Source organism: Anguilla anguilla, chromosome 7 (assembly GCF_013347855.1).
Source record: "Anguilla anguilla isolate fAngAng1 chromosome 7, fAngAng1.pri, whole genome shotgun sequence".
NCBI lineage: Eukaryota > Metazoa > Chordata > Actinopteri > Anguilliformes > Anguillidae > Anguilla > Anguilla anguilla.
In genome coordinates, this window is record NC_049207.1 from 45358855 (window position 1) to 45621354 (window position 262500).

The 262500-nt window shown below is 47.4% G+C and overlaps 2 protein-coding genes and 1 long non-coding RNA gene across 7 annotated transcripts in view; all 3 read left to right on the forward strand.

The window, feature by feature from the left end:
* Window positions 1-32891, forward strand: part of ldb2a (LIM domain binding 2a) — a 77218-nt gene extending 44327 nt beyond the window's left edge. Inside the window, exons 4-9 of one of the 3 annotated variants that reach the window (XM_035426851.1) lie at window positions 5022-5144; window positions 12310-12393; window positions 20195-20318; window positions 23261-23314; window positions 24022-24161; window positions 29371-32891. In XM_035426851.1, coding sequence (XP_035282742.1) covers window positions 5022-5144; window positions 12310-12393; window positions 20195-20318; window positions 23261-23314; window positions 24022-24161; window positions 29371-29601 — 756 coding nt within the window. In that variant the 3' untranslated portion in view covers window positions 29602-32891. The remainder of the gene's footprint in view (window positions 1-5021; window positions 5145-12309; window positions 12394-20194; window positions 20319-23260; window positions 23315-24021; window positions 24162-29370) is intronic. The other 2 variants (XM_035426853.1, XM_035426854.1) reach the window with 2 other exon arrangements.
* Window positions 32892-44039: 11148 nt separating this feature from the next.
* LOC118232153 (F-box/WD repeat-containing protein 7) lies at window positions 44040-187430 on the forward strand. 3 transcript variants are annotated; one of them, XM_035426809.1, is made up of 13 exons: window positions 44040-44494; window positions 68154-68214; window positions 98848-99519; window positions 164441-164523; window positions 167833-167974; window positions 170144-170278; window positions 171281-171404; window positions 173636-173772; window positions 174734-174847; window positions 180789-180970; window positions 181886-182111; window positions 183601-183811; window positions 186991-187430. In XM_035426809.1, exons 3-13 carry the CDS (start codon window positions 98917-98919, stop codon window positions 187257-187259), a joined length of 2226 nt encoding a protein of 741 aa, XP_035282700.1. In that variant the 5' UTR covers window positions 44040-44494; window positions 68154-68214; window positions 98848-98916; the 3' UTR covers window positions 187260-187430. The 3 variants fall into 3 exon arrangements, with proteins under 3 accessions (XP_035282700.1, XP_035282701.1, XP_035282702.1); XM_035426810.1 differs by having other exon boundaries at window positions 44041-44182; XM_035426811.1 differs by lacking the exons at window positions 44040-44494; window positions 68154-68214; window positions 98848-99519 and adding an exon at window positions 158856-159343.
* Window positions 187431-194229: 6799 nt separating this feature from the next.
* Window positions 194230-195062, forward strand: LOC118231464. The gene is made up of 2 exons (XR_004766068.1): window positions 194230-194446; window positions 194608-195062. It is a non-coding gene; the product is annotated as an uncharacterized LOC118231464 (long non-coding RNA).
* Window positions 195063-262500: the final 67438 nt, after the last annotated feature.

Genomic DNA, 262500 nt, shown 5'->3' on the forward strand with positions numbered 1-262500 from the left:
GCTCAACCGCCGCCCATTCACATAATGTGGACACTTTGTGTCTGTTGGTGACGTCAGGAGAAAATGTAAAAAACAATTAGCCTGATTCTCCGTATTCCAGCAATACTGGGAGAAATGGAGTACGCTGATGTTCAACAGTGTCTCAGTGTCTGGATTAACTACCACAATACAATACAGCTCCTATCTGGAATTTTAAAACACAGATGATACTCGAATGGCATTTATATAACATTCCCATAATGTTCTATTAACGTTGGTATAGAAGGCTTTTTTTTTGTTACTGCTATAGATTCTTTAACAAAAACAAAAAAAACTCATTGCATTCGGTCAGCAGCCGAGGTGTGAAAGACTGTTCCAGAAACTCCGGTGCCGTGAATCATCCCCCGTCACGAGCGGAGAGGTTTCCAGCGGGGGGGGGGGGGGGGGGCGTAGGGTTGGGGGGAGGGGGGGGTGGGAGGCTCCGCTTTATTACTCCCCCTCCCCCGAGACGGCGGGCGCTCTTCCGATCCCGGAGGAGGGCCGGCGTGCCCGCTGTGGGTAATCAAGATCTGTAAACCGCCAGCGTCGGGAGGGAGATTCGAGCGGCGGGGCGGCGGCTCGGGGGGGGGGGGGGGGGGGGGGGGCGCCGCTGTCACAGCGCTCCCGTTCGCCCGCGCGCCGTCCGCCCACTGCGGGGTCCAGCCCCCGCGCCGCGGTGCTCCTTTGTGCGCCGCGCCGGGGACGCCGCTGCTCTTATCCCGCCGATAATTCGGCCCCGGTCCCGCGCCCGCGCTCTCCCCCCCCCCCCTTCCCAGCATGCTCTGCGTGCGCGTGCCACGCTCAGCTTCTCAGGCCTCTCTTCTCTTTCCTCCCTCAGGTCAGTAACGGTCATAAAGCCCTAAAGTACACGTTTAGTATTTGTCGTTTATTCGACGAAATTGCCGTCTAACTTCAGTGCAGAATTTTTTGCAAATATAAAAATGCCTAAAATATCTCTTGCATCAGATTATGTAGAGTGTTTAGGCCTTAACAGAGCACAGTTTAAAATGCTAAATATGAAGACGAATGCACAAGGGAAAACAATTAGATTATGCAGAGTATTATAGAAATTGCATTGTTTGTCATAATGTATTGTCATGATAGTATTATTGTAGATTGGTTTAATAATCTTTAATAATTGTGTGTGTGTGTGCATGTGTATGTGCGTCTGTGTGCGTGGGTGGGTGTGGGTGTGTGTGCCTGCTTGTGTGTGTGTGTGTGTGGGTGGGTGCGCGTGCGTGTGAGTTATATGTCTTGATAGCTTGTCCAGCTCCTCGCTGATTTCTGACTTTAAATCATTCATCAGCCCTTGGGGTTGTTGAGAACAACTTACATGAAACAGAACCTGTTCCCCCATTGATATTAACAAGGGTTTCTCTGCTCCCTAGTGCCACTTCCAGACTCGGAGAGTTCTGAATAACTGCTGGGGATTAAACTGAATTAATGTATCTTCTATATATTAGCCTTTTACGGCATCCCTTCTGAATCCATCAAACAAGCTCGTGAGTTGAAAGGGAAAGTTTTATTGCGAGTGCCTTAAATCAATGGCCGCCCTGTTAGGACTCATCTTTCATACAGCCACATTTCATTGTGTTCTCTCTTCCGGATTGAGAAGTTGTGTTTGCGACCGCGTAAATCAGAACGCCCCAACGGCGGCTAACAACTCCATCATAAAAAATCTAAATACATAGAGTGTCTTGATTTTTAGAATATTTGAAGTGCTGCAACTGTTGCCACAGACACATTACGAAGTAGTATTCATTTGTTAATTTATGGTATTGGAAGTCATTGGATCCTGTGGTTCCTTTATAAATAGCAAAGTAAATGTATAGATTATTTTTACCATTAGTACTGTCGTTGTGTATTTCCTTTAAATGTTTTTTTAGTGATTAAGGATGCACGTCAGTCATTTTTAATTTACACTTTAACATCTAAGACGTAAAGAGCTAACTCTGTGTAATGCTGGCACATCCTTGTTGTCTAGTCTACAGCAGTAACAGAAAATGGCTATATTAAAGAAGACAAATGACTATTACCACAGTATTATATTTTACAACAAAATGACTTATTTGACATGTCAGATCTTTCTCAAAGAAGCTCTTTAATTGTTTTGTTTGCTCAACCCTCACCTTCAAAAGCACTTCTACCTGTGCCAATAACAATGTTGTGTTCTTTATGCACCTGTTCCCAATAATAATTGACCCTGTCTCTAATTAATTAATGAGATATTATAGAGTAATTAATGCAATTAAAAAGAATATGAGAAAAAAATACCAAATCTAAATGAGAAAATATAAAAGCAAGAACATTACAATCAGTCAAGATAAATCTGCTGCACTTCTGGTGTTCCTGTAGAAGTGCCTGGCTCAAAAAGAAACAAAGTGTATTAGCAGATCATCTTCACCTCTTGCAAATGGATTAAATTGTGTAGAAGCATGACTCCCAGAATAATGGCAACGACAGACAGAAACCCCATTTTACATCTTTATCAAAAATATTTAAAGACCCGCTGTGCAGCTCCTGTGTTTCTGTTTGGTTAGCTTTCCTCTGCGCGTGCTGGTTTATATAATCTGCTCCTTACAGCAACGAGTCCATCGTTACTGTCTAGAACGTTTGATCAGGTGTGATCAGAATTTTGCAGGGTCTGAATAATGTGATATGATATTTTATGATGGGGTTTCAAAATCAGTACAAACAACCAAAACCTGCCCTAGTCCTTCATTATGATCTGAAAAGTTATTGCTCGCTGTACTGGCCAGTCTGTACTTTTTACAGTGGTGATCCTATTTAACATGCATGGCTTTGATGGAAGATGACGACTTGGTCCATCACCCTATGGAATGTTTATGGAGTCCCGTGTTGTGAAAAAGCACATAATGATGTATTACCCAATACCCTTAAAAGTAATGAAGTTGTCATTTGTTGTTTTTTATGGTTGTGTTCTTTTTTCCCTGTGTAGCCAAAAAGCCTCTTTTCAGTCCAGTCACATTATTTTTTTCCGTAATTAGAGTTAATTTCTGAGGGAAATGATGCTGCCGCTGAATGTAATATTTCGAAATGTTAAATCAATAAGGCTCTTCTTGTCTTGACATCGTGGGGATTATTATTTTTTTTACAGTAGATCGTATTTATCTGGGAGTCTGGAAGCCCAGAGTCAGTGAAACTGGTCTGAATTGCCCTCGTATATATATCACTGCATGAGGAACACCTCTTTATCATCAATCAGATGTGTGTCCCTGTGAGCTTATCCACTTAAAAAAAATCTATACAACCAGCAATAAATGATGTCACCGTAACTGGTTCGAAAACTTTGGCGGCTTTTTTTCATGCGCGCTTAATAAAGATCTAGCATTTGAAGTGCATTCAGAAAATAGCAATGGCGGAGCGCGCGGCGTGCTGGAATGGGTTAAATTATATATTCACTAGTTGGAAGGGAGAGGGGGGAGAAAAAAAATGTTCTTTTTTTAGTTTTCTTTTCCAGCGTGGACTAGCGGTACCACGTGACCGAGCTGTGTGCCCGCCAGCCTCTTTCTTGTTGATCCTCAGGAGACCATCTGTGCTGGGGGCATTGATTAGAGTGTGTCTGCTGGGATTACATCTTTTCTGTTGCCATGCCAACTAATCAGCTGATTTCGGTTGCCACGGCAACAAAATGTCAGAGCTCAGAGTACCATAACATGAATTCAGCAAAAAAAAAAAAAAAAAAAGCAAATGTTTTCTTAATTGGCAACTCTTTTGATTTAAGAATCTTTGTCGTGTAAATTAACCCAGTTTGCAAAGATTGTTTTTTTTGTTTTGTTTTGGCTTTTTTTTTTTGGGGGGGGGGGGTTGGGTATGAGGAGAGAAAGGAACAAGGATTGTGCAGAATATAGAGATGGTGTATTTTTGTTGGAATACAAGCATATTTTTTCTTTTCATTTCTTTTTTTTTTCATTTCTTTTGCTCTATTGTAAAGGAACTACTCACACACACTGTGTTTCGCTCCTTTACCTTGGATGTATTGTGCGTTTACTAATCAAACGCAAGCAGCATCTTTGAAGCGGTATGAGAATGACGCTCTGTGATGGAAATCGTTTGTAAGAGGGAATTAATGCTGAATTATGCTGGGTCTGAAAACACGACAGATAATCTGAAATGGCCGTTGTGTTTTCATGTGACTAAGGTGTAAGGAATGACAGCTTTAAATACCACTAAGTAAAGGCTGGTATGAGTTTATCTCCCGCGTCACTTTTAATTTGGATCCGTTCCTTTTAATCTCAATTCAAATTAAACACACGCTTCTGTAATATAAACAAAGCAACTCCAGACCTACATTATGGGCTTCCTCAGGAAAATCTCAGAAATGGTGCTTCCCTTTCATCTCTCATTTATCTGTTGCAACACGTGTTGGCAAAGCTTCTCATGGAAGTCTGATTGCAGTGCACAGTTCAGGCTATAGATCAGAGTGGTGCATTGATGCCATTCTATGAAAATAATCATCAAAATCCTCTTCTGTTCATTAGCAGGTGCTTTAAATTAATGTAAGTGAAAATTTTTGGGAGAAATCCATGTGTAATATAATGTAGGAAATAATAATTGCTGTGAATTCTCTGTTTTGACCGACGAAGACCTTATGTCATATTTTTTCAGCTGTAATCTGATATTTTAATTTGTCCTTTGTTTGCACTGTAGTGCAAATACGTTTATGAATGAAGGTGGTAAAAGGGCACCTGGGGTGGTTTTCTAAAAATGATGAGTTGTTTATACAACACTTATCATTTAACATACTTAATATAATATGTCTGCTATAAGTGGCTCTTTATTTGTATTGTTGGCTGCAGGGAAAGAGAATTGGCCGGATGCTCCATAAAAGCACGTAACATAAAGTGGTACCGGGCTGGAATGGCCAACCAGCCACTTTTCCTGGGTTTCATTTTTTTCCACAGCACCGCTCCACGTGACTTTAAAAGCCAAGGACGTCCAATACAAAGATCAACTACCTGTTTTATCTTCTTTTCCCGAAGGTCTGCACGGAGGGCCGGCTGATCCTGGAGTTTGCCTTCGATGACCTCATGAGGATCAAGACGTGGCATTTTACGATCAGGCAGTACCGAGAGCTGATCCCACGCAGCATATTAGCCATGCACGTAAGTTAGCATTTTCCTTTGCGTTTTATTTCCTTCTCGACAGTGTAAGGTATTGAACAGCTCTGTGTAGTTTCTGGCTTGTTAATATTGCAATAATAACAGTCTGCTTCTTAATTCATTGACTTCAATACTCTACTCTGTAAAAAAAAAAAAAAAAATATATATATATATATATATATATATATATATATAGAATTTTAAAAAATTGTCAGGAATTTGTCAGGAAATGACTTAATCTGACTAGACTTTACTTAACTGCAAATACAAAGTGTCTGAACCTCAGCCGAAACAACAGATTTGAGCATGAAAAATATTTTTTAAAACATGGATTTCAGTTTTTTTTTTATTGCTAATTTCCAATATTGACAATATGTTCTGATGAATTGGTACCAATATGTTTCTTAATTGTTTTGTTACTGTTGAATTAACAAAACAGAGGACATTTTGTTTCCAGAGATCAGTATTCTGAAGTAATATATTAAAAATGAAATAATCACATGAATTATTGTTATTGCCAAAATTGTTCATGCCAGGATTTAGTTTTCTGTTTCCAAATACCCATATTCAGGGTAAAGAAGTACCCCTTGTCTGATCTTAATAATTTCCAAATATGATAAATATGGTGTAATTTATGGAACATCCAAATCTTATTGTCATATTTAATCTAGAGAATTTTTATAAATTCATTCTACAAAGTTTCTGAACGGGTTCATATAATTATATTTTGAAAAATGTATTACATTGTCTATAACAGGACATTTACAATTTAATTATAATTTTACTACCATTTCATGTCAATATTTCAGATCATGGAAATATGGTTAACATTCTATGAAGTGCACTGTTAAATCAGCTCTGATATATGTATGTTTTACTCTGATAGAGTACATTTGATACTTTTATGAACTGTTTTTTGGTTGAAATAACTCAGAACATTTTATTGTGTGAGCTTGCCCTTTGCTTGCCAGAATACATTATGCCTTCCAGTGTGTCTGTCAAACAGCAAACCTTCCTGTATTGGTTATGATATGATTTATCTATAGGAAACAGTACATATAATTTTTGTTGCTTTTGCCAGTGTTGACAGTATTGCAGCAGTTTGTGTATGGGCAGAACATTTGATTATTAAAATGTTCTACTGAAAGATAAATGGAAAATAACAACAGATTTGTATGTTTTTGTTCTGTTATTTGGGTGTTTGTTTTTTGGCCATAGCTCCTGACGTTGAGCAAACATTTAGCTATCCAGGGCCACCACCTGGAGTCCTTACTCTGATGCCAGATATTTAAATCTAAATCCAGGCTCCAGACTACATAGCAGCAAACAAAGACAAGACAAACACAGTTTAGTGACAAACAGGAAGGATAACACACAATCAGTGTGTATTTGTTACATTTGCTCACTGTATCCAATCCTGTTCATTTATTCTGTGTTGGCCATGAACTCATGGTGTATATAAACTTGACTAAGTGCCTGAAGCAGCAGGCCAATGGCCAAGTCATTTATCGCTGATAGTTCCCTTCTGTTGCAAAGCACGGTAAATTACGTTCTGGTGAATTCCTGTCTACTTTATGACATTGGGTGAAAGAATTCACAAGGACAAAAAAAAGTGTCATTAATATCATGGCCTAGTGCCAAACCAGAGTTACTATAAAGCATTACGTTTATAGTATTGTTAGCTAGAATTACCGCTGGAGTGGGAAAGGTGTTATATTCAAATTGGATTAGCTATGTTTGCAGATTTATGCTCATAATTTTGCAAAGGGATTTAGCTGTATGGATAGTCAGCTTTCTATCTAATGTTACTTCGCTAAGCAGCTACAAAAAAATACCTTGCAAGCTAACATGATCCACTAGCCGATAGGTATGAGTAATGGATGAATTACTCGTCAGATACATGACTACTTGATTTTTTTTTTCTCACAAAGGCTATGCAGTTACAACCTGTGTGTTGGAACTTCACTCTATTTATTCATTTAACGTATTTTTTTAAATAGACACATTAAAATAGAGGATATTTTTTCATCTAATTTTAACACAATAAAACAAATATATATTTTGAATCGCATGTTTTGGTTACATGCAATTATGCTTTTTGTTGGTAAGTTGTTGTATAAGTGGGATAATGATAAGTTTACACAGTTTAAATGCCCAGAGATTGCAGATATGGATTTACTACTTCCTCATCAGGCATTCAAACTGCGAAACGCCACAACTCTGCATGTCTGGTGAGGCTGATGCAATTGGCAGATCATGGGATTTGGACAGGGGGGAAGAAAGATTCTGTCATTACTAGCACTGCTATGTTAATTTACAATTTCGCTAGCTACTTCCTCTGGTATTATATTGCCGAACTTCACTGTATGCTAGACCTTGAGGTCATGCAATTGGTGAGTGAGTTGGAGTAGAAACACAACTGTTTTCACCCAGTAATGCATCTCCAGTGCATTTTGTCATATTTCTGTCATTATATTACAGCATGATTAAAAACGTGTATTTTTCTCTGTGTATGCCTCCCTATATTTGAAGTGATTATTGTGATGTGATATATTTATGATTTGTATTTCTTTCCTGCACCTAATGACGTTACCTTGTGGAAGATCATATGGGAAAAGGGAAATTGATTATGAGCTATTCACCTGATTCCCAGTGGGGTTTTTTTTTTTTCCTAATCCCAGCCTTCTGAAGAATATATTTTAGGATCTAGAGATGGAGATGCCCAGCGCATGATCTGTAGAAGTAGCTCCTTTTGATCATAGCTTTATTTAATGAAGTGGGAGAAACCCCAGCCCTGAAGATAAACCCAGTGTTCCATCACGGTCGTGGGACCGAATCCGGACGCTGCGTTTAATTGGTCCGCGGAATTCACTTAATGAATGCTACTCAGAAATGCACTTTTAATCAAAGTCTGAACGTTTCAAATTCAAAATCACCTTTGAAGGATGTTTTGATTATTGAAAGTGTCCTTTGTCCTGCAAAATGTTAATGTGAGATAGAGTCCCATCTATCACTGGGCAGCTGTGTATAATGGGTAAGGAGCTGGTCTTGCAACCTGAAGGTCACAGGTAGGACACTGCCGTTGTACGCTTGAGCGAGGTACTTAACCTGCATTGCTTCAGTATATATCCTGCTGTATGAATGGATGCAATGTCAATGCTATGTAAAAAGTTGCATAAGAGCATCTGCCAAATGCCTGTGTTGTGATGTAAGTTTTGAAGGGAGTCTTCTCATAGATTACTTTCTGTATATTCTGTATGATGCACCTTCGCAGTGATTTCATTGTCCCCTGTATGAGAAAGATGTTCTTATATCACCTTCAAACATATATCCTCTCTCTTCAAGGTCACAGCCATTTTGTGTTTGCATTCTCATGAAGCTGATAAACATGCATCATTATGCTATTACTGGATATTTATACCGTGGATTCACACATGGTATTCACCCTAAAGGTTCGCCCTAATACAAGCACTTAGCTGCAGCACCTTTGTGGCTTTTTGCTGGCACTTTGACTCCCAACAACGTGGTCGTCTGACCTAAACGTTGCGTTTGAAAAAGGGACCGACCAGCCATCCATTTGGTCTGTAGCACCAGAGGAGAACAGTGTGCAGTTCTCACCTGAATCAGAAATACTGTTTTTTTTTTCATGCTCAACACAGATCTACGTATCGTGCTTGAATTCCGCTTTGTGCAAAAGTAACACAACCGCCATGCAGCTTTTGTTATGTGTTATTTCATCTTGCTGAACCGTTTAAGTGTTTCGTTCATTAAAGGTCTTGCGGTAGAGTGCACGAATGTGCCACAGTCAGAGTCGCTGTCGGTTCCTTCTGTTTGCTCCCTTTGTGTGTTCAGAAATAAAAAGAAACCCTCTGTGTGTGATGTATTTTGGCATTCGGATGTGGGCAGTATCAATATTCCTGTAAGGTCAAGGTAAGGCCCGCATAGTTGCGCTGTGAATAAATGGTATTATGAACACATTCATTGTGCCAGAGACGTTGTCTCTGTTTGAAAGCACGCCTCTACATCTCTGCCGAGCAGTTCCGCGTTGGATGAAGGCCTTGTCAGATTTCGTTATGAAGGCTGCGGTTCGAGTAGACAAAACTAGTACACAATTATTTAGGCTGATGGCACAATCACAGTTATTAGCCTGGCTTGAGCTCTTCCACTGGAAATATTTTTTAAAACTTCTGCTATCCGTCATACCTCCGTGAGACCTGTTCTAGAAAATGTAGCATTACACGCAACAGTTTTTTAGTGATTTTTTTTATCAATAATGTTTGTATAAAATGAAGCATAGTGCACCTCAGTGTTTTAAGGTTTTAGCAGTCATCATTTTACTCGGCGAATATGAGGCTAAATCCACGGTGGTGTGAATGTTAGACGTTCTCAAGTTGTGTACATGTTATTGATTATTTCTAATTTTATCTCCCTATTAATTATCGCACAAGGTGCTCTCCTACAGAGCCTGATTGCTTAAATTTGCTCAGTTAGATGTTTTGCTTTCTGCTTATTTGTGGCAATGGAAGAAATCTAATGAGCATTTAATTTCGTATCACAAGATTACCATTCTATTTTGGACTGATTTATTTTAAAAAATAAATAGCATTAGTACAGTAACTTACAGTCGTTTATTCCACAAATTAAGAACATCAGTTTCTTATAGCAGAAAGAAAAATGACAAAGTTTTGAAAATGGTAAATAAAAATAAACTTGGTTTGGGATTCCTGGAAGTAATCAGGGCCAAGGTCTGTAGATACTACCAGGTATGGCTGCACTCCTGACACCATATTCAGTCAGGGAGAGAGGGATGGCTGGGGGCAGCCCGTGGGCTTCACGGAGCCAAACCTGCCCCCCAGACGTCACACTTAATTCAATCAGCGGCCCTTGGAGACAGGGCTGCTTTTCAGGGGTTAGAGTGTGATTGTGGAACCTGCCTGAGGCTGCGGTCCAGGGGTCAAAACACCCCCCCCACGCCCCCCCCCCCACCCCACCCCCCTGACTCTGTGGGGAGGCCAGAAACTTGTGATGTTTACCACTCCACGTTCGTCGAAGCACCTGGTCTTTGTTTTCATTCCGGGAAAGGTTTTCAGCGAACTGAAAGTAATGGACGAGCTAATGGAAGCTTTGTCTTCTGTTCCTCATCGTGCTTTTGCCCCATAACTTCTGCAGGTTTGATTCGTAGGCTATCCCTGTTTGCATGCTGGCTCATTTAAAGATGTTGGGAAAATACTCTATTGTACTGCAACGTGCGTAAGTATTGGCAGAGCTGTTTGGGGTTCGGTTTTGCAGCCAAATTGCATTAAAGCATCTAATTTTCCGAACACAAGAGTCAGCCTCTCGCACTCAAAATATGTGAAGTCTTATTTGCTGCCTATTTTGGGAATGCCATTTAATGCACACAGATAACACTGAATGTTTGTCTTGGACCTTCTCTGAGCTGTTGTTGTAACGGTAATAACATGTTGGTAGAAGAAAATGAAGAAAATTGCCTTTTTAGACAGAGAAATAGAAGGTGTGCATTTACCTGTTGCCACGGAGCAGTAGTAATACCCAAAACCATTGTTATCTCACCGGATAACATTACAGTGATGACTTAGACTGTGAAATAACTACTAACAAGGAAGTTGGCTATATAGTTACTTGAGAAATCTATGTTATATGGGCAGCTGTGAATCATTAATGTTCTGTACGAACTGACGTGTCCCATGTAGCTCTGTCAGCCAGAGCCTTGTTTCTGTCTTTGACTATGCTTGCGCTACAGTTTTAAATCAGTTCATATGCACACGGTAGACGCATTTTAGCTACTCCCGAAGGCAACAGCCTACTTATAGCCAAATCTGTTCGTGGGCCAATGTGACTCTACCCTTCTTTTTCACTCCCCCGCCAACACACTCACACACACACACACACAAAATATGCAAGCCCGGCTGAAGTATTTCTGTTCCGCGGTATGATTCGGTACGCTTCCACGAAGAACGCCTGAGGCTCTGAACGTGAGCGCGCTCCGTGCGTTCTCCTATGCCCGTAATCTGTCGAGCATTTCCTGTGGAGCGAATGTTTTTTTTCCCCCGCGCCGACGTCATCGATGTCGACTTTGATTGGCCGAGGAGAAGTTTTATGGGACGAGGCAACGGCACTTTGACCGTTTCAACTCTGCTCTCGCTCCCCCCGACAAATATTTTCGCTTTAAGACGAGATGCAGCTGTCTTAAAACACCAACATGTTTTTCATTTGCTGTCTTTAAAAAAAAAAAAAAAAAAAAAAAAATTTTCCTTTAAAGTGTTTTCATTCTGATGGATGAGATCTACTCAATCTAATCTGCTCATCATGCTAATGCAATGTATATATTTTGTCCTTTAGAACATCATTGCTAGTACATTACTGCAGCCACCAAACCCACAAAGTGTTGTGTAAGAAATGAAAAAAGGAAAAACATCTCCAGGGACCAAGCCTGTTGCTTTGTTGAATGGACGCCTAGATTTGAATGTAGTCCTGCAATGCCATACCATTTGCATGGGGAAAAAAATGAGCATTTCCAAGGGGGGACAGTTATTTGGCTTTATATTGTTCTTAATTTACCTATATTGATTTTGGGAAAATTCCAATGTCCGGAGATAACATAGAAAATAAAAATACCCTTATAATCACTTCGTTTATCACTTTTTTGTTAAAACACTTTATTGTCCAGGCCTGCCCAGATCAGTGATCGCTATGTATAGAAACATTTTATTTTCATTTGTTTTTGCATTAAGCAGTCACTCCTTCTATGAGCTGTTAATTTGATATGTGTTCTAATAATTGAGATGAAAATGTTGCAATTCTCGGCACTGTCAGTTCTGTTAATATCACGTAATTGTTGCAAAACACTACACTTTACTTGAAGACATTTAATGACCCAGAGGCTTCAGTTTTGCCATTGTCTAAAAAAAGACAATGTTATTAGCTAGGGAGAACCACTCAGTCAGTCATGACTACTTGTTTTTTGTTAACATGTTTTGTTTTATCGTTTGTCGTGTTAAAATATCTTTCAAAATGGCACGGGCGAACCGAGGACGAGTCGGCAAAAAATGTGGGTCGTCCCACGGTCACAGCGTGGGCGATGTGTTACCTCTGGAGGTGAGATCAGCGGAGGTCCGGGTCTCAGACGTCTCGATTCTGCTCCCCACAGGCGCAAGACTCGCAGGTCCTGGAGCAGCTGTCGAAAAACATCACCCGGATGGGCCTGACGAACTTCACCCTCAACTACCTCAGGGTGAGACTCCCTTCTGCGCTCACCCGAATCAAGTGTTTCAGATGACCTAAGTCGCTGTACTGATTACATTTACATGTAGCCTTATAAACCATTTATTAGTCTGAATGAACCAAGAACTCTTTTGAACCACAACACTGATACGTAAGCGCCTCTGTCAGAATTTGGTAACTCGAACGGTCCTTTCCCAAATTAAATTTCATTCTCGATGACCTGTTTGACAGGAGAATAGTAGGCAGGTAAACACTGTTAAGTTTACATGCTCAGTCGAAGTACTTCATTTTGAATGTCTGTGTGACTAGTTAAGACTAAATGACAGGGGCAGAGATTTGTACATAGTCAAACACCTCAATGACTGTGAAGTCCTTAACAGTGATTTGATTTAAATGACATTCAGAACGATTAAGGAATCTGGGTTCTGCAGGACTACCAACAAGATTAACCACCTCTGGAAAGTGCAAAAAAATAAAAATAATAATAATAAAAACTAAAAAGCAAAAAAGCCAGAAAGGCACAAATGGATTTAATTCAGCTAGCTGTCCATGGATGCAGTGAATGGAAGAGGGGGACTGCCCTATTCCAGTCAAAATGGTTTTATGCAGATTCTGTGTTTCGATGTGTAAACAGGCATCTTAAATTATGCACCGAATTTAGTGGTCATATAAACAATTTATTTGGAATGGCAAAACAAATATTCAGCATGTTAATGTGGTCCCTGAGTACACTTTTGCACCCATCCCTTCAGTCCCTTCAGAACACGTTTTAGTTAGCCCATAGCTAATTGAGGGGGAGCTGTGCATCTGGATGACTCATCCATTACAGGACGAGGTGGGTTCTGTGCTACGTCCTTTTATAAACAGCAAGTATGGGAGAATTGAACCCAATGGAAGAGTCCGGGACTTTCCAAGCACACACCAAGGAGACGACCCTTACAAGGGTTTTAGATAAATGCTTTGTGCCTCCGACTACCCGCTCCCCCCCCCCCCCCCCCCCCCCCCCCCCCCATATTTATGTTTTTCCGGCAACCGCTCTAGGCGCCCTTTAATTTAAGAAGCCTGAGGCAACTAGCCATTAATTTAGCAATGTGTGACCAGAAAGTGACCTGAGCGTTTATGGCAAACGGTGTCCGTGGTGAGAGCGGGGGGGGGGGGGCATAGCGCGTCGTGTGTGTTTGATGCCGGGCCTCCCCCCTCCCTCCCTCGCGCCGCGGACATACAGCTCGAGAGGCCCCCCTTGCATCGGAATACATTATTCCCAGCTTTGTTTGTTCTAGTCATTCCGGCTTGAGTGACAGCCGGGAATTCCAACCCGAGGAACAAGGGAGAGAAAAAACTAATTGGAGATGGAAAATTAGCATAACATTAATGAATGTTCCCTGTGGAGATGCATTATTTTTTTTTTCTCGTGCCGTGCTGAGAAAGTGGCGAGCCGCTATCGAATGAGAGACGGGCTAAAGGTAAATGTTCTAGCACGAGATGTCCTGCGGAACCGTTACCATGGTAATTCCTGATATCCTGTCATTACGCAGGTATCGAATAGCAAACAATAATAAGCTTTTTTCCTATTTTAGAAAGCAACATAATGATATAATAAATGTGTTCCACTGTTCAGTTGTTTTGAGGGGCTTAATCAAACTGATTAAATCCCCAGACCTGACTGGATCTGGATCTATTGGAAACAGTGGCAGTTCGGGGGGGAGATGCCATTGTGTAAAAATTTGAATTATAGTTTTGGTGCTTGTGAAATATGATCTATTTACCATAACTATTTTTGTAAAATATGAAGATCCAGGAAACTGGATTCCAATTGTGAATGACAATTGATTGTTTTCTTAATATTTCTTTCAAGTTCTTAACCTAGTTCTAACCATTAAATTGTAATAAACAGTATTAGATTATTGTGACCTGTTCAGCAGACAAGGACAGGGTGGGCGTGTATCCTGCGCTCATTAACATTAATATCCGTAAGACACGTCATATGTAAACCATAAGTCATCGCTAGCTAGGTTAGAGCCTGTTAAATCAGACTCCCTTGTAGTTACCTTACACTACCAGACAAAACAAACAAAATCAAAGTAAACTAGGCTTTACCATTGTATAGGTCAACCTGAGGATCATTCGATCGTTGTAACACTGAGCTACTGTACACTAACATTAGGCTCTATAGCAGTCTCAAACTCCCGACATTACAGTCAAATAAAGTCTTTGATTCCGCGTGTCTAAGCTTGAAAGCTATTTAATTGTCACTAGCTAACAGTGGGCCTACTTGCCGACCCACCACATTCTGGGCACAGGCAAAAATGGGCACTGCAAATACTGTAGTGGTTATTGTAATATTGCAGTGCCTGGGGGCTCCAGAAATAAAACGTATTAATTCTATGTCTCTTCATTTTTGGGGAAAAAGAAAAAAAGCGTATTGCTTACTCCACATCCAGAGGAGGGGCAATGCATGGGCATTTTCAACTTGGCTTGTCTTACCTGCACAAAAGTGGCAAGAGCATCATTTACATATTACATGTAGGAAGGATTTCACTGGTTTTTGTTACGTAACTAAGACCAAGTTAACCCCACCCACTGAAAACCTGGCGTTTAGCTTAGGGGGGGAAGCAAGCCAATTTCACCACAGGCTTTTATTTTTTTTATTTTTTTTATTTTTTTTGCAAGAAATATTTTAGAATATTTATCAACAGTTGGTGAATGCAAAAAAGTATTAAAACAACACATCGGCAAAGAATTCACAGATTCCAGTTTCCTGGACCTTTAAACATAGGAATATAGGTGTACTATTTTTACAATGGTATTAATTACAGTATAATACTGCATACGAGACTCTGCTGAGGCAGTCGAATGCATGGCATACATTCAAACTGTCAACTAATTGCATACAATAGAAAATAAGCATGGGAGTCAAAGTAGTTTAAAACATAGAATGCATCATTTTTCAGTTCAGTAAAACATGGAAAATATGTAAAAGTTGCATCATACATAAATCGTAAAAATATAATTTCATAAGTTAACATAACTCACACACACACACACAAACAAATCGTACGCAACACACACACACACACACAAAAGCATTAGCCCATCTGTGTTTAAAAATAAAAAAACTTTAGGTAGAGAAGATTTCAGTTAATATATGCACATTTATTAAATAACAAACCAAAATAAAGAGTTGGGCTTAGATGTGTGGAGCCAAGTAAACATATTGTGGCGAGAAGGGTCCAGCTGATGGTCAGTAATGTTAACGGAGAAGACCAGGATGAAGAAGGCTAACATCAGACTATTGCTAGACAATTATTTTGTGATGTCTAGCAAAAGCAACCATTGTAAAACTGCACCACAACTACAGGAAGAACTCTAGAGTGCAACTAGAGAGAAGCCAGTTTCCCTGACTACAGTGAAACAGCGACTGTGATCTGCTGGCCTAAAAGGGTGTGTATCTGCATAAAAGCCATTGCTATGTGCTGCTAACGTGAAGAAAAGACTCCAGTGGGCCAAGCACCATCGACACTGGACCAAGAAAGATTGGAAAAGGCTCTCTCGTAGATGGAGTACAGAGCCAAATAAATAAATAAATGTTTTGTCCCAAACATTTTGGAGCTCACTGCATATGAAAAAGGATTGGCACATTGCTAGATGTCAGTTATAGGAAAGATGGCAACAAATGATTAATCTCAAAACGATACTCTTATTGAGTACTGTTCTAGCCAGAGCAGTTCCTGAGGAATCAAATTAATTTACTTGGCTTAGCTTAAAGCTCTGCGTTGAGTTGAGGCTGCAGGTTGGCTGTCTCGGAAGAGCAGAGCAAAAAGTCACCTCCAAAGAGATTTAACATAACCGTAAAAAAAAAAGATCCCATGCCATCTGCTTTGAAAACAAGGACACACATTATATCAAAACGTGTCAGTCCTTTACCATTTGAAAGGGGGATTTTGCGTTTTTTAAAAATGCCTGTGATCTATTATAAAGTTCCCAGAACATTTTTAACCTTGTCTCTGTCAAACCCACATGTTCACTCTGAAGAATTGCTGTCACAGACAAATCTTCATTATGGAGTCGGCAATGGAGTCCCAAAGGAGCCTTTCTTCCTTCTTCGGTACACAGAAACGTATTCAATGAGCTTTGTGTGAGTCGGGTTCTGTTATAAATTCCCGCCCTTTCATCTCATTCGCTGCCTTTAAAGCTGTCAAACTTGAAGGGGGCATTTGTGTATCGCAGACATAAATCGAGTTTCTTCCAACTTCCAACCAAAAATGTAACATGGCCTTTAATAATAATACATCTTAAGCAACAGGAAGCAGAACTACGTATCCACTGAGATTACGGTTTGCTGGATTTTAATAAAGCAGTTCAGTGTATAGTGAATTTGATTAGAAATGTATAGTAACTGGATCATACAGTTTACGGCAGTGTTTGTGGGGTATTATGTTCATTTTCTTGCCAGTTCCAAAACATATGTAGCATTTTTGACTGTGCCTGTGTACTGTTAGCTGAATTATTAGTTTGCTTGTGCGATCCTGAAAACATGCAGAGCTGTTATTGCCTTATGTGAGTATTATGGATTGAAGAGTTGCAAATAGTTTTCACAAGGTACAGCTATGTAAGAAAACCTTTTTCATAATCTCACAGAATTTAAACCAGGTCAGAGTTTGTTGCTTAGGTGAATTTTTACCATGTATAGTATTTCATTTAGTGACATTCTCAACCAATTTTTTTGGGATATTTGGATATTTTTTATATTTATTGCTACAACTATATTTGAATGTAATTTCGGAAATCATTCTTATTACAGTTAATGTGAAGAAATATTAATACAATTAATAAGATCAGCTGTGATGAATATTTTAAAACCAAAGCCACACCACCATGTCCTGATGTCTTAGTCATTCGACTATCCGAGTCTCTAACTTTTAACCGACTGCTTTTGTTATGAACAGGGCTATTGCAGGTATTATGCAGAGCTAACATTATTCATTCATATCAAAAAATACATAGCGCTATTACACCACAAAAAGAGGCAAGACCCGGACTAGTTTTCAAGGTTCATACTCAAATAAAGTGAACAAAAATAGGCATTATATTTATCCCTGAGTAAAGTAACCATGAAGTGGAGGACCGAGAGCCTGATATAGCTTATGCATTACTTTACACGTTGCCAAGGTGGTTAAAGAACATTATGAACATAACAGGATGGAGTCTACAGGCTGTCAATGCAAATCTTTATGGAAGGGTTTAAACATGCTGTGTCATGGACTATTGGGTTTTTTCTCATTAGAACACTATCTAAAGGTAATAAGGATGCCAGTAATCTCCTTATCATCTGATTTTTATACTGGGATTTATAAGTGGGCTGCACAATTAATTGCCTATCAGGGAATCTAAATATTGATTGAGTGATTGATTCTTTGATCGACTGGTCGAGCGTTCAATGTGAACATGAACTGCTTCAGTAGACTGGTCCCTTTTCATACCTTCTAGGCTTGTTGTTATTTGAAGGTGAGCTAATTTCGCTAGCAAAAAAATGAAATTCAGGGGTTTCTCTCTCAACCTCTCACAGCCTAGATGAGAAGGTCTGAACTTGAAACACCCACCTAGCCAGTCTCCTCCATACACACAGATATTGAGAAAGGCTTTGGCGCATGTGTGTACCAGCCTTATAGCACTGAGCTTTTGGAGACGTCATACAGGGATGAGAAAGTGATGGCTGTTTGGATAGCTTCCCTTCAGTTATTACTCTATAAATACACTTATCCACACTTACATTGTAAGCTTAAGTGCCTCCTTGTCAGACCCAAACAGCACCCAGTTTCTGCGAGAAATTCCTGAAAATGTTAGTTTGTGATTGTAACTTACATTTTGTCACTCCTGGGGGAGAAAATACATGCGCTCATATCGAAAATAGGTTTTTTTTTTCAGTGCGATTTTCTGGTCCTAGCGTGGGTGGGTGTCTATTGTGACAGCTGTCGCTCAGTTAACGTGTGCCCTGTCAGGGCCGGCCCTAGGATTTTGGTGGCCCTAAGAAAATCTGTTCAACCGGAGGGCTGTTCAATTCTGTCGAGCATGGGTTCGCTTGGTAAAATCCTTCTTACACTTCATTGTTAGGAAATGTTCGGTTGCCATTCCGTTTAAAATTAATACCGCTACTTCCGCGATAGGGGATGAATAACGTAATTGCGAAAAATAACGTTGTTTACCTTAGAAATAGCGTTGTGGCCCTAAACGACCGCATAGACCGTGTATGCCACGGGCCGGCGCTGTGCCCAGTGGCAATGGGCCCGATCATGCCCAGTTGGAGCCTGAGGTCACGTCCCACCCGCGGGTCGAACTGGAACCTCGCCGTGAGGACAGCGCATCCTCTCGGGGCGATCTCGCCATGTGCGCCGGACGAAATAGGAACCGGACGTTTCCGTTCTGAAGTAAGATTAGCTCAGCGCCCCTATTGTCTTGAGAAATCTGGCAACCTTTTCACCCTCCCCTGTGTTGGAGGTGATTCACCGCGGTTCTAACCGGAGTGGCCAGTTTTAAAACACACCTCTTCCCCCCCTCCCCTGAAATTAGCCTAAGTGAAGTTCGGAAGCCACCCATTCTTTCCCCCTCCACTTATCAGTGACTTGTGGCAGTTTCCTGGCTAGGGGTCAAACAGGCATTTTGGCTGGTACATTATTATTACACCGTATAGCTTTTACATTTATTAAAGCTGCAGGCTTCCTACCATTCATACTAAAAATAGCCCTTGGAGAAAAAAAAGTCCCAGGATTGTTCTTGAGTGTGAGGTTGGTAGATAACACAGAATCTCTGTGTTCCTGCAGGATATGAATCTGTACTTGTTGCAAAATGCAGCCAAACTGCTCATTTTTACCTGTGATTCAATAGAATGGTACGATCTTTTGCCCATGTCTGTATAATGTCATCTATCGCAGTAAAATCCCCTGCCTGGTCAGGAAAAAGGCGAGGTGGAGCATGGGGTGCACTGTGAACTGTGTGTGTGTGTGTGTGTGTGTGTGTGTGTGTGCGCATATGTGTGTGTGTGTGTGTGTGGGTGTGTGTGTGTGAGAGAGAGAGGGAGAGAGAGAGCAATAAAAGAAAGAGAGAGCGAGAGGGCGCTTGTGGGTGAGTTTGTGGATTGGTTCATACATAATGATAACCATGTGGTCCAATGAATAACGGTATTGTTGTATAATTTGTGGGAGAGAAAGGATCTGGCTCCTTTTGACTGTCGTAGAAGAGGGCTCTTCATTAGAGCTAATTCCATTCCACATATGTAGGATTTCATTATGGGACCTTGTCTGGAAATAGATACTAAAACAGACGGATGTCATCGTTAGTGTCACACTCCACTGTAATAACAGGGGTAAGGCCCAAGCGACGGCCTCAGAGAGTGGTGAAGCTCTCTCCTAATAGAATCTTCATATATAAATGCATTGCGAAATCAATTCTTAATGAAATGTATGGGAACTATAAAGCATGCAGTGTTGTGGTTGAATAAATGCATGCTGATGTTTATTTAAAATAAATGTAAATGGTTTATCAACCCAGCGGATGTAATGTGGGAGATCTGTACGTTAAATTAAATACTGTGAGACACACAATATAATTTCTATATATAGATAAACAAAGATAATTGTTATTAAATTAAATAATTGTGGGTATTACAGTCATTCATATTGCCCGTCTGAACAAGAAATGTTAAAAATAAGTGTTATTATTTCCTAAGACCGGGGTATGAGTGCGGCTGGATTGTGCTCTTTTTTGCGTGTGAATTAGGCGCTCGCTCAGTGTGTCCACCGTGTGCTTTTTTTCAGCTGTGCGTCATACTGGAGCCCATGCAGGAGCTCATGTCCCGGCACAAAACCTACAACCTGAGCCCGCGGGACTGCCTCAAAACATGCCTCTTCCAGAAATGGCAGCGGATGGTGGCTCCTCCAGGTATCCCAGAGTCCATTGTGAAACTTGCCTTGCTGTCTGGCCGTCGTTTAGCTCACGGAAAACTGTCTTCTTTGATCAAAGCAGAGTCTAATTCTAATCGAGGCAGATTGCTTAAGAATTTCACTACTAACATGGCATGCTTTCCTAAATTCTTGGTTTGACCCGTATTCATATCCTTGTAATAACCTAACCTAATCTGAACACCCAAGGCCATTGAAATAATAATGTTGGGCATTCAGTAATAGAAGGAATATTTTGTATATAGGGAATTTATGGAGTTTATTTTTGTCTAAACTTAATACGAATGCGTGGTATCTACTGGCATTTTCTATGTCATTGCTGCTAATCCCATTGTGCTGTGTAAAGTTGTGTATGTCTACAATGCAAGTGAAAATTTATACAGGCAGGACTTACTTTATGTTCCCTGTTGCTATATATACACCAGTAAGGTGAAACATACAGTAGCCATATAGAATATTTTCCAGATTCTGCTGCAGTGCGGTCTCAGGTTTAAGAAACACTATGTAAGTAAATTATGTGGTTGAAATCACAGTGATGGCATTATGGTTTTGGCCTCAAGGTATAAGAAACTAGGTTGCTAACTCAGTAAGTATGTAGTTTTTTGAATGGATATGAAAATTCAGGTCAACCTCATAAGTCAACATTATGAAGTTGTCTGGTCAGAAAAAAACAATCACGATAATAACAATAGCAAAAAATATCAGCTAAACCAGCGGATATAGAAGACATGGGCACACAGACAGACACAACAGTCATTAAGAGTAACAGAATGCACGGCCCAAATTGTCTGAAGTTAGAGAAAGCCGCATTCAAGCTCAGAATATTTCTGTAACGTTGAGAGCATGTCAAGGGCAGTTTTGTTTCTGTTGGCAGGAGAATATCTGGCCGAATTCCATTGGCGGGCATCTATGGTGATCGCCATAATTCAATGAATAAAAATGTCTCCATCTTTCCTTAAAAGGCACAAAGGATGGTACTGTGTTAAGTCAAGCCCCTTAGTGTTCACAAAGTTGAGTGCAGCAGGCATTTGTTTATCAACTTTGCAAGAGCCAATGTCCATTTATATGAAAAGAAGCTCCTGTCTGAGTGCATGTTAAAAGAACACTGTAATGCTTACTTTTAATTATTAATATAATATATGTTACGGACAAAGGTATATTTTTTCTTGATTTGACTCTATGCTCCACAATTTCAGATTTGTAATCAAACCATTTATTTGTGGTATTCAAAATACCCATTAATAACTGAAGAATTCTCACCATAATGAAGAAAAACCACCAAACACCTGTCCGACGGATCAGAAACACTATTCAGGAGGCAGGCCTGGATGTGTCAGTCACTACCGTCTGTGGAAGATTTCACAAACAGAACTACAGAGACTACACTGCAAGATTCAAACCAGTAGTTAGCTGCAAAAACACAGTGGCCAGGTTACAGTTTGCCAAGAAGTACCAAAAAGAGTTTTGGTAAAAGGTCTTGCAAGCAGATGAGCCCCAGATTAACTTGTACCAGAGTGATGGCAAGAGCAAATTGTGGAGGCCAAAAGGAGGAACTGCCCAAGATCCAAAGCAGTACAGGCCTGGCAGAGCATCACCAGAGAAGATACTCAGCACCTGGTGATGCCTATGGGTCACAGACTTCAAGCAGTCACTGTATGCTGACAAAGTACTAAACATGACTACTTTCATTTACATAACATGATAAAAAGTGCTCTAATTTCTGAATTATTTGAGTACATATCTAAAATTGTGAAGCACACAGCCAAATCAAGCAAAAATATGTCTTTGAAGCTCACTGTATGTGTTCATTCATAATGTTAAATATTTGTTATAAAAAATAGATAAAATGCTAAAGGTATTTGTCATCGGTCTGATGCCTGCGTTTCAGCCATATCAAGTTCATCTACTGTGGGCTTCACCGACAGTTTTGTCTTTCCTCCTATTCTTCTCCAAATCTGGAAATGTTTCTGCTTTTGCGAGGAAGGAAGGACAGACCATGTGCTGATAAGCTGAAACAGTCTTATTTTGGAAATCTGGCACATTTCAAATGCGTCAATAATTTGAGGAAGTACGGGACTTTATCGTTAAGCTTTAAGGTGTGTCTTTAAAGCGGTAGGAAGCAGGAAGTAGGAAGCTATATCAGACTGCAGCCATTAAAGGCAGAGCTTTACTTGGAATTCTCTGTACATCCTCAAACACGTTCCGTTTGCGTTGTTTTTGTGCACTTCAAAAGTAAAACATCTCCCTTGGTGTGATTAGTAAGAACCTCAAAAATGTGTTTCAGTTTTAAACAACCCTGTAAATGTCACTATCAGCTGGTCGTCTTTTAAATGATCAAATACTTGTGTTGCTGTTGAGTTGAAAATTAATTTTGTACCATTGGATAACAGTCCCATAATTATTTTTCATGAGCGAAAATTGTCACATCTGACAAAGTTAATACACTTAGACTGAGAATCTTTGTCTAATCAAGAGGACATTATTCATAACTTTGGAAATGTACTTAAGTGTTATCTTTCTCCTGCCTTATACAAAATCATTTTTGCTACTGCCTAAATTAATAAAAAAAAGTTTGTAAAATAAAATCAAAGGTGACACATAACACAAATATTGGATTCAAAAACAACATTTTTACTGAATTGTGAATCAAAGTTAAGGAGTCCTGATCTAAGTTAAATACAGTGTATTTAATCATAACAGAATTCTGCCCTTATTGCCTGAATCCTATTGACAAGCTGTAACCATTAGTAGTTTTGCTTGTTACTTAAATATTACTTGCTAAACATGTACTAACTGCATGTCTATTTTATGTCACTAGACAGTTTAGACATTTGATTGGTTGTCATGCAGGTCTTTGTTTGTCTCCATTTTATGGACGCCAATTACTTTAATAAATAAAATTCCCTCTGACTCCAATTTCAGCAGGACACCCACAGAACTTCAAAACGGAAATTTTCACTACAAATCACAAAAAAGGTACCCTTCCCGTCTTCTGATCTTCTAACGCACGTATGGTGAGCTGGCGATCGGCAAGTGCTCTCGGCCACCACTGGAATGGCGTGAAATACATTTTTTGGGGGGGGTTTCGTGAATGCTCAATCGCTTCCTCCGATGGCACAGCGACTCCGACGCATCCACCTCCGCAGCCCTCATTGGCTGTGTCCGGGATGTCTCCGTCGCACCTGTCTGGATACCTGTAGGAGGTGGCCGAAGGTCCTGTTTGGATTAGTTTTCACTTCCTCACCAACGGGGCCAATCACAGAGTGGGGTCGGACTCCACAATGTATGGAAAAACATTGAGCATCGTTTCCTCCATTTCTTATTGGGAAATAATGCTTAATTATGTGCATGATATGAATTCCACAAGTCCCTCCTACTGAAGTATGCTCTTGCACCTTTGAGCATTTATGCAAAAACAATGGAAGAATGCTTCTCTCTTACTAGTGCATGCTTGGGGAGATGTTGAAATGCTGTCTGATTTCACCTCTAAATAAAACAAAGCATGACATAGTGACAGCTACAGTGGGATTTCTTTGCTAAAACCTGACTTTAAAACCAATCCCGCTACGACTGTTGCAGCGCGTTTTCTGTCACCTGAAGAGTGTCCGCGTGTCGTGTCTGCTTTAGGCCCTGCGTCTGCACAGTTTTCCATTCTCTCTCTGCTTCTCTCCGTCTGCCCGCAGAACCGACGAGACAAACGACGACCAAGAGGAGGAAAAGGAAGAACTCGGCCAGCAGCGCGTCCAACAGCAGCATGGGCAACAACGCCAACAGCAAGAAGCGTAGCCCCGCCGGGAACTTCAGCCTCTCCAGCCAGGTACCTGTAAGCATCTCCTCTCTGCTGCTCTAGCCCCTCCCTCCACACACACACACGCACATGCGCACACACACTTAAACGCACACACACACACACGCACGCACACACACGCATGCACGTACACATGTACACACACACATGCACACGCACACTTAAACACACACACACACACACACGCACGCACACACACACACACACGCACGCACACACACGCATGCACGTACACATGTACACACACACACACACACACACACACACACGTGCACGCACACACACGCATGCACGTACACATGTACACACACACACACATGCACGCATGTACACGCACGCGCCTGCACACTCACACACACCTAAACCCACACACATACTTGCGCACACACACATGCATGAGCACGCACACACGTGTACAAACACTTAAACACACACATGCTTTCACACACACACATACACACATACACACACGTGTAAAAACAAACACACTCACACTTATTCCATTTGGTTTCCGCATCTTTTCTTCAGGAATCATATTTCTGTTAGTGGAGTGTTTTGAACTATTCTGCCACTGGAGGTGGGTATCGGTAGTAGGAGATGACTCACTCACACGGAAAGCGTTTGTGTTGACTGGCTCACGCAGCCCCTCGTTTCATGTGAACGAGGCTGCTTTTGATCCAAACCAGCTCCCCGTGGAGATACGCGCTGCATTGGTGTGAAAGATTAGGGCCATACGGTTTCTACACACCGCGCGAGACTTGCCATTCATCAGGGATACGGCCTTCCGATGTTAAGCAAAGCTCTTATAGTTTCTGTTTACGTGGGGTTACTGTACAGTCACGCCTATGAATGTACCGGCTTTCGAGGCCCGGAGAGCTGAACTCCTCATTTCATGTGCTTCAGCTTTTATGCTCCAAATGGCCAGTTTACGCCACGTTTACGTTTCCTAGCTTAATTTAACCACTGAGTCAGATTCAGAAGTAGGGTCGCTGACACCGTTTCACCCCATGCAGACGTGTGAAACAGCCGCATTGGTACGACGCACCTCTCATGTAACGTCATACAACCAGGGCTCACTTCCGGAAGCTTCCGTCCGCGCTCGACGTGGACGTTCCCGCACGCTCGTCCTCAAGAGCAGCGACGGAAGGAGGCTTCTGCGGTTCCGTCCGCCTGTCCGGTTTTCGGAGCGCTGGAGCGAGAGTTGGGTCGAGGCGGTCACTGCTACCCGTGCGCTGATCTGTTCTGCTGCAGCTGAATATCTCCCAGCCTCTCCCCCTGTCTGTGCGGTCTCTCTCTCTTCACTGCGGCCTCTTCTTTCTTAAAAGCAGAATTTGGACAATAAAAAAATTCTCTTACTCCTGCATCTGGGAGTAATCTTCCTCCAGAAAATCTGGATAACTACTGAGTAGCTATGACCTGCCCGCGTCTAACGTTCTGTGTTCGTCTTTATCGAAACAGCTTCTCCTTGAATTATTTTGTATATTAGATGCGTGTGGCACCACGTCCGCCTTTCAAATTGAGTTCCAAGCCCAAGCATCAGAGTGTACATTCTATAAGCGCAAGGATTTTTCTCTCTCTCTCTCTCTCTCTCTCACGTACTCATAGAAACAGCAGGACCATGCCTGCATCGATTACAAATTACAGAAAGGGCGTAGTCTGGTTTGGAAATAGGACTACAGTTTTTCCGGAGACCAGGTCTGGTTGCGCCGTTCTTCTCCCACGGTGTGGCAACAGGGCCGCTAGCCGTCGCGTTAGCGTGCGTCTCCGAATGTGACGGGACGGCGCGTTACAGCCCCCCCCCCCCCCCCCCCCCCCCACGAGGCTGCCAGACGGCTTCTTGCAGCAGACACGGTTACATACAGAGTACATATGTTGCACTCCCGCTCGCTTTGTCTGAGAAGTTGTACTTTCGCCGCCGAGCGCACGCCTACGTGATCACAATAACAATGCAGGTGTCTCCGCATGGTGTTGACTAAAGAGGAGGGGGCTTCGGTGGGGGATGGGGGGGGGGGGTGGGAGGGAGCGGGAGTGAATTCCATCACGTATTCAACAGTGACCTCTATTGGCGGCTGTGGTGAATTGCGCCGTGTGTGCAGAGCTGTGATTACCTCAGGTTGTGCTTCGCTCCTGGACTGGTGAAGACGTTCCATTTAAAAGACACCTTGAGTGGCACTGCTAGAGGGTAAATATTAAGGAAGGAAGGTCTTTGGATATTTAAATAAGTGATAAATGAGACTTCTACCGACAGTTGACTTGATATGAGTAGCTGCATGTTCCAGTTGAGCCCTTTGATGCAAACACATTATATGCGTATGTTGATTATGATTCATAGGTGAATAGCAGGTTAAACCGCGGACAGTTTTTGATAAATTAATGAAGGTGATGCATTAAAGACCATTATAAAAAACCGCAGTGTCTATCTCGGCCTGTCGGCGGAAGCCGATCCGGGTATTTGCGATTTCAAAACGAGAGACTGCTGTCGGCGAATGGACGTGAGAGTGCGTGACATTACATAGCCCGTAAGCCCGCGGACAAATTCGAGCTCTCCGGTGCCAGCCTGACAGGGGCACTTGTCAAGTCTGCATTACCCCGCAGGCCGGTCCTAATGAGATGAGTACATAGGAAGCGGTATCAGTTTAATTGTAATTAGCGCTCTCGGTCCTCCCTTCGTATAACGGCAGCTGGAAGGACTGTGTGTTTTCTCTGCAAATTGGCTCCGTGTTTGCTGCACAGAGGTAGGTGACAGGCAGGCTGCAATAACAGATGGCAAATTCAGGGCTTGTTGGCAATCAGCAGGTTTTTGCTAATGACTTAATTAGCTATGCAAATTGTCAAATCAGTGTGTATACTGTTATTTAGTCGAAACCTTACCTAAATTAATTACCATAATTAAGTAGCAGAACGTCAAGTATATTGGCGGCAGCTGGGGGGAACTCTGGCTCGGTAACAGGAAGAGGTTTCTCACTTCCAGGATAAATAAACTTGTCCCGCGCGTGTCCCTGCCGGTACCGGTGCGCTAGGGACTGTGGCGGGTGGGGCTCGTGTGCCTCTACACCGAGTTTGCGTAAGCGACAAGCGAAGTATGTTTAGTTTAATCTCTGCCCACCATCCCAAGATGCACTGGGCAACATGAACGAGAACCAGCTCCGGGTGACAGAGCCCGAGATCCAGGCTGTCTAGTGTCGCGAACCCGCAGGGCTCCATGACCACCCGGTGCAGCATCGAGCGTTCCCTCACTATTACTAAAATAGCGAGAACTGATACAGCTAATAAGTAAAGCGCAAAACTGCGTTTCCTATGTCAGGGGTGTCCAATCTTATCCGAAAAGGGCCGGTATGGGTGCAGGTTTTTGTTCTAACCCAGCACTAGGTCACCTGATTCTACTTATCATTGTCTTGATTGAAGACCATCATCAGTTAATTAGTAAATGGTAAATGGACTGCATTTATATAGCGCTTTTATCCAAAGCGCTTTACAATTGATGCCTCTCATTCGCCAGAGCAGTTAGGGATTAGGTGTCTTGCTCAGAGACACTTTGACACGCCCAGGGCGGGGTTTGAACCAGCAACCCTCCGACTGCCAGACAATCGGTCTTAACTCCTGAGCTATGTCGTAGTAGAATCAGGTGTCGTAGGGCTGGGCTGAAACAAAAAACCTGCACCCACACCGGCCCTTTCTGGGTAAGATTGGACACCCCTGTCCTATCACACCGGCCCTTCCTGGGTAAGATTGGACACCCCTGTCCTATCACACCGGCCCTTCCTGGGTAAGATTGGACACCCCTGTCCTATCACACCGGCCCTTCCTGGGTAAGATTGGACACCCCTGTCCTATGGTGACTAAGGTTCATTCAGCATTTGAGTAACGTATTCACGTCTCTAATAATTAAACATGTTTTTCAGGCGTGCGTTCACCTGACACCTTCGCACAACGTTTTTCGAGGGAAATTTCGAGCTGGTTTTTAAAAAGCAGCCGCGCGGCGGGACCTCTCTGGAAAGTTCTCGGCTTTGACCCTCCGCGCTCGGCTGACTCCCCGAACGGCGATCTCCGTGATTGGTATTGATTGAGCGACGGCTACCCCGCGCCGCCGCCCCGGCGTTTCATTCGCGGAGAGCGTTCCCGGGTCCTCTCGCGCTCGCTCGGGTTCGCCGGATCGCCGGCAGGGCGCACCTCACCTCTGCGTCCAGATTCCTTTGTCTCTAGAAAAGAGGGTCTGGAGGTGGGGCGGGGTCACGCAGAAAAATCTGGAACGCTACAAGAAGCGTCGCAGGACGGCTGACTTTCTCGCCTGAAATAAAGAAAACAACTAACATTAAGTGCTGTCGTGGCTAATATATGGTGCACTACTGTTTCTGTACTTTAATAGTAACCAATATTGCATCTTGCGTTGTAATCCGGTATTGTTCTCATACAAATCCCAAAATTGATTGGCATGTGTATTTATTTATTTATTTATTTATCGTGAACCATTCAAATTAATCGTAATATAAGACCAGTGAGATTTCAGGTTAATATTTTCCACTTACTTTACTTTTTAAATGTGATTAATCTGTGGGTTCTTTTTGGACTACTGTTAATACTTGGCAGTCTGAAAAAATAGGCCTGTTATGAAATTAGTATTTATTTTTATATTTATTTATATTTCAGCCAATGCTACAATTTTTTTTTCAGAAACCAATATAAATGCCAGCAGAAATGCCCCTATAAAAATGATTCATTTTGGCTCCTTAGTGTGGTTTGGTCTGGCATATAAAGCAAAAGCACATAAGATGAAAGAAACTTTGGCCAACACAGGCTGCTGCCTGAATCTCATGCTTAGGTGTATCTAACTGTGTGCCAGTGCTGTCAGTTCACATACCTTAGTTAATGGGTATGGGTATGGCATAATTCATCTGTGACCCTGAAATTGGCAGCATTGGCTGCTAACTGATTGAATACTGTAGAAATGTAGGATGGCCTTATTAGATCAACATTAGTTGCTGATAGATTATCATTACATGTTCATTGCAACATGTTCATTACAACGCAACTAACAGTGCCCCTCTGATGGCCTTCTTCCAGCAGTGACCATTACCCACCATATACACCAGTATTCGACAACTGGTCAATGGTCAGGTCAGGTTCGTAGGGTACGTTAACCATATAAGGAACGCAGACCGGTAGAGCATGATCTAGTGGCAGCAGCGGATTGGCCGTACTGACCTCTGCCCCGCCCTGTTGACAGGACGTGATGGTGGTCGGGGAGCCGACGCTGATGGGCGGCGAGTTCGGGGACGAGGACGAGCGGCTCATCACCCGCCTGGAGAACACGCAGTACGACGCCGCCAACGGCATCGACGACGAGGACGACTTCAACAACTCCCCGGCGCTGGGCAACAACAGCCCCTGGAGCACCAAGCCGCCCAACAGCCAGGACGCCAAGCCGGAGAGCACGGCGCCCCAGCCGTCGCAGTGAGAACGCCGCCGCGAAACCCGCGCCGGAACCCGCGGGGTCCCCCCCCCCCCTCCCCCTCCCTCCCCCGACCACACACTGTACCCTGTGGGCCCCCACCCACCGCACACTCCGCTCCACGGCATCAACGCGATTCTGACAAACCTCAGACAACTCTAACTCACCTCCTTGTAATATAAAAAGAAGATGGTGGCAACGTGCGTAACACCGATACATCGTTTTTTTTTTACATAAATGTGTACAAATGCGTGTAGTACAAAAAAAAAATGAAAAAACAACGGAATGAAATGGAAGTACTCTTCTTCTGTACAGACCCCAAGCCAGAGTCTCCCTCGTGTTGACAGGAACCTGGCTGTTTTAGGAATCGGCCGAACGTCGGAGTCGCAGGCGCTGAAGAACACGACCGGTTCGCTTCGGTTCTTTCATTGTGCGTTCGGGCCCGAGCTTTACCATCGACCGTTCACTACGGTGTCAGATCACTGAACTCCAAATGAATCCAGAAACTACAAAATGTTTCAAGAAAAGACTGACTCGGTGCAGTTGACCCTTGAGCAAATTTAAAACCGTCATCAACACGCATCCCTGGCTTCCCCCAAGGAATCATGGGAACTTGCGAGGGCCACTCACACGGTGGCCCCTCTCTTCTCTCGCTACTGAAGTGTGACCTCATACGGATCCAGTCGCGCATGTGTGCGCAGTCAGGCGGAGTTGTGGGAAGCACTGAACCAGCGTCCTGGTTTTAGCAACAGCAAAACGATTTCAGCATATTTGCATTTTAATTGAAAAGTGAGCTCATTTTGGATGTCTTTTTTTAATGAAACACAAACTCTTATCTGTTTATTCGGTTCTATGGACTGATTCAAACAGGAATGATATTGTCATATTGTGTTTTCCAAGCACTGCGTTATGGCTTTTTGCAGAATGTTACTGCATACAAAGATTTACTGTCTTATTTTGCATTTATTTTTATTGTTATTTTTTCCAAAATTATTGCTTTTTCTTTTCTATGTAACTATAAGCTCTTGAAGTACTTGGCTGTCAGACACATGACCTGTGCATCTTTACTAATTTTGTACTTTGAACAGTCCCTCTGTCTGTTGTATGACTGATTCCCAAACTGAACAACAGAGAACAAGCCAAAGAACTGGCATTAAAGTGAATAACAATTCAAAATGATATCATTCAACCATGGAATTTAAGCAAGATTTCATTGAGCAGTAGAATTGAATCAATTACTTATTTGATAATTAGTGCATGATTATAAGATAATAGAACTTTTTTTCTATGTTTAATGTTACGAATCAAGCTCAAATTATATAAGGGCAGCAAGACAGGTTCGCTAAGGGGTGATAATTGGTTCATAATTCGAAAATACTATTTTTGAGCCGAGTATATATGCAATTATGGAAAACTGGAAGATTAGCAGGTTTAGTTCATTATGGCCATATTGATAGAAGCATGTGGAGATACTTAGTTAAAACCGGTGTCAGAAAATGTATTATCGAGCTTCATCACTGAGGTACAATATGAATGTTCATGTGTCAATTCCTGTCAAACAAACCTTACCACTACCAATTAGTATAGCCTTGATAATTCCTGTTCTTCCCTCAAAGGTAGGGCCGCCTCCCTGGAGCAGTCAGTTTGTTAATTAAAATTAATTTAATCACACAATTGACCTCTGAATGAGGTTAATTCCTTTAATCGAGCACTTTGCTGTTTGTATTTCAGTAACTGGCTTAGCTGGGTTCTTTCAGTGTGGGCTGACTGCCATAACAATTCACATCACATCCGTGTGTTCTGGTATTTTCTTAATATAATTACTCATAATTTTGCAGGTCTTCATAAAGCGTTCATCCCCGGTCATCTTCTGCATTTGTTGGCTTAAATATCCATGGTTGTATCTTTTGCTTTGCTGTCCTTTTTCATGATTTTGTTTTCCTTTTTCCTAACCACTGCTCTATGTATGAATTTTTTCTTATATTTTACTATTGCATAAATCAAAATTTTTGAATTATCCAGCTTAATTATTTAAAGGTAACAGTATTAAAAATAATTTTTAAGACCACATAATTACCATCCTCACGGTTATCTGTTTTCGGTGAGATTTTCCTGTTCTTAATTAAAATAGGTTAAAGACATTATTATCGCTCAATTCCTAGCTAGGAGTGTTGGGTTCCATTTTAGAATGGAAAAACTGTTGAACTGGGGAGTTGATTCATTGAGGTTCAACAAGGTATGGTATGTAAAATATAGAGAATGTGCCATATTGTGGCTATTTTATAAGCGGTGTTTTTTGGCTTATCTACCCAGGCCATTAGAGGTGCAGAATCAGAGACATACTACAGCCCACAAACCCCATCTTAATTTTGTTTCTTGCCAAAATAGAACTGGGCTGTACGTTCACCATGCAGTGTCTCTGCTACAATCCTGTGAAGTGGTATGGACACGCGGTTGGCAAGAAAATACCGCTAATGAAATCTGACAAATGTTTTGTTAACAATGACATGAGAACGATTTAACTTGGCTTCGTCTTGATTTAACTGCGTTTCTGCTTTCGGTTTTGTTATTCAGTTTGGGAAACCTGTTGAAGCTCTGTATATAAGCCAATGAATCAGACATTTGAAATCTGTTGATACCATTCCTTAGAATAAATAGACTCTTGTGTTTTTATTGTACTTATCTTGACTGTTTTATTAGTCCTTAATCTCTATTGTCCTAAATGAAAAGGTAAAATGTATATGGCAAAATATAAAATTCTAAATATAAGGAATTTACTTTTAAAATGTACCAAAATAGATGTTATATGTTGCAAAATAAAGCAGTCATTGCCACAGTAATATAAAAGTTATGCATGTATTGTGGAATATTTTACAATGTATGTAAATAAGCTATATATTCAACAATATATGCATAAATATTCTTGGCTACAACTGATATATTTTCTAATACATTTGGTATGTTTTCATATGTATTTGAGGAAAAATTCCTTGCATTTTAGAATTAATATTTTATCACATGCTACTTTTTCATTGGGGGTCATTTACGTCATGTTAGATATTTTTGCTAAAGAAACAAAAAAGATGACCTCAGCTGTCACTATTCTCCTTTACCTTTGCGTATTTATGTGAGAATTTGTAAGGAATCCAACACCTTTTTTGACTTTGTTTGAGTCTCATATTAATACAGTGCAGCACAACTTGTAAAATATTAGCAGATATGTCTTTGTGTCATTACTGATGTATTTTATGTATGCTTTGTCATTATGTGTGCCAATAAATTGTGCTTACATGATTGCTTTGCTGTGGATGTAACACTTACTCCATAACTTACTTTTAGCCATGGTCGTTAGTATCTGTCAAATTTAGGAGAAGGTACTTACGTTTAACCTGTGCCAATGAAATGTGGCAGCATTCATATTTCAGACTTTGTGTAATACTAAGGGGGAAATGAGGAATGAATTAGAGTTATCATTTTATCAAACAGCAGAGATGTTCCAGCAAAAAGTACTGGGTCACAGAGATAGCATATTGCCAATATAGTGAATAGCCTTCAATAGCCGCGTTTCCACCGCAGGAACTATACCCCGGAACTAGGAACCTTTTGAGGAACTCAGTGCGTTTCCACCGCAGGGACTAGGGTCTAAATTTAGTTCTGGGGGCTTTGTTTTACCCCCCAAAACGTTCCTGCTCAGGGGGTAGTACTTTCCGAAAGTACAGGAACCTTTTGGGTGGAGCTTGCAGCGCTGAACATTTCTGATTGGTCGAGTACTCGCAGCGTTTGTGTTGTATTTATTTTCCGCCATTACCCGCCATGTTTGAAAATATGCAGCGGCAAACCAATTAATTTTCATAATAACTTCAAATCAAACTTGTATGTTATGCGGCGCAGTAGCCTAGTTTTGGTTATAGCCTGCCAACGTCTTGGAATTATAACGTGTGCTCTTCTGTTCTTTTCTTGCTTTAGTATTCGTTTTATAAAATGCTAAGCATTCGTGCTGGGACAGCATATTACGTAGGCTACCAAAATATTCAAACGGATTAATTCGGTTGCTGAATATTTTCTTCCGGATTTTCTTTGTTAGCCCGTTGTAATTGACTCAAAACGTTTGATACAGTTATGTGAGGTATGCGGTAGTATTGCATAATTAACATTGGTGATACAGTACAAGCAAACTGGAAATCACCTTCCGCACTTTTTATCCGGGTAAAATAACAGGTTAATTCTAGTAATCTCCCCTTTAGCTTTTTCAGACTGCCGTAATTTTACTCAATTTTACTGCCATTTTTCAATTCCACGAAAAGACCAGGAAGACTATGGACTAATTTATGGTGCATAGTTCGCATCTGGAGGGCACACTTCGCTGCTCGGCTAGCAGTAACTTCGAAGGAAAGCAAACAGTGGCTGTACCACTACTAATTTACATTTTCACGCAAGTCCGAGTTTTCGTTCTATTCTTGTCATTTTGCCATTAGCCTATATGGAATTGACGACGAGAAAGTAATCAAACAGCAAATTGTTTACAACGTGTGCATGTTTTCTGCTGTTGTTGCCAGTTATACATATAAATGTGAATGCATTCTGTCGCTTCGGATTTCAAGACATGAAAGCGAATGTTCGCATAAAAACATAATGAATGTGTTTGAGAGGATATATGAAAATCAATAAATACAAAAGTAACCATATATAGTCATTGTTGGTGACTCGTTGTATATAAGTGGAATAAACCCCTCCGGGCTGTCCCGGTTATTAGAAAATAATGTAGGCTACTTCGGTGGTAGAATGGGGTTACAGAAGAAATCATATGACAGATGGACCGACGACAACGTCGCTTTTTCATACGTCAGTGGGCTAATTTGCCTAATCTTCGCGGTACTTTAGACCCCGGTGGAAACGCAGACAACCATTGGCTGAAGGAACCTTTTAGTTCCTGGTAAAGTAGTTCCTGGGACTGAAAGTTCCGGGTAATTTTGGTGGAAACGCGGCTAATGTGGCCACACAATGCAATTAAGTGACGGTCACATACAGTGCTGTGAAAAAGTCTTTGCCCTCTTCCTGATTTCCTCTGTTATTGCATATTTGTTACGCTGCATGTGGTCAGATCTTTGGACAAAATGCAATATTCAACAAAGGGAATCTGCGTAAACACAAAACACATTTTTAAAATTATAATTTATTTCATGAAAAAAGTTATCAAACACCCATACGACCCATGTGAAAAAGTAATTGCCCCTTAAACTTAATAAGCTATACGTCAGACATAATGGGACCCACGTCATCCAAAAAGTTCCACTTCTGACATTTAGCTGGCACATGGCCAATGTAGGATACAGTCTAGGGTCTCTGGGAAAAAGGGTGTAACAAGTTAAATGATCATTTATTGAGTGACTCATCCTGCTGGGTTCCATTGCTGTGATGTGTCAATTAGTCTTGGATGACATCCTGACTGTTAGTACCGACTAAGGCTAGTTTGTGAACATCCAGCCTGGATGGAGAGTCACTTGGGTTGTACTCATCTCATTTCCTGCAATAGCTGCATATGAAGTGTTGTCCTCTAACATACTGACTGCATGGCTCACCTGGTGACTGTTCCTGAACTACTATGTCACAGTGCTACCATAATATCTTTTAGTAATTACTGAGTAGAAAAACGAATGCCCATATTTCTCCACTGAAGTTCAAGCTGAGGGTAACTGGTATCTTTCTTTCACAGTGACCTGGTTGCCCTTGTTACACACCAGACACTAACTTCAGCAAGTACTCAATTAGCACTTTACAACGATCCACCAATGACCAAAGACTTGCTGGTGTGAGATTTCAGCAGAGCAAAACATCAGGAAACAAGAGTTTTGATAGGGTTTGTGTTGAATGTCTGTCGATGAAGTTCTCTGGAACTTGTTTCTGATCCTTCCTCCTTTGCCTGAATCTCTGCATTTTCTGCGAAGATAACGATACGCGTAACACACCGCTCAAATCACAGCAGTAGCCACGGAAGTGCGAGGCCGCCCTCGTTAACACACAGGTGTGGCTCACAGCTGGGTTTGGTTTTTGGTCGTTATCTCTCTACTAATTTTCTCACCCAATCACTGAAAAAGAAGACACAGTTTTCTTGGTTTCGATAAAGTAAAATATGGAGCAGGTTTTTTCTTTATAAACCAGCCGTGAAATGGCTTTTAAATTGGCATGTGTATATTTGTATCCACACTGTATTTGTGATGCTTTCGTAAAAATATGTGTACCATGCTAATTCTGTGTTCTGAGGGAATGAACCTCTGAAATAGACATTTTAACCTTCTTAGGTGTTGAGTCTTGTTTTCAGTGGCTCAATTCCTCAATAGAGTATTCAGTATTATAGCTTTCTTTTAATAGCTCATGGTACAAACCCTTGTTTAATGAAAGTTTTATCTTGGCAAGAAATTTGGGATGTATATAGATGTTGGCTTTTTAAATCTTTAGTCGTTGTTTTATGTTGTATGACTGACTTTAAACTTCTCAAAAACTGCATTTATGAGGCTGCGTGCAACATTGAGGGGCAAGAACAAGACGTTCAAAAAAAAAGAAAAAACTGGCTAAAATCTTTTGAGCTTAGATACATCCAAATCATTGTACTCTCTTGCCATCTTGTGGTATAAAGTGGCATGAAACTAACAAAGTATATGGCAAGTATATGGCAACAAAATAATGGCATGGACAGGAAACAAGTATCATGTTGACACGTGCAACCTCTTTCTGTTCTGTAGTTACAGTGCCATATATGACTGCTTTAACAATGCTTTAACAGGATGAGACAATTAGCTTCCCAACTGTTGGATTGTTCTATGGGGGGAAAAAAACTAATATTTAGGTTTCAATACAACATTTTTTGGGACATTCTTAGGGGAAGATTACACAACATGTATTGTAAGGTTTATATAAAAATGCATACCATAATATCCAACAAACTGTTACAACTGAATGAACTAGATCTAGTATTACCGTAAAAAACGTTTTTTTTTTTGGTGGAGAAACAGTACCCTCCAGTGATGAAACACAGAAGTGCAGGACATTCTTTGCTGAATAACTCTCCTTAATTTTCAAGTTCCTTTCTAATGCTGAACACGGCATGAGTCGAAGAGTGTTTACGTCTGGGATGCGGCCTGCCTCCCTCGCTGGTTGCTGATGCAATCAGCCACACATCAAAATAATGGAGCCCGGTTCGGCTCTGCTGTAATCACGGCGGAGTACTCGAACTCTAATAGAAGTGATTGAAGCAGTCTTTCAGCGCAGCCCTGACGAGAATACATTAAAGCATACTAAATCAACGTCCCCTGTGTTACAGCATTTGTCTGTTCGGTGTTGCGTCACCTTGCAGATAAAGCCAAAAATGGAATTTTGAATGCGATATTAGGCATATGGTTATCTCCGATAAATAAATGACTTCGGTCATTTTCAGTTCAGCCAGTGATTTGAAACACCCAGTTGACAGGTTGGCCGAATATAGTGCTGAGGTGTTTTGGAAATTCAGTAATGGAGACATTACAGGGCTACAGGAGAAAAAGGTAATGGAGTAGCTGTTCTAATTAATGATTAACCGAAATCATTCATATTTTCATCAATGGAAGGGACGCTGCAGAGACCATTTGAGCTGTCATTCACGCGTCATGGTTGATGTGCTAAAGGGGTACAGTGCCAAGCCCTGATTCCAGACAGAAGTCCCAGGAACCTCACTTCTGGGGTTTTGCAACAAATAACTGGTGAGAACATGACTTTCATCATTTTGCTACAAATAAATATGTTTCAATAGCTTTCAGAATGCTACAGATTAAGTCAAAATGCTTCATTCATTTAATTGATTAATAAACAATGAACGACCCTACACAATTCAGACTGCCTGAAGGAAAGCATTTATGTATTTTATGCAATTCTTGCAATGTTCCTTGTGGGTTAAAAATTACAATCATGAAGCATCCATGAAAATGCTGTCCCACAGCAAAACATCAGAGAATGAGAAGATGTGTCCATTATGACAAGTGTTTATAGAAATTTATATTAATTTATGTCCACCCCCCACCCCACAAACACACACACACACGCCTCCATGGCCTAGGCTGGCAAACATTCAGGCAACAATCCCTCTTCCATAGTCCAGTGCTCCCTCATTATTGCAGTAAGGCTATGGGCAACTTATTTCTGAAAACATCGCCGCACTACTATGAACAAACGAGAGAGAATCCAATCTGTTCCACCCCTGAATATGTGGCAATAAGACATAATTTTTCTATTTCTGCTTTACAGTCCAGTTAAAAGCGCCCCAGTCTCAAAGTTTACCCAGGTCAGTATTATATGATCCTCTTCAATATTTTCATTATTTCACTGTGCTGACACATTTTTTTATTTTATTTTATTTTTTATTTAAACATACTGCATTTTTAATAAAATTGCTGTTGATCTAAAAGTATTGTAAATTCCAGGACAGAAGTTCAACACTACATTAATATGATATTCATGGTAATGCTAGCAGCACTTCATTGTGCAGCACTGCTGTACAGCAGCTCATAGCTGTTTAAGTGTATACATGGAAGTTACACAAGGCCTGCACCATACCCCAGTTCACCCATTACATTACATTACAGGCATTTGGCAGACGCTCTTATCCAGAGCGACGTACAACAAAGTGTATAACCATAACCAGGAACAAGTATGACGAAAACCCTAGAGAGAAGTACCAGTCCAAGTGCAGGGAACAACCGCATAGTTCAACTTGGACCCTGATTAACTGATTAACACTAACACAAACGAGAACAGCAACAACGCAGTCTATGGAAAAATACAAGCAATAGTTAAGACAGGTGCATTAACTAAGTCACCTACGAAACAGTAATATCACCTACGAAACACCCAATATTGAAATTCACATTTTGAACATAAAAGCCTTTCCTTGATCACAGTAGGCTACCTGTAGATCACTTACAAACCTGTGCAAGTGTTGGAATTATCAGAACTGCTGTACATCACCATGTACATGTGTCCATGGCATCTCTATTAAGAGGACAGTGCCCAAATTATATTATGTCTATACATAAAAAAAAACGTTATGTTATAAAGTAACTTCATCTTGCAGCCCTCATCATAAATCAGTACTGACCATGTTCAATTTCACAAGAATACAAGGATTCTTACACCCCCCAATCTATCTATCTTTCTGTCTAAAAGTGAACCAAGAACAGAAATAACAGAAACCTTTGCATAAATTAGCTACAAAGATTATATGCAAAGCAGAGGCTACTATGCAGCTCATATCATCCAGTAGCCAAAAAATAACATCCCAACATGCAGGTCATGCATAAAAATGTAGGCTATGCAGGCAGGACATGCTGCAAGAGTGGACCCCAGAGACTTTGAAAGAGTGAATGTTGGGGCATTCGGTGGGAGCGTCAGTGGCCAGGAAAGCTCAAATTGCAGATTATTCAAAAGCAAAGGTACTGTCAGAATGGAATTTCTTTTCTTTTTTTGTAAGTGTTTGAAAATGAACACCAATGAAAGTGTCAAGTCGGCCACACCAAGCACACACCCAGTAATTAGCCCCTAGAGTGTATAAATGAATAAAGGCTTGTTTTGTCCAGCCAAATATTTTCCCTTTCAGAACAACCACAAGAGCACTTTCTCTCTCTCTGTGGGGCTTGTGGCTTGGCAAATCTCTTATGTCATAGCAGTGTCACATTGAACAGAAAACTTTATGCAAACCAAGATTGCCTAGCACAGTGTTAGCTGTCTCAAACCCCAGTCGAGCAAAACTGACGTGTAGATGCTACATCTCCAGAGTTAAATATAAAATGAAGTCAAACTTAACTGATAGAATGTTCCCCACTGTTTTACATTAATTAACTCCCAGTAGCTAAGGTTAGCAGCTAGGTTAGCTGCTATAAACAAACAGACATGGAGTCAGAGTCCCAACATTGTTTAACATGATGTTCACTGACAGGCCAGTGTTGGCATACTCTGGTGCCAATAATGCAGAGCCTTCAAAGGCTGGTACATAATAGAGGGCACTGAGGTAAAGAGGGACGTGTTTTGACTCTTGCCACTTTTCCTCATTTATTTCACAGGGTCTTCAGTGCAATGCAATCACATTTATCCTCACAGAGAATCAGATTCTGTAATTACCCAGATCACCTCACTGTTTAACTGGTTTAATAACCCTTCCTGTCACACCTCACATCACACGCGATTAGCACTCTGACACAAAATGGATGCCGTGGATCACCTAGGTGGGTGCTACCTATAAAACAAGCAGCTTCCTCCTTTCACCATAATGTGCTTTGACACATTTGAAAAAAGCATCCTTGCATGAAAGACTTAATATTTCAACAGTTTTATGTACAAACAATATGTATTTTGATATAAAATTCAGAGTATTTCAATCTTGTTTTCTGTGCTCACGTGTCCATGTTCTTCAAGAAAGCTCTGTACTGCAGTGTGTCACGTATGCCTTCAGGCATTTTGACTGTCGTATCCCATTTCTTTCATAAGCACACAATAGCCCACAGAAGCTAGTGCCACACAATACATTCAGTAATCTAAGTAATCCTCTACAGACTTGTGTCTTTGTCTCATGCCTGTGTAACAGCATATACATGTAGGTTACATATCATGTGTTCTCAGGGGTTGGGACTGTGCAAAAGTGCTAAGGGAAAGTTCCCTTGAGGTATTTTGAGAGATATATTGGTGTGACACATGTATGACACGAGATACATTAGTATGACACGTATGACATGAGATACATTGGTGTGATATATGTATGCAATGAGTGATGTATTGACGTTACACATGTATGAGATGGCTCACACCGCTTTTAGTTGCTTTTAAGGATAAAAGGTCTGAGATTACATCACACATAGCCTTTGGCTGTTATGCAACGTTCTATCTTTTGATTGTCATCTCTCATACCTCCATCATAGCCACAGCATTGACTGACCTTTAGAGCACTACCTTTTATTCAGATTTTAGGTTTTGGTTTCTCACTGACACCATCTTCTTGTCTGACACCATTGTTTGTCCCATGTTAACTGAATGCCTTCAAGAATATTTATATGGAGACACTGCAAGGGATCTGAGGTAATTCGCTTGATCTCTCTGATATTAAAGAACTCTTGTGTGATCAGTGTCCCAAAGTTGGGCGACTTGATTTCTGAAGATGATGGCTTTTAAAAGATCAAGTGGAAAGCACAGCGCTGTACCAATGCTGATATTCCAGGGAAAATCACATAACAAAAGTGTGAGGTTTCCTACTGGTGCTGTGGTTTTGCTTTCACCATAAGGAGTTTGAAACAAGTAGTGAGAGAACAGCACAGTAACTCTAGATTCTCGCCACACTATACACCAACCACAATAAAGGGGGGAACTATGACATAGCACATATGTGGTTGCTAGTTTTTATACAGCCAAGATGTCTGGCAAAGAGTTTCTTAAGCAGACATGGAAAGACCGATGCATTGTCTAAAACTGGGAAGTAGAATCTCTGTGAAGGCCACATAAAGAATGAGAGAGCCAATTATTTATTAAATTCTTCACAGCCAGGCTGTGCTAAATAATTGCAGCTTCGCCTGATGTCTGAGAAACAGCAACAGATGGAACTCATTTTGTGCCCCCCCCCCCCCCCCCAGTCTTGGTCACGGTCTGTCTGGATTCCTCTGCAAAATGCTTCCTGGCTAATCAGAGTTTTGTGTCTGTGTTAGAGTACCTCTCTGCTGTTTGAACACTGCATACTGATGTACAGTCATCTACATTTGATGTGTTCCACCTTGCGTGACATTTACTTTTCCCTAACAGGGAAAATAAATTCCTGAATATCAGCCAAATCTCAGTTGGAAGCATTTTGATGAATATACTTCAGATTTCTATATTCAGTGTGAGATGCAACTCCAGGTGTTGTGGTAAAAATATGGCAAAAATGTGGTAACAATACCGCATTGAAATGTACTGCAACACCGTACAGAGTTTGGATAATAACAGATAAGCAAAGAGATTAAAAATGACACTAAGATGACATTAGATCATAGTAATGTAGTGCAATTTAATCAACGTTGGCCGAGTGGCAAAGCCACACAAAGGTATAATCACCTGTTTTACATACAGTACACTAATATTTGCCGTTTCCTAATTCCTGCAGTGCACTGGAGGCAGTGTGGATGAGAGTGTTCCGGAATGTTCATTGGAATGACACAACCCTGTCAGAATTGAAGAAAGGGCTCCACGGTTTCAGTACAGTCCCTGGCAGTGTTAGAGAACCGAAAACGCAGCACATAGGAGCTGGGCCAGGTATCACACACCGGTAATCATCTGTAACCTCACATGAAGACAGAGAAAGCTACAATGTGAGACCTAATTACTGTAAGAGAAGGATTACATGACAATGAATTAATCAGATAATTGCCATCGTTGTTACTCAAACAATCTCACATCTTTAGCTCTATCTTTGCATGATGTACTGAATAAAAATTACAATACAGAAATCAACTGAATAAATCTATTTAATCATTACAGAGAATAACCTTTTAACTTTGATGAAAACTTCTAATTAACTCCATCTCATTCAATAGCTTTGTACAGTAAAGGAAACAAACTTCAGAAAACTGTACTGTTCTTTTTAAACTGCACAAGCTTTGCAGGTCTGATTAGTCCATCCTTGAATTCAGACAGGGAATGAAAACCACAATTTCACACCACCAATTAAAATAAACTGTTGAATTTTTATTTATTTATTGCAAGGGTCTGTGATGTTGATGAAAACACTGTTTTCACTTATATTATTATCACTATGTTAATATTGATAATTATAATACCTATTAGGATTGATTATTAAGATAGCTGTTTCTCAGCTCACTGTCACATGAATATTCCTCATTGAGATCACAGGGACAGGCCTTGCTTGTCTTATTAACAAAAATATTTATTTCACCTAGAGCACTATTCAAAGCACTATACAAGTGCACTTCTTCATACATTTGAATGAGTTACTAAACCAGCTAAATAAACTGTACATTTATCAGATCCACAGTCAAGTTGTACTTAATTTGTATAAATTTTCTATTCTTATTCTTTTGTGTGTGGGTATGTGTGTATACAGTGAGCTCCATAAAGTTTGGGACAAAGCCTACAGCAAAACAATGATCACAGACATACTGCTAAACAAAGGAGTTTTTCAAGCCAAAACCTGGAAAATTCTTGACATTCACCTGATCTGAATCCAACTGAACATGCGTTTCATGTGCTGAAGAGAACACTTAAGGCAACCAGCCCCTAAAATAAGCAGGACCCAAAGATGGCTACTGTACAGGCCTAACAGAGCATCACCAGAGAAGATACTCAGCACCTGGTGATGTCTAGGGGCCACTGACTTCAAGCAGTCATTGCATGCAAGGGATATGTGACTAAGTACTAAGCATGGCTACTTTCATTTACATAACATTAATATGTCCCAAACATTATGGTGCCCTGAAATAGGAGTGGGCTATGTATAAGAAGTGCTGGGATTTCTACATGGTGAGACTAAAATGTATACAAATACCCTTTAATAAAATCTGGAAAAAGTGCACTTTAACCACGTGTGAATTGTGTTATTACAAATCGAAAATTGTGGGTCAAACATTATAGAGCTCACTATATGGGTGCTGGATAAAAATGTATATTAGACTTTATCAGATATGATTTCCTTCCTACCACTCATCCCCATACAGGCAAGCTTTGAACAAGGCCTGGAACATGTAAATATGTTCCAACTGTGGCAAACAAAAATAACCTCTTTTTTTTAGTATTGTGAGAGAAACATGTATCAACCCCCCCCCCCCCCCCCCCCCCCCTTTCTCTCATTGGTTATCATTACAAATTCCTTTTCAGTTTTAGTCCTCTTCAAACTTAAATAAAATTAACTTTGGCAACTTTGTTTTAAAGAATTAAACATAGCACCCCAAGTTGAGAGCATTTCACAAATAAAACTTATTTGACATGAAAAAATAGCTTTTTCCATCCATCTGTAGGTTACAACATATCCATTATGCATGATGGTTATGTATTTCAAGTAGCCTACATATACGTGCTTGTTTTCATAAAAGATCTGGATACCAGTCTGGCTGGAAGAAAGTATGCATAGGACGCCTTACAACATAAGCGTGAGGTCACAGTCAGGCGCCCCATAAAAAGGGGGGGGGGGAGTTGAAGAAAATGTTATTTACAAAAAGGAGATAATGACGAACACCGAACTTTGCACTGAAAAATATGTGACTCTTATATAACATTTTATAACGGGAACCTCATAAAGCGGAACTCTTTTTTGCGTAATTATTGTAGCAGTAACAGGAACTATGTTGTCTGCTACGGAAATAACGTTATTGCAGTCTAACGAGTGTCTTGTTGAAGCATGAGCCGTCTGAAGCTATGTACTGACATCATCTTTCTGCGTCCGCATCGTCTTTCGTGTGTTTCTGTGTTGAAGCGCTGAGGAGAGTAGCTATCGGTGTCTCTTTTCATCTTATTTCGAATCCTCATCAGTTTTCTTTGGGGACAGATCTACTACATTTAAGCAACCGAGAGCAGATTTTGTTTTCAGGAGGTAAGGAAGCACCATGGACAACGTGTGGAAACATTTCTGAGGGGACTGGTTAAGAGTTTAAAGCAAAGGAGAGAATAGAACATTTTCTAGCTAGCTTGTCAGCTCTGGCTTGCTATCTATCTGCAAGGGGGAGGGTAACGTTAACCCACTGGAAAAAGGAAGCAGAGCGTGAGAAAGACTGCAAACCAGCCATCCTTAGTAGCTTCAAGCAAGCAGGGGTTGCCCGCTCTGTGTGAGAATAGAGGCCCCGTTTGGTGGATCGTACGACTAGCTTACTTTAGCTAGTACCTAGCTACCAGAGTCCACCCTGAGGTAAGTGAACTTGGTTGCTTTCTATTAGTTAACTACACATTTCACAAAAACAGGTGCTTTATAATGTCACTGTCTGAGTTTTTAGTTAGCTAACGTTAAATAGCAACATTATGGTTATCTGTATTTGCAGAATATATGGGGAACTAGAAAGGACTCGCTAGCTAGCATGCAAAACTATTACTGCCATCTTCAGCACGCACAGAGGTCGAAGCCCTTGCCGGTTTTTTTTGGGAGACCCTATGAGCGAGTTGACAAGCGTTAGCAAACTTTATTTAACTGGCTGCAACCCTATTCGAGCGCTTAGCTGGACGAATGAAAATAGTGTTGCATGTTTTTGTTTGCAGGCTATCGACCTAGTTTCAAAGTATGTGGCCAGAAGTCATATGCACAAAGTTAGCGGTTCTGCCAATAACGTGCATTCATCAAACTGGGGAACACGCATGCTTTCTCTTGCTTCATTTGGCACTGTTGCCAGCTAGAAAGCATTACTTGGGAATGTAGGACTAACTTTGCTCGTCCATGTTAGCATGTTAATTTTGTAAAAGCAAATCCTGTTTGCTTTGGTATCTGAAGAACTGAAGTCACCGCTTTGTTTTTGAAGCACGCGTGACCGCTCGTCTCTGCATCGTCTATTGTGATTTACTTGATGTGGTCTCACTTGGTACATCGTTTACCATTTATCCAACTTTAGCTAGCTGTTTTGGCAACATGGCTAAATAAATGATTACAACCCTACAGATATATGTTTAAATAAACACAAAAGTTTGGTCAGCAAGCTTGCAAACAGCCTAACAGTTAGTGGTGGTAGTGCCTTAAACTAAAGTCAGGGAGCGCGTTTCAACACGTGCACGCGTTCGGCGAAAACTGGTGCAGCAGGTGCTGTTCACTTAGCCAGCGCCTGCTAGGCTGGCCCTCTTTTTCGTTTTGATAGATATGTTCTAGCCATATCGAAGTTGGAGAAAATGCTAAAAACAAAGCCTTGTGATGTAAAGCAATGTCCTCCGTAAAATAAGTCGCATTGCTTAGGTTGCATTAACGGTTTAAGCGTAAAGTGGTCAGACTTTACAGCAAGCTAGCAGCCAAGACGCTGGCCCGACTTTTTACGTAGAAAACGTTTGTTTTACTATTTGCGAGGTAGCTATTTAAATAGCTTCAGGCTAGATATTTGGCAAGATGGTCGGGCCATCCTTGCAGCTTGATGATTATTGAAGTGCTGCTTTCTCCATAAATGTTGTTCTGTTCGTGTGCCTTCAGACGAAGTGTTGTTCAGTGTGTGACAGTTACCTATGACGTTAACTATAAATTGATGCGTTTTGTCTTTATGTATTTTGAGTTTACAGTCATCTTTAAAAGACCAAGTTGTCAGTATTGTTTAAGGGATGTAGGAATAAATAAATAATGTAAAACGGCGGTGTTCCCGCAGTAAAGTGTGGTTCCATAGGAGCACTTTTCTGGCGTAGATGGAAAGCAGGGCTGACGATGCTATGGGAAAGCATTTCCTGTCTGTAGATAGGTGTCTTAAGAGGCCAGTACCCCCTTCCACAGGGCATGTGATGTCACCCAGTGGTTTGAGTAGCATGATACTGTCAATGCCTTCTTCGTCAGCAGATGTGAGCCTAATCGCCAGATTTGAGCCTAATCGCCAAATGTAAATCTAACCAGGCATCTGCGGGATATTCTGGAACAGTGTCCGAGATGGCCCATTCTGCTCTTTTCAATATAATGTGAGTTTATTGACTTTCTCGGGTGCGGTAGTCATCCTGTAGAACTCCAGGTGCTGTACGTGGCACACTGCACCCTGTTGAGTGGCTTTACATTGGAGAGTAATTTTTTGTTCACTACCTGTAGCTGTGGCCAGTCACCTTGCTAGCGTTGTTGTTACTGGACATCTGGCGGTTGGAAGTGGTGGAGCCGGCCCTGTTCTCTGTGTCGTTTCTAGTTCTTTTCACAGTGAGTCAGAATCCGGGCACACCTGCATCTGAACGAAGAGGGTATCTTTTTTCACTTTATCTCGCTTTGGCACTCGCGCTTTGAGTTCCGAGCGGAAAGAGCGCCATTGTCTGCGTCTGAGGAGGAAGATGGACCTAGATAAGGGATGGCACGGGAATCTGTCCTCTGAGGGGAGGAGTGAGGGAAGGAGGGAAGCTGTTAGCGAGTGGAGGACAGAGGGAAGGAGGGAATTTGTTTGAGAGAGGAGGAGAGAGGGAAGGAGGGGAGCTGTTAGAGAGAGGAGGAGAGAGGGAAGAAGGGAATCTGTTAGCGAGTGGTGGAGAGGAGGCTGTTGTAGAGGAGTAATGGGTAAAGGAGGGAAGCTGTTGGTGAGCGGAGAAGAGAGGAAAGGAGGGACGCCTCAACCTTCTCCTCTACTCCGTTTCACTGTCCGGCTCGCTGCTGGCTGTAGGTAATTTCCTGTCTTCTCACTTCCTGCTGAAACGTCTCTTCTCACCCTCTCCTTTTGATGTATTTTAAAAACAGGAATGAGTTACAAAGCACAGTTCCTTTATGTTGATGTTTCTAAGGATACTTGCCACAACTCTTGTGAAAGGGGCCAGACTTGTATTGTCATGTAGACAGAACTGAAATTAAACTAGTTCATGTGATGAGATGTTGCTTCTATGTGCTGAATGGTAGTTCTAGGCTTTCACCCTTTCAAGGATTCTGACGGTAAAGGTGTTGAGGAGTGATTCTGTGATTCTGTGACTACCTAAAAGCCCCAGCTTTCCTAACCTGTGAGTTGTCTGCTCAAATTTGTCCAGCACGTCAAGCTGAAGCCCTTTAAGGCTTCATTGTCACTCAGTCAAAGCCTTTTAAGACCACTTCATCTGTCTACCGAAACCTTGAGACGGAGAAAGCTTCGTCAGGGTTCCGGTGCTCGAGGGGCCCTCCGGCTCGGAACTGTCAATTCTGAAACCATACTTGTGCAGTTTACCTATGAGCATACGCTTAGATCTGAAGTTTGACTCCTGGACCAAAAGAAAGTGAGAATTCTGAGTGGGTTGTGCATCAGCATCTTTCTCGGGCCCGGTAAATCAATTTGTTTCCATGTCTTTTTGTTGATCCGGTGATTTTTTTATGGGCGTTTGAGGACGGGAGATGTTTAGCGTTTGCTTTCCTGCGTTATTATTTTTTGCGCGGTTGGTGGACTGCAGTTCTCTCTCTCTCTCTCTCGAGCTGAATGAAAAACACGATATACAGGCGAGGGTTGCCCACGTGATGGATTTTGGCTTCCGGTGAAGTTTCTCCAGGAGGTGTAATCTTTCATTTCGCACAGATCACTCACCCCTGTGGAGTCCCCGTTCTCGCAGCGCTGAGGGAAGGTCCTTATGCAATAACTTTGCTGTAATATTACAGAAGCATCGTGCAGACGTCGCACAAGCTGGAATTGCATGTGTGCCGGTGGATTTGTAGCCACACCAGTTGCTGCAATATTTGAAGCCTCATTTTTTTTTTTACCTTAGGCTATTGGGCACTGTACTTGGTTGCACGCAGCGAGTGGACTGTTTAAAGTCTGATTTTGTGGCCTCTGAATTGAATCCTGTTCTCTCTTTGAAAAGCCCTATAAGTACCCCTGTCTGAGTCGTTTACAGCTTGTCTCTAAGGGTGTCTCATGGCCTTGTGTCTCAGCTCCATCGCAGAACCTGGAGAGGAATGCAATGGAGGTATGTCTCAGAATGAGGAATTCCTGAATTGAAAGTAGTCCACAGGAGTGACAAGTTTCTCCAAATGACTAATGAGGATGCACTCTACTAAGAGCCAGCGGGAAGGTCCATCCATTTCAGGCCAAAGACCATGGCCTGTCTATATGCCAAGTCCTATAGCAGTCATCCTCAACCCTGGTCCTGAAGACCCACAGGGTCTGCTGGCTTTGACTATCACCTTAATGCAGTGCAATCAGTTTAGATTTAAGAAAATGGGTTAGACGAGTTAACTCTGTGATCAGCTGCTTTAATTGAACAAAGATATTTAAGTGAACAAAGATAAGTGCTGAGTACATGTGAAAAAGCAGGACCCTCCGGAGCTCTCCATGACCAGGGTTGACCTCATGTCCAGCGTGCTGCAGTATTGCACAAGCACCCCGTCCAGTCTGCTGTTTGCACTCGTAGAGAACAGGTGTTTCTGTTGGCTTATGTGTTTGAAGAGAGAAAGTGAATGCATGTGTGGGCGGTACTTTCCTAGGCTCAAGAGTAAGGACAAGAGATTTGGCAATGCTGACATTGACAGGCTGGTCTTTTTCTTTTTTTTCCCTCTTTTTTGCTATTGTAATTACATTTACATGACATTACAGGCATTTAGCAGACGCTCTTTCCCAGAACGACAGTTTCCTACCCTGGAATCGAACCCGTGACCTATAGGTTACAAGACCAGTTCTTTACCCATTATACGGCACTGCTGATTATAAAATTGAAATTATGCCTTTATATTTTACACGCATTAGATGCATTACAAACTCCCTCCATCTTCCTTGTCCCCTGGTAAAAATGTCTAACTTGGGCCCCGTTTTTGTGGCTGGAGCTTTCTGTTTTCGGTTCTTCTGCTTTCTGTTTTCCCACATGAAGTCCCCGTTTGCGTCATCTGTGTTATGAGTTCAAAAGACAGTCATGTGACCTCGCTCTTCAGCAGAGCACGTCCTTCAGTTATAAGGAGCCCAGTCCTGTGAGTTTTTTTTAATTCTTTTTTGACTACTTATAATAATAAGTGAAATATTGTAATTTCCTGTAATCAAATTTGTTTTAATGGATTGGTTAAAACATTGCGAAGCTTAGACATGATGATCTGTTTTATTTTCGCCACTTGACCCATGTGTATAAGTTCAGTGCATCAATCTATGAAGTAGGAAAGTTCAAGTCCTTTAGAGTGTTTTCATTTCCCAAAGGCAGAAGCATTTCTTATTTTCTTCCAATGCTTGGCCTGAGCTGGCTTTAACTTGTTTCATTGCAAAGTACATAGGCTACATTTTTTCCTATCCTGGATGATAGCACAAATGTGCTCCTTTGGAAAATAGCTTGCAGTGTTTTTTATTTATCATCTGTTTCGTTCACTCTGTTCAAGGAAATGGGTAACGCTTACTGCAACTCCTAGATGGGGCATTCCGTTTGAAATCAGCATAAAATTGCCATCGCCCTTGTCAGTGGTGTCTGGGTTTCCCAAAGATGCGACCTATCATAAAGGCTGTTGTAGCTCCACCTATCATCAGTTTTCATATTTAGCATTATGGCTGTGTTTGGCCCATACTCGTCTTAGTGAGTTTTTACACTAGCTTGCATACTCACTAACGTGCACTCACTGTTGTGGTGGGCTTTTTTGTCCTGGTTACATACAATCTCTTAGCTCATTTTCCAGTACAATACTGCCCGAGGTTGATTTGGAATAAACATGCACGTTGGGGGTTTTTCTTGGGTTATTTTGTTTGCACGTCCTCAAATAATCAGTGCTGCAGGGACAAAATGTTCATTTTTGTTCAATTTTTTCTGCACTGCGATAAATTATTTTGTCGTGCGGAAAGGGGGAAGACACCCTGGCGAAGAACCGTCTTTCCAGCCGGAGTCAAGCGGAGCTTTAAGGAATCGTGAAATATTCAAGAGCCGCATTATGAATGTTTAATTGTCTTTCCACACGGACAAAATGCAAATAGTTGGCTTCCGTCAAAATGGATGAAATTCGCAGTGCGCAAATGCCCGCCGCGCTTCATTAACGGTTTGCGCGGAGGCGGATCGAAGGGCGTTCCGTCGGAATCCGAATCGGTCCCGGGAGCGAGGTGCGCGCGAAATGCCAGATCGCCGCTAGCGGTCGGCTCGAACCCGAGCGCGCCTAAAGGCAGGGCGGGGGCGGGGGGCGGATGAATTGATCCGCGGGCCGGGAGACAAAGCCCCCCGTCGCTCCAGCCTCATCGATCGGGGGGGGGGGGGGGGGGGAAAGGCGCCCGCCTTTCGCTCCGGCGTCTAAAGCCGTCTCGCACCCCTGGCGTCCCGCGGAAAGCGAGGGATGGAGGGAGGAGGGAAAGCGAGGGATGGAGGGAGGAGGAAAGGTCATTTCAGTGCACCCGGGGAGGGCTGGTCAATAAGGAGAGGTGAGAGAGCTCTAATTTATTCGCACGTCCAGAGCAAGGCTCGACACACACCGCTCGGCCTTCAAAATGCCTTCCCTGCAGCAGCATAGAGCGGACCTGAATGGTGAAGATGGGAGTTTTTGGAACAAATGCTCAATATGGCATTATCCTGTCCTGATATTACTGGACAGGTGAAATACTTCAAAATTATATCTCACAATGTCAGATGTAACATGCATCTGTTAAAAATACATAAGCATATGTAGCCTTTCATAATTTTACAGTACAAATGAAATATAAAGTTGCAAAATGGCCATTTGTCAGAACAAAGTACTAACTTTACTACTAGCTAGTACGTACAAGGTCTAGCAGAACCTTTTAGTTACACAGAATACAGTTTGACCTGCTGCAACACCTTTGGTAAAATAAGGTCTACAAGTTGGCTTGTCACAGCTACAGGTAGTGAACAAAAAAAGAACTCTCCAACAAGGCAGTGCAGTGCAGTGAAGAGTGACAGTGTGCGGTGGTGCTAAAAGGCAAATAAATGCAGCTTGTTGGAATCTATTACAATTCGGCTCACTCTCGCGTTCACCGATATCTCCCTACAAACATCAGACTACAAACTTTATTTTCCCCTCATCCAAACTTTCTGGCTCCACCTTGCTGGCTGTGATAAGAGCGGCAACATTACTCACTCCCCTCCTTTAATTTGTCCAATCAGAACGGAAGAGCGCGAGCATCGATCACGGATTTAAGAAAAGGCGACGCGCGCTGACCAATCGGGGGCTTCGGCCGGAGCTCGAGTTCTCCGGCTCGAAGGAGCGCGGCGTCCTTTTTCTGCTCCCGCCCAGGCGAGAGAAGTCGCGTTTACCTCAGAACCTGCTCGCCTTCGCCTCCCTGCTCCCGCGTTTGAGCGCTTGGCCGGCCGGAGTCGTCCTTCAGCCCGCCGACCTCGCGTAGCGCTAATTGCGAAAAGATCAAAGCGAAAGCCCGTTTTCTCCCGGCGTTTGTCGCGAGCCTGCTTCGGCTTCTCGAACAGACATTACATTGCAGGCGTTTGGCAGACGCTCTTATCCGGAGCGACGTAAAGCAAACAGTGGAGCGAGTATAAACATTGTTTTGCCCCATGCCGGGCGATTCTTGCCTTTTCACGAATTCGCCGTCTCGGGAAAAGGCCTGCGGTGTTTATTTTACCGTTTCGTTTAGTCGGCACGAGAGAAAGAGAAACGTCGGCCGCCAACAGGCTCGACGGGTCATTCTGTATGACAGCCATATCCAGTCGGCCTGGGCCTACCGCAAGGTTCGTCTAAAAGCAGCGGGCCTTGGCCTGGACTAGACGTGCGTATCGTCGATATTAGATGGACAAGGGGGCCTGGAGACATAAGAAATGTAGTCTGTCAGATGAACCTGTGTGATGGATTGAGTTTTCGTTATCTGCCTGCGTGTGTGCATGTGCGTGTGTAGCTGCAGAAGGTGCGGGTGTTGAAATTCGGCAGAATGGCTGCCCACCTGCGACAGTGCCCCATTGTACTCTGAGGCAACACCTGGCTACTCCATGACTCGAGACTGATAAGAGCGGTTTCGTGTGTGCGTTGATGGCATGCTGCGGTGGCTGATGCTTTCTCTCGGTCTTTCCCATGGTGTATGAACGCTTGGGCTGACTTTGAGAGAAATATCTCAGCAGACAGAGCAATTATAATTCCCAGTGGTGCAGCTCTAGCTAAAGAATGTATGCCATCTGCAAACTAAATACCAGGCCTTATGAGAAACGGAACAGAATGTCGAAATATTCTATTTTTTTCCCCACATGGAGCCGGTTTGATTCTTGTACAACTTTTTGTCCCGACTATATACATTTTTCCCTTGCCTGGAGCCACTTGCCTGAACATCAGAGTGAATCCAGATGACTAGGCCGAGTCATTAATTTTCCATTGTGTATATATAGAGTTTCATAAATCTAGCCTATTCAGAATTTGTATGTTTTACTTTCGCTAATTTATGTGTCATTGCTGGGAAGCGGGGGGTGGAGCTAGGCCGTGGTGTGTGGGGGGGGGGAGACCGAATTTTTGCGGTGTGATGGTCTAATTTCCCCACCCCCCACAAAGATGAGCCCATTGGCTAATGGTCAATTTGAGACGGGCTATTGTGTGGCCCGGGGCTGCTTGCGCTTCCCTCGCCGTTGTTTGAAAGGATTACCTCTCCGGGAGCCGCCTCACAGTGAATCTCAATGGGCCGAGTGAGCGATGGCGGCATGCTCGCAGTGTGAAAGGAGGCTTGGGCATTGTCTCCTCCGTGAGCGTGTGTGTGTGTGTGAGAGAGAGAGTGCGTGTGTAAGAGAGTGAGTGCGTGTGTGTGTGTGTGTGTGCGTGCGTGTGTGTGCGCGCTCGTCTGCGCGTGAGAGATAGATAGATAGAGGGAGAGCGTGTGTATGTGTGTGTGAGTGAGAGAGAGCGTGTGCGTGTATGTGAGAGCGAGAGAGGGAGAGGGAGAGAGAGCCTGTGTGTGTGTGTCCTGATTAGGAGAGGGAAACTTGCTCTAACCTTCTGTACTCTTCCCAAAGCCCCTCCTTTCTCTGCACATCTCAGGAAAGCCCTGCATTTTATGACAAACTTCCCACTCGTTTTACGGTGGCGGATTAAAGCGGAGGTCTTTCCACCCCCTGCTCAAACACAATGGCCCCGCTCGATTCTGTAGTGAAGTAAGAGACGGCCTTCTGGAGACCCCCCAGTAATTTGGGAACTACTTTTCCCACAGTCCTCCCACACAGAAAGAACTGCAGCTCCCAGCAGCACCCACTGGGACCAATCCTTTTCTTGCAGCACAGAATTAAGTGCCATATTAACTATATTTGAATGAACAGCAGGGTCAATTTCAGTTGCATGTCTTTGAGTCAAAAGGCATCACAGCCATGCTCTGTGGCGTGCAATGATAAACCACATCAGTGAAGCTAGTGGTCTCTTTGTCAGTACACCTTGTAGGTAGTGACACTGGTTTGTTAAAGTATGCAAACATGCTGTTGAAGGTGCTGACTGTAATGTAATTTTGATGTGATGGAGTTCTTTGCAGGGTTGACATGTGCTACTTTGCGCCTTCAAAACGGAGATTGCGTGACTGTCTCACCGGGCCTTACTCTAGTCTTTTGTTGTGATACGAGCTTCTTAGCTGTACTTTCCTCAGTCGCTGCGCTGTTTTCTTTCAGTCAGATACAGCGATTTGACTTTGTTAGCCTGCTGGAGTGCGCGGGGCTAAGGTCACCTAGGTCAGAGCGGTCCTGAGCGTCCGCCGTTCCCATGACGCGGTCTCCTCTTTCCTGAGGGACGGGACGGGGGCTGGAGTGCACGTAGCGGCGCGCGGAGGCGAACGCGCAGATGGGGACGATCCTCAGATCCTCTGGAGAAACCGGGGGCAGCTGGCGGCCCCGGTGGCCCCCGGTGAAAGTGCATTAAGGTTCGTTAGCGGGGATAATCTCCGCGGCGGGCCGCGAGGGAACGAAACGTGCCTGCCGTCTGCCCCCCCCCCCTTTCCGCCTCGCCACGGCGTCGACCTCAGTCGTCGTCCGTTCGTCGTCAGTCTGGGAACTTATTCCGTTCGGGTCGGCTGTGCTTTTTCGGGTTAAGCGCGGGTCAGACGCGCGGGTCAGGCGCGCGGGCGGTCTGTTAAACCCCTGCTAGCGCTCGCGGTTCGAGCGCCGCGCGGTCCAGACGCGGAGGCGTGAAAACCGCTCTAATCTGGATCGGGCTCATCTGGGTCTCTCAGCTCCTTCAGGAGGGCTGGAGCCAGAAGCTCGCTGCCGAGGACCTGGCTTCTCAACAGGTACGCCTGTGTCACCGAAAACAGACTCCTGCTACTCCTTTGCTAGCCACGTCAGAATTCGGTTCGTGTGCAGTTGGCGATTGTAATTGTGCATTGATTATGTAATTGAATTACTGAGACTGTGGTAATTGCTTAATAGCATTGGATACGTGTTGTTCTTATCCGTGTTGGCTTCCTACTTCCGAATGTTGATGCCCTGGTTTGCTGGTTCCTCTCAGGTGAGCTCTTTTTTTGTTGTGAAAGCAGAACCCTTATGACCTCTCTTCTGCACCGATGCGTAGTCTGTGAAGTGGCCTCGTGCCTGGACCAGCGACCAGCGAACAGCAGACCGCGCGAGCCGCTCCTCGAGTAGCCGCAGATGGCTTCAGAAACCGTTCTTCCCTTCGTCTTCTTGAAAGACATCTCTGGCTCCCGCTGCGTGCTCAGACAGAAGATTGTGCCATTGTCGTTTTGTGAATGCTATCAAACAATCAATACGATCATCGGGTGTGTGAAGAAGAGATGCCGGCTGCGTTGTCGGAAGCTAATGCAGCGGTTTTGCCTTCATGAGGTCCCTAGTGTTTATCCTGTTTTTACACTGCTCTCAGATGACCTCTGACCTCTGCCCTCCCTGTGGCAGGGGAAAGTTTTGGGGTTTTCGTGGCGTAAAGGTTGGGGCCTGTCCCTCTCCTCTTGCTTTGCGTTCGTGTGGCCTAAATGAGATTCGTGGAGCGTGCTCGTTTGACGTGACGACGACGACTTGTTTTCACGAGCAGAACTTTACTGTGGCCTCCCCATAACAAGCCAATAAGAAAGCTTGACGTTATAGTGCTATGAAAGCTGCAGGAAAGGTAAGCAAACCGCTGCTTTAACGTGTTTGTTTTGGAGTGTTCTATCTATTTCACCCTCAGAGTAAATGTACAGATCTCTATAATTAGCTGAATTAGGAGAGCTGGATGTGTTGATTTTACCCACAGTCCTGTGGGGGTTTCCAAGCAGGCTTGAGTGAGAGACGCTAGTTTAGCATCGAGCAAAAGCAGCCGTGCGTTACAGTTACGGTTTACAAATGAGCTGTTTGAGAGATGCTTGTAGCTACAGCCACGTAGAAAGTGCATTTAACATGGTAAACAGACACTGCTAGAGGTGGGCAATGTTGCAGTCAAATAAGGGCCAACGTTAAGGGACATTTTTCAAGGCTAGAATATAGAGATTCTCATGCTTTCTCACAACATTGTGGAAATGTCAACACTGAAACATTGGTGTGGCTAATTAGCCAATTATGCAGGCTAACCCTGTATCTTCCCACAAGCAGCTTTAAACATAAGAGTGTCTTGTCGAACTGCTAACTCGGATGCTAATTAGATGGAGCAAAACGATGTAGTGTAGATCAGGGGTAGTACTAACACGTCATTGGCTTTAGTTGTTTCTTTTGATTCCGAAACGGCTACTTTAGGAAACCCAGGAGTGGCGCACGCTTAGAGAAAAAAATGGATTTTAAATTGCCGTTGAAATGCATTTTGAATTGCCATTGAAATTCATTTTAAATGGCCGACTGCATTTGCATTGCTGTTGTGCTTTATTAAACTAGCGGGCGGGGTGAGGTGCGGTTGACCTCTGGAGTGGGAAAGGGTGTTCAGTTGGCTATGTTTGCCAGACCTTAATTAAAACCCAAACCACAGTTGCGAGCGGTTAATGGCCGACATTGTGTGGAAGCCTAATGCAACAGGAATACTTAATGCATGCAGGGCGAGTTCTTGCTGTTCTTCTCAAGTTGGATAGCGGCTAACGGGAGATGAGAAGCCTACAGAGACCTGGCGGACAGACTCGAGCACGGCGGACGCTTCCTTTCCGGAACGTTCCAACACGCCGTTGCCCGGCTAGGCGGAGGAGGCCCAACCCCGGGGTCATCTGGGCGTGTTCGGAACCGAAGTAGATTCCGCTCGTACTTTTAACAGTATTCCAGGAGAGCTGTTCGAAACAGCAGCTAGTGATGGATGAACACATACGCGGGAATGTTTTTTAATATCATCCTGCTGATTCCCCCCCACTGCGTCGGGGAGAGAGGTGCTCAGCGATTACTGTAGCAGAGTGGAAAAAAGGGCATTAACTCTAATGGAGCTCATCTTTTCTGCAGAAGTCACGCTGTTAAGGTTGATTTCTAAATTGGGTGGCGTCTCCAAACAAACATTATTTGTTTGCTTTTCATGTCAAACCACCTCAGCCGCTCCTACTGTACCTTGAAAGGACATCAGAGAGCAGGTATAGAAATATGATGCGTCGGAGTATAGAAATATGATGCGTTGGAGTATATAGAGATTCTCATGCATTCTCACGTCATTGGGGGACTCCTTACCCGGGAAACTTCACGGGGACTAGCCAAAAATGAGTAATGCTGAAACAGAGCTCAGAGCAAAAGTCCCAGTTTAACGAACAGGGGAGACTAAACTTTCGTTTTGATGTCTTCGGCGTCTACCTCCGAGTCAGAAAACAAATGGGAGGGCCGCACTAGGAGGAATATAATTACCCTCCCACCAATTACACGGTGAACGGTGCACATGTGCAAAGAGTACAGATGCCTAGCACAAAATATCACATGCATAGCAATAATTGTAGTAACATACTACTTCTTAACTATCTTTCTTTTTAATGATATATTGGAGGTTGGTTGTGTCTGTACTGTGAGGAATTGATTTTTTCTGTTTCTTTTCCGCCGCCTTTATTTCTCTCCCCCTCTCTCTCTCTCTCTCTTTTCTCTGAGCTACGGGCGGGCAAGCCAGGTCCTCAGATGACACCTGTACTTTTATCCCAGTTTCCACGGTAACGGGGCCTCGCGAAAGCCCGCCTCCCTCTTTCCCTTCCACAAGAGGACCCCGGCGCGGCAAAGCTTTAGCGTGGGTTTCCTCCGCCGGACCGAAGCCGCCGCGCGGTTCTCGCCAAACGCCAGCCGGCCCGTCACCAGAACCCTCCCGGCCGCGCCGCGCTCTAAGAAACTGAGCGCGCCGCGCCACGCTAACACGCCGTGCTAACGTGCCACGCTAACACGCCGTGCTAACGTGCCACGCTAACACGCCGTGCTAACGTGCCACGCTAACACACCGTGCTAACGTGCCACGCTAACACACCGTGCTAACGTGCCACGCTAACGCGCCGCGCCGCGCACCCCGGCCCGAACGAGCGGCAGACTCGCCGGAGAGGAGGCTCGCCGGATGAACTCCCGCCGGAACTCCCGCCGGTTCCGTTAATCTGCCGCCCGCCATCGCGGAATTAATTCCGCGCGCGCCGAGCTGTGTAATTGAGGGAACGCGCCGAGTCACCCTGCGAGGGATTAGCCGACTCCGCCGCCGGGCTCATGTCCTACACGTTCCTTTGAAAGCACCCCCCCTCCCCCGTTTGGCACGGTCCCAGATTGACACGGGTGAGAAATGCCCTGAGGTTGGAGATGGCGGTTCGCTTGCGCGCTCAGCCGGCTGTTTGTTTACTCTGACTGGGGCTGCCTCCGTATTAAGTGTGAGAGTAATGACGAGGATCGCGGAGGAAGGACGTGCAGACTGGGTGTGAAATTAAGAGGGCTCCCGATCGCGCCCGCGGACGGGGTGCCCGCGTTCTCGGCGGGGAGGTGGGGTCCTGGGTGGGGCTGGGTGGGGGTGTGAAGTATCCCATCAGGCCGTGTGCTCTTTCTCTGTGTCGGGCAGGAAGGAGGCCATTTCCTCTCTCACACCAGAGAGCCAGCGCTAGCGCTCTGCCGAGAATAGCCCTTAATGAGAGACTTCAAAGCCGATCCCTTTTATTTTCACGCTGCAGTTAATTAGCCGTCCGTGGTCCTCATAAACACGTTGTCTGCAGTGATTCAGTTAAGGTCTTCTCCCGAGTAGCTGTACGTATGCCCTCCGAAAGAGAGATTTATGGAATAGAATATAGGCTATTCCATGTAGAATGTTGCACTAATTTGCAGCGATATCTAGTATTGTTTGAGGCTGTTGTGCTGTTTTATTGCAGTTTGTCATTAACGTTTAGTCTGTTTAGTTGTTAAATGTTTGTGTGTGTATCTTTCTAGTGTCTGTGTGTATGTGTGTGTGTGTGTGTGCGCGTGGGTGTCTGTGTGTATCTCTATAGTGTGTGTGGGTGTCTGTGTGTGTCTGTAGAGTGTGTGTGGGTGTCTGTGTGTATCTCTATAGTGTGTGTGTGTGTCTGTATAGTGTGTGTGCGTGTGTGCGCCTGTGTGTATGTATAGTGTATGTGCGTCTGTGTGCATTTGTATAGTGTGATTGTGTTTCTGTGTGTGTCTGTATAGTATGTGTCTGTGGGTGTCTGTGTGTATCTGTATAGTGTGTATGTGGGTATCTGTGTGTATCTGTATAGTGTGTGTGTAAGTGTGTGTGTGCGTCAGTCACACAGCTGTCATGTCTCTGTCCCTTGCAGCAGCGATACGCCTGCCGGCCCTCTCTTAAGTGTTCTGTACCGTGTCACACATCCTTACAAGATGAACGACTTAGGGGCTTACCGCCCTGGAGGGCTGAGCCGTCTCCGCGGCGCCCGCGCCGGTCACCTGACACGGGGGCAGACTGACTCCCGGGCAGGAGGGAGAGAGAGAGGCTTTGAAAAGGCCGTCGGACGGGCTTCGCTCTCACACCGCGGTATTCGCGAGAGGGCGGCCCCTCCGGACGCCCCAGGCCACGCCCGTGATTAACGACGACGGCTAGGAGGGGGACTCGCGCTTCCTGTCTCGTCTCCGAGCGTTTGCGGACGGATACCTCGGCGCGGGGAGGGTCGTGGGAGGCCGGGGGGCGGGGGGGGGGGGGTGATGGGGGAGAGCCGCGTGACTCGTTGCGCTGCTCCTCTTACCGCCAGGCGTGTTGACAGTGACATTAGGACCCCGCCAGGAGGTCCGCTAACGAGCCGGCTTAGCGGACGCGGGCGGCGGTGACGGAGAAGGGCGGAGCCTCCGGCCGAGCCGGCTTTGCGAGCGTCTGGCGCGACAGGTGCGGCTTAACGAGGGCGGTCTGCTCTCGGCCTCCTGCGACCGAGCCGGGGAAATTCCCACAGTCCTCTGCTGCGGCAGGGGGCGGGGCTTTGCCCTGAGGGCCACAGTGCACCATTTCTGCAGGGGGCGGGGCTTTGCTCTTAGGGCCACAGTGTACTGTTGCTGCAGGGGGCGGGGCTTTGCCCTGAGGGCCACAGTGTACTGTTGCTGCAGGGGGCGGGGCTTTGCCCTGAAGGCCACAGTGCACCATTGCTGCAGGGGGTGGAGCTTTACTGAGGGCCGTAGTGCATCATTGCTGAAGGGGGCGGAGCTTCGCTCTGATGGCCACAGTGCTACATTACTGCAAGGGGCGGAGCTTCGCTCTGATGGCCACAGCACACCATTGCTGCAGGAGGTGGAGCTTCGCTCTTATGGGCTACAGTGCACCTTTGCTGTTGAGCTTTTCAAAGCTTTTTTCCTTCTGTTCTTGTGCAGTGTAGCGTGTGCCTGGTCTGTTCTCATCAGGGTGGATCCTGACACTGTTAATCAACAGCAAGAGGCTGTGGCTCTTCCTGGGGAACTGTGTCAAGAGGCATTTAGCCCGTACATTTTCTGAACTACATTAATTTAATTCACCTAAACATCTAATTTGGGTTAAATCAGCTGCTGTCGGTAGCTGTCAGAGGCAATGTCCCTTTCTTGTGTGGTGTTTTGTGTTTGTTCTCCGCTTGTATTTCCTTGTTGAACTGCTGCTCGTAGGTAAATGTGGCTCTTCAGTGACTGACCGTTGAACAGATCATTATCTTAGCTCGGCTTATCTTAGCTGGCTGTCCTGGTGATGGTGGCGTATCTGTGAAGTTAATGATCAAAAATCCACCAATGCGGTCTCCCCGGCTGTGATCATCCCTCGCCAGCACCTCACCAGTATGAGGGGGGGTTCGGGACATGGAGGGAGGGGCGAGAGTATTCCCGCCGGGCCTGAAACGGCGGATTGCTCCTGCCTCGCTCGTTTCTGACCTAATGAAGAAAAATGCCCCCCGCCAGCCTGCTCCTGGAACGAGTCCAGCGCTCACCCCCCACCCCCCATGAGAACGATCACAGTGAGGCGGGTACTGTAGAGGGGGCAGGCGAGGTGAACCCCACCCCCCCCGCCCCAACGTACACCACTGCTCGGGCTTCCCTTTCTCCTCCAGCAGAGAGAGCGGGAAAATTGCATGGCGCAAACGTTGACGACGAAACGCAGATTCGAAACGTTCGCCCTGCTTCTGAGACGGGTTGCTTTAATTTCGCCAGTGCAGCCTCAGGAGGAGGCCCGGCGGCCAAATTGCTGGGGGATCTTGGGAAATGTCGAATGTTGCGCGCCGCTCGCTGCGGGGGGGGGGGGGGGGAGACGGTTGGGGAGTCGTGTTGTGTTTTCGGTAGGGGGGCCCCCAGCGGGCTTTCCGCACTGTGGAATGCGCAGCCTAACGCTCCCCGCCCCAGCGAAGGTGTATTTTTACCGGTAACTCGAGCTCCGGCCGGGCCCTTTCGCAATCAACCCCCCGTCTTGAAAGGAAAGCGAGACCCCTGCCCCCGCCCCACCCCCCCCCCAGGGTTTCACCTCTTTGGTGCTTCTGGCCCTTGGCACCGAAGGAGTTTTTAAACGGGTTTGGGCGGAACCCCTGCTGCACGTGAGGGGGGGGGGGGGGGGGGCGGCCTCGCCCTCCGTCCCCTCTTCCACCTTTCCGTCGAGAGAAAGAGGGGTACGGCTTTCTCCCCTGCGGACCGGGGGTGGGGGGGGGGTACTCCAGTCCCAGGTCGTCTGGCTGTCTTCTCTCTGCTCAAAGCACCGAAAAATCCCACAATGCATCTGCTTTGAAATGAGGCTCTCGGGGGTCTGAGAAACACCCGTGTGGCCCGTCCGTGAGCGGGGGGGGGGGGTGTTTATTAGCGTTAGATTACTGATCTTTGTTCCCTTTGGGCCAGTAGCTTATCTTGGTTCTCACAGGCGCGCTGATGACTCTTTTATTTTGACAAGTGGACCGTCTTGACGCAGCGTTCGGTGTTGTCTGAGTCATCCCGCGCAGCCCACTGAGGTCTTAATGTGCTGCAGGAGCAGGTTTTCCCGGCTTCCTGTTCGACGCTTTTTGCAGAGCTCTCCTGGAGGCGAATGACTGGGCGTTGAGAGGCTCCGGCACGCAGGTGAGCTTAGCAGCCGCATAAATCACCGGACCCCGGGTCCCCCATGTAAATAAAGGAAAATCGCGTGGCAGGGGAAAGTGCCGAACGGTCTCGCGTTTGCCAGAAGGGCATCGCTAGATTTAAGGGACAGAGAATGTTCCAGTTTTCTTGAGGCATCCGAATTTTAAAAAATCAAACCCGAGACCGTGGTGACAGAGAATCCACTGCCCTCAGATTTTGGCTTGTAAATTTTGGTCGCCGCGGGAATTTTTTGCGACCGGCAGCTGATGCCGTCCGTTGCTAACGGAAGACGTCAGAGAGCCGTTGTTTAAACGCAGTTTCTTTGCCGTGTCTGATCTACTGCGCCGTTTCTCCCCCGCCGCGTCTGGGAGCGCCAAGGCGTGGCGTTCTAAGCGGCGCGTGCTTCGACGTCGGGGCAGGAAGCTCGCTGAGCCTCTCCGCGTCCCGCCCGCGTCCGGACGCGTCTGCGCCCAGGACAGCCGAAGCTCGTTTCGGAAGCTGGGGCGGCGCGGTTTCTCTTGGCCGCAGTATATCGCGCGAGGCCCCGGGGGGCGGGGCCTCCTGTCTCCACGGCGAGAGGAGCCCCGCCCCCGGCTGCACGTGCGGGGAGAGAGAGAGAACGACGGGGGAATCGGATTAGCCTCGACTCGCCCGGGCTTCGGACGCTCGGTTCTCAGGCTTTACGACGCCCTGGATCGCGGAGTGCTGCGTTCGATATTTTCAGTAGATTACTGAAGTCATGCGCTAGCCGTTTAATGCCAGGGAAAACGCGAGCGCTCACATTTGCAACAAAGCGAAATGGCCTCTCCAGTTCTCCAGCTCTGACCTGATATAATATCTTTGGTCATTTCCATACGGATGCTATAGGATCCCGTTTATTGTGTTCTATCCATCTGTGCTAATGCAATATCCGCGTAAGATGAAAGATCTAGAGTTGAACACGGTGTTAGTACCTCTAGGGTAAAGCTACCACACCTTTAGCCCAGTGGCGCTAACACCACCTTCAACTGTGGATCTTTAATCTTACACGGATGCTGTATGTATGGCACCAGATGAACATTGTGTTAGCGCTGCTAGGCTAAAGCTACCAGACCCTTAGCCTAGCGGCACAAAAGCCACCTTCAACTGTGGATCTTTAATCTTACACGGATAGTGTATTAGCTCAGATGAACATGGTGTTAGCGCCGCTAGGCTAAAGCTACCAGACCTTTATCCTAGCGGTGCTAACACCACGCTCAGCTGTGGATCTTTAATCTTACACAGATTGTGCATTAGCACAGATGAACTTGGAGTTAGCGCCGCTTGGCTAAAGCTAACTCGGCTTTAGGCTTCATCGGCCCAGGCCGCGTGTGCGTGCGCAAGGGCACAGGTCGCAGTGACGCCTTTCTAATCGGGGGGCCTGCTTGCGTCTGCGCCCCCATCTGCTCCCGCGCGCCCGACGGCTGGGACAGGTGGGTGTGCCCCAGCTGCCCGTCCGTCTGGAAGGACGTCAGCGTCCCGCTTCGGTACACGCGCCTGGATTAGCCTGCGGTCGGGGGGCCCCTCAGAGAAGCCAGACCGGTTCCTGGGGGTGTCCTGCTCCAGGCTCGGCCCCCGCTGGGGGTTTATCAGCGTAGGCCGTACTCCCAGATGTCCGCTAAACCGCTGCCCTTGCACGGCTCTCTTCACTGGGTATTTTTTCTCTCCTACGGCATGGAGATCCCCGGTCCCCCGTGAGAGGCGAGAAGAGGAGGGCTCTTCACTCCAGGGAAGCTCTTGAAAGCTCTTTTAGTGTTTGATGGATGCAAATCACTCCCAGTGCTGTGCCCTTGGAGTTTTATTTACATCCCTACATTTAAAATAATTGCCTAGAAAATGTTGCCGGGAAATGGGATTTTTTATTTTTTATTTTTTTTTGGGGCACTAAGAGTCTTATCCCACTCAACAGCTCGTCTAATCAGGCAGTTTCTGGCTTCGTCGTGGCCTCAGGTCTTCAGTCAGACGAAACTTCGTCTGCCTCTCGGAATAGTCGACGCCGGTTCTGCAGTTTTACTGCGCGTTAATGGAGGTCTCCTGCCTGTTTGTGCGTTCTCTCTCTCTCCCGGTTGCCTTAGCAGCCGTAGCTTTGGGACGGATTCCCCGCTGGCGTGCTCCATGTGCCCCGCGCAACATCGATAAGGGAAACCCAGCTTGCTCCCGGAGAGCATTCTGGGTAATAGCCCCCGCGTCGAAGCCGCAGGCAGGGGGCCGGGGTGATGTCAGTCAGCCGTTTTCAGGGGGAACGGTTGCCATCGGCAGCAGGGGGGTGGGGGGGGTGGGAGGGTGGGGCGCTGCGTGGGGACTCTGGGATTTGATAGGGGCGCGGGGGACCGTTTCATGCTTCAGCACAGTCTGTTCTAGCCCGGGACTCTAAAAACCAGCAGGAGGATTCGCGCTTTGTATTCTCGGCGGTTCAAATTCCTCACCTCGACCTGAACCGTGTTACAGCTCCAGCTTGACACAGCGTCTCCTCTTTTATTGCGGGGAAACCCAAGAACCCCAAGAAAAGGACAGCCGGCATAAAACAACAGCCCGTTCCTGGTGTGCACGGGCTCGGGTTTTATAAGCCCGAATTCCTGTCAGAGATACTTTTTTCCTCATTCGAGTGGAACCGAGAACAAAGCGCTATTGATTCTGTGTTTACTCTGGGCTGAGAAGGCGAGGCCGCAGTCGCCTGTGTTTAGGCCGGGTTTCGCACCTTGCTCGTTTGGCGTGGTTTTTCAGAGCCCTGGTGCAGTTACCACCTCGGTGCGGTTTCTGTGAGCGGGTGGGAACACTCCACCAAACGACCGCTCCCTCAGCTGCCCGAAAACGGCGCTGTCAGCCTCCTTCCAACTGCACTGCGCAACACTGCAGCTTATGCAAATGCCACCTTCTTGTGAAAAGAAAAGTAGCATTATTTATTATATCTAATACCTACCTCTGTTACACTTAAGTGTACCAAAACAATATTAAAACTGCTTAAGCAAATGTTTAAAATCACACATCTGACACTTATTACAATTTAAATACATTATTTGTGGAAAGTTTGAATACATTGAATCCATTCTTATTTTGTGAAAGAAGACCGCGTAGTGTAATTGTATCTCTAACGAATGAACGCTGTCCTGAAATGCTCTTACCTGATAAGGCTGCCAAAACAAAACTTTAAATGGAAAGATCATAGCAAATAGCCTAATCAATGCCTCACAATTGTTCCTGGACTGGATGGAATCATAAATACTTAACCTGTATTTACCTGATGGAAAAAAGATGCAAGAGCAATTCCATTCAAAGACCATGAAGTTGTGAAATGCGAAACGTTAAAAAAATACAATAAAATAAAACTTTCACAGAATTGTGTCTTGTGGAGTGAAAATCCATCTTTGGCATCTGCACCCTCTTGCTCCGACACAGTTGCAGCTGTGCTGTAACCCAGAATGCATTTCTCACTGGTGCGCGTAATGAAGTGGATGACTGCTTTATGCCACTTAGCACGGTTCACAAAATGTCTTCCCCTCTGGCAGAAGAAACTTTTTTTCTCAAAGCTCTGCAAATTGAAAACCCACCGCGTTTAGAATTTTCAGAGTTGCTTTGGAAATTTCCCGGGTGTTCTCACTCGGTCACCGTAGCGAATTCCAGCTCTCTCTTTTTCCGTCTCGATGAAGCGTCTGGTCGGGGAGTCGTGAGATTGATGCGCTTCTGCGTACCTGTGCCCCCCACACGGGACAGGCTGAGGCTCTGCAGAGATGACAGCTAATTTCTTTTCCTGATTTGATTCGAGTGCAATTCGTGTTGGAGTGCTGCAGTGCTCACCCTGTACACTGGAGAGTGGTTTACGGGCGAGACCTGGTCTATTTCACAAAAGGAACGAGTACCTGTAGCAGGGACCTGTGAGCTTGTTGAAGGTGCGCGGTCGTCTTTTCAGTGCCGCGGATGAGGTCTCTCCACGTCACCTGCTTCTTCTGGAAGCTTCCGTGGCCCTGCGATCGGTCGGAAGTATTAGTGCTTTTAAGCAGCAACGTCGCACCAACTTTGTGAAGCGTGCATTTATAATTTCTCTGTACTACGGAGTTAGCCTGGCCACAACTAGGGCAGTAAGTATGTTATCAGTTTGGCTGAATTAGTCCTCAAGTCTGTGGTCATTTTCAGTCTATCATAAAACCATAGTGCACTGAGGTATAATTCATCCGGATATAGGCAAACTCCATTTTACCCATCAAATGAGTGGTTACCCATTTTTATGAATTTTGTATGTATTACTTTATTGTGCTTAAGCAATGGGATAAAGTACACATTTCATTTTAAATAATTGTACTCCGATACCTTGGAAATTGGGGTTCTTGGGAATAGAATTGTTCATATCTCTTGCTGACATGTTAAACTCGGGCTGGTAAATTGTGAAAGACTGATTTAGATACGTCTGCTGTTGGTTTCACGGGTGAAACAGAATGGGTATTGGAGGGACGGCATGTCATAACCTTAGCTGAAATGTTTTTGCAGGTACGCGTATGAATTTCATGAAATGTTTTTGTGGAGCAGAAATTTTCCATGTAAATGCGAGAAGAGATTCACACCCTGTAATCAACGCGCTTGGATGCATCATCGCGTTATTGCCGCTCTTGTTTTGACAATATTTTTGCAGGTTACGGTTCCAGGCACATTGTGGCTTTTTATCTAAAATGGTTAGGGTAATACCGAACTGTGGCAGACCATATTATTAGATAGATTAGTTTTGCTGAGATGATTTTATTTACAATACAACAGAGGCACAGACCGAAGCGTGACCTCGAACCTGCAGTCCGTCCCAAACCACGGCCGCAGGGAACCGTTGCACACCTCACCTGAACGCCCATGTTGTTGCAGCTTTTGTTGTGATGGTGACAAAGATTAGGATGGGGCGATGTGCAGCAGCACTGATATAGATGAGTTGAAGGCTGCATGCAGTTTCCTGGTTTGTAGCAGTGAGCAGTATGGCTGAACTCTGGTCAGTTTCCTGGTTTATAGCAGTGAGCCAGAATGGCTGAACCTTGGTCAGTTTCCTGGTTTATAGCAGTGAGCCAGAATGGCTGAACTCTGGTCAGTTTCCTGGTTTATAGCAGTGAGCCAGAATGGCTGAACCTTGGTCAGTTTCCTGGTTTATAGCAGTAAGCCAGAACGGCTGAACCCTGGTCAGTTTCCTGGTTTACAGCAGTGAGCCAAAATGGCTGAACCCTGGTCAGTTTCCTGGTTTACAGCAGTGAGCCAAAATGGCTGAACCATGGTCAGTTTCCTGGTTTACAGCAGTGAGCCAAAATGGCTGAACCATGGTCAGTTTCCTGGTTTACAGCAGTGAGCCAGAATGGCTGAACCCTGGTCAGTTTCCTGGTTTACAACAGTGAGCCAAAATGGCTGAACCATGGTCAGTTTCCTGGTTTACAGCAGTGAGCCAGAATGGCTGAACCCTGGTCAGATTCCTGGTTTACAGCAGTGAGCCAGAATGGCTGAACCCTGGTCAGATTCCTGGGTTAAGCAGTGAGCCAGAATGGCTGAACCCTGGTCAGATTCCTGGTTTAAGCAGTGAGCCAGAATGGCTGAACCCTGGTTCGACGCATCAGAACCACAGATCCAGTGTAAAGACGGGGTGGTGGGGGTGGGGGGGGGGCTGCACCCTAACACACCGTGTGCTCAGACAGGGCAAGACAGTTTACCGCACCCTTTATTGGGGCCTTCTGCGAATTGCGGTAATTAGAGTCGTTGGAAGAGCGAGCACGCAGTATATTGACAGGGGCCAGACAGGAAGTGTGTCTGGGGGCTCTTTAAATTATTTCGCCTCCCGAAATGGGAAAGGGCTCTGGAGAGTACCGGCCGCGGCGGCAGTTCACGGTCGCTCGGCCACAAGACGGACCGCCCCAAAGCGCTCCAGTGCTTCTATTTTGGGTATTTAATTAATCTGGCCTTGTGAACAGTTCCCTCTATATCTGTGCAAACACTCCAGGGTTCCCCTCAGTTCCCACCCACAGGGCCACACACGGAAATGCGCTACGCCCATTCGAATATGGATCACCGTAGATACACTTGGGATTATTTATTTTATTTTTTTTGTTGCGAAAGTGCTCAGAATCAACACAGAATCAAAGTAATCGTGTTTTCTTTATCATGGATGTATGGGCATTAGGCCTGGGGGCTGGACTTCAAACAGGCGGTCAGCTGTCTGTCCGCCTTCTGTGTGACCTTTGACCTTTACCGGAACCACTAAGTGCTTTTTCATTGTAGAAGCATCTGACCGTATTTTCCCTTTGTTTATGCTAGCTAGTGTGGCTGGCTAACAAGACGTCTGTCTGGGAACATCTGAGAGTCTGATCAGATGAAAATCCATCCCACATCCTCATAGAATGTAGCATCGGGTCGCTAAAATATCGTTATCTTACCCCATGCGTCATTGTCTTGTATAGATGACCTGACCTTGAAAAGATCTATGTCGCAAGATCATTTCTTTCAACGGCTAGTGACATGAGCCGTGAGCAGTCAAATGTTTACAGATAACAACACGTTTCTACTGGCAACCGCAAATAACGTAAATGCACTAAGTCAACAAACGTGGCCCCTCCGCCCTCATTTCTGCAGAAGATGAAGTGGCTGTCTTCGCACCTTGACCACAGATGCAAACACATGATGGCACAACACTGCTTCTCTTTTTTCAGGTTCCCTGAACAGAGACGGGGAAGGACGTTCTGTCTGCGGGCCACTGTGACAAGCAGAATCGTGAGTACCTCCTTTTTTTGTGTGTGTGGGGGGGGGGGGGGGGGGTGGGGGTGGGCAAGCTGGATCTACTGGACATTTATGATTGGCCATTGAGATTTTCCTTCTCTGTGATTGGCTGCGCCATAGTTGGCAGTTATGCCCGATTTAATCATTCCAATTTTGGGGACAGATTTGTACTGCGCCAAGACATCATTCATCACTGTCATCTAGCTGTTGGAATTCTGATCAGGTTCTGAGGAGCTGAGTGAGCGGAGGTTGATTAGAGGCCTTCTTTTGGGTCTTTCACATCATGAAAGTGAAACGCGTGTGCACTTTCTTGGGAAAACATAAACGGGGCAGGGAGATATGGATCGATACTGGGCATTAAGATTTATATCAGTGTTTTTTTTTTTTTCTGGGCTCTGCTATTGAGTGAGAGTGGAAAATGACTTCACGTTGCTCGTTTGTTTAGGAGGGGGACACGCGTGCCTTCATTTCGCATGTGATCTACTCAGCCGAGGTGTTTAGCGATGCGACTCGGGCGGAGCGTCTCGGGGGGGGGGGGCACGAGCGCGTCGCCCCCGCGGCGGTTCGAACGCGTGACCGTCTGGTTCGCCGGCGCCTCGCTGTTTAGCGGCCGTTGCCAGGGGGAACGTCCAGCCGCGGGCCTGGGCCCGCTTGTTTGGTCTTGCCATGCTTCTCCTCGTCACCCTCGGGGACTGAAAGTCATTCTGACGAACCACTTTAAGCTATCAGCCCTTTGTGCGAAGGGACCTTTGTCTGCAAAGACCTTCTAGATGCTTCCGAAGAGCACTTGAGCTTTACCAGAGGAACCTTGCATCTTGCACCTTGAGAAATTGCATCTTTTCATCAGCAGGATGTGGTCCTTTCTACATTGAGACATTTTGTGATGTAATTTTGTGGGCGGGGCAAATAAACGTCCCCTGGCGTGCTAGGGCTTTCCTGTGTGTGTCTGCCGCACACCCGTGTGTCGGAGCGCCTTTCCGCGGTCTGCGGCATGCCCGCGTGGCGTGTCCTCATCATCAGCGGTGACCTCAGCCGGCGACGCACACCTGGCCTGTGGGGACGCAGCTCGTCTGCTTCCTGTTCTCAGCAGGGTGGTCGGCCATGGTACGCGCTCCAGGATGTAGACTTTTAGTCACGCTGATTATCATTAGTCTGTGGTACATTCAGCATTTACACCATAAAGCATTTATAACGCCAGATATTTACCGTGGCACTTCATGACCCCCTTGCTGTGGGATACAGCAGCGGTGGATTCAAACTGGCAACTCTGGTTACGTTTTTTTTTTTTAACGCTCTGCAGAATGCGGCAGCTGCTCTGTACGCTGCGCTGTGGACAAACCAGTCGGATCCCACAGGAACCTCAAAACACACTCCGATCACAGCCAGCGAAACGTGTAAGGTCGGGAGGGAACCACGTCGCCTCAGGCAGTGCCGCGCGTTTACCTAATGAGTCGTAACAGTCTTACCATTGTGTGTGCGCTGTTTTTTTGGGGGGCGGGGGGGAGGTGGTAGGTTTTGGATTGTGGATTGATTGTCCCTCTAGGCCGGCTGCAGCTCTTACAGAGGTAGCCAGCCATTAAATGCTTTTCTGGAAAATTGATGGGAAAAAAACATCGTTATTTCACCCGGGGTTGGGGGGGAGGGGGTTGCTGCCGTCGAACGACCAGAGCCAGAACCGTAGCGGTCTGCTGTCAAACTGCAGGACCCGCGAGGAATAGTAGACTCGCACGGATAACTTGCAGGATAATTAGGTAACCTAATAAAGGCGCAGTACATTTGCATTGTGTGCTTTTGATCAGCTGGGAGGCAGGGGGAGGGTTTGGGCGGGGCAGTTCAGCATTTCCTGAAGTGTCTTGTTTGCATCCGCCATCAAACGGCCCCCGAGGTGTGACTGAGCGCGCTCCGAGGGCATCTGCGGTCACCCCCCCCGCCCCTCCGCCTCCACCCCCGCTTTTTTAAATAAGACACCAACGGCTGCGCCTTTGAGCCGCCGGCCGCCGTACGGCCGAGCATTAATTCACTTCCTCCTCCTCCTCCTCCTCCTGCTCGCGCGGCGGGCCTTTTTGATGCTAGCGGCCGGAGCGAGAGCCCCGAGCAGAACAAACAAACAAACAAACAAACAAACGGGCGGAGGGAACCGAGGCGGCCCGGGCGGCGGTTTGATGTTCTAATTAGTTAATCTCCGTCGGAGTCTCCTCCGGGCGGCGGCCCGACCTTTCATCTCCTCTCGGCGGGAAGAGGGGCGGGGGGGGGGGGGGGCGCGGGAGAGAGTAGGGTGAGGTGGCGAGTTGGCGGAGGGGTGGGAGGGGTGGGGGGGGGGTTGTCCGTCTGGTCTCGTCTCGTCTCGTCTGTCCTCCCAGCTTGAACTCAGACCCTTCGTTCTCCGGCACGGCGTTTCCCCCCCCCAACCCCCCTTCCTCTTCCCGACCTTACGCCCGCGCTCGCCGCGTTTCGGACAGCGGCTTCTCAAACTCGGTCAGCGCGGTAAAGCGGCGAATCGCATGAATCGCATGCCGTTTTAGCGTAGCTCGCTAGCTCGCGCCCGTATCCGCGGCATCGGCCGTCTAGTCTCTGGCGTTTAACGGCCGCGCCCGTCTGCTAATGAACGAGGCCTCCCGCTGTGAACGGAATTAGGGTTCCGGTATCGAGCAGGACTAATTAAACAAAGGGATAAATACACACAGAATGGGGAATCGGAAGCCCTGAGGCCTCAGGTATGCGCGCTACGCTAATGGCACCTCATTTTACTTTGAGTTTAGCAGGCGCATTGAAGGCTGACAGAAGAACTGCATATTGGTACCTACCATATTGTTTGTGCGTCTGTTTGTGCTCCTTTACCTACTGTTATTATGCCTTAAAAATTGAAGCTGCTTTGGTTGTGTGTTCCAGCAGCAAGAGAGTGTGGGGATTCACGCACAAGCAAGACCTCCCCCCCCCGCTCCATCCCCCACTGGAAGTTGACCAACTGAGAACCGTTTTTCATTATTTATCTTCAGCAATTCCATTAGTTTCCCCTGTTCGTTGAATGCGAAGCGCTGTTTATTTTTATCGTTCGTTCTGTCGCTTACCTTGCGTGATTTAACAAAACGAACTGACGAGTTTAATCAGTCGACGGGTCGCTCCGCGTGAGGGCGGGTCGCTCCCCATGACGACGGGTCGCTCCCCATGACGACGGGTCGCTCCCCATGACGACGGGTCGCTCCCCATGACGACGGGTCGCTCCTCAAGACCCTGCGAGTGGGCCGTCGCTGGGCCGACCTTTCCACCGCAAGGACCGGTGATGTCACGGGACTGCAGCTGAACACAATGTGCTTTCGTTAATTTACATGCAAAGGGTGCTTTCATTATGGGGGGTGGGGGGGGTGGCTATTCCGTTTTCAATTTCAGAGGAGATCGGCGTCCCTGTTTAAATTCACGGGCTTGTATTTGTCGCTGAATAAATTGGCACCCTGATGGTTCGGTTTAACTAGAGGCGAACCATTTCCCAGGTAGAGAGGAGTTTTTAAAAAAAATCTAGATTACATGTGGTAAAATAAAATGGCTTTGCCCGTGCGGTTTGCTGCTAATGTCCCCAATCACTTTTCACGGTCGTCATTATTGGAAAAAACTTATTTGAGGAAGAGAATTGTCCAAACTCGCATCTTCAGGTATGACTGATGGATTTCCTGTGCTATTGATGGAGGGCTTTTCAACACAGCCTACTGAGCACTGAAATAAATTTTACATGAGTATTTTAAATATGTACCTTACCATATGTAATTGTGTGTGCTACATAGGAGCTAGGCTGTTGTGCATTGCTCTGTGCAGTTTTCTTACATGAGCAGTAGAGGGAGCAGTAGCTAAGAAGTAGAGACCCAGAACAGGCAGGTGTGCTCAGTGAGATAAGGTGATCTCTGCTCTGCCTTGCTTTGTGTTCTCTCTCGCGTTTTACTGTAGTTGTTGAATGTCAATGAGCTTATTTTATGTGGATTTTACTCCGTTTATTACATTGATAAAACAGTCTCTCTGAAACGCTTTGAGTGTATCTGCTGTTCTCATTAGAGGCTATTGTACCGTTCACATTCTCGCCGTCTATCGCAACGGCGTTTGTGTGCGTGCGGGCGATAGGGTGAAATGAGCTGTAGCTTTGCGCCAGTCGTGGGTGAGGCCCTCCCCTCTCCCTGAGTGGGCCAATAGCGCGAGGGTCATCCGAGGGCTCACTTCCTGTTCGGCTTCTGTATGCCACAGCAACGCGGCGTCTTCTCATGGTGGATAATGTTACAGTTAGAGGAGAGAGGTTACTGTAGCTCTTCCCAGGCCCTGTCTTTCAAACCTGGCATTGTGTTGTTGGATACTCAGGGGTGGGGACCACCTGACAGGAGACCTGTGGGACCACTATGAGAGTGCGGTTTCTCATCTCTGTGTCTCTGTGTCACTCTGTCTTCTCAATTCCTCCTTTTGAGCTGGAATGTATGGAGTGGAGCGTATGGAATGGAACAGCCCAGTGCCGTCCTTGACCAGGATACATGATCCCGATCCCTTTCTTGACGTCATGCCAAGTTTTTTTTTTGACCAACAATTTTGTTTACGGTCTTATATCGGCAGTCATTTGCTCGATCTGGCATGTTAGCTAAATTTGTCGGTAAGGTCGTGAACGGTGAGCGGAGATTACTCATGTTGTCGTCGGGAACGTTTTACAGGTGGAATGAGGAAGCGAGCCGGCGGGGGTGCAGTCGGCCAGCTGGCTCATCCAGCGAGGTTAATTGGCGGAACCCAAAAGCCATACGCGCCCCAACCCCCCCCCCCCCCAAGGAACGAAGCCGCCCGCGTCCTGTCCTAATCTGATCAGACAGCCCCCAATTTCCCCACTGAGCCCCCCCCCCCCCCCCCATGCGAGATAATATCCCCCACCGCTTCCAATTATTCTTGTTTTAAAAAAATAATAATAATAATGATCTCGGTTTTGTTTTTAATCATTAATCCTATCTGTCGTAGCCTGGATAAGCTTTCTAATGGCCTCCCGTGACACGGGCCCCTGTTCATTAACCCACGGCCTGTATTCCCCGAATACAGCCAGAGCCTCCGCTAATTACCGCTATCCCTCCCGCCCCCCCCGGACCGCGGCCGCCGTCGATACCGCCACTGAATAACCGGGCCCGTAAGGAGGGGGGGAGTTAACCTAAACGGTCAATCGGGGTCTTAATGATCGCCGGCGTTTGATTTCCGTTAATGGCGTGCGCGTTCGAGATTAACGACCGGCGGGCGGGCGGTGTTTTAATTAAGGGGGGGTCCGCTTTATCGGCGTAGAAAGGGAAGGGTAATTCCAGAATCCGCTAACGCGCCGCTATTCGAATCGAAAGACCTCGCGGTGATTTCACCCCGCGGTCGCCAAAACCCGCCTTTGTAAGGACGGAGTGTAGCACAGTCGGCAAGGAACTGGGCTTGTACCTGAAAGGTCGCAGGTTCGATTCCCGGGTAAGGACACTGCCGATGTACCCTTGAGCAAGGTACTTAACCTGCATTTCTTCAGTATATATGCAGCTGTATAAATGGATACAATGTAAAATGCTATGTAAAAAGTTGTGTAAGTCGCTCTGGATAAGAGCGTCTGCTAAATGCCTCTAATGTAATGTAATGCCCCGGACGCACGTCCGCCGTAAAGATCCCGTCCGCGGCGTCGCTACGGGATGTCGATGTCCGTGCGGCCGCGTGAACCGCGGGCCGGTTTCCGACCCGGCTCTCGGCCGGGGCGCGTGGGAGGCGTGTCGAACGCCATCGCGGGCGTTCCGCTCGCTCTGCGTTTTCCTGACCGAGTTTCGCGCTGTGCGACACCGGCAAGGTAAACTGGAGAAAGGCGTCTGTAGCTGGTAGACTTTGTTGCAGCTGAGCTGAAGCTGTAGGCATTGGCTGAGGCTCTGAGAGTTTTGCCTCACTGTAATCTAATGGTAAATGGACTGCGTTTATATAGCGCTTTTATCCAAAGCGCTTTACAATTGATGCCTCGCATTCACCAGAGCAATTAGGGGTTAGGTGTCTTGCTCAGGGACACTTCGACACGCCCAGGGCGGGGGATCGAACCGGCAACCCTCTGACTGCCAGACAACCGCTCTTACCTCCTGAGCTATGTCGGCCCTGGGCTTCAGACATGGGTTTGTTTTTGCTTCCGAGTTGATCTCTGCTGGTTAAACATTGATTCATCTCTGCTTCTGAGTTAGCATAATCCCTGCAGGTTGCACACGGATTGATCTTTGCTTCCGAGTTATCATAATCTCTGAAGGCTACAGACATGGGTTTATAAGTGCTTCAGTTAGCATAATATCTGCAGGTTAAACATGGATTGATCTTTGCTTCCGAGTTATCATAATCTCTGAAGGCTTCAGACGTGGATTTATTAGTGCTTCTGAGTTAGCATAATCCCTGCAGGTTACACAGGGATTGATCTTTGCTTCCGAGTTATCATAATCTCTGAAGGCTTCAGACATGGGTTTATAAGTGCTTGTTAGCATAATCTCTGCAGGTTAAACACGGATTGATCTTTGCTTCCGAGTTATCATAATCTCTGAAGGCTTCAGACATGGGTTTATAAGTGCTTGTTAGCATAATCTCTGCAGGTTGCGTGCGGATTGATCTTTGCTTCTGAGTTAGCATAATCTCTGCTGGCTTCGGACATGGGTTTATGATTGCTTCAGCGTTAGCATAATCTCTGCAGGTTGCGCGCGGATTGATCGTTGTTTCTGCGTTAGCGTTTCTGAAATCGCGCGTGCTCTCAGCAGCACTCTGAGCTCTGCACTCGGCAATATTCTGGAGTGTAAAAGCTAGCCTGCCGAGCTGCTCGGTCGGTAGCGTGAGCCCCTGCTGTTTCTCCGGGTGACTTTGGGGATCTGCAGAGAGGGGAAGCACACGGCCTCGTCCCACAGGAAACTGGGCGGGGTTTGTCATTGAAAAAAGGAAAAAAAAAACACTGACGCCAATCAGCCACAACATATTTCCTGCCACCATAGATGCTAACAAAAAAGTAACAACATTTAATCTGAATTGGAAGCGTTGTTTGATTGGTGTCAGGCAGGTGTGGAGTATGGGCTGGGTCTTTTGGTGTTGGCCTTCCTTCAGCTCTGTTTGGAGATTTCGTGCCTTTTACAAAAAGTCATTGGAATGATGGGGCCTGGAACATTTACACGGTGTGAGTCCAGCACAGCTGTCTCAGTCTGCCCGTCTGTGGGGGGGGGGGGGGGGGGGGGGGGGGGCGGGGGGAATCGCTGCCCCCTACAGGCGATGCATGGTGGCGCTCTCTGGGCTGTAGTGTCCTCTCTCTGCAGACCTCTCACACAGACAGTTCCTCAACTGCTCGGCCTTGTTTCGGCGTCAAAGCGCGTTCTTCATCCACCGGGTCGTCTGGCTGGTTCGACTCTCCGTCATCAAAGCCTCATTCTCTGAGCTGTTTAAAAATAATCTAGCCTGCGAATGCTAAAAGCGGGGGCTTGTGTTTTCCACGGGAAATGTCCTGACGCTGTGTCCTTACACCCCCCCCCCCCCTTCCTAACCTCTATTAATGTCCCACGGCTCGCCGTGCTAATAGAGGACATTAAAAGGACATTAAACAGGACAGACGTCCATCACAGATGGCTAAATGAGACTTTGTTGTGTGTGTGTGTGCGGGTGTGTCAGGGGGGAAGGGTGTGTGTATGTGTGCGTGTGTGTGTGTGTGTGTACTTGTGTTACAGGTTTGATTGCCTAGTGGGGACATTGTACTCTTCAGCTTCAGTAAATACGCCGCTGCAGAAGCGGATTGCAGGTAAAGATTGTAAACCGTCTGACTCGTTCTGGGCGTGATAAAAAGCGTCTGATAAAAGTCTGATGTAAATGGCTAACGGCGTAGCAGTGCTCGGGGCAGAACTTGGCGGCCGCGGCGGGTTCTTGGGCTGCCGCTTAGCCGCGGCTCTCGGCCCTCCTGGCCTGCGGCGATAACTGATAAGGGGCGAAGGGGGCGATCAGGGGCGATAAGCCTGGCTGAAACATTACGCCGACTCTGCGCTAGGCTTCGCTAGCCGTCGCTCGTTTTCCTGGCTAACGCGGGGGCGGCGGCTAACCCCCGTTAAGACGTTCGCAATTAAATCGGATTAAACCTACGCACTGCGGGACGGTCGCACCGGAAGGCTCTTGGTTTGAGGGGGTTTTTTCGCGGAGGGGCCGAACGCGAGCGGGGGGCTAGGAGGGCGGGCGAGCAAGCCTCCGCTTGGTTCATGATTTATGAATATTGTGTTTTTTTCCGCCGCGAATCGATTGGGCGAAAGACAATATTCATAAATAATGAATGGGGATCTCTGTGACCTCTCCCTGCATTTCAGGCAGTATTTCTGTGTAAAAACCGGAGTCACAAACACCCTTGGCTGAGCTGTTCATCGTCGGGTCACTGAAAGGGTACTTCGCCCTAGTCCGATCATTATATCACTCACCACTTCCTGTGTACAGAACCCACTTATGCAGTGTCACTTCCTTGGCCACAATGCCTTACGCTCTTAGTTTTATGGAGTTCCGAGCATCCATTCCCACTTGGGAATTCCTGGCTCTTGTGAGTGGGTGTAGTGTGTCACAGGGTAGATTTTTCCAGGCGGGAAGACTGGATATTTATCTGTAAAGGATGGGGTAGATTTGATTTGAAGGGAGGGATTCATGGAGGGATTCATGCTCTGGATAGCAATATAAGCAGTTTTGTGTTGGATCACGGTATTGCATCAAGTAGCATTAGTGGGTGACAGACATGCTGTAGGTTTTATTTTTATTGGGTGAAAGTGCTGGATTGAGGTAATTTTATATTTGATGCAGTAATATTTAATATAGTAGTCACTTGAGTAATGATGTTCGGTTCAGTAGTTGTGTATGGGATTACAGTATTGGATATATTATTTGTTTTTGATTACAGTATTGAATGTAGACTACTTTGGTTTACTGTATTTTATAAATTAGTAGATTAAACTATTTGATTCTGTGATTATATATGGATCTGTCAGTCATTTAATATTTGGTGTATGAATGTTGGTTTTGTATTGAAAACTTTATTTGTTGCCTTGTGAATGCGGTGTGTTTCTGTGACTATCGTAGCCTGTCAGAAGCGAGCGGCTGTTGCTGTGGTAAATCCGCAGTACAGTACCGGTCTCGGGCACGGGGAGAAAGGAGGGAGAAAGATTGATGGACAGATCAGCGGATTAATGGGCAGAGGGAAGGGGCAAGATGGATGGAAGGGTAGATGAATGTGCGGACAGAGCGAAGGGTGGACGGATGAAAGGAGAGATGGATGACGCGGGGAGGGCGAGATGACTGAGCGCCGAGACGAATGGACGCGCGGTCAGAAGAAAGATTGATGGCGGGGGGGAGACGGACGGATGGAGGGGGACCGCGCGTGTGAATTTCTTTTTCTGTTTTTTTTTTTTCTTTCTTTCTTTTTTTTTTTTTTCCTTCATCTCGTTTGGTTTCTCTGAGGAAAGAGCGGCGCGGCGGAGAGAGAGAGAGCGTCAGCTCATCGGGTTAAGACCTCCTTCGAAAACACCGCTCCTCCCAGGCTAGTCTCTTCTTCTTCAGTGCTCCTCTGCGTTCGGTGAGAAAGGGAAACAAAGAAAAGTTAATGCGCTGAGAGGATTGGATTTTTTTTTCTTTTTTTTTCTCCCTTCCTCTCTCCGCAGAATCAATCTCTTTGCCCGTAGCACTTAATGCTAATGAGGCCGTCTCCAGAGCTTTTAATCTCATCAGGGCCCGGTCTACTGCCCGGCCCGGCCGCCCGGCCTCCGGACGGTGCCCAGTCAGCCCCGCCGGGCCCCGCTCCGTTCCAAACGCCGCCCCCCCCCGAGCCGAGCCTTTCGGACGCGCGTAACGCTGACTCGCCATTTTAAAAAAAACACACCCCCCCCCCCCTCCCCGCCCCCCTCCCTCCACCGTGTTATGTAAATGGTAAATGGACTGCATTTATATAGCGCTTTTATCCAAAGCGCTTTACAATTGATGCCTCTCATTCGCCAGAGCATTTAGGGGTTAGGTGTCTTGCTCAAGGACACTTCGACACGCCCAGGGTGGGGGATCGAACCGGCAACCCTCCGACTGCCAGACAATCGGTCTTACCTCCTGAGCTATGTCGCCCCATGTGTTATGTGTTATGTGTTGTGACCCTCCTGTGGACGCTGTGGTGTACGGTCGCGTTGTGGTCCGCTGTCAGCTGTGGCGAGGTTTTAGCGATGGCTCTCACCAAGCGCGGCGGACTTTGTGACCGGTGTGAAGCTCACCGCACCCCCCCCCCCCCCCCCAGCATTAGCACTTATGGCCTTGGGTGCACTCCTCTTTCTTATTTATTAGGCTACATCCTGTCTTCCTCTCCTCCTCTACCTGCAGGCAGAAATACAAATTGTTGTTTTTACATTTGTGTTTTCTCCACCTGTGTGTAAGGAGGACTCTGTACACAGCTGTATTCCCAGTTCTAATGTTCTCCTCCTACCATAGCCCTGTGTGTGTGTGTGTGTGTGTGTGTGTGTCTGTGTGTGTGTATGTGTGTGTGTGTGTGTGTGAGATCCAGTTCAGTGTCTTAATGAGGACCATGTACTCCCAGCTCTAATGCCCCTCCTCCTGTTACCCCCAGCGGGGGGGGGGGGGGCGGTTCCCCTCTGTCCCCCACCAGTCTGCATGTGCCAAGTCGCTTCACTGCGTCTGCCGTTCCTTATCGCCTTCATTTCCTCAAAGACCATCTGACTCCATCAGCACAGGAGCTGTCAGAGCATTAGCCACAGTCTGCGTGCCCTCCCCTCCCCTCTCCCCCACACTGTAGCCTCACGTCACCCTCCCCCATCGTCATCGTGGCGATCGTTTACCCCTCGCCGTCAGGCGCGTCACGCCGTCCGGCGCGGGAAGCGGCTCTGTCCGCGGGGCGGGAAGGGTACGCGACCGCGACAAGGCGCGCCGGCCGCTTCTCCGGCTGGTGTTCGCATCGGTGGGGGTGGGGGCGAGGGGGGGAGGGGGGGGTCAGTCAATTTGCGGAATGGAGACGGCGAGCGTCGCCGCGGCGAACACTTCCAGCGCTCTGATTGATCGTCCGTCGCCAGCCGCTAACCCGGCACTCTCTGGTTCTCCCGCTCGCCCCGGCGCTCCCGCTCGCCCTGGCGCACGCTGGGCTCGGGCTGTGTGATGTAAGCGACATTGTGCTTTCACAGCCAGGGAAGCTTCTCACCGCGCTCCAGTCAGTGTGCAGCCTGTTTGGTGGTGCTCCAGCACACACACACACACACACTGACACACACACTGACACACACACACACACACACTGACACACACTCAGACACACACACACACAGACGCACACAGACTCTCGCTTGGAGGTTTTTTGTGCCTGGAAGGTGTGTGCTGGACTTTCGAAGCCTGATAAGAGGCTGCAAATATTAATAACGCCGGTAACGTTAGCGCTGGCTCTCTCATCGCCCCCCCCCCCCCGCCCCCCCCGGCAACGCTCGGGCTGTCAGACGCGCCGGATCGCGAGGAGAGCGCTCGGAGCGTCTCGGATTTCTCGCCCGTCCGTCTCGTCCGCCGCGGGGCCTGATTGACAGCTTCCCGGCAGCGGCGGTGTCAGGAAAGGGCAGCCCGTCTCCGCGTGGCTCCGGAGCGAAGCTGGGGGGGGGGAGGGGGGAGGATGAAGGGGGAGGGGGGGGGGGGGAGGCGGGAAAGAGCGCCCGGGAAACGGCGGTAACCTGGAGCAGGGGGGGGAGAGGAGGAGGAGGAGGAAGCGGCGGCGGCGTCACGGGCAGGAGGAGGGGGGTGTGGCCTGACGCCGTGGCGATGTGGCTCTGTCTGCGGGGAGGCAGAGTGACTGGAGAAGCCAACGGGAGAACGCTTCAGCGTAGCAGCCCTGGAGAGGTGAGGAGAGCAGTCCTCTCTCTCTCCCTCCTTCCCTTTATCGCTCTATCTCTCACTGTCTCTCTCTCTCTCTCTCTATCTGTCTCCATCTCTGTATCTCTCTGCCGCTCTCTTATTCTCCTCTCTTTCTCCCTTTATATCTCTATCGCTCTCTTAATCTTTATTTCTGTCTTTCTCTCGGTTTCTCTCCTCTCTCTCTCTCTCTCTCTCTCTCTCTCTCTCTCTCTCTCTCTCTCTCTCTCTCTCTCTCTTTCCATCTCTCCCTCTCTCTCTCTCTCTGTCGCTCTCTATCTCGCTCTCGCTCTGTGTACGCTGGATGCTCCATTGGCCAAGCTCACCCAGAACGCCCCCCAGCTCCGGAGAGCAGAAGACTGCGGCCGCATCAGGTGTCTCCCCCCGTGAGGGTCGTGGATCTGGGAGCCCCCCCCCCCCCCGGTGGATCTGGCCATCCCGGCAGGTGGATTTGAGCTACCCGGCAGGTGGATTTGAGCTGCCCGGCAGGTGGATTTGAGCTACCCGGCAGGTGGATTTGAGCTCCCCGGAAGGTGGATTTGAGCCGCCCGGCGTGAGATTCCCTCTTCCTCCCGCGAGCGAAGAAGAGCGCGATGCTCGGGCTCCGGAGTTGAGCCGAGGGGGAAGAGAAGCGCGGCAGCCCGGAGGCGGCCATTCGCCCCCCCCCCGACACCACACCCCCGCCCCCCCGCCAGCCCGTCCTCCGTTTCCCCGGGAACCGCGCGGGGCCCCCCCCCCATGAGCGAGCCGATGTGCGGCTGTGGCTGCAGCATCATCTCCACCCTGATGAAGAGGCTGGGCCGCTCCACCTGCTGCTCCGACCTCCTGTCCTGCAGCCACACCTCCGAGCACCTGCAGCGCCTGGCCACCCGCTGCCCCCCGCCCACCAAGGTAACGCCAGCACCTCCCCACGCACCCCGAGCGGAACCAGGGCAACCCAGCGCTAGTTACTACGCTAACCGGATTGTTACTAGTTGTTGACGGAGTCTGTAGCAGCGTGAATTTCTGAAGGTGTAATTCCTGGAGCCTGACCTTGCAGTAGCAGCAGCAGCAGCAGCAGCGGCAGCAGCAGCCTAAGTATCGTTTTGCCGTCATCAGACAATGGAAATGCAATGCAGTAATTGATTTTATAATGGAGGGGTGATTTACTGGCTGTCCCGACGACATCGAGCTGGCTTTGAACTGGAGAGGGGCCCTAATGGATGCGGTGAGATTGCTGAGGGCTGGCCGGGTGTCTCGCTGCCGCTCGCCTTGTTGACAGAGATGGGTTTTCTCTGGGGGGGGGGGATCTGGGGGGAGGGAGAGTGGCAGAGTGTTGGCTTTCTCCCTCTCGCGGTGTTCTTTGGGAAATGTATACTCTCCCGTGCGCCTGAGAAGGCTCCTCTCTTCCCCGGGCCTCCTGCTGGTCGCTAAGCTTCTTGTTATTCGCGTACGGCGGCTAGCCCGGTTAGCGGTCAGCGCTAGCGCTTTGAATTTCGCCTCCTGCGTTGTACTGAGGCGGCCGGGCGGTTCAAGTCGGACCGTTTTGGAGTGAGCGGCTTTATGACACCGCCCCCCCCCCCCCCCACCCCCCCAGGTTTCCTGGTTTCCTGGCACTTTTAAGCTCTCTCAGCTGGAGGAATAGCCCAGTCTTCCTCGCCAACCAGACTGAAAATTGGAGCCCTGGAGAGAACACAAAAAGGGGTAGGGGTGGGGGTGGGGGTGGGGGTGGGGGTGGGGGGGTCTCGTTGGCGCTCTCGTTTGAGTCTTCAGTCGCGGCAGAAAGTGCCCCCCCCCCGCGCGCTTTGAAGCGGCAGAAATATCGATCATTCTTATTTTCAACGAGCCGTCTGACCGGCTGCAAAAAAACCCCCCCTATTTACCTCAAAGACCCCCCCGGCCCTGAGAAGCGCCCGCCTCCCCGGCCATTCATTCTGATCACACAGATCGCCGTCTCTTTGCGAGCGCTTACCGGGCCAGCTTGAATCGCGGCCGTCAGTTCGTCACGCCTTCCCTTTCACTGCGCGGTTAGCGCTTCCGAAGCCAGGCCGCTAACGCGACGCTTTCATTTCGCCTCGTCGTCCTCGCCGTCTGTCCGCGGGGCCTTGCGGAGTCAATGCGAGCGAAGACGAGCGCGTTCCCGCCTCCGCTCTTCCTCTTTACGGGGAACTGAAGGGGTTTCGAAGGTCTCGCCACAGACACTTCTTCTTTTTTTCAATTAGAAAAATCAAGTGAATATTTGAAAGGGTAGGGCGAAGTCAAGTCCACGCAGCGCTTGCATTTCTGTCTGATACGCATGTCTAAATGCATTAGAAATTTTACCCTTTATTTCCAGAACCTTTCTCTGTAGTTATTGGTGAGTTGGGAATGAGTGGTCATGTTTTCCATAATGACCTTCTCAATGTTCATTCTGTGCATCCCTTCATCTTTCTTTTCTGTGGCTTAAAGTAAAAATAAAATGTCTCCAAAAGTGTCATTTCCTGTTCTCAGATCCGCTGGACTTCTGCCAGTTCTCTCATTGGTAAATCTGCCTTGTCCGTATTTGAATTCGCTGTATCGAAGGTAAATGAAAAAGTGTCTGAAGCGGAGTGCGCTGACAGCAGTTTCTCCCTCTTTCTGTGTAGAAGTATTGCGTTCAGCAGTAAAGGACCGCGTATATCACAAGGTCAGCACGGATTTTTCCTTACAATAAGTGAAAATGCACAAAGCCCTCCTGTACCTTTTTAAATCAGCGGTGTGGGAACCGTGCACAGAGCCGCACTCATGGTGCCAGGAAGCCACAGCGCTCCGACCGAGATTCCATTTGGAGACACGACTTCGGGGAGAGCGTTTGACGCACAACGCTACAGGAGGGGGGGGGGGGTCATTTTGTCTTGGTGCCAGACCAGGTGCTTGTTTCCGTCTGAATTGACGACAGCGCTGGAGCGCGTCGGCCGAGAACGGGCCGATCGGCAAATTGCTGCCGATTAATTGGCCCGGGCTCCCCGAGCACGCTCTCTCTCTCTCTCTCTCTCTCTCTCTCTCTCTCTCTCTCTCTCTCTCTCTCTCTCTCTCGCTCACTCTCACTCCCTCTCTCTCTCTCTCTCTCTCTCTCTCTCTCTCTCTCTCTCGCTCTCTCTCTCTCTCTCTCTCTCTCTCTCTCTCTCTCTCTCTCTCTCTCTCTCTCTCTCTCTCTTTCTCTCTTTCTCTCTTTCGCTCTCTCGCTCTCTCTCTCTCTCTCTCTCTCTCTCTTTCTCTCTCTCTCTCTCTCTCACTCTCGCTCGCTCTCTCTCTCTCTCTCTCTCTCTCTCTCTCTCTCTCTCTCTCTCTCTCTCTTTCTCTCTCTCTCTCTCTCTCTCTCTCACTCTCGCTCGCTCTCTCTCTCTCTCTCTCTCTCTCTCTTTCTCTCTCTCTCTCTCTCTCACTCTCGCTCGCTCTCTCTCTCTCTCTCTCTCTCTCTCTCTCTCTCTCTCTCTCTCTCTCTCTCTCTCTCTCTCTCTCTCTCTCTCTCTCTCTCACTCTCGCTCGCTCTCTCTCTCTCTCTCTCTCTCTCTCTCTCTCTCTCTCTCGCTCTCTCGCTCTCTCTCTCACTCTCGCTCGCTCTCTCTCCCTCTCTCTCTCACTCTCTCCCTCTCTCTCTCCCTCTCTCCCTCTCTCTCTCTTTCTCTCTCTCTCTCTCTCTCACTCTCTCTCTCTCTCCCTCTCTCCCTCTCTCTCTCTCGCTCCTGACAGCGTTAATAGCGCGGAGCGTTCAGGAGGCCGAACGGCGCGGAGCTACGCGATCCTGCGAGCGGTAGAACGGTTGCGGCCTCGGTCCGCGGGTCTCGCGGGCGGGAGACGGACGCGCCCGTCACCTCACGGGCCGTCAGACCGCGGGAGCCGAAGGTGCCGCTCGACGAGCTCGGCCCCCCCCCGTCTCCTTCAGGACAGCGGAAAGACGTTCGCTCGCGCCGGCGCTCGTTCCGTCCGCACCCCCCCCGCGGCGAGGCGCCGAGTCTCCAGCGCCGTAGCTCTTCGGCCGAGCCGCGTGCCGGTTGTAACCGCGGGAAACGGGGCGGCGCTGATCCCCTGAGGCCGTTGGCCCCGGGGTTAGGCTTCCCGCTCTGGCGCGAAAAACGGTCCTCTTCCCTTCAGCAGCCGATTTCGAGGACGAGGTCAGCCATTTTGGCTACTGTGTCCACTTAGTGGATTAAGGGAGCCTCAAGGCCCCATTTGAGCGCTGTGCTCTTGTCTTATGTTCTGAAGCTACAGTACAATTAGAGTTGGTCCAGGTGCAAAGAGGACGGTCCAGCATCATTGCTGGAATACCACCTTTAGTGCAGGAAGCAAGGCCTTTCAGATGGATATGGGACGCTTACCACGATGAAGGGTTCATAAATATTCTTTAGAGGGTTGAGCGATACAAGCCCTTCTCAAATCACCATATCCTTTTGTAATATTTTTAAAAGCCCCACTGTGGCTCGGTTGCTGGTTGTGCCGCTAGTCGCATAGCACCAAAAAACGTGGCGAATCTGAGCACTTTTTTGTGACAATTTAAACAGCATTAACACAGGAACAGGTTCATTCGCAGATTTTCTGAACTACATCCAGCTAATTAAGAAATGTTTTATTTATGTCCGGTATGCTTTAACGTGTGTTCAGCTATACTTAAAGGTGAGACATACTTAAAGGAGTTCTTACATCCTTATTGTTAAAATAACTTCACGTTTCCAGATGATTACAGAAATTAAGCGCTGCATAATATCCAACCCCTTACTGGCGAAAACATTATTTTGGAACGGCGTAAATTGCGTGTATTCCCTGTGCGACGGCGTATTTATTGAGGCAATAAAATCGTAGGAGGTAATTTGCCGGTGAGGACCGTCCCACGTTGTTGCCGGCGTGTTTAGGTTTAATAATGGAGATGATCGTAATATCAGCACGGGACCCCGATCGGAGTTTGAGCCAGTCTCCCCCAGGGGTCCCTGCAGCCTGGAAGTGTTCAGCCGCAGATTGGTTTTAATTTACCTAAGCGGTTATTGATTACAGCTGCCATAGAGTTAAGCGCACCGGTGACACTGTAGATTATTTTGATCAAGCTCCGTGGCAGTTTGCAAAGCCTTCTCAGTCACTTATTGATGCGTTTAAAAAAAAAAGAAGAAGAAGATTGAAATCATCTTCCCTGGGAAGATTAATTATTATTCATGTAGATTTTGCTGCCAACTGCCTGTTGTTCTGTTTTGCATTTAGTTGAGCCGGCTCCACACACTTGGTGAGAAAATGAGCTGGGGGAAGAGGGAAAAAAAAAAAATTAATTGGCTGAAAAATGCTTCCAGGTCTTCAGAATGCACGAGCGTGGGCAAGGCCACAGGCAATTAGTCTGTGTGAACTCGTTTTGTTTTTTTCTTCTGACCAATGTGCTTATGCTGGAGTTGAGTGCTGTCAGTTGTGTGAGGGGGCCCTGGGGAGGAGTTAGCCAGTTGGTGCATGCTGGGTATCTCGCGATCGTCATCGCTTGGCTGGGGTGTCAGATGTGGCTTGTGCGAGTTCACAAGGCTACCGCTCGAACCCGTCGCCGCCCCCCGTCTGCCTGACTGCCCGGGACGCAGCCACTGGGCCCGGCTCCAGCCTACCGGCCACGTGCAGCTGGGTTTTTTTTTTTTTTGGGGGGTGTTTTTTGAGGTCATCAGACTTGGCGGCGCTCGCTGCAAACCCAAAACCGCGCATCAGCGATTCGTCGAAGCGGACAGTCTTTTATCTCTCTCAGCCCAGAGGAATCGACGCAAATACAGGCCAATTTCACGCGATTAAAAAAAACAAGAGCGTACGTGCGGACGCGAGCTGAGGTTGGCGCTGGCGGGGTGTTTCGGTCCGCCCTTTCGCGCGGGACCGTCGGAAGTCGGCGTGCGTTTTAATTGGCCGTTTCCATTACCTGAGCCTGTTGCCTTTCAGCATTTAAAATGAACCGGAGCTCATTGAAAATGGCTGCGTTTCCACTGCCCTCAGAAACGCCGTCCCCGCATATGTTTTCCACCGCGAAATCACGCCGCCGTTCGTTAGCCGCTATTAGAAACCGGGCCCCCAGGAACGCGCCGATCGGCGCGGCCGCCGAACATCTGCGCCGGCTAATGGCCGACTGACCTTCGCCAGCCGGTGGGCGGTGATGCGATTCCCCCCCCCGAAACCCTCCCGCGCACCTGTTCCGATCGCGTCCAGCGGTTAGCCTATTTATATCTGGGTTCGCTCGCTCGCTCGCACGCCCGTGACCGAGGGCGCTGTGCGTGGGCGTCACCGAACCCAACCTCGTTGAAGACGCCGGTCGACACTGTTGCGACCGCGCGGCAAAACGTACGGTAACACAAGGACGACGCCCAACGCTACGCCCAGGCTTCAATGTGTCGAGAGTGCCGACACGCTCTTTCGCGTGTGTTTATTATTAGAGCGCAGGGCTTCTTTTTTTACGCGCCCCGTGCATCGCCGTAAATAAATGGCGGGTGACCGCACATCCTCGCAGTTCTGTCCCCCCCCCCTCGACTCTCTGTTGCGTTGACAACGCCTTTCCACGGGAATTGTTTGCTGCAGGTGCATTCCACTTTACCCTTTAATGAAAATAAACGGTCCCTTTCATCATCATCGTCAGTCAGGGCTGTGTTAGGCTCCCCAGAGCAGAGCTTCTCCTGGGTGTATCATCCAGAGGTACGGGGCGAGTTCGGTGGAATGGGACGGGACGTCTTTTCACGGGACGGCAGGTTTGAGGGCGGTGGGCACCTCAGACGTTCCCCTGTGACTGCAGGCCAGGGTCAGCTGTGCAGCAAACACCGCAGTCTGTTGACTATGTCTGCCAGAGAGGTTGAGGTACTTTGTTCGGTGGTTTGCAAGGATGTCTGAACCCCCCTTTGAGACAAGGCACACATTTAGTTGGATTTTGTCGATTGCAGGGCCCCCACCCCCCCCCCCCTCCCCCATTCCACCACCTCTGTTGATTTCCACCTTGAGTTGTTGTCAAGGTGTAATGTGGAACGTGTCTGAAACACTGGCTCAGACCACATTTTCTGCCAATTACCCCCCCCCCCCCCCCCCCCCACCGAAGAAGTGTTTACCAGACATCCTGAGCCTTGGGGTTTCTGAGGCCCGGTTGCAGTCGATGCAGAGAAATCAGCCTCCATTGAAAAGTGGGGGGCGATGGTAATAAGTCAATGGAAAGTGCTCTTACAGTATCGCCGAGCCTGCTTGCCTGGCTGAACCCCCGAATTTCTCCTCCCGCCTCCTCCTCCCCCCCCGATTCAGCCCTGTGCGTTTGAGCATTGCACGTATAAAACCCTGAAATCAGCTCTTTGGTAGTCATGCATAATTAAGGACTTTCACACTGGGGAACTGGATCTTCACAGCCTGTAACTATCTTAAGCATCGCTAACAGCCCAGGTCTCCTGTGCATTCTGCAGGGGCTGCGGTGGCTGTCGAGAGCTGTGCGCTACGTAGCCTGCGCACACATAAAATAGCTGCGCTGGAAGAGTGTAGCAGATTAGAGCTCGAAGAGATATCTTGGTCTTAAAAGAAGCAAAAACTGGTGTCTTCAGTAAAACCGAGCGCTATGGGCGCGGTCTTGGTATTTGTTCACGCCAGCCAGTGGTTGTGTTATTTAGCCTATTTTGTGTGCGCTGAAAGGCTTTGCACATCCTGAGGTGTCTCAGTCAGTCAGGCCCTTTGTGATTGTGCTAGGCTAGTTCAAAATGGGTTGAAAAAAAAAAAACTAATTCTCTCCATACATTCTCATGGCATATATTTAGTTTAAGTATTCGTATAATGTATTTACAGTGTTGCTCGAATGCATTAAATTGCTAATTGCCTCATACTAGCTGATGCATTAAGATGGTCTACGTGAAGATAGCCAATATGAGTTTGAGACAGCCTAAATTAAGTGCTTATTCTTCCTAACCTAAATGCTTGGTTTCTTAAAGTTAATGCACTTAGTTTTTTTTTTTTTTTTGAGGGGGGGGGGGGGGGGGGGGGGGAGGATTACGGTAAGTATCCCAGGTGCTTGGAAATTCAGTAAGGGAAAATTTTAAAATGAAATGTATCTATCGATTCTCCTTGCGACTTTCCCAAAGCTAGCAATCTTTTAAATCTTCGGCCTATTAAAAATTAATGTTTCGGCTATATATTACAGATCAATATATATATGTATTTTCCCAATTTGATGCATCAGTGCATTTGTCTGTGCCCTGTCTGCACTATAAAAGTCTTCTGGTCTGGGGATAGAGGATGATTTCTCTGGTACTAGGCTGCCCACGGCAACGTGTCTGTAAGCGGTACAACTCCTTCCTGACAGGAACTAACACTATGACGCGAAATGCACTTGGCCTGAACTTAAATTAGAGGACGCGACGCGTAGAAAACACGCTTCCGTTAACAAGAGTGTCAGAACGTACAAGCTAAACTCTCGACAGATTTAGCAAAACGTGGCACGCCGTTTTCGACCGGCGTGGTTCCGTACTCTGAGTTCGCAGCGATGATTAACCCTGTCGACGGAGTAACCCCGCCCCTCACCGCCTCTGTCCGTACCTCAGCGGGGGCTGCATTTGATGACCTGAGCTTCACCGGGTCTAATGGGTTTAAATTTAGCTTCTGTCTCTGGTGGCGATCGATCATGCCTGAAGGATTTCTGTTGCAAAACGCGAAAGGAATTTTCCTCAAACACTCTGCAAAGCTTTTGGACCCACCGTTCATGTGTGTGTGTGTGGAATTACACTCATGAGTGATGTAACTGCAAATATACGCAGAGCTTTACAGAACTGAGGCTGTGCTTGAAAGTAGTGGAGGCGGCACGGAGTACCAGTGCTTATGAGCACCGAAAACAAGATAGAGTTTGCTCTTATGACTGTGACTGAATACAGGATAGTGTTTGCTCTCATGACTGTGACCCTGATGCTGGATAGCATTTGCTCTTATGACTGTGAATACAGGATAGTGTTTGCTCTTATGACTGTGACTGAGTGTAGGGTAGTGTTTGCTCTCATGACTGTGACCCTGATGCTGGATAGCATTTGCTCTTATGACTGTGACTGGATGCTGGATAGAGTTTGCTCTTATGACTGTGAATACAGGATAGTGTTTGCTCTTGTGACTGTGAATGCAGGATAGGGTTTGCTCTCATGACTGTGACTGAATACAGGATAGTGTTTGCACTTATGACTGTGACTGAGTGTAGGGTAGTGTTTGCTCTTGCTCTTATAACTGTGATTAAATGCAGGGTAGCGTTAGCTCTTATGACTGAGACTGAACGCAGGTAGCATTTGCTCTTGCTCTTATAACTGTGATTAAATGCAGGGTAGCATTTGCTCTTATGACTGAGACTGAACGCAGGTAGCATTTGCTCTTGCTCTTATAACTGTGATTAAATGCAGGGTAGTGTTTGCTCTTAGGACTGTGACTAAATGCAGGTAGCATTTGCTCTTGCTCTTATAACTGTGATTAAATGCAGGGTAGTGTTTGCTCTTATGACTGTGACTGAACGCAGGTAGCATTTGCTCTTGCTCTTATAACTGTGATTAAATGCAGGGTAGTGTTTGCTCTTATGACTGTGACTGAACGCACTCATCCGTGGCGAGCGAGAGATGAAGAGCGGCAGAGGGCAGCTCCTCTGATCAGCGAGGTTGCCGGAGCGACGCCTCCTCTTCAGGCGGTAGATCGCACCTTTCGCACGTTGCGTCGCGCTACGCTTATTTGGCAGATGCTGTTATCCAGAGCAAAGTAGAATAAACGCCCACGTGTCCACGCGCATGGACACGCGTGTGCTCGTTCATCCACACAACGTGCCTTTCCCTGCGCTCTGTTCTCCACACGCGTGCCGTCCGTCAGGCAGACGTTCTGTCTGCCCACCGACTGGATTAGTCCTGCCCTTTTAAAACCTGTGTGTGTATATATATATATATTTTATTTTATTTATTTCTTTTTTTGAAAGGGAAATGGGCGCTTTCATTGGCCGAGCCTGCGGAAGACCAGATAGCCTCCCTCTGGAGAAGAAGGGGGCTTTTAAGTTGTAAACGAAGGCCCCGCTGCAGGAGCGGCTCCGAAAGGGCGTCACCTCCTTCAGCGACGGTTTGGCTTCCGTAGAAGAAGAAAAAAAACGGCGGTCGAATCCGCGAGCTCTCGGCCTCTCTCCCGCGGCCCCCGCCGCGCCGGCGCTAACGAAAACATCCTGGCTTTCCGCGGCGCTGCCGGAGTCTCCATATCCCCGCTCCGGTATCTGCTCGTGAGCATTTCCCCCTGGAAGTAGGACCCAGAGGTTCGCGTTATTGCGATGCAGCGCTGCTCTGGCGAAGCTTTTATATACCGAGTGGTTCGTTTCCTACCTGGGGGGCGCTTCAGACGGCGCGAGAGGGAGGGTGATTAATTTAAACGAGCTGTGTGACACGCGCGCGTTCGTCAGCCGACGTGACGGAAAAGCAGGCGTCTCTGTCGCTCTGTTTCATAGGGCGTTTTCCCCGTGATGTCATCACAACAACGTGTGGCACTTCCGCGTGGGAAAACGGCATGAATGTCACAGCCGAGCCGTTGAGGGTTGAAGTCGTAGCCTGTACGGTTGTCGCGGTATTGAAGCGCTCAAACCGTTAAAAGATAGCACTGAAGTACAGTCGTGTTCATTAAAGTTTAATTACAAGACTTGGCTTGGTTCAGGTGATTCAGAATGACATGGGTCGATAAGATGATAAACTATAGATAATGATACTGCAGCAAACCTTGTTTGGATGCAGATAGGAGTACGTTCTCTATCCCCTCTGCCAAGAAGTCATCGCCAGGTGAAGCAGATTATTATTTTTGGCGGAGGCTGGCGTTCGCCAAGCTCTTTTTGCTCCCTCCCTTGTTCCTTGCTTGTTCCTAATTGGAGTCATGCCGTCGTGATGTTTTACATTATTAACGAGGAATAACAAAAGCTTTCACTGGGAAAGAACTAACTAGCTAAGCAGTGTCTACGTCTGTTTGTTGTTGTTTTACTCACCGTTAAGTCATCGCAATAAAAAAGCCATTTTATTCACTCCCGCTGTCTGTGCTGCTTTCTGTTAATGCCAATCTCTTGACCAAACAAAGTTTGCCGTGAAACTTAATTCAGCGTGATGCATGATGCAGGTTTGTCTTGCCGACTTTTGATTTGGCTTTGAACTTTCTGTTTTCCACAACTTGTGGTTTAGTTTCTGCAGTCATGTCCACTCTTACACTCTTATGACCCTGCTGATTTCACCTCCCCGTCCGATTGAATCAATAAAAAATGAAAAATGCACCTCTTTCACCAGGAATCATTCCTCATGTAAGCACATGAGGTGTGAGCTGGCTGATAAAATGTTCTGGGATGTGAATATGGAGCCCAGTGGGTATAGTTGTTTCTGACATGATTGGGCCTTAATGTGGCCAGTTGGCGTTAAATGTGTCAAACTATGAATAATTAGCAGCTTTTTATAATTCAGAGCTTGTGATAACAGTTGGAATGAAAAGCAGCGTACACAATGGGTCTCCCAGTTTGAGTCTGGGTTGGGTTGAGCATTCACTCTGGGTTCCCCAGCCAAGTGTCTGGGTTGGGTTGAGCATTCACTGTGGGTTCCCCAGACAAGTCTGGGTTGGGTTGAGCATTCACTCTGGGTTCCCCAGACAAGTCTGGGTTGGGTTGAGCATTCACTGTGGGTTCCCCAGCCAAGTCTGGGTTGGGTTGAGCATTCACTGTGGGTTCCCCAGCCAAGTCTGGGTTGGGTTGAGCATTCACTGTGGGTCCCCCAGTTTGAGTCTGGGTTGGGTTGAGCATTCACTGTGGGTTCCCCAGTCAAGTCTGGGTTGGGTTGAGCATTCACTGTGGGTCTCCCAGTTTGAGTCTGGGTTGGGTTGAGCATTCACTGTGGGTCCCCCAGTTTGAGTCTGGGTTGGGTTGAGCGTACGCAGTGGGTCCCCCATTTTGAGTCTGGGTTGGGGTGCTGTGTGGGGCTGCCGGCCCAGACCGACACTGACGCGGTCGAGACAGAGCGCTGCGTTGTCACGGGAACCGAGGCTTTAATCTCGGGGGAATTATTCCCGTCACAGGGGACGCCGCTGAGGTCGCGCCGGGCCGGCAGGGCCAGCTGCAGCCGCGCGCCGTGACGCCGCCAGCGCCCAGCGGGTGGGTAAATGGGTACGGGGAGCCCCGCTGCGCCAGCCGCGCGGGGGGCGGGGCTGCGACTCGCGACTGTCGCAGCGAGAGTTTGGCTGCGCTCGAAACCCGAGCCCATCTCGCCGGGATGTCGGAACGAAAAGGAAAAGGAAAAACCTGGAGGTTCGCGGGAAGTGGAAGGGGAAGGGGAAGGGGGATGGGCGTGGGTTCTGGGGGGGGGCCTCCAAGATGACCCGCCCTGGAATTCGACCAACTCCCTTCCCCGAAGCCACGGAAACAACGAACCCGAGCCGCCGCCCCTCAGTATTAATGCGGAAGTCAGGCGGTGCAGCGTTTCCAGGTTCCGACGCGCCGGTTCGTATTTCTCTGCAGTCAGCTGATTTTGTTTCAGCTTCGTGGCGGAGGGCCGAACTCCGCTCGCCGGGTCACGTCTGGGGTTAGACGCGTCCGCTGTGCCCCCGAAACGGGGTGCTCGAGCACGGTGGCTCAGGTGAACAGAAGCGATGCAGAAATGAATAGCTGTGCTGTGATCACGAGAGTTTACGATGGTCTCCGCCTTCAGGGGAAAGGCGGGGGCTCTGTCTCCTGAAGCGAGCGTTTGGTAGATCGCCGGGCGTTTTGTAGAGCGTCGGGTGTTTGGTAGAGCGTTGGGTGTTTGGTAGAGTGCCGAGCGTTTGGTAGAGCGCCGAGCGTTTGGTAGAGCGCCGAGCGTTTGGTAGAGCGCCGGGCGTTTGGTAGAGCGCCGGGCGTTTGGTAGAGCGTCGGGCGTTTGGTAGAGCGCCGGGCGTTTGGTAGAGCGCCGGGCGTTTGGTAGAGCGCCGGGCGTTTGGTAGAGCGCCGGGCGTTTGGTAGAGCGCCGGGCGTTTGGTAGAGCGCCGGGCGTTTGGTAGAGCGCCGGGCGTTTGGTAGAGCGCCGGGCGTTTGGTAGAGCGCCGGGCGTTTGGTAGAGCGTCGGGCGTTTGGTAGAGCGTCGGGCGTTTGGTAGCGCGCCGAGCGTTTGGTAGAGCGTCGGGCGTTTGGTAGCGCGCCGAGCGTTTGGTAGAGCGCCGGGCGCTCATGCCTGTTAGTCGGCGCTGTCGCTTTATCCTGCAGAGGGCGCTAGAGCTAGGTGTGCTCTGAAACAACGCCGAAAACATCCTCAGCAGGCAGTTTGGTGGGATAGCGCACTGAATGGATCGTCCAGCCCAGCATTATGGGAAATCTGTGTGCGTGCAAGCGTGTGTGCACGTGTGTGTGTGTGTGAACGCACGTGTATGTGCTTGCATGTGCGTGCGTATGTGTGCGTGTGTGTGTATGCGCGTATGTGTGTGTTCACGTGCACGTGTGTGTGTGTGACTGGGATGCATGTGTGTGGGCGCGTTTGTGTGCACGTGTGTGTGCACGTGTATGTGTGTGGCTGGCACGTATGTGTGTGGGCGCGTTTGTGTGCACGTGTGCGTTCTGTATTCAGGACACACGTGCCTGAAGAGCTCCCTCTGGAATATAGTTTCCCAGAGTGATATAGAGGCCCTTGTAAAGTGGACACCATGTCGGGAGCAATCGATGGCGATAGAAAAATCCGAGAACGTGACATTGACCTGCGCTGGGAGAAAACGGTACAGCCACCTTAGTATCTCTCCTCCTCTGACTGCATGATGAACTTGAGCATTGATCTAGCCTGAAGTGTCCACGTATCCTGTGCAGTCCATTAGTTCTCTCTTGCGAACACACCAGTTTGGCATTCCTGTTTATTAAAACATTATTCATAATCATTTTTTTTTTCCACATTTTAATGCCCCTGTAAATACAACAGATTTGAATTTACTGCTTCTCTCGGACAGAAGAAGCTGTGTTCTGCTTATTACGATGAAGCAAACGTTCAGGCAGTTCAATGAAATACTACCGGCAATTCCCTCCACAGATGTATACATACAACCCGGACAGTAAATTTTGTAGCTTCAGATTAATTTGGTTCTGGACACTCATTATTGGGGAATGAACACCAGGGCAGTGCTTCATTTGGGCTCTCTACATCTGTGGCTCTCAGTGCGGTTTTCTGTGAATGCGATGGCAGTTCAGTTGCATTTTAGTCATTTGAATCTTACGCGCGCCTGAGGTAAAAATAAAATGTGTTTTGCACAGCGACTCTAGCAGGATTATCCCATCTCACCTCTCCCTGGCTTTGCCGTACTGGTCATGTTTAAAGTGTGCATAAGCTAATATCGAATATATAGGCACAGTGTGAAGTAGGGCAGATCTACCCTAACAGGGGGAACCTTACGGAGTGGAGGTCTGCTGGAGGAGTCGTGTCATCCCGGGTGCTGATGCATTGTGGGACGGGCTGTGACAGAAGGGTGGTGAAATACGGCAACCGGCAACCCTGTGTGTGTTTTTTTTGTTTGTTTGTTTTTTGAAGGAATCAAAAACTCTGCAAACGTGGCGAGCTGGCACTGGGCTTGGACAGTAACTCAGACGCCGAACATGGGATTGAGTGGTTCTCATAGCGAAGCTATGGCGATGCTTTTCATTTTGACATTTTAGGCTCGCTAAAACCATGAGCTATGTTTTGTTTTCTGATTTTGAACATTTTAGAAAATTCCATGGGCTTTGTCCGTCCTACCAGAATCTCCACCTTAGCGGAGATTTGTGTAGAGCTCTTCGATGGCCTCTTCTCCGAGACACGACCTGCGCCGACGTAGGGCCAAAGTTAGGATGCCGAACTTTGAGCGTGATTAAACTCCGTCTTACATTACATTACATTACAGGCATTTAGCAGACGCTCTTATCCAGAGCGACTTACACAACTTTTTACACAGCATTTTACATTGTATCCATTTATACAGCTGGATATATACTGAAGCAATGCAGGTTAAGTACCTTGCTCAAGGGTACAACGGCAGTGTCCTTACCCCGGGAATCGAACCTGCGACCTTTCGGTTACAAGCCCAGCTCCTTACCCACTGTGCTGCACTCCGTCTTCTTCGTTATGAATTCATAACGTCTCCCCCCTCCGTCTTCAGCATCCGCATCCGTTCGTTCTCTGCCTCGCGTGCATTTTTAATGGCTTATTGAGCAAGGCCCCCCGCTGCGTCGCTTCATTAAGCAGGAAACGTCTTTTTAGGACCGGCGACGCTGTCAATCGCCCCGGGCTCCGCCCTCCGAAGGGTCTCGGACCGCGGATAACGGAGGGTTTTAACGGGAGCGATTAAGCAGCTGTCCCGAAAATTAAACGCCCCCTTTTTTTTTTTTTTTTTTAAAGCCCAAGATAAAGTCAATTATGTTCAGAAGAAGGGTTTCCATCCGGCGTTGTGCTTTGCCGTAGAGCGGCTGCTTGATGAATCGGCGCCGGAGGGATCATCGCAGGCAGTTGGAACCGCGTTCGCTCCCTACCTCGGCGCTCTCCAAAAACGAACGTCAGGCGCCGCTTAATTTCTGCACGCGGGGAGATTTCAGGCTTTATGCGCACGCTGTAAAAATGCAGGCCGTTTGAGGAATTAGGGCTTTTGTACTGCAATGTGTGCGAGGCACTTTTATTTGCTTGAAAGCATTAAAAAAAAACATTTCTATCCCATTAAGATTTAATGGAAAATAATGTATTTGAATTTGAATATTCAAATGTTGGATTGTGGTGGAACCATTTGGAATGCAGGATGCTGAATTTCATCTGCGCTTCTCGCTTAGATTGCCACCTAGGTGCTGCATTGGGCCAGTGGCCGATTTTCGAGGCTCCATGTTTTTAATGCAGCCTCGCCCCCTGCTGGTCATAGCTTTAAACTGCAAGCAGCTCTCCAGGAAAGCGAGAGTTCATCACTGCGTTCTTTGCAATTCATTTAGGCCTTCTGTACTGACGCATGACGCTGCTTGATTTTGTGTTTGTTTTCATTATCAGTCTCGGTCTCTTACAAAATTTGTTTTGAGTGGTGATATTCCGGAATACATGTGTATCAATATCATTAACTTGTTTACTGATGCTAGGCATGCATTAGTGCCTAAGGTGCAGAAGGCTTTGCCGTATTATCTGCTGAAATTCATACACTATTTGTGAGAGTTAACTTGTTTAGGTCATGCTCAGCTGAAGTTTTTTTTCATACTTGTGTACGTGGCCAATGAAATTTGGCCTTCTTGGACGGCGAGTAGGCCAGTTGCCACTAGCTGCTGTACAATCAGGGCAGAGTCCCGCGCACAAGCTATTCGTGGAAAGCACTCTTTGTGGGGGAAAGGAACTGGCCATCTTACCCTCTCAAGGTTAATCCTATTTATTTCAGTAGCCTGTGTGTTAATTACGTAGTGCTGGCCGAATCTGCGGGGGCCTAGATGATGCCTTGCGATGATCCCTGGAGCGCTGGCGGCGTCAGCGTCGAACCGATTTTATGAATTATTTAGGCCGGTCGTTTCTGAGCCGTCCCTCAGACGCCGCGGCAGTCCATCACGCCGTTTATTCGTTTGGCGAAAAGGGAAGCTCCAGCGGGAACGTGGCTGATTCGCGCGAGCGCTAGCGCGGCTCCGCGCCGCGGTAAAGCACAGCTCTGAGGATCGTAATGGACCCTTTCTCATCAACGGGACATTAAGCCAAAGCCCTAACGCGGTCCGGAGTCCTCGTCACTCCTCTCCTCTTCATTATATTTCATTCCCCCCCCCACACCCCTACCCCCCGCTTGAGATATTAGCGAGCTCCAGACCCCGCGCCACCTTCCGGCCCCGTCGAGGGGAAGCGCCGCCGCGAAGCGCTATCGGAGAACGCGTAGCCTCGTCGGGCCGGGGTGATTGATTCCTGGAGAATCGCTTGATGAGCTGTGCCTCCTCTCTCTGCGAGGTCACTGCCGTCTGCTTGCTGGTGTTTCTGTGTTCTCGGGGTAGGTGTGTGTTTCTGGGGGGGGAGGGACTGAAAGATAGTGTGTGGCTCTGGGGGGGGGGGGGGGGGGGGCTCATAGGTACTGTGGGGGAGGGGGGGATGGGCTTATAGGCACTGTGTGGTTCTGTGGGGCAAGACGGGGGAGGGGGGGCTCATAGGGGGTTCATTCTCCTCACACAAACACACACACACACACACATAGAACACACACACTGCATCACACCTCCCAACACTTTGCTTTACGCCAAAAGGAAGCATTATTTTCCTGGGTATAAGTTTGAACGGTTAGCTAATGCCTTCAGATGCAGGATTGCACAGGGTCTTCAGTGCATAGCCTCGTGCTACGCTGCTGATCTTAGAGTAAAACACAGTCAGTCTGAGTTGAGCGCTCATCTAATGGCACATTCCCGACCGCGCGTCCTTTGGGAACGTCAGACGGCACGTTGGCGTTCGGCAACACCGCGGAGGTTTCGTCGAGGTCCCGCTCTCGCTCGCTGACGGATCGCCCCGGACATCGGCACCCGGGACGGGCCAGACGGGCGGGGGCGGTTAAAAACAGCAGCCGGGGGCGACGGCGGCCCATCTCAATCTTCCTCAGGAGCGGGGGGGGCGTTTCGCGTCTCTCCATCGATCAGTCTGGTCTGGTCCTCCAGACTGGCTTTTCTTCTTCTTTTTTTTTTCTAAAGCGCTTTCTCGGGTTAATCCGACTGTCGCTAACGTTTAGCCGCTACCTGAACGGAACGGAGCGTGACACGGGATTTCTCCACCTTCCGCTCGTGTTGTTTCCTCCTGGGCTGAATTGAATCACCACAAGATGAACCCCCCCCCCCCTCAGTATTCATTTCATCCCTCTGTTCATCGCACTCTGATTTATTAATATGTATTTTCGTCTGTTTTTTTATTTTATTTATTTATTGTCTATTTTTAATAAAATTTCATCTTTTAAAACTTATTTTTGTCAGTTATTTTTATTAATTTGAGTCTTTTTGTATTTATTTTCGTCTTTTTTATTTTCGTCTGTTTTTTTTATTTATTAGAGTCTTTTTGTATTTGTTTTCGTCTTTTTTATTTTCGTCTGTTTTTTTTTTTTTTTTTTAATTTATTTTCGTCTGTTTCTGGACGGGCCTACTTTTACGCGGCGGACGCAGTTCTGCCGGGCCCGGGTTTTCTCGGACCCCCTGGACGCCCCGTCGGCCGCCGCCCCCGGGCCCGTCGCGAGCGGCGTCGACGCCTCGAAACGTGCAGAGCGCCCCTTTGTTCCCCTGCGTTGCGCCCCGTCCGATCCCTAAAAAAAAATGAATAATGAAAAGACGGTTTGAGGCGCATGAATAAAAGATGGGTTGTTATTGGCAATTAAACAGCGCTCTCAGGACGGGCCGCAGCCGCTCTCTGAGTAAACAGTGTCAGCGTGGGCCGGGTAATGGAGGGCGTTTGTGGGCTTTTTATTCAAAGGAGTGTAATAACAGCTCTCCCATCCCCCCCTCCCTCTCTCTCTCTCTCTCTCCCCCCTCTCCCTCACCCTTGCTCCCTCTCTCTCCTCCCTCCCTTGCTTTCTCTCTCCCTCTCTATCCCACTCCCCCCTTCCTTCCTTCCTCGCTCTCTCTCTCCTCTCCCCCTCCTTTGCTCTTTCGCCCCCTCCCTTACTCCCTCTTCCTCCCCTGCTCCATCTCTCCCCTTGCTCCCTCTCCCACCTCCCTTGCTCCCTCTTTCCCCCTCTCTTGCTTCCTCTCTCCCTCTCTCTCTCCCCCCTCCCCCCATCCCTTGCTCCCCCTCCCCCCCCCTTACTCTCTGTCTCTCTCCCCCTCCCTGTCTCCCTCTCTCCCCCCCCACCCCCTTCCCCCCGTTGCAGAATGCCAAGCCCTTCTCCTCCTCGGACAGCCTAGCGAAGGTGCAGGAGGTCGCAAGCTGGCTTTTGGAAATGAACTCGGATCTGCTGGGGGGGGGCAGGCGGCGCCGGCCGGGGGGGTCGGCGCGCGCTAACGCCTCCTCGGCCCGGGCGCCCCGCGAGCCGGGGGAGGAGGGCGAGGAGGAGGAGCACATGGACCGCGTGCTGGAGGAAGAGCAGCAGCAGCAGCAGCAGAGGCGGTCCGCGGCGGGGCCCGGGGCCAGCGACGGCCCAGAGGCGGCGGCGGAGGCATCGGCGGCGTCGGCACCCGGGGAGGGCGAGGCGAACGGGGAGAACGGGCCGGCGAAAGGGCCGCCGTGGGCGTGGCAGGCCGAGCGGAGGGACGAGGAGGACAACAACAACGAGGAGGACGAGCCCCCCGAGGGGCGGGACGAGGAGGAGGAAGAGGAGGACGAGGAGGGCGGCGAGGAGGACGAGGACGAGGAGGAGGAGGAGATGGACCAGGACAGCGACGACTTCGAGCATTCGGAGGAGAGCGGGCAGGAGGAGGACGGAGAGGAGGGGGGCCGCCTCCACTCCCCCTCCCTCAGGAACAGCGTCTCCGACCCCAACCACAACATGGAGGTGTCCTCCGAGCAGACTCCTCGAACCCCGGCCTCCCTGTTCAAAACGAAGGTAAGATCGCTGCAGCTCACCCCATCACCGTCTCGCACTCCACAGTCAGAACCACCGTTTTAGCCATGCTGGAGATGATCCGCTCTGAGTAGCTTTTAATATGACTGCCTTTGGCCTGTTAAGGCACCCGTTTCCTGCAAAGCCCCCTCTTTTGGTGCAGATTTGTTGGTGTATTCTGAATCCCCTCTGATTCTGCAGTATTTGGCTCCCTCTAGTGTCCGAATGGCAGTAAAGTCGGAACATGTTGCGTTTATGGATTTATGAATATTATTTCCCTTACTGAAAAACATGTACTCGAAGGAAAAACTCTAGATCTGAATTTTTTTTTCCGTTTCCTACAATCAGACATGTAAGACCATCCTATCATATCTCATATCTCATACCTTATGAACTGTCCGCGACTCCTTTCCATGACCAATGAGTGCCGTTCACAGGCTTGTTTCATGGGCTGGAGGGCCATGGCTTTGAAAACTTACACATTAACGTGAGCTACAGGCCGATTGGGCCTGTGGAAAACGAGCTAGGATCGAACAGTCTGCAGGACTGAGACTTGTGAGTGTGTGACATATCCAGCCCCCCGACCCCGCAGAATTTGCATGATCTCAGAGATGATGGGGTGGGGGTCAGGGGGGGGGAGAGAAAGCTCCTCCAGTCACCCTTTAGAGAGATCACCTGCCAGCCCATATGAGTCCTGTCTTAATTAGAGAGGACTAATTAAATCTGGAATAATGACGTTAAAGCACACGTGAGAGACGTTTACAGCTGTCTCTCACCCCTGGGATAGTAGAATTGTCTGTCCCCGGCAGGATGGTAGAATTTGGGGTGGGGGTGTAGGTCTGGGGTCTGGCTTCTGGGGGCTTCTGGACGTCCCGGGGACCCTGAGAGCTGTGAGCAATTGTTTTTTGGGCGCGCCCCCGAATGACCTCTGTGGGCTGGCTGGAATGTGTCTGTTGTGCTGAGCGATGTGTCTCTGCGCCTCCTGTAGAGGAGCGCGCCGCTCCCCCCCTGCGCCCCCCCCCCCCACCCGAGCTCCCCTGTGTGGGAGAGCAGCAGATGCAGCTCAGTCAGTGTGTGCAGATGCCCTGTAGAGTAGCTTACTGAGAGAGAGACAGAGGGAGAGAGACAGAGGGAGCGAGAGACAGAGAGAGAGAGAGAGAGAGAGAGAGAGAGACCGAGAGTGAGAGTGAGAGACAGAGACAGCAGTCTGCTAGAGAGAGAGAGAGAGAGAGAGGCACTGTGTAGAGCAGTCTGCTAGAGAGAGAGAGAGGCACTGGGTAGAGCAGTCTGCTGGTGAGAGAGGGAGGGAGAGACCGAGAAAGAGAGAGAGAGGCACTGTGTAGAGCAGTCTGCTAGAGAGAGACAGAGAGAGGCACTGGGTATAGCAGTCTGCTGGTGAGAAAGAGAGGGAGAGAGAGAGAGAGGGGGAGGCACTGGGTAGAGCAGTCTGCTGGTGAGAGAGGGAGAGAGAGAGGGGGAGGCACTGGGCAGAGCAGTCAGCTGGTGAGAGAGAGAGAGAGGCGCTGGGCAGAGCAGTCAGCTGGTGAGAGAGAGAGACAGAGAGAGAGAGAGAGAGAGAGGACTGCTCTCTTCGACAGGCACTGGATAGAGCCATTTGCCCCTGGAGTTTTAGAGTGAGTAGATAAACAGCAGATAGAGCAGTGCGATAGTGGAGTCCGGAGAGAGAGAGAGAGAGAGAGAGAGGGCGAGTGCACAGACTCTCTCTGCTACGGCAATCTAGAGCGAGGAGACAGCAAACGGGCGTCAGCCAGAGCGGCTCGGCCCCTCTACATCACTCAGCCAGAGCGGCGCACGCTTGCTGGACTTTGGGTGGCTACAGGAGAGACCCCCCCCCCCCCCCTCCTGTCTCAGAAAGATGGGGAACAGAACCATGAAGAGGGTGGCACTGCTCCTGGTGAGTCTCTCTGTTTGTGAGCATGCTGCTGATCCCAGAACAGCGTTCATTCCCGTTTGACCAGTTGAAGCCTTCTCTAGAATGTGTGCCAACTGATCTCAGACCTGTACGGAAGTTACAGTAAATGGATTAATGTCGCAAACTGCGCTTATGTGGACCTATGAGTCCGGGTGAAGCAACAGGTGTCTTTATCCTCTGTACCCCACCTGGTACATACGGAGGCATGTTTTACGGCAGAGTATCTTTGTGCCTGTGGCATGATCTTGCAGTGAGGCATAATGGTTTTAATTGGATTTGGGGACTTGTCAGCAGTGGGACTGGAGCATGTGTTGGCTGTGGAAAGCTGTTGAAAGGTCCACCTAATGGACTCTGTAGCACTCAGGGTTTTATAGGCTGACTTGAACTTCTCTTGGCTCTCAACTCTTGGTGTGTGGTGTGATTAAGGGGAAGTGCGTGTGTGTGTGTGTGTTTATGCGTGTGTGTGTGTATCTGTGTATGCGTGTGCGTGTCTGTCAGACATCTACGGTTTCTTGATTCCCCTGGAATATTAGCAATGAAATACCTTTAACTTTCACAATAAAAAAAAAACGTTTTTCATCTCCGTGTTTTTTTTTGCCCGCCGCGGTACCCGACGCCCGTTCGGGCTTTCCGGCCACCGCGCCGTTAAATCTCACGGCTCGTTTGGTTCCCGTCCGAAAAACCATTACCGACGGCAGCCCGCCGCGATCGTCGGCGGCAGACCTGGAGTCTCTGATCCCCTCGCGTGAGAGACAGCTGTGTTCTGGGCTATAATCTTCCGGAGCAAAGATTTAACCAGCGACACCCCCCCCCCCCCTGCGCCGTTCTCTCGAAGCGTATTAGCAGTTTACCTTGCGCCGTAAATTACCGTGAAAAAGTATGAGCTTCTTTCATGCAGGAACAATGCGTTTGGAAAAAGAGCGTCTGGGGGAAAGCGTTTAGATGAAACCTTCTGAGATGTTTTAGCAATTTGTCCTTAAACTGCTTTCCTGGGTTTGCGGTATGTCCAGGGACATATATTATTACCCGTGTTTTCATTTTTCTCTTGGAACTGCATGAATTTTGGTGAGACGAGACGGAGAAAGTCTTTAGCCATCCCCAAATTTCACGGGCAAAGGAAAGTCAAACCAAACGAGTTATAAATAGGCGTGGATTCCTTTGTCCGGGGAGAATTTGGGCTATTCTCAAAGTTTGAAAGTCAGCGCTGACCTTCGCCCCCCGTCACTCTCGCTGTGCGAGCCGACCCCCCCTCACCCCCCCCCCCCCAGGTCGCGTCACTTCTCACGGCCACGGTCTCCCGCAGCTGCCGCACGAGGGGGAACCTCAGGGAACGTTCTGGAGGGCTGGCCAAAATTCTTAGACCTAGAATTAGCATAACTTTTGTGTATAAGGCGAATAAAGTTTATTTTTTTATATTTGTGTAGTTGGGATTGAGTATCCAAGCATTTTTGTTTCGAGAGGAGTAAAAGGGGGAGGAGTCAGCGTCAAATGCCGTGCGTGCGGTGGGGGTGGGGGAGGGGTAGGAATGTGGAAACTCGCCCGGTTAGGAGCCTGATGAATGCATTTCGCTGGGGTGGTGGGTGGAGGGTGGAGGTGGGGGTGGGCTGCGGCTCATTGGGGGTGGCAGGGGTCCCGGGCATTCCTGCGGGACAGGCGATCCCGCCGCACTCGGCTACAGGTGCGGCGGACTCTGGCGGCGGGACAGGCCCAAATTAGCCGCTTCCTCCGGGCCGATAACAGACATGCTGTTAGCCCTGGGGTACGGCACATGCACCCTTTTGGAGAAATATAGAGTAGAGAAAAACTGCCTTATCATGTAATGTTGTAATGTCTCAATTCTTTATATACTGGGGTATTTTGGGATCTCTTCTGTTTTTGGACCATACCATAATGGTACCATACAAGCATGATGATGATGTTCAACTGTTTTCCATTTTTTTCCATATATATATATATGTGTGTTTATTGTGTCATGTTTCTGAATACATTCGGTAGATTATCGCTCATTATGTCTTTAGCTCTCACTGTGTATCCTGTTGGTTTAGGCTCTGTGTTGTGGCCACTTGCATAAGCACAATGATGCTTTGGCTTACTTAGTCCGCTTTTGAGGAGTTCGACAGGAAGTGTGGTACGCCTGGCGTTTCCCCTCATAGGTTGGGCGGAAGGTGAGACTTCCTGTCCCGCGAGGTGAAGTGAGGAGCGTGAGGGATGAAGAGCAGGGTTTAATACATAGCTGAGATGCACCGTGTAGAGCAATATTACGGAATAATCTTACGGTATTCACACAGCAGGGCTGCAGAGGGCTTGATGGCTCTCGAAATGATCTAAGAATATAAAAGTATGTACAGCTCTTCCAATAGGCAGTTTACAGGCCAGTGGAGGGTTGCTGCCTTTTTACCATAACATTATGCAAATGAGGTAGGAAAAATGGGATGTGATGCCAGGAAAAGTTTATTTTTTGATAAGGTGTATATTTAAATGTGTGTTAAGAATGCTTTATGCAGCAATGTCGAGGCATTCCCTGGAAACTGTGGAGAGCTGTTACCTGTGTGGTATATCACGCCAGGAGCAAGACCTGGCTGTGTGCTAGCGTTTGTGTGCGTTAGCGTGTGTGTACATTAGCATCGATGTGTACTAGCGTTTGTGTGCGCTAGTCTTTGTGTGCTAGCGTTTGTCTGCTGGTGTTTCTGTGTGTGTTTGTTCGCTAGTGTTTGTGTGCACTAGCGTCTCTATGCAGTAGTGTTTGTGTGCGCTAGCGTCTGTGTGTGCTAGCCTTTGTGTCCGAGCGGCCGCTCTCCCTGTGAATGGGCTGAAAAAGTGAAATGTGCAGCAGTGGCCCTTCACCCCTCCAAAGAATGCCGCGGACCAGCTGGCCGGGATTAGGCTGCCCATCGGCCGGCCCTCTTTGGCCGAGCGGAGCCTGGCGTCTGGCCCTTTGACTCCCGTAATCCGGGGGGGGGACAATGGCGCGAGGGTCGCTTTTAGCCGCCGCGCCACGCGGGCGAGCGGACGCGGGCTGTCCCGAAACCCCGCCCGCGTCGCGGCGTCCTCCAGAGGCCTGCGCCGCCGTTACCGCCACCCCTCTGAGCTCCTCCCCCCGGGGATGGAGCCCCTCCCGAGGATGGCCACGCCCTTCCGGCTGCAGGATGCCCCTCTGGGGAGACGAGGGCTTTTTATAGGCCCCTGAACAGAGTCACCTACTGCACACGCTCACAAGCCCGCCTTCTGACCTGTTCATTGTGCACTGAGACGTCAGTATATATCCAGCTGTATAAATGGATGCAGTGTAACTGCCATGTAAAAGTACTGTAAATCGCTCTGAATAAGAGCGTCTGCTAAATGCCTGTAATGTAATGTAATGTCTATGAAGCCCAAACTGGGTCTTGGGGCCTGGTGGGTTACGGTGGGTTAATACGGTGTTGAAACACCAATAAGAGCGGGCCACGGATAGCCCGAAGAGGCGGTTCGCTTGTTAGATTTGCCAGCGTTTGTTTAGCTAAGTCTTTGAGCGCTCGACAGACTAATGAATGGTGTCTGTATTTAAAAAAGGGGGTAATCATGTTTCTGGGGTGTGTTTTTTTTGGCCGGGGAATGTTTGCGCATGATAGCAGTGATGCATTGTGGGTAGATGCACTTGGCTTCATGAGAAGAAACAGTAGTGTGAAACAGGAAGGCCTTTTGGGACAGTGCCAAAGAGCCCCTCCCCACCCCTCCCTCGATGCCTGTGGATGGGCCAGCTGTCCAGCCTCTCTGCCACAGAGGCTGTCCTGGGCACCCCCCCCCCCCCCAACCGTCCTGGGAATGCCGACAGCCCCGAAAAAGGGAGCGACTGAGAGAATGGCTGAGCTGGCTGAGCAGGAAGCTGGGAATGTATCGAGCAGGGGGAGCCCGTCACTGGGAGGGGAGAGATCCACGTTACAAACGAGCAGAGTGGGCGTGTGTGCTTCATTCACACACTCCTGTCCTCTGTCCAGCCGAGCCATACGCACACACACACACACATATACTCACGCTCGCACACACACACACACACGCACATTCTCACACACACACACACACATGCACACATGCACATTCTCACACACACACAAACACACAGATGCACACTCACACATGCGCACAGACACACGCATGCCCGCACACCCGTGTGCACAGAGACACAAACACACACACACTCACAGGTTATTAAAGTGCTAGGTGACAGTATTGGCTTTGTGACTTTAAGGTTTAACTGGTTCAGTTCCCAGATGGAGCACTGTCGTTGTGCCCCTGAGCGAGGTACTTAAACCACAATTACTTCAATAAAATATCCACTTATATAAATGGATTGTTTGGAGAAAAAAAAAATAACCCATAAAGAGCTGCTGCTGACAGAAGCACCAATAGTATGCATAAAGAATGAATGCTTAAAGGTAGTGAAGAGTAGCTTCCTCCCTCAGATGTGCCTCTGACTAGCCCTCCATGTTCTAAGTAGCCTTCATGTTCCAACAAGCCCTCCATGTTCTTAGTATCCCTTTGTGTTCTGACTAGCCCTCCATGTTCTAAGTAGCCCTTTGTGTTCTAACTAATGCCCCATGTTCTAACTAGCCCTCCGTGTTCTAACTAGCCCTTCATGTTCTAAATGGCCATCCATGTTCTAACTAGCCCTGCATGTTCTAACTAGCCCTCCGTGTTATAACAAGCCATTCATGTTCTAACTAGCCCTCCATGTTCTAATTAGACCTCCATGTTCTAACTAGCTCTCCATGTTCTAATTAGACCTCCATGTTCTAACTAGTCCTCCGTGTTATAACTAGCCCTTCATGTTCTAAATAGCCCTTTGTGTTCTAATTAGATCTCCATGTTCTAACTAGTCCTCCGTGTTATAACTAGCCCTTCATGTTCTAAATAGCCCTTTGTGTTCTAATTAGATCTCCATGTTCTAACTAGTCCTCCGTGTTCTTGGTCAATGGTGTCTGATCGCAAATAAAAAAGTGGTAGCAGGATGTTATCTGCCTGTGAATGAAGTGTGGAAAACGCTTATTAAAAACACTGATTCCCTGCAGAATTCTCTGGCCGTTTCTCCCTCATGTCTGCGCGCGTCACGGCTTCTGTGAGGGTCTGTTTATCGCTCCGTTCCGCGCTGGCGATCCTCTCCTCCGCTCCCCCGCCGCCGTCTTCGCATTGGGTGGACACGGGCGGTTGACGCAGGTTGCCAGGTAACCGTGCGGCTGGAGCGCATGCCGCACGTCCTTAACCCCTGCTGCCCGCTGCTTGCCTGGCGACGCCCCCCCCCCCCACCCCCCACCCCCCCCCCCCGGTGTTACAGTGACTCAGCGCTGTTCCAGCCCCACCCACCCGCTTTACCGTAGCATGAAGGCGTCGGCTAGCGCAGCGGCAACCAGCCCTGTTCCTGGAGATCTACCGTCCTCTCGGTTTTCACTCCAACCCTAACAAAGCACACCTCATTCATCAGCTAGAGATCCTGTAGAGCTGCTATTGAGTACAATCAGGTGTGCCAAATTAGGGTTGAAATGAAAACCTAAAGGATGGCGGATCTCCAGGAACAGGATTGGTTACCACTGAGGTAGTGGAAAGGTTTGTCAGTCCGCTAGGCGCTAATTTTGCCAGACTTACCAAATCGCCTCCTTCACGCCGTTGGAAGGCAGGAGGAGTAGAATGAAGGGGGGGGCAGGTCTCGCCTTTTGGGGGGGGCGAGGGGGTGGAATTTAATGGGTCACCACTTCAGCTGCAGGGCCGTGGGGATGGATGGACGGGGCGATCGGGGAGCGTTTGAGCTTCCCTTCATCACCCCCCCTTCCCACACAGGAGGGCCCCGCCTCCGCCCGTCAGACGGACGACCTCGTCTTTCTCTCTCACCTGTTCTCTCAGCAGCCCTGGGGGGGGTCCAGGGGGTCACTTCTAATGACACGCCCCGACAGAGCCGCAGCCTAGCGGACGCTGTTCGCCGCGGCAGAGCTCACCGGTCGGTGACAGCGGTGAAGCCACCCTGAGGTGTGAGCTGAGCATTAGCCACACCCCCATACACCCCCCCCCTCCCTCTCACCCTTCCAGGCTTTTCATCAAAACCTGTCAACAGCAATTCATCTCAGCAACGACGTCGCTGATTGTTTTTGCCTTTTTTTCCCCTTGTCCAAATTAAGGACATCGTTTGGAATCGACGCCGGGAGAATAGGTTTAAAAGGATGATTAATGAGGCGCTCCCCGTGGGGCGGTGATTATCGGGTGGGGCTGCAACCGGGTGGCGTGATTGGGGGGGTGGGGGAGAAGGGGGGAGGGGGGAACGGTGACTCAGCGGAGCTTTCCACGGGAGATCTCTTCCTCCTTCTCCCCGCTCGCTTTGCAGGTCCTCCTCTCTCTCTGCCCTGCTCAGCCACCCCCTCATTTTAGCCGATGGGAACCTGCTGTGGCGGACAGTCACTGAGTAAGTGAGGTCAGGAAACTGAGAAAGGAATTTTATTGGCTGCAATTTTAAGTGGTCATTATTTTTGTTTTTGATTTAAACTTGGATTTTTTATCAAAAAGACATAAAATTAGGTGCCCAGTGTCAGGAAGCAGGCTACTATAGTCTTTTTTTGTATTTTTTTCAGCTTGGATACTGTATGTATGCAAAAGACTAATTAAAACAATTGTACAAAAAAAAAAAAACCAGGTCAGTCCAGGTCACTTTTCAGGGATTCCAGGGCCCCAGCGCATGCACGTTGGCTATTGTTACTCCATTCATCCACCCGCATGTAAATGAAGTGTTACAGCTTTACCGTGGACATGAGTTTCCTCCTGAAGTTCTCGTACGGCCAGCAGAGGGCGCTAAAGAGCTTCCCAGCGCTGAGCGCTTGTGGCGGCGGCCGGCGCGCCTCCTTAGCGGGAGCTGGGTCTGGCTCATTAATTAATCAGCTGTATCCTCTCTGCCTGGGGGCGGGTCCCAGCCACACGAACAGCCGAAACGCGGCGAGCTCCAGGACCACAGGAGAGCGCGGGGGCTGTCCTTGAGTGACTTGCAGCGCCGGTCACAAGGACACTCCTCGTACATATGAAACACGTTTTATATGGAGCACGCCCAGCTAACGGACCGGGGAGCTCCTATAGGAGACTCCGGTCTCTCAGTGGCTCCTCCCACCTACCACTGATTGACGGAACTGGCAGCATACGTTCGCAGTATGAGGCTGGTACACAGTTTTTTTTTGTGAAAAATAACCCGGGTGAGAGACAGAAAATAATGAAGTCGCTGTTGGTGCGGGAATGCCCTGTTACACGCAGTCATGCTCCCGCACATCAGTATGTACACGCACACCTGTTTACCTGTCACCACCTCCAGGAGTTGCCGCACGCCAAGATAAAAAAACTCACTCCGTTTCCCTGTCCTTTCCTTCTGAGCCACATCGGCATTCAGGGCAGAGAACGGAAGCAAACGCGGCCTTATTAGAAGTAATGGAGGAAAAAATTAGCTACGTTTTTTCCCCCCCTTTTTTGAAGGTCTCTTCGATTTCGGTCTGCGGTTCTCCAGCCGTTCGATTTGGACGGGGTCCGCCGCGCCCTCTCGGCATGCCCGTTTAATCGTTCCGCCGGGGGCGGCTTTGAAGACGGCGGGCGGGGCAGGGCGGGGCGGGAGATTAGTCTGGCGCGGCTCCCCCCCCACCCCCCCCCCCCCCCGGGCCAGGGTCGGGGGAGACGGCCTTGTCCTCAGCGCTCAAATCGTTATTGCGTCGTCTCCCGTGGCAACGGGCGGCGTGTGCGGAGCGGCCGCGGCGGCTCGGGGCGTTTCGGCGGGCGTCGGCCGGTCGGAAAGCCCCGCCCGATTCGCTCGGCCTCGACGCGTGTCAGATTACACACACACGCGCACACACACTCACTTGCTGGATCGCAGGCACGCACACTACACTACACTCACTCACTCACCCTCTCACACACACCCACGCACGCACACACACACTACACTCACTCACTCACTCACCCACACTACACTACACTCACTCACTCACCCTCTCACACACACACCCACGCACACACACTCTCTCACTCACTCGCACGCACACACACACACACACACTCTCTCACTCACTCACACGCATGCACACTACACTGCACTCACTCACCCACACTACACTACACTCACTCAATCATCCTCTCACACACACCCGCACACACAGAAGCACACACTACATGCGCACAAGTGCACACATTATACGTGCACAAAAGTTGCCCACACACCCATTCACTGCAGACATGCACACACATACACACTGTACATGCATACACAGACTGGCACCCACAGACACACGCACACACACACTGTACATGCATACACACACTTGCACACACAGACACACGCACACACGCACTGTACATGCATACACACACTTGCACACACAGACACACGCACACACGCACTGTACATGCATACACACACTTGCACACACAGACACACTCATACACACTCATACACACTCATACACACTCATACACACTCACACACACACACACAAAGGGCTTCGGTTCGTTTGAGAGAGGCCATCTGGTGTAAGCGAGCATGGAGGACTCACGCTCACACCAGCACCATTAAGATCATTAGCGTTTGCACAGGAGCTCCTTCACCTTTAATGGGGGTGATTTAAAATGGACTCCAGCTGAAAGGAGGCGCTGCACAGCGAAGGCCGGTCTGGCGTCTGAGTGTGTCAGTCTGTGTGTTTCAGTCTGTGTGTGTCAGTCTGAGTGTGTCAGTCTGTGTGTTCCAGTCTGTGTGTTTCAGTCTGTGTGTGTCAGTCTGAGTGTGTCAGTCTGTGTGTTCCAGTCTGTGTGTTTCAGTCTGTGTGTGTCAGTCTGAGTGTGTCAGTCTGTGTGTTCCAGTCTGTGTGTGTCAGTCTGAGTGTGTCAGTCTGTGTGTTCCAGTCTGTGTGTGTCAGTCTGAGTGTGTCAGTCTGTGTGTGAGCAGTCATCAGTACCATTCCTGTGAAGATGTTTCATAAAAAAAATTAAATCGGACTAGGGGTGGAGATTTGCATAGGCAGACGGGGAGAGGGGAATGCCATCGCAATGTGGACGGGCGAAAGGGAGATTGCAATCATGGGCTCGGGGGGGGGGGGGGGGCGGTTGGGGTTTGTGGACCCCCTGTTCAACCCCCTGTCCTAGGGCTGTCTTTGAGCCTTGGCGGGGGTCCCTGGGTCAAAACTGTTTGAAAACTCCCCTGGTACAGCGTGATATGCTGTGAACCCGCCTCGGCCCCAGACTGTGGGTGGGTGTGGGGGTGGGGGGGGGTGGGGTGGTACGGTACATGGTCATTTCTGCACAACATGTTCCCTGAAGCGGAATCCGTGGGGGTCAGTCCTGCACTTAAGCCGCCTCTCTTAAACTTGTTTTTTTTTCTTTCCTTTTTTCTTTTTTTTTTGTGGCCAGTGCCAAATCTGACCTTGACAAGGCCGCCGAATAAATCTGGTGCTTCTAAGTCGCAAGGCCGGGGGGGGGAGGGGAGGGGAGGGGAGGGGGGGGGGGATAAAAGCGTGCGGCAGACGAGAAAACGGGCTCCTCCTGTCGCGAGTCTTCCGGAACATTCCGCGCGGCCCCAAGGTCGCGTGTCTCAGATTGTTGGCATTCCTTTCCAATCACCTCGGCCCGATCGCGTTGGCGGCCCCGGCGTTCCGCACCCGACGCTCACATGCACGTCGTCTCCCAGCCCGAGATTAAGATACGATCGTCTGAGCTGTGTTTTTTAAAATTATTATTATCAGTATTTTTAAAGCAGGTTACTGCTAATAAAAGCAGCTTCTTTTTAAGGGGTCTGTGTGTGTTCACGGGCAGGAATGTACTGCCTTTTCATTGCGTGCGCGGTGTTGCCTCAAGTCTGGCCAGCAGTTGCTCTCTGGCCAGCTGTAGAATAAAATGCACTCGAAGGTGTTTAAATAAGGGACTCGCACTTTTTCGGCAAAAGGCAGTTTTTGTTCATTTTAAATTATTCAGGCAGGGAATAAACGCGAATCGAGGTCCTCGTTCGTGCGGTTTGTGAAGTGCACAATATCACGCTTCAAATTTTAATTTTTTTTTTATTTCATGAAGAAACTCAGAGAAAAGGCTCTTTTGGTAATTGCAGTTACTCCCCGCCTTTGCTGAAACTCTTTCCCCTTGGCCGAGTCATTTTAAGAGCGGCCATCATCTAGCAATTACCGTCATGCTGCAAGACAAGTGACTTGTCCCTTCTTCAATGTCATACCCCCCAAATCTGCAGACAGGTACTTTTATCTCGATTCACGGACACCGTTAGAGAATGTACCGGGATTGAACCTGACCTACATTCCGGTAGTCCGAGCTAATGCCGCACACATTTTGGGAGAGAGAGAGGGGGAAGCGTACAGTGTATCTGGGCTAGAACAGGGATTTCAGAAGCGCAAGATGCAAAGCTTTAGTCGCTCCTGTAAGGTTACAAAGCGCTTTCTGTTCCTCCAGGACGCACAAAGTCACCGGATATCTCTCCAGCGGGTCGACCGGCTGCCCTTTCCACGCGTGGTGTTTCTGTTTGTAGCGGCAGATGGTTGCGCGTTTGCGTTAAATGTCCCCTCGCACTTTTGCCACAGCTCAATAAGTTCCTTCCACTTGTGTCCAGTGCCTGTTTTCACATGGGTTCTCATGCATTTCACATTTGAAACTTTGAAATTTGGACTTCCTTCAAAAGAGTAAATATGTTTCGATGCTCGGGAAACACAAACAGCTTATTCAACGTACGAGACCCGCCCACAGGACTGCTTTGAATTCTGTGTCTGTCTTTTCCTTTAAGACTACAGATTGTTGAAAAATGTCCCAGCCTGCCCGTATTAAAGTGCGAGCGCGTCTTCTGATGTCCGTGCGCTAGAGTAACCTGCGTGTCATTTCCCTTCAGTCCTTCAGAACGAGGCACCACACGTCCTGTTTTACCCACTGTGCGTTTCCTCTATATTAAGCGACGCCGCGGTCCGTTCCTGTGTCACCGATTACCCACAATCCCCCGGGACGCCGAAAACGACGTTCACCCGGACGCAGGGTTTAAAGAAAGCCCCAGCCCGAAGCGTCCGTGTCACGCAGTCCCGCCCCTGTCCCGCGTCACGCAGTCCCGCCCCTGTCCCGCGCCGCGCGCCTACCTCAAATAAATCCCAAGGTGTCATCGCCCGCAGTCAGGGTGACACCCCGGGACAATCCAATACGTAATCCTAGCGCTGTGCCTTGAGAACTTTTTGGGGGGGGGGTACGGGGCTCGGGAGAGGAGCTTGTTAAGAAGTCCCAAACGAAAATCCACAAAGCACCGCCGTGGTCCTTTTGAACTACTGAGATCCTGTTTCCTACTAAGGAACCGACCCTCTCTAAGAGTGGACTGAGCGTACTGTGTAGCTTCTGTGTCTAGCTTTATAGTACAATATAATCCTCTTTATATTTGCAATGATTTGGGGAAGCTCTTTTATGTTCTAGTACTGTAGGGTAGAGTATTAGTTTAAAGGACGATTAAATAGCCATCAGATTGATAGGTTGGTTTTGGTAATTTTTTTTAATGAGCCTTATCACAGGCACCTACAATTCTGTGTGTTCACAGGGAAGGTGAAAGCAAATTTATATTCAAAAGAAAAACATAAAGTTTTTTATGTAACACGTACGCTACAGTTGCAGGTACAGTAAACCGTATCCAGTAAATTCACATCTAAAATGTAGGCCGTCATATAAAATTCTCTTTTGTTGTTTAAAACACGTATTGTGGCATTTTATAAGTGCGTATACGAGCATATACACAGGTTAACATGCAACGACATTGAGGGTGTTATTTGGCTCGATCTATCGTCCCGCCCGGACGCCCCCTGTGACCCCCCAGTTGGGGAGAGCACCGTGAGGGACCGGCCGCTCCCGTGTGGGACGCATTCCTTAACGGGACGGGGGCGGGGCCTGGGACAGGCACGCGGCCAGCTGCTCAGATTGACAGGCACAGGGCGTGATGTCACTCACAGGGGAGTTTTAAAGGGGAGCTGAGGGTGGCAGGAGCTCAAACCCGGGGAGCTATTCAGAGCCCCGCGCCTCGCCGTCGGTTCGAGGGGTCCGGGACGCTAGGCTAACGCTTCCGCGGTTCAGAGGGTCTCGGGGGCGGGTTCCCCCCCTTACCGCCAGCGGCCCCCCCTCCCCCTTTGCGTGGGACATGCGCCAGCACGGTCCCCCTCCAGGCTCCAGCACGGGGGGCAGGCAGGGGACCACGCCCGCGGAGAGCGGTCCGGAGCCCCCGCCCCCGCCCCCCCAAAGCTTCCTGAGGATCTTCAGCATCAACATCATCGCCCCGGAACTGCCCTTCCGCCGCCGCAGGGTGAGTTAGAACCCCCCCCACCCCTGTCCGCCCACCCCACCCCCCCTCCCCCGCGGTATGGCGACGTCGTTTTCCGTGCGATTCCGCGCCCTCTCCTCCACGTCCGAGACCGTACGCGCTATGGGACACTCTGGGGTCCGTCGAGTTTGGGGTGGGGGGCAGCGGGCTCAGGGGCTCAGAAATAGCTCCAGCCCGTGTGTGCCTGTGGTACGCTCAGCGCCTGATTTGCCTAACGCAAGCCCTTCCTCCAGAGGGGCCTTCCTTATGCAGACCCGCCCAGAGAAGTCTGATCGTTATCTAGTCCAGCTGCTCTCTTCATTACCGCCGAAAGACAGGAGCAGCCTGCGCTCGGGCCTCCCGGGTTCGAGGCCCGCTGCATTCTGGGGAGGGGCCACTTCAGGTGAACACCGATGTGAGCTTTCCCTCCGGAACCGGGCATCGATTCCCTTAGCAGCCGGCGCGGTTAAGAGCAGGAGCTTTAAGCGGCGCGGTTTGCTTTTTATTTCTGCGATCGATTTCCACGAGCGCTTTTCCTTCGGCCGGCTCGGGCTTCACGGTTCACCTGAGATCTCATCGTGCACACGCTCGTACGGGAACAGGACCGGGACCGGGGTAACCGATGACCGCGCCCAGTGGTCTGGCATCGCGGGGCAGAATGGGGGGGTGGGGGTAGGGGGGGGGGATTTATCCGAAGAATTGCGCGTGGGAATGGGGGCTGGGAAGGAGGAGGGGGTTGGGTCATGTGATCAGTCCCGCCGATGTCCAGAGTGTCCAGAGGGCCCGACCCTGCAGGCAGCCACTGGACGGCCGTGTTCTCAGGACCCTTAAAAAGACTGGGTCTAATGCACCTGATTTTAGCACGTGTACTGCTTTGAATTTAACCTCAGTTATGAAAAACGGTCTTTAAGTTGTGCAAAACACGTATGTGTTATGTACATAAAGATTCGTTGAGGTTGTGAAACGGTTTTGTTTCTTGACCACTGGTCCATTTGTATTGCTTAAAATGGCCTCCCCTTTCGCTGTGTGGACCAGTGGGAAGCTGATATTCCTTATTAACGGGCTGCGTAGTCGCTGGGTATGAGCGTATATTTAGCGTGTGGAAGGTATGCGCTCACACTGTTCCTCACCCCCCGGATCGACCGGGGTCCCCAAGGTCGGCTGCGATGCAGCCAATGTAACTATAACGTTCCTTTCGTCCTTTTATTTACACTGGCTCGTTGCTTCATGCAGTCTAGCCAACAAATACTTTTATTTGTACGCATACTGTAATATAAATATGTTTTTGCTTCAAGGGAGAGTGGACAAGTGCCTAGGTCATGTGTTATTTCCCCCCCATTTCGTTTGTCTTATTTTATTTGGTCGATTTTCTGACGTCCTGCAAAATCAATTCTCGGCAGTGGAAATGCCAACGGAGGGAACGCATCGTCCGAATCCCTCGAATCGGTTCCTCGCCGAACGGCCTGTCTGGAGCGAGCCATTCCGTTGATGGAAACCAATTGTTCTGATGGATTCCTGATGATTAGTCACCCGGGGAATTGGTGTAATCTGTGAGGGCTGGGTGGAGGAGACGGCCCTGATCCAAGGGATGCATTTATCTCCGTCTGTCAATGCCAGAGCTGCTGTGGGCGTGCGAGCTCTTGAGCGCGTCTCCGAAGATCTGTCTCCGGCGGTGTCACTCTGGGACATCGAGGGGCCTGAGTGCGAAAGGAAGGGAATTTGGTGAGGCAGTGAACTGTGAGTTCACTACCTCTTTCCCCATTTATTCCGCTCTCACTCTCTTTGTCTCTCTCTCTCTCTCTCTCTCTCTCTCTCTCTCTCTCTCTCTGTCTCTCAAATTCAAATTGATTGACTTGAATGGAAATCCACTACTGTTGCCCAAGCAATACAATATGCACTAAACAAATACCTGTGAAATAATAAATAAATAAATAAATAAAATGAAAACGAATACATAAAAAATTAATACAAAATTTTTTAAAATGGTGTGAAAGTAATAATCTCTCCATCTCGCTCTTGCTCTCTCTCTTTTGACATGGAAAGCTCCTCAGATTGCTAATTGAATCCTGATAGGAACTCTTGTTTCAGGTTCAAAATCTGAGTAGTATGCAAGTGAGGCAGTGCATTGTGGGATTTGTAGTATCTCCTGCCATTCTTCATTCACTTTTCATGTCTGAAGGAATGTGGACCTCAACTGCTGGGGTCTGGGCAAGTTTTCATAACCTAACCCTGCATGCATGGTTAGGTTATGAAGGTTATGGACTAGTCTGCTTCAGCAACAGGAGAACGAGGTCTCCCCTCCTCCCCCCCACCCCCATAGGGCTCTATAAAGCACACTGTAGCCATGACACCGAGCTACAGGCCTGCGTTTTAGCCTGTCCTCCCAGGTCTGTACACCACAGAGCCGCTCCGCTTCTGCCTGTCCCGCACCTGTCACCCCACCTTTCCCACGCACGCCAAAAATGTCGGGCTCTTTGGTTTCAAAACGACCCCCCTCTCCCTCCCTCGGTAATAGAGGCATCACCCAAACGCTTTTGGGTAGCGAGTAGCCCCGCACGCTTCGACTGTGCGGTTTTGAAGCCTGCAGTAAAGACGCTAAGCGGGCTGTAATTGCGCCGATGTCTCGAGTGGGCGGGGCCGAATTCTGAGATGACTGACAGGGGGGAGGAGTCAGGCAGAGGCTGTCTGAGGCTACAGTCCTCAAGGCTTCTCCAGGGATTAATGGAGCTGGTTTTACAAGTGCCCATCTGAAGGATTCCGTTGACCCTTCCAAATTGCTGCTTCGCACATACCACAGAGCCTTATCCTCCAGTAGCTTTCAGGAACGCATTTAAATCAGCACTCCAAGCTGAGGGTCATTCCCCCTCACAAAGGAGACGGTTTAACAGGTTCAAGTTTTGAAGTTGTAAAGATTGGATTTTGTTGGGGGGGGGGGGTTTCTCTGCCTGGCGACCCGAGTTCGCCGTCCTCGGACATCCCATTTCCACAGTCCAGCCAGGACGGGTCACCGCTACGGAATTAACCACCCTCTGCCCCGCGACCCCCTCCCCTCAGCCCGCCCCCGCCCGGTCACGGCCGCGGGGCACAGACAGAGTGCGAATCAGGGACTCCGGAAGAAAACGGGGCGGGGGGGGGGGCGCGGGCCATCAGACAAAAAGGGCAGAAAGGGATTATCTCCGGTCGCGGGCACGGCGGGACGTGATTGGTCTGACCCTCGCTGTAAAATTGCGCTCGGGATTATGTCCGGACGGCCGGTCGAGCGGAATCCTCCCCCCCGACTGCGCCGCAAACGCCCTTCACGGGGTGAGAAGCCCGCCGACGGCATGCCGATTGGCCGATGCCATGACAGGTGGCGTCTCAGATTAATTTTTCCTCAAATTAACGAGGCCTCATTCCTCTCGTAGATCACCAGTATTTTTGTGTTTTATTTGTCTAAAAACTTATGTATCTTTTTTTTTTTTTTTTTAAAGACACTATCTTTGTTTTTTATTTTTTTATTTAACGTTTTCTCTTTTTTTGCTGCTTTAACGACAGTTAAGAACAACCCCCTGTGGTGCTTTCTCATTTAGGAGTTGATGTAAACAGAGTAACCACAGAAGGAGATGCTCAAGCCAGCGCAGTGTAGAGAACTGACTGTATCCCAGCATGCTCTAGCTCTGCACATTTTCCTGGTCCTGTGGAAAAACACACACATCTTCAGTAGCAGCTGTGTGTTTGGAATATCTGCTATTTCTGTGTGTCTTTAGATCAGTCTAGGCAAAGCACCTTGCTCAAGTACATTACAACAATGGCGCCCACGTTGTGTATTTGAACCCACAGCTTTCCGGATTCCTGTTTACTCTGCCCTCACACTCATTTACGCAAGGAACATATAATCCAGGTGAATGTTTCAAACTGCATCTCATCTGTCCAAAACAAAATGGCCACCTGCCAGTCTTCTGTGACAGGCCTGAGAGAGAGCCCTCCTTATAAATAGCTGAGCGCTGGATTGAGTTTCCAATTAAAGCTCGCCGGAGGGAAACCTCATATCTCCTGCTCACGGACACATCCAGCTGTTGCGAAGATAGTTGTTGGAAAAAAAAGGGTGCGCTTCATAGCCACGCCGCGACCCGCCGCGAACCGCCCGCTCCCCCACCCCCCCCGAACTCGCCGCGAACCGCCCGCTCCCCCACCCCCCCCGAACTCGCCGTACCGCGACGGAAAGGGATCACACGCCAACCCGGCGCAGCCAAACGGCAACGTCGGGTCCCTCGGGCCGCCTGAAAGAACGGAGCCGTCTGCACCAAAGCGTGCTCTGGCCCTCAACGTTTTCCTGAAGGGTGAAAGTGAGCGTCGCGGGGAGAAGCGGATGGGCACGCTTAACGGTAATTAGCAGGAATGTGCCTCGCTCTCTCTGGAGAAATGAGAGAAATGGCTGCTAACGGTCTCTGTTCGCTTCCTTCTGAATAACTCGGGGGGGCTGCAAAGCGGCCTTTTTTCAGTCGCGCATTAGCGGGCGTACGCTAGCGTGCATCGCGAAAGGCCAGCGATATGTGAGTATGTCTCTAGAATGCACTCGCCGCTATGCTGGCAGCGTAGATATAGTGTTACTAGATTGGTTACACCGTACCTGATATAAGTTTGTCAACAATCCAAAGTATCGTTTTGAACAGGCGTGGACTAGTGGAATTAGATACTTGATGCTCTAAAATCAAAGCAGCACATATGTTATGCAGTATATGATAGATACACTCTTAATTTGAAGCAAATTACACAGGTTATGCAAAATGTAGCCGTTTTTATTATATGTACATCTCCTTCATAATAAAGGTTTTGGCAAAAATACATGTTTTTGTCTCTGTTGCACAGAATGCAGCATTTGTCTTCGCAAAAAATGGCAGGGATCTGTACGCACTTTGCTGTCCAGCACAAAATAACTTGCCTAGTTCGGGAAAACAGTTCTTAATGCGCTATAAAACACTTGTTTCTCTCTTCTGTCACTAGGCAGTCTGTTTTGTGCCAGCATTTTTCTGGACGTCTCTTTGATGATTTGAACAATGGTGTTTCCAAAAGACAAAATAATGCATCTTAACGCCAGGGATGCTGCGTTCAAAGAGTTTCGGTGAATGGATTCGTTTCTATGGTTTCGTGTCCCTGAGCGCCGAAAAAAAATATCAAACTCGCCCACCGGATTAGATTGCTTGTAAAAACTGCGAGGAGTTCAAAAGTGCTCCATCGTAGTAAAGCGCTCTATTGCTGTATCCTCACATGGCCACAGTTTTGAAAAACCAAATGTTTGTTTAAATACACTATTGAAGCTAGACTAAACTATTGTAAGCTGACCTGTTTAGCTTATTTCCAGCATTGGGTGCAGTGTGGCTTTGTATGCGTGAGGGTTTTCTCCGTTCGGAGCGGGCATGCCCTCCATCTTGTCTTGGGCTACATGTGGGGAGCTGCTGTGGAATGCACAGAGGGCCAGCAGCTGTGTCAGCCTGGCTGCTTCCACATTTTTGGAGGAGGCTCACCTCCACAGAGCTCTCATCAGACCAGGCGGGGGGGCGGTGTCTGTGTCTCACACGCACCCACACGGGGACTGGGAGGAGAACCACCTCCCTCCTGCCGGGCCTCAGAGCGCAGCCTCCTGTGTCCCGCATGCGGCTTCAGGCTTCCCCAGCAGGGGGCAGTAATTGCGAATGGAAACCAATTGTAAAGGAAGAGCGGTACGAAACTGACCCCACAGGGCCCCAATTTTCTTAGCCGAAAACACTCGGGCCCCCTCTTTTTTCCGCGGCGTACGGCGCAAGCGAAAAGTTTCCACGTTGAAGAACTTTCCGGGAGTTTTGTTTTTTATTTCTCGCCACCGCAACCCAGCTGCGAGTCCAGAACACCTGCGGTTTTCTTTAGACGTAAAAGCACCTGCTGTTTTTTTTTTTTTAGAGGTAAGCCTTTTTTATTTTCGGGAGCTGACTTTGTGTCTTCGCTTGGCGCTCTGCGGATGAATATTTTTAATGGTCCGTATCGTCCCGGAGCTCGGGTTTGTGTTCTTCAGACGGCACCGTTCTTCTGGCCCAGCTGGGGCTCAGGCTCTTTTTGTTTTTTTGGACCAATCGGGGCCGTGCTGAACCCTCTGGGGTAAAAAAAAAAAAAAAAAAAAAAAAAAAGAAAAGGCTGTTCTTAATCAAAGGGCATGTTTATGGTCGGGTGCAATTCTGGGGTGTTTGTTTCCATGCGCGTCCAAGACGAATCGCATCACGCCCAATGCAGTCACGTCGATAGCGTACGGCAAATGTGTGTGTTGGGCTCATGCTAAGGTTGCGTAAAGAAGGGCAGAGGTTAACATTCAGTCAGGGGGGGACAGTCAGATATCCTGAGCGGTGCCTCGTTATGGGTGATGTCACAGGCGGGAGCAGTGCGGTCGAGTCCTGCTTCAACTCGTCTGATGAAGAGTGGGGAATAACACGCGGAACGGTGTCGGCGTCAGTCTCCGAAGTGACGGAGGGGAGGGTGTTGTGATCGCTCGTTCTGTACCAGGTCACATTCGACATTATCTGATCGCTAATGGCCTTGACTTAGTCACGCTCCAGATCCGTTTCATTTCCCGTCCCGTTTGCCATTTAAGAGGAGGCCGGTTAACGGAGTGGCATTTCGGCGTGCTTGGGCACCGGGGAGAGAACCGCCCTACCTCGCCAGCTGGGTTTTTTATCGTCTGTGAATGTCAGTCCCGAAAAGGCGCGCGTCCCGCGTCCTCTAGCCGGCCGCTGTGACTAATGAGAGGGGTTATGGGTACGGTTCGCGGCGGGAGACTTGAGCGGCCATCTGTACCTCCTCCTGCGCCACGCCCTCTCTATTAACACGCATTAATAACACGTCCGGAGACCAGATGGGGCAATACTCAGGTTTTTAATAAAGTATTTAAAACAAACAAAGTCCCTGTCAGATCCCGTACTTCCATATAAATAAGTCCTTCCACTTCCTGAATACTTTTCCTTTTGAGGAGTGGCTGGTACTGATTGATCCCTTTGAGGATTGGTTGGTACTGATTGATCCCTTTGAGGATTGGCTGGTACTGATTGATCCCTTTGAGGATTGGCTGGTACTTACTGATCCTTTCGAGGATTGGTTGGTACTAATTGGTCCCTTTGAGGATTGGTTGGTACTGATTGGTCCCTTCAAGGATTAGTTGGTACTGATTGATCCCTTCGAGGATTGCTTGGCACTGATTGGCACATGAACGCTTTAATGGCAGGGCTACTGTGCATAATCAATAAATTGTCTGAAACCGTTAAGCTCTGTCTGGACATTGTCGAGCAATCCGATGGCTCGGACAGCCGACGGGTTTGTGTTGCACTCGAGGGCAGCAGCGTTTCTCCTGAGAGAACGAGAATTCCCTTAGCCAGGTTCCAAATAGCACAGGGAAAGTATCTGGCCTAAGCTATTGTGAGACCCTTTCATTCTGAGAATACCATATGTCCTCTGTCCTCTGCAGCCGACTGTTTTACGTGCTGACGCAAGGCGACTGGTTTCACGTCCTATCTGGAGATAGACCTGTATGTCTGGTCTATATGTTTTCTTCAGATGTTCCATTTGAAATGCCGTAAGGCCAAAAAAAAATGTGGATGCATTTTAGGAATGAATGAGATTGAGATTTTCCCGTCACCCTCAATTGGAAACAAATTCCAAATGATTATCGCTTCTTTTTCAATGTTTTTTTTTTGTATTATACAATCATGCATAACAAGGTCATTCATACATGAGCCAATTAAATTGTTCAAGCTCCATAACTCATAACGTTGTTATGGATCGCCACAATGTTGTTATGGAACCAATTACGCGTGTCTCGACGCCTGGAGTGTAAAAGAGGCGACGGAACGTCCTCCCCGTCTCCTTCAAACAGATGGCGGCGCCGTGCGACTTGGGGGCGCTTCCGTCGTCCCAAAACCCAGTCTGGCTACGGCGGGCTCCTCCATGGGCGGCGGCACGGCTCTCCGTGGGAGCGGTCCCTGGCATGTCGGCACACGGCGTTTCCGTTCGGGCGAGACGGGAGGCGGGCTGACCCGCCGAGCGCTTTCTGGACTTCCCCTCCCGCGCGTGGAGCACGCTCGCGTCCTCATGTGCCTCCTGTCTCGCCCGAGGCGCGATGCTTCGCCTTTGTTTGGCTGCCGGCGCCGGACGGCGTGGAGGTCGAAATGACATCGGCCCGTGGGGCGCTTTGGCGAAATCGACTGGCCGGGTTGAGGCAGACGGTTTTTCGGGCGAGCTCTCTGCCTCGGAGCCTGACGAAGTGAAATGAGCTTTGGAAGAAGAAGCCGAACTCTCTGGCCTCACGTTTGGCTCCGTTTGCGCATTGCTATGTTTTTTTTTAGCTTTGCTAAAAGTGGGGGCAGCTAGGCCACTGGCTTGGGTGCACCTTTTTTTGAGCTTGGTCAAGTCCCTGTTGCTCCATTACCTCTGAAAAGTATTTATCAGTCTCTGAGTAACTAACATTGCATTCTGGGCTACCTTATTCTCATTCAGTCGCTATTTAAAACCTTTGAAGATTTCAGAGTCAATTTTCTTCCAACATTTCAACTTTCTTCCCCCCCCCCACCCCCCCCAGGTAGCTCTAACCTGCATGTCTTTGGCTTCGTATGAAAATATACTCAGAAATATATTTGTCATATAAAAATATATTTCAATTGTGGATTCATGCCTCCATCTTGTGAGTGACTCGTAAGTAGAGAGGTAGAAAATCATTGGTGTGTGTTTTCCCGCCCGCCTGTCCAAATTGTCGGCCCCACCCCCCCTCACTTTTTCCAAACTGCCTAATTGCAGTTTGGGGCCTCGGTTGGCGGGTTAGCCGGTGAATAGACGTGATTAAAGCGGCTCAGCCCAGCCCTCTTCAGAGGCCGCCTCGAGGAGCCGAGAGCAGCCCTTTCAAGGAAACGCTTCAGATGGAGGCGGTCAGAACCGCTTCTTCATTAGGCAACCCGCTGGGCTGCTCCGCGGCGCGAGCTACGCTATCGAACGTGCCGAGAAAGGGCCACTCAATTATTCTTACTTCGCCGATTTTTACGCCCTTGGATCCATGAGGCCAGGACCCACCGTGAACATTGAGATGCTGTTCTACCCACTGGGGAGACGCTGTTGGCCAGGAATTTTTTTTTGTTGTTGTTGAGAGAGAGCTAGCTTTGCCTTGAGCGGATTCATTAAGTATTCATTTGCACCTTGTTAGTTAGAGCTGGATGTGGAGAGACTCATCAGGTGGGTTCAGCTCCTGGCCCACGGGGGGGGGGGGGTCATTTCTGGACATGGTGGTAGAACTGCCCTCCATCTCAGAGCTGTTTACCTGAGCGCGGTTTGTCAGATCTGGGACCTCCACCTGGAGCTGCCCCGTCACACCGCTCGGCTTTGGCCATTTAAACCACGTACTCTCCGTGCGGACCCTCCCCTTTAAACCCCCAATCTCCTCTGTGAGCTCAGTCCCTCACACCCTCCCCTTTAAACCCCCAAAAGCTCTTCTGTGAGCTCAGTCCCTCACACCCTCCCCTTTAAACCCCCAATCTCCTCTGTGAGCTCAGTCCCTCACACCCTCCCCTTTAAACCCCCAATCTCCTCTGTGAGCTCAGTCCCTCACACCCTCCCCTTTAAACCCCCAAAAGCTCTTCTGTGAGCTCAGTCCCTCACACCCTCCCCTTTAAAGCCCCAATCTCCTCTGTGAGCTCAGTCCCTCACACCCTCCCCTTTAAACCCCCAATCTCCTCTGTGAGCTCAGTCCCTCACACCCTCCCCTTTAAACCCCCAATCTCCTCTGTGAGCTCAGTCCCTCACACCCTCCCCTTTAAACCCCCAAAATCTCCTCTGTGAGCTCAGTCCCTCACACCCTCCCCTTTAAACCCCCAATCTCCTCTGTGAGCTCAGTCCCTTTGCCATATCCGGGCTGAACCTTTCCCGTGCTAGCAAGGCAAAAGTGACAGGTTGTGCAGAGACAGGTTTTTCTATTGGCCGTACTGTGGACTGGCTCTTGTCAGGGGGGGCATATAGGACAGTACTGTGTGAGACCTGTGCCTTCCATTAGCAGTTATGTACTCAGTTGCTTCAAATGATCAATTTACATCTGGCTTGACAGGCTGGTATCTAGTTACATGTGAAGGGAGACATTGGCATATAAAAATGAATGGTGATGGACAGCACTAATTCGCCTCACGTAATCCAGTAATTTCTTGATAATAGCTCTGGAGTGAACCCGAACAGCAGAGTAGAAGCGAAGGCTCTTTATGTAAGCGCTTCACGTTTGTGGGGCCCCATCCCCCCCCCCCTTTTCCGGGGTCTCCTAAACGCAGGCACCCCGCGCGGAGCTTGGCAGGTCCGCCGCGCGCTGTCTGTTGGAGAAGGCTCCTCTAATTACCTGCCTCTCCGGCAGTCTCCCGCTCGCTCTGTTTATTAAATTATACATTGTGCCTCGGTGGCGAGACCCCGGGAAGAGACGGATGCGTTTCTTATGCTGAGCCCGGCTGCCTGGCTGTAGTCTGGGGACCGGGCTTGGCTATTAATAGCAACCCCGTTGGCCGTCCAGCCTGCCGGGCTTCGCGTTCCGGCACGGTACGACGCTCCAGGGTTTCGGGGTCCCAGTCCCCCACAAGCACCGTGCTCAGCCCTGGACACACACACACCAAGGCTTCTGGTCCCAGTCCCCACAAACACCACACTTAGCCCCGGACACACATACTGGGGTTTCAGGGCCTAGTTCCCACAAACACCACGCTCGGCCCCAGACAAGCTCCCAGCCCATACCTCTGTCACTCATGCCTGATGGTGGTCTTAATAGTAAGTGAAATGTCGGGGGGAGGGGGAGGGGGGGGGGGGGAAGGTTTGAGGGGTATTCCCCCCCATCCTAAACTCTTTCTCTATCCATAAAACAGCATGACCTCTTCAACACCTTAACCCCTTTGACAAACTCTACCCCATCCGTTCAACAGTGTGACCCTTGTAACACCTTAAGCCTTGGAGTCTTAGCCATGGAGTCAGCATTCGATTCCATGGTGGATTATGTCTTTGAAAAATAAGACTTCCTGAAAATGCATTTCACTATTTGAAATTCAAATGCTGCAAAGCTGTGATTGACAGATATGGCGTAACTGTAAATCTATGACTGTTGAAAGATTGGCCCGAAATTTGAATTTATTCTTTTGTGTTTGGACCTGATGCACTGTTTTGCTCCATAATCTTTCATTGTTAGGTTCATAATGCAGTAATTTTCCTTCGGCGTATTGCTGTGCGATTTTCTGAATGCAGCGTCTGAATTATTCATTATTTACCTCTTTAAAATTGAGCCCGAATGGTTGTCCTAGCCCTTGGAACCATTTATTTTTGAAGGCTGATGTTTCCCTTTTCATCGGGGTGGATTTGCATAACTCCCAAAATGCCTTTCTGCTGGCTCCTGCTGGAATACTTCGCTGGGTAATTGGGCTGGTTAGAAATCACCATTCAGCTGATTAACGAGGAGAGGCCCAGAAGTTCTAGCGCATGGCCTGCATCGTATTTATACTCCGCTCACACATCCTGAATGCAGATCGGCGTGAATGCTAGTGTTTTGCGGGCCGTCCGCGATTAAATGGTGCGTTCGGCAGCTGTTAGCTGTCAAGTCCCTCTTACCTGCTTCGTTCTGCCTTCATTTTAACGCCCATGTCAGTGTTTAACACTGTGGGGGTCACTAGGTTGGGTGTAGGGGGTAAATCTGAAGAGCTTTAGTCTCTCTGAGTTTGAAGCGCATCGCGTTTCTGCTCCATGGAGCCCTTTGGAGCCACGGTCCGCCCCAGCCACGCCTTCCCTTGCTGTTTTTCCTCCGCGAACTCGTCCCTCTGAATTTTTTCCCCCGTATATTATTATTATTCAAACCGCGTGGTTTTGTGTGTTGAGTCTGCGTGCAGACCAGCCTGACGGTTCTCGACGGAACCTGTGAGAACGGCTGACCGCGCCTCCTCTTCCCCCATCGCGCTCCACCCGCCTCTGCTTCCACACCTTTTGTTTCTGTTTCCGGAGAATTCTCTCCGTCTCGCGCAAACCCTTTATTTAACCGTCATTTAGCCTCAGAATTCTAAGCGTTTGTAATTATGTTTCAGTCGTGTGAGGAAACCGGGAACCTCTCGACCTCGCCGGTGAGAGGACCTGGTAGCGCGCGCGGAACAGGAACTCTGCCGCTTCCTCCGCGGTAAAGCCGCGGTCGGGATCGCTCTCACGTACCGCCTCTGCCCAGACGGCGTTCAGAGGGGAGCGTGACCACGTGCACGTGCCACGTGCTTGTCGATCTGGCGTCTGACTGGACATCGATCGCGTCTGACTGTACATCGATCGCGTCTGACTGAGCATTGATCCTGCGTTCTGGAACCGCTGGAAAATTGGCCTGGGAGCCCCTCCCCTCTGGGAGCTCCTCTGGCCTCAAATTAGACCCCTACCACACAGTATACAAGTGTGGGAATATGACCTGCTGTACCATACTCATACACTTGCAGACAGTACACAAGTGTGGGAATATGACCTGCTGTACCATACTCATACACTTGCACACAGTACACTAGTGTGAGAATATGACCTGCTGTACCATACTCATACACTTGCACACAGTACACAAGTGTGGGAATATGACCTGCTGTACCATACTCATACACTTGCAGACAGTACACAAGTGTGGGAATATGACCTGCTGTACCATACTCATACACTTGCACACAGTACACAAGTGTGGGAATATGACCTGCTGTACCATACTCATACACTTGCACACAGTACACAAGTGTGGGAATATGACCTGCTGTACCATACTCATACACTTGCACACAGTACATATGTGTGGAGATATGACCTGCTGTACCATACTCATACACTTGCACACAGTACATGTGTGTGGAGATATGACCTGCTGTACCATACTCATACACTTGCACACAGTACACAAGTGTGGGGATATGTCCCACTGTAACGCACTCGTGTCCCAGTTCCCATGTCCTTCTCAGTGCCGTCAAATAAACAGTGAAGCCGCCGGCGGCTGCTGTTTGGCGGACGGGGCTCCCCAGCGAGTCGGCCCGGTCGTCCCCGACGTCCGCACGTGCTCCCTCCTCTTCTGCCGCGGCTCGGTCGTAAGAGCTTCAACAAGCTCTTGGGCGGTACACCTACAGTGTGACCTGAGCAGGAAAAAGGCCTCCGCTCCTGCATCAGCAGCCCCGCTGCCTCACTGCGACGCCAGCGACCCTCAGACCCTCAGCGTCCCGTCACAGCAGACGCATTTCCGTAAGCAGGGGGGAGAACGCGCGCTAATTGGCGAGCCTCTTTTAATTCTTCCGGCCTCCCCTTGCGCTCGGCAAGCTCCGGTCCCTCTCTCGCCGTTCGCCGAGTCAGAGGGCGTGTCCGTTTCGCCGGTCCGTTAGATCCCATCGTGTTTTCTCTCCCGCCGAAAACTCTTAATTAAAACCCAGAAGATTCGAAAGGGAGAGAGAGGACTCGGCTAATCTCTCCAGCCAGGCTACGCGATGCCGCGGCGGTCGAAGCGATAAGAAAACCGGTCCGCTGACCGTGCGGTCCTCGGTACAATAGCGCGTAATACGGTATGACACACACACACGCACACACACACACACACACACACACTCACACACGCACACACTCACACACACGCACACACTCACACACACACACACGCACACACACACACATACACACACACACTCACACACACACACACACACACAATGTGACCGCATTAGGACATCAAAAGACTAACATCACTGCTGAAGCCTTGATGTTGACATAAGCAAATGAGCCGGTATATTCTGCCCCCCCTTTAATCGTTTTACTCCCTCTAAAGCCCGTGAGGTGTGCATCGTTGCAGAAAAACGGTTTTGATATTTGATTAAGGGACTCATAAAGCACATTGATCTCGGTACCCAATAGCTCTCCCTTTTCCACACAAGAACTTTGTGTTGCGGACTGCGCTTTTATCTAATAACGGCTGACCTTGCCGGAGCAGGCTTCCCGCCGATGTTTTTGCAAACTAGCGCCAGGCTTCGAAAATTGATGCTACTGTTTTCCCCCCGCGGGGAATAGCGCAGGTAAAGGTCGTTTCTGTTCCTACGTTTACAAAGTACCGGAGTTAACAAATCCAGACCTCCGGTCCGGCGTCCTGGACGCAGATCTTGCCTACGCGTCGTTTTTTACGGAGGCGGATGAAACGCTGGGAGCAAGCCGCGCGTCGCTGTGATGGACGCTACCTCCGAGCTCACCCTGACGGCGGACGAAGATGCCGTTTTTGTCAGTTGGGTAACCGGCCCGAGAGAAATATCGCCCTCTTCCTGATGGCCATCACTCTGAGCCGCGTCAGAAAGGGGTCTGACCTTCACGCGGCGCTTCCAAAAGCGTTGTGACGGCCAGAAAGAAATTTGGCGAAGCTTTCCTTCATGGATTGATTTCGGAGCGGTTATCCAACAGGGAAAGGCCCGGCATCACATGGCGAAAGTCTTTATGGAACTTGGCTGCACCTGTGGGCCACTTATCAGAAACGCGGGCCTTGAACTGAAAAGCAGTCTGCGGTACTTACGTCCTGTACCAGGAGCGGAATGGATTTTCCCTTCACTAAAATTAGCAGTTTCAAAAATTTAATGTGTAATCTAAATGTGTTTAATTTTCTTTTTGAATGTATGTTTTATAGTTAAAATAGTCATTATATATCACGCCACTATCTCCACTTCTACCTTTGCCGTTGCTACTGTTACTTAATAACAAAAATAATAGTAGTAGCATTTGTGGTTGTAATTATCAGCAGTGTTAATAGTAGTTAGCGTTTAGCAACTCTTTCAGGTTAACTTGTCAGAGTGTCAAACTCTGTGCGCTCTGTATAAAACAAGAAAGAAAAAGGCTACAGACTTTTAATTAAGTGCAGTCATAAATTTCCAGTGCAGCTGAACAGTACCTTTAAACACGAATGTTCCTCATTCCCTGTAATTAATAAATTTGATTAATTGGCCCCGGGAGAGATCCGTGGGGAACTTGGCGGGGGGGGGGGGGCGGTTTAATCATTTCACCCACCGGGCCGGAGCATCCATGATGGCTCCAGGCCCTCCCTGCCCCCCCCCCCCATTCCGTCGACCCACCCCAGGACCGCCACACCCACTGGTCTCAACAGCCAACCAACCTGCGGCGCACAGTAAAGGTTTGCGTTCATTTAACGCTAACGACGCTAACGGCTTCTTCGGCTCCTGGAGGGGATCGTGTGCACTCCGCGGGACCTAATGTAAAACCAAATGTTTTACTGAACGCGCACCTCCCCCCCGGCGCCGTGTTCAGCCCGGCGGGCGGGCACAGAGGAACGCTTCTGGGAGGACGGGCGCGTTGGGCACGAGCCGGCGCCCGCTGTTCACGGGTACCGCCGAGCGGTCGCCCCCTCCCCACACAGGACGCACAGGAGCGGTCGCTCTGATGCAGGTTAAGTGGTCTCCTCTCCGCTCCGCTCTGCTCCTTTATTACCAGGCGACCGAGCAGCGGAAGCTCTCCCTGCCACCCCCCCACCCCCCCCCCCCACCCCCCCGACCTCCCCATAATGCTTTCAGAGCCACTTTCTGTGCCCGGCTGTTCAGCTGGAAAAGGTGTGCCGTAGGCCTGCATTCAGAAAACCCAGTCTTCCTAACAGCGTAGACGTTTCCCTGACAAATAACCACTATATTTCTACTTTTCATTTTGATGGGAAATTTGAGTATTTTCCACAGCAAAGTCAGCACTCCGAAATGAGTCTTTAAAACTGAATTGCTTTAAGAGGGGCTTTTGCTACAAAGGGGCTTTGAAATGATGATTGGTATTTGACATAAATGAGTCGGTGGTCTGTACGGGGGTTGGTTGCCTGGATACCCCAGCTGCAGGAGGGTAGATGCCCCGTAGATGTGGGACATGGCAGGGCAGAGACGGCTTTTACGTGGTAATAAAATATGGATCAATCTCCGGCTGATCGGTGGAAGACCTGGTCCACTCTGATGTGACACTGGGCCAGCCAGCAGAGGGTGGTCTCCCCCACTAAGATGGGTCCCCCTAACTCTTTTTGTCCACCGTGTTGCTACTTTTTGCCTCATTTGCTAGATTTTGGAAGTCCCTTTCTTTCCTAATTTTCCTGTTTACCTTTTTTTCAGTTTTCCTGTAAAGTGTAGGAGTAGGCACTGCTCAGTCCTGTTCATAAGGGAGACAGGAACTGACTGTTTTCATAGAGCTGTCAGTCTGACCCGCTTGAGCACCAGGACTTTGGCAAGTTTCCCATTTATACGTTCAAACAAACAAGTCTACAATTTAGAAAATAAAATGAAGTATAAAAGTGTAATACTGTAACTGCTTACCGGTATATGTGAAGGAACGCTGTCCTTCTAGGCAGCGAGCAGCTTGTGTGAATGTCTGATTAGCATCGGGGAGAACGCCGTGTTCTGGGCATGGGCACCAGCGCTCAGCTCGTTCTCTCTGTTCTCGTCCGTCAGACGTCTCGCTCCCGGCCTTCTCCGCTAGCCCGCTCGCCGGCTCGCGTCCTCGCCTCAACTCGCGCAGGAAACGCAGGTTTTGCGAAAATTCGATTCCGTCGCTATGCTAATCGGCTCGGCCCGGGGTAACCCGGCCCCCTCGTTCGTCGCGGTTTGTCTCCTCGGTCGCTTCCGAAAAAAGCGGAAAGAAACCTCCTCCTCCTCCCCTTTTTTTCCTGTCGGTGAAATCGCGTTTCGCGCATAACAATCGAAGCGTTGCGGTCGGCCCGGGGAACTGCCGTTTGATCCCGGAGTGAAAGGCCGGCCGTCTCTCCGGATCCAGCCGGATGCGTCCGGCTCGTTTTCCGACCCCTCGCTTCCGCGCCGGGAATTCTCGTCTCTCTCCGGCGGCGGCGTGCCGAATCCGGGTTTTGAATTGGGAATGCGATCCCGCGCTCCTCCGGAATGAGAGGCGGGTTCGAGAGGCAGAGAATTTGGCCAGAGGAATGAGGGGGGTGGAGAGAGGTGACGGTGCCTTCTCCCCACACTGTAGTAACTGCACACGGCCCTGGGCTGCATACGCATCCTCCTGCAGCTAATACATGAGCTTTCACTGGGCAGTCTCTGCACATGCTGTCACACACACACACACACACACACACACATTTACACTCAAACACACTCATATTAACACACACACACACCCATACCTACGCACACATGCACACTCACACACATGCTAATTTAAACACACACACATACATTTACACTCACGCACACACGCACACACACACACACACACGCTCGCACCTGTACGCCCTTTGCATAGAGACCGTTGCCGCACTTCCCCTCGGCACAGCAGGTCCCCGTAAGCCCCCATTTCACGGGCCGTCGCACTCGCACAAACAAGTTTTGCGCACTTTGTGTTTCCAGTCGTTAGTCACCATATTTGCGTGTAATGAATGTTCCGGTCCGTTGTGAGCGCGGTGAAAATGTACAGCGGTAACATAACTCATAAAAGCGTTTGTTTCTTTTCCATGTGACCGCGCTGCCTGGCCCTGAATCCGCCTGCAGGTAAGACCATATCTGGTTCTCTGTCATAGATGTGTCCGCACTGCTCCTTTTTGCTGATTCTGTGGTTCTACGGACAGACAGGTCTGAGCCAGTCTGGAGTTTACTGTACAGCGCCAGAGGCTACAATACTATAATACTTGTGTAATCGTATCTCTTATTTGGTAGCTCTGCTTGTAAGAATACCAAATAGCAAAGTCCCCACTATTCATGGTCCTGTGCTTGTTTGGGTGCATTGTCCTTGCGTGAACACTAAGGGGCAGGGCTTGATTGGCTGGAGTCACGGGGTGGAGGTGAAGCTCTTTGAGTGATGCGGAGCCTGTGCTGATGAGTCTCACCACACGGGTTCCCTTTTTCCCATCTCGTTCACGCCGGTTCTGTGGCGGTTAGCGGGACCTGCTTTGAGCTTTCAATGAGAAGCCCATTTGAATTGCTATTAGTCGGCGGTTTTGAATGCTAGCGCTGCCTCTGCAGTCCATTAGCAGAGGCCAAGGACGGCCACGGCGACGCACTGGACCGTTTCTTTTCTTTTTACGTTAGTTTCTCCGCTTTCTTGAAGCTGTATTGTTTCTCCGAACGTGTGTGCGCGTGTGTGTGCGCGCGTGTGTGTGTGCGCGTGTGTGTGTGTGTGTGTGTGTGAGAGAGAGAGAGATGGCGCTGCTGTTCGCCATCCAGCTCTACGCCTCACACGCACACAGGCACGCACACACGCCCACGCACGCGCTGCCTCCGCGATGCCGCGGTTGCTATGACGACGGCGAGCGCCGGCGATCAATTCCGCATCAGGATGCCGCGCCCCCCCCCCCCCCCCCCTCCGCCGACCCGCCGTCCCACCGTGATTAATGGAAGCGTTAATTGTTCCCGAGAATCTTCGAAGGAAGCCCAAGCTCCGCTGAGCAATCGTTAGCTTCGATAATTGTTCGGCGGGAATCTTCTGTGGGATTTAATTAGCGGTTTAACTTGTGCGGGGCAGCCCTTTTCTCCGGGAAGATCGTCGCGCTCGGTTTCCGCGAACGCGGTTCAAGCGACAGGCAGGACGACCGTGTTGACGATGCAGCGTGGGTTAAATTGCACGAAGGCGGCCTTGTGTACTTATTCCCGCTCCTTTCGCTCCCTGTTCCTTGAAAGAAACACTTAGCATTTCACGACTGCTGGAAGAACATTGGTTCACCGGGTGAACACCGACTTAAAAGAACAGTGTTAAGTGAACAGTGTAAAGAGCAGTGTTTCCTGTGAAGGTGGCCTAGGTCTGAATATGGTCGCAGTTTCGATAGCAACTCATTTTCACTTACAGTATACACCCCCCCACCCTCTTCTCCTGTGGTCCTTTTCCGATACGAAAAACGCACCGTCGAAAATCTTGAACGTTTGACCTAGATGCAGCGGAGCGGTGCTGGGGACCTGCCCTTTGTGTCATCGTATCCTTAACGCCGCCGAGGAATGTTAAGCCCGTCTCCGTTGGCGATAAGGGGGAGTGGCACGTTTTTGTTTGAAACGGCGCCGAGCGCCTTGCTGTCACTGTTGCCTTTCCCTGTTCAGGGACAGGCCTCGGGAAAAGAAAACGCTGGAATAAAGACGTGGCTTTCTAACTGTTCTTTATGAGAGGGCACGTGCTGCTGATACCAAAGCAGATCTTTTTGTGTGATGCTAGCCTTTGAAGGCGCTAGCAGTGGAGAGGTGTATTTAGCATTTCTGGTTTTGGGGAAAAGCACGTTCAGCACAGCTGAGTGTTTGCAGAAGGAAGTGTCCAGTTTTCGACCCGTTGTTTGCCAAACAGACGCCCGTGTGATGGTAGTTGGGTAGCTGCCATACCTACAGCCGCGGTGTACGCAGAGTTCCTGCCGCCGGGTTAGCATTGTGGGGCACCATACACCCCGCCCCCCCCCCCCCCCCCCCCCCCACCCTCACCCCCCCAGGCCGGGAAGTCGCGTTCCTCCCGGCTGTGAATAGGTGCCAGCGGCAGCGGCGGGCGCCGGCGTCTCCGGGCATTGGAGCCGCCTGTCGGATAAACAGGCCTGCTTCCCCCTTTGGTTTTTTCTCTTTCCGCATTACCCGCTCATTAAGAGCTGAACCACACACCAGGAGGCCACAGACAACCACACACCAGGAGGCCGCACACAAACACCGCGTAATTACTGCAGCGGGCGGCACCGCCGATGCCCGTGCTGAGAATTCTGAGCGGGGTCTGAGGCGAGCCCAACGCGCCGCCTCACATGTAGCTGACTCACAGACTCTCTGACTGACCGACTTCACTGACTCGCTGATTAACTGACTGACTGACTCTCTGACTGACTGACTCACTGATTAACTGACCGACTGACTCTCTGACTGACTGACTCACTGACTCTCTGACTGACCGACTCGCTGACTCACCCGTGAGCGCTGCTTTCGTTCTGTGTGAGACGCTGCTTCTGTGCGTTTTGGATATGCGTGGGTTAAAGCAAGCGCATAGCTAAATGTGTGAATGGAAGCGCGTTTGCATGCGTTTAGAAAACGTCTGAGTAAGGGTGCCTGTCTGCACACGTGCAAGTGTATGTGTTACTACATGTGTGAATGAAAGCACATTCACACATGGGTGTGGGTGTGTGTGGGTGGGATGTGCGTGTGCGTGCATGTGCATCTATGTGTGTGTGTGTTTGTGGCGGGGTGGGGGGTGATAGAGGATGTTTGTGCTTTTGTGTTTATGCAGGTGTTGTGTGCGCGTGTGTGTGTGTGTGTGAGAGAGACACATGATGGAGAGCATGTGCGCAGTGCAGATTGGGGCGGAGGTGTATTTATAGCAGTGCTCTATTAAAAGGAGGAGAGAGCGCTCCAGGCCGCTGTCTTTTGTGAGCAATGGAGATGCCATCCTTCACCACGTACACAGCCCTCTCCTGAGCAGGTGCTCGCTGTACAGCCAGAGTGCATATTCATATCTCATATTCATATCTCACATTACACCCAGAGTACATATTCATATAATACTGAGAGAGCATATTCATATCTACTATTACACTGAGAGTGCGTATTCATATTACACTGAGAGCGCATATTCATATCTCATATTACAGTGAGAGTGCATATTCATATGTCATGTTACACTGAGAGTGTATATTCAAATCTCATGTTACACTGAGAGTGTATATTCATATTACAATGAGTGCATATTCATATCTCATATTACACTGAGAGTGTATATTCATATCTCAGATTACACTGAAAGTGCTTATCCATATCTCATATCTCTGAGTACATGCTTTCACAGGCCTGGGTCCTCAGTGTGGGAAACAGGAAGTGCACTGTACACTCCTCCGTTAGAGAACAGGTGCAGACCAGATAAAATGTCTGATGGGATGATAAGTGACTCCAAACCCCTCTTACAAGCTGCTGCGGTACGGGTGGTCTGTACCCCTTCACTTCGGGAAGCTCTGAGTGGAGAAATGAAGCTCTGACATCATATCCTGCGACGCGAGGCGTGAGGACTTGGAGAGATCTGATTGTCCCTTTGCCGGGGACGTCCGGCGGTGTTCGCGGCCCTGGCAACAGGGCGGCGCCCTCAACCCTCCGCTAACGACGCCGTGACCGGCTGGCCGTTCGAGAGCGAGCCCCAGCGCGTGTGATCTAGTCAGGAGAGCTGGCAGCCTTCCTGAGAATACCCTACTGCTCCGATCTCAGCTCAGCACTGTCGTCATCAGCACCCAGCCCCCCCACCCCCCGCCCGCCAACCCAACCCACCCCCCACCCCCCACCCCCCACCGTGACGCTTCCACCCATCGAGCGGCGAATCGAGCGAGACCGCCGCCGGGCGTCGTCCTCTCTGACGCTCCGCTGTCGCGGGGTCCCCCCCTCCTCCTCGCCTATTCGTTCCCGATTTGAGAATAAATGGCGGGGGAGACGAGGCCGGGGGAGCCGCGGAGAAGCGTGAACGGGAAACAGGTGCCCGTAAAAAAAACGCCGCGCGTTCAGAAGCCGCTCTCAGAAGTTCCTCTCACTCGGGGAGCCCGACCGCTTTTCAGAAATAAAGTTTTAAAAAACTCGACTACACCCGCGGTTCTGAAGGCCACGCCGGGAGAAAGAATGTGACACGCCGTCCGTTTCCCTCGCGGTTTGCAAATTAGCGGTAACGTTTTCGCCCCGCGAATCGGACGTAATCCGCGGTTTCAGACCGATGACTCACCGTCTCGGAATTTACATCTGTTGTCCTTTCTGTTGAGCAGGGCTTCAAAAGGCGAAGCGTGTAACCTCATACTGGCGTGTCCGTTCAACAAGGCTGGTTTTCATTGGTGGAAAGAATTTGTGAACGTTTCGCTCGCATGTGCTGGGAACCTTTGTAGTCCGGCTCCGCAATGCGTTCATGTATAGTTAATGCCACGCACGTGCCCTGACCGATGCGCCAGGTGTAACGCTTTTAGAACGCTGCCTCTCATGCCTCAGGTGCCGAAGTATGGTGGCCCTAAAGGGCCATACGGAAATGCGAGAAGAAAATGCACAGACAAAAGCTTGCAGCCCTTGGGCTCAGACTCCGTATACGAAAACAATAATATGCGGATCTGCGGTGCAGAAACTAAAGATTCGAGAAGAAAAACATAAAAACAGGATCTCGCAGCCCGGAAGTGCAAACCACAAACACACAAAAGCAAACGGCCTTGAGCTGTGGGTGCACTACACAGAAACAGAAAGGTGGCTTAATTACAGGAACACCTCACACTGATCCCAGTACAGTTCGCTGTGACGGTACATAAGTGATGATGTCACAAGGCAGGTGATTTCTATTTATTTTTTATACTGACCAGCTGTTAAAGATGTGAGTACACTGGTAGGCATCTGCTCTCAGTCTGGCTGGGATTAATAAAGGTGTGACATAATGAATGGGCATGGTTGTATTGGTTTGCATGCGAGTTGTGAGAGAGTGTGTGCGTGTGTGTGTGTGTGCGCGCGAGAGGGAGAGTGTGTGTGTGTGTGTGTGTGTGTGTGTGTGTGTGTGTGTGTGAGAGAGAGTGTGTCCGTGTGTGTGTGCATGTGCACATGTGTTTCTGTGTGTGTGTGTGTGTTTGAATGAGAGGGAGGCTCTGCGGCTGTCGGGGAGCTGGTCTGCTGCCAGGGCTGCTGGCTGGCTGGCTGGCTGCCTCCAGTCTCTGTGCGAGCGCCTCACCTCCTCGCCGTCCGTCAGGGGGACGACTTTATCGCGCCGCTCTCCAGCAGAGGGACGGGCTCCCTTTGGCCGGGGTTTGATGTGCTGCTCGTTAATTTCTCTGGCAGCCCGCGGGCAGAGGAGGCGGGGTGGAGCGGACCCAGTCGCAGCCTGTCGATTGGTCAGGAGGGCGGAGAGGGCGGTCCTGGCCCGCCTACCCGCCGCGCCAATCGAGTGTGGGAATACCTGGCTCGCTCCGGTTTGGGGCAGAGCTCTTTCTCGTTTTCCCCCATCCCTTCATCCCTTCATCTCTCCATCACACCCCGGTTCTCACCGTGGGTCGGCCCCTGAGGTCTCCTGCTAGTTTTTTTTTGTTCGTTGGCATCCCCTCAGTGAAACTGAAACTGCTGTTCCTCTGCTCAGCTGAACAGGACTTTGAGAAGAGCCAAGTGCTGATCGCTAAAAGCGGACGTAGGTGAGCGAGTGGGAGAGGGAAGAGCTGTCAAGCCGAGGCCAGAAGCGTTCCCTGATTGGCTGGTCACTACCCTACCACCCCCCCCCCCTCTGTACGGGAGCTGCGTTTCTTAATGAGAGTAATCGGCGTTCTGCGGAAAGAGCGCCAAGCGAGTCTCACACGAGGTTGACCCCCTCGAAGGCCCGGAACCGCTCCCCTGCTCACTCCGCAAACCCAGCACTTAAACCTGGAATTTATCAGCTCAAAACGGTACCGTCACCCTGCAATACTCACAAGAGCCATTTTCCACCCTGCGCTCTTCCATCGGACTAAATTGCACTCATCTTTCAGGCCCGTATCACTGTAACATTTGGTTCGAGAGAAGATTATACGGAACGCGATGCTGTAATGATCACATTTTTAAAAAAAACGTTTTGATCACTGTGGTTTGATCCATCAGATGTAAAACACAAAAAGGGTTTGCAGTCATCTGTGGAATCAATTGAAAATTCCCACACACACACCCGCCCCACCCTCCAGTTGTGTGGTGGGAATAGCCAAGCGTACTGTAAGTGATGGAGATGTGATGGTCTCCGTGGCAACACTGAATTCTGTCTTTTGGGAAAGATACACTCCCAAATGAAGCCATTATCGTGGCAGCGCTTGAAGTGCTTTTGTGAAAACGTCCCCCCCCCCCCCCCCCCCGGGAGTTCGCGGTGCCTTGTCTCGCGGCGTGTGGCGCTGTCAGAACCGCGCGAGTCCCGTGTGTCACAGCCGCGATCGTGCCGTGGTCTGACAGCGCGCACTGCCGTTTCCTGGTCAAGGCCCTTTTCCTGAGTGCTCGGCAAAATAAAGACGACGTGAAGCCGGCTCTGCGTGCAGGTTTTGCGTGCTGCGCTGTGTGATGTACAAGCACACTACTACCACCCCCAAGCCCCCCCCCCCCCCCCCCCGCCGCCCCAGACAAAACACGACCCCTCCCTGACTGCCCTGACAGTTCCTCTTTTCTGTGTCTCAAAAAGTGTGTGTGTGCGTGGCTGTGTGTGCGTGGCTGTGTGTGCGTGGGTGTTTAAAAGGAACTCGCAACTCCCACTAGCTAATGTAATGGGCTGAGTCCCTCTGTGTCCGTCCACTCAGGGGGTTTTCTGAAAGAAACAGTCAAATTTGAACTTCCGTTTCTCTTTTCTTCCCTAAGCCGTTGGTTTTTCTGATATTTTTCCTCCGTCAGATTGCTCGGGGATTGGTCTGTGACCTGGTCTGCAGGGTTTGCCTGGGTTTTACCCATAAGCCCGCACTGTGGGCGGGGCTAATGAGCGTGCCCGCTGATGAGCCTGTGGTTCCGTCTGGCCACTGAAACTCCAGTACCGCCATTAACCGCGCGGAGGAGCGTTCGTTACTCAGTAATTGAGCGCGTTCTTTTGGGAAGGCTTGTTTTTATTTGCGCTTAATCGAGGCTGCTTTTGGATTCCAGCGAGGGCACGGTTGTTAAGTATGGAATGAGGGAGAGGTGGAAGGAGGACAGAGAGGACGGATTCAGCTCCGTCTGTGTACCATCTCTTATGCCTTCTTCCTTGGCTGTCGCTCATCGAGGCCTTTCCTGTAGGAGGCGCTGTGCTTTCGCACGTGCTTTTCCTTGTATGCGCCCAGTCTGTGCTTTTGCTAGTTCCGCCTTGGATGCGTTCTGGCTAATTACAGGCCGCTCTCCTTGCTGTGCACGCACTACGTGTTCTTCGCTCTTTCACACTCGTTTCCCCCATAAGACCATGCAGCAACGGTGGCAAATTGCATTGCGCCTGTCTGGCTTTGTGAATCCGTGGAATGGACTGGAACGGGGGTATCTTAAGGCACGCAGAAGGTCTGTTGGGGATAGATGAGTAAGACAACACCCACGTAATAACTTGCAGGCTGGGGGGAGGGGGGGGGGGCGTCTGGGTGTAATCGCAGCCCACGTAGAACTAAATTGTCTCAGTTACACCGCAGCGGATGCAGAATATGTGGGCTGCCTGGCTCATTTACATGTCTCGCATTTGGAGAAGGTGAAGAATTCAAATGTAGCGCTCTGGGGTTGAAGCCTTCGTCTGCAGCATTAGACAGTCGCCCTACAAAAAGCAGTCTTCTCTGTAAGATTGAGCTGCGCATTACACGGCCCTAAGCTAGGAGCGAAGCTAACACTGCAGGCATCATCCCTCAAACGTGCTCACGCGCAAAATCAATGACACGTCAGGAGCATAACGCCAAACTGTGACTGAGCTCATCTCCATGCCTTCACTTACGGACGGATGCAAATTGTTTTGTAAGCAAAAAGGTTTTCAACCTTCGAAAGAGATATTGTGCTGTTCATTTTTACCTGTACTCTATTTTACCTCTGCTAGCATACTAGCATGGCATATGTATGTTATATACTGTATATTTTATATATATTTTTTACATTTCTAAACAGCGACAATTTAAACACCACTGCATTAACCAGGTTTTCTCCCTGCATGGTTGGCAAAGTAGTACTTCTACTACTTCAATCATTTCCTGGGTTTACAGAATTCTAGTATTAGCTCAGAATGCAACACCTACACTAGCCTGTCGCATACAAATGATGGTATACTGTCCTTGGTAGGTGAGCCAGTTGCAATTTGGTTTGGTGGTGAGAACATAGTGACACAGCTGGAGATCAAAGTAAATCACTTTTTTTTAACTGCTTGAAAGAATAATTGATAAAAATTGTGAATTTTTGGCCGGAAGCTCTGATGATTATGGTACAGTTTAATTAAAGCGGTTTGATAGGTCCAAAAACACCCCAGCTCAGCTGTAAGTTGTGAAGATGTTTTAGGAGTTTTTTTTCCTCCCTTCATTTTCAGATGTACCCCCCCCCTCACCCACCCTCCCCCACCAGTATGGCAGAAGAGAAACCTGAATCAGAGATAATATATTGGCTCAAAGCTACCTCAGCCTCAAAGCCCATTACTTCTATTTGCTCACATCTTACGTTCTTAAAAACGAGCAAGGAAAGCTCGCTGATGGTCCCTATTGATAAACCCTTGCCTTTTGATTTCCGGGAAATTAATTTGCAGGAGACCCTTCATTTTTTGAAAAGTTTCCAAACCCCGAGCTTTCAGTTAATTAGGCTTGGTTTGGAACTGTTAGGGGCTCATTCAGAGCTAATGAGCTGAGGACGGACGTGCGCAGCCGGGCTCCAGGGCTGGGTTCGAGGTACACTGGCGCAGCAAAACGGCACAGTCAGAGGACATCACAGAGTAAAATTAGCTTTCCATTAACTCCCCTGCCGGTATATGCTGTAGTTATTCAGCTGCAGTGTATTGGGAAAATATAGCGGTAAATATATTTTGCAGCAGAAGTTTGTATTTTAACCCGTACGTTAGGCTGTCTTGCACTCTCTTTTTCCTGATCTTGATAATATTTCATTTCAGAATAATGCAATATTCCGTACCCTTAAGATGGCCTGTCTCCACTCACAAGGTTGTGCTTTTCATCCAGTTTTTGAAGGAAGGAAAGAAAGGACTTTGTTTTGCTGCACTATTGAGGGCCACGGAATGGGAAACCGTGGCAACGAGGGAAAAATTCCATCTGCTCTTGAAGCGGAGAGGCAGACAGAAGCCGCTTTATTGTTTTAAAGCTGCGAGTCTCGGCAGTGGCGTTTCGGAGGGGTTCCGACCGACCGGTTTTCCTCGGCAACATCAAACGTCCCAGTCCCGGCTCCCGGTTGTCCCGACGCCGCCCTCTCCTCTGGGATTCCCGCGCCGTCGCCGTCGCCGCCGCGGTCGCGTTTCCCCATCCGTCCCTCCTTTTCTTTTCACCCCTTCCTTTCCTCCGCGCTCGGACCCCTCTTCCTTCGAGGGGGGGGGGCGCGCGGGCTCGGTCCGGCGCGTCCGGGCCCCTTCAGGAACGGGCCCCGGGCCGATCAGAAAAGCAATGATTCAGCGCCCCCGCTCTCCGAGGTCCCCGGCGGCAATTAACATACATTATCCCGGACCGCGCGGGCGACAGATGGCACGCCCTGAGAAGGAGGGGGAGAGAAGGCATCATAAAAGAGCGTTTGGCAGACGCCCCTGAAGATTATGAGAGACGTTTCCTCCCCACATGTGAGCAGAGGGGCAGTCCGGTGCTGGGAAGTGCCTGAATAACTGTGTCAATAAGCTTAGGTTCAGTTAGAATGTTTTAGAGTGCAAAGTGTGTCATACAGTAGTTCATACCGCACGCACACGCACACACACATACACACGTGTATACTCACACACACAAAAATTCACACATATGCTCACATGTGCACGCACACTTTCATATGCGTGCACTCGCGCACACACACACACACACACACACACACACCAAAATCAGGCTTGAAGTAGGATCTGGTTGCCATCTGAATTTCCCCTGCTTCAGTTTTATTCCACCGTGCCAGGGTCTCAAATGATGAGCTGGAAATGCTCGGAATGAAACCCAGAGAGAGAGGAGACTTTGTCTGGTGATCTGCCGAATGGCTCCCCCCCTGCCGTGGAAGAGCCCGACTACAAACAAGGGCTCCCCTCAACCCCGGGGGGGGGGGGGGGGGGGGAGGGGGGGGGGAGGGGGGGGAGGAGGAAGTTCAACCGGCCGCAACGCGTTGCCCGGCAACCGTCCGCGGCCCGGGGATTGTGGGCCGGCTTTTGTCGGCGGGCCCTCGCCATCGGCGGCCAAAGCAAACAAGCCGAGTCTTTGAAGCCCCCCCGGACCCTCGTCCGCGGCGAAGGAAACGACCCGTCCGCGGGGCCCGCCGGTGCCCCGTCAAATTCGCGCCCCCTTCCCGCTGAGCCCCAGCGCCCCCGTCGAATTCGCACTCCCTTCCCGCTGAGCCCCCTTCACGCCCCGTCGGCTGAGCCCCAGCGCTCTCGCGGGCCTGTCGCGGGGGAAAGGAGAGATGTCGCTGGCAGGACTGGCGTGTGTCCCGAGTCCTGGGCTTCGCTGAGTGACGGGTTCTCTTCCTCCCGAACGAAGACGGATAAAATGCGTGTTAAAGCGGGGCTTTCCCTGTCGAGAGCTGCCCGGTGACGAGGTGCATTTACGCTGCGCCTCTCTCTGCCCCCACCCCCGGGGAGGGTCACATCTGCGAAGAACGCCCGGCTGAAGGATTAACGGTGTCCGTCCCACAGGAGAGAGGGAATTGTGGGGTGGGCGCGGTGGGTGTGCCAGCGGAGGTCGGTTTGCCAATCCTGGCAAATGCCGAGCGGATTTTTTGACCAATGGTGCGGGGGGTACGGTTGGATGGAAAATGGCAGAATTGGATCAGAGATCACAGTTTATTTTGAAGGGGTGGGGGAGAGCGTAGGTTTTGGCACTTCCGGGTACTGAATTGAGCCTTTTCCAGGCACCGCCCATTCCCCGGTCCTGACTCTGTGGTTTTGTGCTCTGGGGTATCCGGCCAGGCCTTGGGTTCATGGCCCTGTGTTCGGGACCTTGTGTCTCGGACCCTGTGTCAACCAGACCTTGGGTTCCAGGCCCTATGTTGGGGACGCTGTGTTGATGGGGCCTTGTGTGACAGCGCAGTCTGTTTCAGACACCGTGGCTCATTTCCATACAGCTGGGCTACGCAGCATGGGGGGGGGGTGGGGAGAAGGGGGAGGGAGGGGATTTAGGGGCTCGGCCTGGATCTGCGCTCAGTGGCAGATGGGCCCTGTAGTTAAAAGCGATTAGACCGATTGCATTAAAAATCAGCCTTTGTGAAATTGAATGTCAGGACTCCTGAGCCAAGACTGATGATGTCATGTGGCCCCACCCCCCCTCCCCGCTGGCCACGCCCACATGCAAATGGGCCCATGTTTTAGATCGTGTCTCCTCCGTCAGCTTTCAATATATTTTTAAATCCTCTGGTCAAAATTCCAGCAGTCATGCCGTTTTACCGAATTTATTAATTTTTCTGCAAAAGTGCTTTCTGTGCATACGTTTGGTGCCTCTGCAGCTTACATTTGAGATTAGGTGTGAGGTGATGAATTTAAGGGTTGGTTGCACAGCTCTGGGAGACGTGCTCCGCTCTCTCTCAGAGTTTCAGCTCTCGGTGGGCTGTGGTATTTAGCGGCCATCGCCTCCACTGAAGCGTCCGATCTCTCCGCGGAGGTTTTGTGTACACAAACAACACCCCAGCGCTGCTCTGCGCTGTAGCCCCCCGCCCCCCCGCTGTCCTTTTGAAAGCGAGCCCCAGCGAACGGTGTTCAGCCGCCGCGGCTAACGCAGAGGCCCTCCCCGTGTCGCGGTGGGGGCGCGGGCTCCGGCGAGCCGGCGTCGCGCGGAGGAAGCGAAGTCGGGCGGTAATTAGACGCTAAATCCGGCTCTTTGCGTACAGCACGTTTATCATTATGTATCTGAGCCTAAAGCGCTCCCTGACAGTAATTCTAGGGTGAAAAACAGCGACGGTTTTGCTGGGTTTTTTTATTTCTCTCTTTCAGTGGGAAAAGTGCATGTTATGGAGATGCCGTCGAGAGCAAAAGCGTCCGCTGTAGAATTGGGCGGGAGCGGGGCCGACGATTCCGGTCACGCAGCGTTCCTCCCGCCTGCGTTTTCGTTTTCGGCGGGCGCGTTGTCCCGACCTCGGGCCCCGCTGTGGCGCGCGCGGCGGGTCTGGCTGTAATCGGCGGCTGTAATTCGGTGCTCCTGGAAGCCGCCCGGCGGGGGACCCAGCGAAGCCGACGGAAAGGGTACGCCGCGTCGAACGGGCGAACGGGCCCACGTCCAGTTTGCTCGTCGCGCAGGTCGTCCCGAACACGTGGCGTCACCTGGGGGCAAAGTAGAGGTGGGGTGGGGGGGTTTAGAAGGAAATTGGTGCAATTTGAGCTCAGAAAGGCCAGCCGCTCCGACAGCTCCACAGGCCGAGGACCCTGCGGTGACACACTGTCATTGGAAAAGGAGGCAGACGTTATTGCACAGCACTGTAGAAGGAGTGTGCTCTGTTGGAAGGCCACGTGTGTGTTGCACAGCCGCGAAGGACCAGGCCGCATTTCGCCGTCGGCATACGTTTGCTAGGATACGCTAACCGCTCGCCTCAAAGCCCGTGTGGTACCTCCTGCAGTAAATGAGGAGGTCAGAGGGCCAAGTGCCCTGTAGTACGCAGCCCCACCCACCTGTGGATCCATCTCGAACGTCCAGCCTGGGAAGCCGGCCTGGCTCTGTCCCCCGTGAGTCAGCCAGACTCAGACACTGCGTAGCGACCGCCGCGGGGATAAATCTGGATGTTGAGCTCACATGCACAGTGCAGCTGGTGACCTGGAGGAAACCTCGCCCTGCAGTCAGGCGTCGGAAACGTCCCGAATCGCTACCGGCGGAAGAGACCACCCCGGAGTACCGCCAGCGTGAGGGCGATTCCCGCCACGGGAACACTCAGGTCACAGTGAAGGGCGGCTGTCCTTAAATTAGCTGCGTGGTGTCCGACCAAACATGAGCACTGTAGACCCTGTCTGCCAATCAAGGAGATGGGCCCCGCCTCCCTGCGTCAGATCTGCGAAAGGGTGGAATGTTAAGCTCCGCCCCCCCCAGCACGTACCAGTCGGCAGACCTACGATTTATTCAAAGGGACCTTACGAATTTCAAATTCAAATTCACATTATACAGGACAGGTCTAACCCAAAACTGTCCACTGGCCACGCACAGCCACCAGAGCGCATCTGGAGATTTGCAGCGGGGTAGAATAAGGTAAAGTCTTACACGCCATAGCCCCGTTACATGACCTCGTGTAAAAAAAAAAAGGCTTATAAAAATAAAAAGTTAAGAAAGTGAAAGCGGATGATGTGTCTTGTGAGAGAGGAGAAAGGGGGGCGCCCGTCTGTAATTCAGTCGAATTCGTTAAGGGTGGGAAAATACTAACGAGGGCTCTTAATTAGCGGCGAGGGCCCGTTACCGGCCCGCCGGGGCGTCTGTGTTTGTGTTTGTTTACACTTTCTTTCCCGTCTCTCGAAGGGCCGACGGAGCATCGGATCGTGTTACTGGGGTTTTTTTTTTGTTTTTTTGTTTTTTTAACGAAGCCCGCCGCCCGCCGCCGGCGGGGAAACAAAGCGCGGGGCTTCGCGGGAGAGGCTTCCCGAAACGTCCCCTCGCGCAGCGAGTCTCGAGGGGGGAGGGCTGTCGGAAGGAGGAAGAGGAAGAACAAAAAAACGAAACAAAACAACAAAGTAGAAAGAAAGTAAAAGAGGAGTTGGGGCTCGGATCTTTGTTTTCCCTGTGAAGGAGTGGAACGGGGGGGGGGGGGGCAGCTGGGTGTTCTGGGTGGGTTTGGGGGGTGGGGGGTCTTCCCCATTAATTCGCGTAAGTTGGCCGTGGTGGATGGGGGGGCGGTTGTTGTTGCGTAGCCTGGTCCCCCCCCCCCCCCCCAGGCAGGGGGGCCTGCGGTCAGCCACGACCTCCGGTCAGCAAACTGAACCGTCGACCTCCCCGGGAGGGGAAGCAACGGCGATCATCTCAACGGCTCTGAGCAGCGGGCCCTCAACGTGCCGACGTGCCTTTTTAAACGATGTCGACGCGCCAGAGAGAACGAGTCGACGCTTCGCGGGACGGACTTTGCGACACGCGCTTACACGTCGTTTTTTTTCGGCAACCCCTTCCGTGCGGCGGGGGTGAGAACGAGGTCCCCGGGGGTCAGCTTCGGGTCGGACGTAATTAAAAGAACCTCGTTAAAACGCGGGCGTTACCCCAGCGCCGCGGTCGCGGAACGTCCTCCTCTCGCCGTTCGGGCCAAATCGAGACGCGCGTTAAAGTAATGAGGTACCGAAAACTCGTCGTTCGCGGAGGGAGAGAGGATTGATCTGGGGGCGGGGGGGGGGGGACGTGAGAGTCCGCAGTCTCCTCTGGTTTTTTTTTTCCCCTCTCTGTTTTCTCGCCGGCTCGGTCGGGTGAGAATTCCCAGCAGCAGCTGGGGCGCAGCATCTGGCCGTCCTCGGCGAGCCCTGCGACCGACGCCGCCGCGCGGCCCCGCGGACGTTGTTTATCTCCTAATTGGGCGAGGAGAGCCGAAATTGGAAACAGCAGCCGCGGTGGCCCGCCGCCCTGCCGGCCCGCTCTCGCGTCACGGACTACCCGTCCACCCCTGTCCGGGGGGGTCGGGGGGGGGGGGGGAACAGGCAGGCAGAGTCAGAGTCACTGCTCACATTCGCTCCCAATGAAAATAGCCCCCTTCCCTCCCCTTGTTGAAACTGGACTGGCACCAGTAGAGCACAGCTGGTTTACAGGTGTTTGGAGCGGGGGGTGGGGGGGGGATTTGGGGGAGCAGCTGGCTGTGTGTGGAGCGTGCCCACTGGGTCACAAAAACAACCCCAGCCCTGGCGCCGAGGTCTCTGGCTCGTCGCAGCTGGATCAAAAAAAACGACCCCAAACTCCCAGATGTGGGATATCACGCTTCCTTCACCAGGCCTTCGCAATCTGTGTAAAAGCTTTTCCCTGGATTGTGGGGCGTTCTCCTCTCTCAGTGCCAGCTGCGTACCCGCTGTAGGTAGCGGGTCTTTCCCCTGCCTGCAGTCCCATCGGGCCTGTCGTCTGGGGTCAGTGGACCGCGCCCAGGAGAGTCCAGCGGGGACAAGTGGGCCCGCACTTTCAGGCTGAAGTCTGGTTCCGGCTTCTCGGATCCTCTCTCTCCGCATCGCCCCGTTCTGCAGGCTGGAGATGGAAAGGGGAGGAGGTAGGGTGATAAAAAAAGCACCCATGATGCAGTGCACGCGCTCCGCTGGCGCGAAACTGGAATGTTCGGCCGCGGTCCCGCAGACTACGCGCTCTGGCAGGCCGTACGAAACGTCACTGGGGCGAGCTGCCCTGCTCCAACCACACCCCCTCACCTCTTCGCTCCCCGGTGGACTTACCAGCGGGTTATATCCCACCGCGTCCAGGTGCGGCGTCTCGGGTACAGAATTTGGCGGTGTGAGGAACACGTCTCGTTCCCTCCTCCGCACAGATCTCACCAGCACGCCGAGGCCCTCCGCTCTGGCGTCGATAGCTAGTAAGGGCGACATAGCTCAGGCGGTAAGACCGATTGTCTGGCAGACGGAGGGTTGCCGGTTCAAACCCCGCCCTGGGCGTGTCGAAGTGTCCTTGAGCAAGACACCTAACCCCTAACCCCTAACTGCTCTGGCGAATGAGAGGCATCAATTGTTAAAGCGCTTTGGATAAAAGCGCTATATAAATGCAGTCCATTTACCATTTAGTTAGGCCGGACCCAGCAGCTGATGTTCAGTAGGGGGACGATGCCTCCGCTCCAAGCCTCTGAGGACTCGTGGTCTTTGTTTAGCTGCTCGTCACAGGGGAGCGTTCTCCCCGGACTTGAAGGGTGCTCAGGCTCTGTCCTGTTTCCTCTGTCTGGAATTTTTTAAAAATCCCTCTTGTCTTGCTCTGGGAGCGGGCTCTGCAGCTTCAGGTCTCATACCGCTTTCATTTTCGGCTTGCCCAGTTCCCCTGGGCGTTTTTGTATCACTTTGCATCGATTAGCTGGATGTTTTTCGTCGCGGTTCTTGCTGCTGTTGTTTTTATTCACCCTCCAAGAAGAGGTGTTTGAGAGTAAGACTCTGCGGTCTCCTTACCCAGACATTCCTGTCCCGAAACGGTATCCTTCGAGTCTGAGCCGCAAGCCTTCTTGCCCCGTCACCATGAAATTAAAAAGAGTTTATAATTAAATGGATTTCTCCCGGAGACTCCCCGCCGGGTGAATTTTCACGCTTCTCTGATCTACAGGTGTGTGCTTATGAGGAAACCGTCCCTCGTACGTTCTAAGAAACACCCCCCCCCCCCCCCCCCCCCCCCAAGCTTTGAGGCGCTACCAGCCAGACAGGTTCTCAGAACTAATCTGTTGTTATGGTTTAGCGATGTGTGGTAGACTTTTTTTTTTCGGATTCCTCCAAATATTCCACCGCGCTCCGAAGAATTTAATCCCGTTCCGTTATCTGTCAATCATGCGTACGGCGGTAATCGACGGCGAGGCTGTTTCCCCCTTTAACGCTCTGGAATTCCACCGCCACAGGGGTAGCATTTCAGGTCCCGCGAAGTGCGAACGTTTCGAACCGTGAGGTAAATCATACGGACACGGTCGCAAGAAGGTGGGAACGGTCCCCCAGGGGGCGCTTTACAAAGTGCCGACGCTCGACCGGACGCACAAAAACAAACACGACTTCGCCGTCTGTCCTCGAGGGCCTGTCGCCACCGATGAAACCGCTTGTTCGGAGTCGAGGAATTCGCTGGTCTGGAGTGCGTTTGCACGTCGGTGCCACGAACGAGAGGTCTTGCTGTTCTGTTGCATCAGCCGCGTATTTTATAAGATGGCCCCAACAATGCCCAAAACTGAAACCGCGCACCGTTTCTTCTGTCTGCTGAGATGTGTTTAATTTTTTTCTCTTGCCCGCGCGGTCAAGGGCACCTTCGCAGCCGGCGGTAAAATTCTGGTTTCTCGACGGCACCCGAAAGCCATCGTCGCACTCCCGTCGAGAAGCCGTCACAGATGTTTTAATATCGAATACGCGTCCGAACGGGAACAGACGCTCAATCTGAGATCTGCGAAGGCGGAGAGCCGTGCTCCATCTTGTTCAGGGTTGGGTGTATGTGCACCCCTTTGGATCCGAAAGGCCCTTCGCGGCTTCACCCTGATCCCGAGGCAGGGGGCCACGCCTTTTTTGCGCCGTTCGCTAGCTTCGTTCGCTAGCTTTAGCCTGTAGGCTAAAAACGCAGCAGGTCGCTCTCTGGTGGTGGTCATGGGAAGATTCTCTGCTCCGTGGTCTGCACATGAGAAATGAGAGGGGAACAGAGCTCACGTATTTCTGGAAGGCGCCGCGAGCAAACACTGCACTGACTCTTAAGGCGTGCTCCAAGGTCAGGTCCAAGACACTGGCTTTGAGCTTCAGTCTGCCCTGCTCTCCTCTCCGTGTGGAACTGCAAAGGCACCGAGGAAACGCATCTCAGGCGTTCCGGAGAATACCGTCCCGCCAGGCGTGGAAGTTTTGACTGAAATGAGGAAGTTCTTAAAGCGTTCTGTTGGGCTGTTGGCCAAAGATTGAAAGAATCCGACCGCAAACACGGTTTAATTAAAGGAAGATAATTTGCTTTGATCATTTGCATAGTTAAGCTGTGGCCTCAACGTACTCTATCCCGGAAACCGTACCCTCCGGTCTCTTCTTCGTCGACCGAAAATTCCTTTTCGCCGTGAGAGCGTCGTTGTCGCGGGCAGATGGGCGTGTTTAGCGAAACCCGAATGCGCTCCTAAGGTTCCCCCAGCCCCACGGCTCCTCCCCCCCCCCCCCCCCCCCCCCCCCCCAAGTGCTAAGCGTACGACCGCATTGTTAGCGTGAGCGCCCGCCGTAGCTGCGATTACAGGCTATTTTTAAAGGGGGGGGGGGAAACGGTCGCTCGTCTTCTCCCGCGAGTTCAAGAGAGTGGGCGCGCTAAAAAAAAAAACCCGCGGTTAGCTACACGCTGTCCTCGAACACGCGCTCGAAATCCGACGAGGTTGAGTCACCTCGGAGCGCGTCACCAAACAGCGCGCGGATGGCCGTATTACGAGCCGGGTCACCCGGTTGAGTATTTACACCTCAAAGACAGAAGAAGAAGGAGGAAATGGAAATCCGGCACCAGCCCGGATGCTCTTGAGAAGCCATTAAGGACCGCGCGCTTAGTGGAGATGAGGCGGCGCATTACGCTGATGCGTACGGTGAATTTGGACGCATTGTGCGCCGTTCGCATTCGCGTCGTCATATTTCAGAAGCGGGGCATAAAATGGCAGAAGGGGGGAGTTAGATGCCGGTAATACAGGAACATAATTAAGGAGAGAGAGCTGCCGTATCTTGCATCCTTGATTAATAAGGGCTCAGTGATGCTTTACATGTTCCAGCAACTGTTCTCAGAGAAGACCTGCAGGTAGCAGGAGAGAGGGGATGATTGATATGTTTTGCCCCCGTAAATAAAACATTTAATCAGTTTCATCGAACACTCATATTTCGGTTCCAGGGGGGCCTCGCAAGGCTCCGCACTTCCCCCCCACACGCTGCGGGCGGTCCGTGCTTGGAACGTTGCAGGGGTCGCCTCGTTGGGCTGCGCTGTTCGCAGAACGCATCGCGTGGAGTTATCGCCCTCGTCTGGGTCTCCCCCCCCCGAGCAGCAGTCCTCACGGCTGGGTCCGCCCCTCTCGGTGACGGCTGCCACACGTTGCTGAGCGAAGCCCATAAACGCCACCGTCGCGCTGTTCGCCCGATGAGACTAAACTGTTTGCCTGCGGAGTTCAAATCTGGAATTTAATCTCGTGCCTTGCGTCATGTTTAATCTTTTACCACCGGCATTTATTTTTATATAAGACCGATTCCAGTCTTGCGGTTACTTAAAATTAGTAAAATTAGTTCAAGTGTCACTTGAACCATACTCTTTTTTTTTGTCATAAATTTATTTTAAATGGTTAAATGGGCTTGGGCATGCTGGGTTTTTCACTGGTGCTACCTTTCAGTGATCATTGTGAATTTATTAGCCGTTTATTTTTGTCTGCCATCTGTCCCCCTGCCCACCCCCACCCCCACCCCCCCTCCCTCATCTCCATTCTCAGGGCATCATTAAACTTGTCTCATTTTCATTCGTGCTCTTTGTAGGTAGAATTCTGCACTGGTAGAAATGTAAAACTAAAACTACAGCAGGGCTGTTCTCCACCATTTCGTAGAGCCGGATCTCTTCAGCGCGCCGGTGTGAACGAACGTCGGCGTTTCCGCGGCCGCCAAGGTCTCTCCCGGGGCCCTGTAATCTTCCCCAGCCCCAGAGCCCTTTCTCACAGAGGGCCGTTCCCACACAGACGCGAGCGTGAGAAACCCGACCCTCGCTGCCCCTCGCCGCGCCGCGCGCCGGGCTCCCGTCCCGCAATCTGGAAGTGTTTTAGGTGCTAAAAAAAAAAAAAAAAACAGGTCCGGGCTCCCTTTTTCGGCCCCGGCCCCGGATCCGTCCGTGAAGGAGCCGCGGGGTTCCGGCTCGACTCCTCCGCGTCCCTTTTTTCAGGTTTCAGGTTTGTTACGCGCCTCTCGGGAGACGAAAGGCTCGGGCGGCGAAGGAATGCCGTCGTCCCGCATTTCCGCGCTTCGTTTTTTAGGGGCGTGGCCTTTTCGAGCGCGCGGCTCGGCTGTTTTCAGCTTCGCTCGAGAGCCCGCGCCTCCCCGACGCATCGCGGACATCGTGAGGCGTCTCTGATGATTAAGCGTTGGGCACAAGTATCCCAGTGCATCAATGTGCCTAGTTAGGCTAATAGGATTACGTTAGTTTTTATTTGGCAGGATTGCTTTTGTCTGATTAGGCAAATGTGATTCCAGTGCTAGTTTGTACTTGGTAGGATTGTTGTTTGCTGAACAAGTTACTCTACAGGGTTGGAGTCCTGATCTATGTGGTCACTTCTGGCACTACGATCTTTACTTCACTCTAGTGTGTTTCTTTTGCACCTCTGCACCTTGAACTAATGCACTTGTTGTACGTCGCTCTGGATAAGAGCGTCTGCTAAATGCCTGTAATGTATTGTAATAATGTAATGCATCGGTCACACAGGTCTGTTTTCTCCTTATGCGAAACCCTGTGTATTCCTCCAGCTCCATGTTGTGTGTTTATTTCCACACCATCAGTAACGGGCACGCCGTACACCTTTTCGAAATGAAAAGGAGGTCGCGGCGCCGCACTCCGGAGTCCAGTATCGATCACCGCGGAAGACTGAAGTACATGAGTGTCATGGTTCCCTCTTTAAGTTGATGGAGGATCTTGATGTGGGATGACTTGATCACGGAGACTCCTGACCACTTAATAATGCTACGCTCACACCGCACTGTATCAGTAATCCACCAGAAGGGACAGTACTGGATCATTACTCACATTGAGATTGGATGCACAGTCTAGGGAATCGGATATCACCTGTCACTGAGAAGGAGAAGCAGCCAACGCAGGGCTAAGAGGTTGTGCTGATCTTTTATATTGATTATGATGCATGCCTCTCTTGTAGCTGTTACTGTCATTGTTTCATATAGCCATATAAACGTTCCAGAAACCTGTGTAATGCATTACAATGACCGCAGTGTATATGTAGCTGTCTCTCACATAATCAGCCTGGCCTTCTGTGATTTGCGGTCTTCATCCCCCTGCTAATCGGAGTCCTACAGTAGCTCTTCTCCTCTCCTTCAGGGCCAAGCACTAGCACTAGTTTCTACAAGCATTTCTCCAAGTTACACGCACCAATACAAGCTGTGATACAAAGCAGTTATGAGAAGGTTCACGTCCTTACGGCAGGAGTGTTCCTCGCTGTTTCACGGGAAAAGTTTAATGGCGTGTGATCTGTCCAGGTTGCCCCCCCCCTGAAGCTGAAGCAGCATGATTCCACCCCGCGTGATTCGCCACCTTTGTTCGGCAGGGGGAGGTCGCGACGACGCCGCGGGCTGTTTGTTCATTGGCCGATGTGTTGGGGCCCGTTGCCCCCTCATTTGTCGTAAATGCAAACGGGTCGGGGCACAGGGGTGAATCTGGATCTGTTTTTTTGCCTAGAGAATTTTTTTTCCAGGCTCTTCCAGTCCTTCATTGGGCTGTAAAGATTCGCTGGGTCTCGTGTTTTAAATGTTCCCGTGTTCTTAGAGGCCACGCTGAGACAGAAAGAGGACTCTGCGTGTAAATGGAGACACCTGAAGCTCACGGAAGGACTTTGGTGTCGGTCCCTAATGAGCGCCCAGAGAGTCCTCTGCCAATTAACAACCCAATTAAATATGATCGCTACCGTTTGAAATGTGACTCATCTTTGGGGCCCAGTCCAAAATGCGGTTTTATTGAGTTTTAACTTCTAACAGCTCTGTCAAGAATATATGCAGTTCAGTACTTTTTTACACATCTTAATATTTTTCTCTATTTTATCGCACTGGAATGGAAATGATGTCACTCAACTGACTGGTCTGGACCTGTGTGGTGTGGGGTGTTGTGAAAGTACACACTGTGGGCTTCACCAATTAGCCAAGAGAAAAAGTGATTGTAATCTATATAGGTTCTCTCTGTAAGCCTCCAATATCCCACAATGCTTTGCGATACAGGTCTTCATCTCAAATCAACCGAGCAAACATGAAGCGCACGCTCTTAGTTTGTCTCAGCGTCAACACCTGAGGAGGGTCGTTTTGAGTAAAGGAACCCAGTGGAGAGGCCCCCTTCTTTATTTTGTTTTCTTTGTTGAGATTGCTGTTGCGTACTGTATACTTTTGAGGGTACATAAGGAAATAACCAAACTGCAGTTGCTTTCCCTTTGAATCACAGCACTCCATTTTCCCCCTCGGCCGCGTTTCGAAATGAAAAATATTTTTGACAGGCGGCGTCACTTTTATTGGTAGATAAAATCGCTTAAATGTTTTTGTTTGCCGCTCCCGTGTTCGTGTTTGCTTTGTGACTTAATTCCCATGGGGCTTCGAGTTCTTCGTCTCTCGCCCTCTGGAAGCTAGCTTAGTGTGTGCGCTCCCAACAGCCCCCTTCATAACGTTATCAGAGTAAACTATCGCGTTTTGTTGTTCGCTGGAAAGAAGACAGGAAATTTTGATTTGGAGAATAGATCAGAATAAAATGGAGAACAACGGTAGGTTTTCGCCACGGTGATTTTAAGCGGCGCTCGATCGCAGCTCGCCTCCCAGTTCAGCGCCCGTGGCGATTCTCCTCAACCCAAACGCCGTATAAAAACGTGCTTTTCTTCTAGAAGGTTCAGGTGAACCCGCCGCCGCAGTTAGACTCGCTCCAGCCCCTTTCATGTTGCGGCCGTATCTCTAGTGCTCATGAAGTGGAACCTCTTTCCACCACCGCTCCCCTGAGGCTAGCCTAGCTTCACAGCCTCAGCTTCCAGACGCTAGCGGACTGACCCATCAGACAGAAACTGTCAAGTTTATTTTCCTGAGAGAAGAGATGAATAATCTACCAGGAAGCGCAAAATATGAAAAGTTCCCAGCACTTCGCGAGACCTGATTACCTCAAACAAATGTTTGCGTGAACTTTCGTAGGCTGCAAGACGGAAGTACTGACAAGTGGGCCGCTCAAACAATGTCTCAGACTTTGAAGTAGATTATTTCTCGAACTCTGCTGAAGTACTTACAATTCAGAAGTACACTTCCAGAAACCTTAATCCTTCTGTCATAAAATAAGGGAGTAAATAAAATCTGAAAGATTGGGCACTTCCTGTACTGCCAAAACAAGTGCATAAGGGTATTGAATAACCCAGTGAGAAAGCTGAAAGTATAAAGCTTGAAAGATATTTGAAAGCTCTGCTTCTGCATAACCGAGTCTGTTTGTGTAACCAGAGCCATTACCAGGAAATCGTCTTTATAAATCTTCTCGGCGTTAACCTGTACTGCGCTGCAAAGCTCATAGCGCCAGTTTTCACCACCGGGGCTCGGGAACTGGACCATCGTGTTGGTTTGAACCCAGAGGCGGTGGGATAAGCATCCATGAGAAAATGCAGTGACATGAACTGCAGACTTGTGTTCCGCATGAGAAGCCGCGTAACAGCGGGCGCTTCGATTCGCATTTAGAATGTCTTGCCCGCAAATTGGCGCTGCTGTTTCTCTCTTACAGCTCTAGGGTCTTTTTTTGTTAACCCTGAAAATAGGCCTGCGCTATTTTCACAAGGAAAGAAGCCTTGAAAAAACTGTACGTGTCGTTTGGCGTCTTACAGTAAATTACGAGTCTGAAAGTAACCCAACCTGCATCCGTGCGCATTTCCGCTTGTTTTTCCATAAACTAGAGAGCGTTCCCGACACAATTCTCTGTCGTACCCGAAGTTTGTTTATGAAGCTACGCATCGCCTAAACACGCACTCGTTTCTGCTGTCCCCTTAATGGCTCTTCTTGAGGCGGTAATCTGCCTTTGATTCGTTTTCAGAAGCGGGTGCTTCGTTGGGGCTCACGTGCGGCTCACGGGGTTTGGTAAAAGGGCCCCGCTCCCGGGCCCCTGTTTAATGTGTTACCGCGCAACAGAAGGCGAGGCAACAATGGCCCCGCAGATCCTTCAAAGGCTCGGGGCCGGCCCCCCTCCGCATTCCGCGCATTCCAGGCGCCGCGTAGAGGTTGGGAACCGTCTCCCGAGGGGGGTGGGGGGGGGCGCCGGGGGCAAAAACCACCCCTGTCCCGCCGGCCCAACCCCTCTGTCCTGGTCTGGTTGGGCCGGTTGCCATGGCGATAAGAGATTCGGGGCGCACGGTGCCAGGCGGCACACCTGCTCTCGGCTCTCCCGATGCCAGGGGGCAGGTGGGCGGGAGAATATTAGGAGTCGCCAATCGGCCATCGGGGCCTCAAAGGACTTTTTTTTTTTATTCCCTCCCCGCCGCCGGTGCAAATATTTACTTGTCGTAAACTCGCCGATGAGGGCAGTATTTTTTTTTTCCTAGCGTGCCTGACGAGATCCAGATGCTCCTCAAACGGCCCTCTGAGCGGCAGTCTCTGCGCTCCCGCGCGCCTTCTGAGAGTCCCCTAACGGCCCGTCGCCGATCGGGGCGCAGCGACGCCGAACACCTGCGGTTCCTGGGCCGCCTTCGCGCCCGTTAGCGCCCATTAGCGCCGCCTCGTCCTCTTTCCAGACCGCTAGTTCAGCGGCACGAGGGTCCGCCCGAAATTGTGCGTTCTCGCCGCTCTCGTTTCGTTTTTCCCCTCCCTACCCACCCGTTTAATTTAGTTCTTCCGAAAGACCTTGTTTGATCTCAGTCTGACGGTTGACCCCTCTGTTCGCGTTGATGTTCGGTCTGTAAATGTCAAACACGCGCGTTCCCCGTGAGTTCAGTATTGGATAAGGTGGACTGCTTTCCGTGCGCAGTGTGTACGCGTCATTCCCAGTTTTTTTGTTTTTTTCCCCCCCCCACCTAAATTTTGGACACTATTCAAATCATTAGTTATCCTCTCATCCTGCGTATCATTTACATCTTTGTGGGATTTTAATTCATTTCAAGACCGGAAATGGAATTGAACTATAAACCAGTTCTTTCACTGAAATGTCCTCAGAACATTGAGGGCATTTATTTTTCAGTTAAGTTAATGAATTGAATTCCAGTTCGTTTCCTGAATGGACGCATTTCAGATTTAATCAGCCCCAGCCCTGGGTAGTTCTACAGCACGCTGTGTAAGTATTGCTTTTATGAAACAGACAAAAAAAAATGGAGATTATAGCTTTTTCGAGGGAACGTGAATGAGAACGTAGATTCTTCTACGAGTTCATTTGGCTTTTTCTTTGATATGGAAATAGCTTTTTATGTTCACATATTGGTCGTAGTGTTTTGGGGTGGGCCTTTGTGGAGTGAACCAAGCCAGGGACTTTCCTGCTTTGTCCTTTGAGCCAGAGTGCAGGTTCCCTGGGGATGTTGGTGGGTGTGTTTGGGCATCACAGTGCATGTCCTCCCTCTCTAAACTCCATCCCATTGTGTGCTGCTCACACACACACAGCACTCTGTATAGACGCCACATACCTCCCTTCAGTTAGATTTTTTTTTTTTTCCTTTGGGTGAATTAAAGTAATCTATGTATTCTCAGAGATAGTGGCCTATTCTTTATGGTTAATTAAAATCGGAAGAGAAGAATTTCAGAGAAAGTTCAAAAAATAATTGCACACAGCTGTTTAAAACACTGTATCCACTGTTCCGCTGGCGTTGGGGGCAGATTTTGAGCAGACTCTGTTGCCAAGGGCGTTTTCATCACCCTTAATGAAGTCTTCGCAAAAAAACGGTATCTGTGGCTCATATTATCACGCAGAACATCAGCATTGGAGAGATGTTTCTGCTGTCTCTCTGAGCATTTATCATGCTGGTTGCTAAGACTGTTGATCACTCTCTTGACCATGTAGTACCATGGTCTTTATCACACCATTTTAAAACGGTGGAACTGATACATTAGCCTGACTGTGCTACATGGAGGTGGTGTCTGATCTGTGCCTTACAAGGTGCTCAGATAACCTTACAAGTGTTGTATGAGTCCATTGAGTCCAAAATGCAAAAGCGCCAAAATCTTGCCCATATTATTGGAAGCATACCATTAAAATATTAGGAATGTTTTGTAGCTTGATGTGAATGTGGATATCTGTGGCAAAATGTTTGTTGCATATTTATTCAAAAATGTTAAATCTGTCAAAGCAGTCAATTGAGCAGCCCCTTTTGATGGCATTCATAGTATTTATTCTAATTATGACAGAATTTGAAGGGAGGAAGGCTAAAAAATTTGACCAAGTAAAAGCAGAAATATTGTTTTGTAAATGGAAACATTTAAGGGGTAACAGGGATGAGACAGAATGTTTTTAACCGTGAAATGCTCATTTATTTCTGTAATCAGAAGTCAGGTACTAAAAAACTGAAAAATTATTTCTCATTAATATTAATATAGCGCAAAGCCCTGCACAGAACAGATAAGTCATAGATATTATTCATGTTCCTGTAGAGAAATGTGAGTTGAATGCAAGTCTTTTTGCCGTGAGTCATTATTAACACAGAACCAGACTCGCATACTGTGAGGGGGGAAAAACCTTACATTTCATTATTCGGTTAAGTATTCTTAGGTGAGTGTCAAATTAACATAAAAGTACATCCCGTGATTTAAGTGCAAGTCACTAAAAGAACTTCGCCTGAAATGCACCTGCCATCCTGGGCATCTGAACCCTGTTTACAGTAGGGTGGTTTGCTTTTCTTTAATTTACTTTCCGGTGCTCAGATATTTAGAGGTGGTGAGTGGCTCGGAGCTGCGGGCAGTCACGTGTGGTAAAGCTCATGCCCTTTGGGCTTGCTTGTGTTTAGCTTCTCTGTCCCGGTTTATGCACGTTGTGTTTTGTAAACAGTAGCTGGAACTGAGATGCGAAACTGTGACCAATGCAAGGAGTGGATTTTGCTGGCATTTAAACAATGGAAACCACCACAACATTGTTGGCAACCAGTCTGTTGGGGTGGGAGGAGGGGGCGTTACCATCCGTTTTTTTTTTTTTTTTTTTTGGTCGGGCCATTTTGTTGAAAGCGATTGTGCTGTTGCTGAATGTCTGTCCGTTAACCCTTACCTACGAGTCCAGGCACATTCCCTAAATTGTATGCCTGCAGGGCAGTTCTGTTCTTTGCTGTTTTTCTCTAGATCATAATTTACGTTTCCCCCTTCTCTCGGCTCAAACGGCGCAAAATGCCCGACATTCTTCTCTTCCCTGCCCTTTATTTAAAGAAGCAAAGTCAAGTTGGGTGCAACAGGAGGATTGCTTTCTAATAAATGACACAAAGCAAAGCCGTTTCTTTATTACTTAGAGAAGTTGTCAGAATACCAATGAGGTATTTAGACACTTCTGTTTAACGAGCAGTTTCAGTACTCTCCTTGTGCTTTATTTTCTCTTTTTCTGAATCATTTAATGTTGACTTTATCTGTCAACATTAAATGATATTTCACAGACTTCCAGGCGCTGCTGTCAACAGTAAAGTACATTTTTAAATTAAAATCACTTTGGAGAAGTCTGGCGTCTTTCCTCGTGAAGCTTACAATATATATTGGAGATCTATAAATTGAATTAAACATCTATATGATTTAAACGTTTTTTAAACGTATGTTTACATGATGTGTCTTTACATAGTAGTTTGACAGTGTGTAGCCTAGATCTGTACCAAATGAATTATCATACATGTAGCCTATTCCCCATTACAGCATAAATACAAAAATGAATGTTCATTCGGTATTTCTTTTGAAAGCGAGATGAAAACATAATTTTCAGAAGTAACAATGTCCTGGTGATCAAATAACCTGCATTGAAGGTGCCGACGTTACTTTTGTTGTTCCGATTAGTTTGTTAAAATGCTAACCTTCCACTACCGGACGAACTTTGCAGCAGATGAGGAAAACAGTGAAAATGCCACGCGCGCAGTGATGGGTGGAATAATAGGATGCAGGGCGGAGTGGTGGGGGTTTGGGGGCAACACTTTAGAGACCATGTTCAGTTATTGTCAATCCATGCAGAATGTTGCATCGTGTTTTCCCCCCTGATCAGTGTTTTACTATCAGGCGCTTCTGCAGTCGCTCGCAGTCCCTAGGTTGTGTTCATTTAATTGATGTACTGCGCATAGCGTGGACGCTTGGACTGCACCATTCGCTTCCTCACCGCCGGGGAAGATGGGAGTCGAACCCCCAGCTAAAAACGGCAGAGCAGAGGCTTAAAGCGAGCACGATCCTCCCCTTTCTCTATGACCCCCCTTCTTCCCTCCTTCCTTCCGACACCACCTCTGCTTTCTTCTCGCTATCCCTCCCCTTATTATCCTCCCGGAGTCCTCGGGGGCTGGCAGTTGTGAGAGAACTGCTGAATTGTTACCGAGCGTCTGTTGGTGTCACTGCGAAGCTCTCTCATTGCCGGGTTCTGAAATTCGCCTCTGCTTTCGGTGACGTGCCCGAGCATGTTCACATCAGAGATAGTGTCGAATCTACCTGAGTGTGTACTTCTCAACCGCTGCCAGAGAATACCTACCAGGCACAGAGACTGGGGCTTCAGATACTCGCAGTGAAGAAAACCACACAGGATTACAACGATGGGGTTCTACGGCACTTTAAAGATGATCTTTTATAAAGTGAGTTAGTGGTTTTTTACCGTTTTATATCCGCGTCCAGTTAGCGAACTGCGCATCGCAGTAGATGATTTTCCGCATTTTTTTCAGCCTTAGCCGTAATCGACATCGTGTAGCCTTTGGTTGTGAGGTCCTTGCATAATTTTAATCACGATCGGCATATTTACTTAGCTGTCCATTAAATATAAATCCTTGGTATGGCGTTGCGGTAGCTATAACTGCTTTAAATATCAGACTTCCTTAAAATGTATGCATTTGAGCTGGCCAGAATTAGATGATTTCTGTCTGTATCCGTGGCTTAAGTAGCAGCGAGGACCTCGGGAATTTAGATCCGTAGATCAAGGGCATTGATTTCATACTGAAAAGAAAAAAACGACGCGAGGTCGTTTCTTGATGCGATTTATTTAAATTGTGCGATTCTGCCAAATCATTCTCCCGTAATGTCTATGCTACTGCACCTGCGTGCTACGGTATATGGACGAGAGATCCGGCACATCAGCACTTTATTGCACGGATGCTCATACAACACCCCCTCGCATGGGACCATATAGGATATCTGCAAAGATTTTAAATGGTCTTTTGACGTGACCGGGCGCGGTTTGAGGAAATTAACACCACATTGTAATGTGTTCAGCGTGGTGTTAAAGCACCCCTCCGCCAACAGACAGCTGCCAGGGTTGCTTCTGTCATGTGCAGCAAAGATGTTCATTATTTCCCGTAATCGCCTATGCTTATTCGGTCGTTCGCAGTATTGGGTGTGTTGAACGAGTCGTTGACACATTGAAACAAATTAGCATTTCGCCTTTAGCACATTTTGGGCTATCGCAAAAGAGTAAAATAATGCTTATTATTGTGTGTGCCATGTTCCATTGCGCAAGTTACCGCGGAGATGTCGGTCCTGCTGTGCGTGAGATTTCGAAGTGGTGTTTGAAGTATGGACTCGAAGCCTTCCCCATACAGCCTGTTGAAGAATCTCGATGTTGCTGACAGACTATGACAGGCTATCATAGGCCTACGTGGTTAATAGCTAGTGCAACATATATGTCTCTTCCATATATACGAAAAGATTTATTTTCCAGTTTTTTATAAGTTTGTTTAAGAAACATATCCGTCAACTTGGTCCAAGTGCATTATCCCTCCAAAAGAATCGCGCTTGCGGAATCAGTGGAAATGTTTAATGTAATATTGGAAACGTGTTCAAGGTAAACGTGCCTTTTCTGCACCCAGATGACTTCAGAACCTGATTTCTAGGTTCCAGAACGTAATCTATTTTAAAACGTGTTGCGACGAGGAAGCAGCGTGTGATGTTACGGAGGAGCTGTCTGAGCAGGGACACTCCCCGCCCTTTCTGCTCGCTGCGTTTAGACATTTTCCGCACGTCCCTGAGAAAATACGCTTCCGAATCCGCAGCTGGTGGAAATTCTGTTTTTCGTGTAATGCTAACACATTTCTCCATCACCATCTAGTCATTTTACCTTTCCGTGTCCTCATTTTAGTGAACTACGGATTGCCCATGATGTGCATTTGCTTGCTCATAAGCAATTAACAATAAAAAAAACACTTCTTTTAGTTGAAAATGCATGTATATGCTCTGTATTCTCTCCGGCTGTTGATTTCAGGTCTCAATATTTTGGGGCTTAAATAAGCGGGGGGTCGATGCGTATTCTGTCTGTACAAATTGTTGCGGATTTAGCATAGGAAATGACATCCCTCGCTGTTGACTACTTAGATTTTGGTTCCCAGGGGATCGGTATGCACAATGCCGTTCCCAGTGTAGCTGAAATTGCATAGCCTAACCATCTGTGACCAAACACTCATATTCTGTAATGACCAGCACGGAAAACCTTTTTCATGTCTGAATCTTCAGTAAAGCACTGTGAGGAAAGCGTGTTGGCCTTTAAATGCCAAGTAAAACTGCCATTTAATTTTATTTCTAGTTTGGTTACGCAATTCAGGTGCTGATAGGAGGGTCCATCGAACATTCAGCCTATAGAATTAATCCTCTTAGAGATACAACCATGATAGCTGGGCTTCTCTCTCTTTTACTCATTCACTCAATGGGTGTGTACAGTATAGGTGATATTTAGCCGTCGTTGATTTTAATAAGGACAGCAACCAAGTCATTTATACTTCACCATTTTCGCACACCTGTTAACATTACTATACTATACTTGCCAACCACAGAGTCCCTTTGTCATATTTATGTTGGAGCAAGAATTCTTGTCGTTGTTCATTTTGAATGCTCTACAGAGAAAAGGAGTTGATGGTCCATTATGTAAGCAGCATGCAGGCGAGGCTTGTACGTGTAGGAAATCCCCTGAAGTGCCCTTGTGTCTCTACCACGCGTCTGAAGGAGGGAGGTTTCAGGAGCCCTGCAGTTCCTCATTGCTGTTAAGGTTGGGAGAGGTGCGCAAATGGCACGTTACAGCCAAGCTTATGGGTGCCTTAGCTCAAGAGCACTCTTCCCTATTCCCTTTCATCTCCGTTCTCCTTCCTCTCGCTCGGTCTCGCCCTCTCTTCTTCCTCACCCCCTTTTTCTCCTCCTCGAAGCTCGTCGTCGCGGTGAGGTCACGGCCCTTCGAGAACGGGCGCGGGTTTTGGCGGCGGCTAACCCGACCAGTCGAACCGCCTGACGAAACGAGCGAGCACTTCCTTCGGCAGGAAGGAACAGCCCGTAAATAACGAAGTTCTCTCGCCGCCGCGCGGAAAACGCGCTCGAGGGCCCGTCCGGCGATGCTCGTCTCGCGTCCGCGGTGGCGGTAACGAGGCGTTCGCGTACGCCCGCCGGGGCCGAGGTTCTACTGATGTGCCCGGGCCCTTGATCTACGACTGCGCTCCCCCCCCCCCCCCCACCCGTCACTCATACTTTGAAGGGCGCTTTAATCAGAACCCCAGGCCTGTCAACACTGAGGCGTCTTCCCTGCGAACACGTGCCCCCCGGTGTCCTCATCATCCAATCGTCTGCAGGGAGGGGGGGTGTCAAGCCCCCTTTTTTACCCCGTGCTTCCCGTGTGACGCTCCCGTCTTTTGTACTGGCATGCTGACGCCTCGGAAATCCACCATCACCCCTAGTAACAGCGACAGACCGAACGTCTCTCAGTTTCTACCTCAGCATCTTGCCAAGCTTGTTTAGGCTAGACGAGGCAAGCTTATTTGTGTAGCACCTTTCACACACACGGTGGAAATTCGAAACGCTTGTTTAGCACAAGGTTGATCGCTACAGTCTCTCCGCTGTTGTCAGAGGAGCGGTGAAATGTGCTCTGGGCTGCAGTTGCATTGTGGGACAGCGGTTGGGAGGAGCAGACCCGCTGTCTGGATTTTCCCTCTGTGACATCACTGTCGGTATCCGGCCGCGTTCCATCCTGGAAACCACGCACGGGCACCCCGATGAGTCTTCATCAGCTAGGGACTTGGACAGGGATGTCCTTGGACAGGCCTGAGAGGAGAGTCCCAAACAGCTTTTGATTGGCCCACATCCTCTTAGGAGAGTCCCTTATGGCTTGTGATTGGGCCACATTCCCTGACAAGAGTCCCAAATGGCTTCCGATTGGGCCACATTCTCTGACAAGAGTCCCAAATGGCTTCTGATTGGCCCACTTTCTCAGAGAAGAGTCCCAAACACTTTCTGAGTGGCCTACAGCCCACATCCTGCATAAAGTGGGACTGAAGTCCAGTGAGACAGCAAATAAATTTCATATGTAACTGCTTCCCAAAAATACTGCTTTTTTCCTCCTTGAATGTGGTGTTCTTGTGTGAGTGGACAGTGTAGGCTTTGTGTGGTGGCGTATCTAGGGTGGAACTATGCACTGAGGCAGGCGACAAGGGGCTTTGATGGTGTGTGTGTGTGTGTGTGTGTGTGTGTGTGTGTGTGTGTGTGTGTGTGTGTGTGTGTGTGTGTGTGTGTGTGTGTGTGTGTGTGTGTGTGTGTGTGTGTGTATGTGTGTGTGTGCACGTGTGTGTGTGCATGCCTGTTCCCATGCTTGTGTCTGAGTGGGTGTATGTGTATGTGTAGCGCAGGTCTGTGTGTATGTGTGTGTGTGTTTGGCGTTTGTGTGGTTTGTATGTGCATCTGTTTGTGTGTATGTATGTTTGGTGTGCGTGTGTTTGCGTGTTTGCTTGTGGATGTTTTTGAGGCAGAGAGAGCGAGAGAGAGAGAGAGAGAGAGAGAGAGGGCACAGTAAAGAATGGGCTGCTCTATTTCCCTCCCTGAGCAGCAGTATAAATCAAGCGGGTGTCTGGTGCCGGGGGTGCAGTCTGCACACAGCCCTGTCGCTGTGGAGTCCTGCAAATCAAAGCGACAGCGTTTCCCGTACGCGGCCTTCACAGACTCCGCCCCCCCCCCCCCCCCCACTGCAGGCCTTTACAGCCCCCGCCCCCCCCCCCCACTGCAGGCCTTTACAGCCCCCGCCCCCACTCCTGGCAGAACCAGGAACCAGGGTCCCTATCCCCCCCCCCCCCCCCCCCCAATGGGTGGAGGAAGGCACTCCACGCCGCAGAATGAATTCACCTAGAAAGATGGGCTCTGTGCCTAATGCCATATATCAGTTTCCCACCTTGGCCCGGCTGCTCATTTAGGATCTTTCTATTTTTGGTTCACTTTACCTGGAACACCCACCTCACAAAATGGCTCCCGATTATCGCTTTAAAATGCTATGTGCCCACATCAGCGTTACATGGCCAGTGCCCTTTTCTGTTGGGAAGTGATACAGGGATCCAAACAGACCCCTCAGGCTACACGCCGCAGAGTCGGAAAGGGTTGACTGTCTTCGTGCGGCTTTGTGAAGCTGGTAGACCAGTGAACGGCCGTCATGGGGGGGGGGGGGGGGGGTGAATGAGGTGGGGGGCAGCCCCGGGCGTTCTTCTGTGTTTGCTTAACGAAGAGGCGGCGTGCTCCAGCGTAGATTTGTTTGCGCTCCTCTGCGATCGATCGACCGTTGGCCAGCCGCAGGCCCCCCCGTGGTCAGATGTAAATCAGAGGCAGTCCTCGCTGGTCCGGTCGTAAACGGTCAGGTGTAAATCTCAGGTGGTTTTGGCGGCAGCGCTCGCGGTCCACCCTCTGCGCTCCTCTTGACCGCTCCGTTCTCCTCTTTTGTCTTGCAGATGAAGAGAAAGCTGGACCATGGCCCCGAGGTCCGGTCTTTCCCTTCAGGGAAGAAGCCCTGCAAAGGCTCGGAATACCCAAGGTAACCCCCGCCCTTCACCAATCCAGCTAACCCATTCACCCACCCGCCGCTCACCAATCCCACTCACCCATTCACCCACCCGCCGCTCACAAACCCACTCACCCATTCACCCACCCGCCGCTCACAAACCCACTCACCCGCCCCTCACAAACCCACTCACCCGCCCCCCACCCCTCACAAACCCACTCACCCACCCCCCACCCCTCACAAACCCACTCACCCGCCCCTCACAAACCCACTCACCTGCCCCCCGCCCCTCACCAATCCAACTAACCCATTCACCCACCCGCCGCTCACAAACCCACTCACCCGCCCCTCACAAACCCACTCACCTGCCCCCCGCCCCTCACAAACCCACTCACCCTCCCCCCACCCCTCACAAACCCACTCACCCGCCCCCCGCCCCTCAGAAACCCACTCACCCGCCCCCCGCCCCTCACAAACCCACTCACCCGCCCCTCACAAACCCACTCACCCGCCCCCCGCCCCTCACAAACCCACTCACCCGCCCCCCGCCCCTCACAAACCCACTCACCCACCCCCCACCCCTCACAAACGCATTCACCGTTACCTAGCGCAGACCAAACAAACCTGGCTGTCCCAAGAGCCATCCACGCCCACCTTATTCGCATCAGTGTGCGAGACGCTACCTGGAAGAGCCCATTCACACGGTCTGGCTAATGCGTGTGTTAGTGAGCGCGCGCAAGGCCAGGGCTTGTGGGAGCAGCGAGCTTGGGCGCTGTTTTTTTCGCTTGTTTTTCGGGCGGGGGGCACGGCGCTGTGTCGCGGTGACTCCGCGGCCTTGCGGAGACGGAGGGGGCCGCTGGAACGGCCCGCGCACCCACGGCTGCGCTGCTCGAGGGAGGCAGAGGAGCGTCACCGGCCTGGAGTAAAACATGGAGATATATTACAGGAGAAAATGGAGGTGGTGGAAACGATGGAAAAATTCCAGGGAAAACACCCCCCTCCCCCTTCCCCATGGCCCCCCACACTACTCAACCGCTGTTACCTTAAAGTCTCGCGTTTTCAGGAAAACGAAAGGCCGCATTATTCTCACAACCCACGATTCTCGGGGGTAGACGGGCGTGAGAGGAGAACGCGGCTCGTAAGCCCGACGGGTTTCTAAAAACGATCACGTGAGCTCTTCCGACGCGTCTGCCCCGCCTGGGTGAAAAGGCTTTATTAAGGAAACGCCTCCGTCCAAACAAGGAGTGCGGATGCCTCCCTGCCCTCCCCTCCCCTCCCCTCCGTGGAGTGATGCGACTGTGGGGGGGCGCTGCCCTGGCCCCGTACGGATTGCGTAGCTCCGGATCCAGGCGGGAGGGAACGGACGGATCGGGCGTCCAAGCGATCGATCGATTCCTGGTTCGCAGACAGAGACTGACGGACTGTCGACGGGTTGACTGCACTGCGGCAGCTCAGTTAAGCCCCCCCACCCCCCACCCCCGACCCCCCCCCCCCCCAGCTCTCTGTCTGTCAGCACCTTCTCGCTACCGTGGCAACATCCCAACCGGTAAGCACCTCCTCAGTAAACTGAACGCTCCGGGTCCAAATGGCTGGTTGTCGGGCAGCGTCGTCACGGAAACTCCTCGCTTGGGAGCTCCCGAGCGTGTGGTTCACCTCGCGCTCAGAACCAGGCCGGCCGCGCCCCGCCCCCGCGTCAGAGACCAGACCTGGGAGCTCACAGTTTGGAGCTTTTTCTGTACTGTACGTGCTGTAGAGACTGCCGGGTGAAATGCAAGCTCCTCCCCTTTAGAAATAAAACTTAGGGAGCGTGTGCGAATGACGCCACGTTTCCTGCGACACGTCGTGACCTGACTAACCCAACGCGCTCCTCTCGAGGCGTTTTTTGGCCTCGCTCCCAGCATGCATTGCGTCTGTCTGTTTTTGCACTCGACGCCCGTGTCTGGGTTAGCCAAACATTAGTCGCGTCCCACCTGGGATTCGCTCTCATAACCTGCTGCTTCAGGCTTTCGTTCGAGGATCCTCCCCCCCCCCCCCCCCCCCCCCCCAATCGATCGGTCCGCCCTGTCGGCGTCTCTGGCGATTAGCGCTACCCTGTGTTTCGAGCTGGAGGGTTAGCAGATTAGCCTGTTTTAGCCCTCCCCGGCGCTGGAGATTTGTAAGGGATGCTAAGTCCAGCGCCGCTCTCGGTTCCGTCTTCCCGGCAACGGCGGCCGCGTACCGCCATCTCCCTGCCCACCGCCATCTCGCTGGCAGCCCCTCCCGGGTTTTAACCGTCGTACCTGCGATCCTCTCCGCTTTTAAATCCCGTTAAAAATTCATCCGCCGTTACGAAACGGACCCGTCTCCGCTCACGGGAAGAAACTAGACTTTTCCGACTTTAAAGGACTCTGTCACCGGGCAGTGGAACAGTGCTGAGCTGGCTTCCCCCCCCCGTTGCCGTTTCTGCATCATAAGCACCCGCGCTTTGAAGAGCTCGTTCGCTGGCCCCGGGTCCCGCCCCCGGCGCGCGGGGATTCCTGACGCCGAGCGCCACGCTCGGGAGGACGTCCCTCTTTGAAGCTTTCGGCACCCGCGGCCCGACCGGGCCCCCCCCGTGAGAAACGGCATCGTTTAGCCGCCCCCCCAACCCCCCCCGCCCAAGGTTTCTTTTGAAACCGGTCAGGAGCGGGGCAGATTTACAACGAACGTAATTAGAAGGGGGTCGAAGGTCACGGTAGCGCGTTCGCGCTGGGCTTCCTCTGTTTCCAGCGTGAATTATAGTGCGGGTTATGGTGAGCAGCTGTTTTTTTTTTCTCCCCCCCCCCCCCCCCCCCGCTACATCATCGTGTTTGATGAGAAGACAGCAGGTTGAGAAGCCAACTTGTCTGCGCAAAGCCCAGAAGCAATATGTTTATCTCATTAATATCAATCGTGCATCTCTCCCACTGCCAGAAGCGCGATATTACTGTTACTCCTTTGTTATCATTGAGAACAGATTCTCCACGTGGCCCTCCCCAGCCCTCCCCGCCCCTCCCCAAACTCAAAGGAAATGTTTGATAAGAGATTAGAAACCACAAGATAAAGAGTTTTCTGCCCCAAATCTCATCATCGTTATCCTCTTCGGGGCAGTTCATAACGGCACTCTGTAGCCTAATCCAATGCGCGAGTCTGTCCAAATATTCCCCCTCTTAACGCGCTCGTAACGTTTTGAAAGCTGATCACGGAAAGCTGCGGGGAATGCAGATTTTTAATAAGGATATTGTTTTCCGTGAAAAGGAAAAAATGCTTTGCCCGGAGATATCCGATTAATGCGTCTGAATTTTCCCCTCTCTCTTCCTCCCCCCCTCCCCTTTGATGTGGCAGCCCTACAGGACTGGTTCCGTACCCGGCCACGCCCACCACGTTCGGGGACTTGAGAGCAGCCAACGGGCAGGGGCAGCAGAGGCGCCGCATCACCTCCATCCAGCCGCCGTCGGGGCTCCAGGAGTGGCTCCGCACGTTTCAGGTAAGCCCCGCCCCCCCCCTCGCCAAACGCACGGGTCTCGGTGCGGAAGTCTGTGAGGCAGATCAGTCCCCCCGATGCTCATTCTCTGAAGTCTTCTGTTGTCTCTCCTTGCTCCTCTGTCCTCTGTCACTTGTTTCTTTCTCTCTCCTCTGTCCCCCCCCCTCCCCCTTTCTCCCTCTCCCCTTCCTCTCTCGTTGGACTCTCGCCATCTGGTTTTCGCGACCCGACGGGGTTTGCAGCTCTCCCGTCCAGCGTTCCCTCAGACCTCGAGATGACCGCGGCCTCGCTAGCGTCCCGCGGCGCGCGCTAGCGTGGAATTAACCTGCCCCTCCAAACACGGGCTAGTCGATTCGGAGGTTCCGGTGGGGGGGGGGGGCGTCTGCTCGATTTGTTTTCTTTAGCGTAATCCTCAGAATCCCCCCCCCCGCTCCCTCTCCGTACTTCAGGAGAGGCGCCGCGGGATGGGGCACTTAACTACAGCGCCAGATTTTGGCCGGTTGCCGTGAACGAGTTGAGCTTAACGAAAGCACTGAGGGATCCGACCCAACCTTCCCTGCACACCGCGCCGCTCGCTGCCTTCGCTAATGGAGCTACAGAGCTCTGTTAAAGGCAGGTTGGGATGTTCCTTCCGTACCGTGACCTTTGAAACGGTGTTCTTCACTCTTTCTGTTCGCAGGCGCAAGTCCTTTTTTTTCCAGGCGTTTCCCCAGCGCTGTTCTTATCTCTTCTCTTCTTTTTGTTTGCGGCATCAGATCCAGGAACCGAACAGAAATCCTTTTAAGAAAAGGCTTTGTGGTGAATCGGGGCTGCTGTTCTGGGCCGGGACGTTCAGAAACCACTTTTTTTGGGAACCGCGATGCCCGGTTGCACCCTAACCGGAACCTAACACCTTTAAGAAAATAACTTCGGAGCGTTTTACCGTGGAATGGGCGGATCTGGCGAATTAACGGTAGTCGTTGCGACCGGACGTGAAAAGGGGGGGGTCTCGAACGTGGAGAGATCTCGGCGCGAATCTCCCCTGCGCACGGACGCGATGACCAGCCGTTTCCTCGGAGATAACGCGCCCCGTTTCCTGTCGCGGCTCCCCCCCCTGGAGTTAATCTCATTTTCGGAGGATGCCGCAGTTCTTTCCGGCCCAGGCTCGTTAACCGGTCGGGATGGGATGGGGTGCGGGCGGGTGGGCAGGCCCGGGGCGCTGGGATCGCGGCTTTGCTTTCGTTTGCGCCTCTCTCTTGGCGCGGGCTTCCCGGTAATGACCCCCCCGGCGTCCAGGAAGGATGCCCGCCGTCTGCCATGGCGGAGGGTGGATGGCACGGCGTGATGCAATTAGACTGAAAACAAACGGGCGCCTCCTGACAGATTGCATCATTTAAAAGCCTTTCTTTTTTCTAAATACCCCCCCCCCCCCACCCCCCCCTTTATTTCCCCCGGTTTAAAGCACTTCCCTGCGAAACGGCCAGAGCTCGGACTCCGGAGGAGGGGAAGTTTGTTTGTGCGTCGCTGGCAGCAACCGAGCTGGCCCCCTAACGGTCGGGCCCCCCCGAACGGCCAGGCCCCCCCGATCCTTTCCGCCGGGCCACGCGCTCTCTCATACCGCCAGGGACTCCACAGCTCGGCGGTCCTCCGCGCCGGGACATTAACCGGGGGGGGGGGGGGGGGGGGGGGGGGGGGAATTAGGAGTCTTTAACGAGCGCCTCGGTGACCGTGCGCTAAGAGCCCTGCGTATGGGACCCGTTAAAGGCCCACTGCGTTTAGAAAGGCCCTAAAGCTAATGCTAAACTCCGCGCTCGCTCTCTCCTGGCCCCCCAACCGCGGTCCCTGCCACCTCGTAATTTCGGGGCGGGGTCCGAGTCTCGACGGGGCGGCCCAGCCGCGGGCGCTGCCGAGCGGGGCGCGATTTGCCTTTCAGGTTCCTGAACCCGTTGCTTTGCTACGCTAAGTTTGCACAGGCAAAAACAAGGACTGGCGCTCGCTGCAGTAAGGACCTCTTCTGCAAAGAGTCGCGTAGACAAGAGCTTAACTTGAGTGCCCGGTGTAATGAACCAGCGCTGAGCTCGCTGGCGGCACTCTCCTGTTAGCGTGTGTGTGTGTAGCGGGGTCGGCTGGGACCGCGTGTTAATGTTAACGTCCCTCTCTCTCTCTCTCTCTCTCTCCACCCGTGCGTTTCAGAGCTGGAGCGGTCCGGAGAAGCTCCTGGCGCTGGACGAGCTCATCGACAGCTGCGAGCCCACGCAGGTCAAGCACATGATGCAGGTGATCGAGCCGCAGTTCCAGAGGGACTTCATCTCCCTGCTGCCCAAAGAGGTGAGCCTGGGGGCTCCGCCCCGCCCCGAACCCGGACGGACACGCCCCGCCCGGGCACACCCGCCCCGCTCGCAGACATTTCGTCGCGCCAGCCAGAAGCGTGAGCGCGCTGGCGTCAGGGCGGAGTCGCAGAACCTGACTGACGCGCCGGTTCTTCCAGTTCCTGTTCGTCGCCGCGTGCCGCACGTCTCTGTAATTAGGATATTGAGAGAGAGAGGGATGTGTGAAGTAGCTGGGAAGCGGAGGCTGCTGGGATGGGGTCACGGTTCCTTCGGAACGCGTTTCTGCCGCAGAGGCAAACTCGTGCAGATCGCCTCCTTTCCTACGCCTTCCAAGAATCCCCCGAGAGTTTCCTATTAGACGGAAAGAGAGAGGTTCGGTTTCTCTTCCTCTGCACAGAGGGAGAGAGGGAGCGAGAAAGAGAGAGAGAGAGGTTTGGTTTCTCTCTCTTCCTCTGCACACAGAGAGAAGGAGAGAGAGGGAATGGGAAAGAGAGAGATGAGAGGGAGGGAGGGGGAGAAGTCTGGCACCCCGCTCCCTTGACCCGGGGTCCCCGCGCGGACGCAAATTAAAACCCCCGACGGTGGGCCCGGCCGCCGCTTTTAATCCGGGACGGGAAACGCCGGCGTCGGCCCTCGCCCAGGATATTGGAGAATCCGAACCTCGTAATTGCCTTCCCCCAGCTCCCCCCCGCTCCCCCCGGCTCCCCCCCGCTCCCCCCGGCTCCCGGGCTCCGCCGGAAACGCAGCGGCGGGGTTTTGCGTCGCGATAAATGAGTTTTTGTCGGAATGAAATTTGAGCCGGTGGTGGACCGGCAGACCAGTGACACGGCGGTTATGAACAGCGCCATTAAAAAGGCCGGCTGGGGGTGGGGCTGGGGGTGCGGCTGGGGGTGGGCGCTGGGGCTGGGGCTGGGGCTGGGGCTGGGGCTGCGGGCTAGTGCTGGTGAGGTACTGAGCATGTGCGTGACCGTCTCTCTCTCTCTCTCTCTCTCTCTCTCAGCTGGCCCTGTACGTGCTGTCCTTCCTGGAACCCAAAGACCTGCTGCAGGCGGCGCAGACCTGCAGGTACTGGCGCATCCTGGCCGAGGACAACCTGCTCTGGAGGGAGAAGTGCAGGGAGGAAGGTGAGCCTGCGCAACTCGCACAGCAACCTTGAGCAACTCGTACACCATTTTACACAACTCACACAGCAACCTTACACAGCTCATACAGCAAAGGGCTACTCACACAGCAACCTTACACAACTCATACAGCAAATGGCTGCTCACACAGCAACCTTACACAACTCATACAGCAAAGGGCTACTCGCACAGAAACCTTACACAACTCATACAGCAAAGGGCTACTCACACAGAAACCTTACACAACTCATACAGCAAAGGGCTACTCGCACAGCAACCTTACACAACTCATACAGCAAATGGCCGCTCGCACAGTAACCTTACAGAACCAATACTGCGAAGGGCTACTCACACAGCAACCTTACAGAACCAATACTGCAAAGGGCAACTCACACGGCAACCTTACAGAGCCAAGGGTAACCATATGCAACTCATACAGCAACCTTAAGCAGCTCGTTCTGCAACTTTACACAACTCAGACAGCAGCCATGGGCAACTCTTTCAGAAAAGGGCAACTCGCGCAGCAGCAACCTTGCATAACTCGTACAGCAACCTTACACAAATCGTACAGCGACCTTACGCAACTCATACAGCAGCAACCATGCGCTGCTCAGTTTAATGAATTGGGACTGCAGTTAAACATACAGCAAAGGTGTATGTCATTGTCAATGCCCAAACATGTCATAGGTTTCTCACAGATTAAATTGATTGGTCTGTCCACACACACACACACAGTTCCCCAGGATGCCAGGAGCAGGCTTAACGCCAGCCAGCGCGGCCTGCCGCAGATTTACAGCAGTCTCTGTTTGCTGAGCCAGGGCTGTTCATCACTGCAGACCTGTGCATCAATACAGCGCTGTGCATCACTGCAGAACTGTGCGTCACTGCAGAGCTGTGCATTAATACAGAGTTGTGCATCGCTGCAGACCTGTGCATCAATACAGCGCTGTGCATCACTACAGAACTGTGCGTCACTGCAGAGATGTGCATCAATACAGAGCTGTGCATCGCTGCAGACCTGTGCATCAATACAGCGCTGTGCATCACTACAGAACTGTGCATCACTGCAGAGCTGTGCATTAATACAGAACTGTGCATCAATACAGAGCTCTGCATCGCTACTGACCTGTGCATCAATACAGAACTGTGCATCGCTGCAGACCTGTGCATTAATACAGAGCTGTGCATCAGTGCAGAGTTGTGCATCACTATAGAACTGTGCGTCACTGCAGCGCTGTGCATCACTACAAAACTGTGCGTCACTGCAGAGCTGTGCGTCACTGCAGAGCTGTGCATCAGTACAGAGCTCTGCATCGCTACTGACCTGTGCATCAATACAGACCTGTGCATTGCTGCAGAGCTGTGCATTAATACAGAGCTGTGCATCACTACAAAACTGTGCATCAGTATAGAACTGTGCATCACTACAAAACTGTGCTTCACTGCAGAACTGTGCATCACTACAGAGTTGTGCATCGCTATACACTTGTACAGCTGTAATCCAGAACTGTGCATTAATACACTGCGTAAAGCTGTGATTCAGAGCTGTGCATTAATACGCTGCTTACAGCTGTAATCCTGCAGGTGTGGATTTGACAGTTCTGAGCCGGCTGGTCTGTTGCCGCGGGAGCGCTCCTGCGCAGCTAGCCTGGCTTCCGCGCATGCTCTCCAGCTGGGGCTGCGCTCTCATGCAGGCGTGTCATTAGCAGGAATGTTGGCTCGCACGTCGGCAGCAGCTGCCTAAGCCGCCGCGTTATTACAACCGTGCTAGACCTGCAGGGCGCTTTCCAAGGGCTTTTTCTCATCGTATTATTTGATCATTATTATTGTTTTTTTTTTATTGTTTTATTTGCTTTGTTATAAAGCTTGCCAGGCTGTTGAGTTTGAGAAGCAAGGCCAGCGTTGTTGCGGAAGAAAAAGCGCACTGCTTCGGTTGGTGGCGCTGCCCAGAAGGCTCCTTCTGTTGCCAAGCAAACCCGACACGGTTGAAAGCATGTTTGTTGGCTGAGTGGGAGAGATTATCCCGTTTCACATTTAGCAGGTAGACATCCGATGAAATCTGTCAGGCGGAACCGAGGCTAACTAAACCAGCTTCCCCCCTCCCCCACCCTCCCGCCTTCCTGGAGGGTCCTGGCGAGGGTGTCTGGCACAGAACCCCCGAAAGCCCGCCCCCCCCCCCCCCCCCCCCCCCCCCCCCCCGTCTCCTCCTTCTGAGCGCTTGTTTACCCCGTCAGGTATTAACGAGGCGCTCCACGTCAAGAGGAGGAAGGTGATGAAACCGGGGTTCACCCACAGCCCCTGGAAGAGCGCCTACATCAGGCAGCACAGGATAGACACCAACTGGAGAAGAGGAGACCTCAAATCCCCAAAGGTACACACAAGGCCTCTTATCCCCAGTCACCTGGCGTAGAGTTCCCCCTACAGATCCCTACTGCCTCCCCAAATCTTTAGCCCGTTAACTGCTGTATGTGAGGATCTTACTGAAAGCAACAAACGCTACAAGTTTGTCACTAAAAGATTGGAGTTGCATCAAGGTTATTTGTGTGGAATGTTTTTTCTCAGAGTAATAACTTCTGCAAGTGCACTAATGTAGCGAATCTTTTCAGCAAAAATGTAGAAGGGCACGTTGTGCTGGAGACTAAAAAATGTCAGTTGCATAATTCAGTTTGCTAGAAAGGCTCTTCATTTTTTATCTCGAATGTACAGTATTCAGGAAACGAAGAACTTCCATCTCATTCGGGGTTTTTATGTACACAGGCTGTGACTGACAAGGACAGCAAAGATTAATTTTCTTCCGAAAACAGGACACCATATATGGAACGGAGATGCACTAAATTCTGGGCCGTGTGTTTAATGCATGCCATAAAAAAAAGTTAATGGCTAGCTCCCGCAGCCCTGAGTGATAAATCCTCATCCTTCCGAGCGTCCGTTTGATTGAAAGAACGAGTCTTTGAGGGCCACTTTCCCAATCAGCCAAGTGGGGCATGCGCTCGTCGTCAGCAGGTGGTTCCCGCCGAACCGAATGTCAGTTCCAGCTTTTTTTCGCCGCGGCTCGAAGAGATTGCATTGAAGTTTTGTGCGCGCTTCTATTATGTTCCCCAAAATGTCTAAACGGGAGCCGGTTGAAAAGGTTCCTTCCTGTTTCCAGGTGAATTGTGGGCAAAGTCTGTCCTTGTTGCTGTGCTTCAAAGCGCTTTGAAAGTTTACCTCATCAGCAGTTTGTTTGGCCCAGTTTCACTGCAGTCAATATTTGCCTTCTTGCAACCTTGCTTTTGATGTGTGTGTGTGTGTGTGTCTCGGCCTTAACCTTTGACCTCCCGCTTCCTCCTCAGGTGCTCAAAGGTCACGACGACCACGTGATCACCTGCCTGCAGTTCTGCGGCAACCGCATCGTCAGCGGCTCGGACGACAACACGCTCAAGGTGTGGTCGGCAGTCACGGGCAAGGTGAGCCCCCCTCCCGCGGTCGCTTCTGTCCGACAGCTTCACAAATCTCTCCCTTTCCCCCCGCTCGCCTCTCCAGGAACCCCTATTAGAACTGCGTTTCCGATCCGTTGAGGCGTTTTCCCATCCGCTGGCGCGGGCGTGCGGCTGACTCGAGCCGTAATGGTGGACGATCGCCACGCGAGGCCTTGTCGGAGCCCTCATCCCCAGCCGTGTGTTTCATTTTTTCAGCCGTGTATTTTTCGCGCTTATCGATCCGTTTCATTACAACTCAAAGCGGGTGAAGCCATCAATAACAGCCGCCTTGCTAACAACACTAACGTTATTCTCCCCCCCCCCCCCCCCCCTCGTTCTTTGGCGCTGTCGCGGTCGGCGACCGGTGGCGTCTAGGCGGAGCGCTCGGCCCCGACCGGCGATGCGTTCATCAGGTGCCGCGACGGAAACGTCTCGCTCGAACCTTCGCGCCAATCCCAGCGGTCGGGTATTAGAGAATAGGCGGTGCTAGTCATCAGACTTGCCCGTGCGGTAGGGGGAGGGGCTTTCCATTTACACCCCTCCCAGCCTTAGCCCGGCGTCCAATAACATTCTCTCAGGGGAGTAAGGAGCTTCCACGATTTTGTGTTGTCCCACGCCTCTCTTTGTCATTTTTTGTTTTATATTAGAAATTTTTTTTTCCAGCAAGCCGGCGAAAAAAAAAAAAAAACAGAAAAGAAAAGCCTTTTTAAGAATTCATGACCGAATCTGTCACATCAGCCTTGCGGCTCTGCTTAATGCTAACCCTTAAACAAAAGCGAAACCCAAAAAAAAAAACAAAACGAAAAAACTGAACGCGAGCCAGCCGCTCGCAGATGGCCGTGAAGCACGCCGCTTCTCGTACCCTCTCCGCGCTCCGCGCCCGCACTGGAGCCCTAACGAGAGCCCTAACGAGAGCTCTCGGTGTTAAGGGCTCTGTGGCTCCGTCCTGCTTTCAGAAGGGAAGGGGGTGTTGGGGGGGCGAATGGGGGGGGTGGGGGGCAGGCTCTCCCATGTAATTGCATCAGAGCGCTGCTGAGGGAAGTTAAACGAGCGAACGGGGAGCCGTCGGGAGGGGGCTGATTGCGGAGGGGGGGGGGAGGGGTTAATACGCCACGTTTAATCAATTCCCTAATTTCCGCGCACACGGTTGCCGTAGCTACCCACCCCCCCACAACTCACACAAGAACGGTTCAGGCGCGAAGCGCACATCGCTCTTATTCTTCCATTAGACGATGAGGTTACTGACAAGATCATTGGTAACCCAGTTAATGGAGAGATGGACTGTAGATAAAGGGACCAGGTCTCCTGGAGGACAGGGGCATGTAGTCCCCCCCCCCTCCCTCTAAAGGATTGTGATACACACCAGCCCATTGGGCTAATATCGTTAGCTGCACGTTATCTGCATCAGATTTCCCATATGAAGAAATGCCATTATCTGACTAATGTGTAGCTATTTTTTGTTGGGACTTGGATGATCTACATAAGGCCACCAGAACCCTGCTGAAGAATACAGTAGTTCTTATGCAGCACTACTGCGTACATCTGTCACGATGTAGCCATGGGGCGGGGTGACGAAGCAGTGCATCGTGGGAGATTTTGAGCGAGCTGATTAGTGGGAGTGGCTTAAAGGCTCAGAGGGTTTGCGGTAATCAGCTTCCACCTCTGGCTTCTCTGGCAGTTGGTACAGATGTTCCGTATTTGTTCTCCTGATAGAGATCTGGCAGGACTGTGTGGGTGGCTCGGAGAACAGGCTTTGAATCCGTTCCCCCTTCCTCTTTAGCCTTTTGTGTGTTTTTATTGGGTGTAAGTGTGGACTTTATGGAGATTTGTTTGGCCCCTCGACTTGCTCTCGAGGTGCTTGTAGACGCATCTGTTTGAGTAGGTTTTTTGAGAGCCTCAACTGACGATCTGAGGCTTCGAACGTCTTGAGTAGAACCGGGCGGGTTCAGTTCGCCTTCAGCCGCGCGTTCGGCCCGCCCGTCTCTGTCGCCGCTTCACGCGGGCGTGCGGACGCCTCTCCGTCTGCAAATTTACGGTGCGACTGCGATGCGTAAAAAATGCTCCAGCTCTCGTTCCCCCCCCCCCCCCCCCCCCCCCAGGTCTGCATTATACTCGTCCTTCTAGCAGAGGTGGAACGGAGAACGAATGATCTGTCCATCTGTTCTCGTCAGTGGGATTCCCAGAGAGAGAAAGGGAGCGAGAGGGAGGAAGGGATTGCGGGAGGGATGGAGAGAGGGAGGGAGAGGGGGGGCAAGGAGAGATGGAGGAAGGGGGGGGGGCAGGGAAAGAGAGAGGGTGGGAGGGAAGGAGAGGGAGATATGCACCCCTCTTGTGGGCAGATTTCAGGAGGGAAGTCATCAGTCGGGTTTGATAATTAACGCGCCGCGTACATCTGGCTTTCTTGGGACTACCTCCGCGAAACACGTTTCGGGCGCCGTGAATCGGTCTCTCGGGATACCGCATGTCTCCCACGCCGTTATCTCAGCACGCGTTCTAGATGCCGTCCGCCCGCCCGCCCGCCCGCCCGTACCCTTGAACCCCAGCGATAGGCTGAAATTGGATTTTTATCGTCCCTTCGCCCCAAACGAGGCCGCTGGTCTCCCAGGCCGGCCCACACAGTGCGGCGAGACGGGGGTGGGGGAGGGGGCGCGCTGAGTCACAGAGAAGGGCCCGCCAGAACAGAAACCGAGGCGATCGCGAAAGAAGGTTCCGGAAATTGTGCCTTTGTGAAACGGTTTGGAGAGGGCAGCAGTCGGCAGTAATCCCATTAAGAGCAGCTGACCCGCCTCGCTCTCCTCGCTCTCCCTGCGCTTCTCGCCTCAAGCTGTTTTTTTTAAATGTTCCCTCCCCTGCTCGGTTTCGGTTGCGCATACCTCCGGCTGCGAGGCGTCTCCCCCCCCCCCCCTCCCCGGTTTCGGCTGCGTCGGGGCCCGCCCGCGGGTTTCTGCTCGCGAGGGGGGCCACGCCCTCACGCCTCGGTCCGTCGCTACACGCCAAATCCCCCCTCAGTTTCGTTAAGACTCACAGGCCTTAGGCACCCTGCTTTACTCCTCAGTTCTTTATCCTTGAAGTGTTTCATTTTCATTCTCTCTCTCTCTCTCTCTATCCCTCCCTCCCTCCCTCCCTCCCTCTGTCTCTCTCCCTCCTTTCTCTTTCTGTCTGTGTGAGTGTGTGTGTGTGTGTGTGTGTGTGTTAGTGTGTGTGTGTTAGTATGTGTGTGTGTGTGTGTGTGTGTGTGTCTGTGTCTGTGTGTGTGTGTGTGTGTGTTAGTATGTGTGTGTGTGTGTGTGTGTGTGTGTGTGTCTGTGTCTGTGTGTGTGTGTGTGTGTGTGAGTGTGTGTGTGTGTGTGTGCGTGTGCGCGTGCGTGCGTGTGTGTGTGTGTTAGTATTAGGGGGTATTCTCCTCGTGTTGCAGACGTCCTTTAGAAGCGCTCCGCAGGAGAGCCGTCTGACCGCACGGTCGTCCTCGGCCCCGGTCAGCCCAGCGGCGTCTCCCAGCCGCGGGAAGAATGCGCGGAATGTCAGGTGTGAGCGCGGCCGCGCCCGTCTCGTTTCGGCTCCTGGGTCAAATATTTGCCGTCGCCCGGGAAACTAAAAATAAGCCGACGGAAAACAGTTCGCGGTCGGAATGCGGAGGTCAGAGAAGAGCTTTTTGAAAACTGTTAAATATTTGCCTTGACGCAGGCCCCGCCCTTTTCCCAGGCCGGCTGCAGTCGAGCGCTGTGGCGGGGTTAGCGCTGGCGAAACCCCGCCCTCGCGCGCTGGACGCGCTCTCCGTGGGTCGCGATAAGGCCGTGGCGGGATTCGGCGGGAGGCAGCCCGGAACATTCATCATTAGCGCGTATCTGATGCAGTTTGGACGGGTCGCTGCGGTTAAAAACACATTCACTAAAAAGTACTGTCCTTGAGGTCTGGGGGTCTGGTCCGTGTTCTCCGAAATGGAGTCTAAGTGGATTTCTGCCATTACACAGAATATAGGGCTCTTATGTTCTGTTTAAAAGGCGGTCTTCATCCCACTTGTCCGTCAAACGCCAAGACAAATTTTCCCCGCAGCATCGTAACAAAGGCTTTCTTTTTCACCTTCTCTCTCCTCTCGCTGTTATTCTTCCTTTCCTGTAAAATGAATCGTTTTCTTCAGCAATTTTTTTTTTTTGCGGGGGGGGGCGTTGTACAGGAGGAGGCAGGGACCCAACAGCTGTTGCGGACAGCCTGTTCTCATTAGAGGAACCCCGTCCGATTCGAGGGGCACACATTCGCGGGACGCCGGGGCGCGTTTCGGACACGCGATGGCACGCGGCCACCGCGCAAACGAGAGTGCGCCGTCCTGCCGTCATTTTCGTTTAGTAGCTCCGCTATAATTCTGCCTTTATCGCTCAGTGGTGTGCCATTGGAAGGTACTGGTAATGGGCACTTGGAGTGGTTTGTGTATCGCTCGCGCCATGCTCATTGTAGCACTTAGCGGCCTCTTTACGCCATTATTGCATCGCGCTCGAATGGGAGGGGAAAAATTTAATACGGGAAATGTCATTTAGGGCCCATTGGATTAGTCCGCAACCTTTGCAAAAACACAAACACCCCCCAAAAATTACAGTAATTTACTGGTCCTAACAGACAGGGTTGCGTTTTTTTTTTTTGTGTTTTTTTTTTCCCGCATGGCAGGCAGATAAACGGACACCTAAACCCCTCCATTTTGAAAAGAGCCTGTAAGGGTCCTCTCCCAGTCCTAAGTAGCAGATCACGGAGCTGGGAAGATGCTCACACTATGATCCTGGAATGCTCCTCTACTTCCCAATGGACTTAAAATGAACTCCTTCATCCAGTAATTGATTTGAAAATATATCAATAAAAAAAATCTAAAACTGCCGGTTTATTTCTGGTTACGTATAACCTTTCCTTGGATGTTTTCCGCCTTGAATAGAGGTATCCTAAGGGTAGGATTCTTCTGTCAGTTTGGAGAAACCGGGTGGACCGACTAGGCACATTATTAATTTCATACTCCGGAGTGATTTTCTGCCTTGTGGAGCCTTAAGTCGTCCTTTTGAAGAAAAGTTGGCATACTGTAAACTATAATTGGGTCGTTTTTTTTTTTTTGTAGATTTTTTTTTACACAAGCACAGAAAGAAAGTTGAAGTGTAAGGTAATCCCCGTGTAAGTTTCAGGACTACCCTGCTGGCTTCAACAACAATCACAAATGTTTTTAATCAGGTTGAAGACTGGTTTTTCCAAGAAAGTTCCGAACAAATCGGAGAATCCTGAAAACAGCGCTGGCTAATTTTCAGAATCGGGCCAGTGCCTGTTTCTTGTTGCCGGCGCGGTGCGTAACCGAAACCCGGGCAGCTCTTTGCTAACCGCTTCGCCTGCGGTCCGACGAGCCGGGACGGCAACCCGGGAAGGGGCTTCCGTCGCACCAAGCGGAGAGGCCTTCAGCGTGTGGCGTGGAGGGCGGGGTCAGGAAGGGGGGGGGCACGGGGGAGTTCCTGGTCCTGCCGCCGCCCTCATATCGTAGGGGCGCAGGAAGACCAATTTGCACGCACCGGAGGCGTCCGGGAACTCGAGCCGCGTCACCGTTCCTCAGCAGCTCATTATTCGCGGCTAACGCCATTAGTTGAAATTCAAATGCGGCGCGGGGGGGGGAATGAAGTTCCCTAATCACCGCACCCTGCATCCAGTTAACGATCTCAGATTGCACCGAGCCGGCGCTCGAGCGAGCCGGACTTTCTGAAGCGGGGGAAGTGGCGGACGGCGACTCGCTTCCTCGTTTGCGAAGCGCGTGCGAGAGGTCGCGGCGGGCGTTGGCGTCCTCGTGGACGGGCGCGCCACGGCGACGCCGCTTCGCTAGCCTAGCGTCTTGTTTCTCGAATGGATCCCGGAATGCGTTTCGTTTCACCTGCGTCACGGGCCTAAGCTTCTCCTTCCTGTGCGTCTGCAGTGTCTGAGGACGCTGGTGGGCCACACGGGCGGCGTCTGGTCGTCCCAGATGAGGGACAGCATCATCATCAGCGGCTCCACGGACCGGACGCTCAAGGTGTGGAACGCGGAGACGGGCGAATGTATCCACACCCTGTACGGGCATACCTCAACGGTGCGATGCATGCACCTGCACGAGAAAAGGTACACCCCCCCCCCCCCCCCCCCCCCCCCGCCGATTCGACAGCCACCCCCACCTTCTTAGGGAAATGCGCGCGTTCACCGGACGCCAGCCAAATTAGTAGGCCTTCGTGAAAAGATGTGGCAAATATTCAAAATGGAAATAGCCTGACTAAGAGATGGTGTGCAGTGCATAACACAGTAAGTTAGCATCACGCTTAGCTGTATTAAGTGAAATGCATACGTCCACAGTCTGGGTCGGTTCCACTTTAATGCATTACACTGAATGTTGTTCATCAGTTGATAAATCCTCATTGAACACCATGGCCGCTTTTCAAAATTTCAATTCGTAAAATTGGATTGCAGTTCATTCCCTGTAATGGGTCCGACCCCAGCCAAGTGTACAGGATAATCTTGATTGCCTACACAGAGAGCATATAGCAATTGTGTTTTAAGACAAACCTGCACAGATACTGCGTAGCTGAAGCCTAGTGAGCAGTGTTTGGTATGGAAATGGGGCGCGTGTGGAGCATGCTGCACTGTTTCTGCTGGGGCTTTGCATACCTGCATAACAGGAGCGTGTTAAAAGCGCAGTAATATCCATCCTTCTTCGGCGGAAGGCGTTTTGCAAATTAAGAGCGCCTCTTTATTTCTTTTTTTAGAAACGCCATTTTGCGTGTTCTGTACTGAAACCTGGGGGCCGGGGGGGGTGGGATAGTTTAGGGATGGCCCTTCCAGCTCCGCGCAGTTGCACTTCTGTTGCCACGGGAACGGTGGTAAACCCAGTTTTACTCGCCTAAAAGACCCGTTCGGGCGTGGCTGGACCTGCGGGACAGCCGGAGGAGCGGAGCTGGATTATAAAGGGTGGGGGGGGGGGGGTGTCGCGTGTTTGAGGAGCCGCTGGGACTAACCGTCCCGTCCGTCCCCCCCTTCCCCCAGGGTGGTGAGCGGGTCCCGGGACGCCACGCTGCGGGTTTGGGACATCGAGACGGGCCAGTGTCTACACGTGCTGATGGGCCACGTGGCGGCGGTGCGCTGCGTTCAGTACGACGGGCGCAGGGTGGTCAGCGGCGCCTACGACTTCATGGTCAAAGTGTGGGACCCCGAGACCGAGACCTGCCTGCACACGCTTCAGGGGCACACCAACAGGGTCTACTCATTACAGGTGAGCAGTACACCCCAAACTATTCATTACTAACACACAGTATACCAGCAGGGTCTATTCATTACAGGTGAGCAGTACACTTCAAACTGTTCATTATTAAAGCACAGTACACCAACAGGGTCTACTCATTACAGGTGAGCAGTACACCAACAGGGTCTACTCATTACAGGTGAGCAGTACACCAACAGGGTCTACTCATTACAGGTGAGCAGTACACCAACAGGGTCTATTCATTACAGGTGAGCAGTACACCAACAGGGTCTATTCATTACAGGTGAGCAGTACACCAACAGGGTCTATTCATTACAGGTGAGCAGTACACCCCAAACTATTCATTACAAACACACAGTACACCTACAGGGTCTATTCATTACAGGTGAGCAGTACACCCCAAACTGTTCATTACAAACACACAGTGCACCAACAGCGTCTATTCACTACATGTGAGCAGTACACCCCAAACTATTCACTAGAAACACACAGTACACCTACAGGGTCTATTCATTACAAGTGAGCAGTATACCCCAAACTGTTCATTACAAGCACACAGTACGCCCACAGGGTCTGTTCGTTACAGGTGAATAGTGTACCCCAAACTGTTCATTACAATTTCGCACTACACCAACAGTGTCTGTTCATTGTTGGCGAGCAGTGCACCCCAAACTATTCATTGCGAACGCACAATACACAAACTGGATCTATTCCTTGCAGGTGAGAAATATACAAACAGGGTCTCTTCATTAATTGTGAAAGACGCACAAGCAGTACTTTACTACAGGTAATACGGCAGTGCTACCCGGTGTAGGTAACGGATAAGGCAGCAGTACTCATTACAGGCGATGACGGACCTCTACTCCTTCAACAGGGCCTGCTGTTCGCAGTGTCAAATGGGACGTGATGTGCTGTGTGCAAAAGCAATTGGGTCAATTATATGAAATAATTTGAGTTGTGTCAAGTGGAAGAAGTAATGAGCAGATTCTGTCGGATAAACTGTGTTGTGAAGATCAAAACCACGCTCGTTATTTGCAGAAGGGCTGCTCCTCTTTTCAAATGCACCATTTCTGCACTGATGATATACATTGACACAGCCATCCAGATTTAATAGCCACCTAATGAGCAGTGAGCTATGAAATGATAACATGACATTTTCTTTCCTTTTGCCCCCACCAAATTTTTTTATTGTAAATATTTCAGTTGACAGGATGCATTATCTGCTTTTGGTTACACTATAAAATGTTTTTAAAATGCCTTATTTAACTGGTGGTCGGATATCCTATTGTGCTCTGTTTCTAGTAATTATCTCAGATTATTAGCTTTTATAGGTCAAGGCAATTATTATAATTGTTATTATTATTATTATAGCCATCTGTGCATTTTAATGGAGATGCATCTCCTCTTTTAACCATGTATTTGCATGAAAGGCTTACAGCTATCCAAGCATAGCCCTAAACATAGGTCCTCCTCCGCCCCTCCCCCCCCTTCCTGACAGTTTGACGGGACCCACGTGGTGAGCGGGTCCCTGGACACGTCGATCCGCGTGTGGGACGTGGAGACGGGGAACTGCATCCACACGCTGACGGGGCACCAGTCGCTCACCAGCGGGATGGAGCTCAAGGACAACATCCTGGTCTCGGGCAACGCCGACTCCACCGTCAAGATCTGGGACATCAAGACGGGACAGTGCCTACAGACGCTGCAAGGTGAGCCGGCGGGGTTTTAACCGCACCCCCCCCCCCCCCCCCACCCCTCACCCCGCGCCCGCCCCTGCCCCCTGTCCCCGCACCGTCCCGCCGCTGGCCACTGGCCGCTAAAGAAACCGCTTCAGCACTTCTGCCCAAAGTTGTCCTTTCATAATATTCAGCCAATTACATGCTTCAGTGGACAGTTAAAAATAGAGCAGAACAGGTTATAATGTAGATTAGTCTATAAGTTGGAGTTGGGGGGAAAAAAAGGGATGAACTGTGTGTGTGTGTCTGGGTGTATGTGTGTGTGTGTGTGTGTGCGTGCGTGGGTTGGTTGGCTGTGAGTGTGTGTGCGCGCGCATGTGTAGGTGGGTGTGTGTGTGCATGTGCGTGGGTGGGTTGGGTGTGAGTGTGTGTGTGTGTGTGCGTGTGTGTGCGTGCGTGCGTGTGCGTGGGTGGGTTGGGTGTGAGTGGTGTGTGTGTGTGTGTGTGCGTGCGTGGGTGGGTTGGGTGTGTGTGTGTCTGTGGGTTGGGTGTGTGTGTGTCTGTGTGCATGTGTAGGTGGGTGTGTGTGTGTGTGTCTGGGTGTATGTGTGTGTGTGTGTGTGCATGTGCGTGGGTGGGTTGGGTGGGAGTGTGTGTGTGTGTGTGTGTGCGCATGTGTAGGTGGGTGTGTGTGTGTTTAGAGGTTGTTTGTGTTCTTACGCACACGTCTGCGGTTGGAAGCAGGGGTGTCCGTTATAAAGCAGGTACGGCGTGTTTATATTCGGAGAGCGTCGCGTGAAGCCTCCTCGGTTTACCTCTCGAACCTCGGCGAGACGGGGCGGGACGCAGGTTTCCAGCGCCCGCGGCGGGCGTGGCTCCTGCCGTCGCCGCAAAAACGACATAACGACTCCCCGTTCCCACGCGTTAACGCAGGCGTCCGCTGTGTAAGAACAGCAGCCTGACTTTCAGATCGCAAACGCTAGGCTCGGGCCTCCCGGGAGCTGCTATTGTCCTGAAAGCGTTCCCGGGGAGACCTTTCTTCCCCCCCCCCCCCCCCCCCCCCCTCTTCGCTAGCGCAAGGGCACGCACACCACAGCGGCCCGCCCAGCGGGGCTAAGCGTAATCTCGCGGGACGTTGATTGTGTGTGCGTAACTGGGGCGTAACTGGGGCGCGTAGCGGCACGTTAGCTTAGCCGGGTTTCTGAATAAACGTGAAGTTCTGCGGACGTGACTTCGCCAGGCAGCGAGGCGCTGACGAGGTGACCCGAGGAACCGCGCCCGTCGTTTCACGCCGTCGTCGTCTCAACCGTTATAATAACGCACGGTCGCCGAAGTACGGACCGATTTATCCGTTCGTCGTCTTGCGATGCCGAAAAAAGTCACGGTTCGAGAACGGCCTTTTTGTCAGCGGAGCGTTCGCAGTGCGGAGGTAATTAGTTCCTGTTTGACGCTGGTTGGCCAGGTTGGCTTGCCCGAGCGTCGAAGTAGTTGCTTCATCTGAGCACAAAAAAAGGCTACAGTACAAATTTAAGTGACGCAAGTGTGGATTAATTAAGACTCCGATGGGGTATTTTATCGAGGTCATTGAGCCGTCGTATACTGTAGTTTCCAGCATATGGCTGCGTACGCCATTAACTGCTTCGCATTCAGTATGAAGACCGACCAAAAACCCAGTTCACCTATAGGAACAGGGCAAAGAAACAGTGTGGAACGGATAATGTTATCGTCTACTACACGTTGCTGATTAAACAGTAAACGGGGAGAGTAAAGGGGTTAAGTTTAGCATTAGATAGGTGTGTTTTGTGGTGAGGTCTGTGCTTTACAGTTTCTTTGTGCTGCAGTTTACTGTGGTTTCTGTGTGGATTAGAGCAGCACTGAACAAAGAGACTGCAGAGAGCGGCTGACACAGTGAGTGAGAGGTGCTGAAATTGGGCTGCTAAGGGGGGAGGGGGGGGGGTCGCCTTATTAGGGCGCGCGGATGGGAGATGACCCGGGGGACTGGGGTGGGGGAGGGTTGTTTTGTTTTTTGCAGGGCGGCTGGCTAATTGGGTCAATGAGTGGTCGCTAGCGTTCATTAAAAGGCACAGACGAAAGACAACGGCCAGCGCGTTTTAGTGAGGGAGGAGAGCGTAGACCGGTCTCTGGTGAGCAAATTAACCAGCCAGTCCTGTAGGTCCAGTGTGGAGGCCTCAGGTTTGGTTGTGAACGGCGGACATTTTGTACATTTGTCTTTGGTCCATGTGTGTGAACTGCGATGGTGTGGGAGGACAGTTGTGCATGAGACCAAAGCATCTTAAAAGAGAAGGTTGAAGACCGGGTGGTGTTACAGAATAGCTATTAGCCCAGAGAGGGGGGGAGAGGGGAGGGGGGGGGGGGATTTGGGTGACAGACCTCCTGAATAACAAAGGTAACCCCATGTGTCATTTCACTGGTTATGGCTGTGATTTCTCACTGGGGGACATTTTGCAGCCTGTTTAAAAGGTTATTCATTTGCAAGTGTAATGTCGTGTCAAGGACTTAATTATGCCTCAGAAAGAGACAGTGTGCCGGCACATTGAGTTTCGAACACGGGGCTAAAATGCGTCTTCTACTCTTTTTATTATTTTTTTGTACAGTAGCCATAATGAAGGTTTTTTTTTTTTTAGCGTATGTCAGTGATGTATTTTAAAATTATAGATATTTTTTTGCATGCATGTCACATAGCAATGGATAAATTATTTCAATTTATGAGTATTGATTTCTTTGTGTATGCATTTTACGTTTTGTATTATGTTTTACCTTGCATGGACAAATTCTCGTGAGACATTTAAAAAGGCATCAAACGATTTTCTCGGTTGGTTTTCTAGACTGATGCAATCGGATCTTTGCTGAAGCAGGTTCTTGAGTGCGTAACTGAAGAGGACGGCAGTAGGGGTGCTCTTAGGCTCAATGATTGTACAGGAAGCCTTAGTACAGTTCCTGCAGTGTGCTGAAATCTCTGGGGGGGGGGGGGGTTTTGTGTTCTTATATTTCGGTTTTCCATTGCTTGTGACATTTTCCCCCCCGGGACAAATTTCATGTTAAATGCAATATTGGTTTTGGGATCGTTCGTGTCATAATATTCAACATTATTAGTTTCCAGAGATTTGGTGTTGCCGGGCATACCTCACACAGCGAGGGCTCACGGTTGTTTATGTCTCCACCCCCCCACCCACCCTTTCCCACACCCCTAGGTCCCCACAAACACCAGAGCGCTGTGACCTGCCTGCAGTTCAACAAGAACTTTGTGATCACCAGCTCGGACGACGGGACGGTCAAGCTGTGGGACCTGAAAACGGGCGAGTTCATCCGCAACCTGGTGACCCTGGAGAGCGGGGGCAGCGGGGGGGTGGTGTGGCGCATCCGCGCCTCCAACACCAAGCTGGTGTGCGCCGTGGGCAGCCGCAACGGCACCGAGGAGACCAAGCTGCTCGTGCTCGACTTCGACGTGGACCTGAAGTGAGGGGGGAGGGGCAACGAGGAGGGGGGAGGGGGTGCGGGGGGGCGGAGGCGGCGCGGGGGCAGGGGGGTTGGTGGTGAAGGGGTTTTCGGCACAACTCACCAAATTAAGATCAGACGGCCGCTCCTCATGCCCCCCACACCGTGACCTGCCGGTCCATTCCACCCCATGCGCCCCCCCCCCCCCCCAACCCCCCTCTCCTGATACACCCCCCCCCCCTTCCCCACGCAAGCCAGGTAAAGCCTGCGGTCTGCTGGGAAGGGGTGCAAGGGAAAAATAAAAGGAGAGAACTGACAAAGGCAAAACTCACCATGGAAACGCACTCCATGGAAACTCCTCGCTGATTCCCCCTGTGGGTCGGGTAATTTTGCACAGAGACTTGCTCGCCCAAGCCTGACGTAACTGCCCATATGTATAAATACGTAAACAAGGCAACAAATCTATGGACTCTCCACTGTATAAATACGTTACAAAGGAATGAAACAACAGTTGTTGACAAATGGTAAATGGTGTAAAGAAAATGTTCCTCAGTTTTTAAGTGTTGAGTTTGGCTTCTTATCGAGGGGAGAAAAAAAACACAGCAGTGTCAGTGGAAGCCTAGAGCTTGCTAGAATTTCAAACCAGGAGGCAACTGCCTCAATTCAGACATTTTTTTCCTTTTTTTTTTTTTTTTTTTTTTTTTTGCGGGTTTGTGTGTTTTGTTTCCTGGTTTGAACTCAACAGAAAAGCAAACCGTACTGTGAATTTTACTTTGTATGTTCGATCCATCGAATTCAAAGTTTTTTTTTTTGTTTTTTTTTTTGCCAACCGTTGCCAACAACAATCACAGTCACAGTATTAACTCCTTTCTTTCTCTCTCTACATCTCTCCACGTTTTTGTTTTCTGTTCTTGTTCAAAGCTGAATCTGGAATTTATGGAACTGGTATGGGAGCTGGCCCAAACTTCCCGGAAGTGTGGCCGTTTGGAAGGGGAGCTCTCCGGGCAGCCTCCCATCCCAGCTCTGTACTTCCGGTGGCCAAACTGTATTTATGCTGCTAAACGAAAAGGAAAAGTGGAAACTTTTTACGGCTGCGACGTTTTAGTCCCAGGCGAAATTTCCAAAATTGACTCTTAGTTTGGACTTAGTTTGGACTTAGTTTGAAACTCGACGAATCGTAAGACTTTTTTTCTTTTTCTTTTTGCCACTGAAACTTGAGCCAAAATGTGCCTCTACGAGGCGGAGAGGAGGAACGTTCTGGAGGAGCGGGGAACGGGTGTGCCTGGCGCGGGCGTGCCTGGCGCAGGCGCGCCTGACGCGGCCGTGCGGATCTGTGTGTGGGGTGCGCGTGCGTTTTCCAGGCGACTCGTAAACACATTCCTGAGGACAACGCTCCGTCTGCCTGCTCTGCGGGGGGAAGCTACCCTGCCCTGAGGATTGTGGGGGGGATGGGAAAAAAATCTCGAAAATAAAAGTCTTTAATTTAACGAAATGTACAAAGGTTTCTGTTTACCCATTTGATTGGTTCAGATGTTCAAGAATGGCATTCGAGTTAAAGCTGGACATTTAAAAAAAATAAAACTGACAAAAAAACATTTCGACTAGAAGCAGGTCTGTCTTAGTGTGACGAGTATTAAGCTATTAAACATGTTACAGTGTTTTTGCTGTGAACTGACTTGTACATGAACAGAGATAGTTTGTGAACGGGACAACAAAACACCACAGGCAAATATTCTAAAACGTTTAAAGTGGCCAAACAGTATACCTGGTTGCCAGGGGCTACCCGACTCAAGCTGAACTGTGAAAGTGGTAAAAGCACTGTATATTAAACAATCTCCTTCCTCTGCTCTTTTAATTTCCCTGTTAATTTATGATCTGGTTTGAAAAATCAGATGTTGCAGGTTGTTTAATTTTTTTTTTTTTTTTCCAGTTCGTGTAACTGCCTGATGTAACAGACAGGAAAAAAAACAAAGGGATTGTGTCTATTGTTTTGAGTCACTTAGAATTTTTATTTTCTTATAACTTAAGTGCAATAAAATGTGGGTTTTTGTTTTCCATTTCAAGCATTTCGGTTGTCTGTGTTTGTCCGGCGTGCGAAAGTTGTCTTGTATGTTCAATAAAGCTTCTGCAGCGCATTCACGTATAAAATCTTTTGCCGACGAGGCCGGTGAATACAGAATACACGCAGTGACGATGCGCATCTAAATCCACCGTGACGCTAAGTGTCAGTGCATTTCTCCTGTAATGGCTGTGTACTATGTGTACACTAAACAGAGAATGCATAATGGTCACAGAGCTGTTCCAGGAAGTCACGCCCTGTAATCGCATTAGGTCTGTCTACTCGACCTTGGTCTTGGCGTGCAACACCGTCCGCTTTCTTGCCGGCCAGCTCTAATCGCCCACCCTGATTTAATCAGCTCCTCCGGTTTCTCCGGTCCGGGAGGCTGAAAATCCAGCCAAGGTGCCAAACCTCCTGAATATGGCTGTCTTCTCGCAAACATTTAACTCCGGTTGAGCGCATTCTTTTAAAATTACGAATTCTGCCTCAGGATCCGAACGCGTCACTTCAGAATGATTCACCCGTTTCGCGGAAACGCAGCGAGAGCTTCTACAATGGCGGATTCTCCACAACGCCACCTGTTGCTTTTACTTGTCTTGAGTTAAACGCTTAATTGTGTGCGGACGGATGCATCTCCGGGATCTTTATTAAACCCTCCCAAACTCTTTAGCAGTTAGCGGCTAACGCCAGCAGCCTTCTTCCATAGACCGTGAACTGAGTACCGTTTCAATTGTGGTTGTTAGGGAGATGAATGATTGGCAGGCAGTGCATGATTGTGTGTGGCCACATTTGTTCTGGAGGTAGGTGGGCAGTGGCAACATTCCAAATGGTTGTTGCCTAGCGATCTCATCCTGTCACTCAGGGCAAAAATAGATGCAGAGCTCTGCCAATAAAACTGATTCAAATTGGAGAGAGGTGCATTATGGGGCAAAAAGTCAGCAGGTTACAGTGTTCACAGTAATAGTCTGCTGACACTTAAACTGCTTCAGACTTTCTTCATGAGTTTAAAAAAAAGTAAGACTGGACTCAGTAAGTTTGTTTTTCGAAAATGCTTTCTAAAAATATGCTTTTGGATATGTCCCGCGATGCTTCAATAGCACAAATCTAAAGTGGTACGAAGTATTTTTTAAAAGTCAATCAGGTGGGCCTAATTGTTGGTGATCCTCAACAATGTCGCCACCAGAATAACTTAATTTACCATGAATAATTTATGGTTTGTTATTTATTGTTGATTCGGGGACAGTAAAAGGGAACACCCCTTAACTTGATAATACTGTTTTCTTAAATACCGTTCAAGCATGATTCATTTTGTACTGTTTTCTGGCAGTTGAAACCGGTATTTGTGCCTTCAAGCTAACAGATCTAGGCTGCCATTTTCCAAGAAAAAAAGGTACAAGTCTGCACATTGATCAACCACTCAAACTGTTTTGGGCTGTAATGGAAGATGAAGAGACATACCTTCAGGCGCCATTCCCGTTGAAGATGAACAGGTGCGTAGGCAGGAGCAGTGGGCCTATTGCCCATATGTTTCAATCACATGCATTCATCTTTTGTGTGGCTCACAAGTACCCTAATATCTTATGGATTAGTCACTTTCTCATGAATTCTCCCTACCTTTGGGATACAGTGGGAGGGGAGGGTGGTTCTCATTGTGTAATAGCTTGGGACACAGGAAAGGATTTACCGTGTCCACAGCACTCTGGAAGTTGGTGGGTGGCCACTAAAGTCTGTCCGTTTTCGGAGATTGGTCTCGTCCTTTCTCCTGTCCCACGCCAGAGACTCTGCTGGGGGGCTCTGAGTTTTTCCCGGGCGTCGAGTCCCTCTCGGGAACTGTTCAGTTGGCAGTGAACAGTTCCAGAGATCGGTGTGTCCAGATCTTGCTGCAAAGATCGCCCTTCAATGCCTGTCTTATCCCCTCCTCTACCTGCTTTGGAAATATTTTCCTGAATGATTGATTTTATGAAAAGTTATCTCTATTAACTGTGTCTTATCTACTCTCCATGAAATGAAAGTTATCTATTAATTCATTATCTTGATTTTTCCACCACTGTTTTATATTTAAGGGCTTAAATGAGTCCGCTTTGGCCATTTCTAATTTTGTCTTCAAGCAGCCGAGGAAGTGCAATTTTCTTTTGAACTTTTCACTTCTATAACATTGAAAAGACATTAGCAACACTGCGTAATTCATATACAGTGTCCCTTAATACTGTTTGAATTTTTTCCCCAGAGAATTATTGCACAGAATTCATGTTCAATTAGACTTCTTTATAAACTAGAAAAAAGTTTCGCTTTTCCCATCCTTTAGAAAGCATATCAAACTTGATATACTTAGTGAAATATTTAGTAATTGTACATGTAATCACAATTCTGATTATATGAAAAGTAGTATGTACAGCCAAGAAAAAATACGTAGGTGGTTTTATGGCCTACTATCTTCTCTGGAATGCACAGTAGTAGCAATTCCTCATTTACAATTTGTTTTGAATGGTAGAATGCTTGACAGGCTCGAATGCGCTTTTGTAGATTAAATTACAGTTAAAGTCTTGCCTGTATTTGAGCAGTACTTTGAATGGTAAGCCCAGAAGCCAGTGGATTAATGTGTTGTCATTTGCGCATATGCAGTAGCTGGATGATCTGTTTAATGGGCAACCATTTTACATCACAGAAAACTCTGCTTCATTTAGCAGGCTAACTTGCTAAACCATTAAGGGAATGATTTCCTTTAAAACTGTGATGTGTCTTACTGTACTTTCAATGCATGATTGCAATAAAGGATTGGGAAAGATGCTCTGTAATTATTTGTTTACCAAGTGTAAAGATTCCCATTTCCCTTTTATTAAGTCCTGGATTGATTAATGCTTGATGCATCCATCCAAATACCTCAGTTTCCTAGTTTCTTGGAAAACAACTTTTGATGTTCTTTATTTACAGTATTCTGAAACAAATCCTGTAGCAACTTTTTTGTAATCAACTTTTGACCTTTTTTGTTTTCTCTCCCTGTTTTATAATTCCCAGCTGTAATTGACTGACACCTGACTGCTGTGTGTTTTTGGAGGGAAAACCCGCTTTTCATCGCTGTGCTGCCTGCTACTTTACCTGGGCACCTGCAGTGATGGAGGAGACTTACAGTTCTGTCAGGAAATGTACATCCTCGGGCTAGTCCTCCCTCAGCTGGTCTCTGAACACTGGACCGTGGCTGCCCGTTCAGTGGGGAGCAGGAACTGTGTCCTTGTAGAACAGCAGACTGCTCCCCTACACACACAACTCAGCTGTGCGAATATTATCGACCAGTCTATCACTTAAGACCCATCCAGGAAGGGCATTTGAATTTTCCTTTTGAATATATTCCCAACCCCCCCCTCTGGCGTCATCAGCAAAATGGGGCTTCGCATCTATTTTGATAGATTATTCCACAATGAGAAGCGAGGCCCAATCAGGACGTTGTGCGTTTGAGGACGATTGCTTGTGACGGCTCCCCGCTCATTTACATTCACCCCGGGCTCCCGACATTTATCCTACCCCGTCGTCCAAATGCCAGACGCGGCTAATCGCGGAGGTGTAACTCGAACCTCGCCCGCCCCGGCTCAAGAGGCACCGTCGACCCCCCCCCCCCCCCCCCCCCCCGGGGACGAACCCTGGAGCATCCTTGGCACGCCCTGGTACACGCTCGCCGGCCAAGTGGCATTTCTGTGTCTGTCTAACAAAAGCCTCCGGATGATGTAACGATCTGCGCCTGCCAGGATATCAGAGTTCAAGTCGCGGTGACCCAGTTTAGGATAATCCCTCTGGGACGCCCCGAGGGAGCAGATTAGGCTGAAACAAAAGTTCTGAAAGGCGAGCAGACTTCTCAGGGAGGGGGGGAAAGCCATCACCGCAAGGCCGGTGTTTGTCCCGCCCTGGCATGCTCTTTGTGGAGGTGACAGAGGGCGGTCCCTGGCATGGTTCTACTATTTACAAAGATGGGCATTGTTTGGGGTGTCTTTTAATGTCCTTTTTTTTTTGTTTTTGGCACCACAGCTCAAGTGCTCATCTACCATATCCTTGACAGTTAAATAAACACTCCTAAAGTGTGTGTTTTGTTCTTTGTTCTGCAATGTTATGCATGAACATTATTGTTTCACAATTCAGGAAGCATCATTCCTGTATTTTAGTGACTACAGAGGCAAAAGAAGGTAGGCATGCTGGGATTTTTTTGAATGTGGAAATTCAAAACATCCATCACTTGTAGGGCAAGGCTGACCTGGCTAGCTGGACGTTGTCATGTCAAGCTATGTGGCTAGACCACCAGAGTATTTGTCAAGTTAAAGAAAGTGCATTCAGTATTTTCCTTCAGATACAAGTTTCATCCCATTATGTAAACAAAAACTGTTTAAATTCCCCGTCAACCATCTTTTGATTCGTTATTCCAACTGCCAGTTTGCTTGAATAAGCCATTTACCTCCCTAAATGGGCGGTTCTAAATTAGATCTCTCTTTAGCAGGCGGATGTTAAAGAGCAGAAGACCAGCAAGGGGTGGCCGGGTAATGCATATCAAATAGAACCCTACTGATCTGTGGATTCTATAAATATGTTCTAAAGCGTTAATCGTCTATTTATACCCCCAGAGCATTAAGATGAGTACCTGTACGCCTCAACACATTTCAGTACAGCCAATGACGTCAGACTCAACCAAGAATTTATCAGTCTACTTCAGCTGCATTTTATGATATGAAAGGTGCTATATAAATAAAGATTATTATTATTATTAGTAGTAGTAGTAGTAGTATTAATATTATTATTAATAAATCAGGGGTACCAAATCCTGTTCCTGGAGATCTACCATCCTGTAGGTTTTCATTTCAACCCTAATCTGGCAAACCTGATTCTGCTAATTAGGAGCTCAACGAGATCTCAAGCTGTTGAATGAAGTGTGCTTCATTAGGGTTAGAGTGAAAACCTACAGGACGGTAGATCTCCAGGAACGGGGTTTTCACTGCTCTATGTCACGATATTACCTTATGATACAATATAATATTGCACGCTATTGACATTTGGACTTGTTTGACATCGGGAAATTTGCACAGAGAATTGGATTTATTTTTGTGACGCACCGCATGGCTCCACAGCGACTACGCCAGGGGTGCCCAACCCTGTTCCTGGGGATCTACCATCCTGTAAGTTTTAATTTCAACCCTAGTTTGGCACACCTGACTTCGCTAATTAGCAACTGAACGAGATCTCTAGCTGTTGAATGAGATGTGCTTTGTTTGGTAGGTGAAAACCGGTAGATCTCTAGGAACAGAATTGGGTACCCCTGAATTAAATGCTCTCTTAGGGTTGGCAGCAAGAACAGAAGCCCCCCAGCTGGCCTGCACAGGAGACCGTGTGGACAACACTAACGGAGTGGCATAGTGGAAGCGCCATCATACGCGCACAGGCAAGTCTCGTAAAGTAGATAAGTTTAAAAGTTCTTTGTCCACATTTTCCTGCGCCGTGTGTCTAGGTACTGCATGGCAAACTGGCGAGCAGCATTAGCTCTTTGCCTTTGAGTTATCCGTCCATCCATCCGTATAAAGAGCGAGAGCGAGGCAAATTACCTGTCTCATTCTGTCACGTCACTGACATATCTGCTTGCGTCTAAACGTGGGGCTGCCTGGCTGCTTCGCAGCTGCCGTTTCCCACTTACACATCCAGCTCACCATGGCACCCCCCTGCTATGTAATGACACTTCACAATGATTCTGCTGGCAGATTGATCAACTACATGGAAATGCACGGTGCGGGAATGTGCGCGAGACCGAGCGAAGTAAACGACTGTCTGAAATGCGCGTCTATTTTCAAAAACCGTCCCGGCGGAATAAGGGGTCTGCTAGTCAGTGTGAGATCTTTCCAAACACGCCAGGGCCATCTGCGCAGTGCAGGAGGGGTGCAAGGACAGGAATGCTGCCAGAACAAACCGGCTTACAGAGGGCAAAGAAGGTGAGGGGCGCTGCTGAGGGAGAGGTACCCTATCGTCCGATACGTAGCAAACAAACAGCCAAAGAGCGCCGTCATGACCGTAATTCTGCGTCCGTTTTCCTTGAGTGGTGTTCATTCATTCCCTACCGCACCGTGTTTCCTAGCTGTTTTGCCTCTGAGAAGGTAACGGGAGTGTGCGCCGGTGCGTTTAGCTTCCCCTTCATCCTTGACAGGACAGCAGGTGCTGACAGTTTCGAGGCACGAAGCAATGCTACAGACGCAGCCGCAGCGGTACCCCACCCGAAACGAAAAGACTGAGTCATTGGTGCACTGCCTGCCTGAACACAGCCAGAGAACAGGTTGAATGCAAGCAATGCAAAAAACCGTGACAGGATTTCCACACCAACGAACCGTTTCCACAGACCTTACCTGAAGTGGCATTCCACGATAGTCAGTGTTGTTCCATGTGACTTTGACTTTTCCTCGACTGGATTGTCCTCATTTGAATTGTTCTGCATTGCTTGCCAACATCCTGTCTAAATGGGGAAGAAATCATTGCTCAGCAGCTTGGCCCTACTCATGGACCTTTCCACTTCCGCTGTATGTAAGCGATTTGAAAGGACACCGTGGAAATATCACCTGTCTTAAAACATTTGACATAGATTAGGCGAACTTTAGTCAGCGAGCCCTCATGAGGAAGATCAATTGCCGTTTCTATTTGAAATTACAATCATAAAGGCCACAGCTCAAGAATAAATTCAGGCTTTCCAAATTTAATGAGAAAAGTATTTCCAACCTCTTTGAATACCGTAGTATTTTTCGGTAATCACACCTTGCTATATGCAGTCTAATATTAGTGAGTCAAAGGGCAATTGACTTTTCTTTCGTGTCTGCACATTGTACCTCAGATATACTAATCACAATTGTAAGAGCAATCTACACAGTAAAATGTCCAGTGCTAATTCAAGTGTAACAGAGTTTATATCTGTCCAATAAGGCCATGTGTACACTGTAAGAGTCTATATAACACTGAACAATCACTGTGTGTATGGTCTGCTTGCTGTACATGTTGAGGTACACATTCATTTAATGTACTATTCTTTTTCTAAATAACTTGTACTGACAGTTAATTATACATTGCTGAATTATAATGTCTCAAGGTTCCCTTTAATGGAAGTATGGGGAGAAAAGGCACTACCACTTTACATATATTACCTCATTGCATTCTTTTAAAATGTGCGTAGGCCTACGTACAAAAATACATGTTCATACCGTACATCTCATAATATGCCAGTGGTAAAATATAGCATCGTTTTTTTGACTGACCGTGTGTGTACAATGTGCGTTCAATATGCTTCTACCTATAATTTTGGTTTTATAATTGTTCTGAGCTCTCTTTCATGCTATTAATTTCATATTTAACTCATTCATTGGAGAACCCATTGGAGATCATTGTTTTATTTCACAGTATGTGGCTACTGGCCAGTCCTGTTTTAGTCATATTAACATTACGCAGTCCTGATGTATGCACACTCCAGTGAATAGCCCGACAGTAGTGCAGAGTCTAATGAAGTTAGCCGTTATCAGGAGCGGGCTTTTTTTTGAAAACATCTCATTCCATAATTTCGCTTTTACCATTGACAATTTGCGTCACGTCGTTGTCATTTTCAAATGTTTAATTTCATTTTTTTCCCCTCCGTCGATGATTACATTTTCCTTTCTCCCATGATTTTCAGTCATGATGCCTGGATATTTCATGGCTGCATTACTATTAGCCTTATCAGACTTTCCAGTGAATTTGATTTGCCATAATTACATGATAACTGCACCAACAGTAAAGGCTTTATAATGGGGGAATAATTAAATGGCAAAGGGTTTTATAATGAGGGAACAATGAAATAGTGAAGGGTTTTCAATCCCTGTTGAGCTGCTTAGAACCTGGGTTGCTCTATTAGTCCACCTAAGGGACTTTATCAACCTGTCATGAATTCAAGAAAATATCCCTCATTCGTGAAAAAGGTACATGATAAGTGATAGGGGCTTGGGACTTAAAAGGTACCCATTGGGCGTATAAGAGGTTACTCATGTCTGCAGGTCATGAACCCTTATGAAAAGCAGTTGCATCTCACTGGGATGTCATTGCGACGTGATGATTTTGTGTTATTGAATATGTGTCAGGATTAGCTTGCATTAAGGTCATCAAAGGTGGTTTCTGACAGCTTCACCAGTGTACTGTTACATTCTCTACATGTGAACATCTTTACGTTCTACACATTTGTGCTTGCGCTATCACCACCTGACCTCGCGACCAACTGGTCTTCACCAAACCTTAAAAAAAAAAAAAATGGTTTAATCTAAAAATAATTAATACAGAATAGGACATACTCCATTGCTGGAAAGTCAAATTTAGATGTTGAGGACCCCGTGTTTCTCTTTTTCCTGGATGAACGCTGGTGAAAGCTGTGTGTTCTCGTCTGGCTTGCAAATGACGACTGTGCGGCGGGTTGATATTTCCACTTGGACCACAGTAATATTCCTTTTCTTAACCAGGGGTTATTACAGTATATTTAGTCTCCTAGACGGAGACGGCCTCGGATTGCGGTTACCCTCCAGATGGCATTTACGTTTCTGGATGGATCCGATCCACGAGAAGCTCTCGTAATGTGACAGGCAGAACTCGCGTTTTCGTCCTGCGCCGGAGAGTAATGGCAGCCTCTGGTGCGCGGGAAACGATTAGCATTTAAATGCGCGTCTGTGCGGCCGCGAGCTGGTCAGAGGGGCTCGAGGACCGCTAGGACGCTGGCGTTTGTGGGGGGCGGCGGCGGCGGCGGCGGCAGCTGCCAGCAGTGAATATTCATTGTGTGGTATTGGGCCTGATGCCCCTGCTTGCATATTGTGTCGGTGTGGGAACCTGGTCCTGGTAGCACGGGTGTTCCAGAAGGGCCGTCGTGAGACAAAGAGAGAGGATTATTCCAGAGATTAGGGACGTGTTCTTGTGCGGGGCGATTCCCTCCCTCACCCCCCCCTCTCTGGGAATGCAAAGTGGAATTCGCCGGTGGAAGATACTGCCCGTGCCAGTTGACTTTGTGCCTAATTGAAGACGCTCCACGCTGCTCATAGACGAGACGTTATTAGAGAGTGATGGATATTGTAACCACTCGGGGTGTGACAGGGCTCTTTGTAATGGAGGACGGGGGGATCGTTTGAAAGCGCTGATCTTGGCTTTCGTGAGGACGGCTGAGGGCAGAATTGGACTGAGCTTAATGATGCCGGCGCTCATTAAGGCATATTGTGGAATCGCCACGGTGACAGGTAAAGGTTCTGTTGGAGGATACGTAGGGGAAATGTGCCCCTTGCTTCCGTTTGTCCCATCTCTCATCTGGTCCTGCGGTTGGCAGTTACCCAGATGAGTTTCACCCAGAAATATTATTTGTGATAATGGTTACCCCAGACATGGTGCACCGTTACACCACTGTCTTAAAAACTAAAATAACAAGTGCTACATTTTTGGACAGAATTTCTGAAATGACTTTTAAATGTGCAGAATACTTGCTAATGTTGCTAGTGTTGTCCAGTATTCCAAACCAAATAAAGATTACAGTTCATTTACATTTTAGGCGTTTAGCAGATCTTATCCAGAGCAATTTACACAGCTTATATTCTTTTCACATGCAATCTATTTACACAGCTGTAAATTTACTGAAGCGGTTCAGGCTAAGTACCTGGCTCAAGGGTACAACAGCAGTGTCCCAGCTGTCAATCAAACCTCTAAGTTTGGACTTTGCCCAGTTCCCTAACCATTATGCTACACCGCCACCAAAGATGTGTCCTCCTAATATTAAGTCTGTGATACTCTGTTAATATTGTATAATATTAATGTAGTCTGAATATACCACAGAGCTTTTCCACAGCCTACTGTAAGCTGCACGATAACTTCGCCCTGTCGACACACCACCAGAGTATTTGAGGTTTGATTCCCGCCCACGACACCCGTATTACCCTCAGGCATGGTGCTTGACCGCAGTTCATCCATCCACAGAGCTCTGTAAACTGTGTGTCGCATTTAAAATAATGCGAGATGACAGTATTCAGTGCTACACTGCTGCTTATCAAGGCGAGGAAAAGTTTAAATTGTTATTGATTATTTACATTTTTAATTCAAGCGGATCCTGTACCTTTTACCACGCGTCTGGATAGGATCCAATATTTCCAGCAACACCAGCTTAAACTCAATTATAAATCATTTTGGGGAGGAAGAGAAGTCTGCTGCCTCAGCCCTTCCTGCCCTGAATTTCATTACCGCACAGGCTTCTGGGGAAAGTAGGCACAGAAATGAAATAACATTAGTCTGATTGTACACAAATTGAATAATACTAAATACTTCTCTTTCCCTCTGACTCTCTCTCTCTTTCTCCCTCTCTTCGTCTCTTTCCTTTTAAGCATGTAACTAATTACCGGCATATCTCATGAGCCATGGAAAAAATAAATAAATAGCAACATCAAATTAGTTACAGGAGATGGTAGTCATCCTCATTTGTCAAAGTTCAGTAAACATCAAAGGACTTGTATCACTTGTAAATCACTTGTTTAGTTTCCAGTTTCTGTGTTTTGGTGTGACTATAATTCTATTATAGTTTGGGCATGATGTTAATATTTCTATACTATCATTTCATTCAAATAAATTCCTGACTGAAAAGATAGCAAAAGGCGACTGTTTCAAAAACGCTCGCTAATGTTTTGACAGACAATTCAAAAAAATTCTATTTTCACAAGGACTCTTTCAGTACATAACATATTTGAGGGGTTGTCATGACACCGTAGGTATGTTGGCGGCACTGAGGAAAAGCTCAGCTCTGCTCAGCTGTCATCAGAAACTTAAAACACAGTGGCCACAATAGCATAAATAAGGCTCTTGTCCTTCAGCGCTGAAATATAGAAATTATTCAGCCGTCACTTTTGGCATTGCTTATGATTATTTTGTAACCGTTCCCCGCAGGGATTCCAAGTTAAATGGTATTAATCACCAAGGAAGTAAAAAAGAAAGAAAGAAAGAGAATGAAAGAAAGAAAGAAAGAGCACCCACAGGTGCGCGAGATAAGGTTCTGTTTTGAGTCGTGAAGCTGGCTATGGCGGACGTGACCAGGCTTGCTGAAGTAACGACAGCCCAGGGGCATCCTGACAAACGCAGCAATCAGTCTCATCTGTAGCTGGGGGGGGGGGGGGGGTAGACATATGGAAAAACAGGTTTCCTTCCTGGGGACTTGAGCAACGTACACAAAAAGGACAATGCATACATTTGTGTAGCGTAGCGTCACCCAGCTAAGGGCTTTGAAGGGCCATGGGGGGGGGGGGGGGGGGGCTAAACGGTAGGAACTGGTCTCATTACGGGAACAGCGACTCAAAAGCTTGCATTATTTATTTGCTTAGCATCCGGCCTTATCCAGGTGACTTAAATGGCCTATTGTGCACTCGATGCAGTGTCATTTGTCCGCGCTTCGCTCGTTTACACTGCTGGGTTTTCTTCGTAATTAATCGCAGCGCGCGTGCTCCTCTGAGATTTCACTGCAGTGGCACACCTGGAATTCAAACCCGCAAACCTCCAAAACTTACAAAGCTCCACGAACTTTGAAACCACAGCTTTCCAAATAAGTGAAAGACAGTGATGTGCAGTACTGTAATAATAATGTTATTTCTCATTAAAAATGTAAACGACAATTCGGTTTAAATGTGATAAAGTATTATTTCTATGGTTTTGTAACTGAGTAAAATTTAATCATTTTCATGCATCAAGCTGACATTTTAAAATGCCCTGCCTTTGTGAAAATATATGTCACTATTTGCTGGAATGACTAGATGAACAAACCTCCTTTCGTGTCCCCTGACGTAATTCATGCTTAAAAATCTAAAGCTAGCTGCCCTTCTCCATTTGAATTAGAGCATTTTCCTATAAGGGGAAAAAACTAACACTGAGTTGTCTGGAACGAAAAATAATATGAGTCGATATCACTAGTGCCTGATACCTCATGCCTGGTCACAATGTGATGTCAAGCCCCCACAAGGGAGAATGCATGTGTGCTGCAAGGACCTGCATTTCTTTTCATAATATAGAATTACTGGTTTGAATCTCCCTTTTTCTGATTTGAAATATATTATTTCAACACCCAGATTTTCAAGAACAACAGGCTAGATTACTTCCAATTGCCTTTATTATGTATAGTATTTCTTATAGTAGAATTCGTTATATTATGCTTTGTTTCTCAGTCACAAGCATTCTCTTTAATCCTGCTGGAGACCAATTTGCCCTAGAGAGCTAGAAGTGAGTTTTTCACATATTGTCAATTTATTTCCGGACAGTAATTTGCCTTAACTTTAATGGCTGATGATGGTTTCTGACAATCCGTCCCAGAATCCCCTGTGTTTTACCTGGAACTGTTATTTGCGAGTGTCAAGTGGTAGGTCAAGCAGAACCTCCAAAAAGACAGCGAGGCACGGCAGATGTAATAGGGCTGTGGGAGGAAATGAGAAAAAGAAATCACAGCAAAATGAAGAGGGGAAATCAGCTCCAATTTGTAAAGGCAGTATTTCAGTTGATAGGTGTTTCATTTTCTGATAAGAAAAGCATTCGTTACCTAATTGGCCTTACGCGTAGGCTGCTGCGTTCTTTTCAGTGTGGGATTTGTCACACAAACAGGTCGGGTAAATGATCTGTAAATATGCCACTTTTTAAAACCAAAGTAAAGGGTTTTTTCTCATTTTTGCTTCAGTGCTGATAAATTTGAGCAATATCCTCAATCCCTATTGTAGAGGTTTTCGAAAATTCACAGTCTTCACGGGCTAATCACGGTATTTCAGGAGAGATAAGATTTTTATTCTGAAAATGGCCAAGTTTGCCTTTTTTGCATTACTGCATAAAATAAGACAATAAAGAGAGAGAACCCATCATGTGACCGGCATATTGCCTTCACAATACTTTTGACAAATATGCTGTTCTGTGACATTCCGGGTTCCTTCGAATTATGCAGCAGTTTTTGCAGGCAGTTTAGTTGCGGTTGTTATGGACTGTATTTTATTGCAGAAGCACTAGAAATAAAGGGTTTTATATCCACAAACGACTCATAATAGGCCTTTTGTGATCTCACAGGTTGGTGGGGGTGATCCTGATTGCTGTAACTCGTACTCCGATCAGTTGAGTTTGGAGAGTGATTCTTAATGAACACCAAAATGATGGTGAACCGTTATTTTAATCATGTCTTTTGATTGGGTTATACAATCCAATGATGGGGCCGGATGGCATCCATGTCATAACAAGGTCACGCCCACAGTGGAGGGAAGGCAGCATTCCCCATTGACCTCAATTCAAAAACATGTTCACCTTTGATTTTCAATACTTTTCCTTTTAGCTGTCTTCTACACTAAATACGCTTCCACGCATGCTTTTTAAAAGAAAATAAGTTGTTGATTTTCACAAATATGTTCCTATTTATAAGGAATCTGAAGACCTATATTTTTGGAAAGATGACAAGAAAGCAAGTTGTTATAAACTAAAGGTGGAAATGGCCCATTTTGAATGGAGGTCAATGACAGAGACTGTCTGCTTTGTCTCCTTGCTGTGGGCGTGGCCTTGTTATGATGTCGATGCCGTCTGTCCCAATTGACGGCGTGTCCTTGTCCCACCCATAATGAGGTCACAAAGCCCAATAGTCCCATCATAGATCGGTCCTCCATTGACTTGATTGCGTTGGTCACAACTGCCATCGCACAGCATGTTCTTTGGCAAGAGCGCTGAAAGGAAATTTGCCTGTGTCTAACGCATTAAAATCTGTCCGCGGCTAGTGCGCATGTGACCATGTCTGCAAGCTGTTATGTCGGAGGTCAAATTGTGTTCTGTGCCAGCAGAGTAGATCCAGTCTGTCACCGGAGACAGCCAGGCTGTGAGGGGACGTGTGTCCCAACAAACCGCATACAAATTTCACCCCCAAAAGCCTCATCGAGTTTTTACATTAAATGCATACACCTGGCCTAGAAAACAAGCATCCATTTCAATCTAAAAATCACTGTAGAGTGAGCTATACTATCCTCCAGACACATTGTTACTACTGTTAAATAATTTCATTATCATGCAGCTTAGCAAATTTGGGGAGGGACAAGGTTTTTTGGGGGTTTTTTCCCCACCAAAAGTCAGATTATACTGTTTGCTATATAGAGCAAAAAATTGTTAATGGCATGTGATAACAGATATAAAATGGGAGTCTGGATATGAAGGACTTGAATAGAAAATGGCTACCGCTTTCCAAATGAAAGCACACTGCAACCAAGAGACATAAAAGGCCAGTGTAAAATGTAATTAAAACGAATTTATATTCATATTAACCATTCGACCGTGGGCAGATATTTGCTGTTTTCATAAAACTTTAAATGATAAATAATTAATATAAATGGACGTTATTATAATTGGACATTCAGTTAGTTTGTCATTTACAGGGCCATTTCTACAGCATCTGTCTGGGTTGTGTGGAGGCAGACCTTGGGAGTTACAAATGTAAGGCGGTGAAAGAGAGAACGGTACTCTGCAGAAAATATATGGGCAGAAGAAAATGATTGAATCCCCCCTCAACAAATTCCATAGGAATATCTTTCATGTTGGTATCTGTCCCAACTGGAGATGCATCCAAGTTGCTATGAGTAATGCCAGATGTATGATCAAAGTGAACTGGAAGAAAAGCTCAGCAAAACAAATTGATAGAAATGATAATACAAAACCTCAAGAAAGAGAAGCATTGATCACAGTCTTTAACCAAAAATGATTCCAGTCGTAATACTGACTGTGGTTCCTCTCCCACTGATATATACTAAATACATACAGTATTCAAAAACTAATTTCTATGACTTCGGCTGATTTAAAATATCCCCACACAATACAGTTCAGATGTTGCTAGCCACAACCGACAACTCAAATGAAAATCACAACCAATGCAAATAATTTTTGTGGGGGCACTGTTACTTTTTTCTGCATGTTGAACTTTCTTGGAAAAACTTGGAGATGCGTTGGCCTCTTTGTGTGAAGTTCTAGCTTCTGAGCTAATTTAAAAACATATAAAAAAAATATCTTACATCTTATCCCTTAAGAGCGAAAAGAGGCTTTATCAAATCTACTCCCACTGAATCTGTCACTTAAGGAAAAGTAAATTGAAGATTCTGTGCCGCAGCCAGGCTAAGCTTTAGTTATTAGTGGGAGTTCAGCCATGACCAAACGGTGTGCATGATTTAGCTAGCCTTGTGGTCTGGTTACACCAACAGAGCTTTGAGCTCACCACCATCCTATGACAGTGAATCACCGTATAAATGGTGTATACTGTGGTCTGAAAAGTAAATTATTTTCCACAAAAAAAAGCCTATTATAATGAACACTAGCTGACTAGCATATGTATAATTATTAGGATTGTACCAAAACTAAGTGGAATAGAACATACAATTATTGCCAAAATTCTTTAGATTTCAATCTGATGTCTCCCCACTTCTTCAGTGCATGTCTTTGTGCACAGTTGGCTCTTGCCATTGCATGTCATGTGATTTGTCTGTGATTATCCTTGACTAGCAGGCTTTTTTTCTTGTTTCACTCAGAAATGTGGGGCGAATGACTGGTTTTGAGAGTCCATTCAGTCACCAACATCGCCCTGCCATTCTCCCCCTCATTCTCATGCAAGAATCTCTCTCATTATTTAGTTTTCTCAAATGTTCTCAGATGTCTCATCGGACCAGTTATAAGCCTTTTGGCACGCGCTGCCTCCTTTTCTGAGTTTATCTGCCATGGTCCATTGCTTTCAGGAGGCTTTTTTTTGTTTGTTTATTGCTTCCCCCCTTGTGATGGGGTTAAAGTTTTACACTCCAGAACAATGTGCACCGCATGAATGTTTATGAAATACTAAAATGTGCAAATTCAGAGAGTGGTTTGCTGGATAATGCTGACACAAATCTGTGTCAAAAGTATGCTGTTTTCTTTGCTACTTTTTACACAAATCTGATTTGGCGGTAAGCAACACAGCCATCTTCCCAATGGACGAATTACATCCACACTACTTCACAACTGTCTCCCACAGACGGAGCATGGCAGAGTGTCTAGGTTGGCCGAATATAGCAGTGCTGCTGTTTGGTGCATTATATGCGCCACACAACACAGAGCAAGAGTCCACCAAGTATTGCAGCTCTTTTTATACTATTAGGACTCTCAGGACTGGAGAGCGAGGCAAGATTGGTTCAGTCAGGCCAGTGATTAATTAATCCAGGAGGTTAGGTTCCCAGCTGAAAGGAAAGCCTGCGGACACCACATCTCCCCCAGAAACCGACGATAAGAACTGCTGATGTAAACTGCACTGCAGTGCAGTAGCTATAGACTGTCACAGATTACACCTATCTGGTGACAGTTTAAAAGACATGCTAATTCCTATTGATTAAACACAACTGACTTTTAATTCTTTTTGTTCTTCGACAAAAAAGTTCAGAGGTTTGCTCCTTTGCTTGTCAAAATGTCACAGGCACCATGGGTCCTTTGAGGATTCCCTGCTGTCTGTGTAACTTCAGGGATTCCCTTTCCTTCTTTGAAAATACGATGCCTGTTTGTGTTCCCCACTAAAGGTCAGAATCTGAGGAAGAAAGTACACAAATAACATTGTATATCAGTCAGCTTGCCTTTCTCATGCTGCTTTTTATGAGCGGTATTTCTTTCATGTAGTTTTTCTTTAAAAAAAAAAAACAACACACCTGAGACTGTACAGATAACAGTATTTTCCTTATTGCGACAGCATCAACATTTACATTCAAAAATCTCTTACAAAAAACAATTCTTTGAAAGACCACATGAAAAAGCACTTCTGTATTATTATAACCCCGAAATTCCTTGTCACATAATCAAGGTTACATGTCAGAATGTTACAAATAGCTCTCAAAGTATTATGATTTGAAAAGAATTTCCAATAGCCTTCCAGTAGTCCGGAGACAAGTAGAACCAAACAGCTGACAGCCTTTCTGCTGCAGAGCTGTGCTGAGCAGCCATAATCAGGGAAACGATAAAACAGCCGCGTAATTAAACTTGGTTGTGCTCTGCATCGAGCATTAGGGTGCAAACGTATTAAGCTGACGGTGCTCTGCGCGTGTGATAGGCAGATCCGCACGCCCCAGCGACCCGATTAACACAATAAGATATCGATACTCATTTCTGTTGAACATGGAAGACGTAAACGGTCGGTTGCTTCAGCTGCCGTCTTCAGCTTGGCGTTCCTTCTCTGACAGTTGAGGATAAAGACTTTGCTCCCCCCTCCCCTCGCCCCCCAGCCCCCTGCCCCCTGACATCTGGTAGAGAGACATATTACAGGCAGGTGTCACCCTGACGCAGGGGCGGCTATGTTCTCCTCGTGTTTTAATTTGGTTAATCTGTCTGGGGACAATGGCGTCGCGTGGCCTGGGGCAAGCGGTCGCTCAGCGGGGGGTGAGGGGTGGGGTGGGGGGTGGGGGGCGAGGGGGGGTTTCAGGGCAGGACCATATGTCTCCCCGTCAGCGCAGACGAAAGAAAACGTCTGGCTGTAAGAGAAAACATCCGTTCGCTGTGCTTTGGACCCACTTCAAAAGAGCAAAATCGCATTTGTATGTTTTCCCCTGTCACTTACATCCTCTACCATCCATTCTCACTCTCTCTCTCTCTCTCACCCTCTCTTACTCTCTCTTTCATGCAGTAAATACTGTTGTAATATCTGGGCCACATCTAAGCAGGCATTCAAGCAGAGAATGATTTTTGAGATTTATCACTGGAAAATTTCATGTCCACCACCTCCCCCCCATCCCCATTCTTTTAATTATTGTTGCATTGGGGTTTTTGCCAACAGCTGTAAATTCTAAAGGAGGAAGACTTTGAATCGATTCAGCTGCAGCGCTTTTATTTAAAGCTTACCGTTCCCATTTGAAAAGCATTACCCAGCACTGCAGTTTACTTTAATCCCAGTAAAGGACACTGTAAGATATTCATTCTCAATTTGAGAAGAGATTTTCAGATGACATAATGGAGTCTCTTTTGAACAGACGGGCAGAAATCAGTTGGGGGGGGGGGGGGGGGGGGAATCCTTTGACCACACGCGCTTGCCTCGGGCCCCGAAACCCCCGCTTCTCCTCCCTTTGTTTCTCTTAAAATATCACCCTTCAGAGTGACAAATGAGTTTCCCCCCGAACACAATGTATGAATGCGCCCCTTTCTTTCCGACTGAGCGAAGCCATGCCCGTATGCAAGTGAGCCGGAGTCACCTTTCAGCGTGCATCAGTCGCGGTTCGGCGAAGCCCGACGTACGTCGCTTCCACCCCGCTTTCCCCCCGACCCCGCCCCCAGCTGAAGCCTCAACAGCCAACAGCCGTGTACCCCCTGACATCTGGACTCCAGACTGAACTCAGTGAACTCAGCCAACTCGCAATATGTGCATGTTTGCATATGCAAAGACACGTACGTGTTTATGCATATAAGGGTTGGGGGCATTTTCCGTTTTTAATTCAGCCAGTGCACAGATTTAACTGAAATTCAATCTATTAATCGAAAGATCATCAAAAAACAATATAGTTGAATTGACTGATTTTACAATGGACTTAACTCCACCCACGACACACCAGACTTCGTCAAGGTGCTGAATGATTCTGCACCATATTTGTCTTCTTATCGACAATCTTAGTCCAACCTTACATTTTATGATTTTTATTATACATGTTTATATATAATATATAAATCTCCTTCTGCTAAAAAGAATAAAATAAAATTAGCTTTATATGCTTTCTCTGTTTCCATTAAGCCTAAAATTAGGCTTTCATTCTGGTATCTGCATAAACTGCGTGGGAGGTATGATACTTCTTCTCTGTATCTGTTGTCAGACACATCTTCACGCATAACAGGCATGAATCTCACCATGCCGCGAGCCGCCATTTCACTTTTACAGGCATCGAGAAGGCTGACTCGCTTTCCGCTCGCATGGGTACACAAACACTCAAAAATACATGCAACACATCTCACTTTCTCCTGCTGGGAACTTTTGGGATTATTTGGAAATATTTCTGGAAGTGACAAGAAGAAGTGACAAGTTTTTTTTTTCTTCTAGATTTTTCTAGATCTCTTACATTTTCTGAACTTAGTGTGTCCTATTCTACACCCAGGACTCAGTACTTGCAGCAAGTGAAATCCAGTTTAGCCTAATGTTGCCAGATAACAGACTTTAGTTAATAGCAATGGGTGAACAGGCAGTATGATGCAGGTTAAAGGTGCTCTTATTGGTTTATTACTTTGACATCACGTGAACACTCTAATATGAGCTAATGTTGTTTTTATACAGCTCAGAGTTTGGCCGTGCCTGAACATTAGTCTGAAATATGTGTACACTACTCCTAATGATAATTGTTAGGCCTCATATTTTCACTCAGTCAGTGTTTATATAATGGCTCTCTTTCAGCTTTATTCAGTACTGTTTTACAGGCTGTCCAGCTGTTGTTGCTTTGCTCCTGTAATATGCATTGATGTATTTTGCCATCTAGGCCTACAAGTCACTTTGAATAAGACTGTGTGGAAAACAAATACATATTTATAATGTTATTAAATGGAAGTCCCATGGCAAATAAATGTCCCTGCCACATAAATATGGAAGGATTTTCCACAAAGGCTTTCAACCCATTCTTACGTGCCCAAATACTTTCATGCAAATAGTAAACTATTTCAGATGAATGGTGGGAAACTTGTCGCATTTTGTAAAACGAAAGAGATACGAGTCCCCCTTCCCCGTTCATAGCTAAATGACTCTAAAAAAATAACTCACAGCTTAGGACCATATTTTAATTTTAATAAAAGATAGAGCAAACATATCAAGGGTTTTAAAGGAGTTAACCGGATTAATAGTGAAAGTACATCTGAATGACAGAAATATAAATTAATATTCATTTCAAATTAATTTTTTGCAAGATGGCACGTTCATGAATAAGTATTACATGCCATATGCCATATAGGATCTCAGCTGAGGGTAATTAGACGAGGGTTATTATAACCTGAAGGGCTGAACTACCACATACCATTTCCCCACAGAATCTGTCACAAAATATTATTCAAATACTTAGACTATACACCAGAGAATCATCATTTCTCTTCTTTTCACCGTTACATTTGTCTTACACACAGTATGCGGGTGATGTTCCTTTAGTCAAAACTGTGACCCGTCAGCAAATAGACATTTACAAACACGGTACTGTCAACAGAAATCGCTCATTTGAGATTACACACAGATTGTGACATTTATGCCATTTGATTTCTGGGCAGGTCACAGTTTCAAGCAAATGATTACCGCAGGGGATGATCACATTTTCAACAGGTCACCTACCAAGTAATTACAAATCGCAAACTTGTCAGTAGTAAGGCGCGTACGTATGCCTTTCTTTAAACTGTCAATATCAGTACTGTAGGTTTCTGAGAAACAAACACATTGGGCCTCATTCACAAAACCTTTCTTTAATTATTCTTACTTTTGTTCTTAAAAATATTCCTACAAAAAACAATATGAGATTCATGGCACATGTGCAGTCCTTTGTTTTTGTGCACATCGAAATTTGTCTAATTTCGATTGTATTTCAAGATTTTTATCCATGGAAAGTGACCCGTTTCTGTTTCTGCCTTTTTTTATGAACAATAACAATGGACTTGATGAGGCGTAACTTGAATATGCCTCATTGCGTTTCATACCTATTCGGTTGACTGGTCGGTCCAAGGATCCCTGTTAAATTCAGGGCTGGTTTTTAAGATCTTGCTCACTATCTGTAAAACCATTTCATGGACTTGACCTTCACATTTTCAGGATTTAATCAAACCTTATGTTTTCAGTTGGACCCTGCCTGCCCCTGGCAATTTTTAATTTTTAAAATTTTTTATCTTTTATGAAGCCAAACATTCAAGCAGAAACAGTTTAGAAGATCTTTAGGCTTCCTTGTATCTCATCTTTGAATTCTGTTCCAAGCCATATCAGTGAGGTTATAACTGGAACTTTTAAATGAGATCCTCATGTGCTTTTATCTGATTCTATATTTGAATTTTAATCTTCTTCCAAAGCACCTTGAATTGCATCATATAAGTGCTCATCGCATTGTAGTGTATCGTTTAAACGTGTCAGCGATATTCATTTTTTCCATTCACTCACAGAGCTGTGTCTGCTGCACTACAACAGGAAGCGCCAAACTACAACCATTTTCCATGACAATTATCCATCCATCCATCCATTATCTATACATGCTTATCCTGGTCTGGGTCGAGGGGTGCTGGAGCCTATCCCAGCATGCACTGGGCGAGAGGCAGGAATACACCCCGGACAGGTCACCAATCTATCGCAGGGCACACACCATTTCCTGACAATTAATCCCGCGAAAATTAACTGACAGCTGGCTGCTCCAGGCATCGTCTCTGAGAGGGTCCTTCTGACATTCGCGGGACAGGACGGACCCAAAAAGGACGTACGGCCCCTCTCTAATTGAGCGGGCGCGGGGGCGACGGCTCCGCGAGCCACCGAGGCCATTATGGGGACGTCCTTGACACATTTCCTGGGGAAAAAAAAGGCAATAAAAGCCCCGTTTCGGCGAGGAGTGTGAGGGGCGGGTCGCTCGCGGGGGCCGTCGGATCCGGTCGGTTATCTCCGATCCCGTCACTGTCGGCCGCGCGTGTCACCACCCCGACGCGGAGGACACCTCCGGGGGCGCGGCGGACGCGTAACCGACGGTCCTCGTAAAGCATTCACCCCGCAAACGGGGAAGGACACCCTGCCCCCCGTCGGCGTATTCAAATTCATCCTGACCGCCAAAGACACTTTCAATGCCCATAAAGTAAATGATGTTCAAGGAACTCTCTGAGCCTGATATTTGCTCCCATGAAAAATACATATTTTGTCCATAATCCAATTTGATAAGTGTGCAGTGAAATATGCGGTACCATCATTAATATGCAGTACTATATATTAATATTATCGGTTATTATCATAAAGCACGACCAAATGCCTGTCATAACCAGTTATGACCACATTTCACAGCTTTTGACAGCTGTCATAATACTGCCATCATATAGCAATCAGATTTTACAAAACAGATTCAAATGATTTCATTCAAAATGGCCACTGAATTTATTATGACTTGTTGCTATAGCAAGCTGTAATATGCTGTCATGACTGTCTATGGCAGACATTGAATCATGCTCAGAGTGTTATGTCAGCTACTGTATATGGTGGATAGTTCAATGAAAGTGTTATGGGATATTAATCTCCTAATATTAGCCAGTTGTAAAATAGTTATCAGGTATAATCCTGGATCAAACCTGAGGCACAGGAGATCACTGACCACATGTTTGAGAACATTGGTCACAAGACAGTAGAAAAGGAACACCAAGTAGAAATCAACCAATCTGGGAATTTTACTGGAAACTCCCCGTTTGTTGGGATGATTGGTGTGCAAGATGACGTTGGTTACTATAAGCCGTGGAATGATTAAATCACATTTCCCTCCTTCACAAACGCACATATTTTCATCAGTCCAAAAAATTTCCAGAAATGAGCTTCCTACTTTATTGAGGCTCATGGTGTAATCCATCAGATTTATCGCAGGAAAGTAATTGTATTATCATGCTGTAATATCCTTAAGTAACCTTGATGGACTATGGCTGGCATGTGTTGCAGGATTTCCATTTCGGTATTGTTTTTCCATTGAGTTTTCCAATTATGTATTTTAAGTTTGACTGACATGCTGTAAAATAACAATGGAAATTGCATTCCAACTTTATAGAACTAATAGGCCAGATAGTGTAATTCATAGTGAGGACTGAAGAACATCAGGCCATACTCATTATACCTGGAAATACATGACAGTGTGCAAAGGAATTTAATTTTTTGCAACATCAAACACTTGCAATTTAATAAATAAATAAATAAATAAAATCTTCTAAGTAATAGGAAATGCAATTAGTCAACTTTTTGACAATTAAATTGGCTTGCATGTTTTCCTGAAAGGACTGTAAAATAAGCGTATCTGTGATTATAGGTGACCTCTGTGTTGAGTGCAAACAAAGTGAGTTTGAATCCTTTGTATTATTTGTGTAAAGTATTGTAATGAGTCCTGTGTAATTATAGCCTTGCTTCAGATGGCTCTGTATTCATTAATCTTATGTGTTGTTTGTAGGTTACATCAGTTAAAAATAAAACCTTTTCTAGCTTCGTTCTTGAGATTTCATAAATAAAATTACCAACTCAAAGGCATACTATGTGGGATTTTCTCCTTGAAAATATAGAACAACCATGCTCAGTCATGACAATGGCGCACTGGCAATCTGTGTCTGTGTGTACTCCTGCCCAGTCCTTGCTTGTCTGCCTGTATTTGTTATCCTAAGAAGTGTTACCTAATGCTAACTGAATGGCTGGTCAGTGTTTGGTAACATTACAGTATGTAGCTGCTGTAACTAGCTAAATTCAGTCATGTTTGGCAATAATAGCTGACTGGCCATGATGGCCGATAATTTGCCCTGGGTCCAACAACTTCTCTCATCTCATATGGGCTAGCTGGCTACCATTAGCTAGGTAATAGGGATGGGTCCACCAGTTGGAAAATACTGTATCCTGTATGAGGTTTTTTCCAAATACAGCTGCAGTTCAACGACTACCGACCAATATCCGTGATCGGAGAGACGCATTGTATTTTTCACTAAAATCATATGTTAAGTGAAAGTGCAGTTGTGCCTAGATTGCCGTGGGGATTACCTGGTAGGCCACAGCCTGGAGATCTTCTAGGCTACTACCCCAATCTGATGAAGGGGGAAGGTGGCTTCTCATCGAGGCATGTGAATTTGCATAGTATGCCTTTAAATATTTATATACACATTCTCAATAGCTATCTTAAACCTTCTGGTGCCTCACCAGTGAAGATGAGCCTTGTGGGTAAAATAAGTACTAATATTTAAATATTTTTTTCCATAATTATTCAATGGTGGTTCTTCAGTGCTGTTCAATTGGCAGAAACAATTGTGGACTATAGGACAGGTCGATGTGAGCCAAGCACAACTCTTTGGATGTGTGTTGAAAATATGAAACAGCTTGGCTGATCAGTCACTGTGGCAGAGGCAAGGACTCACGTATTCTTCAACACAAATGTCTCTAGGTAAAATGGCAACCCCAGATGGGCTAAAAGGCCTTTTCTCCTCATCTATCTTTCTTATGCAATGCACATCCATATGTAATCTCTTCTGCCTTTTGATGTGATGCTCATGGCTACAGAGAAGGCATTCCCTGCCCAATCAGCGTAGGACACTGGGGAGGGCTATCGGCCAATCACAGTGGAGTAATAGCTTGGGGGGGAAAAAAACACAGTAAAGCTAATCAATATGGAGACTGGACAGAGCCAGAGCTGGCATCGGCCATATTGCTAACTAAACATTCTGCTAAATCGCCTCTTAGGCACGCGGCTGCGGCTTCGGACCGCCGACGAGAGGACGGTATTTTAAGATGAAGCCGCCCAGATTCTCATTGACTGGGGTCACTAAATCAATGCCTGTCATTGTCATGGAAATGAAGCGCTGGTTCGGCATTCCGCTCCCGCTTCCAAAGCGCAGTTACTCGCGGGGGCCGCGCCGGCAAGCGGCGCATGAATATTTCATGCCGCGTACGCCTTTACCTATGAGAAAATATCGCTGTGGGTGTAGCAAACCTAATAGATTTTCCGGGAATCAAATCAATCAATTTGTAATGTTGGGGTTACTGATAGCCCGCTTGGGCAAGGTGTCAGTCCTCAGGGCTTACTGCCCCCACTCTGGTTGCAGTGTACCCCATTTTTAAATTGAGGCGCATTCTGGCAGCTCCCTCTCCACAGACCGGCACATCATTCTTACTTTTTCAAACCGTCACCAGGGCATCCTTTCAAGAAAGCGAATGTAGAAAGCGAAATAAATGGCATCCCAACGCACGCTGGCCTCCATTGCGCTACATTGGGCAGATCGGTCACAAACATCTTTAGTTTGCATAATCGTGCACCATTGTCTGCAATTATAAATCTTCCCGGGCTTGTTAACTGAAGTGAACTTTATTACACATTATGTTCAAAACACGTCGATAAAATCCACGCAAATTTACGCCCGTCGTTAAATTGCAGGACTGTTGGCTGAAATGAAGGGGTAGGGATTGAGTGGGCGGGTCAAATGAGGGGCAAATTAAGCGAGAGAAAATAATTTTGTGATCCAAGTAAGATGTCAGCGCCTAATAATTATTATTCCCTTTGTCAGTGCTGTATGTGTTTTTTCCTCATTTGTTTTCATAAGTGTCAAAGCGCTACAGAACGGTGAACCGCAGTGTAGTAAGTGCTTTTAAACAAAATGTAAATGGCGGCTATGCGCTATAAATCTGCATTCAGAAGCACTTCGTACGCCTGTGACTCCCCCTGAGTGTGAGCGATTAAAATTCTTCCAGTAGGAAAATGAATTCGCTGTGGCTGATGTCAATTCCTTGTGTTTATTCTCTATTTGATTAAAGCAGCTCCGTAAAGTAAATACAGTATATCGTCCGGGTGTCCCAAGGCCTGTTTTTCTTGGCTAAAAAAAGACAAACCAGACGTCCTTTCCAGATGAATAATTTAACAGATGCAGAACTGTGAAAATTCGAAGAATACCTGGCTTGCAGGCCGACATTTAAATTGTGACCTGACATTTTATTCCTGAGAAAATAACTTATTTAATCGTTAAATGAAATGCAAAGTCATACCAAGCATTTGCAACAGACTCACTTGCAAAATGTATGGATGTGCATGAGTATAGGATTCCCTCTGGTGTAGAATAAGCACAGTGGCTTAGGTAGAACAAAAGTGCAATGTGCCGCATATTCTAGATTTGCATGTGAGAACAACTCCTAGTTTTTCCCTGAGTACAGCTGGATATAAACCAAATGAGTGGTCTGCCCTCTCTCAGAAGACATCCACACCTATTTAATAATTAAACCCAGAGAGAATAATTGAATGTACGATACTGAGAACGCACCTACATTGTTCCCCTCACTGGGACTTGTCTGTAAGGGTTTGACATACAGTACTTAAACTTCATCCTATTATTTTAATGAAAAAAGTTTGAGCACCTGCAGACTTTTCAGACTCGGCGAGCTCCTCTACTACGTTCACCTCTGACCCCTGTTAACTGGGAGGGCAAAAGAGCAGGGTCTGACCTGACTGTAACGGTGATGCTAACTGTGTGTGTGTGTGTGTGTGTGTGTGTGCCCACGTGTGTGTGTGTGTGTGTGTCTGTGTGTGTGTGTGTTTGTGTGCCCACGTGTGCGTGAGTGTGTGTATGTTGTCCTCACTACAGTGTGACTGTCTGAGGGGGGCCTCCCCCAGGCTGTTCCCCTCTCTCTCTCCTGTTGACACAGCTCCTCTCCTCTCCTCTTCTCCCCGGGGAGATCCGCCAGCAGCTCTGTTAATCACAGCTGTGTGGAGTCAGAAGAGCGCTGTCAGAGAGAGTCCTCCGGCAAAGCCGGAGCCATTCAGCACAGCCACTGTTTAGGGATGCGTAGCTTCATCACCTTCACCTTCCTGCTTCTGCCGTCTCTTATCCATGAATATATATGAATATATATGCATGTATAGTGCCAGCTTTTTCTGCTGCCAAGATTTTCCCATTGACTGGCTGTGCAATAACTTGCCCCTCTCTCACTGCTGCCAGGCACTGATCTCCTCACCCAACTCCTAAATCCACTCTGCAACGTGAGCATCATCTGTCTGCCCTTCTGGTAATATGCACTTCAAGGACAAGGGCTAGTTTTTACAATTTTGGGACGTGCAAGAGCTTGACACAATCAAACAAATGGCGATTAGAGACCAAATCCCTGTTTTAGTGGAATGATACTCGACGATACACGATATGCTAGGGCACGTTGTTAGGCATGTAGCAAAGTTGAGTGCCTTAAAGCTCCCGGCTGTTTGAGTTTCATATTGCTTCTGTGAAATGGAAACATCCATGGATATCCTTTTGGGCTCAGAGGAGCACAGAAAGACAATATTAAATTGAAGACTTTGGTGTTTCTTTCCACATGTTAAGGTTATTTGGTCACTACGCAACAAGAGGTCAATTTCTGAATTTAGTGGGGATTCACGCGGAACCTTATTCATTGTGCCCTCGGCTGTTGACATTGAGTTAGCCATTTTCTTTTCTGCGCACCAATAAGTGAATCAACAGACATCCTGCTTTGAAGATCTGGACATTGAATCTAAGAACTGAAAAAAATCCTCTGCTTTCTGTAAAGATAATTGAATGTAAAATGAAACAAAAATGATGCATGGACATTTGGTTAGTCATGCTCATGAATATGGATCTTCTAAGAAGAATGGTTGACCCATCCGGGACCAGAAACAATATTCAGCAGTGTGCTCAACCGCAGCAATGGCTCCTCAGATAGCGAGCCCGGATTGGCTCGCTAGTGACCCCCCCATCGGCACAGTGGTTGAGGCGGTTGAGATGATCAGCTGTTAAGAGAATGGAAAATGGTTGGAGAATGGTGAATGATCCTTCTGCAAGCAGATCACCGTACTGCCCATTTGCAAAATGGCGCGGTGCAACAGCTGTTGCCAACAGCAGTCCAATAGGTGATTGCTTGCTGGGTAATGAACCAAAAAGAGAAATCACATTCATTTTATGGCTACATCTGTATTTGGATTCTATTTTTATTGGTTTGCACTAACAAGCACGCTGATTTAAATAAAGATCAACCCATTGGCAGCCAATTTCTTTTTACATTATTTAATCCAATGTGATAGTTCCCTGGACACTTGAATCATTGCATCAATTTGTTATAACTAAAAAGGCTATTGGTTTTACATTAAGCACTGACTCCGATCTTTCTGCTACAAATGAAATTATTATGGCCCTATTAAATATTACATAATGCAATGTGAAGTGCAGCGACATAATATTTCCACAATTGATAACACTGAAGCACTGTCCAAACTTGCTCATCAAGGAAACATTTCCAAAAACACTTTCAATTTAAATACAGGTTCTTTGCCTCCATAACTTTCATGATTTGTAAGCCACATCAGCCACTGCTGAACAGAGGCTCTTGGTGTAATGCTGAAATGCATAGGTAGATAATCAAAAGGGATTTAATAATAAAATTAACAAAGAACTATAATGTATACTCCTAGCTAAAGTAAATATAATTTATTACAATGTGTGAGCAGTCTATGAGTCAAAGTCTTCCTTTTTCGCATTATGGCTACAGTCATTACTGGACATTATCAGATATAACTGGGACATGATTCCCTTGGCAACAATATCTTTTACTGATGACCAGTGCATTCTTAAGTCACCAGTGGACTCTTGTGTCAAACATCAGGGAAGAATTATTTTTATTGGACACATGTAGTTTATGGAAATCAGCAAAGAAATCGAATTAGCCTTGACAAGTTCTTTTTTTTTTCCGGCAAAAACCTTTCCTGGGTTTACTTTTGGGAACATTTCATGGCTTTCTTTGTCCCGGTTTTAAAGCACTGGTGATTGTAATGGGGAAGGTAGGGAATCAATGATTTTATTGATGATTGATGACTGACAATCTCATTTCTGATTGCAAGTTCATACAGCATGTGAACAGCAAGGAAACTGAAAAGAGGCGACTGCACCTTACACAATGCTCTCCAGAGATAGACGTCTTAGAACACTGGCATTTATCTGACCCCCTTGTTTCAGCCAAACTCTCGCTGAATGATAATCGTGTCCTACTAATATCGGTTCGGGTTACACTGTGATGTTTTCGTCTGGCTGTGACATTTTTGTCCTGAGAAGTAAAAAAAAAAAACAAACAAAAAAAACGGCATTGGAATCACTGAGGAATGTCAATCAGGTGGCCTTTTGACGTGCTCTACTTAAGATTCCGACTACAGATGAAATGGAAAGGAACCAGCGCGTCTTGAGTCAAAGCCCCCCGCCTTCAGAACAAACACAGACAACGCGACCCGACTCTTAATTTGGCACCAAAATGATTTTTATCATGCATCCCATATTACAGAACCTCTGCTAGGCATTTGCATAATTAAATCACATTTCACATTAGTTTTTAACTTCTACATTAAACTTTATACATTTAAAAAAACTATATTTACCTGTAATTGCAGTAATATTATGTTGTCTGTTTTAGATGTTTTGAAATATGGCTCCTGTTATCTGTAGGAAGCATTTTAAAGTCACATACGCTGTTTTTGAGTAGGTTTCGACACCAGCAGCTTAATATTTTTAAAAAGTGCCCCCCCCCCCCCCCAGTCCAAATGTATTGCCACTGCTATTTTCAACATAAATTAGATTTGTGCTGATTTTTCAGTTCTAGTGTTGAGGGTCATATAGGTGCTCCTTTTTGGTTGAACCAGCCTACTATCACAGAGCTCATCATGAGCCATTTGGATCAGTCGATTGCAGTGAAAAGCCCACACCCTAAGGATCAGCACCCAAAAGAACAGTGACTTGTTACTGACAGGGAGAAATGTCCAGATAAACAGCTTTTCTCCAAAGATATTTGCTCATTGGTGTGAAATCCCCAGCAAACCCTAACACCAACCATAACCTTAGCCACAGCTGAATGTGTAGACAATGGCTATAAGGATAGAACATACTCATGGACTGGATAGACCATAACCATGGGCAGGATAGACCATAACCAGTGACAGGCTAGGCCATAACCATGGACAGTCTCTATAGCCATGGACAGGATTGCTTGGATAAGGTTGCGTTTGGCATCGATCTTCCTCTGACATCTGCAACACCCACCTATTGGCCTAATGTCACATTTTGGAGAGGCCCTCTGGAGCTTTTTGGTAAATACCACATCCATATTAACAGTGTGATAAATGGAACTGCCCTGACAGCCAGGTCCCAGATGGCCCTGCTCTGCGGTGACATTTTAGGGCGAGATTATAATGTCACATTTTTCCCCTCATGCAATAAGTAATGCCAGGGAATGGGACCTGTACACTCAGTCCTCACCAGTTTGCCACATTATACCTAATGGATATTGGAATTTTATACCACTCACTGTGCAGGCCAGCTGTTTGAAAGTTGTACATGTTGTACAGGTTCAAGATGTACAGGTTCCATTCTTACTTCTAGCCACACTCTTACTGCCCCAAGCCCAGGTACCGGAAGCCACTTCAAAAATGTTGAATAAAGCAATATCATATGTTAAGCCATATTTGTTCCAAGTTAAATAAACGTAGCCTGTATTTACAGACTATGATCAGATTTTTTTTTGGTAAGCCTAATCTATTTGCTGGGTCATATAACGGTCACAGCAACCGCTGCCAATTCAAATTAGTTCAGACAAATGAGTTCCTCCGCATTCTGACCGCCACCGCTTCCATTCACTTTGCACTCCACCAGTGGCATTGTGTGGTTGTTTTGTCTCAAGAGTACACTTGGCACAGGTAGACTGCAAGCTGATGATTGTCCACAGGGCTCCATAGTACCTATGATTATAAAGTCATGATACTGAACCTGCTTTTTTTTTTAGAGAAGACAGGCCTTACACTCATTATATCCTGGAGCACAGTCGCTTGTAAATTCTAGGGTGTGACCCAGAGTGGGTCTCACAGGTTGTGTCTAAGTTTTAAAGACGTGACACAAAATTGGCCTAAAGAATCCAAGTGCAAACGGCATCACCACTATGCAGCGCTGAACTGTGCTGGCTCCAAAAACATATTTCCCTCCAAAACAACAAATGTATCAGTTATCAATGATAATCAGCTACATATGGTCTTAATATCTTTTAAAATAATTTACGTTTTTAGTTTGAGTATTGGTTTTCATTTTGATTCCATGAAAACCATACCGTTTTCAAATTCAAATGAGGATGTGGACATAATTACTGGTGTAATTATTTAAAAAATAAACAATTTTCCCTGAATTATTAATGAAATGACAAAATACTTTTGAAGCATTTATGAAGTTCTGCAGCCCAAAGCCCAGCCTACAGAAGTTAATGCTCACTCTGTGTAAAAACTAATGTCTGTTTTGGGTGTGTGTGCATGTATATAGCATTATATAACATATTCCTGTCTTATAAACAGTTAATGTATACTTTTAATTGGATAATTTTGTTTTATTAATTGGTTATCTATAGCCTATGGCTTTTTCAATTGTTTTCTGTAAAATGTTATTAGAATTCCCGGTAGCAACTGTTTAATTTTGTTTGCTGACCCATCAAGTGCACATCAAGTCAATGGTCCATGTAAATGCTTGGCACATCCTGCCAAACACTCTCCCTGGATTTTATTTTTGTCCGAAAATAGCCATAGGTACTCCATGTTCTTTGACAGCCAGTTTTTTTTTTTCCAGAACATTCTTGTGAAGTGAATGTCATACTGTATTGTATTTCATTCTCTCATGGTCATTCTGTTACTCAAGATTTCTCAATGCTGTCAAAACTGGTGCTGGTTAGCTGGTTAGGTGCACTGGCTGATCAGCTGTTCCACTGTGCGCAGCATGCTTTACCAGCTAGCAGCTTCATGTTTGATGGCCTTTTGTTTTTTCTTTCTTTTTTAAAAAAACATGACATTGTTGGTAATATGATGTATTAGGACAGGAAGCCGTTCTTCATTAGTTTATCCTTCATGCACCTCTAATTGAGGCAGGACTACCACTAATAATGATAAAAGATTCCACTTAAGAGTGAACTCAGGTTTAGGTCATTAACCTCAACCACTACCGATCAGAAACACGAAGATGACATTGTTTCTGTTCTTTGGTATGATGAACTCTGTGGCCCCAAACGAGAGTGATTAGTGTGTTCATGCCAGTGCCTGGCTCTCAAGTCGAAGAATGAAACACACAAACAACCTCTTGTTCATTCAGGTTCCTCAAGGCCTCAAAAAAATAGTCATGCTATGAAATAACCAGATGGTATAATTCATTTCATTCATTTAATCATTTCATAGAGCTCAGAAAATAGCTCTGCTTTTACACTCATAAAATATATTCCTACTTCTAACCTGGAAACTGTATTAAATGCATTGTAAATATATTATCATATATTCCACATATACTGGAAAATATCCCTACATTAAATAGCCATGCATTAAAAATACATCTTAAAATACAATCCAAAAATATACGTGAAAATTATTTTCTTCCATATGGCAGTTTAGAATACTGAACTCAACCAGAGTAACCACAGCAAACCCTCTTGAACCATAGATGCATTTGAAAGTATTAGTGATGCTCAAATGACATTATTAATCATAAAAAGCTGAATTCCAGTATCAAAAGTCCCCTATATGAGTTGGGCTTAGCAATGTTTTATGACAGGTAAACCATGGTGTAGGTTCTCACAAAAAAAACCGTCATAAGGTTTAGAGCACATTGAAAGTGTAATGCAAACAAAAAGACAAATGAACATATAGAACAGACCATAGACAGAGTGGACAGTTGGAATGAGGGGCTTGTTGGTTAGCACGCCCTGCTAACACATCGGGGTTAAGTGTGTGTCTACATTGACAGAGGATGCTACTGCAACAGCACCGGCCTGTAAATACAAATAAGAATTCCAAACTGGGACAGAAGAGACTGCTAGGAAGTGCTCAGGAGGACTAGGTGGGAGATATCAGATGGACTGAGCTGAACTCTGACCCTCACCTCCAGACTCATCTTGGTTTTCTACTGCGGGGCAACAGCGAGTCAGGTGGGGACTGAGCTGCTAAAGAAAAGCATTTTCTATTATCTCTTATCTCTGAGAGCGGGGTAAAAGCTATTGAGACAAAATGTCTTGTGACACAGAGGCACGCTTTCAGGAATGAAAGTGCAGTATTGAATAGAAAAGCGTACAGAGCCTGGCGCTGGGGTGGTACTGTGTACGGTACTCAGAAAGGGCAAAAAAAACACGTCTTTTCGATTTCTTTTGATATTGTAATGTACAGCAACTGGTGATTAAATAAACTAGCGGGTGACATGCAGATGAATTATATATCCGACACGTTTTTGTAATCGCTGTATCCGCTCAATTCACAGTGAGCATTGTTCTCTATTGTCTGAACGAATATCTTCTGGACCATTTTACTTTTTTCCAAGTTACATTGAGATCAAAGGATGAAAACAGAATCCTTGAAGATCATCATTTGTGTCACGTTTTTGTGAATATATGTCTTTGAAGTGCCTAACGGTACAAGTTGACCCATTTTATCATACGCCATGGAAGCACCAAGAAACTTTTTGCTCTTCGTCTTAGGTGTGTTAGTCTGGAAAAGATGTTGAAAAATAATCAGGTAAGTACGCTGTTCCCTTGCAAAAATCGATTATTATTATTATTATTATTATTGTTGTTGTTGTTGTTGTTGTAATAATAATAATCATCATCATAATCATAATAATAATAACAACTGAGGACAGATTGGTAACAAACACAAATTATTTTAGCTTAGAACTTGATTGGTCTTTTAGGACGTTTTGGTTGAGATTTCCATTGCTTTAGTTGTCATACCAACGGGGGACATGCTGTTAGAGAGTTTGTAACCCTAGGTATTTTTGAGGTGTTCCATTTAAAAACACACCTATGCTGCATACACCTGTGGTGACTAGCAGCTCTAGACTTGGCTAATCATTGCAAGTCTATAGTGCTTGCCTAAATGATTGTCTAGCCATGAAGGCTGTATTATTTGTTTAGTTTATTAAAGTGAATCTCTGCAAACCTCACACCTGTCCACAGTTCCTTTTCATATTTGCTGTTCAATTGGAAAGAAAAGATTGTAAATTATAAAGGGAAATGGGGAAAAATCCCTCAAGTTTTTATTTTAAAGTGAGGAGGCATTTGTTCATTGAAGAGGCATTTGTTTGATATGTAATTTTTTATCAAAAAGTTATTCGTTTGTATTTTATGTGGTTGAAAGCAGGACTCTGACTCCTTCCTGGTCAGCTGGCATTTGGGGATAACTGCCACAATATAGAATAACTCTGTCCTTTATTTTCTTCTGGCTGCCTACTTACGTTTTATATTCAGGTTTAAACTGAATTTAATTGAAGGTTAAGTCACACTGATTTTGTATAATTCTATTGAAGTTATTACAAGGCGAACTGTGAAAAAAGTAAAAGTCCATCTACATTTGGGCTCTGTCTATCTTATATTTGTACTGCAGTGCATATATTGTAGTTGCGCACCTCTGAAAAGCAGTCAGTCTTTGCTTGCCATTGTGACTGTCAGCAGGAGAATGCAGTTTTTCTAAACTGGTCCTTTGTTACAGGGCAATACACATATTTCAGTACATACATTTATTGCTTCCTAAAAATGACCTGTGAAAAATCTTCAAAATAAATTCATACTTCATTTGGAAATCTGCCAAATAAATTCCATTTGCACCTGAAACAAGTTAAATAATTTAAATATTACCTAACATATGATATTTCCCAAATGTCTTTTAGATGTATGAAATAAACACAGGTATACTAGTGAACTTGTATGCTGTGGCTAAGGCTAAACACTGAAGCTTAAATGTTGATAAGTCTGCATATTAAGCTTCTCTGGCAAACCAAGTTGTGAGGGAAGGCTTATTTACAACATGAGAGGATTTAGGAAACGGTTCATTTGCACTCTATTCTTTGTGGACAGGGGAGAATAAATGGAAGTATCGAGGCCTACATTTTTCAGCCACCTTCAAACATCTATATACACTTTATGGCTTGTCGCGCTAACAAGTTAATGTGAATAGCGTTTTTGAAAGTGCTGTGGAGCCATATACTCACCATATGTCTTCCCTAATTGACCTGATGCCATGCTTGTTTCAAGCACAGGAGCTGTCTGCTAACTTTTGCGCTTACGGAAGCGAAGCTCTCCATTCCAAAGGCATAAAACATGGACGCCGCATCGGACAGCCCTGCGGAAAAGCGTCCCTTACGTTCCCTGCGATTTCGGATTTCTTGTATCGCTCGCGTCTCTGCTGGGGTAAAAAGCCCTCCTCCTCCCCCGCTGCTGAATTTGCTTGTGTAGCCGTCGGGTCGCGCCTCCGGGACAGGTGCTGAGGAACGGGGTCGAGAGAAAGGGAGGCGTATCGATCTGCGTCGCCGGCCCCCGCGTGAACACACAGGCGGCACGTGCTCATAAACAAAGCGGGCACGGCGGGTGATGAATTGGGACGGGCCCCATTGTGACAGGAAGCCACGGCGGCAGAAATCCGCGGGACGCCGCACGCGCGTGTCGCTTCGCGGGCGTGAGGTTGTCCGTGGTAACCCCGTTTGGCTGTTTTAAAAGGCAGGAAAAAACATCCTTGGAGAGAGAGCGCGCTGCTTTGTGTTCTCAAGGGTAGCACTCCGCGTACGTTTTCAAGGTGATCTCCTCGCATGTTTATTCACTGCGCTGACGCTGAAGTGGAGGATGAAGGACATCTTTTATTGAGGAGAGATACTGAGGAGAGGCTAAGCCAACAATGAGTGCAGGTTGGGCCCTGAAGATTAGGGTCCCCACTCTGGCTACAGTGCTCCTTGTAAGGGGTGTGTCTGGTACGAAGACATGTTCAGCGTCTCCAACTTGGGGCAAGAAAAAAAGTTGAAAACAACCTTTCCAAGTTGACTTCAGTCACGTGGGTAAATTGTAAATTTGAATTAGATATTACTGTAGATGTGGATGCTTCCTCTGTCATGTGTAACTGCAAATAACTTTCTTTGAGCTTGCTGTATTGTGAAGCATCAAGTAGCTTACCCAAAGCCCTCTGTGTTATAATAATAAGAGAGACCTAGTTGGCTGCAACATAAAGTGAGTTAAAGGCACACTAGCCAGCTACATCACTGAGAACCCCCCTGCAAAGGTGAAACTTAAATACTTACTGACCAGCAAAGCCGATGCACAATAATCAAATGCTGAGAACGCTTCAGTTTCGAACTTCAGAAATGTGGTGAATGTGGTTGTATTTTAAAATTGGTAAACCATTGGTATGGTTGCGGGTAAACACCACATTGTGATTTGGTAAAGGGACTAGCATATAAATAGGTGAAAATGTAGTTTCTATGGAGAGAGTGTGGCACAGTAGGAGTTACACGGTTCACGTGTTGGGCTGTTAGTGAAGTAAAACGTCCACCTCCGAGTGGTTTTGCTTTGCGTGCCAGAGTCTGTGAGTTTATTCCTAAAGTTCCATATTCAGTTTGTCTGTCCGCGCTTTCTTTTATTTTAAATCTGTGGGTCCTAAGCAGGGACATAACAACAAATGTGCATACATACGGACATCATCTGAAAAGAAAATCATTCTTGAAAAAAAATCTTCCCACATCTAAACCACATTAATACATCAGCCAAAAAAGCAAGTACTTTTAATGACAAAATTTATTTAATGAACTCTAAACAGAGGTGCATAATGAATCCTTGTTTTGTTAGCAATTCAAGGTTCACAGATCTCTAATTTATTTGTGAGAGCAGAGGTACAAGTGTAGAGAAATATTTTGTACAAAGAGCCATCTGTTAAGTCGGCAGAGCCTCCTTGCTTTTCTTTTTGGTGCACAGTGACTACACCCCCGTCAGCAGAATAAATGAAAATTCTGTTATCTGAATTTAATGTCATACATTTTTATTTAATGGTGTGATTTATTCTTTATTATCTGTTATTTTCCCTGAAAGTAAAACATCAGTGTCCTTTTTGTGCATTCCACAAACGTTTCCTTGACGCTTTGAAAATATGGGCCACACAGTCATTTTTCAAAGTGTGGCAGCCTTTTATTTCATTCACGGGGAGCGCAAAATCAAATTAATTCAGAAACCTTCCTTTCTAAATTTTATTGTATTTATTTATAAATTTTTCACCTTTTGATGGATGGTTCGTATTTCCTTTCTCCTGAGTGGGGTACGTTGGGGATTTTTTGGAGGTGGGGGGGTGGGGGGCCTTAGTGTGGGAGATGTTTTGGATGGGTATGCTGGGGTGGGATTTGGGAGGATGGGTAGAGGTACAAGTTTGAAAAATGAAAATACAAAAGTAAGTGCACTAAAAAATAAAATGTTGTATGATCTTCATTTTATATTATCCTATTAAGGCACAGAAAATTCCAGAAAAGAGTAGCTCCCTTCTTTGAAATTCTACAAAAAAATCTTCAAACCAAATACACCACTCCCTGCATTTGGCATGCCTAATTGCTGCTTATTGAAGACCTGTGTTTCTACTTTATCTTGAGAGGGCCACTATTGGTGCAGTGTGCCATAACCTTACATCTCTGATGGGTTTTTGCTGCTGAGTGTTCTTCCCTCCCCCCTCTTTTCCCTCCCGATTGCACTCCTTGTGATTGGTCGCTGGGAACCTTTTTCATAGGGAACTTTGTAAAAGCAAAGATGTAATACAATGTCATAATATTTCTGTGTTCCTTTTGAAGTTCTTTCCTCTGAACCTTTTCAGGTCACCATGGAAACTGTTCGTTTGTTCAGAGCGTTTTGCCTTGAGTGCGAGACTTGTCTTAAATCTCATTTTGCCTAGCTGAAATTGAACGCTTGGCTCAAATTCTCATAAGAATCAAAGGTGTTGCCTGCATCGCTTGTATCTCGTTGAAGATGTTGGTTCTTGTTAGAAACATCCGTGAATGTCTTAGATGACCTATCATCTTTAATCTTCATCATCCCTCCCAGCTACTTCTATGGTACCTGAGACCAGACCTCTCTCTGTGTATATTTCTGAAAAGGTTGAAAAGAAAGTGTTTATGATTTATTTTATCATGTTTGGCATGGACTGATTTTTGGATTTTCATTCAGACATTATTTGTTTGAGTCATAAGACAATTATGAAGAATCAGATTTCCCTACAGAAAGAGTAGTTCTTCACTGCATCTCATGGTATACTTAAATAGGTCTATTTTCAAGAAAGAAAGCAAATTGTAAACAGCCATTGAACCAATGCATCCGTTTGTGGAAAACATATTGAATTGCAGCTTGTTACATTCTCAAACAAAATATCTTTTCCAGTCTTTGTACCCTTAGCTTGTCACAATGTAGTTTATTTATCTGGTATTTGTTACACCCAGGCATTGTTGTCATGGCACATTATAGAGGATAGCAGAAAATGTCATTTTACGATATCAAGCAATTTTTTCCCATCAAATGTAAAATTGTTCCATGAAGAGTGTGAAATTTGTGCCTTTTACCCTGATTCTGACTGGTTGTGTTGTCCGCATTTAGGGCATGCTTTGTTATTTTTATTGAAGACAGATTCCCAAGGGTCTGTAAATATACAATATTAAGATCCTTAACCCCTTCGCACAAACCCCCTAGCCATTGACCTGAGATTACCGAACTCAGACATTCAGTGCTCCTGCAACCCAAACAATGAATGGAAACAATTGTGTTCTAGCTTCCTTAATAGACGATACAGGACAACTACACTAAAATTAGGATTTTCTGTGTTACACCACCTTCCCGATGCAGAAAGCACACCAGACACAACCCGCTGATAGGTAAGATGGAAGCCACCGGAGGGAGTTCATAAATACAGCCCACTAACCGTGTCAAGGCAAGACATGTGGTCATCAGCAAGCGACACAGTGAGGGCCAGATGTAATATAGTATCAGAAAACCCTTTTGAAATCAGGGAGGGTTGCACGAGCCCTGTTCTCCTGGGGTGGTCAGTCCTGCTGATTTACCATCTCTCTCTCTCTAAACCATCAACACCAATGGGGAGCTGATGCTATATTATCATTTCAATCACATACTGAAGTGCCTCTCTGAAGAGAGAAGCCTGCAAGCTCACTGTCCTCCAGGACCACAGTTGAGCAGCCCTTCACTAGATGTATCGTCATCAACAGCTGTGATACAGAAGTATCACACCAGTTTGCTGTGCAACAAGTCGGGTTTTGTATACCACTGACACAAGCTTACAGTGAAATCATTAGTCATGAGATTTTCCCCCTATGAATGTAAAAGCTTGATGAATGGAGTTAATTACTGAATATACCATTACAACACAATTGCTGTAATAAGCATCAAAGCCATAATAAATTATAATCACCAGTAATTTAATATTTACAGTGCATATAGCACACACACATGCACACACACACACCTGCTTATGTTTTTTTATCTTTAAGGTTTAATACACTTGTCAGACAACCTTACAGTTCTTATTAAAATTGTAAAAGAATATAATTAAGGGCATTATGAATATAATTATCATACCATGGAAAAAACAATTTTTATCTGGTGGGAAGAATTTATTTCACAGCCCAGTGATTATGCAAAATACACTGTAATGGATGGAAACCAAACTGTCTCTCACCTGTGCCAGACTTGTCTTTATCACACTGCAGATTTACAGTTGATTTATGGCTCGACCATTCTTAAATTGCATCACTGGGAGATTTACATCAGGAATAAATATTAATGCACTCATTCCAGTAGACTGTATCTTGTAGGCTACTTTAAAGAAGAAAAAAGGCCTGTCGTATTATAATTCGGCATCAACAAATCATACTAAGCTCCTGCAATGAATAACTAATTACATATACCATTGCTGTGAATTTCCATTTGAAATCAGCAAATCCTATTTTCCCTCATTTCGTGTTGAACATTAATTGTTGCAATTGAATAGTTTCCCACGCGATGAGCGCAGCAGGTCTATTTGTCATTGGAAAGCTGTGTCTGCCTGATTCATTTTATACTCATTACCCTCGTAGCGTCTGTCTCAAAGGGTGAACATCTCCAGCTGAGGCACCATTGCTTTCCTCTCGCTGTGTATACTGCCCCCCCACACACCCACCTCCATCCCTGCCCCCCCCCCCCCCCCCCCCCCCCCCCCCCACCGGATGAAGACGGCTCCGTCCCTGAGCAGTCAGCCTCCACGCATTAATCTGTTCCCTTACCCCTCACCCTCCTGCCTCTTTAAGAGTCAAGGTGAGGCCGTGGGGGGCGTGCTTCGGGAGGGAGCGTGGGTCACATCTCAAAGCCAAGGTTCCGGCTCCCCCCCCCCAGACATGAGCAGAAAACACTGTCGGCTCACAGCTGAATTTAGATCGCTCCGATAATGTTGTGACAGGGATGGAATTCTGAAAAGATACCATTGACTACCAGATACCATTTTTAAAATGTGAATAAAATACACTCAGCAAAATGTCATCCACAAAATAACCGAAGTACATTTTATTTAGACCCTGGGTTTTTAACAGGGTGTTTGCAGATCACTGGGGGTCCTTGAAGGTGCTGTAGGGGGTCCCTGACCGTACTTGATATACAATAATATATAAAGCCTTTTTAAATGTAACTGATTTTAACTTATGATGGGGGTGCAGTGGATTCCTTTGAGCCTGGGTGGGGGTCCCTCAAACAGAAAAGGTTTAAAATCCTTGATTTGGAACATACAGAAGCTGCTTGGTAACAGGGAATCATTAATTGTCTGGTTTAATGACTAAAAAGTTCCTCTAGCTTTTAGAATCAGTTCAGACGAATATGTTGCTATGATTTGTATAAGAGGCATTTCAAGAGTATTAATTAGCATTTTAAAAGCAAATATGACAATTACTATAAATACAAATGGACCGGCCTGCAAACCCTTGGCCATCCACCCTGGGAGATGCTTTGGCTAATTATACAGAGCCCTGCAGGATGGCTGGCCACAGACAGCAAGGCCATGGTCACGATCCAATGCCAGACTATGGAAAACCTCCACACTAGCAGGGTGAATTAGAGATGAACGGAGGATAAAGAGCTATTAAAAATATACAGTAGATGAATAAAATCTAACTTATGTTGGAATTTGTTCAGCTAAAACGACATTTTTGGAAGCCAACATAAATCTTGTTATGGATGCAGTGTTTCTTCCTGATTTTGGAGATCATTGCTTCAGGTAAGAATATGTGGGGAATTAAATGCAAATCAATTACTGGGACAAGTCGAGTTCTTCTACTCCTGATTTCTAATTGAGTCAAATTGTTCTTCAAAGCTCCTCAGCCAAACTTCATTATTTGAAGTAAAACCAGGGAGACAGTTTTACCTGGCTCTGTTCCAGCTTCGCCAAATGTTTCTCTCTCCTGTATGTTCCCGCTCATGGTGCTGACTATCAGATCTAGTGAGCAGGAGCCGTTTGGGGGTGCTGGATGGGGAGTTTCGATGCCAGGAGGTCGGCCGGATTAGGCAGCGGACCAAAAAGTGTTAGCGCGCGTGTGCTGGCTGTGGGGCGTGGGGAATATCGGGAGCCTCAGATTCACTCAGCAGCCATCTTAACACGGCGACCCCTGGGCCTCTGCTGACAGAGACCATTTGTATTTCCGAAGCACTCCAAACCAAATAAACACACGAGAGGCAACAGCCCTGAATAGCAAATGAGATGTCGCATTTGCGGGGTCACTCGAGAAGCTCTGGATTATTCCTGCCTGATCCTCTTCTGGGTCACTCTGTCTTTTTCAGTCAGCTTTTCTTATTTAACCATTTAATGGGAGGAGATTCCAGGGACCAAATTGGTCAAAGTCATTACGCAGCGGACATCAAGCTAAAGCCCACAGTCACTCAGCTCGACAGTGCAGTGAATCTTTATACCTCTAACCCTTCAATCAATATGGAGAGAAGCTAAATCCGTTTAATCAGGAGAGTGATTTGTTGAATCAAGTGTTCAATGTTCCCAGCTCTCCTGAATACACTGCAAACCTCCAGGCTGCAGTTGAGGAGCAGGACCTAAGACTGCTTGTTCGGGGCAGGTGCTGCACAGATCCACTGACCTTAATATGCCATGGATGCATCAACCTGGCTTGCTGACATCCACTCTAGCCTATCCTGATGACATAAAAACATGTTGGTCCGAGCAATACCTGCTCTGAACAGGCAGCCTCAGCTCGAACATTAGCCCATACATTATATGCCCTGGACTAGATAAGAAAATGATGAGACAGTATTATGTCATCAATATGTAGGTTAATAATCTTAAGTATATCTGACGGTCTTTCCCTGTTAGATAGAGAGTACTCCCCTCTCATGTCGTCTTCCATTAAAACTATCTCCCATCAGTACAATCTATCCTCCCAGCAACATTATAAGAGTTTTTTGAGATTGTTAATACCATCCCCAAAGAACATTTTTATAGTTTTCTTGTTTGATGTGTGAATTTAATTGCACTCTTGCCCTCCATGAAAAGGAAACGTCTGAGACGATAATATTATTAACAACATAGCGGGTTCATAACTTAATTAAATTATCTGATTGTGCAGTCTGTTTAACTTGCAGAGGCCATGTCTCTGGTTATATATAATAATATGAAGCAGGCAGAGACAATTGAGAGAATTATGGGAAATAGTCAGAGATGTTCAAAAGGATTGTCCAATCTAAACAATCAAAACAGGAGGAGAAAGAATTATTGGCACAGATTTTCTGTTACCTAATTGCGCATCCCTCATTATTTACCCTTGGATCCCAATGGGGCTGTCATAACCCCTGCTGGGTGCCGGGGGCGACAGAGGCCAAATCTTGCTCTTGTGATCGACTCACTGTTGTAATCATTGTTGTCGCCTGCGTCTTGTTTGTCAGTGTATTTAAGTTGTCCCTATTGTCAGTTTGCTTAACATTGGCATCTTCTGGGTGGTTGAGTTGCTGGCCTTTCTAGTTAGTTGTAGAAAGCAGAGAGGGTAATGGATAGAGATGGGGTCAAAGTACAGAGGATGGCAGGAAGCAGTAAGCTCTGTGGATGAGATTTGTAGATGAGTCACCTGCATGTCATCCCACGAGCCTGCATGTTTTAAAGCAGTACATTACAAATAGGAATCTGCTTTCCATCGGCACAGAGGTGGGCACCCACCTCTGGTTCTCATGCTAACTTTGGGCTAATTATTTAATTAGCCCTTACATTTATTCCATCTGACATTTTAGCTACATTGCTGGATGGCAGACTAAGACTGTTCTTGTGTCCATATATGTAATGTTTTACTGTGATCTAATCTATGAGTGGACCAGTGTTGGTGTATATATCCAGGGTAATTGGTGGAAACAAAAACATGCATACACACCAGCCCTCTAGGACTGGAATTGCCCACACCCTCTGCATATATAACCTCAGATATGCATACACACCACAGGAATTTTTCCCTTTTTATTTTACCGATGCTTAGATTTTACGTTTGGTTTCTGTGCGTAGAAAGAAAGTAAATAGTCATTAATAGCCATATCCAGATGTATGCTAAACTGGCTTCAAGCCACCTCACATTACGTCAAAGCTAAAGTAAACATGGTGCATTTGAACATTTCCTGTTCCCCGTGTTTTGTAAATGTAGTATTATGTTTTTCTAAAATCCAAGCTTCTTTTTTATGCTCTCAGTGCCTTGTGGCCCACCACCCCCACCCTTACATCTGCTGCAAAATCAACTAGAGAGATGAGGAACAGGAAATTTAATGTCAGCAGGCACAAACCAGAAGCGTTCACCGTGGCTGGGTTTAAGCAGCGGAGAGAGGCTTACTGATATCCCTCCTCTGTCATCTCTCTCCTTTTATGGACCTGCAGGCTTTCCCTCTCGTGATTTGACAGCCCCTAATTGCCCCTGAAATATGATTGGTTGATAGGTGAACATAGAGCCCAGTAGGTCCCTGCAGACCTGTGGGCTCACGCTGGGCAGGCTCTAGGATGCCCACTGGCTTCTGTTACCTCTGTTTCCATGGTACCATCTGGTACTGAGGTACTGACTGAAGTCAGCTCTCAAAACCATGAAACTGGGGCCAAATTTTGTCCTTGTCTGTTCTTTGTTAATCTTTTTTTGTTGATGTTGTTTTGGTTTTACAGTATTCATTCGAGTAAAATAATTTAAAGAGCAGGTGGGTGACTCATCCTGTTAAGGCAGTGTTCTTGTGCACGGATGGGCCCCGTGGACTGGCAGCCTATCTTAAGTAGCGTCAACCAAGGAAGAGAGGGATTCAAGTCAACAGTGATGTTAGGAAGGGGTTTAAGTCAACTGGGATGATAGGAAAGGGGTATAAGTCTACTGGGATCCTAGGGAGGGGTTTAAGTCAACGAGGATGTTAGGAAGGGGTATGAGTCAACTGGGATGATAGGAAAGGGGTATATGTCAACTGGGATGCTAGGAAGGGGTTAAATTCAACTGGGATCCTAGGGAGGGGTTTAAGTCAACTGGGATGATAGGAAGGGGTTTAAGTCAACTGGGATGTTTAATCTATTTTTGTAAACAAACAAATCCAGGGATTGATGCAATTCAAACAAAGCCACGCTGCATATTATTAGGTTGCTTTTGACCTTAACTGATAAAGGTGAGCACATTCGTTTTATTAAGTTAATAAATATCATTTTCATCATGCAAATGTGGGTAATTTTTAATGCTGATTTCCATTGTGGGGGACGCTGGTTAATAATTTTCTGTCTCCATGTTTTTTTTGGGGGGGTGTTTTCAAGCAGGGAGAACTCTAGAGATTGTTAACCTTGTTGGCTGACCATCTGTGATTGTTATTGCATCTAATTCTGTGATTGAATTACGTTGAACTCAAACAAAATATAAACTGCCCCTTGTAATCATAAATTGTGGAAACAAAACTATTTGCGTTTATTTACGGGAATTAGTCGCATTCATTTAAGAAATTAAGGCTGATTAACTGAATTGAGTTCATTTCAAAACTACTTAATAAAACTCCTTAATAAAATCATTCGCAACCACTTGCAGAAATTTTTTTTAAGTAGCCTTAAGCAAATGTAATTGAGTGAAGTGGCCGGGCCAGACTGATGAATCATCTGCATACTGCATCCGAGCACCCCGGTCTTTAAGGCTATTACGTGACCAGATGCCATAGAGGCACGCTGGACCATTTTGGTTCTTATTAAATTGAACTGACGGATTAGTTTCATGAGTTCAGTTGATTGTATCGATCCCTTTTACTGTTGACGTTAAAGTAGATATACAGCCCCATAAACCGCTGGGTTAATAGATCTGTTTTTGCCAGTAACTCTCAGCCAATCATGGTGTCTGTGTTAGTGAACTCCATTTTAAAGCACTGCGGTGCTTTGGGAGTACGTGCTCTTGTATCACCATTCAGAAGATAATATGTTTGCAATTCCTCTTCTCGTTTCATGCTTTATCTTTTGTATATCCAGATCTGACAACACTAATTGCAATTCTAGCCCGAGTTTCTTATTTAAAAAGCTGAAATCTATGTATGAAATCAAGCTGCACAAATGATATGGGAATTGTCATTACAAAGATGTCATGAATGAACTCAGCAGTTTTAGTAACTTTTAGTAACTTTAGTAACAATTTATACAAAGATTCCAACGCAAGGTGAACATTCACTGGAAACGCTCTGGTGTATAATGGTAATGTCATAAATAAAGGGCCACACCCTATGATGGCATTCACGAGTGTTAATATTGTGCTTCTGAAGGCATTAAATAGTGCACGGTGGCACTACATAGGGCTCTTCATAAAAGCTTCCTTTCATCACTGTTTTTGTGCTGTTATTTTTGACGGAAAGAACAGAGCTTGTTATTCTGCATTTGTTCTCCGGAGGTCAGTTCAGCCGAAGCTTCCTTTATGCGTCTGTGTGTGGGAGACGGCAGGGCCCGCGTGCGCGTTTAGACAGGTTCAATCAGTTCCCCACAAAATGAAAAGATTTTCCCACGGAACACAGAGACCGGAACAAGGCGCAGAGAACTGAAGATTGTCACCTGCAATCCTGTCGTGATTGCGCGTACGTGTTTAATCACCCTGAAAACATAATTCTGCACGTCCATGAACACTGAACTAAAAACTTAAAAAGTAACCCCTCAAAAGCAACGTCTATATATTTTAGTACATTCGTTCCCTGTTGTAGACAATATGTAAGCCTGTGTGTTCTTATTACCCAACACCTGATGAAATGGTGCTGCCAGTGTGAAGTGTAAGTGGTAGGAATGAAACTAACACAAGCACAAAATGTCCACGGTCCCATTCAGGGAGGCAGCCCTCAAAGTATGAAGTTGGTGACGAGCTCTTAAGTCTGCCCATCACACCACATCTTCCACATCATAACTTGTCCTGTTGACTCCGCTACAAGTGCTTTCCTTCTTTCTGGGTCTTTTTAGGTCTTCATGAGTTCACCTTTAATGGAAAAGCTCTGGGAAGTGACTCATTGCCGCATTAAGATTTCTTTTTTTTTTTTTTTGATTATTTAGAAAAATGGTGGTTATTTGTAGCCTGTATTCTAGAGCCATAAAGTAAACTATACTGACACGCATAGATCATCACAAGGCTCATCCATTTTCCAACTGGTCCCATGGGGAAATACTGTAGGACCAAGCCACGTTGGCACACATCCTGGTTTCCCTGTATTTTACTTGTGTTAAATGTACGTATAGATATTGTACACATGCAAATAAATGTATAGGGCAATTCTCCTGAAGGTGAGCAGTGACTACATTTACATGTAAAGTAGCCACCCACATGGGTTGTACTGTAAGTAGCCGGCTTTATGTCCTTATGTAGGTTCTGGATTTCTGTTCATGATGCCTCTTCTTTAAACCGTTGTCTTTGCCTGCAGAATAAGAGCACTTAGCATGCTTTTCCTGGGAATCCCAAGTTACACCTTCAGTGGTTGAAATTCATCAGCATAGAACAGTAGGATATTACTACAGAGCAATTTGTATGCACAGATCTATTCTCTAGTGACAGCATCATAAATTCCTATTGATGAGGAGGGTGGATTTCACAAAAGACTGAAACTTAAAAATGATCGTCTGCAGTGAATTTATCCAGATGGATTGTCAAACCAAACGGCAAATATACAAATATAAAAATATAGCCATACCGATAAATAATTTTGAATTCACTGGAACTTGATGAGCTCATATTGCTATAGTGACATCATACTTTTGGTTTCAATGCAAGCTACCTACTAGAGCCTGATCAGGATGGATTCTGTGATGTTGCTGATAATGGTTATTATAAAAATAATAATGGAATAACAACATTGACCACCAAAACACCATGTAAGTACACGTCTATAGTTTTCCATCCCAATACTGCACTTGGATGAAAAGCTAGAATCTCTGTCATTTACTATTTTTTTATCAGCAATATAAAATTGTCTCATAATGTGACTTTTCTCTCCTTGGATGCAATTATACTCAAACACCCACACAGTAATGACACAGGAGACGCACATCAAAGTGTTTTTTCCATGCCCACGCCACCTATTTGAAAGGAATCCCGAAGAAATGGACTTCTATTGAAGTGGGTCTTTAAGTATGTGTGAGCGAGGGCTGCAATTGAGGTGTAAGACTAGTGGAAGGCAAGAGTCCTTCAGATAGCCTGTGTTATTTATATAAACTATAATCCTGTTATATATGAATTACTTGGAAATATTTGACTTCACTGTAATACATTGTTACCTGGTGATTACAAGGTAATTACACAGGTAAAAATGCCCTTACATAAAGTATTATGAAAAAGAAACCCCTAAGTCCCACATGATAAAGTATGACGGTCCTGGTAAAAATGGGTAAGAAACTCCCTCAGACACACTAAACAGAGTGGTGAAGGAATGCCTATAGTCTTACCCAGTGCTACAGGATTAATTTAACAATACCTTGGTTATCTGACTCAAAAATACAGTTTTACATAGGAGTGAAAATGACCTGCCGGTAGTGTGGCTCTATACAGGTCACTGTCTATCTTGGTAGACATGGACGTGCCTCTGGTGTGTATCGCCTGCACAGATACAATTGTGTATGTTATTACGGTACTAGAGCATAGGCAAATTACTACAAGGTACAGATATCCTGAGTTCTATGTTCATTCTAGGACCCTGAAACTGCTAGTTGTGCGGCATAACAGGCAAAAAGGAATTCCAGGTTAAAGTGAATTAAAGTTTATTGTGCAGGTTGTTCAATAACGGAAATGTGCAATGTTGCAAAATTGTGTGCGTAGTGAGACCGCTATACACGAGTAGCGCACAGGATGATCGTATTGACAAGTGTCCCCGAACCATTGCACTTTTGTCCTTATATACCCAAAGATCAAAGGAAAACCCCAAGTCATCAAATGAATGCACACTCATAATAAAACAGTACATGAATGACCGTGCTTGCGCTATCTCTGTAAGCAATTCACACTGGGTTAGCCTTTGTAGCTGAGACACCAGCTTGTTCCCCACGACATCGGTTTGCCAACAATACCAAACATGATTACACTGTATTATGGAGAACCTAAGGTTCACATAATGCTGATCCAGTTGGATGTTTTGCAACTGAGCCTTGCATCGTTATCACACCCTGTTGACTCCCTGTCAGCACAATAAACAGTCTGTTTTCCTTTGGGGATCTGATAAGGGGCACACTTCTGCAAACAACCTTACAGTAAGTTTTCACCATACTCCAAGAACTTTGCAGAATACTGCACCCTTCTAACTGATGTTTGTGTTTTAGATAATTTATTGAATACTGTGCCTTGAACACAGTCCAAAACCTTATACTGTGTATCATTGTGAACATAATACTTTTTACTGGAAATTGATGAAAGTAGGATTAACTAGAATATCTGAGCTGTGTGGCAATATGAGTCTCCATGTGATACAGATATCTGCATAGCTGGTGCATTGCTTTCCTGAATGCTGTGTTTAGTGTGGTGCCCAACACCAAGATAGGAGCATTTGAGTGCGCCATTATTTTGTTCTTTATGTTTCTGCATTTAAATTGAACTCAACCTACAGCATGTACTGTACAATGCAAATTGTACACAAATTCATTGACAGTGGCCACGTGTCTATTACTGTAGTTATATCCTTAAGTTGCATTTAAGATACTTATGACTATTTGAAGGAATTGTTACTTGTCAGTAATGTTAGCCTCATTTTAAAGCAGCAGTGTCTTGTCATTCCATTAGAAGAACGTTTCATAGGGAAATTTGTAATTGGTGGGTTTCCTTGTCCAAGGTACAGGAGGGTTCAGTCGGTTAGGGGTCCATGTTTCATTGCTCTTTAGCGACCCCCACTGGTCGATCGGGCACCTGTGGACTGCAGGTTAACTCATACATGAAAGGTCTTCCTCTGACTTGACTGCAAGCTTCACTGTAGTCTGCGGTGTGAAAAGAAGCATCTGGTGACAGAGGCGTCATTAGCGGGGTGCGGGGGGTGCGGACCACGCCGGGTTACACCATCAGAGGGGGGTGACTCCGAAATGACTGGCAATAAATTTTTTTGTGCAGTGTTTTGTGTAGCCAAACAGCTAATTTCTCCGATGCAGTATTAATGTGACGAGAAGCGCTTTATCATTTGACTGCATAACACGCGCCAGCACCGCCCCCCACCTGCCCCTGAACCCCCCCCCCCCCCCCCGGTCAACAACATCGGGTGACACCGACGGTCGACCCCCTCCGGGTGTCACCAACCCTAGTGATGCCACTGGCTGGGGACACCATGTGTTTGTGAGGAGAACCATAGATATCTTCCCTCCCCTGAATTGACAGTAGGGTTCTCGCATGAACGGCTGCGGTAGCAGATAATTGGACATTCCAAATTAGTGTAGGAATTGGACATCTTCAACCCCACAGCGGGTGCCAAATTTATAAAGAAATTTAAAAAAAGAAAGGACCATTTTCTTGGGTGTTAGACATGTCTGAGAAAGCAACAGCTCCTCTTAAACTCTATTAACCTCCTCTTTCGAAAGACTGTGCAGCAGGTTTAGCAGCTATGTCCAAATCAGCTCTCTTAGCACTTTCTTGTCTTCTGAGTGTTGTGGAATGTGAAACGGCAGTAATTTATGTCTTGAAATGTACAAACAGCGCGTTCCTTTGAATTTAAACCATGCCCCAAATTGCTCATCAAGTTACTAACTGCCATGCCATGCCAGAGCCACTATTTTTTAACTTGGTCTCAGTGAGAAATTGCTGAAAACCTCTTTCTAAATAGAATTCCACATCATGAAAAGGTTTGGTTTAAAGAGAGTTAATGAAGAAGACTTTCAATGATCACACAAATATATTTGAATATTTTCCCTATATATATATGTTGATAAATACACAAACATAATCTTTTTGCAGCAGAATGACCACAACAAAAAGGAACAAACGCTATAAATTACAGTTCAATATTTGGCCACTCAAACGGCCACTGAATTAAAGAAAAGTAATGCAAATTGTTTTAGATAGTCCCTCTTTAAGCAAGAGATAATTCATCAGCAATAACAATGGTCACCTAATTGATACTGACACTACCAAATGCTAATTTAATTTAACCAACTAATGAACTTTGATCCTGGGCGAGCTGGTGGAGGCCATGAAGAGAAATTCCAATGAAATTAATATACCGATAAAAAGTGAGAGAAGTTGTGGTACGGCATACAGATTAGATCAAACAAGCACATTCCTATACAACATAGTTTAATCACAATACACAGTCGCTGAAATGGAAAAGGATGTTTTTCTTTTTTCTCAGAAATAACTCCAAAGAAATGTCTTTGTCATTGAATGAAAGTACTGGCTTTTATACTATATAGATTACATTAACATACACTCACTTAACAGATGCTCTTATCCAGAACAACTTGCAGCATTGGAGAACATGAGTATTAGCCTCAGGGACACAAAAGTAAGGCACAGAAGGCCCATTTATAATTTATAAGTGTAATATTAACTAAACAAACAAGTATTTGTAATGCAACTAAATAAACGACCACTTAACATTTTACACAGCTATACCTATAACAGTTGTCCAAAAAGGAAATTTAAATAAAGAAAGAATATCTAAATGGGGTCAGGAGAGCCATGGTGTAATCTGGTATCCCTTCTGCATATAGTAAAATAAGTGTGTATATAAATTGGTTATTTTGTTAAATATTCATTTTATGAAAATCCTAGCCATCGTTCAAAGGTTTTTAATGTGGTTATACAGTGCAGCGTTGCCACAAAATTCTACTTATTTTACAGATATTCTGTTAAAGCACTGAGAATGAGGACTTGTACTGTGTCACAGTGGTATTATCCCATCCCTCCTCCTGTGTTCTTTACCTCCCCATCTCTGTCTCCTTCAGTATTTCAGAGAGCACGAAAGACAGAATTTGAGCATCTCTTTCATTGTGTTACTACAATAGCCATCAAAACACTCCATTTAGCACACCAAGCAAAAAGGCTTGTCCCCAATGTGTCCTATCGTATATTGTTAAAAATGTTCTTATTGTTTTCAGAGAACAGTGGAAATTTTTATGACTTATTTATAATGCTGAATGCTGGACATTGTGCTTGTGAGCTAATGAAGCAGAAACGTCTCTCGGTTAGTCACTGGAACCCCGCTCCCTGCTGGAACGAGATGCGGAGTGATTGTTTTTGCACACCGCGCTCTGTTACCAAAAACACTCACGAGGTAACAATTAGAGTATCAATCATGTCAGCACCTCGGAACAGAAGATGAAATTATTGTAATTAAAAGGAAAGCGGCGTGAAGCCCTCTCACGCACAGCTTAATTGTAATTAGCCACGAGAAATTGGATTGGAGGCGATTAATGTTCCCTCTAAACTATTACATCAAAAATACTATATGTGCCGGTGTCCCTGATATTAATATACCACACCTTGATCTCATGAGACAAATTTCCATTATTGCCTGCATTAATGGACAATAAAGTTTTTGAATCTTGAATCTTGAAGCCTCTTTCTTCTCAATGAGATGCGCTTAGCCAAGTAGCTCTAGGCTATCGCCCTGCGACTATTGGAGAGAACGTGCTTAGCGCGTTGTTTATCGCCTTTGGTTTGGAGCGCAGGGGCCGTAAACGCAGTGAAACAGCGGCCCGCGGCAGTAAATCTACCGTGCTTTGTGCGCAGCGCGGCGCGTAACCTTTCATTTTCAACCACGCGCCATATTTAACACGCTGTTCCTCATTCTCCCTGCTTATTTCCCAAAACACATATTTTCTTTCGGCTTGAAAAAGGAAAATTGAATTGTGCCCACTGAGAAAAGCCACCGGTCTTAAACTGCGGCTCTCTGCTTTCAAATTCAAAAGGCGTACGGATGGACGAGAAGGGCCTTCAGGTGAACGCACTGAGAGAGACGGGTATCTCCAAAGATTGAAGAATGGAGAAAAAGGCGTTTTCATTACCTTCTGCTGAAGTGACTATTGTCTGTTTGTACCCTGGCAAAAAATGGGACAAATGTGCTTAAAATGTAAGTTTTTTTTTTTTTTTTTTGGTACTTTATTCCTCCCATCTCCAGTTTTCACGATCACACTCAAATTGCCTCCTCTCCTCCAGTAGCTCAAAGCTCATGGGCATGAGGGAAAACGCACAGTAAAATCAGCATGCTAATGAAACCATGTTGTGTGAAAACAACACCGCCACCAGCCCGGATCCATAAAGTGGCTGGCAGAGGACTGATATATTGTTAGAATTAATACACGGGGGAGGTTTCCCCTCGAGAGGCTAAAGCACGGAGGCAGCGCACGTCCCGGGAAGATGAGAGGAGGGCGCAGGATTCCGATACGGTCCCGTCCGGGACAGCAACGGGGAAATAACCGCCGAAAGTGCGGCTCAGCGGTGCGCCGTTTCCTCCTCGGAAAATAACCGTCTCTCTCTCTCTGCGTGAAAATGAGGACTGGCCACGGTGGCCCCACGGTCCCCTCCGTCCCTCTCGTGCGGCAGGCTAGGACCGCACAGCGCCACACTGGCTGGAACATCGAGAGGCTCATCCGTGCGTGACCCCCCCCCCCCCCCCCCCCCCTTGCTTCCTTGTTTACCTGTGTACGTTAGAGCCAATGTCTTATTTCAGGCAGTGCGGTCCGGAGAACCGGCCAATGCAGCGCTAATAAACAGCACTAATGTACCCAGATAAAGTAAGTAGGGGCCACGGGGAGTGCAGGGAGCGGTCACGGATTAAAATAACTAAAAGCTTTAGCTACATTTGTTTTTTGATTTTTTTTTTTTCTTCCTCCATGAGCCCCCCTGTGCTTGCGGTTTGGTCAGCAATCTGCTGCACTTTAGGATCGCAGGGCTCACCTGTGAATGCCCTTTTCCATACTGCCTAGGGAGATATGTAATGTGTCTATATACTGTAATGCAAAGAGAACATACAATAATGACAATTACAGTCAGACAACCCATTGAAATATTACATGACTGAAATATGGGCTGTCCTGGGAAAAAACAGATTATATGATTGGCTGTCGATCAGACATCTATTGTGCCAGCCCTGCTTGAAGTGAATATTATTATTATTATTATTGTTATTATTATTATTATTATTATTATTATTATCATCATCATTATCATCATTATTATATAAAATATATTGCTGGATGATTCATCCAGCTGAAAACTCTCAATATACCAATGAGTCATTCTCATTATCTGTTGAATAGTTTTAACCGATGGTTTAACCATGGAAACAACGTCAAGGTTTCTTTCACACATTATGTGCTGCTTCTGTTGTACATAGTCATTTTGTACTGCACCTTTATATTGTAGCCTCGTGTTTATGTGTATGTGATCTGTCACTGATGAGAGAGATGACATTTTTCATCTAATTTGTAATGTAATACCTCAAATGTGCTAATTAATGTTATATATACACACAAGTAAATGGATATAACTGGACCCAGAGCTGGAAACAGAATTTTAATGCACTGCAATGCCTCTTTGATATTATGACAATATTTAGCCTATATGGTCACTGCATTTTGATATTGTAGGTGGTTAAAATATTCTAACATTGACTTGCATCATCTTTGCTTTCCTCCAGGAAGATAACTTATAGGCGATTTCACCAGTGGACTCACAAAAATGCAAAAGCTTGCAGTAAAATATCCGAGATTCATTTATGTGTTTGCGAGTGGTGCATTTCTCGTATTGAAAACAGACTCTGTGTTCTCCCAGGGGGTAAACATTCCTCTGGAACTGAAGTATATAAATTCAACAGAAGTAAGAGGACTATTCAACTTTAAATAATAATGCCGAAGCTTTTCTAAATGTTCCAAAGTGTTTGTCTGTTTTTTCTTTTATTTATTTATTTATTGTTGTCCAACAACTTCAACAGCACCAGTGTGGTTTATTTTTCAAAGGTTCATTGAATTCATCGCTTGGTAAAGCTCCCATTAAAACGGCCAATTACCTCTCACTGTAGGCCACTGCGTGTCCGAAAGGTGCAATGTCACCTACAGCCTCTACCTGGCATATGCACTTAAGGATGAGTCTCTCGCAATCAAACCCCAATTAAGTGATTCGCGTGATGCAACTGTAAATGCAATTTTTCGCCTCAACACACATTTTGGAATGGTCATTAATTACAGGAGCATAATTACAGCACTGTGCCAGAATCAGTTGGTCCCAAACATAATAAACGAGTGATGTTGAAGAAGTCATATTTTATTAATGTCAAATTAGTTCCTATCTAGGCATCTCAAGTAAAATGTACTGAATGCAATGTTACATGATCACACATCGAGGGCCTTGTTGAACAATGCGGAGATCATAAATAATGCAGGCCTGTTGTGGCACGAGGAATTATGTGCAGCACTGCTGGAAACGAATGTGTAATGGTGCAATATATAGCCCAAGCAAGCTCTGCTCTTGTCGTTTATTTGACCAAATAGCACAAAACTCTATACTAAATAACTAGCATCCAAGTAATGAAATCAGACATCAATGATTTAAAGAACCTCTTTCTGAATGTGCACAATGGCACGGCATGATTTAGTATCGACATGCTTTGTGTTGCAGAAGTGGGTATTTTAGCCTAGCGTGAGCAAACACTCTGGCGTTTGTACCTGTTCTTTTTCTAAACCAAAATTGCGCGATGCAGATTTTTCAGGTTACGAAAGACAAGACGCGGAAGCTACGCGAGACCTCTTCGGTGACGTACCCGCGGAGGCTCGCTCTGATGCTGGACTGGTAATTGGGGTGTTTATCAGTGCCGTCACACGTTGGGGAGATGGGCGAATGCTGCAGGTATTTGCAGGACCGCCCTGGTGTCCTCACAGAGTATCCTGATCTGTAGCTACCTCTCCCTGCGTCCGTGCTGCAGGCGCTCCGGTACAGCTCGAGGGAAAAAAAAAACCTGAACAGCAGCGGTAAGGATCGCAGCACTCCTCGTTAGACACTCCCTCCGGACGTTGGAAGGAATTAGATTCGATCCCCACCCGACACATAAACAAGACTTGTAAAAACATTCTTCGGCGAATTTACGTGTTCGGTGTGTTTGATTTGTCGGGCTGTCAGTTCAGTAGTGAGTTTTCTTGATGGCGAATAAGAGAGAGGACACTCAGAGCCTTTGGATTTACTGCACAAATAAACCAGATCAGCATTAGAGATGCGTAAAATGGATCCATTTTTTTCCTGGACTTCACTATGTCCATGGTTAATAGGTTTGTCCCTGGATGATATTTCTATGAGAGGCCTTGCAGTCTTGACTCTTGTGACTGACTGAAGGTTGTATGACAATTTATTGCTGACAAATCTGAACCTTTAGCATCGCATCACGTGGGATGTAACTGACCACATAGCATGTGTAGCCAAAACAGAAGCCGCTGCATTTCTTCCTGAGGCCGCATAGTATTTTGGTGATGTAGTTACAAGATTTCATTGAAGCCTTTTTTTCCAGTGACCTTCCAGCTAGCCATCATTGTTGACTTAAAACTTCACTGGTGTATTAATGCAAAAAACAATTGGTTATTAATGAAGCATTGCGGTTACATGTGAACACATACTAAAAATTTGCACTGAAATCCATATTGTTTCTGAAAACAAGAGCAGAATGGATCGCTCAAAGTGTCATTTTTTATTAATTTGATTCTGAATTAATTTAGGCTCTCTTATCCTGGGCCAGCATTGTACTGAAATAAGCATTGAGTGTTTGGCTGGTGGGCGTGCCCAAGCTCCAGGATGCAGTTTCAGTTACCATTATCTCTGCCTTCCTCTTCAGTGGCGTAAATCAAAAAGCAGTGCAGGCCATGGCCGAACCAATCACAGCTGGCTTGGCGAAGAGACAGGAGATGACACTGTTGCAGAAGCTCCGCCCACGAGCCTGCCTGTCTGCCCCGCGTAAAAGGGGAGAACGGACAGCAGTGTGCCGTTTCAGCCAGGGTGCAGCAGCTTGACCTTTGACCTCTTGGCCCCACCTCCCCAAGCGAGACTCTCAGCCGTTTGGGCTGAACTGAATTAAGACGCAGGCAGAGAATTAAGCACTGATAAATTCGGAAGATTAGGACACGTCGTCGTCATCACCTTGAGCGTTTTGCCCCGCCAATTATGCAATCTGTTATTTTTCCGCCACCTGTGCTGCTCTCACTTCCGGAGACTCGCATGCGTCTGTCAGAATCGTTTAAACACAACCAGTGCAGCTGCTGCCTCTTTCCTGTTGGGGTCATTTCATCTCAGTCATTATTGGGGGTTACATTGTTCAGAAATAACTTTTGAAAGCCCCAAATATTACAATAGATACTGTAATATGCACTAGATAAGTTGTCAGTTTTTCAGTTATAAGTTCAAGTAATGATGACAAAAACTTGTTATAAGTCGTAAATTCCAGTATATGTGTCATTTCTTCTTTCAGTGTTTGAAGTACCACAATGTATGTAAATGTATTATGTAAATCTATTACCATAAGTACAATATTACACTGATTCAGTTTAATAAAATTTACTGGGGTGTGTATTTGTAGGATACTGTATTTTTCAACTGTACCAAGTAATATTTACCAGTACTTAACATATTGTAATGCATGTGGCTTTATGACTAGTGTCATAAACATTGTTCCATGATAAGGTAAAGTCTTTGGAAAGTTAGCACAGTTTAGCATTTGGCATAAGTGGTTTAGTCAGTGTTTCTTATTCACATTTATTACTACATACATTATGACAGCATTATGTCATTTGTGCAAGGCTGTAATGCACTGTCACAAATGGTTATGATGTGCAGTGTCATGTTCAAAAGGAATTAGGTAGACCAAAAGTGAATTGAGTCCAATGTTCTCATCATTTCAGGACATGTTTAACCCTCTCTAGTGACTTTATGGGTGTATGGGTTTACAATTAAATAGATGATAAAAAATGATTGTAGTTAATTTGTGTTAATTATATAGTTGATTTATAACTTGTGATTATAGGCAATCTAAATGCTGGAAGCCATGGATACCCTCTGGTGTATTTTGAACAAATTAAAAAATAAATGATTCAACAGACATAAGGCACTCCATAAAGTAGGTGGAATACACATTATTTTATATGAGCTTGTTTTGTTGTGGCAATCCATCAGTCTGTTTGGGAATGGTTTTATTTGTCCTTTTTCTTGCAGAAAAACCAAGGGATACCAAGGGTAATTGAAAAGACAACAATATGCTGCGTAATCTTGTTTGAACAGCAGAGATTGCCAGATCGATATCAATGTCTGCTGAGACTTTGGCCTCATTATGCTGACATTAGCATGGCTAGTGCTAACTAGCCTCAGTGGTAGAAGGACGTGTCATCATTAATTGCTTTTGTGAGAGTCAGAAAAATGTGTGCACTCTCCTCTTTTTCAACCAAAGCAACCAAACATAGTCATTTTTTAATAAATAAATAAATAAATAAATAAATAAAAAGCAGCTATAGATTCAAACAATTGTCGTCCATTTTAAAGAGCACAATAGCTGTCTTCCGACATGTTCACCTTAAAATTATTGCTTTGTGCTATAACATAGGCCATATTAGTTGCCAGCCCAGCTAACGCCGAATGTTTTCACAATGTTGTATCATTGCCACTACATGGCAGCAACATTGTACAGACATTTTGTGTTCGTTGGCATGCCAACAGAGCCGTAGCAGTCGGTACCCTGGGACCCTGCATGAAGGTCGTGCTCAGCTAAAAACAACACAAGCACAATTTAATGAAGTGTACCGCAGCGTAACGCACACTGTGTGCATCTGAGAGAATGAGGTCCCCTCTTTTTCGTGGTTATGTTCTGGTTGGTCAGAGTTATCTGCATTCCCCACGGGTCACTGCTGATTGGATTTAATAGACAAACTACTCCTTCAGCTCAACCCACGAAAGGTTCGAAGGGCACCTCTTCATTATGAGCCATATAAATTGCATGCGTGTAGTTTTTCTTTGTGAACATAGTGACTAATCTGTGTTTGCTTGATGCAGAGACTGTCCTTCGAGCGACTGTAGCAAACATGCCAAATGTAGATCTCCTGATTTAAGGTGAATATTAATTTATGTATCTCTTATTTAGATGATGTGTTCATAGACCTGTGAGGAAGTACACTGATGATCATTGGCATCTACATGGATACTGAAACGTGATATATGTTCATCACAAATAAATGAATGATACAGTATGTTGAGCAATATAATTGACACAAAAATATCTTATCGGATATATATATATATATTCATTTTTCTCATACAGTAATTGTGTTTTTGGTGAGCAAAGCTAATTGACAATTGTTCAAGTGTGCATTCAAGGGAAAGGTGCATGGGTCAGCCAAATCTCTCATATACTAATCTTTGCACGTGGTTGGAGGTTCGATCCTCCATCGTGGTGCTCACTGCGCTGCGATCCTATCTCTACCTGTGAAAAGAATAATACAAATTGTCTAAATTCAAATGGCTTAGTTTCAAAAGTTCCAAGCAAATGAATAGTGTGATCAAACATCTACCGACTAAAGAAAAAAACTTTAGTCGGTAGACGTTACTGAATGCTCCATGGTTACTGAAATTCTCTAGTGTTTTTCTCACTCTGCCTTTTGAAAAGGCTCGTGGGCTCTGATTCCCTTTCGCGGCACTCAAAAGTAGTGCTAATTACTCATCCTTGGACGGCAGGAAAAACATTCATCTTATTCATCAGTAAAACCTTGAATAGAAACTGCAGCACCACACAATCTCAATAGAACAGCTAAAATCACCTCAGAACCAGGCTACAGTCTTCTCTAAAATTCCCAGTTGCCTCTCCAAACTTTTTATTGTTTACCAGAGAGTTTGGGCCAGCAATTCAATTTCAAAACCTTGTTTTTTTTTATTGTGCAGATGTGCAAGACAATTTTCAGTGAAGAGAAAATTTTGATTTACAGAGAAATCATGGGGGACAGGAATTTGCTGCTTGTGTTGTGAATGTTGGATGAAATATTTATTGATAGGAAGCTGTTCTATAAAATATATATTTGTCCCGGAAATACCTTGATACAACTCGTCGATGTGCAAGGATTGCTGGTCACAGCCCTGAAATTATTGGTCACTCAGTCATTTTTATTTTTTTGAATGATTTGGTTTAGGAAAACTATTTCAGGTGAGTATTTTTAATGCCAGAGACTCCTCACAGTAAGTTAAAAACCAAATGAATCAAAGCCAGTAGAATTTGACCTCATCTGTGAGCCATGGCAAAAATAGATAATTGGTCAAATATTGAAATTTAACATAAACAATTGGGGCAATATGAAATAGGTTTTTCATAGCCAGATAAAGCTAGATACAGTTTGACTGACAGGAAATCAGTTAAACCTGCATTGTACACAACCAAGCTGTTGGATCTGTTTTTTCTAGACAAACCCGACTGGATAAAACAACTATTTCTAATTATAACTGGCTTGTTGAAGACAAAACAGAGTTTTTCTTTACCAAACAAAACCTTCATTTCTCCCAAATCTATTTTTTTTGTCATGCAGTCCAACTGTAGATTAGAGAAAAGACAAAAATGTGAAATGTGAAAAGATTCCAAGCTCCGGAGGGAATATAAGCAATTAAAGGAAGCGTGTCACTTTAATGTAGTCCCTTTTGCTAAATCGTACTGGGGCCTAATTATCAGTGATGGCTGAGTATCAAAGTATTTGGTTGAAAAATGCAGTAAATCCATGCTTTTTCTAAAGAAATGCCACACATTAAATCATGGATAAGAGCTTAAGATTAGAGCATGGATAATGTGCAGCCATAGTTGTGTTTTCCGTGAGGGATTTTGTTAGTTTAAAACATATCTGACCTCTTTGTGGCAAAATTGATTGGCATCCATCTTTAGATTCCTTCCGGTAATCCGCACTAAAATCTAGGATCATTTCTTCAATTTCACTGCCTTAACATGCATGTTTTCCCCCCCCCTAGGAGACAGGCTATTGATATGCAAATAAGAGAAGCTTATTCATGTCCATATCTTATCATCTCAACATTTTTAATATCTATTTCCATGTCTGAGTGAAGGCAGGCGGAGCAGACGCTAAGGAAACACGGTTACTGAGCTGTAATTCATGTGTAAGCCTGTATCTGCATATGCTCTTCCGTGCAGCGCTCTGGCTAAGACACAATTACTGTGACACGTCTCTTTTGTGGCATTGCCTTGTTAGAGTCGGAGAAAAGCATCCTAAAATAAAGGATGAAAAGTCATTTTCTCTTGTTTTATCAAATCTAAGTGGAGCTCATAAATATCCTTGCATGCGTGTCCTCTGTTTCAAACCCCCATCTCTATAGTACCTGAATATAAAAAAAGGTTTTCTACCACTAGCATTCTTTGTTATTACCGCAGCTTTGTTAGATACTGGGTTCTGATTGGTGAATGGGTGGTCATTATTTCTGTATAATCACCTTTTAATGGCCGGTGTTTCATGCCTGATTGTGTGCTTCCGCACTGTATGTAGCCAAGCTGTCCAGTCAGCATGCACTCTCTCATGTCGGTGACTAACATTGCCTTGAATAAGGAAATATGGAATAAAGCTCAGAAAGAAGGAAAAGAAAATATAGTAGTTGATCTTGCTATGGGAACCGATACCCCAAACCTGGCCATCATTGTTCCACAAAATGCCCTTTAGAAATGACACACTTAAAATGACCCATTTGATTTTTGTAAATGGAAACAGCTATACAAATTAAAAATGCCTCAAGCTTGTTTGCTGTTTCTAAGCCATTGCTGTATATTGAAACTATTTTTGCAGCAGAATGTACAAAATATTTACTTTATTAAACGTTATTAAACGTTTTTAAAGTTCAATATTAATATTTCGTGAAAATAATTGAAAATAAGCCCCTCCAGTTCCCCTCAGGGTCACATCACCCTGTCAGGGTTGGGGAGTGGAGGATCTCTAAAGTAAATTGTATTTAATTTTCCCATTGACAAAAATATGCATTGTTCAATATTCAGATATAAAAAGAAAAAAATTAAAAAATGAATGTAACTGAATGTATGCACCTGACAGTAACTGAAGCTGCAGGATCAGTAGGTTTACAGTAAAACCATGGCAACCTGATTAATTCTGTATGTGTATTTGACCACCATCCTCAGTCAATGGCTCAGATTCAATCAACATTTTGTGCTTAACTTTGACTTACGTGAAATACGAAGAAGAGTGGCTTCTTCTCCTTTTAAAAAAAAAAGATGCTGGGTGAGTTTAGCCGTTACAAAATCAAACTTTGCGAAACTATGTGGAAAAAAGACAAAAGCTTTTTTTCCTCCTAAACAACAAGCCAGTACAGTATGCCAAGTAACTCCACTCCAGAGGACAGGCAAAAAGTGCACACTCAGGACTGAGTCCTCCATCCTGGAATCACGTTAATCAAGTGTGAGATACCACAGGCAAAAGTGCTTTGGGCGATATATATCACAGCAATGAAGGTAACATCACTGAAAGAAACAACTTGCCACTTGTGATCTGCGCGCTCTCATAAATGTCAAACAGCAGCTGTTTGAGAGTTCTCATGCAAACCGCCCACGCACAGGAGGTGTGGAGCTCAGTGGATGCTGTGGCACAAATTACACCTGCAGGGGAGAAGCAGCAGGGGCAAGGATGCCGGAGATACAGAGGTACTGTACTGGCTGCAGAATCTTGCAGCACTGAGCATCAGATGTGATGAGGCAGAATTCTGTTTTTGAGTTTTATGCTTTTTGGCCTTTGTCTCCCATTTCGGAATCTCTAGCTGCACACATTATAAGTGCAGCCTATTCGGGAGAGCGCAAACAAGCATGTGCTCTCGTCGGAAGCATAGGATGTCATCTGCAACTTCTTTTCACACCGTAGTCTACAGGTCAGGCTGACAGGCTCACACGGACATGAACTAGAGGAAGACACTTTGTGCCAGACTCAACAGGCTGACCGCGAGGGCCCGATCGACCAGCAGGGGTCGCCTGTGCGCAATGATATGCTGCCCACCATTTCCAGGGCAATTCTACCAGTCACAGTTAGCTCTGGCACATTAGGGATTCTAAACCATACCTCGGGGGCCCATCATACGCTAGAACAGCACGCTAACAGGATGCGCTAACCAGCAGCCTCAGGATTGGATTTTTTATGGGACTGGAACGAATATAACTAACCATAGAAATTTAAATACATTTGTGAAGCTAAAGACATGCCTTTTTGGTGTATGCATAGGTTTGGGGGTGAGACAGGGAGATATGTCACAGCCCGCCCCCCAATATTGTGTGACTAGGTGGTCCAGCAGTACGTCTTCCCCAGAATTGAAATGAAAGCTATGCCAATACCCTCAGGTCACACTTTGCCTTCAGGACGTGTCAGGATGTTCCATTTCCTTCATCCCTTTCAAATTAACAGTATCGTTATTTTCAGACAGCAGGCATCCTTTTCCACAATGTGCGAGATGATTAAAATAAAGCAGTCAGCAGAATATGGAATTACAACTCATTTGCAAGAACATATTACACATGCAGCAATAAGAAATATATATATAAATAATACGGAAGGAATTAAGAGCGGATTACAGATCTGCCAGGCTGAACAGTGTCTGTGAGAAAGAGGAAAGCAGGAATAAATTTTAAAAAGCCAGGCTAGCAAAGTGAAATCCCCTTCTGTCTGTCTCTCTCCCTTCTGTGTTTTTTTTATTTTTTTTATTTCTGTGGAACAAAGAGAGAAAACATGCAGTCGAGCCCAGGAATCGTGGTTCTTTGCCTGGTTCTCACGTCTTGCCCTGTAGGACAAATTGCTTTGTCTATCCTAAATGATGACCCCCACCCCTCCCTCACCGGGCCAATCACAGCCTCCTCCTGTCCATATGATTCCCCGAAAGACATGCAGGTCAGGTTAGGTATACTCTTGCCATTACCCTCGACCAAGGCACTGGCCACAGAACTAGAATTGGTGCTGCACTGTGCTGCACTGTGGCTGCCCACTGCTCCTAAGTAGCTAGGATTGGTTAAATGCAGAGGACAAATTGTTCTATGGGGTTCAGTACGGTACATCTTATCTTATCTGATGACTCACTGATACTCTCTTAGCCAAACGGGCACCGTAGTGCACAGGCTTGGACTCACAGGCGCTAAAAGCAGATGGGGCGTGCGTAGGGGGCCCGCGGCAAAGAACGCCGTCATGCCCAGTTTCTGCCAAAACAAGTCGCTATGACGATGGCAAAATAACAGCACTGTCATCAGCGCCCCGCCACGCGCACCTTGGCACTCCTCCCTTCCCTGAGAGGATTGTGGACGCTCATTATTTGGCTACATTATGGGGGTGGGCTCTGTCTGGGTGTACAAGCACCCTGCGTGGGAAATCAACCTGACAGGACACTGGTACAGACAGACTGCACTAGTATGCACTTTCCCATTCCACATTCTGCTAATAATAGGGGAGATACACATTTCAATGCAAAATAACATGCAGGTGAATTTGGCTGAGTGGAAATACTTTCCTATGACCTCACCATGAGGGCAATGCTCATCTCCATTATAAATGTGATATGATGTGCAGTCAGTTAGAGTAATTATAATGTGCATTTCCTTTAATTGAGTACGATATAATTAACTGATTGTTGCAGGGATGAGCAACGTCTAAGAAGTGAAAAGGGCGATGCTCACTTGAGGAAAACATGCAAAGGATTGGACTGAATTTGTCATTTTTATTACATTGGTTTTTTCGGTGGATAATGGATACTCCTGTCCTCAAAGTTTACTTAGAAATAAGGTATTATTCCTCTTCACAAACAGTTTAGCAAGTTCAGAAATCACCAACATTTTCGATGCATGAAACTATATATATGCCATTTATTTGTCGTAAAAGTCACAAATAATGAATCAGGCGATATTCTGGCTCAGAGCTAAACTGTGTGCTCTACATAGTATTTGTGACCGTGGTAAAGACTGTTGAATTCATCAGGAAATAGAGCACCTTTGCATCTCTGTATGATACAAAGGCTGTAGATCGGCACACATTTAACATTAGCGACAGTAGCTCCTGAAAAGAGACAGATTTCGCACATTCTAATGCAAAATCTGACGTTATCTGCAGTGTGTTTTATTTCTTTTCTTTTCTTTTATTTTCTGGTAACCCAGGGGAGCTGGCAGATTTATTTCAAGGTGTTTAAAAACTAGAAATACCCTGAGATGCTGAACTTAATATCCCAAAGTGAGCTTGAGCTGAGTAAATAAACAATCGAAGGGGAACAATTCAAGCAAAAATAAGCTCTCTGATGAGGGCCTATTAAAAAAACACTGAAATCATCCCTAACACAATGGGAAAAGTATCAGCTCACTGGTTCTTTTAATTTAGGGCATCTTTTCTCCCTGGCCTTTGAATCCAACTGAGATCCTTTTTTCATGGTATGCTGACTTTGTGTAATGTTTAGTGGTGTTATTTCTGTGGCTGGTTTTATTCATTGAGATTGTCCAGAACTTTGGTCGACCTCACTTGTTTTTAAATGTGCTTCATAAATAAATTTCGTTTGACCTGAGGTTGATAACTCTGAGGCCTGGCAATGCGACAAAAAAACCTGAGCTGTATTCAGAGACTGCAGTGAAGTCCTGAAGGCTTATCAGCAGCTGAACAAAATGGCTCCTCAAACTTTCCTGCTCATTCACGGGCACAGATTTGAATCAACTCGCCTTGAGAATTTCCAGATTGGTTGCTATGGAGAATTTTCCGAGCGAACATCTCATTAAACATGATCAGGACGGTAACCAGAGACTGCAGTGCTGTCCACCATTTCCTCTACGATGGATAAATAGCCTCTGAAGGTCTAAACAGGATGTGACTCTGTGGCTATTATGAATTTATATACCATTATTTATTTATCGTGATATCCATGACTGCCAAATACAGCCTCAACACGAATAATGAGGTAAATAAATTTTAAAAGATGCCGATAATTTGTCTGACAGATGTACTTACATTTTAATTTAGATTTTAATGTTTATCTGTGCTAGGGAAGATGGTGGCTAGGCAGCGCTGACAAGGTCTTTTTGGTTGAAGTCTTAAGCAGCATTATTCAGTGTCGCTATTCTGTACCTGAGTAAAAACAACTATCGGATGTTTATCATAAGAGTAACATGTTTATTTATGTAATTCTATTGTAAAAAAAATATATATATATGTATGTATATATATATACAGTATATATATAAGGCTTAGAAGTACACTGGTAGCATACAATATGAACATAATATTTTTAGAGGCAACATTGGATGCGAAAGGTGTATCTGATAGATGAGAATGAAAACAGATTTTACATATTAGTGCACATCAAAGCAGAAAATGATTAAAGCCTCTAAAAGTAAAAGTCTTCTCCGTGAAAGTTGTCTAATTAATTGAAAACATCTTCAGAAATCCTGTGCCGTTTTGGAGTTAGCCTTTGAAAAACACATTTTTTTAAAATGGCAAACTGCTTCAAAAGCAGCGACTGAAAAGGCAAGGTTTTTCAGCACTCTCGTCCGGCGAGCTACTTGAATCCAAGAGAAATGGCAACGAGGGCGCTAACGTACAAGGAGCGGTGGCCATATATTTCGAATAAAGAGTGACAGCCTCAGCCAGCAGTGCTTCAACGTCTCAAATACAGGCGTACAGACGTGCGCTTTCCAGCCAGATTTTTACCTATTCTTTCTGCCTTTTCAGGGGCTATCAAACAAATGCGGCTGAAGCCCCGAAGCGTAGCCGGCTGATAAGAGCGCATCAGCGGGACTTGTTTAATAGAATACAACCGAAAGCGTAGAGAAGGGCTCCGCGTCCCTGCGCTCAGTTCGTCCCGCGCCCGAGAGGAACGACAACAATCCAGCCGTAAAATGACCCCCGGCTCGAACTCCGCGGCGGGTGAAAAAAGCGCTTCCCGTCGCGCGGAGTGGACGGGAAGGTCGTTAAGGGAGACGCCACCGCCCCTCTCCGGAGAGCTTTTGGCGAGGGCGGGCGCGCAAAGCGTTTCCGCTCACCCGCGGCTAACGGCCGGTGGCCGCCGTCGAGCCGCGAGCGCACTTAACCTCAAAGTTTGAATACCGTGTCCCTGAACACGCCACCACGCACTAATGGGCTGATTTTTTTTTGGGGGGGGGGGGGGGGGACAGAGAGGAGCCGTTTCCAGCGCCTGACACGAAAAAAAACCGTCAGGGCAGCACGCCGCCCCGCGGAGTGGCACGCCGCCCACGCCGCGGGGTGAGAAAAGGCCTGCGGTTACCGGGGCAACCGACCGATTCGGCGCTAACTTTGGCCTTTAAGCGCATTTCACGTTCTGTTCTGGAAAGGGGAAGAGGACGCCGCGAAAAAAAAGGCAGCGGGGACAGAGGAGAGAGCAGAGTCTCGCCCCCCCGACTTCAAATATGAGTCAGACAAAGTGCACTTGGTTTACACAGATGCCCAGGACTTAAAGACATGTCTGAAGGGGTTACTCGACAGCAAGTAGCACCAGTGTACTGACACAGCCTGCTATTTATGACAAGGGCCTGCGAACAATTCCATCCAGCACCCGAAAAAATGCACAGCTATTGAGTGCCCATATATAAGGGAAGTATGAAAGCTCTGTTTAGTTACTTCAGACAGCAGTAACTCTGGTAGAATGTAAATGTCCTTATTTATGCTTGTTGAATTCCCCGCACAGTTAGCAAGAATGCATCTGGTATGTTTCCCACGGCACCTTCCCGCGCTGGGCCGTTTGATTTTGGAGACAACCCCACCTCTGTGACAGGTCCCTCGACAGTGCTCCAGACTGCTGATAAGGGACTGATTCATATGTGGGCTTCAGCAACGGGGGATCTCACCCCTCTCCACCAGGGGCCTTCCTGCATCTTAGCCTTTTCAGTGTGCTCAGTGTAGTACAGTGCTCTGTGTTCTATGGGCCAGTTTCACAGACACAGATTAAGCCTAACCCTAGGCTACATTAAATTTTGAATGGGGATTCTCCATGCAAAACTATATTCAGTCCTGGACTAAGTTTAATCTGTGTCTGTGAAGCCAGCCTTAAATGTTCTATGAGTGCAGTTCACCGAGCTCTTTAAAGTATGATGTAAAAGCTGCATTTAGTACCCTCACAGTGACGATGTATACGAGAGCTCATACACCTACACACGCGAGGCTGTGGTCCACACTAAGAGCAGACATCTAGCAAGGAGAATGTGAACAGCCCACGTGCTGATTAAATGTTCATAGAGCACATCAAACAATGGTTATATCTATGGTATCTATATATCAATATCTATGGTTTTAATGCAGAACCCATCCATCCCAGCTCAGCATCCACACTTTGTCTGCACAATCTGCGCATGGTGTGCAGTCCACGGACACGATGACTTCACAGTTCAGCTGCTGGCCTGCAGAGTGGACTGCAATGATGGGCTGGGAAGGACAGTCTGCATATGTCAACATATCTGCATATCTGCGTATCAACATTTTTTAGTAAGAGGAGATATGGAGCATGATTTCACATTCCTAATTAGGAGGAAAAAGCACAGAAGGGTAAAATATAGCTTTTTGTAATAATAATAACTGTGGCATAATGTTTTCCCTATCAGTAAGTTTGCATGATTGAAGTGACAGTGCAGATTAAGTACGAATTCAATTAATTCACTATCTCCTCATTTGAGCGGATAAGATGTGATGATGCAATGCATTGTTATCAGAGCTGATATGATACGGCTCTATTTTGTGTCTCGCTGAACGTCTCCGGGGGGGGGGGGGGGGAGTGGCTCTGAGCGTGCCGCGCAGAGCCGCGAGCCGATTGGCCGGCCGCGGGACGCCCGAGACGTCTCGGGGGCTGGTGCACAGTCTCATGTGGAAGGGCAGAGAAGGGGCTAATGAGTTCTAAGGAGAGGAGGAAGAGAGAAAGAGAGGAGGGGGGGGGGGAAATCGCAGCGAGACTGATTGCTTTTCTGCTCCTGTGTGCACCATGAATTCTGAATGCGCCCCCCCTGAAAAAAACTAGCCTCGGTGCAGTCGCATGCATGTGAGAAAAGAAGAAAAAAAACAACAGACAGATTGCCATGGGTGTTGTGACATGATATACTATATAAATTAGTTTTTCATTACATATATGAAGGTCACCTTCTTCAGCATATCCGTCCTGGGCTTTAACCAAAACTGCTTCGAGATTGAAGTCACCCTTATGTCCTACACAAGGCTAAGGTCGCTGACATTACAGTGTTTCCTTGTGCACGCATCCGCATTAATCATTAATTACAAACCAATGCCTTATCATAAGCAAGCTAGAATGCAATTCATTAAAATACATGAGCGGTGGTCTCTTTGTTGCTATGGAAATAAGACTCTCAAAAAAGCTTACACGTCATTGGGCGCAAGCAATTTGGCTGCTCGATGTACCTGGTCCATGTTGTACTCAACAGTTTTTGTTACACAGCAACAAAATAAAAGACAAAGAGCCCGCCACTGATAATGAAACAGAAATCAGTGTCTATTGTGCAGCTACTGTTGGGTTCCTCCTTTTTTTGGATATTTGTTTATATAATGTTTTTCAAAAATACATAAGCCAACTGATATTTAATTCCACAAGGGAAATGACCAAGGTTGTGACCTTGTGTCTGAGACGATGGACGCAGGCCTCGTCTGTCTCGACAACCGCTGACCAGTTCATTAGCGACCGTTTGTCACATGTTGTTTAAGGAGGAGGGGCACGTAGAATATTGGCAATTAAGCAGAGGAAATCATTAGGCAGACGGAGTGAGGGAGCCAGACTGGAATCCGCCCAGAACGCTGGACGCGTGCTGTGAAAGGAAGGAAGTCGCGGGTGTTAGGGAAGCCGTGTACATGCTGTCGAGGCCTCACGCTAACCGCGATGCGTCCTCCTTACCCCAGAACCCTGGGTGGAGCACTGTGATGCATCCTCCTTACCCCAGAACCCTGGGTGGAGCACCGTGATGCATCCTCCTTACCCCAGAACCCTGGGTGGAGCACTGCTGGCTGTATCCTTGAGCAAGGTACTTCAGCTGAATTACCTTCCAGTAGATATCCACCTGTCAAACGGAAGAGTGTGTTAAATGCAGGTAACCAGGACATGAGGAAAAGGATGTCTGCCAGGCAAAACCGATGATGCAATCGGCTTTGCGGTGATGCAACGACACGAAGAAAAAAAAATGGAGAATTATTCAGAGTGATTCTTAGCATTACTGACAATTTGCTATTATTGAAACTTGTTTCGCTAATAGAAAATGCAAATTAGGTTGCATTTGTAGCTTAATCCTCTCCCAGCCCCAGTACATTTAATAATGTGCCTAATTCAAAAATGAGCGGTAACTGATTAATTAAGACGGTGAAAGATTAATCCCAAGATTAATAAAAGAGCAGTGATTAAAAGGCAGGCAAATAGAAGGGCAAGATAAATTAATTACTTATTATATATTACATTGGGATGAGTACTCTCAAGGCCTTGACTTACACAGCATTACCAAATGCAGAGCGAGGATAAAAATGATAATTTGCACATTAGGAAGAGCAGGTTCTGTGAATCATTTATAATTCATAATTTCTGAATAATTATTTCACTGTAAAGTGTGAGCCGACCGCCATGTTCTGTGGAATACCTACTGGCAGCACAGCAGTCACAGGTGCTATCCGAAGGCTAGGGACTACGTTCATGGCTATGAATAACTGTTGCATAATAAGTATTGCACCTTATCTGACCTGTGTTTTGTAGTTGTTCCGATGACCTTGGTATTCAGTTATTGCACATCGCTTTGGAGAGAAGCGTCTGCCAAACAAACGTAATACGATATGTAATGTAATGTAGTGTGTGAGCTACCTGATTTGAGGATAGCTATTTTTAGAAAAGGTAGAAAAAAAGGCTAAATACACAAACAACTCTGCTTGACAAATTCCCTCATAAAAAAGTACTATACTGCAATACATTGAAATGAATTCAGAAAAGATCTTTCTCTTCACAATATATGGGAAAATACATGATCAAAATTTGGTACAAATATACTGTTCATCTAAGATATATTTTTCAATTGACTAGAAGAAGCTAAAGCATTGTTAAGAAGATGCTGGAGGAATTCAGTTTCACAGTTGCTCAGTTTTGGTGTGGGATATCAGAAAAGTGGAATATATAAAGAGGATTAGGAGCATGCAGATTTTGAATCCCTGTAAACACTGTTCAGCAACATCTGCTTTTTGCAAAATCACAGCATACGCCTCAAACCTCTCATTTCCAGTATGGTACAGTATAAAGTGAAGGTTGGCTTTCGGCTGCTTTGCCACTGCAGTGAAGTGCCCCTCAGGAATGTCTTTCTTCTCTTATCCGAAAGAAACAAAGGCATAAATAACACAAGTGGCCGTTTATTGAGCTGTAAGCAGCGCATAGGAGATTGTCTGCGCACTCCAGACCGTGGCACAGAAATGCCAAATAAATATTCATTCCTTGGAGAAGGCAGTTTTATTAGTAAATTAACTTGCTACTGAGAGGATATCATTTTGGGTTTATACCCTGTTTTAATTCAGTTCTGAAATGTGCATTTTGAAAGGCAAGGGAAATTGTGTGGTTTTACCTGCTGTCAGAGGCACCAGCGAGTAAATTGATTTTACTGTGAATAACGCACTGGGGATCATCTCCACGTTTCAAAACATCTTAGCGGCGTGACGGCTGAGGTAGGCCTACTTTATCTGAAGTACTTCGAGACAAGGCACAAACATCAGCGGGAGAGAGCTGTGTCAGTTCCGTAATGAGGCTTTAATGACAGGAGCAGCAAGGCAAGGTGCAAGTTAAAGACAAAATGTATATTGAAATTCAAAGACATATGGCCGTTTAAAAGACTCGGCGATCCATCGCTGGGTAATTAATCCTTCTTTGTTAATTTCAGGCTCGTGTGATAATACAGCAACACCGTCCGTATGCTTATCTTCTTTCGCTGTGCGAATAATGCAACCATGTCACTCCTGATGCTCAGTTTCCTTTATTTGCTAGTTCACCCTCCAGGAGACATATTTGTTTATACTGACAATAGATGGTGCTTGAGATAAGTGCCGCGCTCGGCTCTTTGAACTGCCAATAGTCCCGTTGCTCCCGCAACCCAGTCAATTTGCTCGCACGGTAATTAGCATTGCCTGTCCTCCAAAAGTGCTTGAAATCTCAACTCTTTTTTTCAACCTATAAGCTGCACATTTAGCCACCTCAGCTACTGCACCAGTAGAGTCCAGACACTGAGTGAGTTAAAAGGTAAATCTTAGTCATTGGATCAAAGGATTTACTGCTAGCGCACATTATGTTTCTACCTGCTGGCTGAAACCCACTTAGGTTTTTTGGAATGTTTTTATCAAAATGTCAGTGTTCTCTTCAGCATCAGAATGTTCCGTTCAGAACATTGTGTTCTCATATTTGTGATCTCACACCTTAAAGGGGTAATACATTTTTTTAATTCATGGATGGGCCCCATGTTTTGGTGCTGCATCTGGACCACGCCAATGGCAATCATGGCCAACAGCCTCGCTGGGTGACGCACAGTTAAGTTTCACTGAAGAGATAACAGCATCTCATCACACACTAGCGACCTCTGCTGGCCGATTGGGCCCCTGCAGGCCCACCTGTTGATCTGCAAGGGAAGTGTCTTCTTCCCACTCATGTCTACACCAACCCAGCCTGCCAACCAGGGGGCCGGGATTTCTCTCCTAGCACGCGTGCCAGCAGAAGTAATGATTTTTGGGCTTCACAACACAAACAATGACATCATAAACCTGCAACCTCGAAGGACTATTCTGTAATGTTTGAAGAAGAAAAAAATCCCAAAAAAATCCAGAAACTCCAATGGAGGCTTGAGCTTATGAGGAATAATTTCATACATCAAAATGTATATGACAATTCAGGAATTGTAATGATTTTGCATTCTAACCTCGGTGCTGTAATCTAGGGAGTACATCTTTTGTGTCAATGATCAGATATTTGGCATCTGCACAGTCTTGTGTATTCTCAGAATCCCTTGCACAAGAGGCCGATCAGGAAGTGATACGATCAGCCTTCACTCTCGCCCATTGAAAATAGCAGAGTCCCGTCGTCCATTTATATACTGTCGATGCTGCCAACAGTGGCGCGATCAACGGCGGCAGCTGACATCACTTCCTTTGGAGGCGAGCGCCTGCATGATCGGCCTCTCATGAATTCACAAATCAATAGCACAGGTCGTGGCCATTAGTACTGAGAAATACAAATTAGGCAAACCAGACTGGTGAGAAAAGGTGGGGGGGGGGCATTAAACAAAAATTCTTCCCTTGCATGAAAATCCTGTCCATGGCTGGCCCAAGAAAGTCCAAGTTCAAACCAACGTAAATCACAGCACAGCAAAGAAATTCTTTATTCAGGTGTGTCACTTGAAAATGGACATGATTGTTCTCTTAATACGAACATGTGCTTCCGGGGCAAAAGGTCAAATAGTGACTGAGGCTGCTCATTTTTCAGAGCTGAGACTCAGCCAGGCTGCCATGAGCTCTAGTCACGTGGGGATAACCTTCTCACCACACTGGAGTTCATCGCATAGATCTCTCAGCAGGACGTGCGCTGCTGGGTGGAGTCATCATTCGGGAACAATCCACAATCCAGTGTTTTTCAAAAAAAAATATATATATAATTAACAGTACTTAACAAAATTACCATCGCCATTTTATCTTCCTTCGTTTGAGGCTTGCTACAGCGTTAGTGGAGATAGAGGCCACAGATAAGTGAGTGGGGAATATTTAATAGTCCCTGAACCAAAAAATAGGAATAAAATTAGATTGTATTTTTTTGTTTTGTTTTTGTGACTGCAGCTATTCTCTCGTCGAAATAAATAATGAGATAAAACCGCAAATAACGAAGAGAGAGGCACAGAAGGTGATATAGGCCTACGCTGGCAGCAGCTAATTTTCACATTTATGAGAAAAATAAAGCTGAATTTGATGACTCCTCCACAATAAGAGAGAAATCTATGTGTCGTTTTTGCATGTGTTTCCATTTTCCTTTATCATTTATGATAAGCAATAAAATCATGTTGCATAATGATATATTAGATTTAAGATAAAAGCTGCTGACACGTTAAGAAAATCATTTTAAGCATTGAATCACTTTTGGTCGGATTGGATTTGTAAAACTGAATTTTCTTTTTTCCATATTAAAAAAATGCTGATGGAACAAGCGTCCATCAGCATTTTTTCAAGATTTGGAAGCAACGTGAAATACTTTTTCCTTGAAAAATATAAAGCTTGAAAATATACTG

What these genes read in the sequence shown, in the direction of transcription:
- LOC118232153 (XM_035426809.1), top strand. Translation starts at nt 98,917, where the DNA reads ATGAACTCGGATCTGCTGGGGGGGGGCAGGCGGCGCCGGCCGGGGGGG. An exon ending in CCTCCCTGTTCAAAACGAAG is followed by an intron (nt 99,520 to 164,440) that starts GTAAGATCGCTG and finishes TTTGTCTTGCAG; the next exon opens with ATGAAGAGAAAGCTGGACCA. An exon ending in AAAGGCTCGGAATACCCAAG is followed by an intron (nt 164,524 to 167,832) that starts GTAACCCCCGCC and finishes TTGATGTGGCAG; the next exon opens with CCCTACAGGACTGGTTCCGT.